This window comes from Gopherus flavomarginatus, chromosome 14, assembly GCF_025201925.1.
Source record: "Gopherus flavomarginatus isolate rGopFla2 chromosome 14, rGopFla2.mat.asm, whole genome shotgun sequence".
Taxonomy (NCBI): domain Eukaryota; kingdom Metazoa; phylum Chordata; order Testudines; family Testudinidae; genus Gopherus; species Gopherus flavomarginatus.
In genome coordinates, this window is record NC_066630.1 from 4,211,520 (window position 1) to 4,452,216 (window position 240,697).

The 240,697-nt window shown below is 51.4% G+C and overlaps 1 protein-coding gene and 2 long non-coding RNA genes across 7 annotated transcripts; 2 read left to right on the forward strand and 1 right to left on the reverse strand.

Annotated features, from left to right (window-relative positions):
• Window positions 1–3,953: 3,953 nt before the first annotated feature.
• ACSF3 (acyl-CoA synthetase family member 3) lies at window positions 3,954–121,137 on the reverse strand. Of its 5 annotated transcripts, XM_050922660.1 has the most exons (12): window positions 119,746–119,912; window positions 118,369–118,439; window positions 114,039–114,773; window positions 112,299–112,454; window positions 92,530–92,684; window positions 91,494–91,639; window positions 76,725–76,837; window positions 55,406–55,532; window positions 15,353–15,487; window positions 14,246–14,357; window positions 6,869–6,968; window positions 4,182–4,270 (listed from the first exon to the last, which is right to left on the reverse strand). In XM_050922660.1, the coding sequence occupies exons 3-11, from the start codon at window positions 114,741–114,743 to the stop codon at window positions 6,902–6,904; spliced, it is 1,716 nt and encodes a 571-aa protein (XP_050778617.1). In that variant the 5' UTR covers window positions 114,744–114,773; window positions 118,369–118,439; window positions 119,746–119,912; the 3' UTR covers window positions 4,182–4,270; window positions 6,869–6,901. The 5 variants fall into 5 exon arrangements, with proteins under 5 accessions (XP_050778613.1, XP_050778614.1, XP_050778616.1 ...); XM_050922656.1 differs by lacking the exon at window positions 6,869–6,968 and having other exon boundaries at window positions 3,954–4,270; window positions 119,746–119,906; XM_050922661.1 differs by lacking the exons at window positions 4,182–4,270; window positions 6,869–6,968 and adding an exon at window positions 4,277–4,456 and having other exon boundaries at window positions 119,746–119,911.
• On the forward strand, window positions 5,018–155,287 carry LOC127034143 (uncharacterized). The gene is made up of 2 exons (XR_007769314.1): window positions 5,018–5,619; window positions 155,074–155,287. It is a non-coding gene; the product is annotated as an uncharacterized LOC127034143 (long non-coding RNA).
• An 18,225-nt stretch (window positions 155,288–173,512) lies between these two features.
• LOC127034142 (uncharacterized) lies at window positions 173,513–195,725 on the forward strand. The gene is made up of 3 exons (XR_007769313.1): window positions 173,513–174,330; window positions 187,843–188,508; window positions 189,750–195,725. It is a non-coding gene; the product is annotated as an uncharacterized LOC127034142 (long non-coding RNA).
• The last annotated feature ends 44,972 nt before the right edge of the window (window positions 195,726–240,697 follow it).

Consider the following 240,697-nt stretch of genomic DNA (forward strand, 5'->3'; position numbering starts at 1 on the left):
TCAGTCGCTCTCCCCGAATACCAGTCACAGGCAGCATTCCCCCAGCACCCCCTCCCATACACGTTCTCTTCATGTCTGAGCCAGACTATCAGCAGACACAGGAACAATCACTCGACAATGGCCAGGGGTGGTGCAGCCGATGGCAGCCGCTGTTCTCTCCAGAAGCCAAGAGCGAAGAGTTATTCAATGTCAGAGCACACAGAAGAGCCAGCTTATCAGGCGTGCGTGAAGCGGCACTGAACTCCGAGCGGAGGCCCCTGGCCTCCCTTGGAGTAGGGCTGCAGAGAGCATGCATGGGCCAGGCAGAGAGCACACTCCGCTACGGCCCCACTGAGCCCCCAGTAGAATCCGGAATGATGCGCTGGTGCCTGGAGCAGACAGGACACTCAGTGCATAATCCCTTTGACCGCTCAGGAGCGCATCCCTCACACACCCGCTTTATCACCATGGGTGGCAGAGTGCTTCTACCCCAAGTGCGTTCAGTGCCTGGGCAGATGAGGGGCTGATAGCAGTGGGGAGATGGAGCGCAGCTTTGCCAGTGCCCCCCGGCGCAGCCTCCCACCTCCCAGCTCAAATCCACCCCCCCACCCCCTGGCCAGGTCTGCCAATGCCCCTCAATCCTGACCTGCAGCACCCCCCGTGGGCACTGTTGAAATAACGCCTCCCCGCCTCATGAATCTAGGTTAACACACACCGGGCCTGCTGGGATTTTGCTACATTAACCGAATCTCTCCTTACGGGGCCTTCCCCACACATCCCTGTTGTGTGTGTGCTGTGATGTGGAAATTTGCAGCAAAGTGGGGCTTGCCTTCCTGCTTCCTGTACACCTGGGGTGAGCAGGGCCCAGGTGGGGGGCACATCACAGGTACCAGCCAAGGTGCACCACTGACCTGCATTAACAGGCCCCCGGCTCCCCTCCAGTACAAGCCTTGACCTTTCCTGGGATGGCTGAGCGGACAGGTGGGTGTGGGCGGGAAGGAGAGAGAACGGGGTTTCCTGCCACCTTTATGAGAGAGATTCCCATCAGGGCAGCCTGGCCAGCCACACTTCCTCAGAGCACAGCGACTCTCCATCAAGGAGCCCAGCAGCTGAGATCAAAGCCTTTTAGTGACTGTTTTTTCCCCGTAGCCAGGTGAGCGTGAGGAGGAAGCAGCAAACAGGTTTTTATCGAGCTGTCAGCAGCGCAGCTCCCCCGGCGCCTGGCTCCTGTTTTTAATTTGAGAGTAGAGTGTAAGATCTCAGTGGGGTCTGCTCTGCACAGGCTGCAGCATCCGAAATGAGCCCAGTGTTTGCACAGAGGTGCGGGGGCTCCGGTACAGCTGTCAGCAGCTCTGACGGATGATGAGGAAAGAAGGCCGGTGCAATCTGCTGTGAAGCAGGGAGGGAGAAGCAGCAGCTCAGCACAGGGACTCGGAGACTGGAAGCTCTTGCTGGAAACCAAGAGGCTGGACTCGGTGCGTTACCAAAGGGGTCGGAGGCAGGCAGCTAAGGGATGGGCTCAGGGATGTCCTCTGCAAATGAGAGGACGGATCAGCTGAGATGTTGCCAGGCAAAACATTAAGGAGCCATCTCCAGCCAGATTTCAAAAGCCTATTTTACAGGTGCCCAACCTGCAGGCCATGCACATGGCCCCGGCCCCGACCCACGCAGATGTTGGCTTTTGGAAACCTGGCCCCTGCTACGACTATTCCTGTGGGAGGTACAGTCCTGGTGTTACATTCACATCTCCCAGGTGCCGCTCGGCTAGAATGGGGAGTGATCGCTCCCCGACGCCCTGTGTGCCACCTCCACAGGCTGGTTCCTGGCGGGTGATCTCTCCTTCCCGGGTGCTGTGTATTACCCTGGGGGGTTAGCCTCCGCATGCTTCAGACAAGCTAAACCTCCCTCCCCCGCCTCAACTCTGTATATTGTGCTTTGCTTTTAAAACAAACTCTGCAAAGAAAACAAATCAAGGCTCAGATCTGTCCCCAGCCCCCAACCAGCTCCCTTCCTCTCCCGGGAGTGGTGGAAGCCCCTGCCCCGCCCCACCAGCAAGCAGTGTGTTTTCCCCCCAGCAAGCAGAGGAGGCAGCCTGTGGACCCTGCCACCCCTCCGGCGCACGGGGGGCTCTGGATCATTTCCTCTCACCTGCCAGGCATGGCCAGGCACTGTTCCTGACACACTGGCAAATGGCAGTAGTGCCCCATGAATCCGCCAGGCAGAACACCCCCAGACACGGCCCCTCGCACAGCCTAGGCTTGTTACAGGCCACGAGCCCTTTGGAGTCCACTCTGCATGCAGAAGGGAAGCCTGGGGTCAACACAAAGCACATGGACCAGCATAAACCCTGCACCTGGATGGGCACCACCATCATGTCTGCACTTAGCCAGCCCAGGGCAGCCATGAGGAAAGAGCATTTCCTGGGCACGGAGCGGGGACGCGAGAGAGAGCTGCGCATGGGTTATGAAGAACAGTTTGTATTTATTTGTGCTTCTCTAATTACTGCTTCTTCACATCTGCAGGAAGACAGGAGGCGGTGTGTGGTGAAGCATGCCAACGGACAGATATCAATTTACAGCAGGTTATTAGACGCTCCCACAAAGAGATTAGACTCCCCTAAATGACGGATTCTTTAACTGCTCCATAAAAACAAAACAAAGCACAACAGAAATCCCACCACGGAGGGGAAGTCGGAGGGAAGCGTGGAAAGCAAGGCAGAATTAACAGGCATCACTGCGGATGGCTGAAGAGAGGAGTTTAATTTAAAGAGTAATTTCATCTGGGATGAGCTGCATATGGCCTGAGGCTGAGAGAGAGAGAATAACGAGGATGAGCATGCAGAGACACAAAGACAGGGAGGGGAGAGTTCAGCGGTTCCTGTACAGACCTTCCCATCCATGCCAAGACAGTGTAAAGTCCCTTCTAGCCATGTGCCACTCTTACCTGGGAACGACACAGGGTTCAGTAGATTCTCTGCATAGGACCTAGCTGCTGACTATCTGTGCGGACTGCATGGTACAGGGACTACACCTGTTGGGTATTAAGGCCATTTCCATGTCACTTAGGCTCTGGTTTAGAAGAGACAAATAATTCTGTGTTCCCCTTGGGATTACCCGACGCTTACCCTGTAAATTCCCCGAAACTCCTGAGAATTGCCGGCTGAGGCAATGGCGAAGCAGACCGTAGCCAGGAGCTGTGGCAAACAGCCATTCAGCCCACATTTACTGGGAAGGGCCTGTTGTCATAAACTGACTCCTACAGCCTGGGCACAGGTGGGTAGATCCTCGTCTGTCTTGTGCCGAGTGCCATCAGCTCCCGTTGGTTTGCAGGATTATGGTGGAGGGGACAGCTGACTGCAGTCTGGAGCAGGAAGCTAGGTGGAAACCCCTTCAAAACCAGACTCTGCCTGGACAACGACTGCAGGGCTCTTGGCAATGAGGCTGGCACCATTTCACTCCAGCCCATATGGCTGCTCCCTGGGGTGCAGAATGGATCCCGTCAGCCTGGGGCTGCTGGAGTGAAAGATGGGACACGCATGGCAGCATTCTGCTTCTCCCCTCAGCCCAGCCCCCAACACAGCCTGCTCCCCTTGGCCATTTCCCATCCATCTAAACAGGGCTTTGGAGCTGTGCTCCGGCTCCACTCCAGCTCCAGGCAAAAACCTGCAGCTCCGCTGCTCCGCGCTCCGGCTCCGCTCCAAAGCCCTGCATCTAAACTCTAACTCAGTGAACTAGGGACCTGCCCAGCAAGTCCTCAGGAGTCTGAAGTCCTCCATTATCAGCCCTTGTGCATGTAGGACACTCCTCTTACTTACAAATATTTCAGACCTCCCTGGTATTCACACACACAATTTATTCCTGGGCCTGGCTCCTCAGCGTCTCTCGGGTGGCTCTGAGATTCTTGAGTATGGCTCCTACAGAAGGAGCATAACCTTGCTCTTCTCCAGGCTCTGCTCAGCGAATGAGGAGATCATGTGGAATGAAATCAGATTTTATTGACTGACAATCCCAGCATGATGAGCACAGAAATCACTGACAGCACCTGATTAGTATCATTTTCATGCAAACCCATTGCACTAGGATGCATTAAAGCTCCTCAAAGAGACTCCATTCAGGCAGCAGGCATTGTGGGGGAGCCATTTCAGTTGGCTCCTGCTCTCAGCCTGATGCCTCACTAGGTTGGGTAGAAATGCTTGAGAAGTTGCTTCTTGCTGATTTTCCCCATCTGATTGCGTGGGATCTCCTCCACCAGGAGCAGCTCTGTGGGGATGGTGTAGTACGCCATGGATTCCCTGGAACACAGACACATACTTCTTCAATAAATCATCACTATCACAGAGGTACCTCCCCTCCAGAGCCACCAGACGGTACGCTCCTCTCTCTTTGGGGCCGCACAGTAAAAGGAAGATGAATCTTGAAGAAGTGCTCCCTCATGTCACGGGATGGTGGCACATATGGGAGTTCAGGGATTAAGAAACCTGTGATAAGAACATCCAACAAAGCAGAAAGGGAAGATGTCCCTGAATCTATGCCTACACCTAATGCACACACACAGAGCGAGGCCTGCCTTTCCGGGAACGGGAAGGGTTAACCCAGCTCTGGCAGATGACTCAAATTCTACAGCCAGCAATAGAACGCAGCTGAGAAATCCCAATCCCGGCCTTAACTGACTGCACCACCGGGGGATACACACGATCCTCTTAGTCCTGCAGGGCCAAGCAGCTCTGTCCACAACTAGCTACCCAGCGAAGCACACCAGAGACACCCTGTAACAGGGCCATTACGGGGGGACATGGCAGGGCTCTGGCAAGGCTCACAGAGGAAACAAAGGGTCCTGGCAACACAGCAAGATCGTGGCGTGGAAGGTTCAGCTGATCTGAGCGTGATGGATGCGTCTGTGAAATCCCGCTCAGAGAAGGGTCATTTCAGGAAGACCATGGGACAGGCAGCCTCCCGTTAACATGTGACATCTGCCCTCCCTGGACCCACGACTCGCCACTTCCTAAGGATTCACCAACATTGCTGCCTCATCACTGCCGATTACCATAAGGGATCTGGTGTCAGCAGACCAATTCATTCCACTGTGGGGCTGGCCATGACGTCACAATCACAGGAGCATGACGTCACTGGTGTGTCAGCTCCAGGAAGTTCCTGCCTAACTCAGACACACACAAGCCCAGGGAAGCGCTGCAGAGAGACCCTCAGGGAAGGAGTTCCACACCTGGGGCTTGACAAAAGACGTGGGTTTGCAGGGGGGATTTGACGCATGGGCAGTAAGAGCCTCTTCCTAGCACAGGAAATTGGAAATCAGTACACTCCCAGTAGTGTCTGTGCAGACCCAAGGAGATGGGGGAGCAGTGAGAATAACAATGCCAAAAGCACCGGGAGAGGGGTAGGGTGTTTGAGTGAGATGCCTCCGCAGCAGCTGGCCCTTCACGAGTGTGATGAACTAGGAATGTTCTTAATGTTTTCTCTGAATACTGTGTTGGTGCCTCAGTGTCCCCATGGCAGTTCTTAAGTATCTGGCAGAGCAAAGGGCCAGTGCACCTAAATGCCTGGCACTCTGTCTCCTAGCAACTGATGGCCTGGGCCCCTCCCCTGCAAAGGTGCCAGCTGAAGGTGTTGGAGACAAAGAGATCAGGTGACCTCCTGGCCCGGGAAAGGAACTGAGCAGAGAGGAGGGGCTGGGAGGGGTTGTTAGTCTGGAGCTGGCTGGGGACGAGGAGTGAAGTGCAGACGTGGGGGGGTCTGGCTCACTGCCCCCCAGAATGGACCCGGCCGAGGGGTCCGGTTCGCTGTATCTACAAGCTCTGTTTTAGACCCTGTTCCTGTCATCAAATAAACCTCTGTTTTACTGGCTGGCTGAGAGTCACGTCTGACTGCGAAGTGGGGGTGCAGGACCCTGTGGCTTCCCCAGGACCCCACTGAGGTGGGCTCGCTGTGGGAAGCGCACGGAGGGGCAGAGGATGCTGAATGCTCCAAGGAGAGACCCAGGAGGTGAAGCCGTGTGAGCTTCTTGCCCTGAACAAGTCTGCTCCAAGGGAGAGGAGGCTCCCCAAAGTCCTGACTGGCTTGGTGGGGAGCAGTTCCAGAGCATCGCCCAGGGACTCCGTGACAACGAGTTTGCTGGGAGCGACAGCCATTGATTCACTTTCAGCTGGGAACACCCCTCTACCATGCAGAGTGAGACTCACGTCACTTATGACCCAAACCAGATGTTGGCTGGGGACGGATGAGACAATCACAGTCCTACTGGGCTCCCCAGTCCCTTCACACTCCCATTGTCTGTGCACACCGGTTGGTTAAAAAACGCACCACAAACCTCTGGGCATGCCCCCAGAGAGGGGAGGATGAACTGCCTTCAGTGAGCAGAATGGATAGCTCCGAATGGATACTAATCAATCCTTATGATTAGCAGTTGCAGGGAAAACAAATGATAAATGCAGAGTAATATCATTAAGGAAGCAAAAGCATGCAAATTACACAATTCTGAGTGGGTCTCCTCGTTACTAGTCGCTTTGCCTAGAACGTTACAGATGAGCTCGCAGGCCAGCCAGCTATGCCCAAACGCTAACTCTGCCCAGGCTCACCTGTGCGCCTCTCACACACAGACGTGTACGCTCTTACAAACGCAGGCCCATGTTCCTTTTCTCTTTCACAGGAGGGAGTTTCAGCACAGAACTAGCTCAGGAACCAAGTCTCTTTGGCCTTTGAAGAGTAGGGGGCTTGTCTCCCGCCTTCGGCTGCCTGCATGTCACCAACCTCGGGCCATACCCAGCTCCGACAGGCAGCTCCCTGGCACTGATTCTAATGCAACATGCCAAGTCCACTGAGCTCTTCAACCATCATCCTTCCTCCTCCCTCCAAACCCAACGATCAACACATCCTACCATATGGACGGCTCTAACTCAGGACGGCGCCTGTCACCAGGAAACGAGATTGGAGGCGAAAGCTGCAAAATGAATCACTCTGAAGAGGGACATGTGTCGCCTGCCAGTGAGTGCGAGAAAGGGGAAAAACAAACGTAAGTGACATATAAAATAAAGGGAGAGACAGAGCGCGAGGGAACCATGCGGACTGAGGGGAAAAGCCAGCGTGAGCGTGGTGCCTGGGAGACAGCGCATGGGTGAGGGGCAGGGACGCTTCCTGGGGCCTTGCTGCCCCTTCTAAGGCACAGCAGGCACTGGCTGGATTTCTCCTCTCTTCACATTTCAGTGGCTTAATTTGAAGGGCTCCTATCTTTGGTGCGCATGGGCAAAGAATCAGTGTAAGCCGGCGAGGGTCTAAGCACCGTGAACAGAGGAGATGGGAGAGCTCTCTCCCTACGGACTGCCTTGATTGAAGGGCAGACTGTGACTAGACAAAGGCGAACGAAGCCCAGGCAAAGACAAAAGCAGAGAGGTCACAGAGCAGCACGGAGCTCCCTGCCAGTGCTTTGGGAAGACGCACTAGCTGGAGACAGTAAGGGAGGGCTGGTCGGAGCATCTGGGCACACCTGCATGTGCTGGTCCAGACAGTGCCGCAGGAAACATCTGTGACTGCAGGCCTCACGCTAACAGAGTAATTATAACAGCAACGCATCCTGGCATTCTGGGGAGTGCACCGCATTGGGCTCCAGCTTAAAGTCAAGGACATAATTCAACACAGGCCAGGATAGTCTTTCTGAGCTGCCGTCTAGACAGTATGTGGGATGGCGGCTGTGCGGGGAAGGGCTGTAATAGGTAAGGATAAAGGGAACCGCTGGAGACAATGCCAGTCCTATCAGTAAGACAAGCACAGTGGCTATCAAACACACACTCTGTGGTGCCTTTATCTCCAACTCCCTGTCTCCGTGTCTCATACATTCCTTTTTTGCAAGCAGAGCCAGTGTAGATTTGCAAACACATTAGAACTGCTTCCCCCTCTCCGGAAGGTGAGTCCCAGCCGTAATTCCAAGAGCCCAGCAATTTAAAGGCACGGAGCAGACTGCCAGGTACCTTCAGCCCCGCTGGGAGAAGCAGGATTCCCAGATTAGTGGGTGGAAAAGGAGTAATATGAAGCAGTGCCAGCAGGAGGCAGGATGCTGGGCCTCAGATTTGGCTGCGCTGGCGGACCAGCCAGTGTGGGTTTGGTGCCTTTGTTTGATATTTTTTCTCCCACAAAGTAATTGTTTAATCAGAGCAGCAGCTGGCCAACTAGAATCTTCCTTGCATTTGCTAAATTGTAGTCTTCCAACTGTGATTTTGCAAATCCAGGGGAATCTTTAATTGGGCAGCTGTGCAGCCCTTGATGAAACAAGTGTTCCTACTGTTTGTGAAATAGCACCAGCCTCCCCAGAATGATCCGCAGCCCTAGGGAGAGGAGTCTCCAGGAAAACAAATGGCTCCACTACTACATACTTTGCTAGTGTAATAATAAAATAAATAATAATAAACAAAAGTGATCCTGCTTCTCCATCTCTCAGCTGCTGCGGAGGCTCCCAGAGCCCTCAGGGGTTGAGTGCAGAAATGCTGTGCCACTGCATGCCTCTGAGCTACCGGCACCTTTCCCATGCCTGCACGTGCAAATGGTGTCGGAGGGGCTCCCTTGGCTGTGCTGGGCCTTGTAGCCCCCCCGCTGGGATGGACGGGCTTCCCAAGGCTGACGAACAAATGGACAGGAAGGAGGATGAGGGGAGATAGCTGCATTATAGGCCGAGACCTGAGCAAAGGTCCTTGCTTTGGTGGAAACAACTAGGGAGGAAACATGATGCTTCTCCCCCAGTGTCCCTGCTTTAGCTCCTGTTCTCTGCCACACCGTGTGTTCCATGAGTGACTGTGCTTTGGGGTCTCTTTCCCCTCTCCCCTGCACAGCCCCTTCTGGCTACAGAGGGTGCAAATTCCACTAGTGCAGGAGAGAACCAGCTTGTTACTGCACCATTCGTCAAGCGCACTCCTGGGGAGCGCAGCCCATTCTCTTCCATTACCTCCTCCACGGCGAGTAGTTAGCACTGGGTCTCAGGACCTGCTGAGCTTTCTGCATCCCCAAGCCTGTGGCAGACAGCCCGGCTCTAACCTAACACATGACTTTGGTTTTGTTTGGGTTCAGTTAGTTCATTCCTTCTGGTGACCAACGCCCCAAACTACCAGACTGCCTGACGCCCTGAGTGTGTTTTCGCTGCTCCCAGCTGTTCACACCAGACGCCCCTTTGAGACCACAGCTGTCTGAGAGTGGCCTCCAAATGAAACCACGTCTTACTACTGAACTCTTCCATCACAGGACCCACGCCGCCTCTCCGCCACTCTGCACCTATGTCAATAATGACACACAACCAGACTATGTTACAAGCCCTTCCAACTGGCAGTCACACTGAGAAGCAGAGAGGGTCAGCGCAGACCAGGGAGGGTGGAATCTTTTGGGATTTCAGCTGCTGAACTCTAAACAGTCTCTGCTGAGCACAGACTCAGGGAAATGTCGGGCTGGAAGGGATCAGGAGGACACCTACTCCATCCCCCCATGTGGAGCCAGGACCAAGTAAACCTAGGCCACCAGTGACAGCCACTTTTCTAACCTATCCTGAAAAACCTCCAAGGACGGGGATTCCGCAGCCTCCCTTTGTAACCGATTCTAGGGGTACGTCTATACTCCCAGCTGGTAACCAATCTGCGAATCGACACCTGTACTCCACCTCGGCAGGAGGAGTAAGCAGCATCGACAGGGGAGCCACGGCAGTCGACGCGCCACTGTGAGAACGGCCAGGTGAGTCGAACTAAGATACTTCGACTACACCCCCCCCCAGCATAGACCAGCCCTAGTACTTAACTCCCCTTACTGTTTGTAAGTTTTTTCCTAATATCTAATCTAAATCTCCCTTGCTGCAAATTAAGCCCATTACTTCTTGTCCAACCATCAGTGGACATGGAGAACAATTGATCATTGTCCTCTTTATAACGACCTTTCATATATCTGAAGACTGGAATCAGGTTCCCCTCTCAGCCATCTTTTCTCTAGACTAAACTTTCCTAATTCTTCCAATCTTTCCTCATAGATTGTATTTTCTAAACCTCTTCTTTTTGTTGCTTTCCTCTGGACACTCTCCAATTAGTTCATGTCTTTTCTAAAGTGTGGTGCCCAAAACAGGACACAGTACCCCAGCTGGGGCCTCACCAGTGCCAAGAAGAGCAAGATAATTACTTTGTGCGTCTCAGATGTAACACTTCTGTTAATATGCCCCAGAATGACATTTGCCTTTTCCACAGTAGCATCACACTGTTCACTCATATTCGATTTGTGATCCACCAGAACCCCCAGATCCTTTTCCGCAGTACTGTTGCCTAGCCAGATATTTCCCATTTTGTAGTTGTGCATATTTTTCCTTCCCAAGTGCAGTACTTTGTACTTGCTTTTATTGAAATGCATGTGTTGATTTCAGACCAAGTATCCAATTTATCAAGATCATTTTAAGTTCTAATCCTGTCCTCCAAAGTGCCTGCCGCCCCAGTTTGGGGTCATCTGCACATTTTAGAAGCATACTCTCCACTCTATCATCATCAACATTAATGAAAATCAAGTATCAGAGGGTAGCCGTGTTAGTCTGGATCTGTAAAAGCAGCAAAGAATCCTGTGGCACCTTATAGACTAACAGACGCTTTGGAGCATGAGCTTTCGTGGGTGAATACCCACTTCCTCAGATGCATGTAATGGAAATATCCAGGGGCAGGTATATATATGTGTGCTAGCAAGCAAGCTAGAGATAACGAGGTCAGTTCAATCAGGGAGGATGAGGCCCTGTTCTAGCAGTTGAGGTGTGAAAACCAAGAGAGGAGAAACTGGTTCTGTAACTGGCAAGCCATTCACAGTCTTTGTTCAATCCTGAGCTGATGGTGTCAAATTTGCAGATGAACTGAAGCTCAGCAGTTTCTCTTTGAAGTCTGGTCCTGAAGTTTTTTTGCTGCAGGATGGCCACCTTAAGGTCTGCTATAGTGTGGCCAGGGAGGTTGAAGTGCTCTCCTACAGGTTTTTGTATATTGCCATTCCTAATGTCTGATTTGTGTCCATTTATCCTTTTCCGTAGAGACTGTCCAGTTTGGCCGATGTACATAGCAGAGGGGCATTGCTGGCATATGATGGCGTATATTACATTGGTGGATGTGCAGGTGAATGAACCAGTGATGGTGTGGCTGATCTGGTTAGGTCCTGTGATGGTGTCGCTGGTGTAGATATGTGGGCAGAGTTGGCATCGAGGTTTGTTGCATGGATTGGTTCCTGAGCTAGAGTTATTATGGTGTGGTGTGCAGTTACTGGTGAGAATATGTTTCAGGTTGGCAGGTTGTCTGTGGGCAAGGATTGGCCTGCCACCCAAGGCCTGTGAAAGTGTGGGATCATTGTCCAGGATGGGTTGTAGATCCTTGATCTGTCTGTCCTATCTCGGGGACTCTCTTTCTGCCCTGCCACCCCCACCAACATGATACAGTTCTGTGGCGATCTGGAAGCCTACTTTCGCCGTCTCCGACTCAAAGAATACTTCCAGGACAACACTGAACAGTGCACTGATACACGGGTGCCCTCCCACCAACAGCACAAGAAAAAGAACTCCACATGGACTCCTCCTGAGAGTCGAAATGACAGCCTGGACCTATACATTGAATGCTTCCGCCGGCGTGCACAGGCAGAAATCGTGGAACAACAACATCGCTTGCCTCACAACCTAAGTCGTGCAGAACGCAATGCCATCCACAGCCTCAGAAACCACCCTGACATTATCATCAAAGAGGCTGATAAAGGAGGTGTCGTTGTCATCATGAACAGGTCTGACTATCAAAAGGAGGCAGCCAGACAACTCTCCAATACCAAATTCTACAGGCCACTTCCCTCAGATCCCACTGAGGAATACACTAGGAAACTACAGCATCTACTCAGGACACTCCCTACACTAACACCAGAAGAAATCAACATACCCCTAGAGCCCCGACCAGGGTTATTCTATCTACTACCCAAGATCCACAAACCCGGAAATCCTGGACGCCCCATCATCTCGGGCATTGGCACTCTCACTGAAGGACTATCTGGATATATGGACTCTCTACTCAGACCCTATGCCACCAGCACTCCCAGCTATCTCCGTGACACCACTGATTTCCTGAGGAAACTACAATGCATTGGTGACCTCCCAGAAAACACCATCCTAGCCACCATGGATGTAGAGGCTCTCTACACAAACATCCCACACACAGATGGAATACAAGCTGTCAGGAACACTATCCCTGATGACGCCACAGCACAACTGGCTGCTGAGCTCTGTGCCTTTATACTTACACACAACTATTTCAAATTTGATGACAATATATATCTCCAGATCAGTGGCACTGCTATGGGCACCCGCATGGCCCCACAATATGCCAATATCTTCATGGCCGACCTGGAACAACGCTTCCTCAGCTCTCGTCCACTCACACCCCTTCTCTATCTACGCTACATTGATGACATCTTCATCATCTGGACCCATGGGAAGGAGACTCTGGAAAAATTCCACCATGATTTCAACAGCTTCCACCCCACCATCAACCTCAGCCTGGACCAATCTACACGGGAGGTCCACTTTCTTGACACCACCGTGCAAATAAGTGATGGTCACATTAACACCACCCTATATCGAAAACCCACCGACCGCTATGCCTACCTTCATGCCTCCAGCTTCCATCCCGGGCACATCACACGATCCATTGTCTACAGCCAAGCACTGAGGTACAACCGCATCTGCTCTAACCCCTCAGACAGAGACCAACACCTACAAAATCTCCACCAAGCATTCTCAAAACTACAATACCCGCACGAGGAAATAAGGAAACAGATCAACAGAGCCAGACGTGTACCCAGAAGCCTCCTACTGCAAGACAAACCCAAGAGAGAAACCAACAGGACTCCACTGGCCATCACATACAGCCCCCAGCTAAAACCCCTCCAACGCATCATCAAGGATCTACAACCCATCCTGGACAATGATCCCACACTTTCACAGGCCTTGGGTGGCAGGCCAATCCTTGCCCACAGACAACCTGCCAACCTGAAACATATTCTCACCAGTAACTGCACACCACACCATAATAACTCTAGCTCAGGAACCAATCCATGCAACAAACCTCGATGCCAACTCTGCCCACATATCTACACCAGCGACACCATCACAGGACCTAACCAGATCAGCCACACCATCACTGGTTCATTCACCTGCACATCCACCAATGTAATATACGCCATCATATGCCAGCAATGCCCCTCTGCTATGTACATCGGCCAAACTGGACAGTCTCTACGGAAAAGGATAAATGGACACAAATCAGACATTAGGAATGGCAATATACAAAAACCTGTAGGAGAAGCACTTCAACCTCCCTGGCCACACTATAGCAGACCTTAAGGTGGCCATCCTGCAGCAAAAAAACTTCAGGACCAGACTTCAAAGAGAAACTGCTGAGCTTCAGTTCATCTGCAAATTTGACACCATCAGCTCAGGATTGAACAAAGACTGTGAATGACTTGCCAATTACAGAACCAGTTTCTCCTCTCTTGGTTTTCACACCTCAACTGCTAGAACAGGGCCTCATCCTCCCTGATTGAACTGACCTCGTTATCTCTAGCTTGCTTGCTAGCACACATATATATACCTGCCCCTGGATATTTCCATTACATGCATCTGAGGAAGTGGGTATTCACCCACGAAAGCTCATGCTCCAAAGCGTCTGTTAGTCTATAAGGTGCCACAGGATTCTTTGCTGCTATTAATGAAAATGTTGACTAGTGCTATCCCCAAGACAATTTCCTGCAGGACCCCACTTGGTCTGTCCTCTCAGTTTGACAACATGTGTGAACTGAGTTTTTTCAGAGGTCTACAACTGGGTCAAATTTGAGTGGATTTTCATGGGAACAGCAAAAGGCACATTCCTGACTCAGTGGCCAACTCTGGCTACATTTCAGAGCCCTGCTCCAAAGCACATGGGCACTAGAGTTTCTTAAAGAAAAGGTTGCCAGGATTTTTTTTTTTTTATGGTAAATCAATGTATCTTCTCTCCCCCATAACTTGTTCTTGGAAATAGATGAACCATATTGGCTGAAACTTTCCAAAATAATTCAGCATACAAGTCCCATGGAAACTGCAGCCCAAAGAGCTGACGTTTGGCAAAGTTATAAGCAAATGAAAAAGGGTATTATAATGGAAAGTATCAGACAACCTTAAGAGCAGGTGGTGCTCTCAACCCCAACAACAGCAGACTGCAGCATTTGCTGTGCACTGTCCCATGACTGGCACTCACCTTGCCCAGTCCCTCAGGTCCTTGAGAGACAGCATCTCACCCTCCTGCAATTTCACCACAGCACTGACCCGCTGGCCCCAAGTCATGTCTGGAGGTCCTATCACAGCCACATCTGGAAAAAGAGCAAAACTCAGCCTAAAGAAACTCAGACCCATTTCCAAGAGACCAGGAGAAGAGCTAACTCCGTGCAAGCTGGTGAGACAATGGCCAGGTGGGCAGGGCAGCCATGTACAGGGAAGGAGAGGATCGACTGGGGGAAGAATTACTAGGAGTACCAGGGTAGAGCTGACAGAAGAATATCAGGAGCTCTTCCAATGGCAGGGTCTAACAGAGAGCGGAAAAGCTCCCCAAGTAGCTTGGATAAAGAAAGAACTGTCCTGCCCTGCCCTTATTCCATCCCCTACTGGGCAACCCTGCCCTGGCGGCGCACTGATTCCCTCCTCTAATGAAGGGTCAGCAAGGAGTTCAGGAAGATTTAATGAAAATTTCTTATTTCCAAAATCTGACAAGAGCTGCTGCTCAATCTGCACCGGGTTGTGAGTTTCCTGGCTTCAGCCAGAGGCTCTGCAGCGCTGGGCTCTGAATTCAGTCTGCTTGTCACTCCCACCCAACCCTGCTAACGGAAAGGCTGTGAAACGGCCTCCAGACAAGAACCCTCAGACAGTCTCACATCGGCTTCTTCTGGGCTACCGCTGAAACCCAAGCAAGGCTTCCCAATTGCACCTCCTTCAAATGCCTTCTATCCTCATTACTGCATAGCATGGAGACAAAGCCAAACCAACATGGCAGCTAACCCGGCTGCAACGGAGCTCTGCGAGTAACAAGAGCTCATATGGCATTGGTACGGGGTGGCCATGGGTGCACATGCTCAGAAACCTGGGCTTCAACATAATTCTGGCCCAATTCTGCACCTTCGCCAGTCTCCTATCAGCTGCAGGCTCGGGGGGCACTGCAAGCTGGGACAGAGCTGCCTGGGGGAAGCTTGCCCAGAGCCTGCCTGCCCTGGGACCGTCTCCAGGTACAGCTCTTCACCAAGAGCAATAACACTTTAATTTGCCCGCCCCCTTCCAAAGCTGAGAGCAGCGAACACCAGGTGCTGCACCTTACCTGCAATACTAGGGTGTGCTAGCAGATGGCGCTCGACTTCCAGGGCACTAATTTTATAGCCTCCGCTTTTGATGATGTCCACAGAGGTGCGGCCCTTGATCCAGTACGTGCCCTCCTTGTACACCGCTGTGTCTCCTGCAAACAGAGCAAACGCTGCTTAGCAGCCATTTCCTCTTCATGGCCCTGCCTGTTTTCCCAGGCCCGCCACTCTCACATGGCTCAGTTCAGATAGCACCCCTCCATGCTGCCAGGCCTGGATCCAGTGGGTCCTACCACTGCTGCTCAGCACGTGCCACCACGCCCATGGCACCACAGCCAAAGCACTGGTCAAAACTCCTTGCTGGGAAGAGACCTCGGGCTGGTGTTTGCAGGACATCTGTTGCTGGCCAGCGAGCATTAGAAGAGACTGCTGAGCATCTTAGGGCTCCAGGCAGCCCCACCGGGATGACACAAGCTGTCCCCAGGGCTTGGCCTGGAGATCTCAGACATAGGTGCTCCTGTTTTCGCAGGGATACCGATAGACTGAGAGCAGGCTAGCTAGCCTTGCTTCACCTCCCTCCCGGAAAGGACTGTCCTGCCCACCAGAACAAAAAGTGAAGAGCAGTGCTCTGCCCTGCTAAATAAAAACACTTGAATCTAAAAGCAGTGCAGAAAAGAGGATGCATGATCTCTGCTGTAGGCTGGTTCCTTTCCCAACGTGCTTGGACACAATCCATGCACTAGATCAACTGCCAACTCACCCCCTCCTGCTTTTATTGACGATTCACAATGATTAAGCATGAGGTTCATCTCAGACCTCCCTGGGCTTGGCTGTTCCTAGGTCTCTGAACCAGGACTGCTCAGCCCACACCCTAGATCAGAGCTGGGCAAACTACAGCCCGCAGGACCATCCTGCCCGGCTCCTGAGCCCCTGGCTGGGGAAGCTACCCCAGCCTCTCCCTCGCTGTCCCCCTTCCCCCGCAGCCTCAGCTTGCCGTGCCACCAGTGCTCTGGCCTGCCGCTCCTGCCGGGGCAGTGTGGGCGGTGTGGGCTGCAAGCTCCTGCTGCTCTGAGTAGCATGGTAAGGGGGTGGGGAGGGGGTGTTGGATAAGGGGCAGGAGGTTCCAGGGGGCAGTTAGGGGACAGGGAGCAGGGGACGGTTGGATGGGTTAGAGGTTTGGGGGTGGTGGTCAGGGAACGGGGGGGTTGGATAGGTGTGGGAGTCCTGGGGAGCCTGTCAGGGGGTGGGGGTGTGGCTAGGGGACAGGACAGTCAGGGGACAGGGAGCAGGGGGCGGTTGGATGGGTCGGAGGTTTGGGGGTGGTGGTCAGGGGACGGGGAACGGGGGGGTGTTGGATAGGTGTGGGAGTCCTGGGGGGCCTGTCAGGGGATGGGGGTGTGGCTAGGGGTCAGGACAGTCAGGGGACAGGGAGCAGGGAACAGTTGGATGGGTCGGAGGTTTGGGGGTGGTGGTCAGGGGACGGGGAACGGGGGGGTGTTGGATAGGTGTGGGAGTCCCGGAGGGCCTGTCAGGGGGTGGGGGTGTGACTAGGGGTCAGGACAGTCAGGGGTCAGGGAGCAAGGGGTCCGGACGAAGGTGGGGGGTCTGGGGAGGAGGCAGTGAAGGGACTAGGAGCAGGGAGGGCTGGATGGGTCAGGAGTTCTGAGGAGGGCAGTCAGGGGGCAGAGGCAAGGCTGTTTGGGGAGGCACAGCCTTCCCCACCCCACCCTCCATACAATTCCGCAACCCCAATGTGGCCCTCGGGCCAAAAAGTTTGCCCACCCCTGCCCTAGATCTCTAGACAGCCACCTCCACCTCTTGCATGTCTGGTTAGGGTAACGAGTTACCTGCCTCAGGGAGTCAGCAAAACCCACCTAATCCTCTCCCAGCGGGACCCGCACCTGCTACGAGGTGTGGTTGGTGTGTGTGGGGAGGTGCTTCCTGCTACATCCACCACAACAGACACTGCTGGAGGCTTTAGAGAGGAGTTTGATTTCTAAAACTGGGGTTAACCCCACCCACACCCAGCTTGGGCAGGATGAAAAGAGGGGGCTGGTGCTATTACATTAAAAGGACGAGATTTTTACCAAACAGCGACTCGAATTAGAACGGTCCTTTCTAGAGGGCTCACAGACAGAGCCTGACGTGGCAGGTGTGATCAATAATTAGCCACTCGTACTGCAGTCTGGGAAGATTGAGAGAGGTCATCCCAGCACAGCCTGGCTAATGCTTAACAAGCTGTGCTGCACTTTGGTTGCTACTTAAGATGATTAGTCACATTCTGCTAAGAGAGGCTTTGCCACCCTTTGGGCTGGGCAGGGCGGTCTCAGGACTACCGATTTCAATTGCAGACTCTTGATGGGAGCACAAGAGAGCTCTTAGCTTTAACCTATCGTCAATCTCCATTCTCTCGTTAATGACACACTGTTGCATTGTGTCCACACACTGAACTTGACTCCCTGCTGCGGTGTCACTGATGGACCTGATTGCACTGCTGGCTGGAAAGCTCACACAGGAAGGAGACAGCTCATGAAACAGGAGCCTCAGACAAAGGCCTGAGTGGTTGGAATCGGCACTGCTGTGGTTCCAGGGCTCTCCCTCGCTAGCCCCCGGTGCTAACCTGCTTCCCCTGCTGGTCTGGAAAGTGGAACTTGGGTAACGGAGCCACAGTGCTCAGAACAACATCTTAGCTGTGGGATGGCTGCAGAATGGACCGGCCACCAAAAAGCTTCAGGAGCAGAGAGACTGTAGCCACTATCGTGTGGCTCAGGAAACTCAGCCAGCCACGTTGCAAAGCCTGCAGCAAGAAGTGATCCACAGGGCCTGCTCTGATTCTCCTGGGTGCTCTGGGTATCTTGGTGCGTGGCCCCAGGCTGGGCACAGACCCACCCGTGCCATGATGCACAATGGCAAGCTCTGGGCTTGCGAACAGTTTCCTCCAGAGATGAACAGCTTTCGTTCTCCATGAGTAGGGGCTTGCCAAATTCATGGTCATAGGATTTTAAAAATAATAAACTTAATGATTTCAGCTATTTATATCTGTCCTGTCCCAAAAAGGAGTTGGGGTGTGTGTGTGTGGTACTGTTACCCTTACTTCTGCACTGATGCTGGCAACGGTGCTGCCTTCACAGCTGGGCCCTCAGTCAGCAGCCGCCGCTCTCCAGCCGCCCAGCTCTGAAGGTAGCAGTGCAGAAGGATGGCATGGGATGGTATTGCCACTCTTACTTCTGTGCTGCTGCTGGTGGGGTGCTGCCTTCAGAGCTGGGCACCAGGCCAACAGCCACCGCTCTCCAGCCGCCCAGCTCTGAAGACAGCACAGAAGTAAGGGTGGCAATACTGTGACCCCCCCTGCAAGTCCCCTTTTGGATCAGGACCTCTGGTTAAGAAATGCTGGTCTCCCCCTGTGAAATCTATAGGGAAATAGTATAGGGCAAAAGCACACAAAAGGTCTGATTTCACAGAGGCAGAACAGATTTCATGGTCCGTGACGTGTTTTTCATGGCTGTGAATTTGGTAGGGCCCTAAGCAGGATTCTCTCTCCACTGCCCACCATGGAGCCCTTAGGAACACCCTTTCTCTCTAATTATGCCATACTTCTGGACTGGCCTTTCTCTGAAGCCAGGCACCATGCACCTGAGTCTGCTGGAGTAGTTGCTGTTGAGTGTCACAGGACCACTCTTCCTCCTGGAAATTGATCAGCTAAACCCAGGCTTTGAATCTGGGTCAATTCCAACAACATTTCCACCCAATTGGGCGTCTACATGCCTTATCTGCATGTCACACTTCCCTCAGTTTAGCCAGGAACCAATATATTATCTCCAGATGTTCCTTGTCTTGAGTTTAGTTTCTCATGTGCAATAATCAAAGTGTGCCCATGTATATCAAGAACTGTTTGGAATATTTTAAAGAGATGGGAATTTTTTTTAAGCGGGAACTCTCTTGATCTTTGACTCTTGGAGGTTGAAAGGAATTCACGTCCCATGTGATAAATGACCCCGTGTTTTCTAGCCCTCAGGGCAGTCTGTGGGACTGACAGATGTGTAGAACGGAACATTAATTGAAATGTGACTTGAGGAGTGAGGAGCAGGTGCGGAGAACCATGTGCTTGCAGCCAGTAACGGGGGTGTATTCATAAAGAGAAGACAGGAAGAGAGTAATTTTGACCTAGTTCAACAGTGAACAGCGGTGTCCGTGTCACCCGAAACTATTGACACAAAGTGGGGCTGCCATTTTTCCGCACACGGTGCCGGTTTGTGACACAGACAGCTCTCCAACAGGAATGCGTTAAGTCCACCCAACGAATTCAGCTGGAGATGTGACACATATCTGAACCCAGGTCTCCATGGCAGTAGTGAAAGTGCCTTGTGACTGATGAGATCACTCATTCCCCCATAGCTTTACCTCCAGCAGGCAGACAGCCCCTTTTGCAGTGCAGCGTTCCAGTGTGTGGGGGTTTGGCCACTCCTGCCAGGGGAGCGCTGATATACAAAATGTCTTTGCCATTAGCTGTGCACTGGGGAAGGCTGAGTTCACAACTATTGGCTGGGCTTAAGTTGACCCAGGGCAAGGGACAGTGTTCGTGCCCAGCTTTGAGAAAATACCACATGCAGCGCGAAAGACTAGAGTGGACCCAGTTCCCCGACAGCTGCTATCTGGGACAAGGAACTGATGCTAATGGTTTGGTGAAAGGTCTACTAGAAAATCTGATAGAAAGTTTCTCTGCTTCTTTAGCAGATTGGAAATGGTGCTCCGATCACTCCTGTAAAGGTAGTGAGATAGGAAATAATACAATTGCAGATTTCTCTGCCGGGTGGAGATCTAGCTCTCTGTTCTAAAGCATCTCTGCTATCCCCTTGATGTGGCACAATCTCAAGGAGCATGGGTCCACAAGGAAGGCTTCTCAGCTCTCCAGCCTTCCTCATGACCATCTCCTTAAGAAATACAAGTAGCAATGTCATTGGGAAAGCCATTGGTTTTCCTTCTTGAGGCTGGCCCAGCAGGAGAAAGCAGTGTACCTTCTCAGTATCAAAAATGTGATCTTTGGGTAGCACCCTCTGATAATAAGTGGGTTTCCCTGCTCACCCTCCTCCTGGAACTTCATCGTCTTCTGCTTGTGATGTCAAGACCAACCCTCCTGTCGTATGTAGCCAGACATTAGTTACTCCCCCTCGTCTTGAGCCAGGAGCAGTGTGTGCGCATGAGTAGATTCTGTTCTCCCGCCCTCGTGCAGGTAGCCCTTGCAAGCTGGGTCATCAAACCTGCCCCAGTACTTAGGTATCTCAGATGCCCCCAGTCACTCTTTTCAGCAAGGTAAGTACTTGCTCTTGCTCTGGTTGGCCAGCAGCCGGATCCCAGCTGGATTCCATGTTGCCACTTTTGGAAGGTTCTCAAAAAGCTATTCGCACCCGGGGCTGCTACTTCCCAGGGAGTCACTAAGCAGTAAGAAAAAGGAGGTAACAGTAACCTCAGATTGAACGAAACCATGGGTGTGGGGGGGGGGCTCAGTGGGAGAAGGGAGGGGGAGCCCCCACTCTCCACTTCTCTGCCACATGATGGCTTCTGTCCCACCAGTATCACCAACACCCCTCTGATGCAAACACTCTTCGGCCTCAGACAGCAGCGCCGCTGAGGCAGCTTTGTATTATTGTTATTACTGCTGTTAACCCCAGGGACATGCTCTGTAATTTCTCCCTGTCTCTGCGTTTCTCTCCCTTCCCATTTCTTCTCTCTAAATCCTGAGCTGCCGAGACTTGATATCCCTTCCACTGTTGACAGGACAGGCCATACTGTGCGTGTCACTCCTCCAGAGCTCCAGGGAATGGTGGTGCACAGAGGACAGGCACATTACCCTCTGCCCTGTGCCATCTGCTACCAGCCTATCAAGTAAGCCAGCATATCCAGCACAACAGAGCACTCGATGGCTCCCAAGCCAAAAGGGGTTTCCTACTCTAGTGAGACTAGTTAAGAGGATGCTGCTGTTTGTTTAATGACTGTCCCCATCCCACAGGCAGACTGGAAACAAAATAATGGCTTCCCCTCAGACCCTGAAACCATATCTGGCGCCAGCAGCGCTGGAAGCTTGTTGAGGCATGCACGGGCCTCCGTGCGTCTCTGAACGCTGGGCACTACACCATATCCTGCAAGTCCATTCAGCACCTGCAGAACATGAAAACACCGGCTGACTCACCCTCACAGGTCGATTTTTCAGAGCGGAGGATCTGTCTGTGTCAATGTCTGAATGAGTTTATGACCACAAACTGAACAAGTGTCATTAACATTCTTTTCTGAGCGTGTCTACACTTACTAGATTTCTCACACCTAATGCTGTTCATCACATTGAGCACTGATTCTGTTGGATCACTTGTTCCTAGTAAACACAGAGACACTTCTACAGGGGATAGCAATGTGTCACGAACAAACATTTTGTGCTTATAAAACAACAAACATTTTGGCTGATGAAATGAAACACATGGACATTTCGTGTTTCCTGGTAGACGTTTCTGGGACAGTAGGAATGCATAGGAAAAACTGTCCTGATAAAACTGAGATGGAGGGTGTCTTCGCCACTGGCAGACCCCTCTGCCAGAGCCAGAACTGTGTTACAAGTTGGTAGAAAAATAATGGAACTATTAGGTCAACTTTATCACCCATTACAGAATGTTAACAATATTGTTGACCGATATATGCCAGGCTAATATATATCATATTATTAATATGTATTATTCAGATCATGTGTATTAATATGCAATAAGCACATAATAGCACTATCATTATACACCTCTACCCTGTTATAACGCCACCTGACATAACACGAATTTGGATATAACGCAGTAAAGCAGCGCTCCGGGGGGACAGGGCTTCAAGCTCACGTGGATCAAATCAAATTCGATAAAACGCGGTTTCACCTATAACGCAGTAAGATTTTTTGGCTCCCGAGAACAGCATTTTATCGAGGTAGAGCTGTATTGCATACATATGTATTTCTAGCAGTTACGTGAACTAAATTGGCCTATGTTCTTCTATAATCCCATTCACTTATGCTAAGTATCCCATAACACTTTGCAAAGCTGAAGTTAGCTTTGGCATTAGACAATAAGAAATTCGTCAAAGGCAAAATACATGAATGTTCTGCCCCGGTATAAGCGGAGAAGGTATCTTTACATACCAGTCCCTGGTATTCTAGTATCCAAAACAAAGACAGGGAGAATAACAAGTTAAGGAACTGGTACAAACAGATGGGTTGGATTTTAATGTTGTGTAAAGAGTTCTGTAACTTGTAAAGTCATCCTACAAATACTGCTAGCTGAAATGTGTAACTCCTGTGTAAGGTGAATTTAACAACACTGCATGGGACGGCTTCCCAGAAACTGGTATTGTATTGAGCCTTTCTTCCTGGATTACACGATTATTGACTTTCAGCAATAAACCTGACTGACAGTAGTTACTTGGTCTTTTGAATATATTTCATACCGAACCAAAGCGTGGTCAAGCAATTAACTACACAATTTACCAACAATCCTGACAGTTCCACCCCCTGATGCCCTGGGGGTTACACCAAAGATGGGTTTGACCCACAGTGCACAATTAAAAAGAGGAATTAAATTAGAGGTTTAGCGGTTGAGAAATGTTTGCTCAGTGACATCGTTCATCAGCCCTGCAGAATGGTGCTAAGCGGCGCCTGCCAACAAAGCAAGTCCTGCATCAGGACGGCTTTGTGATAGAGACACTCTCCACTGGGGACTAGAGCGAGAGCATTAATCTCATTTCATTCTTGACCTTGGGCACATTTGAGCCCAGGTGTCTGGAAATAAAAGGCACATGTGGGCAGGAGGAGGCAGGAGCCCTCAGAAATATATGTTGCAATCTTTGATGTAATGACAGTGTCAGCGTAAGTCCCCAGTGGGGACATGAACTGGTGGTGCTGAGAGTGCAGAGCTGACCCACCAGTGAGCACTGAGTCACCACACCAGCTTGTCAATTACAACCTAGACTTTCCTGGCTTTTGTTAGTTTCTTTCACAAACTTAATGTTATTTACAAATATTTTCTTTTGCATTAATGATCCTTCTAAGATAAATGCCAGCCTTATTCCAACAGTGCTGTCAAGTGCATTCCCATCAGCCCCGAGAAGGGATGTTCCTGGCCAGCTCCAGATGCATTCTCCATAAGGTTTACCAATCAAAGACATGCTCTCTATCTGCCAGCACCGTAAACAATGTTCCCTCTAATTTTTTCCATCCATGTGCAGAATAAATTTTGTTATGTGCACCGAGGTACGTGCGGCTGTGCGCCATCAGTAGAGAGAAAAAACCTAGATATATTTTTTAACAAGTTACCACAGGGATAATTACTCCTGCCAGGACAGGGTTAGACATTTTAGAACTCACTACTCAAAGAATTAAGTTTAAGTGTAAGAGAAATAAAAATTATGAAATGCACAGATCAGTCAAAACACTAAAATAACACACATTGGAAGTGTAAAATTGCAGAGAATATATGTGCATTGCAGGAAGTACCAAGAAGTAACAACAATAATAATACAAGTATGTGTTGGGAGGTGAGTGTGAAAGAGACAGTGTGTGTGTGTGTGTGACACAGACTGTGTGTGTCAAAGAGATGGGGTGTGTGTGTGACACAGTGACAGTGTGTGTGAGACACACAGACTGTGTGTGTGTGAGATCCAGAGACTGTGTGTGGGGCTGTTGGGGAAATCTCAGAAACAGTGCACTGTGTCTTTAAGAAAGGCACTCACTCACTCACTCACGGTTCACCGCAGCAGCTCCAAGTCCTGAGCCGAGCTGTCCCCTCTCCCCTGCTCTACGGAGATGGGGTACAGGGGCAAGGGGACATCCTGACATCAGCACCCTCCCCCCCACTCTGACAGCCAGTAGGAGGGTCCCGGGAGCAGCTGCAGGATGAAGCAACGTGGAGGGAGGGGCACCTGAGCACACCCTGCTGGCTGTGAGCACTCACTAATCAGCTGCGCAGCATTTGAATCTCTCCTGGGCGGTTGCCCAAGCACGCAGCTTACAGGGAACACAGCCCGGAAACCAGCCGGCACGTGAAACCCAGGCTGCGGGCTTTCTGCTTCGGACAGTAGCAACATGAAAGAACCTGGAATCAGAACCTCCCTGCCTCTTTCACCTAGGCCCCAGCCCTGCTCCGGTTGCTAGACTGGCTCTGCAGGATTGAAAAGCTAGCACAAATTGTAGGGAAAAAAACCAGCGGTGAACTGCTGCCAGGAAAGTAGGATGTTAGGACACAGCTGGCCTCATTAAACCCAGCCTTACTCTGGTCTCCCCTTTTGCATCAGCAGCGTTCAGCCATTTGCTGAAATCGAACATCTAAATGTTCAGCCTTTGCAATCACTTGATGACATTTCTACTTCCAATTACGCACAGAGGGTGCTGGTGCAGTGGGGAGCTGTCCACAAAGACCCAACTAGTCACCTTGCAAAGGGGAAGGCGAGGCAATGGGCACTGATGGCTTCAGAAGAGGAGACACCTATTTTAAAGCTGTATATTCCAAGCCCTTTGTTATAAGGGCACAGCTCTCCCTGAAGGAATCAGAGGAAGCGCCACTCACAATTCAGACATGGGGACAGGAAGCCTCGTCACTGCTCTGTGAGCCTACAGCCCGTCGTCAGAACCAGATATAAGGCCCACTTTAATTTCTATAAGGGTGACCTCTAAGTGGCATTAGAGCTTCTGATAATTCACCCAGTGAAGAACAGGGCTAACGGCCATTCCCTTGTGCCATTACATTAGTAAGCAGTGAAACATCAGCTTGAAAGGAAACGTATATTGTAGAGAAGCAAAAAGAAAAAAGTGAGTGACTTTAACCCCCTGTCACGGTGGCAGCTACTGCTGTGACCAGCTGTTCCAAAGGCTCTCAAGTTCTCCAGGTGGTTCTTAGCCGTTCTGCTCCTGCAGTGCTCACAGGGTGAAATTCACCCCTCTGCAGAGGGCCTCGGTGATGAAGCAGGACATGAGCGGCACATGGGCCTTGAGCTGGGTTGAATTTCACTCTCTCAGAGGTGCTAGGCTCTAGGCTTATCCTTCCTTAGCTCCCTCGCTACCTCACTCAGTTATTTGTTTCTGGTGGAAGAAGGTGGCAGATCAGCTGTCGAAAATCTATGGGGGAAAAATGCACTAGAGGGAAAGAGGAGCGGGAGAAAGGAGCACTGTTTGGGCCAAGTGGGGTGATCAGCATGAAACCCAGTGTGAGCTGACCTGAGGCCACCCTGCAAAGCCCATCCAACTGCAGCACTCCACCTGTGACACAGACACATGCCAGGCACTTGGCTTTATGGAGATATTTCACTTACCAGAAGCTAGTGACAGCGGGTGCTCAGTCTAAGCCCTTTCTGTGGATAGCCTCCCTAGATCACCTCAGCGATAGGAAGAGCCTCCCTCTAAACATCTCCCTGGCAACGCCTGTCAGCCAGCCCCAGCCACACTGTGACACTGGACCAGGGTTTGCCATTTAACGGCATTAAACAAAACAGGATTAGACCTAGACGTTCCCAACTGTCCAGTGGGGGCCCCAACCTGGAAATGTTAAGCTCCGGACTCAAGGCTTTAGCCACTCTGGGGCCTCATTTGTAAAGTGGCCCTCAACCCCGCCCTGTAATTTTGCCAGTACAACTTTACACTCTCAAACTTTGCCTACATTTTGTGCTCACCATTAATTGTGGGGGCAAATGACACGAGTTAGCCATTTAACTCCCTGATCTGTGGGTCCAGTCAGGTATTGCAGGTGCAAAGCTAAATCTTCCTATTTGCTTAAACAAATTAGAGGCGGACTTTCAAAATCAGGCCCAGTGGCCGTTTTGACAGGTGTCACATCATTCATTGTATGATCGAACTGTTCCTGATTAGAGCTTTGGCTTGTTGCACGTGTGGAACATTTTTAATCCGATATAATTTGTTCTGCGTAAGGACAGGGTCCGAACTGCTGTACGATCACAGTGAAAGATGAACGTTTACTATTTCAGGTGCATCTCCTGTGCTGGTCCTGATATGAGCTACATCTCCTTTGACACACACACTTTCCAATGGAATTTAAATGGCATTTAAAAGATCTCCATCACCCCCAGGTTACTGGAGCTGCAGTGAACTCCACAAGCAATGGCGTTAACAGTAACGCTACTGTCAACATAAGACTCCAGCCAAAGTGATGGGAAATTATTTCTGATCCAAGCTGGGAGTTCCCTGTGGATTGAGCCCCAAACTGCTGGCTGCTAGCAGGAAATCTCTGTGCCTCTGCTGAAGCGGTGAGGATACTAGGATCCTGATGGGTCTGCAGGCTGCTCTTTTCGGAGCCTTGAAGCTTTTCTTTACAAGTTCTGATAGGAATTCCCTGCTGCTGGCTGCTTGGCTGGCACAGTGATCTCTCAGCTCGAGGGGGCAAAGACAGAATGAGGCATCCTCCCTACTGGATTCCTTTGCACAGACCCTACCTGGAGAATCACAGGGCTCACTAAATTTGCATGTCGGCGAGACAATTGGTATCCCAGCTGTGAAACCCTTGAGAAGCCCTTCTTTGAGGCCGTCAGAAATAACAACTCTTTGTCCTTCTTCAGCGCCTTTCATCTGAGGATCTCAAAGGGCTTTGCAAACAAGAACTAATTAGGCAGAAAAAGGAACAGCAGGTGGGACACTCTGGCACGCTGAGGGGGTGGAACATGGTTTGTCTCTTTTCCATGTACAGGCATTACATGGTGCGTGGGAGGCTTTGAACAGGAGTTGCTTCACCCTGTTGGTGACTCTTGTGCTACCTTTCCTTTCATTTGACTGTGTGTTTGTGCTACCGGTGGCAGGGAGGGTCACGCTACGGCAGCCCCAGGTTACTGGTTAATATATTGACTGATTTTACAAGGCAGGATGGTCCAGCACACTGAGTATGTGGCTAGGAACCAGGAATTCCTGAGCGCTAATACCAGCACTACCACCATGTCCGGTTGGGAGTGTTTCTGAGCAGGACACTCGGGGTTCAGTCCTCCCCTGGAGCTGAGGGGTGCGAGGTGAACCAAGGGCACCAGAGAATCTGGGACTCACGGCCAGATTTTCACAAATGGACATCCAACTGCACGTGCATATGTCTGCAGACACAACAGGTAACTGGGCAGAGCACAGGCCATTAGAGACATACCCAGCTCTTTGTATTCTCCAGATACCCGAGCTGTGCAAAGCAACAGTGGATAGTGAAAATCAGGCTCCCAACATCATTGCACCTCAGTTTCTCCATCTCTTATTCTGGTCTCTAAAATACCTAAGAACACAGGAATTGCCAGACTGGACCAGACCCCAGGTCCATCTAGTCCAGTGTTCTGGCTCTGGCAGTGGCCAGTGTCAGATGCTTCAGTGGAAGATGCAAGCAATCTGCATTAGGCAATTGTGGGCTAATCTGCCTCTCACACTACATCTCATCCTTGTCTCTTAGATTGTTTTACACCCTGAAACAGGAGGTTTAGTAGCCCTCCAAAACTGTTGCTGTCATTTATTATAACTCTGGAGATTCTGGTCATCAAGTTCTTGGCCTCCACAACTTCCTGTAGCAGTGAGTTCCACAGTTTAAATCACAAGTTGTGAGAAGAGCATTTCCTTTTGTCAGTTTTGAATTTCCAACCTTTTAATTTCATTGACTGTCTTCTTATTTTTGTGTTAGCAGACAGGAAGGGCACAAATTCCTGATCTCCCTTCTCTAGACCATTCATTTTTTTATATACTTTTATGAGCCAACTCAGCTGAGAGAAAGAAGTTAACTCGCACCTCAGAGTTTTAAAAGACCTGGCTGAGGACCTCACTGGGCTGTTAAAGTTGATTTTCTGTAAATCTTGGAACCCTGGGAAGTTCCAGATGGGAAGAAAGCTGATGTTGGACTAATTTTAAAAAGGGTAAACAGGATGATCCAAGTAATTATAGCTCTGTCAGCCTGACATCGATCCCAGGCAAGATAATGGAGCAGCTGATCTGGGACTTGATTAATAAAGAACATAAATCAACATGGGTTTATGGAAAATAGATCCTGTTAAACTAGTCTGATATCTTTTTTTGATGGGATTACAAGTTTGGTTGACAAAGATAATGGTGCTGATGTAACATACTTAGAGTTCAGAAAGGCATTTAACTTGGTACCTCATGACATTTTGATTAAACAAACTAGAATGATATAAAATTAACATGGCACACATTAAATGGATTTAAAACTGGCTACCTGATAGTCTCAAAATGTAACTGTAAATGGGAATTATCATTGAGCAGGTGTATTCCAGCATGGTCCCGTGGTGATCATTTCTTGGCCCTACAATATTTAATGTTTTTATCAGTGACCTTGAGGAAAACATAACATCATCACTGATAAAGTTACATATGACACAAACATTGGTGGAGTAAAGTATCAGAGGGGTAGCCGTGTTAGTCTGGATCTGTAAAAGCAGCAAAGACGAAGTGGGTATTCACCCACGAAAGCTCATGCTCCAAAAAGTCTGTTAGTCTACAAGGTGCCACAGGACTCTTTGCTGCTTTTATTGGTGGAGTAGTAATTAATGAAGAGGACAGGGAACTGATTCAGTATGATCTGGATCGTTTGGTAAACTGGACACAAGCAAACAAACAATATGCATTTTAATATGGCTAAATGTAAATACAGATGCTTCCCGAGTTATGCAAACCAGATTAATGCAAATCTGCATTTAGGGAAAAAGTTCCGTAAATTCCATAAGCTAGAAACTTTGTGTGTGTGTGTGTGTGTGTGTGTGTGTGTGTGTGTGTGTGTGTGTGTGTGTGTGTGTGTGTAAATTCGAGTTACGCAAGGTGTTCTGGAACGGAGTGCTTGTGTAAGTTGGGGGGTGTCTGTATATACATCTAGGAACAAAGAATGGGTGATTCTATCCTGGGAAGCAGTGACTCAAGAGCTCAATCTATTCATCTTAACAAAGAGAAGGTGAAGGGATGACTTGATTCCAGTCTACTGGTATTTACAAGGGGAACAAGTAGTTAATAATGGGGCTCCTCAGTCTAGCAGAGAAAGGTCTAACACAATCCAATGGCTGAAAGTTGAAGCTAGACAAATACAGAAATAAGGTGTAAATTTTGAACAGTGAGAGTAAGTAACCACTGCAACAATTTCCCAGTGGTCACGGCGGATTCTCCATCACTGGCAATTTTAAAATCAAAGTTGGATGTTTTTCTAAAAGCTCTGCTCTGGGAATTATTTGGGGGAAGTCTGCCCTGTGCTATACAGGAGGCCAGAGAAGATAACAATGGTCCCATCTCGCCTTGGAATCTATGACAAAATTGCAAAGAGTCCTGGGGCACCTTATAGACTAACAGACGTATTGGAGCATGAGCTTTCATGGGTGAATAGCCACTTCGTCATCACATGCATCAGATGAAGTGGGTCTTCACCCACAAAAGCTCATGCTCCAAAACGTCTGTTAGTCTATAAGGTGCCACAGGATTCTTTGCTGCTTTTACAGATCCAGACTAACACGGCTACACCTCTGATATATGAAAAAATTGTGATGCCTCTTCCCATATTGTTTCCTGGCCGCAAAAAAAATATCCTAAGAATTACAAGAAGTATAAAATCTAAGAGACGGGCATCCAGTTCCTACTACCACCCAGGCGAGAGCAACATTCTTGCAAATCAACTGTCTATAAAAAGTACAGGAAGCAGACAGTGAACTAAAGGGATTTTCCTCTGTTTTGGCTACAGAACTCCCAGTGTGTGGGGAACCCACAGAGACGATTTTTGTAGTGAACGCAGAAACATCAAGAGCATAAAGTTCTGGAGCTTGGCATAGCGGGATGCTACTCCAGCCTCCCAGCTGACTGAGGCCAGGGTGGGAGAAGCGGAGGCCTTGTTATTTTACTGAGTTTGAATCATGATTGCTGCTCTCAGGTGGACATCCAGGCCAAGGTCTGACATTCAAAAGGAATAGCCGGCTACAATGACAGGATTCCAGCTCTCCGGAACAGGGGAGGAAGAGGGCATGGCGTGGCAAACCATTCGATGAAAGAGCCGAAGACTAACAATGGAATTCAGCTCGGCCATGCTCACAGAAGCAAAGTGTGCATTTCCTGGTATGAAGGGATGTGCAGGCGCGTGTGTGTATCTGAGATGGACATAAACTGCCCCCTCCCCCCCTACACAATGAAAACTGCATCAATAGTTCTCCCATCTGCTCACATACATCACACACTTCATTCCAGTTTATTAGCTGGAATAAATCATAAATATTTCATTATACATCAACGACGCTCGACTCCGGGAAGGCACAATCCATCACCTCGACACTCCTTGCGACCTGCCGCCATGCAATAAGCTTTCCAGTCTATTAAACAAGATTGATACAGTGTGCTAGGATGGACTCGGAGAATTTATTTATGGTGCCCTGGGAAAGGGAGAGCACTGAATGCACACCGACAAGCCTGAGTTTCTCATGTCAGCTCCCCAGCACCTGGCCTACACAACTGCAAAGTCCTTAAATGGTAGCATGAATCTGATCCCATTTCTCTTGAACCCCGTGTAAACTGTCTATGGAGCTGGAGGCTTGGTGGCACAGCTATTCAATGCACTGGCTTTTTACCTCTGGAGACCTACAATAGTTTAGCAGCTGCCTTGATATCAGAGACACAAGTTTCCTGGGCTCAGCCCAGGCTCCAGTGATTGCTTATCCTTGTTAGTTATCAGCACTGGATAATACAGCCCAATTGAGCATGACTGGCAGTTTCTGCTCAGGAGAGAAGGCCAGGACTAGCATAGCAGGAGTTACACAGGAGGAATGAGAAGCAACAGCAGAACCAGGAGAGAGGCCGGAACTGAAGTGGGCACTGTAGGCTGGAACTGAAGTGGCCTGGCAGAGCAGCTGGGGGAGGTTGGGGGAGAAGGGAACAGCCCAAGACTGGAATAACAAGTCAGAACTGGCAGAGCTGCGTGGCAGAAGTTACACGGCTCCAGCCCTGGTCAGGGCTATTAATTCCTCACCCAGAACACCACAAGGCAGCCCGGAGCACTCTATTATTGGGCAGCAGCTCTCTATCCTGCTTTGGCTATTTTAGACCCCTCCGGGGGACTAGTCCCAAGTTTGCCCCAGAAGTGCTGCATTTCCCCCAGGGCTTGCCATGGCATGGCTATATTGGCCATTCCTTGTGTCCCCCTGGCCTTGCTCTGGCTTATTCTAATGCCAGGTTTTTCTTTGTCTCTCCCACCCTGCAAACATTTCTGGCCATAGTTAAAGAAAGTGTATATGTTTCAGCCTAAATTAAAATCCGTGGCAAGCAGAGCTGACCTGTCTGAAGCACTGGGACAGATTTTACTGCCAGCAAATCCCCATGTGTCTGACCGAAAAGGAGTCAGAGACCTGCTGGCCACCCTTGCCCTTATTTTCACTCCCATCACAACACTGGTAAATGGATAACCAGTTACCTCCAAGGGGGAACTAGCACAGCAGCTGGATTGTCTCTCTCGCCCAACGAACCTTCTTTCCAGTCCCTACAAAGTTCAGTAACAAGTCAGCAGCTCATTTTACAGCCCCTGTCTGCACTGCGTTGATGTACCACATCATGGCATGTTCTGCCCCTTTCCACTGAGAGTGAATTGTGGGACTTGGGGTTCCAAGCGACTGACTGACGTCATCTAGCTGTCCACAGAGCAGGTGCAGCATGTGCTGCCTCTCTGCCCTTGCCAACGAGACGCTGAGACTTGGCGCCACCAGAAGGGTGAGATCAGTCACCCATTCATTCTTTGGCGTCTCTTTGCCAATAAGGTTTCTAGCTGTCACAGAAGTTTTTCCAAAGTTGGAGCAGAGCTCTACCCACTAGTCCATCACATACCACACCTGGAAGTCACCATACAGTAACACCATTCAGTCCTTCCCAGCCTAGCTGGATTCCAGCTGGCAACCTGCATGTGACAGGGCCTAGCTACCCATCCTCTTATCCAACCGCCCCCCTACTCCCTCCAGTTTGAACTGTGCTCCAACACAGAGTGGGACGTGTCTCGCTTCTGCACAGTTGAACACAGTTTCATTTCTGCTTCAGACCCCAACTACAATTCACACTTTTCTAGAGTCGTCATTTTGCAAGATTTATTATCTAGCAAATTGTTTTACTGACTCCACAGTAGACAGTGAGCTGCTGTTGTCGATCCTCTAAATGAGGGTTTGTGGAGAACAGCATCAATCTGTCTCAGGGCATGCCCCTGCCCCACCCTTGTATTTGACTCCCTTGACCTGTGAAGTAGGAAGTATTATTCCCAATTTAAAGGGGGAAACTGAGGCCAAAAGCATGACTTGTTCAAGGTCCTACAGGGGGTCTGTGGCACATGACCTCAACTCAGCTCTCCTGAATGCCAGTCCAGTGCCTTAACCACAATGCCAGCCTTCCTCCTGCCCTTCTCCCAAAGTTGCTGCTGTTTAGCAGAGCAGAGCCCAAGGAAACCCCAATGCTAAACCATCTGGTGAATTTAAGAGGAGATTAATGAAGAGGGGAAATCTGCTTTCACTGAAACTGACCTATTATCAAGAGAAGTTGGGCTCTGATCTCCTACCATGAGTGATATCAAAAGTTCTGCTAGCAGCTATGGGGCTGGACCCCACTCATACTAGATGAACAATCTCAATGAACCGACTCATCATACACACCTGATCGTTCACTGGAGATGCTAACCTAATGTGCAGTGAATTCTGAACATTTGCATAGCATGCTGCATTCCTGGAATTGGTTAGAGACGGCCTTTCTCCTGAAGGGGATTCACATAGCCTTGCCAATGATGATGTATTGGGATATATCTAGTCAATGAAATGCTAGATGAGAGACAACTTTAGCATGATTTAATATATGGAAATGAGTAACATTTGTCAGAGGTGATGGCACAAACTGTAGTTAAAAATCAGTAATTAGGCTCTCCGGAATTCTACATTTCTACACACAGGCAGTAGATTGTCCCCACTTGTGTAAGTGCCATGCTTAAAAAAACAACCTGGGCTGTGGGTAGGACACACTGTATCCTTCTATACCAACTTTCACCCAAGTGTATCAAAGTGCTCAACAAACAGTAATTAATTAAAACTCACCCTATGAACTATTATCCCCATTTTACAGCTGGAGAAACAAGGGTACAGAGAGGTTAAGTGACTTGCCCAAGGCACCACAGCAAGCCAGAAGCAGATCCAGGAATAATATAACCAGGAGCCTTGACTCCCACTCCCCTGCTCTTGACCTGTAAACCCCACACCACCAGCTTCCTCGTCTGCTCATGATTTTTCTTAGCCCAATGTGCTATCATATCAGGTGACATTTTAATTCTTTCCACAGGGTATCTACATTGGGAAGGAATATTTAATGATGGGCTCTTCAGTCTAGCGGAGAAAGGTCTAACATGACGCGATGGCTGGAAGTTGAAGCTAGACAAATTCAGTCTGGAAATAAGGTGTGAAGTTTTAACGGTGAGAGTAGTTAATCATTGGAACAATTTACCAAGGGTTGTGGTGACTCTCCATAACTGACAATGTTTAAATCAGGATTGGATGTTTGGATAAAAACTCTGTTCTAGGTATGATTTGGGGGCAGGTCTCCAGCCTGCGCTATGCAGGAGGTCAGAGTAGATGATCACAGTGGTCCCTTCTGGCCTCTGAACCTAGGAATCCTCTCAAGAACACTCCTGCAGCCTCAAGGGACAAGGCCTAGGACAAGACCATTAGGAAAGATGTCAAACGCATGGTAGTGGCTTTTCCCCTGTGCACAACAGGAGAGCTGCAGCTCCAAATAACTTGCAGCCCACTCTTACAGCTAGGATGACCATGGTAAATCTGCACAAGCATGCTCTCAGAAACAGTAAGTCCTAGCTACCTGCATGGACTGCTCAATGTCTCTCGGATAACCTGGCACAGTCTATTCTGTCTGTTAATGGAGAGGAGGAGATTGTTTCCGTCTAAGTGTATTTCACTATTGCTGCCTGCTCTGTTTAACAAAGCTGGACAGACCCTGGTGTACACAGGATTCCCAGTGGAGGCCAGTGAGCCCTGAGCATGTATTGGGGCCACAGGATCAGACATGCTGAAATGAGACAAATTAAATGAAATGAGACAAAGTAACTTCTTACAGTTATTGGGAACCCAACTCTCTATTAGGAGTGCCTGAAATTTACACATCAGAAACCAGCTTTGCTTGTCTGTTTCTACACCTCATCTTGCTCACTTGATCCTCCATTGCTGCTCGTCAGCTTCTCTCAGCTCATTTGGCTGCTACTGTCATGGCCAACTTTTTTGCAACATAAGCCTGGGTTCACACTCGCATCCTTCCTGCTTTGTCGCTAACTAGCAGCAGTACCCAACACCCCAAATTCCATAGGTGCTTATTGGGTCATAACCATCGCCCATCCTCTAAGCTCAATCCCCACTGGCCTGGGCTGTAAAGCCAGAAATCTCTTTCTGAATCCTGCTTTTTGGACAGCTCCCACCACATGCAGACTGACTGTATGGCCTGTAAAGTGACCAGAGAGCACAGGGCAATGTGGTGCCAAGGACCTGCTACCCCACATATCCCTCGCAAAAACCAGGTGCTGCCTCTGAGGATCCTCTCTGGGATTTATCCCCTGCCATGAGGAGTGAAACTTGTTCACACAGATTTGCAGGATGACTTCCCTGAATGCAATGGCCCCAATAACCATTTGGCTTTTGCATTAGGAGCCAATCTGTTCAAAGGCTCCATTGGCGTTCCTGTCTATTGAGGGATCGTGTCTGACTGGTTTCCACTGCAATCATTAATAAAGCATCAAAGGCTGCTGAGAGGAGAGGCAGAGAGGGAGAGTTGGAAAGTTCTTTAAAAAACACATGCATATTAATAATGGACAAATTATTCATAAGGAATCCGCTTCCCCTTCCTCGACCTTCCCTGACTCCCCTTTCCTGGGACACGGATTGAGTGATGTGGAGGAGCCTGCACACCACGCCTCTCGCCTGGGACTAGATTTGCACAGGGCTAATATGCAGACATCTCCCTTCTTGAGTACAGAAGCCCCAGGGGGAGAACTGAAATGTACAATATGGATGTTCCATATATCGTGGGACTCTGATGGCAAAGAAACAGTGCCTGAGTGGTCCCACTGGCAGCAGTTGTCCTTAAACACAATCCATTTGACTGCCAACGAACTCCAGCGCTCCCACCGAATGGAAGGGAGGCACGAGCGCTGTCATCACAGCTACAGCTAAGAGAGACATTTCTATGGTCAGGAAATAGGCACATGGTTTTTCAGAGGAGCTGGCTGCTTTCCTTGCAGGTCCCATCAATAACTGAACAGCATTAGAGAACCAGAGGAGCCTCTGGTGATCCTTTGCACTGGAGGCAGGGGCAAGGGGAGGATGAAATTCAGGGTGAAATGTTAAGGGGCAAATTTCATCCTTGGTTAAAGTAAATTAAGCCAGATTTCTGAGATGGGGGGGTAAGGAGGGGGAAGCTGGATTACATGAGCAGATTCTGGTTTTCCAGTGACTCACTTCAGATTTGACCTAGCTCCCAGCAGCGATAATGAGAGTTGCTACTGATTTAATGCAGAGCAGAATCTGATCCTCAGCAGTTCAAGTCCTGTAGCAGATGCAGATGTCCCAAGAAGCCAATACATTAAGGATGATACAGGTTACTAACCCCCCCAAACAATATCTGAAAATAATAGCCAGCTGTCACGTTTTGGGGGTCAGAGTCCATCGAGGCAGAGTGCAATCTTTACACCGCTACAGATTTGTACCTGCATAGAGTCAGGAGGTAATGTAATGGCTCAGAAGAAAGGAAATAAATCTATTGGAAGGGAATAGCTGTTTGTTTACATATCTTGCCATGAACATTACCAGCAGCAGCAGCAGCAGGTGTATGAGCAAGCACCATTTATTTACATAATAAAATTGCCAAGTAGATTTGTAGCTTAGGGGCACCCTTGCTGCTCAATGTGTGTGCCTAACTCCCATTAGCACTAATGGCAGCCGCTGTGCGTTCACCAAGCAGAGAACAGACCCTCCGTGTGCCCTAATGGCTAATTTTAAGAGAGGTAAAGATGCAAATGTTTCACTGCGCTTGGCTCCTCGCTCCCCACCCGCCCTCTCACAAGGCAGTTTGAATCTGAACATCCTGCTTTCCTCTCCCCCCATTTGTGAAAGCTGTCGGGTCTGACTAGGAACTGGGAGTTCCTGGCAAAGAAGGGGTTACACAACCCAACTCAGTTCTCAAAACTTCTCCCAGAGACCCCTGGAGTACCCAGCATTAAACAAAAATTCCTCCAGCCTTGAATGGAATTCTTGTCATGCTTTGAACTTGGAAGCCTGTTTGTATTCCATGCACAGCAGCTCAGAGCCTGCTGTCAGAGCCAAGCTGCGAGAAAGGGCAAAACCCTGCCGAGATGAAAGAATGCGAGGCATTGGCATAGCCACCCCCCCCCCCCGTGTTTACACCTGGAAAAAAAAAACCCACTCAAGGGCATCTTACAGAGAGCTGTGCTAATAAGCCACTCCTGGCTAGAATGAGCAATACAGCTGAGCTGAGGAAACCAGAGACATAGCAGTGAAGGAGACACTTTGAGGGCTCCTCTAAATATCTAGGAGGCAGGCCTGCCAATGACGAATGCCGAGCTGCCCTCCCCACTCTCCCTGCTTTTAGCTAGTGGAGGTTCACCAGTGGACCAGGATGAGTGTGTGACAGGTTGGATCACAGAAACCCCCTTGGGAGCCGCCAACCGATGTGCCAAGATATTTCTATCCCTGTTCTCCCTGCCAGCTTAGGACTTCAGCACCCTGTCTTGCCAAGCCAGACACTCTTGTCTACTTCAACAAAGACCCAGAGTCTGAATTACCTGCCCTAAAGCTGCAGGTTTACCTGCAAACAGCTCACAGAAGCGTGCTTGTCTTTAGCACCCAGATGCCCAATTCCGAATGGGGTCTAAAACCATATAATTTGTTTTACCCTGTATAAAGCTTATGCAGGGTAAACTCAGAAATTGTTCGCCCTCTATAACACTGATAGAGAGATATGCACAGCTGTTTGCTCCCCCAGGTATTAATACATACTCTGAGTTAACTAATAAGTAAAAAGTGATTTTATTAAATACAGAAAGTAGGATTTAAGTGGTTCCAAGTAGTAATAGACAGAACAAAGTAAGTCATCAAGCAAAATAAAATAAAATGCGCAAATCTATGTCTAATCAAACTGAATACAGATAAGATCCTCACCAGTTCCAGAATGCTCCCTTTTACAGGCTAATCTCCTTCTAGCCTGGGTCCAGCAATCACTCACACCCCCTGTAGTTACTGTTTTTTGTTTCAGTTTCCTTTAAGTATCCTGGGGTGGTGAAGAGGCTCCTTCTTTAGCCAGCTGAAGACAAAATGGAGAGGTCTCCCAGGGGTTTAAATAGACTTTCTCTTGTGGGTGGAGACCCCCCTCCTCACCCTGTGTAGAATCCTGTCACAAAATTGAGATTTGGAATCACATGGGCAAGTCACATGCCCATGCATGACTCAGGACCTGCAGGCAGCAGTCATTACCCACATGCTACCTTGAATGTCCTCAGGTAGACTTCTTATGTGGATTGGAGTCTTCCAAGTTCTTTTGTCTGTTAAGTGCTTCTGGATTGAGCACTTAATTTGCACATTCCTTTCCCAAGACATGACCAAATGGGCTACTTAGAAATCAAGCAATTATACAGCCAATGTTCATAACTCCGAACACACAAATGGTGCCTGCATACAACTAGGATGAACATAACCAGTAGATCATAACCTTTACATGTAGCAAAACCCTATTCCAGTTATATCAGACATACATTTATGAGCACCCCCACCCCATAAAGCCTTATGGGGTACACGGTCATAGAGTGTGGCTACTCCTCATTCTTTATTACAAATCAACAATCCTCACTGTCTTTATGGCTCAATTCTAGATTAAAAAAAGCCTCCGTGAGCCTCTTGTAAGCAGGATAAGACGCCAAGAACCTGCCCCAGAACTCCTGTCTCTAGCATCTACCTAGGCTGGTTCCTTACAGGCCAGAATGTCTCATGCCCCTTTCATGTTTCATTGTGTGGGTATGTTCCATACTCTTGCTCTACACAAGCTTGACTCTGCCCCAGAGGTGTGGGAATGTTCCTCAGTGCCGACCAGCAATACTCACCCAGATTCCTGTCCTAGCCCCCTCTTCTCATGGTTCAGCCTCTGACTCTCAACCCTGATTTCTGATCAGCAGCACCTCACCCTCTCTGAGCCCCAACGGCTCCCAGCACTGCCTTTCCACCAGACCTGTCTGCAGGTCTATTTGTCAGGTGCATTAAAGGGGTTTCTTGCCTTCCTTGGAAGAATCAGCTGTGGCTGGCACTGCAGGATATCAGAACCAGCATGGAAAAGCCTAGTGTCCAAACTGATATTCTCCTCTCTTCTAACAACAGCGCAGCTCTCATTGTGCAATAGAGGCTTAGCTTAAAACACGAAAGGAATAAACCTATTGGGTCACCTAGTTCCCAGCCTGGTACAGGCCTGCCCCTAGGATATACCCTCTAGTATTCTGACCAGTCTAGTTTTTAGGGCCTGATTTTTAAATGAGCAGAATCTGCCCAGGACCCCCCCCAAAAATGTGCATGTAATTTTCCATCTAATTTGCATCAAACTTACAAGAGCAAACGGGGCATAAACACAGACAAAGGGTCAGTTATGGATCACACTGGTCACTTCAAGGTGCAATCACCAGCTACGGGTGTGCGACTGTAGTAGCCGGCTACAAATGAGGTCCGCAACTGCATGCACACGTTCGGATCCCAACCCTGGGCTTTTACCTTGTTGAAAACGAGGCCTGGAATGCCCCCAAGTCATGGAGCTACGACATTTATCATGGGAGGCTCCCCCACTCAAGCACTTACTGCCAGCCCTGCCTGACAGCCACCCTCTTGTAACGGCTTCCTACTGGAGAAACGTGTGTTATGATGTTACATTGTATTGCATTACCACACTCCAAGTCACTGTTCGGTTGGGGTCAGGCTTTCAAATGAGGCAAGAGCAGACCTCTAGGCTGTATCAGCCCCTCAGCCCTTGCTGAGGAAAGCAAACAGATCATTGTCCAACTTTTCCAACGCTTTCTGCTTCTTTGGCAGCTGCTAAATACTCAATATTTCTGGAGGAGATTCAATCCATTCCAAAGACCGACTGATCCTACAGGCAGACAGCAGCTGTAGGTCCAAGAGCAGCCACGATACTTGTGTGTCTAAAGTCCCTCCATTTCCCACAGAAGGATGTGCTGTGAAGTCTGCACATGGGCCAAAAGAGATGACATACGTTCCTGCCAATCACTGTAGCAGTGGGTATCACCTCCCATCAGGTATTAAACCTCCACCTCAGCACCTGCCTATCACAGTGTATGCAGTGCCAGGGTGTACAACAGTAACAGGTCAGCTGATGCATGTATGTACATCAATGAGCAGCCCCAGCCCTGTGCTCCAGGTGCCTTTGACAGATCTTTAGAATAATCACAGTCAGTACAAACTAATAGTTCTAGCAGCATCAGCTTCACCCACTGAGCCAAAACTAATTGATGATGGGAATTATCGTCTCCCATCCTCTCTCAACAACCCTCACCCAGTCCTCACGAACCCTTCTAAATAGAGGGGTTCTGCAGCATGTCCTAGCAGCCAACAGATATGGGCTATTTCAGACCAAGAGGTGGAGGGAGGGGGATTCATCGACAAAGAATAGCCCCTTGCACAGAACCTCTTGTCCTGCCATTTTAACCAAGGGGTTCTCACTCAAGTCCCTCTACCTAGCACACTAGAGAATACAATGAGACAGAATGAGAAGAGATGCAGATTCTCAGGTGGAAAAGTACCAGGACATTTAACTTCTCAAACTTCACTCAGAAGCCAACAGGCCGCCAATGGGAATCACAGGGCAGGTGTCATGCGCTCACAGCAAACCCTGAGGAGGGATCAGGCTGTTGCATGCTGCCCCAGCTTCAGACTCAGAACGGATCTGCAGAGCACACTGCAGCAATCTTGCCTTGTAAAGGTGTGGCTGCTGGGAGAGAGGTCCTCATCTTAGAGAAAACGTCACAACCCCCTGGCTCAGCTCAGGAGATAAACATCAGGTACAAGCAGAGGCCGCTGTGGCTTTTTCTTATCTGCACTTAGCTAAGAAGTTGTATCTTCCTTACAATTCAAGTCTAAGCTCTTTGGGACAAGCCCCTGTGCCTTTCTGGGCATTCATACGGTACCCTGCACATCAGGACCTGGATCCTGATTGGGCCGCTAGGTGCTACCACAATACAACAATGAATGCCAGGCACAAACCCTCAATCAAAAGGGAAGATGTAACACCAGGCGCATCTTCTGCTTCCCTCCTTCAATGCTACCTGAATCTCATCTGGGCTGATGCTCAGCTAGCTGATGCTCAGCTAGCTAACCCTCAGCACGCTCTGGCGGCTACCATGCTGGGAAAGGCACTCAGCTGCTCCCCCAGGATCCCAGGAGAGGCAGACACAGAGTTGGGTGACAGCAGCATACCGAAGTTCAGGTATCATGTGGGTTTCATCAGCATATATGTATTATCCTTCTCCCCCATACTTCCTCTCTTGTTTTCGCAGACTCTCTGTGGGGAAGGAATGGTGTTTCTCTCTATGCTTGGACAGTCCCTAGCATGCTGTGGGCACTACCTTAATAACTGAAGGCACAGTAACCCTTGTCTTCTCACATGCCCTAAGAGCCTTCCTGATATCCACTAGTGAGATATGACGCAATTTCAGGCTACAGAAGACTTCCAATGTCCAGACTAAGGAAGCCCAGATTGCTATGAAAGGCACCATATCACCATAATGGAATGGAACAGATAAGCAGTCAAATCTCTGGATGCTTCTCTGAACCAAACAGCCAAGCCTCTGTAGGTTCACTCATCATTAACAGGAACTCATGGGTGACTGATATGACACTAGTAGGCTGAGCCTCCCTGCTGCTCACAGCCAGAATGACTGCAGATGGGTTTGCCCAAAGGACAAGCCAGAAAAGAAGCTGGGTAAGTAAAAATTTGCATTTAAATATTTATAGAAATCCCTGCAGATGACAAGATGAAAAAGAAAACTCCAAGAGTAATAAATAAGTAAACGCTCCAAGGTGTGGCAGACTAGCAGAGCGTGTCTGTCACTCAGCTGATGTCAGTTTGAAGAGCGTGGCTATCGTGTGTGAATTGCTAAAAAATAATAACTAATGATAAAAACATTAGAATGAAAACCTTTGCTCTGCTCCTGCCCTTTGAAGAACAGCGGAGGGATCAATTACATCGTAGCTAAAGAGAGCAATACCTCTTCTTCCCAGGGCAGTGGCCTGTCCTCCTCTCTTGTGAAACAGATAATTAAATAAACCATTGAGACAGTGGTGGGCAAATGCTGATGCGGGGGAACTGGTGAAAGATTTCTAGCACAAACTGTTGGTTTAAATATACAGGAGCCCCTTGTATTTTTGCTTAGAGCATAATACCATTAGTTGTGAGTAAATATGTTCCCAATTGTCTTGACTGAAACCCAGGGGGACGGCTCCCTTGAAAGTACAGAGCCTGGAGCTATCACTTCCTATGATGTTATCTGTGCAGGATTACAGAGCGGATAGGAAGTACTGCGAGAAGGAGCCTCTTAAAAGTTAGAGGCATTTGGCTCCTTTTCAAGCATTATCATCAGCCTGCTCTACAAACACAGCGCAAAAGTGCAACCACTTAAAGGCATTTGGTCTTGGATTATGTTCCTTAAAAACAAGACATTACTTCCATATACCAGGGGAAAGGAGAGAAATAAGGGCACTGTAATCCACTCATTTGTCCTATGAGCTGTAATCAATTTGTGCAATTCCACAACCCTGCTTTTGTGCTCCACTTACAAGTAGGTTGGCTTATGTAAACCAAAATGCTGAAAAACTGTCCAGCAAGCCAACCAGACTGGGTGGGCACCACTGGACTGCTTCAAGCAACAGTAAGAAGACCGGGAGGAAAAGGAAGACACAAAAGAAGCAGAAGAAAAACAGACTGAAAGAGAAAGGAAGAAAGAAGGTAGGATTTAAACCAATTTACTCTTGAATAGGGCATCTCCTGCAAAACAACCAACAGCCATCCATCTACAGAAGACTGGAGGTTCCTAGAAATGCCACAGAAACCTTTCCCATTGATGTGCTGGTTTAGGTTCTGCTCCCCTGTGAAGTGATGTGCAAAGAATTTCAACAGGAGGGAGAAATCTGCCCTGGCAGCTGGGATGTGAACCTGCAGCATCATCAAATCCAGTGCAACCTCTTGCAGACATCTTGCCAAGCAGGAATGGTGGCACTTATGGTAAACAGTCTGCCGGCCTCCACCATCCAGAAAGTGAAGCTATTACAACTGCAGTGTTGTTGTAGCCATGTTGGTGCCAGAATATTACAAAGGATGGGCGAGGTAATATCCTTTATTGGACCAACCTCAGTTGGTGAGAGAGACGCTTTTGAGCTCACCCAGAGCTGTTCCTCAGCTCTGGGAAAAGTACACTCAGCGTGTATTTCGCAGACCTGAAGAAGAATTGGTCCAATAAAAGGTACTACCTCACCCACGTGTCTCACTAAGCCTTTACAAAGGCTCTCACAAAACTGTACGATAACCCCAGCCAGGATGGTTATCAAGGCTGAATCTTCAGCACGAAACCTGGGCAGGAAAGTTTGAAAGGCTGAGCCCTGGTGGCATAGCGCCTGGCTTTGAAAAGCGGCAGAGAACAGATGGCTGACCCTCGTTTGGACCAGCGAGCTGCCAGACTGAGCTCCGCAAACACTGAACACTGCTTGTGATTGGACGGCTCTTTAAACTCGGGCCACCCAACATCCCCTCGTCAGCTTAACATTCGGCTTCCCACTCTTGCACTTGCCTTCTCTTCGTAGAGCTGCAGTACGGCGAATCCCTCTCACATTCCCAACCCCCCGCAGACACACTCCCCGTCAGTGCTCCACCCTTCCGGTTTGCCCCAATCCTGCTACCTGTGGCCACTGCATGACAGCGAAGATACAACTCTGTGAGCCCTGCCTCCTCGTTTACACTTCTACCCCAATAGAATGCTGTCCTCGGGAGCCAAAAAATCTTACCGCGTTATAGGTGAAACTACCTTATATCAAACTTGCTTTGATCCCCCGGAGTGCGCAGCCCCACCTGCCCAGAGCGCTGCTTTACTGCATTATATCCGAATTCACGTTATATTGGCGTAGAGGTGTACCTCACCATGACTACAGCCCTGCTAGAAACTACGATGGCCCCACTGAAGATAATGGGAACTCTGCCATTGATTTCAAGGGGACCAGCATTTTATCCCTCTTGCCCCACTAATGTTACTCAGGTATTTTTGTCAGATGACTTGCCACTGACCCTCCCCTGTGAGAGAGCGGCTCCTGTTTCTGGGTAGGCACAGAGGTGCTGTATATGCACAACAGCAATAAAGAAGGTCCAATCAACAATCCAACAACAATATCTACTTAGTACGAGCAGAAAGGTGATTGTCAGGTCCAGCTCCCCATGTCAGCCCACTCGCTCTCCCACTCGAATTCACGTCTCCCCTTAACTCCTGCTGCTGACTTGTCATTCCTGCCAGTGGCACTTCCACCTGGCCTACAAGATGTGACTTGTTGACTGTAAAGTATAATTGTGGAGGGGAACCTACACTCCTGCCCTGGGAAGGAAGGAAAAGTCGCTACTAATACCTGAAACCTGAGTGAACACTGCCCTGCCTGAGAGAGCTGGACTGATACATCACAAATTGCGAAAGAAAGCAGGAAACCAGAATTAACAGCCAAAAGCCTGGTTTTCAGAGGTGGTAAGCACCTGGTGCACCCATCGACTCCAGCTGGAGCTGTGATTGCACAGCACTTCTGAAAACTGAGTCCTAAATACATAGAGCTCTGGTAAAATCAAATCGGCACCATCCAGAGCATGTGATGCAATTAGAGATTAGCTTTTTAGAGCAGTACATCGACACTGGGCCCAATCCTGCTCTCACTGACAGCGATGTAAATCTGGAGCAACTCCCTTGACTGCATAAAGAGATGACTTACACATCCAGTTAAGGAAACACAGAGATTCGGTTTTGCTACATTCCAGTGCACCTAAGACTTCGCAGTCATCAGAAAACCCTGAAATATTATTTCATTATGGCATGGTCAAACCTTCCAACCAGGAGGAACTAACACGTAGCAGTAAGAAAGAAAAGGAAATTCTCTCCTGGGAGCAGCATCTGTACTGGTAGGAAACCAAAAACCAGTTCAAGGCCATAGGGAATCTCTTAACCTAGTGCACAATTTTTGGAATTCCTAGTTATCTGAACCACACTCTCCTTTATAATGGCAAGGTCTGAAAAGTTAGCACGTTAGCCACCATGACATCTTTATACATTTTTATTTTAGACGGCAACTCTACGATACGGGCTAGCTAGATGCACAGGCCCCTATTATTGCAGGTGGGACCCCACTGAGCTCTCTGAAGAGACACTGGGAGTGAATCTGGCCTCCTGTCTGCACACCAGGAAGATTCAGTCTGATGTCCTGCTTAACACCATCTGTCATAAACAGATAGCTAAGCGTTAACGTCTCTTTCACCTGTAAAGGGTTAACAAACAACACCTGACCAGAGGACCAATCAGGAGACAAAATACTTTCAACTCTGGGTGGAGGGAAGCTTGTGTGTGTGTTCTTTGTCTGTGTTCTCTCTGGGATCTGAGAGTGACTGGACATACTACAGGCTCTAATTTTCTATTCAAGTAGTAAGTGCAAGTAAAAAGGCGGTTTAGTCTTTTTAATTGGTTTTCTTTATTTGCAAATGTGTATCTGGCTGGTAGAGTTCTAATGTGCATTTGGCTGGAAGTATTTTAAATTGTATTTCTGCTGGAGGAGGCTTTTTCTCCAGTTTCTATAAGCTGACAGACCCTGTAACTTTTACCATCTAAATTACAGAGACACCTTTTACTTTTTCTTTCTTTTTATTAAAAGTTTTGCTTTTAAGACCTGTCTGATTTTCTCCCCTTGTTGAGGCTCAAGGGAACTAAGTCTGTACTTAACAGGGAAGGAGAAGAGAGGGGAGAAGGGGGGAATCCCTTTGTTTTAGATTCACGGAGCTTGAATCTGTCTATCTCTCCAGGAGCCCAGGGAGGGAACACCTGGAGGGGAAGAAAAGGGGGGGGGGGAACAAACCTGATTTCTCTGTGTTGTGATTCAAGGAGTTTGAATCACAGTAACCAGGGAGGGAAAGCCTAGGAGAGGCACTGGTGAGGGAAAGAGTTTACTTTCCTTGTGTTAAGACCCAGGGAGTCTGGGTCTTGGGGGTCCCCAGGGAAGGTTTTGGGGGGACCAGTGTATCAGGCACTCCAAGTCCTGATTGGTGGCAGCTATCAGATCTAAGCTGGTAATTAAGTTTAGGGGAATTCATGCTGGTACCCCAACTTTTGGACTCTTAGGTTCAAATTGGGGAAAGATACCATGACATGGTGGCGCTTAACACCATCAGACACAGCTGTGCTTCGGGCGCGGCAGTTTTCTTGGTGAGTGACTGTACTAGCTTTCCACTTCTGCAGCCCTGGGTTCAGATTCAGAGAGGCTCTCAAGTGAAGTGGGTCTGGCTGTCTCAACATGATCCTAAATGAACACGCATCCCTGTTGCTAACTCTCACTGTATTTTAGCTCAGTCAAGGGAAAGTCCACAAACTGGGCTTTCTTTCCAGTCAGACACTTGTGACTGTGGGGCGCTGTGCCCACAATGCCTGGTTTATGAGCTTTAATAGTGCAACAGTCAGAAAAAGACACTCCCCATCCCAACCTCAGAGGGAGCCAAGACTTCATCCTGGGGGCTCACCAAACCCGTAAGTCACTCAGAACATCTGCAACAAATTATAATTAAGCAATAATTTTTTAAAAATAGAATTTGTATTAGCTGAATTTATGACTAGGAGAGACACTGCAAACAAACAGAAAAATTGCATATTAGGATGGTAATTAGATGCATGTGCTATTTATAAACTGCTTTGATCAGGCTAACACGTTTTCCATTTCAGGTGTCAGTGTTACGCCCACAAATGTAAATGATTTCATTGACTGGGAAACACCTGCTTATCTCTAGAGATAGGGAGAATGCCAGGGGAAGTCTATGCCAAGGGAAACACATTGTGGGCTGCTCAGTGTCCTATTGCAATCCCATTTTGTGCTTGGTGACATGAGTCAGATCATGTCAAAGAGGGGAATGGAAGCATATTCGGACTGATTCCAGCTGAAATAAACTAGGTGCTATAAAAGGTTTGCCCTGTTGTCCAAGATAATTCACACAGATACCAGATATCTTTGGGCTGGACGGTAGCAGCAGGCTTTGCCTTATTCATCAGTATAAGGGGTGTTGATTTGTCATGGTACATTTGGGGTGGGGATGGCAAACTTCAAGGGTTGGCTGGGTTAAAATAATCAAACCATGGAAATCAAAGCAAACCGCTGACTGGCTTTGTTGTGCCTTTCAGAAGTTTTAAAGAGGTGTTCCAATGCCATTGGGAGTCCCAGCTTGTCCCTTTTCTCACACGTGACCAAGCTAAGCCATCTTGACTGATAATTTAGTTGTGCCAAGAATTGTTTCCCTAAATGCTCCTACACTGAGCCACTGGCTGGTCTGAATCACAGACAAAAGAACCTCAAACCACAGTTAAAGAGAAAATAACTCAGACTGTGATCCAGTGGCCTGTGTCCCTACTGTATACTTACAACAGTGCTTAAGCAAGTTTACACAAGAAAGGCAAGTGCAAGAAGGTGCTTGAGAGATGTAGTACATAAAGTCTGCTTCAGAAAATCACTGGGCCCCTATACTCAATATGAGATTTGTAGCAATAGCAAAGAACCTGGGGTTTCTCCGGAGGGACTTGTGAGTGTTATCACTTTACACAATTGTCACTAGTGAGATGAGATCCCTACAATTTATCGCAGTTCCTATGAGGTGACAGAGAAGCCCATTCTGGAAGCATTGCACGCTCAGTGAGAACACGTGCAAACAGCCTGCTCATTGCCCAGACTCAGAGGGGCTGCACTTAGTTTGAAAAGGCAGAAGCATGCCAGATTTGATGGGTACTTCTTGCTTTCTCCGATCATGTTTTACTCTCAATCCGTTTCTCCATCATTTCTCTGATCCCCACTCTCCACTGTGGAACGTCTGGGGGGATTTTCCTACCCAGAAATAAAGGGAGAGCTGTTCTCCAATGTCCCTTCTCTTCTAAAGCCCTAAATGGAAAAACTTTAGGGGGATGTTTCAAAGCAGCCTTTTGGCCTATAGGAAATGTGTTTGATAGGGGCTTGGAGGTTTCGTGAACATTGTAAAGGGATCTTGTAAGAACTCTGAATCCTATAACAAGATTCAGTAACACGAAAAACAGCTACAAGGGCTGTTGTTTTTTTTTAATAAGCTCAAAGAAAGAAGCTTAAAAGAAATGAGTCATCATTCTGAAATGCACATCAAAGAAGTTAAATAACTCTTACTTTCTTAACGACATATTAATCAAAGTGCACTGATTCTTAAAGCAGATTCAGCTACCAATGAGCCTTCTATCTTTTCAGCCCTGATGCATGCATTAAGAGAGTTTTATACTGACAGATCCAATACAGCAATCAATAAAATCTTATTATATGGAGCTGAGATACAAGGATTTGTAGCAGGATTTATGCACTACCTTCAAACCCAGTGCTATTTCATGTCTCTTCCTGAACCTGTAATTGAAAATAAATCTCCTCACATATACCAGATTCTAATTTTCTGGGTGTATGGGCAAATGTGACTGGAAGCCAGCATTCCCTTGGGGAAAATGCAGCTCTACGACCTTCTCTCTCCCACGATTTCAGGCCATTGTTTTGCCAGATTCCTCAGGACAAGGCAGCCCTGGCTTCCATGGCACAGCGGAGAAAGGATGCATGGGTCAGACCGACACGACTTTGGGCACTATTCTGCTTTTGGAATCCATGCGGCCCCTCAACTCCTTCTGTTCCACAATGAGGACTACTCAGGACTGCATATTGGCTGCCTTGATGACGATCATCACTTATTAGGCAACGACACTGTGAACAGCGTTTAACCTGTACAGGTGCAAGGGAGCTCGGGTGGATGGACAGAGGAGCAGGGAGGGGGAAACAGAAGAACAGAATGTTGGCAATGACGAGGGTAATATTTGTAGACCACTATTTTCCAATCCATAGGGCTTGCGCGGTGGTGGTGCAGGGGATACACATTTGGGTCTGAGTTTCTCTCTCGTTCCCCAGCCCAGCTGGGCTCGCTCACTGTGAAGGTATCACACTGAGAAGAGAGCAAGGACCTGATACATTTTTCCTGTGGATTTGTCTCATTCTGCTAAGACTCAGCACTGCTCTGGTACAGAACAGTACGTGGATACCCAGCAGTCTCTGGAAATGCCTGGAGGCCTTTGATCTAGGCAGCTCTACTGATAGCATTAACACAACACAAATAATCAAATTCACCCAAATCGGAGTGAGAGAGACAGACAATGGCCCCGGTGCAAATCTAATGAAATGAAGGCGAAGACAGTAGCAGTAAATAACTCACATGTCAACAACTTTTCAGACTCTTCTCAAAGGATCATGGGACGATGTATGTCATGAAGTATTGCCAGCAGCAGGGTTTTTTTTAAAAAACAGATTACTTTAGACATGTCTGTTCTGCCTCTTAAAATGAGAACATCTGTAGAAGGACGTAGGTATGTGTTTTTGGTATGATGGATCTATGGGCTTGTCTCGTTTGGAGAAGGATAAGGGCCCATAGGTGCGTTACTGTTGCATTGAGCTCCTTTCCCCTTCTTGATGTAGCTTTCATCAGGAGCAGTGGAGGGAGCTGTGCCTCACGTGAACAAGGCAATGCTTTAAGGGGGTCATGGCCACACTCAGCAACATCAGTTTTCACTTCTGTAAATAGGGAATGATCATCCTCAACCTGCAGCATGTTTTTGAGAAACGCAGACTCCATGGTCTTCCTCAGTGCAGGGAGCTGGACTAGACAACCTTGGGAGGTCCCTTTCAGCCCGACATTCCTGTAATTCTGTGACCCAGGCCTTCTCCTTTCAGAGAGGAAGAAGGGAGTTTCGTAAAGGAGTTTTTGGTAAAAAGGGAAAACAGGCCACTCAAGTAACAGTTAACCTGCTTTCTTTTTCGTTTCTCCTCCTGTGCTTCCTGAGAAACATACGGCAGCCACATTTACAGAGGCACTGACCAGCCAAGGAGGAGAGTACCGGGCAAGGCAACCAAAGGGAATTGGGAGCACCCAGAAGAGCTGAAGAGACTGATCTGCCTGAAGGGTGAGCCTGTAGCAGCAGAAAGTGAAACATATGGTCGCTGGACAGATGCCGGCAATGGGTAGTTCTGCAAGTCCTGAGCTGTTACACCTTTCAAGAGTGTTTAGTAAATGGGATTGTGCCTTAAAAACACTAATCCTATCTAATGCGGATCATCCAGCCTGAGAGTGGTGCATCTAACAATGGTGTCAGCTGGAAGGATCTGATGGAGAATGAAGTAGTTGGGAGGAAGTTATGGTTTTAGTAGGGATACACTACAACAGTGAAGTCCTCTTGACTCCAAATTACTATGAGTGGTTTGGGACCAATAACTATCAGGCAAATAACAATCTTGACATGGAAGCCTATGGGATGAGGGAGCTTTCAGATAAAACAATCCAGAGTTTTTGCAGACTCAACCTGAAGGATTAATTTTGAATACATTAAACTGGTCTATCCTTCCAGCTGGAATGAGATGGTTGATAGCAAGACACTGCAAAGAACATATCTCTGTAGGCAAGTCTATGAGAGCCTTCATCATCATCACAACAAGAGATATCAGTGAACAACCAGGCTCCTTCTCCTGGGCCTATGTTTTATGGTGGCACCTTCATAAAGAAGAACATGATGGGGTGGAGAATTGACTATATACACTTCTTCGAGGGCACAAAAGAATGAAATCATTGCCAGTTGCCCTTCATTGATGATTTTTTTGGGAAGGATAATAGCATTGATACTGTAGACAACCCGGAAGTGATGAACTCGAGCAAACACGCAGGCATTCCAACTCTTGGGACGTTAGAAAATAAAGTAATGCTTCCAATGTGCATCAACCAGGCAAATTTGTTTTCCCATTCTTGCCCTCTGGTGGATTATACAGTGCACAGGGCTACAGGTGAGTTTGTATTTCTGCAAATTCTGCATCTCAGTTTCATCCATATCATCCTGACAATGAAACTACTGGGAACGGGGGCTAGTTCTGACTTCCTTTGATATGGGACATTATGCTTTTTGAATCAAGATTGGTTAGAAGGCTAGATCACAAGAGTTCTCTATCTCCAGCTGGATTCTCCAAGAACAATGAGACTTGACTGGCCATCTTGAGAGATTTAAGGTCGAATTTGCATAGCGATACATGGGAGCTGAGTTCACAAAGCCTGTTATCTGGTAACTATATCAAACACGACACACTTCTCTGAACACTCTGCAGTTGCCACTTGTCATGTGTGAAGATGAGCCCAGGATTTGCATTCTCTGCCTTGTTCTATCATCATCATAGATTTTACCTCTTAAGTGTCATGAGAGCTACGGATAGTTGCATGTTTCTCCCTTCTTCTCATCCTCATTGTGTAGACAGAGACATGTTAAAGATGTACCTTTGTTTGGATAGACCCATCACAAGGTGTAGCAAGAGTGACACTCTGTGCTTTCCCTTGAAGTAATTATTCTTCATTTGCAGACCTGCTGGTTTCTAGGATTGTCATTAACAATCAGCTGAATGCTAAATTACAGCTCAGGAGTTATTAGTGATAGCACTGCACATTGTTTCCAAGTTTACTCTCCTCACATCTCATTTCTACTCCAGCTGAGCGCACACTTCCATATGTCCTTGAAGAGCCTTGTCAATAGCCTGCGATCACACTAGGCTGGGTCCCTTATCCACGCTAGACATTTGCATGTAGTGGTACCCGTGACACAGATTAAGGTTTTGGCATGCTCATGCTAAAATGGCCTTTTACCAGTGCTAGAGGGATGTTAAAACAGTTCAGCACTTGCAGAATCAGAAGTAAAGTCACTTCCTTCATTTAAGAGCTGTGTCCACATGCACACATATACACACAAATATTAGCGCATTATCTATAAACGATCACTGTACTGTAGCTATATTTTATCTCATTTGCATTCTAGCGGTATGCCCTCTATAGCAAAGTTAATGAACTCCAGTTAACACATTCATTTATTCTTAAAATCGCACTCGGTAACAGCCACCTAGCTACAACATACAAAAGCCTTGGCTCTATTGAATGGCTTCTTACAGTCCCATTACAGGATTGGGAGCTCTCAGTCTTTCAGAATGAAAATAAATATTCATTTTCAATAAGCAAACATGATGGTTTAGGAGGGGCTACAGTTTCACTGCCAATATACCACCTCTGGTTATCTGAGCCATACTAGCTCTGGAATAAGCCTGCCTGCATGACATCTGCAAAGGACGGGGAAAAAGGTCAGAAGAAAAAAAATGCAAGAAAAATGGGGGGGAAACAAAGAAAAAAATAATCTCAAAATCCCCTCCCCATCCCTGCCACCAACATTGCCACAAAAATATCAAAGACGAAGTCAGACTTGATGGACTGCTAGTAGGAAAATCTCTCAGGCACCCTTCAACCCGTACCTCACCCACTGCTGCTGCTGCTCTCTCTTCCCCCAGTATTCCTGACTGATAGGCTTAATTTGGCTAGTGAAAGGGTTAAGTTTAATTTATACTGATTTCTATTTAATATCATTCTCTCCCCGTAGGAGCCGGCAGCTGTGAGCTGATTGTACTCTCTCATTATGCAGTCTGTATCGCTAATGGCCTGTGACAAAGGCATGGCATCTTCCAGGCCTTACCCCCGAGAGCCAATTAAACACACATACTCCCTTCCTGTTTGCAGCGCATTACAATGAAATTAAACTGAATTTCAGAATCATTTCCTCCTAAAGACATCTCTTTACAATAATTAATGCATGCTATTCTTTTGCATTTGAAATATTCATCAGGAGTGTTGACTAAAATTTTTCTAAAGCTGATTGCCCTGCACTTTGCAGCGCCTGCTGACACCGTGTCATGAAACCCCGCTGCTGGCATGATACCAAGATCAGTGGCGACACTTGCGGTGTCGCAGCTCCATCATTAATTTTAAAAAGTAAAGCTTTTCTTATGGAACACAAAATAAACAAATGGGTCACAAAGAGGGCACCAGAAATGCAGCCCAGAGATGGCTCAACTGACATGCAGCAAGAGAGGGAATCAAAAAGCCAGTCCTGGTTATGTTTAGAGCCCTGTGCGGATACAAAATTTGTATCTGCATCCGATCCACAAAAACGCTTCATGGATATAAAACTGGTATCTGTGGATCTGCAATACTCTAGTTGTGTTAGGGTTTAGGTAGATGGAAATTTAAACCCAAACCAAAAACCCCTAGCTTGTTTTCCACCCACAAGATTAATGGTCAGTTGGGCTGGATACAGAGAGGACAAATATGCGGTGTGCCTTTAATCTATAAATCAAACAGTACATTGCTACTAATAGAGATAATGGGAACAGAGCAATACAGAGATACTACCTGGCTGGTTTAACATGTCAAAACAACCTCACAAGGTGTCCTGTGGCGTCATTGCACTCTGAGACTCACTCTGGGACCTCGCTATTTTCTGACTGTACCTACAATTCAGAGTGTTGCTCTGCGGCATGAGTGCTCTGAGCAGGAGTGCTGAGCTTGGCCTGTGCACATTCTGAACATTTGCTGTGCTGAGTTTGTTCTACGAAAATCACTTTTCTGCTCAGGAATTGTCAGCAGCTTCTCATTTTCTTGAATTTGTTACTGCACATTGTTCGCCAACAGTTGTGGCAAATAATGCCTGACTGGGAGAATGGGCATGAGTGTTTTCATAGAATCAGAGAATATCAGGGTTGGAAGGGACCTCAGGAGGTATCTAGTCCAAACCCTTGCTCAGAGCAGGACCATCCTCAACTAAATCATCCCAGCCAGGGCTTTGTCAAGCCTGACCTTAAAAACTTCTAATGAAGGAGATTCTACTATCTCCCTAGGTAACCCATTCCAATGCTCCACCACCCTCCTAGTGAAAAAGTTTTTCCTAATATCCAACCTAAACCTCCCCCACTGCAACTTGAGACCATTGCTCCTTGTTCTGTCATCAGGTACCACTGAGAACAGTTGAGATCCATCCTCTTTGGAACCCCCTTTCAAGTAATTGAAGCAGCTATCAAATCCCCCCTCATTCTTCTCTTCTGCAGACTAAACAATCCCTGTTCCCTCAGCCTCTCCTCATAAGTCATGTGCTCCAGCCCCCTAATAATTTTTCTTGCCCTCCGCTGGAATCTTTACAATTTTTCTACATCCTTCTTGTAGTGTGGGGCCCAAAATTGGACACAGTACTCCAGATGAGGCCTCACCATGCTGAATAGAGGGGAATGATCATGTCCCTCAATCTGCTGGCAATGCCCCTACTTATACAGCCCAAAATGCTGTTAGCCTTCTTGGCAACAAGGGCACACTGTTGGCTCATACCCAGCGTCTTGTCCACTGTAACCCCTAGGACCTTTTCTGCAGAACGGCTTCCTAGCCATTTGGTCCCTAGTCTGTAGCAGTGCATGGGATTCTTCTGTCCTAAGTGCAGGACTCTGCACTTGTCCTTGTTGAACCTCAAGTTCAACCTTGTGTTTGAAATTCTACTTGTGTTGGTTGGGCTGAACCTAGAGATTACATGGTTTTGTTCATCAGATTGCTGCTATCGGAGACTGTTTTAGAGCAGGGGTTTCTATTTTCTCAAATGCCTGCTCAGAAATAGTATATACTGTCATGCCAGGAACGGGACCTGCATGCAAACTGTACTGGTGCCATTGGAGACATGGTATCCAGAACAAAATGAATAGTAGAGCTGGATGCGAAACAGTTTTCCTGTTCAATGAACATTTTTGAGATTTCAACATTTTTTCTTGTCCCAAATCAGCAAAAAAAAAAAGTCAAGATCTCAACAATTTTCATGAGCTTCAAATCCAAAACAAAAAACAAAAAATCATTTTGGGTCAATGAAAATGTTTTGTTTAGATTTTGACCAATTTAAGAACATATTATTTTTCTATAATTAGCTTAAATTTCCAAATAAAAAGTTGTTGAGAACTGGAAAATTGGAATTTGTTTTGAAAACGTCCAACCAAAACGTTTCCACAATTTCAATTTTTTTTGAGTCAAGAAATTTGTTGATGCTGACCCTTTCCCATGAAGTTTTGATGAATCAGCATTTAGAAAGTTTCACTGAAAAATTCCTGAACCATGTCCTGCAGTCCTTACTGCAGCATTTTCTGCATCTTCTTTGTTCTTCATTCTACAATCCATTGTTTTAAATACTCAGCCAGGTTTACCATTGCTGATTATGTAAACCAAGCAAGTTCTAATTATGAAGGGTCCAACCTCACTGAAGTCCATGGAAGTTTTGCTGCCATTTTCAATGGAAGTAGGATCTCAGTCCCCTATGAAAAGTGCAAAGTAAGTATTGTTTTTCAGGTGTGCAGGTACTACAGTGAGGGGTCCTGTTTCAGTTCGATCCATGTATACATATTTATCAGCTTCTCAGGCGTGCAAGCAAACAGACTCAAACTCTCTCTGTTGCTTAGGGATGGGGTGTGTTGACTGGTACAGGAACAGTGAAACTGAAGAGCCTATCTGGACCAGCTTCTATTTTTGAAGACTATCACGACCAGGGAGAGCCCACCCACACACAGACAACCAAGGACTCAGCCACACACCCCAAAATGGAGTGATATGCTCACTCCCCACCTACATTCTTCCTACAGCTGGGCACTGTGGCTGTGCCTTGCTTCCAGCCAGATGGGAGAGGGAGGAAAGATCTTCAGGGTGCCCCCTGCTGACACCGATGTTGGCACTGCTTCATGAACCAGCCAGCAAGGGGGCCCTGTGGAACAAACTGACTTCCCCTCCCCTCCTGCTGTTCACGCACACCCCAGTGGGACCAGCACAGTACCTGTTTTGAACCAGCCATCGGGTGTGAAAGCTTCTTTTGTTTCTTCAGGTCTATTCCAGTATTCTCGAAATACTGTAGGCCCCTTAACGAAAAGCTCACCTTCTTTGCCATCTAAGCTGGGGGTCACCTAGAGCAAATGAAGAACGAAGCAGTGACAAATATTCATACCTCAATAGTGATGGCCACCTCAGATTTCTAACCCTAAGCTGCAACTTCCTAAGCAACAAGGCTCAGAGAGGCAGGGAGTGCCTTTTGCACTCCCTTTGATTGTGAGCCATGACGTTCTCGGTCCATCTGCTGCATCTCTTGCTTTAACTGAGAAGCAGAGAGAGGACAAAGTTCTAAGCTTACGTAAGCACCTCCCAGCTCAGACAGGATTGATGTTTATACATAGTTTACACATGCATTGCCATACTGAAAACCCTCATCTAGCTAGTTTGGTACCCAAACCCTGACAGCAGCCAATGGGAGCTTCTTCCAAAATCAGGGAAGCACCTCCTTAATGCATCTGGCCAATCGTGAAACACCATCTCAGCAGGGAAATGACTTCCTGATGGAGATGACCTTACTTTCTGATGCAGACAGGCTGATGACCTTTGCATTTTTTACCATACCTAGATTCATAGGTTCAAGGGCCATACGGGACCATGACCATCTAGTTTAAAGTGATTATTATTCTGTTAAGGTCCTTTTTTTTTTTTTTTTTTTACTCTTGTTAAATTATTTGCCTCAATAATATGCTGCAGCAGCCAGTTTAATTATGCTATAAACTGAATTTAAAAATGTGATTCCTCTTAGGTGTTTTACTTTTGCTACTCAGAAATCTCAAGTCCCTGCTTTTCACCCAGCAGTACGGCTGAGCTGATTGCATCACACAGATGTCAAACGTCTGAGAAGGGATAAGAATTTACGAGTCTAACTCCTCACCGCTAGCCCCACGTTCCCATCCTCCAACCCGAACAAACAACGTCTGAGATGGATTAACTGTCTGCTCCATACGGTGATGATTTCTAGGTTCAGAGACGTGACTGGAAGATGGATACCCAGTTCTGCTCTGACATCCAGAGCTACATGGAAACAAATACAGGAGGGATGAACACTTACTTCAGGAGGTGGCAAAAGTTCTCAGACTTTATAAATCAAAATGCCAAATCTGAAAGTAACCCTCTCTCCTGGAAGAGAGGTTCATATACATCTATTATAGATTTGTTCTCCTGAACCATCCCCTAAGGGGGAAGTGCGTACCACACTTTCAGCAGTAGGATTCTTTCCCTGTTGGGGACTGTCTGTATCTCTCTGGGTCAGCTGAACTTGGCCCTCAATTCTCCAGCAGAGAGCAAGCTCCTTTGGCTTGACAAGCATTTTCCTGTGGTAGCGCTCACCCAGCATCACGGGCCATCTCCTACACCATGACATCAGTCGTGTCTTCTAACTTCTTGTGACCTGTGTTCATAGATTTCCCACCTATCTAATGGTGCATCTGAAATGCCCGGCCTGGCCTTCCTTGCGGAGGGAGCCAGTAGCAGAAGCAGTGCAGCAGTGTGAATGGTTTCTCTCTGACATCATCTGAGGAGCCCGTTGAATGTGAGCATGACAGCGTCTCCCCATCAGTGTATGCGGAGAAGGCTGTTTATTGAGTATGAATGTGGGAGTGGGGGAGAAGAAGATTCCTTGGCAATAAGAAAAGGCTCTTGCTACTCATGTCACAGTTCCTGCTAGGGCAGGTGTCATGCATTGCTCTCGAGCCACCCTTTCCGATGTCCCCAAGATCACCATGGGTGTGCACTGCAGAGACTCACACCCAACCTTCATGAGTTGGCAAGTCAGTTCCTGTCTACTGTGGAGCCTTTGATGGAGTGAAATAAAGATGACGAGAGAAGAGTTGGCCATTAGAGAGCTGTTGCTGACCAGTCTGTGTGTCTGGCAGTGACAGCAGCCAGATTAGCCGGGATAATTTTGTGGGTTGGTGGACGGCTCAGCCTTTGAAATGACAGCTGCAGAAGACACCAGATGCCAGCTGTGCCACTTGGCATTTCTAGCAACCTGTCGCCTGGCATGGGAAAAAAGCGAACTCTTGCCCTCCTGGGGAAGGCAGCAGAAGCTTCTCTTTCGTCCTGTCACGGGATGCTTGGCCCCGTCCTCCAAAAGAGAGCAACCCTGGGATAATTAAGGTAACACCAAATCCAGAGAAATATACTCTGAGAGCACCCTGCAGAAAACACAGTTTAATAATAAAAATAATAATTGGAGATATCCTATCTCCTAGAACTGGAAGGGACCTTGAAAGGTCACTGAGTCCAGCCCCCTGCCTTCACTAGCAGGACCAAGTACTGATTTTTGCCCCAGATCCCTAAGCAGCCCCCTCAAGGATTGAACTCACAACCCTGGGGTTAGCAGGCCAATGCTCAAACCACTGAGCTATCCCTCCCCCCTAAAAGCTGCTGACAGACCTGTGTGCTGAGACAAAATAAAGCAAGACCAAAACCTAGGCTTTTCTGGTAAACGGCCAGGGGGTCTTCAGTCTCTAGGTCACTTACTCAACCTTAGCCTGGGTTACCAGAGACAAAAAGGGATTACCATCCGACAGCTGCTTGTTGAATGAGCTGATGGGTTTCGTTTTAGTGTACACAGCACGAGCACCTCTATCACCACCATGCATCTGACGAAGTGGCTATTCACCCATGAAAGCTCATGCTCCAATATATCTGTTAGTCTATAAGGTGCCGCAGGACTCTTTGCTGCTTTTTACAGATCCAGACTAAATCGGCTACCCCTCTGATACTCTATCACCACTGGCAGTGCTCTGTATCCAATTTCTTTAGAGAGGCCAGGAATGGAAACTGTACCCTGCCGCACTCCATTGGGGTCCCGCCAGGTTAGGTATGAAGCACATTATTGGATAAGGGGAAGGTAGCATGGGGGAAGCTGGCACTGCTGCCTGCTGTGTGGATAATTAGAAGACTTCACTTGGCAGACCTGTCAGTGCAACCTTTCATTTTTTGAAAAGGGACATGAGAAAATGAAAACCAATATATTCTAGAGAGTGGCAGGTGTCCTTTCAGCTGCTCTAGAATGTAAGGCTACACAGACACCTCAGCATTCTGCAAACCTGCATAAGCAAGTTCTATACTGAAGCGACGAATGTACCATGACGATCTCATGAATCTGAAGAATCACAGGAAGTTCGCCAGACAAGATTGGACTTGTCTGAGCCAGAATGGTAACTCATCTGTCCCTAAAATGTATATGGCTTTATAACTGTGAGGATGCAGATGCATAAGAGACAAAAAATCCAGTGACAGAGGTTGTTGTGGGCTCTGCTCCTATACAATCTACTCCTGAGGACCCTCATCATGAATATCCATAAAGGAAGTTTTTCAAATCACTTCGGTACTGTAGCTCTTGCAACACAGACAAGATACTGAAGTCAGTTCTCACTGGTGGGGCTGCTCTGATACGCCCAGGGCCCTGTCTTATGGTGAGTCCATGGCTGTGGCTCCAACCGTGTTGGGGCTTTCTGGGTATTGGGCCCAAAGAAGTGAAATAAAGTCTGAAACATGTAGCGAGTCAGGCTTAGCATCTCCACAAAACTGTCAAATGGTAACAATGGTTCTCTGCTGCAAAACGCCAGAAAGACCTTTTCTTAACCCTGTTTGGTAACTCATTTCCCTAGGAAATCCCAGCTTAGATGCCATGGGTTGTTTTACAAGGAGGTCTCTCTTCACTCCATTTTCCTGCAGGGATAGCTGTGGCATCAGACAACAAAGCAAGTTGTTCAAAGTGATTCAGTGACTCAGCCCAGAGTAGAGTCCCAGGCTCTAACCATTGGATAACACAGCTTCTTACAAATGATGCCAAAGAAGCGTCACTTTGGCTTTAAAAATAAACATTTCTCAGCAGACATGCTCCAATAAAACCAGTCTGAATTTCAACTGGATCTAAGCACTTGAAGCTACAACTCAGCTAAAAATCTAAAAGACAGAATATATATTATCCCCACACACATGCATTTAATTAATGGTCTGAGCCCCTGAAGTCAAGTCCTTCAGCTGAAAGGTTACCCCTCAGTTCCAGAAAGGTGGATATAGGAGACACTGAGAACGACTTTCAAATTCACTAGTAGCTGCATTTGGTTCATCTGCTGCTCCTACTTGATTTGATGTTTTCTTTTCTTAGATGTTGAAACAAAGACTGATGTAAATCAGGCAACATCAACTTCTTTAGGCACAACTCGTCCAGCACTCTACAAAGAATAAGTTGTGCTGCATTGCAGTGCAGGAATGGGCCTGGGCATTTTTACCTGTCCTTATAAAAGGTCTTTGCAGAACACGTGCCATGTCCCAAAAGGAAGGGAGGGTGTATATCTTTAGCTGCATGGATGAACAATCCAGCGTAGTATTTACCTGCACACTGCTCCTCCTTGCATGAATCAAACCTTGAACAGGCTCCAAATTCCTTGTCATATCAACTCAAATTTTGGCAGAGGCTCAACCTACATCTTATCTGGAGCAGAGCTCCTTGGCAGCAGGCACCTCCCTGTTGTGTAATTTAATGATGTTATGGCTGGCTTGCAAACAGTAAAACAGAAAGGCCGTGACGTTCTCTTAATAGGATTTTGCTTGCTGAACTCAGAATGTCACTGGCACTGCTCCCCAGCGTCCAAAGAGGATGCAAACCACTTGAGTGCCAGCAGCTCATGTTGCTGGAAACCAGCATAAATTAAAATTCAGGGTTCAAGGTACTTATCAGTTACAACTGCTCACCTTTGCCACAGGCCCAAATCATAGGTATACACCAAGCCGAACACACTGCTACATGTTTCAAATTTTGGGCTTTCACCGCAGCATCATACAGCTAGCTCCTCACTCTGTGAAATCTCAAAGGTATCCTCTGTTGATACACTGGATCTAAGTTACACACAGCTGCTGAAAGCATCCGATCGCTAATTGCATAGATATCCTATTCTCCAAGTGCCATATTTTAATGCACGTTTCAACTGCTTTGTATTCTAGCAACTTTAACATTCAGACAGCATGCCCTCAAAGGCTGGCGTCTGATAGCTTTACACTGTAAACCGGATTCAGCAAATTGAACTGGACCTGCAGACGCACTAGATAAGATTACATTTTCCACACATAAAAATAAAAGGCTGTAATAAATCCGCTGAAGGAATAAATCCAGGTGATTATAAAATGCGTATTTTCAATGCTTCCATTTTACCTCTTCATTAGCCGGAAGCAACAGTGGTTTGTAAATAGGTGGGAGTTCCCACTTGATGCACGCTGCCCCTCTCTGTAGGGAACCACTGGAGAGGAGTTTACAATGGACGTTAATGGAGTTAGACCTTTCAGCAGGGGTAGCCTTGCACTATGGAGAAAAGGGGTATTGCACAGTACCAAAGACAAGCTTTTCACACAAAGCGCGAAAGTTGAACGTGTGTTTCAGTGGAGTCCCGCTAACGCCCGACAGCCACCCCTCACCAAGGGTCGACAGGTACCCTTTTCCCAAAGAAGTGCCAGATGCATACAGCTCACAGTCCATAGGCTGCAGGTGGGGCAGTCTTTTTGATAGGCCTCGTAAAATCTTCTCACGGGGAAAGGCCAGCTCCAAGAGATCTTTTGAGGCCCGTGAAAGCAGCAATCCCTTCCGGAAGCCTTTATGATGTCCATAGATGGTAGGTATGAGTGTGTTACACCTGGGGGGGGGGGGGGCAGGAGGAGGAGTGAGCAGTGGAGGGGGATGGGAGGGGTGAGAAGAAAGCTTTTTTCTACTTCCAAAGCTTGAAGCACTTCACATCTAGCACATTTCAGGCATTTCAGATGGATAAAGAGTCTGCCTTCCCTGTCCTTTTTGGTGCCCCCAGTCTCCTGTCCTTTCTCCTTTGCCTCTTTTCCACACCACCTGCTTCTTCTCTATGTGCCCAGTGCCTTCACACCCTCCAGTGAACCCCCTTCCTCCTGCCTCTGCTGCAGCCCTCAAACCAAAACCACTGAGCAAACTCCATGGGTACCCCCATCTCCTCCTCCCACTTCGTCACCCTGGTTTCCTACCCTCCTCTCCATGCCCCTCCATACATACCATCCCTCGTCCCAGACTCTACTTCTCAGCACCAACCCCCTAGTTTCCTAATCCATCACCCGGCACCTCTGGCTCAGCACTTCCCCGATTCAGTCGCACATCAGGTGCTGTGTATGTTTGTGACACGAGCTCCGTGTAAGTGTGGTCTGGGCTGTAGCTGCAGGTCCCTCGAAAATTCCTTGTAGCAATACAGTCCTTTGTAAGTGAGATGGTCTACATCCTACTTCCTCCTTGCTTCCTGGCCTAGCTCACTGATCTCAAAATATTCAGGCCTCAAACACAATATAAACAACATGTTTCACTCATGGACATGGGATTTATTGAAAGCAGGATGGGACCAGTGTTCCGGCTGATGCTTCTCATTAACAACAGAGCACAGTGGGAACATCTTACATAGAGGAGAGACTTCCCCCACCCACAGAAAAAAATCACTGTAAGCAGCATTACCAGCTCTACAGTGCACTGCACTGAATCAGTTCTGGGCTTTCCTTTTCTTTCACTGGAAATTGAGTCTTTCACTAGATAAGAAGCAATTATAAACAAGTTCCTCTATAATTACAGTACAATGAGTGTCATGCAACACAGAGTGCTACCAAATAGTGACCTTGAAGAGAAACCTGCTTTACAGGAGAATCTGCCTATGCTAATTAGGACCTGCTGAGATTCAAACTCAGGCATTGTGCACAGAAGGCAACATCATCTCAGCACACAGTAACTGAAGACAGTGATAATGCCGATGTTTTCTAGTGGGACACATGTCATAAATGCACCAGCTGTGCCCTCCACGATCACTGACACAACATGAAAAAAAGCAGCAAGATCATTTAAATTTGAAAAAAATGATTCTTAACAACATAGTCCCACTTCCACAATCAGTATTGTACTGTGCTGGCTAACCAGGCTTGGGGCGTTTCCTCACATTACATTTGTAAGTAAGTTATTTTGAACCAAGAAATCATTAAGCAATCCTGCCTTTTTTTAAGTGTCTAATAGGGAGACAAAAATTAGGACACGTGCTATAGTTATTTTACTAACACTCTCACAATTTCTTATTTTTTTAAAAACACTAGACCATGGGGAAAAAAAACTATTTGTAACAGAGCAAAAATTGTAGCTCAGACCCTTTGTACCTACTGTACATGGTATGGCTGTACAATACTGGTCACAGAGCTGTCTCTATGTACTGTATCACACAGAAAACTAATTAACCATATGCCACTGCAGAAAAGCGCTGCATTTGGCCAATAATACCACCCAGCGGAGCTATAAGAAGTCTTTAGTACTGGGAGCTCACTAGCCAACGGCTGCTTCTATTTCAGTGGCTGCTTCTGCACGCTCAGCTCGATTTCTACACCTGCAGAGCAATGTTTGCCCACAAGGCCTAGTTTTAGAGCTCAACATTTTATTTCAATGACTTTCTCTCTGTCACCCACCACCTCTTGCCACATCCATCCCCAAGCTCTCGAGCTGGGCCGGAGAGCAGGCAGAGCCTATGCAAAGCCTCGTTTACCATGTTGCTCCACACCTCAATCCTTTCCGAAGAGCTTCCATGCATTTTGCCCCCTGGAGACATTCTCCAACTCCTCAAAAGGGCATTAACTAACCTTAAGATTCCCAAAGTCAAGAGTGACTGCAGATCAGCATGCTACTAATACATGAAACCCTTACTGTAATGCCTAGCCACCACCTAATAACCCCTCCCCAGCCTAGCTATACAGACAGCCCAACATAAGTCCAGACCAAGGAGGTACTAGCCTCCCATTTCCCTTCGCACAGATAGCCAGCTTGATGGGTCTTCATTCCCAGTATCTACTGGAGGGCCAAAGGAGTGGAAAGCCAACCTCCCTCTGTGAAAGGGGCAGGCTGGACCAGTGAACTCTGCCTGAAAGTGCCATCTGTGGAAAGGGAGGATGGAGTGCATGGCTCATTCCATCACCAGCCTTTCGCCGAGGGTGCCAACTGTGGCTGTGGTTTTGGGATGCAGGCTCCTGTCCTCTACAAAGTGGTCTGAGACCATTAACTTATTTGCAGAAACCAGCTATCAAACAGCATCTTTTAATCACTATCTACCTGGGCCAGATTTCAGCTGATGTCCTAGTGGTAAAAGGTTCGCTAGCATATTACCAGTCTCCTAGGCAATCAGGTTTCACACAGATACATTCATAATTAAACATTCCCCATTAAGTTCCATGTTTTTGTGCAATCATTATCTTTTCTGTGAGCACTGAGTCCTGCAGCATCCTGCAGAAGGCAAGCAAGAGGCAATTTTCTTCTTGCTGGAGGAAGGCAGATTTCTGCTCCGTAGGGAGAGAACATAGAGCAAAAAAACCCCAAACCCAGACTAATCTACAAGGCCACATTTCACATCTGTTTTTGCCATGTTAACTCTTCATAAAAGGACTGGGAATAACACAATCAATTTACTTTTCATTCTGGAAGGTTATAAACTTAAAAACAAAGGGGCAAAAGCAAGACTGACTCGCAGCGTTTTCACTTAAAAACAAACCCTGCACTTATAGCAACTGCTATGAAGTTTGAAACACAAAATGTTTCCCAGTGATGCTGATCTTTAGAAGTTACTGCACTGATTCATGCCAGATGATCTCGCAAGAACCATAGTAAACAACCAAGACGGAGAAAGGTCAATCATCTTTGCAATTATGTTATGGACAAAAAACTTCTTGATCTACATTAACATCATAAATGAGAAGTGTAATATTGTTCCAGAAATGCCAACAGCTCCATGCTTCACAGTGCTGTCTTTCTTGTTTGCAGTCTTCAGAAAATAATAAATGAGGCGAGATGTCAGCACATCTTCCCACCTCCTGTGTGCTGTTCATTAGAGAGAGATTTTTGAGGTGCACTTGCAATGCCTGTTTTGATTCTGCGCTGGGGGCAGGCAGCCAGTCTCTTTGAGAACCAGGCAGAGAATCAATTAACATCCTGCCACTGTTTGCTGTTTTTCAGAAGCCTTACTGAGAAGTTGAGGTGGACAGACAGGATATGCTTCAGGTGGTGGCCCCGCAGGTCAATGTGTAAACCGACCTTTGCAATCTGAGCTATGTCACAAGCACAAGTTTGACAGGTCTCATCCCAGCCCATCTTCAAGAAAACACAACTCAGGTCATGTTCCACCCACTTCCCAACCCCATTCTGCCAGTGACCCCCGCCTCAATGCCCGCTCAGCTCCCTTCCTCATTCTTGAGGATTTTTTCCTTGTCTACCTACCAGAATGCCCTCGTGATCCCATTCACCAAGTCATCACCTGGTCCTCGCTCAAATCCATCCCAAGGACTCACCTTCTCCTACCTTGTTCACAGTAAGTTAAATGCAGGCACCTCAAATTACTTCCTCATGCACTGTCTGCCTACCCACAACATGCCTGGCTCAAGCCAATGCTAGCAGCCCCTCCCTTTCACTCGCACTAAATTCACTCACAACACGGACAAGAGAAACTTTAAACAAGCAAATCCGCAGTCTGATTTTTCTGAATGGGTCTCAGATCACAAGGGATGAGAATTGTTTGAGAGCTGCATGAAACCCTAAGCAGCCTGGAGTGTTACCCCGTAACTCCAGCAAGGATCAATCTGTGACCCAAGAACCTCTTACTGTCAACTGGAAAGGGGGTGCAGAGGGGTTACAGGGCTCTCTTGGGTCTGGCATGTACATGCCGCTGCACCATAGGGTACCACGAGGTCTCAAATAAAAGCTGGTGTCACACTGGCCATCAATATCATTGCAAAATGCCAAGTACAGAAGTTGTGCAAGAAATTCTGTATCTACACTGAAAATCCTGTTCTTAAAGTCTGTGTCTAGAGACCAGTCACCAGCAACGATGAAAAACAAGTTCTGTCTCAGACATGAAATGTTTATGTTCTAGCACAAGGGGACTCCTGCAGGGCCTGAAAAATGGCTGGGAATCATTGGAGAGCTGCACTAAAAGCTCCGTGGCCTAGAGCGTAATCCCCATAACACCAGCAAGGACCAATGCGCTCTGGGATTTCCTCACGCTGCACAATGTGGATTGTGCTAGCAGGGGAATTTCAGGGATACAGTGAATAATCGGAGCCAAGGCCCATGTTCTACAGGTCAAGCTTCCTTAACAGAATAAAGGACAACGACAGTAAGTGGAGTTTCTTACACATTTCCTCCCTCTGTCCCGACTTCCAGCTCCTGTCCCATAGCCACACTTCGTTCCCTTGCTCCACCAATCAGTGAGCCAGGGACTAGCTCCCTCTCAAATTGACTCCCAGGCTGTCTGTTGCACCCCAATAGCAGAGGAGACGTCTGGCCTAACACAAAGCCACATGCAATGTATCACAAACGACGCCCAGCAAACAATATTCTTTAAAAATGCCTAAAGATTTCCCAACAGTGATGGGTTTGCAGCTCCCACTGGTTTTCATAATCAGAAACACCACGCAAGTGTCAGGCTGGGAAGGTATTTCAGTTACGAATATTACCTCAAAGAACACTATCCACACAGGTGCTTACAAGCTTCCAAAACTACTGCATCTTAATAGAGTTGCTACTGAGAGCTTTGCAACTCTACCCAATTGCAGCTGAGCAGACGAATGCAGGATCTCCTCTCAAGGAGATCATGTATAGTCTCCTTTTCATTTTAAACGAGCCCTGCAAGCTGCCATCATCACATGATCACCTTCCCCAGAAAGAGGTTTCTCTTCTTTCCACCCACTCACGAAATCACTCCCTCAGAGAAAGAGGCTTCTGCTTTCAACCTGCAGCATGACGTGTCCATCTACACAGGAGAAGACTGCTCCCCTCTTCCACTCCCATGCTTCAAGGAACAGACCGGTGCCCTCTGCTGAAACATACAGAAAATGGCTGTCCCCGCCAAACTATAACTCATCCTCATACGGAAAAGTCTGGCCCCCCCTTCTATCCATAACACGGAACTCCCGAGAGAAGGAAAAATACACCTCCCTCATTCGCAGTAAGTGCAATGTTTAATAAAAGAAAAGCACTGCACGTGTCAAAAATGTGTCCCAGGGCAGCTAGAAAGGAGAACAACCTGGCCAGCTTTCAGGATAGTAAAATACATGGCCTGACAATATTTGCTCCCTAATAGGGTAGCAACTCCCCTCTGTCTTAAAGTATAAACAGCCAATTTCATTTTTAACATGCATTTAGAAATACGGTTTACGGCTTTGTAAACTCAGGCCCCTTAAAGAAATCAGCAATCTCAGGGGCGTCTTCCCTCTCGAATGCACGCAGCCCAAGGCATCCTGGGCATGCTGGAGAGGACGGGTGGCCTTTTAAAGTCCAGTGTCTAGACAAATGGCATTGCAGGGCTCCAGGTGTGACTGCCGCTCAATGATTCCTGCTCAAAGCTGCACAGGTTAGAAATGTAAAAATGTTGTTTTTAGTGGTCAGTGCAACAAACTCTCCCCGAGACCCTTCCGTTACACACCTCAACATCAGGAATCTGGAATCTGCATTCAGAATGTAATCAGGGGAGACCCCAGCTCCCTATCCTAGAGCTGGGTTGGATCTGCAGGGCTAGCTGGAGAGAGAAGGAGCAAGAACTTACTGTTGTCAGAAAAGGCAGGAGATGCAACTGACCATACAAAGAGAGCAGAGCCAGACATTACGCTCCCAGGGGCCATGTAAACACCTGGAGAGACAGACAGAACCAATCATGCAAAGATACTTTTCTGACCATGCTCTCATCTGGGGCTCAATCCTGCAAGGTGGTGAGCACCACCACCTTGACTGGCATTAAGGGCGCTCAAGCCCTCAGTATCTTGCAGGACTGGGTCCTTGAAAGGCATCCCTGCAAGGAAGCCTGTACTCTTCACAGGTGAGCTCTTCATAGGGGGTGTCAGATACCTTGGTAACCAAGCAGCCCCTCCCCTGACTCTGTGAAGATTTTAGATCAATACGAACAAGACACACACCTCTTGTGTGACGAACTGGGAAAGTTCTTAATGTTTTCTCTGAATACTGTATTGGTGCCTCAGTGTCCCCATGGCAGTTCTTAAGTATCTGGCAGAGCAAAGGGCCAGTGCACCTAAATGCCTGACCCTCTGTCTCCTAGCAACTGATGGCCTGGGCCCCTCCACTGCAAAGTTGCCAGCTGAAGGTGTTGGAGACAAAGGGATCAGGTGACCTCCTGGCCCGGGAAAGGAGCTGAGCAGAGAGGAGGGGCTGGGAGGGTTTGTTAGTCTGGAGCTGGCTGGGGTCAAGGGTGGAGGGCAGACCTGGGGGTCTGGCTCACTGCCCCCCAGAATGGACCCAGCCGAGGGGTCCGGTTCGCTGTATCTACAAGCTCTGTTTTAGACCCTGTTCCTGTCATCGAATAAACCTCTGTTTTACTGGCTGGCTAAGAGTCACGTCTGACTGCAAAGTGGGGGTGCAGAACCCAGTGGCTTCCCCAGGACCCCGCTGGGGTGGACTCGCTGTGGGAAGCGCACAGAGGGGTATGCTGAATGCTCCATGGAGAGACCCAGGAGGTGAAGCCGTGTGAGCGTCTTGCCCTGAACAAGTCTGCTCCAAGGGAGAGGAGGCTCCCCAAAGTCCTGCCTGGCTTGGTGGGGAGCAGTTCCAGAGCATCGCCCGGTGACTCCGTGAAATGTACATGCTGACAAGGTGAAGGCACAGGGGACAGCCCCTGATGGTGGGATGTGTTATCTGGTGATGACCCACAACCATGCAACTCCTCTTCTGTGCCTATACATAGGTGTAGGCAGCAGTCAGCATGCTCGTAACAGATGGCAGAGACCTGAAGGGGGGCCAGGAAGAGGGGCCAGGAGACACTGGCGGCTATGTGGGGAGGAATGGCCAGCGCAGTGCCGTTTCCCATCCAGAATGACAGCTTGCATATGGATAAGCAACGAGCTAATTACAATCTTGAAACAAGGGAAGCAAAGCCCCACTGCTGGAGCGTCCTCCGGCTGCCAGCTCCTCGCGACCCATACATCCCGTGTAGCTCTCTTTGCAGCCTCATCATAAGAAAATTACTTGCCATAAAAGCCCTGGTTAGAGTGTAGCATTATATACAGCTGTGAAGCCATTTATCTATTGATAGACCCCCATTGTCAGGGACTGGGGTTGGCTCTCATGTAAGTGAGCAATTTGGAAGAAAAAAACCCTCTCCCCACCCCCAAATAAATAAATAAATAGAGAGAGAGAGAGAGAGAGAGAGAGACAATACCCGTTACGCTTACAGGGTTTATAGGCTTGTGCCAGCTGGGAAGCTACAGCCTATGAAATATGCATTGCACGGAACAAACCAAACCAAAATACTCACTGGGGGAAAAAGTAACCCTTTCCTATCCACGCCACAGGGGAAGCCAAAGCCCTAGGGTGAGCAAAGGTCACAGGTGCAGGATCAAAGAAAAGTAGGAAGGAAGCACCCAAGTCTAAAGAGGAAGCATTAGTGGGGGGTTAGAAGGCCAGGATAGTCGTCCTCTTCCTCTTAACCTCTCTGGTTATACTTAGCACTGAATTAGCACTGCACATACATCTAACCCAGGGCTGGCTCAACCCCACAGGCATAATGGGTAACTGCCTTGGGCAGACAATCATTCAGTGACTGCTTCTTGTGCAAGTGCTATGGCCTCGATGGTGGTGATGGCCTAGCTTGTCTATAGCAGCAACAGGTTCAGAGCTGCCGCTGTCACAAGAGACCAGAAACCGATCCATTCTAATAATCAGAACTGGGAATTCTGCAACTCTTCTCTGAAGATCTCAAAGAAACAGGAACCCCTGCAGCTCCTAGTGAGGGATGTCCAGAGATTGCTTTACCAACCACTGAAATGAAGCCACTTCTCAGATGGAACGTGGCAGCGGTTTAACAACATTTAGCAATGCTACACAACTGCTTAGGAGAGGAAGTGACGAATACAATGTCAAATCGGAAGAGCAGAAGACATTCAGGGAGCCAGACTTAGCCATGACACCTGGGTTTATACACCTGTTCAGGGTGCTTAAATACTAAAAGGAGTCAGGACCTTCTTTGCTTGTTTCACACTGCACCCTCAGCACCTGTTCAGGACCGCCTCAGAGGGCAAGCTCCACCTACTGAACCAGCACTGCCTAAAGCACCTAGGTTCCTCTCAGAGTACGCTGCAGGAAATCTCCTTTAACTTTGCATTCCCATCACACCCCAGCACGTCAGAGGGGTTTTGGTGACACACTCACTGGGGTTGCCAGGTTAATGGGCTAAGCCACATTTGCTGAGAATTTATTATGGGGAGAAATGAAAACTATGAAAGCAAAACCTGTTATTTTGGCCTTTGCCATACGAGGTACCACTTCACTGTACAGCAACATGTCCAGGAAAGAGATGTAATGAAGTGCCTTGGCTCTCCAGCAACACTCTGGGAGCTCGTGTGAACAGCCCTGGGCCAACAGCGATGAAGAAACCAAGAGCCGTGGAGTTGATTCTGAGAGGGAAATCTAGGTGACGTGCATTGATAAACAGCCGGCATTGGCAGGAAGTGATACGAAGAGTCAACCAACAACAAACCCAACCCAGAACTGCTCTTCTCAGACTCTTCCCGCTGAGAGCAGAGAGGACTAGAGATAATCACTGGGGTTAAAAGAAATCCTACTGATGCAGCCGTATGTATGAATGGAATCCAACACTCTAATGAAGGGAAAAGGAAAAAAAAAGAAGGAACAAAGAGATGCAGCAAAGTTTCAGCTAAGTAGATTATTGATCTTCAGGGCATGCCAGAAACCAACTTTGCAAATTACATCAGTCCCCTCGCTGCAATATTACACAGTTACCAGACTGCAAAGTGGAAATGTTCCCTCACCATCCAACACTACCACACCCCCCATACCCTTCCCTCTGTACCATCTGTGGTGGATGAGATAGTATTTCATCTTTGAGAGATGTCTCCGAGTTCTGTTTGCATCCCTCCCTTCAGCAGGAAACACAAAAGTGTCTGAAGGGAGACTATTTAAGAGAAAACAACACAACCTCTCTTGCATTTAACAAGATGAGGCCAGCTATGCATGGCATTGGGAACAAATGGCTCAAAGGAACTCTGTCATCTTGCTTCCTGAGGATGGGATGGCCAAACACAAGCAGGACAAGGCAATGACCTTGTAACACTTTGTACAGCTAAGAAAAGAATCTGTAGCAAACAATTTACTTGGCACATGCAGCCTCTTTTTGCTGCTTGTGGAAAACAGAGAGGACGGAATGGTTCTGATTATTCATACGGCACAGCTGAAGTTTGGCTGCCTTGCGGACAGCCCTGATAGTCTGACTACCCCCAATCAGAGGGATCACCTTCTCATGGGGAACAGGGTCAGAGGATCATTGTGGGCCTAACCATCACAGCTTCTTATTAGCACACCCCACAGTTAGTCACTTCCAGCCCTGCTGACACCACCAAACTCATCCCTAACCCTCTGCATGCTCTCCAATGTAGTGTATAATGTACGTAAGGGACATGCCTTTCAGCACAGCCTGATGTCCCTACAATGGCCAGGAGTTACATTTCTATAGCAGCAGCATTATTAGTTGTATAGTACCACTGAAGAGCACTCTGCTTTTTATATAGGAGAGGTCCTTGCCCTAAGTCAAAGCAGAGAATGTGCAAGTGTTTTACACTGTTATGGCTGCTTTGAGTGTTTATTTTCTAGAGCGGGATGAGCCGGCCATTATATGACATTTGGTCATTTTTCACATTATCAACATCAAAACATCTAGCAGTGCCCAGAGCTAGGATGGGAGTTTACGGATGGATTTAGCAATCAAAATCAAATACATAAATAAATGGAGAAGGATGGGAAGCAACCTCCTTTCCTATGTTGTGTGGGGTTCGTTCTTTAACCTCTACCTGACTCCCATGTTTATTGTTCTTTAACTCTTATCTATCTGCCTTTTTTCATTACTTTGCCCTTGCCTGACTTCCTTTTCTTTTTGGCTTAAGTCAGAGGTGGGCAAACTTTGTGGCCAAGGGCCACATCTGGGTGGGGAAATTGTATGCAGGGTCGGGGCATGGGCTTGGGGTATGGGGTATGGGAGGGGTGCGGTGTGCAGGAAGGGGACTGGGGCAGAGGAGGGGTCTGGGGCGTATGAGGGGGCTCAGGGCAGGGGGTTGGGATGCAGGAGGGGTGTGGTGTGCAGGAAGGGGACTGGGGCAGAGGAGGGGTCTGGGGTGTATGAGGGGGCTCAGGGCAGGGAGTTGGGGTGCAGGAGGGGTGCAGTGTGCAGGAAGGGGACTGGGGCAGAGGAGGGGTATGGGGTGTACAAGGGAGCTCAGGGCAGGGAGTTGGGGTGCAGGAGGGGTGAGAGGTGCAGGCAGGGGGCTTAAGGCAGGGAGTTGGGGGGACGGAGTGCAGGCGGGGTTCGGGTTCCAACCTGGCGTCGCTTACCTAAAGTGGCACCGGGGTGGCAGCGACGCGCACTGGGGCCAGGGCACGCTTCCTGCCTGCCTGCCTTGGCCCTGGCCCCGCGCCGCGCCAGGAAGCACTGCGGCCCCTGGAGGAGGGGGGCGGAGGGCTCTGCATGCTCTGCCCTGGCCACACCTCCAGGTACCTCTCCCAAAGCTCCCACTGGCCACGGTTCCCCATTCCTGGCCAATGGGAGCAGCGGGGGGCGGTGCCTGGAGGCATGGGCAACGCACACAGCCCTCTGCCCCCCTGCCCGGGGGCTGCAGGGACGTCGTGGTGCTGGCCACTTCTGAGAGCAGAGCAGGGCCCAGGGCACCACTGGGGGCAACCCCGTGGTCCAGATCCAAAGCCCTGAGGGGCCGGATCCAGCCCACAAGCTGTAGTTTGCCCACCCCTGGCTTAAGTACATAGATCTCAAAGTCCTCAGTACATGTTAATTATGGCTCTTAATCCTCCAGTGAGGGAGAGAAGTAAATATTTTTATCCCCATTTCACAAAAGGGGGGAAAAGAGGCACAAAGAAGGGAAGTGACTTGCCGAGGTGGCAGAACCAGGGTTGGAACCCAGGAGTCTTGGCGTCGGAGTCAGAATCCTGAACTCTGGGAGAGAATCATGGTGGTCAGGAAGCCTCATCAGCTAACCAGATCCCGCGTTTCATCGCATATAAACAATGCTCAGCATGTTTCCCTTTGATTGTTGGGGGGAAATGGGGATTTGAGTCTTTTCTACTTTAAGCATGTTTCACTGAAATAGTCTCTGGTGATATAAATTATTAAACAAACGTGCACCCAGCACCCAGGCTCCAGCACGTCAGCCCAGGAACACGCATTAGTTGAGGCATTCAGTGTGTCACTGCAGGCAGGAAGGAGTTAAATTCTGTTGTTAATTTAGGACATACACACACTTTTTCTCGGTCTCTGCCAAGGCCACTGCCGTTTCCAGCAGAACAGGTGCATAGTGAGAGGCTCTGAGCTCATCAGGTGACTAGCACCTGGCGGACAGCACAGCCATGGACTATGAAGTCATGCTGCTCAGGCTGGCTACTTCCACGTAATAATGATATTAAACTCCTGACATCTCAGTGATTTTATCTATGGAGACATGCATTCAAAGCAGCACCCACACTTCCCAGCGTGGTCACTTCCTGACAACTACAGTAGTACGCTGCTGCACTCTGCCATTGGAAATAGTCTGCTAGCAATGGGACAGACTGGAGATACCTGTAAGTATCAACAAACAAAGCCATCTCTTCGTTCCGCCCCATTAGCACAGGGGCTGCTCAAAGGACAGTCTCCCTTCCAGTACTCTGAAACTTCCAGCCAGGCTATGGAAAAAACAGATTGAAAAGCTGGGCAAAGGGGCAGTGTGTGAGAGATGGGGACAGCTGTTTGGACTCACTCTAGAAGAATGATCAGGAAAATACCCAGAGGCAAACATCTCCGTCTCCCTGTGCGTTCGGAGTTAGACATCTTGCAAACTCAGCAGAACATTCAAAAGGCCCTAGGGAGACTTTGATGGAAAGTCAGCCTCTAGCCAGGCATCAGCTAGAGGCTTGGGGCCAATTTCAGAGCTGGGGTAAGCAAGTGCAGCTCCCAGTGACTGCAAATGAGCATTCAGACTTCGATACGTGCTGCGACCGCTTACATCAGGGCTGAGTTTAGTTGGCAGGATATACAGTACGTGGCACCGAATGAGGGACATGCCTAGTGACGGAGGACCGGGAGGAGGTGACAGGCAGGTGCAAAGGGATAAATGATGGCCCCTGGTGTGTAAGAACGATACAGAGTAGTGCAAAGCCTCATTTCCCCGAAACCACAAGGGGACGTGAGCCAGGCGTGAATGACTGAGGTTTAGCTACATGAAGTCTGGACTCCCATTCTCCTCTGCTTCCCCTTCAAATAAAACCAGATCCAGAGCCCCACGAGGACTAGCAGATAGCCCGGGTGTACAGTCAGCCTAGCTTTGGTCCAGAATATTGCAAAAATCAAACAAAAACCACATATATTTCGTTCACCTGTACATTAAAAACAGTGACCACATCTCAACCCGGAGGCAACTGATTCCTGTAATGGGCAAATGAGTCTCATATTCTAGATCTAATTCGTAAAGAGCACTGGGATTCTTCCGGGTGAATAGTGTTAAGGGCTCATCATTAAAATTGTACTGGACAACTGGTTTACATGTCATGTCCTCACCCAATGCAAGTGAAAAAGGACCAACGGAACTCTAAGACCAGGAGTCAGAAATAAAAGAGCAAACAGATTTCTGGGCTCTCGCTAGCAATGACATGACAAAAATGGGACACAGCTTCACACATGTTAAACTGCCCATAGGGTCCATTTTAAGAGTTCTCTACCCTGCCCACCTCTCAGCAAAACAAGGTCATTTAACGCGCAGACCAACAGTAATTACAGCTAGACGCATGGTAAGTCCCCTTCCTGCCCAGATCTTCATGCTGGTTTTGCTAACAGACAGGCTCATAGCTCTGTCAAGCTGCCAGAATGCCCTGACAAGCCTTCACTTTTTTTTAACCTCCCTTAGTTAATCTAGGGATTTTTTATACAAATGAAAATGAGTCACATAGTGCTGGCTGCAGCGTAGCACACTGAGGTTAGATGCAGTCTAATCTCCCCACACACAGCTCTTCCAATGGATTTCAATCCAGTTATGCATCTCCCTCACTGCTGTTCCAGCTCTGGCCTCCTCATTGTACAGATGCACCTCAGTCCCAACCCACAGCAGCCCCACCAGCTCTTCCGGCCAGGTGCCAGCATAGAGAACCACCTCAATCGTGATTTACAGGAGACAGAGTTAAGAAGTTTTCTTTGAGCTTGTCACCAGTAGTTTCATGAGCAGTGTAAGCAAGTATTTCCTGTGCTCATCAGGAACTCCGCTAGAACCCCTGGCATCTCCATGGTTACAGGAGAAACTAACCTGGTTTACTAGAGAGTCCTGTAACTCTATCATTCCTTCGCCTAGGACCAGCTTTCAAAGACTGGCCTCCTTGCTTTGCACCCACACATAAGTGGTTGTTGGGGTAATTCCTCTCACATACACACCTATTTACTTGAGTGAGCCTGCAAATCCCATGGTTATTGATCTACAGTAAGTGACGTGAATTGCACCTACAATGAGGGCACAAAAGGGAAGCCAGGTGAAGGGCACCCTGGCAATCAGGGGGTGGGAAAGAGGAGAAAGGTGTTGTGTGTAAGATGCACTCTGCCTGCTGCTCCAAACCTACATACAGATGTCTGGTCTACACGCTGCAAGTTCCTTAGGGCAAGGACAGTTACTTGTTTGGTCTGTAAAGTGCCACACATGGAATAATCAAAGAATCCTAGGAATGTAGGACTGGAAGGGACCACGAGAGGTCATCTCTCTAGTCTTCTGCACTGAGGCAAGACTAAGTATTAGCTAGACCATCCCTGACAGGTATTTGTCTAACTTAGTCTTCAAAAGCTCCAGTGACCACATAATAATAACACAGCACACAACAAAGAGACGAGAATAACTAATATCAGTGAGTCACTAGGAATAGCAAGAGTGTTTGCCTCTTTCTGGGTCTCTGTGGAAGGGGAGAAGTGTTTTCATAATTTTCACTGAGAGCAGGACCCAAAGAGCAACCTGATACCAGTGTCACACTGTTGTCATGATCTTTACCCAAAAGGGGCTTGTAATATATCACTGGAAAACTAATAACTCACTGATCATTAATATTCTTGCATGATTTATGCACGGTTAATCCACACAGAATTTTACTAAAACCTAAAATGTATTTTACACCAGGCAGATCAGGGCAAGTTGATAAACAGGGTATCTCCAGACAAGGAAAGCGGCCAGCACCTCAAATCAGGTATGTCCACATTCAATGGGCTATTCACTGGAATTGGAGGTTGCAGGAAGAGATTGTTGCATTGTAAAAATCATCAGCGAGGGAGGAGCTAATATGGAGCGTACACCAGACAGCATGGCATCTGCACCCAGCAAGGAAAAGGGAGAGAACCCCGAAGTAACCCTTCACCTGAGGAGACAAAGGACCCAAGCACTCCGAGCTCCGTGAAGAGTCCTGGCTAAAACACAGGTCAGCCATGCTGGAAGAAAGACTAGAGAGACAAACTTATTTGAACAAAGGACTCTAGTCTAAGGACACTAGTTAATTTAGATTGAAATCCTAGAAGGATTTCCTTACTTGTGTGTGTTTGTAACCATTTCTACCTTTATTCCTTACACCTGATACACCTCTACCTCGATATAATGCTGTCCTCGGGAGCCAAAAAATCTTACCGCATTACATCGAGCTTGCTTTGACCCTCCAGAGTGCGCAGCCCCCCCCCCCCCCCCGAGCACTGCTTTACAGCGTTATATCCAAATTCATGTTATATTGGGTCACGTTATATCAGGGTTGAGGTGTATCACTCAAACCTATGCCCTCTTATTCAGAAACATTCTTTACTATAAGCCAACTCCAGCTTTGACTGAAGTGGAGGGCTTGCCCATCTCAGTTACCTTACTAAGCTGCTATGTTCTCTCTCTTTAAAGGAGTGGCAAACTTGATACTATCGAGTTTTGTGAGCGCTATAGTGAGCGGGACTGAGCACTGCAGATATACAGCTCTGAGGAACTTGGGAATCAGGGTTCACTAATTATTACTGCTAGCCAAGATTTGGACTGATGGAGTTCTAACAATGTGCTGGCAGGGCAACAAGCTGATGTGTCAGGGAGCTGATACACCCAGCTTAGCAACAGCGAGGCTCCCACTTGCTGAGGCTGGGAGAGGTAACGCAGTGACTCAACTCTGGGTACCCTAGCAGATTGTCACAGAGAGGCAGATACAAGAGACAGAAGCAGACAACATGGCTGCATGCTACCTTTGTGTCACGTTCATCTCCTTGAGCGTGGATGGTGTAGGAAGGACTTTCCCTGCCCAAGCTCTCCGTGGCAATGCGCACTTCCACCCCTGGCAGCGGGGTCCCCACAGATCCTGGGAAAGGAAACAAGGGGGAATGAGAGAGAGTTGGGTGGTACATGGAAGAAAGGAACTGCTCTTCTGCAGCTGAGCTCTGGAGGGTGGCACTGTGCAGCCACAGAATAGGAGGCAGTGATCACCTGAGGTGAAGCAAACACACATCACACACATGCTTGCAAGACCTTCTGCTATGTTGTTCAGCCGTTCACTGACGGAGGCACTGTAGGAAATGCCTAGAAAAGCGAACATGTCTCCATGTCGGAGCAGGTCCCTTCCAGTCACTCTCTGAGGTCAGATCAAACGTTGGCACAGCTTTGCAGCTCAGTAATGAAGCTGTGTTTAAAAAAAAAAAGGGAAACAAGCATACCCATGAAGAGAGCACAGTGATTGTTACAGCTGCTCTCGGATTCTTACCACCTGGACTTGACAGGGAAGGCAAAGGCACAGTAAGAACTGCCTGGGATATTATCAGTTTTATTTGCATCAATACGCTGCGCATAAAACACGAAAGGAGAAAAGCAGAGTTCAAAACACATCATTACTCTTCAGGTTTCAGTCTGCAGAGCTGGGAAATTGGACAGTGTTAGGAACAACTGCCTATGGCCCAGTGACCAAGTGCCTCCAAAAACTGCAGCCACCAGGATCCTAACTATCCAGTTCACTAAATGTCCTTCTCGGCTAACCCTCAGGGCCTGGCTACACTGGAGAGTTACAGCGCTGGTGGTGGCTTTACAGCGCTGTAACTCACTCTCTGTCCACACTGGCAAGGCATATATAGCGCTGGCTGTACTCCACCTCAGCCTGGGGAATAACGACTATAGCGCTGCTCCTGCAGCGCTGGGGTGCCAGTGTAAACAGTGATTAATTTCAGTACGCTGTAACTGACCTCCGGAACATTCCCATAATGCTTTTTAAGTAAAGATAACACTCTTTGTTTTGTTATGAACTCGGGGCTCCCGGAGCCGCTTCTCTAAAAAACAAACACAGCTACTGTTTGCTCGAGCAGAGGCAGGCAGGGGGATTCCTTTGGAATGTCCACAGCTAGTGTTTGCTTGAGAAGAGAAGCAGCCCGGAGGGGGGGCAGGGGGGTCCGTTTTGGAGCAGCTGCTTATCTGGTCTGAAAGCTATTTGCATTTAGTGAATGAGAGAGGAGTGGGGGAAGGGGTCGAAACTCTTAAAATGATGGAAGGTTGGTGCTGTGTATCTTCCAGTCCTTAGAACTTGCAAGGCAGGGAGCTGACAGTGTCAGCTCCAAAAATCCACTCATTCTGTCTCCCCCACGCTCCCTGTCACACTCCACCCCACCCTCCTCTTTTGAAAAGCACGCTGCAGCCACTTGAACGCTGGGATAGCTGCCCACAATGCACCACTCCCGACACCGCTGCATATTCTGCAAGCGCTGTCAGCTGTCAGTGTGACCACACTGCAGCGCTTTCCCTACACAGCTGTACGAAGACAGCTGTAACTCCCAGCGCTCTACAGCTGCAAGTGTAGCCAAACCCTCAGAGGGAAACAAGGGCAGCTTTGCTTCAGAACTCTCTAACCCCAAGGCTGGCAAGCTCACTCAGTGGTGGCCTTGGTTCCAAGTGGCACAGCCCGCGGTTGTAGGTGCTGTTTGTAGTTACACAAAGGGCTTGACTGTGCATCTCACACACACGCGCTGGCAGAAGGCTGTCCTCGCTTCGATACTCTGTACCTTCGACGCCTGCGATTTATATGACAGTGAATGCTGAAGTCTAAAGCAGAGCGGGCGATGGAGGAGAGGTCAGCTGCGAGTGCTCTGTGGGAGGGGAGCACGCGACATGTCTGTGTAGAAATTCATGACATTACACTTCACTGAACATTTAACAGGATAAACAGTTCTACAGACACTAGCTAGGGAGCCAGAGTTTTAAAGGCACCCAACTGATGCTTTATAAAGCTGCCCCTAGAGTTCCAGTCCAATGCTCAATGTCAACATTAGCAAATTCCACGCCAAGATTTCCAGCTAACAAGGCTGCTTTTCCGGGCTGGCAGAGAGAGGGGACAGCAGTGGTGAGGAGTTATTAGTCTGAATATCTGGGAAACTGGCAGTGGAAATTGATTATTTTTCTAAGCCAGGTTCAGCGGCAAGCAGCTTCATGTGCCAAGAGAGAAGAGTTCCATACAGAAAACATCAGTGAACAAACAGAATAGGATTATTTCACCAGAAGGCAACTAATCTAAGCAAGTGATCCTGAACCCTGATCCAATACACAGCCACCGACTCCCCAGGGCGAGTCAGATGAAAGCAAACAGAACATGGAGGGCATTCCATGGGTGATCGCAGCACATAGCAGGTGGTGTTACCAGGGCACCAGGCTGACAAGGGCAGTAATTCCCTTGAAACGCTTGGCCTGGTGTATTTCACTGTGGTTAGGAAATACAATTAGATGCAAAAATGATCCAGAATGAGAGACACGTTTGCTGGGAATTGGGTTGACATCCCTGACAACTAATCAGCTGGCTCCAGCATTCTAAAATGGTATTTAGAGTTCAGAGGCAGGGGGGACTGGAGCACAGGGCAGGGAGCCAGGCTCTCTAATTTTAATCAGAAGCTCTGACAATGTCTCTCTCTGGAGCCCTGGGTAAAACATTTCATCCCTTTGTGCTGCACTTTATTCAATTGCCTTACCTGGGGAATGGGGATAGTTATTTTCACCTCTGGGAATAAAAATGCTGCAACGCTTACCTAACGCTCACCTTCCCCTTTTCTCCCCTAATGTTCATCCCCATTGCTACCACCAGTGCAAGCTTCACTGGTGGAAGTGAGGATGGCAGTAGAAAGGGAAGCAAGTCATCTGCAGCCACCAGCATGGCAACAATACAGTCCAAGTGCTGCTGTTACGTCAAACGATATTAGAACTGGAATTCCACACTGCAGCAAACAGTTGGCGGGTAGGAACACTTCTATCTGAGGGGTCATTTTCTGACTCCCTCCATTATTGTCTGTAATTCTGGCATTTGGGTCCAAGGGGCTTCTTCCTCACTATTGATCTTCTCTTTCTGTTTGAACCTCCAGTGATCTTGTATTTTTGACATCACAATCCTGTGTTTGTCACATCAGACAGTTGCCATGGACACAGATATGTGTCTAAATTTATGACTTCCCTGCAGGATCAACTAAGAGCAGATGGGCTATGAGGGAGAGAGATTTTATTGCAACAAAACTACCCTAACAATTAGCAAATCCGGCAAGTAACGAACAGAAAACTACATGGCAGGTAAGGGATGGGTTCCTGTTGCAAGTGGGATACAGGTTTAAATCTTTCTCACAATATAAGGTCATATACATCCAATTATTATTAGACTGGCAACTACAGGCCAGTAAGCCTCACTTCAGTACTGGGAAAATTGGTTGAACCTACCATAAAGAACAAAATTGTCAGACACAGAGATGAACATAATTTGTTGGGAAATAGTCGACATGTTTTTTGTAAAGGGAAATCATGCCTCACCAATCTACTAGAACCCTTTGAGGAGGTCAACAAGCATATGGACAAGGGGGAATCCAATGGATATAGTGTATTTAGATTTTCAGAAAGCCTTTGAGAAGGTCCCTCACTAAAGGCTCTTATGTAAATTAAGTTGTCATGGGATAAGAGGGAAGGTTCTCTCATGGACTGGTAACTGGTTAAAAGATAAGCAACAAAAGGTAGGAATAAACTGTCAGTTTTCAGAATGGAGAGAGGTGAATAGAGGTGTCCCCCAGGGATCTGTACTGGGACCAGTCCTATTTAACATAAACGATCTGGAAAAGGGGGTAAACGGTGAGGTGGCAAAATTTGCAGATGATACAAAACTACTCAAGATAGTTAAGTCCCAGGCAGACTGCAAAGAGCTACAAAAGGATCTCACAAAAGTGGGTGACTGGGCAACAAAATGGCAGATGAAATTCAACGTTGATAAATGCAAAGTAATGCACATTGGAAAACATAATCCCAGCTAGCCATATAAAATGAAGGGGTCTAACTTAGCTGTTACCACTCAAGAAAGAGATCTTGGAGTCACTGTGGATAGTTCTCTGAAATCATCCACTCAATGTGCAGCAGCAGTCAAAAAAGCGAACAGAATGTTGGGAATCATTAAGAAAGGGATAGATAATGAGACAGAAAATATCATATTGCCTCTATATAAATCCACGGTATGCTCACACCTTGAATACTGCGTGCAGATGTGGTTGCCCCATTTCAAAAAAGATATATTGGAATTGGAAAATGTTCAGAAAAGGGCAACAAAAATTATTAGGGGTATAGAATGACTTCCGTATGAGGGGAGATTAATAACACTGGGACTTTTCAGCTTGGAAAAGAAGCAACTAAGGGGGGATATGATAGAAGTCTATAAAATCACGAGTGGCATAGAGACAGTGTTATTTACTCCTTCTCATAATACAAGAACAAGGGGCCACCAAATGAAATTAATAGGTAGCAGGTTTAAAACAAACACAAGAAAGTATTTTTTCACACAATGCACTGTCAGCCTCTGGAACTCCTTGCCAGAGGGTGTTGTGAAGGCCAATACTATGACTGGATTCAAAAGGGAGCTAGATAGATTCATGGAGGATAGGTCCATCAATGGCTATTAGCTAGGATGGGCAGGAATGGTGTCCTTAGCCTCTGTTTGCCAGAAGCTAGGATTGGGTGACAGGGCATGGATCACTTGATGATAACCTGTTCTGTTCATTCCCTTATGGGGGCACCTGCCATTGGCCACTGTCAGAGGATAGGATACTGGGCTTGATGGACTTTTGGTCTGACGCAGTACGGCCGTTCTTATGTGTGGTTTGAACTGTTTTCATAACAGCCCCAAAAGGGCTGCCAGGCTGAGGAAACGTAATCCATCTCATCCAGTCAGAGTCCATGGATTACACCAGAATACAAAAAGAGACTGATTGACCTAAGCACTTATCCCATTCCATTGGAGATGGTGCTGTCTACTGGTATTAACATATTTTGAACAGGCAGACTTCTCCTAGTGAATTTTGGGAGCACTCAAGGTCATGTCATAAGTCACTGAAAATGTGGCAAACACCAGAAAAGCCGGACACATTGAGCATGTTGGGGTACGCCCTGAGTACTTGGGACAACATTTTCAAAAACACTTCCATGACTTCGGAGCCTATGTCCCACTACCTGTTTCTTCCTCCCCTTCTTGGGGAGAAAAATAAGGGGTCTTTAAACCAAGGAGAAAAAGGCAGAACAAGAACCAATAGCTGGAAGCTAAAGTCACATAAATTATAATTAGAAATTTTTAGCGGTGAGAGTGATAAATCATTGGCACAAACTAACAAGGAAAGCGATAGATTCTCCATCTCTTAAGATCTTCAGATCAAGATTGGATGGCTTTCCGGAAGATATACTTTAGCCAAACAAGTTACTGGGCTCAATACAGGTGTAACTGGGTGAAATGTAATGGCCTGTGATATACAGGAGGTCAAACTTGATGATCGAATGGTCTCTTCTTGATTTACTCTCTATGCATCTGTGAATTTTGAGTACTTAGGGAAAGTCTCATTGGCTTTCTTAAAATGGAACTTTGACGCTAAAGTCCCTGAATCCTGTGGCACCTTATAGACTAACAGACATTTTGGAGCATGAGCTTCACAGACGAAAGCTCATGCTCCAAAACGTCTTAGTCTATAAGGTGCCACAGGATTCTTTGCTGCTTTTACAGATCCAGACTAACACGGCTACCCTTCTGATACTAAAGTCCCTGAGACACTTTTAAAAATTACACCCGTAGCGACTATCCTTCTCCCCCTATTCCTTACATCATCAACTGCAATGATGGTGTTTGCGTTGAGGACACTTCACCAGTAGGAACTGGTCCGAGATGCAACTCATTCCACACAGGCCCCCACACAGCCATCAGAGGGTAATGACTTTGTGCCATTATTGCTCTGGATTTGAACTGGTGACCCTAGTGGTGAAAGGCTCCTACAATCAATTCCAAGAAGCTAGTCCCACTGTGATTTTAATATTGATTTTTCCAACTCTAATTAAAAAAGGAACAAAGGATTGCTGTCTTCCCATACAAGGCTGTGTACAATTCACAATCACGGCATGTGCTCCCAGCCTTGTTTTCATTTGGGTGGTTGTGGAGAGTTCTCTGAAAATATCCACTCAATATGCAGCAGCAGTTAAAAAAATCAAACAGAATGTTGGAAATCATTAAGAAAGGGCTAGATAATAAGATAGAAAATATCATGTTGCCTCTATATAAATCTGTGGTACACCCACATCTTGAATACTGTGTGCAGATGTGGTCGCCCCATCTCAAAAAAGATATACTGGAATTGGAAAATGTTCAGAAAAGGGCAACAAAAATGATTAGGGATATGGAACCGCTTCCGTATGAGGAGAGATTAATAAAACTGGGACTTTTCAGCTTGGAAAACAGACAACTAAGAAGGGATATGATCAAGGTCTATAAAATCATGGCTGGTGTTGAGAAAATAAATAAGCAAGTATTATTTACTCCTTCTCATAACATGCAAACTAGGGGTCACCAAATGGAATTAATAGGAAGCAGGTTTTAAACAAACAAAAGGAAGTATTTTTTCACACAAAGCACAGTCAACCTGTGGAACTCCTTGCCAGAGGATGTTGTGAAGGCCAGGATTATAACAGGGTTCAAAAAAGAACTAAATAAGTTCATGGAGGACAGGTCCATCAATGGCTAGTAGCCGGGATGGGCAGGGACCCCCTCACCTAGCCTTTTATTACTAAAAGTGGGGAAAGGGCGACAGGGGATGGATCACTTGATGATTCTCTGTTCTGTTCATTCCCTCTGGGGCACCTGGCACTGGCCACTGTCTGTAGACAGTATACTGGGCTAGATGGACCTTTGGTCTGACCCAGTATGGCCATTCTTATGTTGTCTTCCTTGATCACAGCAGTGATTTCATATTGGGAGGAGAAGGAGGTTTCTGCTTACATTACAATAATAAATAGCTCAATCAATTTATTTCCTATACAGTTAAAATAAAATTAATGTGTAAAACAAGCCCCTAGTAGCATGGAAGCTGGTTTATCACACTCCATCCAAAAAGTGTCTATTTGGTGTTAAGCAAAAATGATAAACCTTTGAAAATGGTCCATACATTCTGGAAAATGCGGACAATGTGAATAGCATCTACATGAACACAAAATTATAATTAAAGTCTTCATGCAAAGACAATGACTTGAGCTTCTCAGACCCAAGTGGCATTTTAAAATAAAGATCAGACGGATTCTGATCTCACAGCCGTGTAAATCAGGAATAACTCCATTTGAGTCAGGGGAGACCAGAATTCGATTACAAGAAGATGGGAGTAAAAACCAGCATTGGCTTCCTTTTAGTACCGGGTCAGAAGTCAGGACTAGAACTGGGGAGAAACCCCTGCACCTTCCCCCTCAACACCTTCCAATTCATCCGCTCATGCATGTTAAGAAATGCTGGCAACATGCCCACACAGTGTCAGCTCAGTCAGCATCAGACAGGCTGCAGTCAGAAAGGAGAGTGACCCTATTATTCTTTCACCAGTTCTCCTCTGTTTAAAGAAGTTGTCAGCTCTTCCCAGATAAATTTAATTGGCCTTGTGGTCTACGTCCTTCAGTATCTGGGGACCTTGCTGCTGGTATGTGTGGTGGCGTCCTGGGAGAATTGAAACAGGCCAACGATAAGGCACTCAGCGATCTCACTGTCAACAATACATGGAGTCCCTGCTGTAGGAGCTATTAGCCGCCTCTGATCTAAACCTCCAATTAAAGTGGTGATTAGGCCCAGTGAGGCATTCTCTGGCCATGAATTATTCATTTCCCTTCACAGTAACAGCACCAGGGGGATTAGAATGAGAGCTGGTGAAAACAGAGGCATTTTAAACAGGGTTTTAACCATATACAAGCAAACATTTATCTTTCGAATCTTTCATCTTTTCTCCTTTGGAAAATACAGGCTCCCCTCACTTCCCCTGCACCTTCAGAGCTATGCTTCGGCTGGCGAACGAACCCTCCCTTGAGGCCAGGCTGTCAGGGATGTTCCAGGTGGCATGGCAGAGTTCCCAAGAGAGTGGCTTTTAGAGCTCTCGACCCCTCAGACACCAACTATATCAAGAAGGGAGGCTGGGGGTCAGGTCACGTCTCAGGCAGGAGCTTATGGAAACTGCAAATAATGAAGCATTTTGCTCTTGCTATTGCTCCTGCTCTAAATCTAACAGGAATTGGACTTCCTTGTGCGTCTGCATGTGTGTAGAGGGCGGGGGAAGGGTTACTTTTAACACAGATATCTCAGTATGGTCAAATGGACTGTGGGCTTTTCAGAGGAGCACAGATCTGCCACTCACCGAGTCAAAACATCTCGGGTTGTGGCTTTTTAACACTTCCCCACTGCCCTCATATGTGCTGTGTTGGGAGGTGACTTCAGCTCTCAATATGGTTAGAGAGCCCATGGACGTGGTGGCCAAAATGCTGGTGAGCTGCCAATTCCTTGCTTACGCTAGCTCTGCCACCCTCACTGCCACCGGTGGGACAGACATGGTGGTTGTGACAGAGAGAAATGCCAGGGAAGAAAAGGCAAGGATAAGCAAGGCAAGGCTCCAAAGGCTGCTGTCCTGGAATCTCTTCAATTTTCAGAGGAGTTTGCCACTTGATTTCTCCTATTTAGCAGAGTGATACATTGCTAATTTTTTCATAAAGATAGTAATAGCATCAGACAGCAGTACACTGAGGGCTGTCAACCTCTGTCTAGCTTTTGTCCCATATAATGCTTTTGCTCATCTAAACCCTTTTTTAATAGGTTCACACATGCAGTTTCTTTGGGAGTCTGCTCTGCAGATCCATTACCCTCTGTATAAGGAAGTTTCCCTGAATGGCTGGTGCTTTCTGAATTTTTTATCCTTTGGAACAGTTATTATAACCCGAGTCTCTTGATCCTCCTGGCTGCTCTGTTCTGTACCTTTCCCAGTCTTTCAATCTTCTCCCTGTAATATGATACTCTGATAGTGTCAGACCCACCATGCCTGGTCTCTGCAGCCTGTTGTGCAGTACCAGTGTGATCTCCTCCATTCAAACCTTACTAGCATAACAAGCACTTGGATATATTACACAGCATCCGTTCCTAATCCATTGTTGTCTCTATTGTTTCTAGGTCTCACTGAATCCAGTGTTTCTCCTTTTTAGGACTGGCTGGCCCTCCCCGCTCTGTGTTCTCTAAAGTTTTGCCCACCTTGCAGCACCCCCCCTTCCAGAGGTCAATGGTGAGCGTGAACAGGTGTGAGCTCAGCACTAATCCATGCAGAACTCCCCCTTTTAATACCCCTTTGCCATAGGAACTGTCCCAATTTACCCCCATTTGTCACCAAGCCATTAACCTATTTATCCTGTTGAAAATTTCACCCCCAATATTGTACTGTATCTGGATACCCTTAGACATTAGCCTCTAACAGGATACTGGATAAAAAGCCTTTTCAAAACCCAAGTAAATTAGCTCTCCGCTTCACCCATCTGCTTTTCAATTGACAGTTCCTGAAATAAATTAATCAAACCTGTTTATCAGAATCTCCTTTTTGTAAATCCAGACCAAGTATCTCTAAGTAACCCATACCTGTCCAAGTCATCCCTTACTCTTTCCTCTACAGTATTTTCCAACACAGAGGTTAGACTGACAGGTCTGTAGTTGTCTATTTCTACCCCTGATCCCTTTATATAAGGAGATGTGTGTGTGCACGCGTGTGATATCTGTTACTAGGACTTCTCCAGGCCTTGGCTATTGTCTCTGCTGGGGGTACTCTCATTACGCCCATAGGGTCAGTTTATTCTAGAGTGTCAGCAATCCAATCACAGAGACTCTGTCTCCAGTTCTAATTATTCTCTTTTGCCTGTTCCGGTGTCACCCTCACTTTCACTTCTTTTTCACTTTTATCCCTTGGAAAACTTCTCTCTCATTCTGGTGGTTACTCTCCCTTTTCCTACTGAATACGAAGGCAATGAACTCATCTCTCTCTCTGTACCATCTTAAGGTATGTCTACACTATAAACTTAAGTCGACCTATGTCCACCACAGTAATTGCTGCAGCGGTTCATGTCCACACTACCCTCCTTCTGTCGGTGGTGCACGACCGCAGTGGGAGCACTTTCACTGACTGAAAAGGGGCAGTGGGAGGAGGTGAGGGGGGCTGAGAGCCCAGGCTCTCAGCTCTGCACGCAGCTCCTTACGGGGAGCTCTTTGCCCAGAGTCTGGCTGGTTACTGGACTCCCAGTGGGGAGCCCGGAAAGCTCCCTGCATGGAGCAGTGAAATTGACAAGAATGAAAGCCAACAGCTGATGTAAGTAACCCACTAGACACTTCCTCCCCCTAGCTACACTGATATAAGCCCTATGCCTGTCATGGAGATGGAGTTATGATGTTGGTGTTGGTAGGGCACTTACATCGACAGGAGCAAGGCTGTAGTGTGTTGTAGAGGGGTTGCCACCTGCTCCTGCCCTGAAGGGCTTAAAGCAGCCCTGGGAGAGGGCTGTGGTAGGGGAAAACCTGGGCTGATTGGGCAAGTAGCCACAGCTGGGCCACGCTCCAATCAGGCTGCGGCTGGCCCTATAAAGAGATTGTGGGCCGGGAGCACAGGCAGTCTCTCTAGGCGCAGAGAGAGAAGGGCCTGGCTGCCTGGGACTCGAGTAAGGTACTGGAGTAGAGCAGTGTTGGGAAATAGGGCAAGAAAGCCAGAGAGCTCCCACCTGGAAAACCCTCAGGCTGCAGGCCTAGCCAAAGGCCTGAAAAGGTACTGGGGTTGCAGAGGTGCAGCCCCGGGGTAGGTGGAGGCAGCAGGTTCAAACCCCCCTTGCCAATGATGAGTGATAGGACTATAGTCTGCTCCAGAGTGCGGGGACTAGATGAGGACTGGCAGTGAACACTGAGGCAAGGTGGGGACAGAGGGTGGGAATTCCCTTGGGAGGGGAGCCCAGAGAGTGGGGATACTGCCAGGGGGCAGCACCCAAGGGAGAGGGGCACTGGGGTCTGGGAGGGACATGGGGCCAGCGACAGCAGGACATTGACCTGCAGAGGGTGCTCCAACGGCTGGAACACTAATTCCCCAGGAGACCAGCAGGGGGCACTGTATCGCTACATGCATACACTTACATAGTCACATCAACCTAAGCAGCCTTACACTGATCAAACTTAGCAGTGCAGACTAAGCCTTAGTGTTTATGCTGTGCCCATCATTGTGGCATCACAAAATTACAAAGTGTGCCCATGACAAAACAACTCTCATACTTGCTCTGTCTTCTAGACAGCATGAACGAGATTTGGTGTAGGAGGGGGGATGATGTCTGAGTGTGTTACTGAGGGACAGCAAGATTGGAGAAGTGCATTTGCATTTTGTTCTGATCCAGAGTGATTTCCAGGTTCATCAGCCAGAGTCTGAGAAAGCTCCATCTCCTATACGTACAAGGGTCCCTCCCAGGGGACAGTTTTGCTCCAGTGGAATTGAGCTGTTGTGGGGAGTCATGACGATGCCTGGCAAGGTGTTCAGTCCCCTCAGGTAACTTGGGTGCCATGGACAACTTTGAAGATAGAAAACAAGGCCCTGCAATTGAGACAGTACTCCCCGGGGAGTCCGTGCTGAGAAGCGGAGCCCTGGAGTGATGTGTTCTTGGTGGCCTGCACTGCTCAGCAGATGGGAGGCTGTGTGCTGACCCAAGCTTCCCTCTCTCACCAGCTGAAGTTGGTCCCTCCCCCACCCACTCTGTCTCTCTAATAACCTGGCTATGACATGGCCACCGCTCTGCATACAACAATGGATGACAGTGAATTTTACTTTTATTGATTTGGCAGTTTAGCTCAGTCTCCCTCTTAGGTACTGAAAACTACAACAGTAACAAGAAAGTCAAAGAGGAAGCATCACAAAGATGCAAAAGCTGCGTGGAGCAAAGGCAGAAGGAGAAAGATTTACCAGAAAGCAAATTTTGGCTGTGTATGGGCTGGTTAAGTACAGCTGGCCACATTCATGACCCTCCATAGGCACCAAGGCCATTCAGAAGGAGGTCAGCTGGGCTAACTGTCCTTCGAGTGAATGCAATGGCATTCTAAGCCCCTCGGCTACACTGTGAAGGCTCAGTCACTTATCTGCCCAGAAAGGGGCGGACCTGGTTTAGTGATATAGTTATGCCTCAAATTCATGCTCACAGGTGAGAAATGGTTCCTTTTCTCGATGACAGCGCATTCTCAAACCAGGACCAATCAGACCTGACTTGTAGAGTCAGAACAGCCTCAGAGAGGAAACGCAGCAAGACAACCCTTGTCTACAAGAAGCTGCTTGTGCTGAACCTTATACATTTAAGCAACAGTGCTGGAGGGACAGATCAGAACTACTTCCAGCAGCAGCCTCCCATGAGGTGACCTCGAAAATTGTCTCCAAGCTCCGTATGTTCACAGAACCGGAGGTATTCGGTTGTAAAGGAGCAATACACCTGCACTAAAATAAGAGTGAACAGACATCCTATCTCAAGTACCCAGCCTTGTGCACTTTGCTAGCTGGGGGGAAATCTAACTGAGAGACTAGACCTGGATACAACTCCCAAGGTATCACTGACTGGGGGACAGGCCCCTCCCTGTAACTTGCCGCAGAAGTGGGGGCGTTGGACCAATCCACCTTTTCCATTGAAGACTTCAGGTTGTGACTGCTCCTCTTTGAATTGAAACAAAAAGGAGCGAGCATTGTTAAAAATCAGAGAATCTGCAATAGATCATTCTTAATAAATAAATTCCACCTTGATGCAGCGTGCCTCTCCCCTCACCAGGAAGAGGTGGAGGAAGGTCATATGATGCCCTTAGAACGAAGGGTGGATAGGCCCTTCAGTTAAAAGGAAAGCATGTTCAGAGAGCCCTCCATCACTGAATGCAAAGCATACACCTCACCAATCTCTCCAGCAGGCCTGATTCTCAGCTGAACACTAGGCTTCCCGTTTGCTCATGTATTACAGGTTAATCTTTCATGGAGAAGGTCAACGTGCCAGCCCTTCTCTTGAGAAGGCAGGAAAGCTATTAGCCAAGAGCTGAAGCAAAAGGCAAGACACAGAGGGCTCTGTCCTTTTGCTGTGCTGCAGGGCGGAAGCACAAAGCCTTTGGGATTAAGGAAGTGCTGTGCCAGAGGAGGCAGATCTAGACTCAACCTAGCCAGCAGTGTCACTTCTGTGGAGGCAAGCGTGTGAAGCACAGAAACAAACCGGCAGGAGGGTCTATGCTGAAACTTGGTTTGGCTGCTTCCAGCAGCTCTAAGAGGAACTGGAAAATCCCTGCAGACAGACAGGGGCTGACCCCTCTTTCTTAGACACCATTCGGCAACTGCTCTACAGCACGTGCCTTGTGGACTAGAAAGAGAGGCTCTTACTAAGATTTACCCTCTTTCTTTACCACACAAGTGCATTTACCTTTATCACTGGAAAGTCCTAAAATAGCTGGTAAAAACGTGTTACCAGGAACCCTTCAGTAAAAATGTTCTGCCACAGCTGAGTGAAGTCAGGACTGAGTTGCAGATGTTTTTATTTCTTTATGACAAAGAGAGGCTATGATGCACATTGCAGCTTTCCACACACAGCTCCACCAGTGCATCCTCCCTGACAGTACAGTGGCTACTCCCATGGTTCTACCCAGACACCTTAATCACTACTGGCAGCACCCCCCACCCTAACCCCACATGCCCAACGATGCCCATGCCCCTCAGTTCTGACAGGCAGCATCTCCCATTCCAACTCTGGGTCCCTACACAGCCAGAGGTGACCGGGGGGGGGGGAGGGGGGAGCACAGAGGGTTACATGCCCCACTGCGAGTGTTGAAAGCACTGTCCATTTCATGCTGCACCCTACCCCAGGCACATTTCCAGCTTGCATGGCCCCTCTCCCTGGTAGCCGGGCCAGAGTGGGGAGTGGAGACAGTAGGATGGAGCCACTTCTTGTGCCAGGTGAGGGTGGCCACTCCAGGTCACTGCCTCTGTGCAGCACAGCAACTGCCTGCAAGAGCCTGGCTGGGGTGGCAAGAGTGGCCCGCGCAGAAGGTTACTCTGCTGGGGCAGGGAGAGCGCAGCAGCCCTGGACCTGGCACAGGGCCACTAGGGAAGACATCAGGAACAGGTTCCCTGTGCTGAGTTAAGGGCATTGCCTGCACCCCTCCCTCTGTTGAAGTGTCTGCGAGGGCCAGGAAACTCCAGGGAGAAACTTTATTGCTGTGAGTTCCCTGCCCAGGGACAGGGGCTGGCCCATGGGCACGTGTGCCCCACTCCTGCAGCCCCAGGAGCCAGCGGGATTGTTTGTCCTGGGCTAAGGAGGTGGGGCTGGAAGGTTCCTTCACCTGGAGTTGATGCATAGGGCCCCCTTGAACCTTTACATTGGGCGTCCCTATTAACAACAATTATGGATCCCCACAGTTCTGCAAATGCCCCTGAATCCTGACCAGCAGCACCCCCCTCATCCTACTCCTTGACCCCTCCTTCCCCTACAGCTTTGCCAATGCCCCCAATCCTGACCAGCAGCTTCCCGCCTAATCCAGTCCTGACTTGGAAAAAATTTGGATGCAGACACACATTCTCCGAGTAGAAGAACAAAATACATCTAACAACAATAAAATATAGGTTGGCACAAAGATCTCACAACCCTCTCCACCTTTAGAACATGATTTATACCTGGGACACGAACTCCATGCAAGGGGTTAGAAAGTGCCATTCCGATCTCTGTCATCCCGTACCTCTCCAGCAGCACGTGTCCTGTGATGTTCTTCCACCTCTCCAGGACTGGCACAGGAAGGGCTGCCGATCCTGAAACCATTAACCTGTGCAAGGAAATGCCACGTGGTGAGCATCACCTGCATATTCTTTACTCTAGAGAATTACTCCTGGAGTACAAGAAGCTTTTGCCCATCTGTAGTGTCCTGGGGGATCTCAGACCATTCAGCAGTACCAGAAAGTTACATCACACGGCATAGACACAGCAGATCCTCCATCACTTGCAGCCTAAGTCAAGACTGGATGTGTTTCTAAAAAGATACCCTCTAACTCAAAGAGAATGTATGGTTGATGTGGAAATTATTGGGTGAGGTTCTCTGACCTGTGTTATGACTAGAGGATCAGAATGACCCCATATATGAATCACTCTTGCAAGGTATCATCGTTCCCACTTCTCAGGGTGAGACATTAAAGCACAGAGAAGCGAAGTGACTTGCCCAGCTTTGTGGAGTGGCCAAGTTTAGAAAATAATCCTGCAGGGCCAGGCTTTAACCAGGTACTCTGCCTGAATATAACTGCCTACACATCTGTGCTTTGAAGCCAGGACGGTGAGCCCATATGTGACGGATGGTTTTTAATAAACAGGAAACAGCCTGTCGTTGGCCTGGTCGTTGGACTGAAGCAGAACCTGGTACCACAACTCAAGAGAATCTTAGAGAACCTGGAAGCACTACAGGAATGGCATCGTACGATCCACTGTGCTCACTGCTGGAGCCACCCTCGAGATGTTCTGCACACAGCTCAAACTTCTCCATTCCTCCATTACCCGCGCCCAGCCTTCTTCACACCCTCCCCTCGTAACATTGTCCACAGTGTTAGTGAGCCTTCTCTGGCCCAGGAAGGCTGAGACGGCGTGAGTATCTATTGTAGAGGATGTACTCCCTAGGTTCTGGTCTGTAAGCCTCTTAGGCTGTGAAGACAGGCATCTTTGAGCTACCTGAAATTATCCTGGCACGTGGCACGTACAAAATCCTGGACATGAGGCTGAGAGAAATGCTTGTCATAATGCTCCATCAGCCTGGAGTAAATAGTGGGGACCGCCATGAAGACACTGATCCGTGGAGCTCTGGGGCTTAAGAACTTCTCCCAAACCTGGAAAGGAAAACAGAAAAGGCACCTAAATACCAACTGAGCCTTCATGTCACTGCCGCCACTGGCTCTTCCATACCACCTTTGGGAGAAGGCTCACAGCAAGTACTCTACAAACCCTTCAAAAGCTATGTTAGCATCCTTTAGTACGATGTAAAGGGAAACTGAGGCAGAGGGAGGGAAAGTGACTTGTCCAATCAGAATGAGTCTATCAAGTGTGGTTTCTTATTTCTAACTATACTGCTGCCTAATACTTACGAAAATGATGAACCCTCTGCATCCCTGCCATCCTGAACCCAATCTATTGTACAATGATGTCCAAAAAGCCTTCATCCTGACCCCCACACCATCAATCAACTTATTCTCAGAAGCACTAGGGGAATCTTGGCAGTGAATCACACCACTGCTTTCATTCTCTCAATCAGCCAATGTGGGATGATGTGTAGAAACTGTAGCTTCCAATAGCCAACATCTTTTAGAACTGTTAAGATATGGATGTTAACATGCACATGAAAACAAACATGTATGGCGGAGTCCAGCCATTCCTTTAGGAAATACAGCCCTGTACAGCGCTGCAACTTTCTCACTCAGGGGTGTGAAAAAAAACACCCCCTGAGTGCTGCAAGATACAGTGCTGTAAAGCGCCAGTGTAAACAGTGCTGCAGCGCTGGGAGCGCGGCTCCCAGCGCTGCAAGCTAAACCCCATCAGGATGTGGAGTACATGCAGCGCTGGGAGAGCTCTCTCCAAGCGCTGGTGCTGCGACCACACTCGCACTTAGCTTCAAGTGTAGCCATACCCTTAGTAAGTTGTTTGTTCCAATGATTAATTACCTCAGTGTTAAAAAATTGCACCTTATTTCTAATCTGAATTTGTATTGTTTTACCTTCTGGTCATGCGATCTCGTTAGTTCAGGGGTTCTCAAAATGGGGTCGGGACTCCTCAGGGGGTCATGAGGTTATTGTGTGGGAGGGTCACGAGCTGTCAGCCTCCACCCCAAACCCTGCTTTGCCTCCAGCATTTATAATGGTGTTAAATATGTAAAAAAGAGGTTTTAATTTATAAGGGGGGGTCGCACTCAGAGGCTTGCTGTGTGAGAGGGTCACCAGTACAAAAGTTTGAGAATCATTGGGTTATATCTTTGTTTGCTAGATTGAAGAGCCCTTTATTACCAAGTTTCTGTTTTCCATGTAGGTATTTATAGATTGTGATCAAGTCACCCCTTCACCTTCTCTAAAGCTAAATAGATTAAGCTCCTTGATTCTATCACTCTAAGGCAGGTTTTCCAATCCTTTAACCACTCTCACTGCTCTTCTCTGAACCCTCTCCAACTTTCCAATATCCTTCTTGAATTGTGGACACCAGAACTCAAGACAGGATTCCATTAGTGGCTGCCCCAGTGCCAAAGACAGAGTTAATACAACCTTCCTAACCCTAGTCAAGATTCCCCCGTTTATGCATCCAAGGATCACATTAGCCCTTTTGGCCACAGGGTTGTACCGTTTCATACTCAACTGATTATCCAAGATGACTTCCAAGTCCTGTTCAGAGTCACGGCTTCCCCATCCTGCCCCTATTCTTTGTTCCTAGATGTATGACCTTATGTTTAGCATACTGCAGTGGTTCTCAAACTGTATTTTCTTCCAGGTCATTGATAACAAATATTAAATATCATAGGGTCAAGAACCGATCCCAGCAGACACCACTAGGAACACAGCTGCTCAATTAGGATTTTCCATTTACAATTACATTTTGAGACCTATCAGTTAGCCAGTTTTTAATACATTTACTGTGCACCATATGTTGATTTTTGTATCATTCTAGTTTCTGAATCAAAATATTGTGCAATACCAACTCAAATGCCTTACAGAAGTCTAAATATATTATGTCACATTATCTTTATCAACTAAACTTGTAATCTCATCATAAAAGATATCAAGTTAATTTGACAGGATCTATTTTTCATAAATCCATCTTGATTGGCATTAATTATATCACCTTCTTTTAATTCTTTGTTAATCAACCCCCTTATCAGCCATTCAATTATTTTGCCCGGGATTGATGTCAGACTGACAGGCCTATAATTACCTGGGTCATCTGCTTTACCCGTTTAAAATATAGGCACATTACCTTTCTTCCAGTCTTCTGGAACTTCCCCAGAGTTCCAAGACTTACTGAAAAATCAACATTAACTGTTCAGAGGGCTCCTCGGTCAGTTCTTTTAAAACTCTTAGATGCAAGTTATTCAGATCTGCTGATTTAAAAGTGTCTAGCTTTAGAAGCTGCTCTTTAGCATTCTCCTGTGTTTCTGTTGGAATGTAAAGTATTCCATCATATTATATGACTTCATCATCCAGCTTTTTCCCATATACAGCATATAAATATTTATTGACTTGTTCTGCTTTTTTCTGCATTATTAATGACAATTCTACCATTTCCACATATACTTGAAAAATTTCTTACATCCTTAACTCTGCAGTCCATAGATCTTTTCTTGTGTCTTTTTGCTTCCTTTATCCATTTTCTACAATTCCTAGCTTCTGATTTAATTAATTACTATCAACATCTCCTTTCTTCCCCATTTGTTTTTATATATAATTATTTTTATAGCTGCTTTCACTTCTCTACTAAGCCAGGTTGATTTTTAACCACTGTGGCCTTCTTTCTCAGTTGTGGGAGTGTGGCTTTTTGATTATCTAGTAAAGTGTTCTTAATTCCAAATTATCACTCAAATTTTTCTGTTTCAATCCTCTGACTTGGCTCAATTGTTTCCAGCTTTGTGAAACAGGCCCTTTTCAATTTTAAATAAGACGTGACCCTGTCATGGAGTCACCGGGCGATGCTCTGGAACAGCTCCCCACCAAGCCAGGCAGGACTTTGGGGAGCCGCCTCTCCCTCGGAGCAGACTTGTTCAGGGCAAGAAGCTAACACGGCTTCACCTCCTGGGTTTCTCCTTGGAGCTTTCAGCATCCTCTGCCCCTCCGTGCGCTTCCCACAGCGAGCCTGCCTCAGTGGGGTCCTGGGGAAGCCACCGGGTCCTGCACCCCCACTTCGCAGTCAGACATGACTCTTAGCCAGCCAGTAAAACAGAGGTTTATTCGATGACAGGAATAGGGTCTAAAACAGAGCTTGTAGATACAGCGAACCGGACCCCTCGGCCGTGTCCATTCTAGGGGGCAGTGAACCAGACCCCCCACGTCTGCACTTCACTCCTCAACCCCAGCCAGCTCCAGACTAACAACCCCTCCCATCTCCTCCTCTCTGCTCAGCCCCTTTCCCGGGCCAGGAGGTCACCTGATCCCTTTGTCTCCAACACTTTCAGCTGGCACCTTTGCAGAGGAGGGGCCCAGGCCATCAGTTGCTAGGAGACAGAGTGCCAGGCATTTAGGTGCACTGGCCCTTTGCTCTGCCAGATACTTAAGAACTGCCATGGGGATACTGAGGCACCAACACAGTATTCAGAGCAAACATTAAGAACATTCCTAGTTCGTCACATCTCTCCCCCCTTCGAGACCGAACTGAGCGAGGTGACTTCAGCCAGTGACCTGGGGAAGTTCGAACCCACCAACGTTCCCATGGATGCCCCAGCATCTCTCCCATTCCTTGATGTGAGTTACACCAGGACAGTCCAGTCTCACGCCCTCCCTTAGGTCGGGTGTGCTTGATGACACTTGCAGGCCGCATGCGGGAAGGTTTATGCGGCTTGAACCCTTTTGCTACCCCAATACCCATGGGGTTCAAACTGGGACGGGGTCTTCTCCCAGCACTCTGGGCTGCAATTCCGGCTGTCTTGGTTAAGAGCCCTCAGCTTGGCCTTTGCCAGCTCTGGGCTTGAGCAGCCACTTCCCACCTTGTGGCCCAGACACAACGCCTCTGCCATCCCCACCTTACACTTTCCAGCTTTTACCGTCAGTCCCACCTCCTTGAGGCAGCCCAGCACCTGGGACACCTGTTCCTCCCAGGTTTGGCTAAAGATGCATATGTTATCAGTGTCTGCCAGGGCCAAGTTCTCCATCGCCCTTTGCTTCTCTAGAGTCTCCCCAGGCCTAGGCATGGGGTCAGCATCAGACACTGTGATGGCTTTAAGCTTCTGACAGCCCCCACAAAACCAGATCATCCTGTCTCCCTTGGGGATCAGCCCCACGGGTGAGGCCCATGGGCTGTAAAACAGCTGGATCCCATCTAAAGCCAGCATGTCCCTGACCTCTCTCTCCAGGATCTGGGTTGCTTTCCCAGTGACTCTGAACGGGGAACACCTGATGGGGAGATTGGCTCTCACCTCAGGGAAGAGATCCCCCAGGGGGTCTTCCCCCTTCTCCTCCCAATCCTTCCTTTCCGGGTCCAGGGGTCCCCTCACTCTCCTCCCATCCAGCAGCTCGAACGAGAAGAATCCTGTGGATTCCTGGGGCACCACCAGCTGCCTTCCGATTCCCCCCAGTTCTACTTCCCCTTGGGGAGCCCATTCCCGGTACAGGAATCCCTCCTCCTGCAGGACTCTGTCCCTGCAGCCTTCCCCAAGGGGGTTTGCAGCCCTGTGGCCAGCAAGTTCCCTTAGCTTCTCCAAGGAGGGATCCCTCTGCAGCTCGGTCTGGGATTCAGCTGCTGGGGCAGGGAATGGGACCTGTTCCCTCTTGCTGGCTGGGCCTGGGGTCACAGCCCCCCTGAGCCCTGTCCCTGGTAGCTCCCTCCCTGCTGTGTAATCACCTCCCAGCAGCACGTCTGGACCAGGCAAACCTGGTTGGCAGCTGACCTGCCCTGCCCGGGTGTCCCCCCACTCAGCTGGGATCTCAGCTCCCCCTGTGCTCAACACTGCCCTTGCTGTCCCAGTGGGGCCAGGCAGCGAGCTCTCTGCTCTGGTCACAGCATCAGAGCCAGTGTGAGCCCCCTTTCCGGTGTGCAGGGGGGCAGGGAGCATCTCTCCCTCCCACTCAGCCCCAGGGGGCTGGTTACAGGTAGGCAGGTATCCTGAGCCCAGCAGCCCCTCCCCCCTGCCAGCCAGGTCATTTGCATTTTCACTGACCATTTCCATCCTAGCCAATTGGTTCCCTGGATTTGAATTCAAACCCTCGGCCGTTACAGGAGCGGGGCCTGGATCCTGTCCCAAGGGGAGACAGTCACCTCTCAACAGGGCCTCCGAGCCGATATCCTGGAGAACCCCAACTACCAGCCAGCCCGACCCCTCCTGGGTCTGCACAGGGATCTGGGCCATAGGCAGGGCGAGGGGCTTCACCCCAGGGAACTTCACCCAGGTCCCACAGTCCCTCAGCATCTGGGGTTGCACCACCACAGTTCTCTCTGTCCCAGGGTCTCGCCCCCGCAGGCGTGTTTCCCCACTGACCCCTGGGCAGCCCCCTATGTCTCTCCGCTCCACCATCACCAGTCCACGCTGCTGCTGCTTCTCCTGCAGCTTTTCCTCGGGCTCTTGCTCTCTCTCACGGTCCTCTCGCTCTCTTGGGCTCTGCTCCCATCCCATCTGTCTCCAATCTCCTGATGGAGAACCCAATCGTGAAGACCCTCGTCTGACTGGGGACCAGACTCCCGGGGATGCCTGGCTGATGCTCCAGCTGCTCCCAGATCCTCTTATAGCCCCATCTGGGTCAGGAATCTGCTCCTCAGAGCGGTCCTCCTCCTCCAACTGCACGATTAACTGTGCCTTGGTGAACGTCCCCATGCGTAACCCTCTCTTTGTGCACAGGATCACAATGTCCTTCTTAAGGAGATGGTGACAGGCCATCACTTCACCGTTCCCAAGTGGCTCTGGACTCACAGGCCTGCGTGCTCTTGGCTCCCCCATGGTTTCCAGGAAGAACCCCTGGTGTGCCAGCCCTTCTCGTGATCACCACCTCTTTGCCAGGGTCGAGCTGCAGACTCCTCCGCCCCTGGGACTGCTCCTGCAATCTCCAGGGGAACCCTGCTACTGCAAAATCCTTCTCTCTCCCAGGGTCGAGCGGTAAGCTCCTCCGCCCCTGAGACTGCTCTCTGCAGTCCACAGGGGGACCCCGTTACTCCAACAGTCCTTCTCGCTGGTCACACTCTCCCAGAGGTTAACTGCCCCCTGAAACCGTCCCTCTCTGAGCCTTCACCACGCCTGGTCCTCATTATCCCTCCTTTGTTTTACTGCTCCCCAGTCACTTACTGCAAGCAGCGCCATTCACGGGGTGCAGTACGTCCCACCGCTGCCACCAGTTGTCACGGAGTCACCGGGCGATGCTCTGGAACTGCTCCCCACCAAGCCAGGCAGGACTTTGGGGAGCCGCCTCTCTCTCGGAGCAGACTTGTTCAGGGCAAGAAGCTACACAGCTTCACCTCTTGGGTCTCTCCTTGGAGCATTCAGCATCCTCTGCCCCTCCGTGCGCTTCCCACAGCAAGCCTGCCTCAGTGGGGTCCTGGGGAAGCCACCGGGTCCTGCACCCCCACTTTGCAGTCAGACATGACTCTTAGCCAGCCAGTAAAACAGAGGTTTATTCGATGACAGGAATAGGGTCTAAAACAGAGCTTGTAGATACAGCGAACAGGACCCCTCGGCCGGGTCCATTCTAGGGGGCAGTGAACCAGACCCCCCACGTCCGCACTTCACTCCTCGACCCCAGCCAGCTCCAGACTAACAACCCCCCGCAGCCCCTCCTCTCTGCTCAGCCCCTTTCCCGGGCCAGGACGTCACCTGATCCCTTTGTCTCCAACAACTTCAGCTGGCACCTTTGCAGAGGAGGGGCCCAGGCCATCAGTTGCTAGGAGACAGAGGGTCAGGCATTTAGGTGCACTGTCCCTTTGCTCTGCCAGATACTTAAGAACTGCCATGGGGACACTGAGGCACCAACACAGTATTCAGAGCAAACATTAAGAACATTCCTAGTTCGTCACAGACCCTCAATGGAAATTAACCTCTGACGACATCACAGGAATATGCTCTTCCTGTACATCCTGCCATTCCATTGGTTTGAAAAATATTCCATCAAAGACTTCTACTAAGATGCAGCCACAGTCTAACTGGACAGATGACTGTATGGGAGCCAGCAGAGGAAGCTTTCACTAATCACATCCCTCCTAAAGAAACACTTAAAAAAAGGACAAAAAGTCTTTGATCACCTGTCCTACTAACAATTGGAAACTACAAACTGGTTCAAATTCAAGAAGCTGGCTATAGCAATGTGTGAATGACTTGATAGGTTCTAGGACTGGCCAAACAGCTTCACCTGGGACCACTTAGAAGTGGTGGAGGAAAGGCCTAAATACTTAAATTTGGCTAACTACACACACACACACACACACACACACGAGCGGAACAATGCCATCAATAAATAAAAGGCTGCTGCCAGCTTGGCTTTGGGGACAGCAGGCTTCTTCCTTCCTTTCTGGATTTTGCCCTGTTGTTGATAAATGTATTCCTTAACAGCTCCTGACAACACATGCCTCCTCTCCCCTCCCTCTCTCGGCATGCTCAGCGCACAGAGGGGCATGCGGTGGGGAACAAAAGTGTGAATTGATTGAAGGGGAACAAGTGATTCTCCTTTATGCTGTGACCCTGGATGCCAGTGCTGCTCGGCTGCTTTCTCCTCAGTCCTGCTCTCTGGCTCAATTTCATTACTTTCTACTTCACGAACCCTCTCCGCCCCTAACCGCCACCCTCCATCTCTCACTTCGCTGCCTCAGAACAATCTGGTCTGTACAAAAATCACAAACCAGGTTGTTGTTGTTAATATAGCAGAACAGGTTTAACAAAGGCCTCAGCCCTACTGAACTAAAGGGAGCGTCTTCCTGTCCCAGAGAGCGCGTGGCAGGATGAGTTATAAATGCACAGGTTAGAAATCCACCAGACACAGTGGAACCTAATCGAAAGGGACCTCTTTCCTTCTGCTGTTACAGGAGTTGGGGCAATAGCACCTGAAAAGCATCAGGGGAAAGTGAAGTGGGAGGAGACCAAATCCATGGAGCAGAGGGAGTGATTCACAGCCCGTGTGGGGAAATGTTCCACTCTGTCACTACTGAGTCTTGGGTAAAGGCTCCTCTGCAGCCGCTCCATGTCTTTGGGAAGGAGAGAAAACTACCACGCTCTACAGATGTGCCCAGGCCAGGGAGTTGCACTGGCAAGTGTGCAAGTCCAGCTCAAGCAATGAGCCGTGGAAGAGGGGCCAGTTGGCTCCCTTGCCTTGGGGAAATGTTGAGAACCAGATGCGATGACCACTGTGCTGGGAAGGGCAGCAGGAGCAAGAAAGTACATTTTTCTTCTTCCGGCAGGCCACAGATGGAAAGGGGAGTGACCGGGTGGGTGCCAGGCGAAGGAAGAAACACATGCCTAGCGGGGGTGTCACAACCCCACGTCTCCTGCTCCCTGGGCTCAGGTAACTGCTGCCACCCCCAAGCTCTGCACTTGGATATTTTATATCGTGTCCTTCCCTCACTCTGCTCCCTTATTCCAAGGAGCATGTCGCAGGAGCGAGATGCTCTCTGAAGGTCACTGCAGGAAAATCCAGGTGCCACAGCTCCCCTTCAGACCTGGTTAACAAACTCTTACTGTGTTACTCACATGGTAATCTGATGAAAGAGCTCGGCTCCTGTTCATCTACAGGGGCCATCTTTACACTTTCAAGTACGACAAAGTCTTACTATAGATCCCAGGTCATGCTTCCTTCTCAGAAGCTGGTGGGTCCTACGTCCTCTGAACTTGGTCTCGATACCCCCTTCCCAACCACACAGATGTCTGATCTGCGGGATCCACACGGCTACTCAGTCAAAAAAAAAAATAGAACAGTTGAAGAGGATGGATCTGTAAAGCCTCATTACCTGAGGCTATCAATCACTCCTGGGATCTAGAGAATCTTGTAAGCTGCTCAGCTTTGCTCTCCCAGCATATGGCATCCTCCAACGCCCTCCAGTTTAGAGCAGTGTAATCAATCTCTCCCTTGCCGTTATCCCATATGTCACTGTCACCACATCAATTATGGGTGGACAGGATACTGACAACCCCTCGTTTTATTTTATTTCGCTCACTTGAATGATCTGTTCAAACCCTCCGGATGTAAAGTGTTTCTAAAAACAATGGGTTTTTTGGTACACATTGCACTGTACTTTGGGGCTGTTGGACTTTTGTTTTGCTTGTGACCATCAGACATTAGAGACCCAACTTTCATTGGTGCTGAACACATTTGGTGTCCACAGACTCTGGCTGGATTTGTGGATGCTCAGCATTTCTGAATACGAGATAGTTGGCTTTTAAAATATATTAGACATGATTTGAAGAGGAACCAAAAGTGATACTGGTTTAAAAGTCCACCTATAGACATATTCTCCACTTGCCTATCTTAGGGTTTTCCCTAGGGCCTTTCACTGCTGTTTCCTTCGAGTGTTGCTTTTCCTTTTCAATTGTTTTTGCCTCTTGATGTGACTGTTGCTCCCACTCTCAAATCATCACAAGAAGGTCCTCATTAAGCTCCACCACCCTGAGACACCTGACAATCCAAAAAACAACTTCATGTTTGATTCCATTCTTAACAGTGACATCTTTCCAACTGTGCAATCAGATTATAGGTGGACAGATGCCAGTTTAGCAGCATGAAATCAGGCTTCTTGATACAGCTTGTGTCACAAATGTACTGCCTCATCACCACTAGCAGGAGGCTCAGAAAATCCCAGGCAACAAGGTACTTTGGTCAGTCCTAGGACCAATCCTATTCAATTTATTCATAAATGATCTGGAGAAAGGGGTAAATAGTGAGGTGGCAAAGTTTGCAGATGATACTAAACTACTCAAGATAGTTAAGACCAAAGCAGATTGTGAAGAACTTCAAAAAGATCTCACAAAACTAAGTGATTGGGCAACAAAATGGCAAATGAAATTTAATGTGGATAAATGTAAAGTAATGCACATTGGAAAAAATAACCCCAACTATACATACAATATGATGAGGGCTAATTTAGCTACAAGTCAGGAAAAAGATCTTGGCATCATCGTGGATAGTTCTCTGAAGTTATCTACGCAGTGCGCAGAGGCAGTCAAAAAAGCAAACAGGATGTTAGGAATCATTAAAAAGGGGATAGAGAATAAGACAGAGAATATATTATTGCCCTTATATAAATCCATGGTACGTCCACATCTCGAATACTGTGTACAGATGTGGTCTCCTCACCTCAAAAAAGATATTCTAGCATTAGAAAAGGTTCAGAAAATGGCAACTAAAACGATTAGGGGTTTGGAGAGGGTCCCATACGAGGAAAGATTAAAAAAACTAGGCCTCTTCAGCTTGGAAAAGAGGAGACTAAGGGGGGATATGATAGAGGTATATAAAATCATGAGTGATGTAGAGAAAGTGGATAAGGAAAAGTTATTTACTTATTCCCATAATACAAGAACTAGGGGTCACCAAATGAAATTAATAGGTAGCATGTTTAAAACAAATAAAAGGAAGTTCTTCTTCACGCAGTGCACAGTCAACTTGTGGAACTCCTTACCTGAGGAGGTTGTGAAGGCTGGGACTACAACAATATTTAAAAGGGAACTGGATAAATTCATGGTGGCTAAGTCCATAAATGGCTACTAGCCAGGAAGGGTAAAGAATGGTGTCTCTAGCCTCTGTTCATCAGAGGATGGATATGGATGGCAGGAGAGAGATCACTTGATCATTGCCTGTTAGCTTCACTTCCTCTGGGGCACATGGCATTGGCCACTGTCAGTAGAGAGATACAGGGCTAGATGGACCTTTGGTCTGACCCGGTATGGCCGTTCTTATGTTCTTAACTTAATGGGACTGCTCACATGTTTGAAATCAGGTACAAGCTTAAGTACCCTGTTGAACTGTGCTGTATTGATCAGCCTTCAAGCTTATCAATACTGCACAATTCACAAGATAAAATGCACGTCTCAGCCCAAGAACTTTCAGAAAACGTGCTGAGTGCAGCTAGACTCCGTGTAAAAAAAGCTAATTTCTCTGCTAATCCCCTTTGCATGAGAAGTCTGTCTGTTCGCCAATGGAATGTTAGAAGATTTTGCCAAAAGGCAAGTGACAATAGGGAGAAGGAAAATTACAAAACAGAACCACCAACTGGAAGCAAATTAACCCTAATGTGATGGGAAATGTGTAAGATTTCCCCTAGTAGTTCCTAAGACAGACAGGAGATGTGATGATGGAGGGGGATTGGCTGAGTGATACACAACAAGCAGCTCCTTTCAACCCACAAAGCCTGCATTTTTGCATGGCGACTTTCCCAAACTACACTCAGTTTGGCTGTCTGTGCACAACAGCCTGAAGGGAGAGATGTGGCCACACGCATCGCAGAGAAGCAACCCCTTTTCCCTTCCAGAGGCCTCACTTTCAGTGGAAGGAGGAGCACAGTGTTGAATACAAATCCAGTAGAAGCCAAAGACACTGAATTAATTGATATCCTGACAACTGGCAACACAGAAGAGAAGGTGAGGCGGGAGAAGAACCAGGGCCTACCATGCTTAGACTGCACACAACATTTATCCTGAGTTACACATTCCAAAAAACAGGAGAAGAAACAGAAAATGAAAGGGAGTTTGGAAAAAGCAGTGAACATCCCCAGGCTGGGACTGGAAGGCAGAGGAACAACGAGCAATTTGGAGAGGCTTTCCATAGACCAGGAAGACAACAGCAGTCTCTCTCTTCTCTCTCTCACACACGGCTGCACATATACCATCTTGCAGCATGACAATGAACCTGCTCGGCTCATTTAAAACAAATCAAATCAAATCAGGGTCACGTTTCCTGCAAGTGATTGTGAAAGATTCTGATCTTAGATCCATGGCGCAGGGCTGGAATCCCTCCTGCTTGCCAGTGAATTTTTGGATCAGGTATTTGACAGACAGTTTTCCTTTTACTTGAAACAGCTATTTATTTTTTTTCTTAAAGGAAATATTTAGGTAATGTCCAAGGGGAAAATTATATGAAGATGCCTTCAGTCTGAAAAGGGGTTAGAACACCATCGTGGATTTTCCAGTCCAAAGCCAAACAAGGGAACAGACAACCTGGACTACTGGAGCTCTTTACAATTCAGTGGCTCCTCTCTTCTAAACCAGTCACAAATTATTGGATCATTTAAGTTGTTATTCAATTTTTTAAAAATGCTTTTCATAAGTAACAATATCCTTAATGCAAGTTAAATCATCCCTTTCCTTCCCTTCTGATTTCCAAGATGGTTTTAAGTTTGCATATTGATTGCTAAAGTGCTGGTTATGCCCAAATTTTCATAGGTTCTCTAACAGCTACGGCTCTGACTCAGACTGAGTGCCTCACTGCCAAACTAGATCTATTTGGGGAGGGATGCCAGCGTCAACTGCAACAGATGCAGGTTCCTAGACATGCAGAAAGTCCAGCACTGCGCAGGAGCACTGAACAGAACACAGGGCCACACATGCACACTGGTGACAGTTTCTTTCCGAGCGGAAGTAACATGAATATTACAGAGGAGTGTGAAGAACAGCTAGGGGAGCTTTGCTCTCTCCTAACGGCTGAACCTCTGATGGTTAGCTCAACTCAGGCCGTTTGCAACAATATGGAGAAAGAGAAACATTCCTTTCTTCAAAAGGAAATCAGGCCCTTGGTGGCTTCATCTCATGTTTGTTATAACCGCAAACTGTTTGCGCTCTGCATGACTCTGGTTGTAATCATTTATTCATCAGTGCAGTCTAACGGCCCCCTCTGCATTCCAGTCTGTAGCTTTTAAACCCTCGCCATGCTGCAGGCATACTGAAAACGGCAAGTTCTTTCCCTGGGACCCAGTAATATAACTAAATATGACAGGCTCTGGTTCCATTTTTTTATCCCCCTCCCCTCCCCCCCACACACACATCAAAAGGCATTACTCTGTAACAGATGCTGAGAACAGACAGCAGATCTGTGGGGAAGTGAAAAGCAGACAGAACAGTGTAAAGCCAAGGTTTGCAAGAACTGATCAAGCATAATCCATCCAGCAGTGACCTGCCCCTTACCACGCCCAGACTTTCCTTTGAGTCTGAAATAAAATTACCTTTCTGAAGCCACCAGTGAATGGATGAAAAGACAATCACCTTCCTCCAGCCGAAACCAAATGGGAACACACATTCCCAGCAAGCGAATAGTGCCTCTCTCATGGGTGTGTCCTTTGGAGTTCACACATTTGTATGCTAGGATTCACTTTTATTTAAAAAATATTAGTATTAACCTGATGTTTGTGCAGTGAGGGGCCTATGGGAGTGGCTGGAACTGGGTACTACACAGATAGCTGCAGTGCATGCTTCCTGAGCTGCACACTACCCTGCCAATGCATCTCAGTGCTTCTCTCCTGCTGGGTAGAGACTACCAGCCATGCCCAGCTGCGTGGTGGCTTTGTGACACAGACATTTCCTTTAGCTGCAACTGAGATCTGATCCTCTGCCTCCAGAGGTGAAAGGCTGGTGCATTAAGGCCACTTACCATCTAGACATAAGGGCCTAAATTCTCAAAAGAGACTAATGATTTGGGGCCTGATTTTCAGACGACGACAGCTCAGCACTTCCTGATAATCAGGCTCCTTTAAGGTGTCTCAAGTTGGACACCCAAAAACCCAGCCACTCCATATGACTAGTCACTTCTGAATATATAGGCCAATAAATCTACATACCAGCATATTTGTTAACAAAGGACCTCAGGCTACAGGCGTCACTGCATTACAGCAAGGGGCTTTGCTGATGGCAAGAAGGAGCCTTGAATTTAATCATGCAGCCAAACTGGACACACCCTCCAGGGGAGGAGAGCGTGCACTGTTCATATTTGTATACACTTCTAAGGAACTGGTCAATATTAGATCGTTTTTCCACGAGAAGTTCAGACAAAAAACCTGCAAAGCAAAGACAACAGACTCTCTCTTGCACAAGGCTAGAAGGTAGTGATAGTTGCACCCTGGCTGGCAGCTGCAGCGAAGGGGTCCATGGAACTTGCCCCTCAGACCTAACAGTTCCCTGCAGTTCAAGGTTGAGGCATATTGGCAAGGGTAGTGTGAGAAGCTTGGGCTGTCATTGTCTACATAGGATCTTTCCTTTGGATAAAGTGAGGACTTCATTCTCCAGGACTAGCAATCTGGAAGTTACCTTGTGCTAAATTCACTTACAAAACAAAACAGATGTAAGGTCAGAGCGACACTTGCTCTCAGTACTTTCTGGGGAGGGGAATCCTACAAGCCTTTCACTGTCTCCCTCCCTTGTACTCCCCCAATTTCAGGCCAAACTTCCATGTGGCTGAGGAAGTTTCTATATGGCTCACTCTAGATCACTTAACACTGCTCCCAAGAAAGACAGAAAGGTCGCTCCAGTGCGATGAGAGACACATCCCATGGGTGGAACTGCTATTTCTATTACATATCTAGCCCCGCTGGGCCAAGGGGCAGTAGAGAGTGTGTCTTGAGCTCAGTTCCCTGCACGAGGGCATGTTATGTTCCAAAAGGAGCACACACCAAGGTACTTAAAATGCCACTTGAAAGGAGCAGAAAGCAATGCTGGGAATTAAGCGTCCATTTATAAACCCTTTATTAACAAATGATTAATAGATGCAGCTATATTCTTTAATAACTTACAATAAAAGGATGCTACAATAAGCTTAGCCAAGACATTCTTAACAGATGGTGCTACAAAGTGAATTATAACTTGTGTAGCAGCTAGAGCAAAGTAACATACGTCTTAGTTTAATAAAGAGAATCTGATTTTATGAAGCAACTTTCACGCTTGAGGTATCTCAGTACACTTTAATGAGTCCTTTTGTGAGCCTCGAACATCAGATGCTGCTAGAGAGAGAATGCTGGCCAGGACACTGGGGCCGTTCCAGAACCTTGATCTTTAACCTCCTCTTGGGCAGCTGCCAGAACCAGGCAGAAGGGTCTGAAAAACAACTCCTAACACCGCACTGCATAGGATGCAAACCAAGCCTTTATCTGAGACGTGAACCATCTTTTAGCTAAGAGGATATAACGCTATTAGCACCAACTAAACCAGACTGGCACCTGTATCTCTGATTATAAGGCATGCCGCAAATGATGTAATTTAATGAACACTGAAATAATAAAGTATTTATTTTGTATAATGAAGTGTTAGTCATTAGAAACCAAAGGCACATTGGGCATGCTGCTGTGGTTTCTCTTGAACCCATGCCAGTATCACTCAAGGCTAAATATGTCTGCAGCAGGTTTAGAGTAAGTTCCTAGCCTTGTTTTGATCAGTATGTCAAGTGTTTTAGCTGCCATTTGGGTTTCTTTACATCACACTGTAATTGACTGTTTTCTCAAGGTGCAGTGAAGAGAAAAAAAAAAGCAGAAAAACCTCAGACTCCTTCTGCGAAATCCTCCACTGAAACTGTGCTTCTTTTCTGAAAGCTGATTTTGGTAGCAAAGGGCATTTTGTAAACAGCTGGTGAAAACAGACTAGAACTGAAAGGCAGCTTGCATTAAACTCCACAAGAAAGCCTGCTTTACCCTCCTGTGCGTTCTCTGTAGTGTCGATCAAACCATTTTCAGCTCCCAGGGGAGGCCCTTGGAAAAATAAAGGGAATGAAAAAAAATAAAAAAAGGCAAATGATGTCCTTCAGAGGCCCGACTGCACCTGAGAGCTCTTGGAATGGAGCTGGCTCGCTGCTCCTGCATCAGATATACTTGCCATGCAGACTGCCCCTGCCTGAGCTCAACCCTCTGGGTCAAAGTGAAGGCTCCCCTCCAGCACAGTCTTCGCTTGCCCTTGGTTGTCAATTCTCACTGAGCAATCTGATTGGAGACTGCAGGACAGAGCACCCCCCTCCTCCCAGCAGAGCCCATTCTTCAACGTCAGCTCATTGATTTGCAGATGTCAGGAGAGCAGCAAAGAGAAACACAAGAGTACAAGGGACAATCAATCACGAGATGCCACAGGATAGGGAGAAATGCACATGGGGCTTTGGATTGGCTTTGCTTCAGGACTATCAGCGTGGTCGTCACCCTGCCCCCGCCTGCAATTAGCTGCGTTAGTGTATCACCAAGGCTAGTGAGGTACCAAGGTCTTGCCTTCTGCAATAGGTCAGAACAGTGTTTGGAAGCTGTCAAGCACTGCAAATGCTAAATATTCTTAGTCTGCGTGTTCTATTGAGGTGAGGGTTTCAAAGAGGGTTCTTCCCAAAGACTTTAATGGCTGCAGGGGGGAAGCTAAGAATGCAGTGATTTTAAATATCAAGGGAAGAACAGTACTCAGACTGGAGCCCAAGAATGTAAGAACGGCCACAGTGGGTCAGACCAAAGGTTCATCCGGCTCAGGATCTTGTCTTCCAACAGTGGCCACTGGTGCCCCAGAGGGAATGAACAGAACAGGTAATCATCAAGTGATCCATCCCATGTAACCCAGTCCCAGCTTCTGGCAAACAGAGGCTAGGGACACCATCCCTGCCCATCTTGGCTGATAACCACTGAGGGACCTATCCTCCATGAACTTGTCTAGTTCTTTTTTGAACCCTGTTATAGTCTTGGCCTTCACAGCCTCCTTTGGCAAAGAGTTCCACAGGTTGACTGTGCACTGGGTGAAGAAATCCTTCCTTTTGTTTGTTTTAAACCTGCTGCCTTACCCCAAAGAGGACCTGTATCCGTCTGAAACACTTTATGCCCACACGCTACATATTTAAATTGAAATCTTAATGCTGGGCAGCGCCAGTGGCCAGCTACCACTGGGTATTATCATGGGCTCAGTTCCTGACTGCTTGCTCCGTGCAGGAGCTGTGGAGGCAGCATGCTTAGCCCTCAGGGAAGGAATTTTCTTATGCCATTCACCAGCAGCCCCTCTGGCTGATTAAGGGGCAATGACGAGGACAGGCTTTGATGGAGGTTTCCTTCCATTCCTCCACATCTGGAAGGATGGTGACTGCTGTAGGGGACTCAAGGGGGAAAGTGTAATATGAAGTCAGCATGGCCTGTAGAGAACTCCCTGGGAGAGTGAAAGGAGTCAGGCACGTCAATGTCCGATGGCTGAACAGGACAACGATTTCTTGCATTTGGCTCATATTTCTCTCTCTCCCAGGCAGCCCTATCAAACCTGAAGCATACAGAGAGGGTACAGTATAATTTTAAAAGCCACTGACCATGGCTGCTCATTAGTAATGTGTGGGTCCCGGTCTTACCCTGGGGTGGCAGCAGGACTGATTATTGATTTATGCTTCTATAAGAAGTAATCTCAGAAAATGCACACTTCCGCTCCCACTTAAAGCTCGCATCTGCACCTGAAAGCCCAATTATTCACTGAACACTAGCCTTCTGGCCACAAAGGAACCAGAGCTAGTTAAAGACTGAGGGCCAAATTCCAATCTCAGCTACGCTGGTATTAATGTTGAGTAACTCCACTGACCAAAGCAGAATTAGGCCTTGAGGCACCAGCACCTTGAAATGCACAACTGTAATCTGCTGATCTGCATAGCTCTGCATGGAGATGGGGACTGCAAGGCAAAACATCCCCCCTCCCCTACCCCCTATGTAGTAAGAGGGGAAGTGTTCGGCACTGTTGCTTATTGTACTTTATCCCCTTCGATATTTTATTTGCTTGTTGAATTCCCACATCACTTCCCACAGGAGCTTGAACTGGTGAGTTATAAGGTGTATTGCAATGACAGCCTAAGCTAGCCTGAACTCTTCCCCTCACAGGCTCTTTGGCATTACAACGAGGGGTATTTTTAGGCAAAGTCAGGGACTTCTCAGTGTTTATTTTATCTTGCATGGTGCATTTCCAAATCTCCAAGCCATGCTGCCAGGAAAGGGCTCAAAGTAGCAGGAAGTGAGCAACAAGCAAAGGAACCTGGGACTGAGGTTAGAAGCTTTCCAGGATTTTCCATTTTATAGTGTCACCTTAATGTCCACCTTGTTTCAGCTCAGCTTAAGGGAATGTTTCCCCTAGCTCTGAAAATTTCAGCCTTTTTAGGTGACCAGATTGTCCCAATTTTGAGGAGTTTGTCCCGTGTCCTGACCAGAGTACGGCTGGGATGCCATTTGTCCCGATATTTTGTTTTCTGTTCTTCGGTGGAAATTCAGCGGAGAGTCCTTCAGTCGCGGACGGTGTTCGGCGGTATTTCGGTGGCGGGTGCTTCTGTCTTTGGCTACAAGGTTTATTATCCCCCGCCAAAATACCGCCGAAGACCATCCGCGACTGAAGGGCTCTCCGCCGAATTGCCGCCGAACTCCCGGATGGGTGAGTGTAAAAAAAACGTCCTTCCCCCCCCCACGGCGGTCTTGATATTTTCCCCTTAACGTCTGGTCACCCTAGCCCTGCCACCTGTAGCACACCTGGAATGCAAATGCCACAGGCACGACAAAGGATGGCCAATGCAGAGTCCAGTGCTCAGGCTTTCTTTATTTTCTCTTCACCTATTTCTGTCAGACTTGCTTAGATCACATGTTCTTATCAGACTGCTGCCTACTCACCAGTCTACCGGATGGGGGTGTCTCCAGGGAAGGTGAACAGAACATATGCCTCTCCTCAAATCACACTTGGTCTCAATGCTTGGCACATTGCTCAGGAAGTGATATTTACACACTTTGGGAGAAGACAAACCCATTTCTCTACCTTAGGGTCTTCTACAGGACCCATCACCACACTAGTTAGGTTGTTAAATGAATTAAAGCATGGACACGAGTGATCTCCCAAATTCTTCTCCAGGACCAACCTTAGGGGCTCTGCAAACAAACAGCACCATCACAAGGGTGGCAAAGGCAATCCCAGGTGGAAACAGACTAAAAGTGTTCTTCTCCCTTCACAGACACACACTTCTCTGCTACAACCACTTCTCCCTTCACAGACACACTTCTCTCTGCTACAATCACCTTTTTCCCTTTAAAACTGCTGCCCGTTGGCACTGGCAAGGTACCACAGCAGAGTCACCAGGCCAGCGCTTCCTACATGTGCAGAAAAACAACATTCTAACAGCATCTCTGCTCCTAATCTGATGAGGACAGTCTGCTTACCACCACCTTTCCTAAGGGACTCGGAAAAGTTTCAATTTTGCTAACTCTCTCCCATTGTGGCCTAGGGTAGGGACATGACAGCCAGTCTAATCTTGATGAATTTACTAATGTTTGTAAAGAGCTTGGAGGATAAAAAGTAGAGCTTGCATATAAATATCCAGTATTATTTTATTAGTCTCACCTGGCGCACCAGAAACTCTAACGCCAGCATCATACCGTGTGACATAGCACAAGACATTGAGTGTGAGTATTTAACACAGAAAAGGGCTACTGCGAGCTACTGACTATGGTATTACAAAACAAACTGTTAAGTGTTTGAGGCAATGCATTGCTAAGGTACAGTATGTTACAAAACAAGAGAGTAAGTTATGTTTTCATCTTTCCTGATCCTAAATTAACTCTGTTATTATTCTGTGTGCAGTGCCATGGTTTGATACCTCCTAGCGTCACCAAGGAGCAGAGGTAATATTACGGATTATTAGCCATTTAATAATCAAACAAGTTAAAACCACCCAGAAAAGCAGCTTTGCCCCAGATTTAATATTCAGTTCAAAGTCTTTTTATCGAGACAATTCATGATCTGTATGTAGCCAAAAGCTAAATATGCTGGAACTGTTTACAGACTTACTCTAATTAGAATGCATGGGGTTTTGCCGATGAATTTCAAAGCCAACACTCAATCCATCCAGGCTTACCTTCTGAGGGCTGAACTCGGACAGCATGATGCACGTAGCTCCCACCCAAAGAGGGCACAGCAGCTTATTGATCACTCCGTGTACATGATGTAAAGGCAGCACATGCAAGATAACATCTTCCTTCGTCCACTCCCATTTGTCAACCAGCCCTGTTATCTGTGGGGAAAAAATATAAAATCCAGCATTAGGCCAAGGGGAGCCACCAGCTGAGACACAGAACAGAGCTCTAATTACAGAGAAAGCATGGCTAATTCAACCCTAGCTCTGCTGTTTGAGCTGGTAGCAGCATGCCCCTGTCTGGGCTAGTTTCTGGGCCCTGGATGTGAACATAAATTCAGGGGATTCATGGGAAAAAATAGGTGTCAGAATGAAAGTGTCACCAGTAACAAACAGACAAGAAGCTGCAAGGGGGAAGACCTGCACCCCGTTTGATGAATGCAAAGGAAGTGGGGTCTCTTCTTTGAGACCAACAGGAGAAAAGCACCTATCATAAAAACAACTGAATGGGAACATTCTGTGCATCTATAGAATACATATGTATATACATACATGCATCTATAACTCCATCCGTGTTGCCAAAAAATTAGAGATTAATTGCTACTGTTTAGGTAGGACCTACGCTATTACTAACCTGCTGTTGCACAACCAGAGTCAGCAGAAACAATAGTTATCTAAGAAACTTTGCTGACACCATTGATAATGCTGCTGACAAAAAGAAGCTGACCTAGGCTGGCTGATTAGAATCCATGAGAAACAGAAACTGGGGGCAGGAAGTCAATGGTCCATAAGTAGAAAGGAAAATAAACCCAATACTGCGAAAATATTAAATTTTAAGCTTCCAAAAGAAAAAATTATTCCAAAGCACTAGAGTTTGGGCCCTTTTAGGCAGGACAATGCCTTTCAGAGCCTAACCTTCGCAGTCAAAGAGGTCATTTCCAGCTTGTCTAGAAGAAAAGATATTTGAACAGTGCTCCTCATTCCCCCTTCCCGTAGCAGGGAGGGAAGATTTTATCCAGCCACTACAACCCTGGTGTTCTGCACCAAACTGCCAGCCACACCCACTGTTCAATCTGCCTTCCAAATGATCCGAACGCTTGTGAGGAAAGAGTCTTTCCACAATATGGTGAAGCCCTTGTTCTCTCTGCCTAGGCTCACCACAGTATCAGAGCGTCTCGAACCATTTTAGTCCGATACCACATCTTTGAGGTGCAGTGTATTTATTCCCCTTACTGGTGTGATTTTATCAGCTGCAGGCAGCGATACCGAACTGGCAAGGCAAGCAGCACACTCCTTTAGACTTGTAACTCTTTTTGGCTCAGATAGCTAATGGATTTTTTGCCTTGGGGATATATAGCTAAATAATGCACAGACTTTACATAATAGTGACGTGCTGGATCAAATTATACTTCAGTGAGGGGGCATGGATACATTTCTAAAGTCATTTTGCAGGAAAAGCAACCAGTAAAAAAGGCAACTTATAGAGTCACTACCACCTCACCAGGAAAATACCCACCCACTCACCATAGCCTAAGCCACAGTGCATACACAAAGGCAAAGATTTTCAAACATGACTAATGGTTTTGGGTGCCAACCTGGGACACTTCAGAGGGGTCTGGATTTTCAGAGTGCAGTTGCTCAAGCTGCACACCCAACAGGAAGCCCCAAATCACTAGTCACTTTTGAAAAAAACTGACCTCCAATAACATGCCTTTAGTATATCATGAGGGACGTATCACTTACCACAGCTTGCACATTCTGATGGGTACTAAGGACACCTTTTGGTCTTCCTGTAGTCCCACTGGTGTAGATTATCATCGCTCCTCTATCTTTCCACTCAGGACAGTCAATTGCCAAGGGGAACGCTTCCACAGTCTTATCATCTATACAGCCATCTCTACCAGAGTTAACAAGTGGCAGAACGGGTATTCCCAGTTTCTCAGCACTAGGGGTTATGTGCTTCACATACTCTTCTGTGGCAATGACTAGACTACTCTGGGAGTCTTGGATGAAATACTCTAGTTCCTGCACTGGGTGTTTCTTATACAGGGGAACAGCTATGCCTCCACTCATCCAGGAAGCCCACTGGGAAATCACATATGAGGCATCATTTGGGCATAAAAATGAGATCCGCTCCTCCTTTAGGTCCCCACTGGAACATCTGAGCACTTCACAGATTTGCTGAGACAAGTGGACACTTTGAGTGTAAAGGTCCCTGTACGTGTGCTCTCCATTTTGATCAATGATGGCAATTTTATCACCAAAAGCCAAAGCTCTGGTGAAGACGGGGGTAACCCTACCACTGCAGGGTGTTCTTGTGGTGTGTAGGCCTTTTCTGAAATGTCCAACATTCCTCCGTCCACAGGCAGGCCACCTCCAGCGGTGTACACCGTGAACAAGACATCGCATGGGCAAATTCACATGGCAAAATATCCAGGAGCCCAACATTCTGCCTGTATTTCTTGATCAGACTAGATGCTGCAGAGAGAAATTACATGAACCAATAAGCAGGGAGTGGGAATATCCAGGAATTTATACAAAATAGTCACACAAAGGAAAAGGGGGTAGCTTTCATTCCAAGCCTGTTTAAGTGCTAGGCCCCATCTCCACGCGCAGGAAGACAGCCCAAAGCACTCACAGTGGAATCTCTAAATCACAATCTCACTTAAGACAAAAATGTGCATTAAAAGAACATTTATTTTCAACAAGTGAGTTTAGCATAGTAATTAATGCTTACTAATGCCATCCTGTAACTTCCAGTGACTGAAGAAAATAAGCAAAGGAGGCCTGTCTACCCTGCTGATCTGATTGATCATCACAGGTACTGTATCAGGCACACGGTTCCGTCCTACATGACACAACCTTAACAGAATGGGTACAACAGCCAGAGTAGGCAACAACAGCAAACAGTCTGGGCAGCCACCGTACGGTACAGGTCAGGCAGCTGGTTTTCCAAGTGAAAACAGGCAGGCAAGCCAATACCCACCATTACTGACTTGTAGGATTTCTTACAGCATTCCTGGATAGCAGGAAACTAAGAGCACTGACTAGAGCCAGGCAATGTGTCAGCATGAGCTCAGCTGCTACCCCGCACGCCAGAGCTCTACTGGTGCAGCGCTATCCTAACGGGAGCGCACCCCACCACTGACGTCCTGACATCTCCTAAACAGTGTGTGTGAACCATGTTAAATTGTATCAAGGTTCAGCAGTGTAGAAAAACATCCACTAGGGAAATGGGATGAAGGAACAGTCCCCATTATTACGGGGGAAGATTATGGGCTGGCATAAGAGTTACACATTCTGCTCCTTCTGCTCAGGTGCATAATGACATTAAAGTCCACTCTCTCATGGGAGAAGTTCAGAAAAAGACTCTCTTGTTTTTACAGCACTGGAGACAAATATTAGGAATGTCTAAGTGCTATTCATTAGCCACTTCTTTTTTCAGCAATATGTTTGTGCTACCATAATGGCTGCAGCTTGTCGTTCCTCCAGTGGCAGGGCAGAGGGACAGTACACTGGAAGCATCAGGAAGAAACTGCTACAGAAGGTTGCAGGGGAGATTGTGGGTCGAGGGTCTCCAGAACCCTGTCCAGGGCAGCGCCAACACTGGAGCGGTGCTTGTGAGCTGGAGCAGCAGGCCCAGTAGGAAGAAAGGGAAGACTCTGATTGGTTGACGCTGTCCTGAGCCATGCACTGATTGTCACAGATATCCAGCCAAGGAGAGGAAGAAAAATAAGGAAAGGGTCGGAGAGAAAGGACTTTAAGTTGCTTCTTATGTAACAGCGACTATTAAAGTTTAACTCAACAAGTGACGTATCCTTAAAGTGAAACTAAAACAAGACAATTTCTGTCCAAATGCATCTAAAATTTCATTTCCCAAAAAAGATATAGGAGTGCTGCATTCAATGATGGGGTTTCCTTGATGAGGTCAATGGCCATTTGGCTTTACAGGACTTCCAAAAAATCTATTATTGCAACAGCTTACAAAACACAGCTTCCCATAGCGTGAAATAGCAGAAACAATAAACCACCAGAGAATTTGTTTGACAACTATCAATGTAAGATCCAAATGATTTGCAGCTCAACTGTGCTTGGCACCAGCTCAGATGCCCCTGTTGCTAACACCTACTGTCAGCGATGGATTTTTATTTAGTTTTTGCGTAGATGCAGCAGTGAGCTTTCCTGTCTCTCTCATTCACACTAATTAAATTTCCCAAATAAAAAACTTGTTTGCACATATTTTGTTTGCGGAACAATCTCAATTTCGATTTCCGTAATGAAGCCTGTGATTTAGTGCAGAAACATCTTGAAGTGGTCTTTAAACTAAGAAGTGTGGTCACTGCATGCACATGACACACACCAATGAAATGGAAAAAACAAAACAGGTGACACTAGCACGACATCTTTCCATTTCTCATGTTCCTCTTTACAGATAAATTTAAAAAAAGAAAAAAAGACAAGACAGACTGTTAGCAAAACCAGAATCACCTCCTTCTAACTACTGTAATAGCCCCAAGGCTAGACTGCTGGTGAGAGCACACAAGATGCTAACAAGGTGTTAATTGGAACTGACTGCATTTCCACTGTGCCACTGAGGAGCACAGAGTTCCAAGCCACTATGGTTAACTACACTTGGCTTAGGCCACGGCTACACTGGCGCTTTACAGCGCTGCAACTTTCGCGCTCAGGGGTGTGAAAAAAACACCCCCCTGAGCGCTGCAAGATACAGCGCTGTAAAGACTCAGTGTAAACAGTGCCGCAGCGCTGGGAGCGCGGCTCCCAGCGCTGCAAGCTACACCTGTAGAGGATGTGGAGTACGTGCAGCGCTGGTAGAGCTCTCTTCCAGCGCTGGTGCTGCGACCAGACTCGCACTTCAAAGCACTGCCACGGCAGCGCTTTGAAGTGCAAGTGTAGCCATACCCTTAGTTGGTTTCCCCTGGAAAGCTCAAAGAGCCAGGTTTTAGCTGCCACTTCGAAACTGCAGCTTCAGAGACTCACACCATCCTCTTTTCACCACAATGCCAGTGCAGATTTAATGGAACAATAAGCAACAGCAGCTTTCACTGGTCCTGTGCACTTATGGACTTCACTGAACTTATGACAACCGTGTAAAGCATTACAAAAGTGCTGGATGTGCTAGTTTGGCAAGGGCCGAGGCAGATTCCTTTCTTTTACATTTTTCAGGGAGCTACACCAGTAACGGGAATCAAATCTAACTAAGAGTATACAGCTGAGTAAGACCTGCTGCCACGGGATGGGGACTGCAGGAAAGTGCACTAGCTTTTGTCTTTGGAGATAGGTTCAAACTCTATCCTACTATGGCTAAGGTAACAAGCGAAAATACATTTGGTGGTTTCACCCAGCTCTTGACATCACAAAGTCTTGCAATGAGTGGCAGAGAAGACTGTGGTAATTATGGGCAACTGTGGGATCCAAATTCTATACCCAATAAAGCACCACCACAGTTCAATAAAGCACCACCACAGTTGAAGGTGGGGAGGGCAACACAACCCCAAACCAACTAGGACTGGCCAGAGAAGCAGGAACTATACTATTAACAATCTGATATATAAGGAGTTAACATTCTTCCTTCACCCTGGACAGCGTTTCCATTCCCCGGCTCCCCACTCCAATGCTTTCCTCAGCCAGAAATTACATTTCTAAAGGTAGGAAAACAGGAGCCAGCTTCACATCTCTCGATTTAGGATTACAAAACAAACAAAGGTGATCTCAGAATGCTAACTGAGCCACAATACAATGCAAAGTAACTGGGTAACTGCCACAGATTTATCAGTGTCAGTTCATTTTCCAAGATACTAATAACCATGTATTGTTCATGTCTGACCACTAACAATATGTAGACTAGATGGTGGTATAAATCCTCTTAGGAAACCAGCTGGGATTTAAAGTGGAAACCTGTCACTTATTTCAGATGATGCTACCGTGCAACCTTTCAAGAGGAAAACAACATACTGGTTAAAATGAAATTAAGCATAGCATTAAAATAACTGATGGATTATTTCCTTGCAAGCCACAGCTTCTCTACAGATGCCCTCACATTATTTAGTCTTACCCGTATTCTTCCACCTGCACAACAAACACCATAATCACTCTTCTCTTTCATATGCTGAAGCACAGCCGTTTCTGAAGGAGCAAAAAGGAGAACTGGCTCAGCAACTCTAAGCTATAAAAACCCACAATACCATCAGTTTATAATTCAGATGTATACAGAAAACACTGCCCATTGCTTTAGATGTTTGAAACTAGACCACCCAAAACCCCAGAAGATATCTTCCCGGACGCAATCCTGCTCTGATCTCTGGGAATGGACAAGGTGACAAAGTAACAAAGATCTGCTGCACCTCTAGCACCTATGACTCTGTTGGAGACTGGACACAAACTATCACCCAATGACCTCAGTCATTCCTAGGCCCTGTGTCACCTCTCAACCATCTCTAGTAATAGTGGTCCAAATACACCCTAGGAAGAAAGATCATGCCAGTGCACAAATTCCTTCACTGCTAAGAAATTTATCTCTTGCTTCAAATTTTCCTAAATCATTCCTTGCAATTCCATCTCTAACTCACCCAGCTTTCAAATGTGTCTCTACAAATCCCCATTATCTAATCTCACCTTGGTCACAGTATAAATACATATGTAATTATAAAAACACACTAGATGACTTGAGCAACACTCTTTTTGCTGAGCTAGTCAAAAGGTCTGATCCTGACCTCAGACACATGGTTATCACTGCATCTCTTTAAAGATCAGCTCTTGACACTGTAACTAATCTTGCAAAAGGAGCGTGCCCCATTGTCCCAGACAGCATGATCAAACCAGAAGCACACTCAAGACCACCAGATAACTTTCTGCAGGTTGTCTGCCTCTGCATCACCTGATGGAGAGTGCGTGTGCTGCTCTGAAGTGGGTGAAAGGACCGCTTCCATCAAACTAACCGAAAATCACATCTGTTGTGTGCAGAAAGACCAGATGCTTTCAAACTTCCTAACTTTCCAAACAGCTTTGTGTCAGCACTTCCATCCAGAAATTTAGACAACTCAACAAATCCCAAAGGACTACCGTTAAATGTGGATCAGGAAAATGAGGGAGTATTTCCCCCAGACAGAGGAGAAGAAAGATGTGGGTGTGCATATTGTGATTGGAGGAAGTGGTTTCAGGGTGGTGGGATTTATTTAAAGAGGTGTGAAAAACTTCAACACCCTTTGTATTTTCAGTGTTACTGTTTGTTTCCATAGTTCATTTGCATGGAAGTCAGGGCCCTGAGGCTGGTGTATCTCCCTCCATGCAAGCACGCAGCACATGCACTGCGCCAATCTGCACCCCCTCTACCCCCCCCCAGAGCATACAGATAGCACCAATCGCACCCCACAACCCCCCCGGGCACATGGACAGCACCAATCAGCAACCCCCCTGAACCCCAGCACCCAACTTGCAGGCCCCCGCCAGATGCAGCTGCTGGAGCAGGATATGGGCAGCCCACCCCCAGGCATGGGAGCGCAGGCATGTCTGGGGAGGCAGCGAGGAGGACAAGGATGGGGGCATTAGACAAGGGCACCGTGGGGAAGATGTGGCTGGACAGGCAGCCCGGGGCCGAGGGGGCGCTAGGGAAGAGCATCCTGGGGAGACAGGGGCGGGGCAGGAGCCCCGGGGGGGGGCGGTAGGGAAGGGCACTCTGGGGATATGGGGGCGGGGCAGGAGCCCCGGGGGGGGATTAGGGAAGAGCATCCTGGGGAGACGGGGGTGGGGCAGGAGCCCCGGGGGGGCGCTAGGGAAGGGCACCCTGGGGACATGGGGGCGGGCAGGAGCCCCGGGGGGGGTGCTAGGGAAGGGCACCCTGGGGACATGGGGGCGGGGCAGGAGCCCCGGGGGGGGTGCTAGGGAAAGGCATCCTGGGGACATGGGGGCGGGGCAGGAGCCCCGGGGGGGGGCGCTAGGGAAGGGCACCCTGGGGACATGGGGGCGGGCAGGAGCCCCGGGGGGGGGGGGCGGTAGGGAAGGGCACTCTGGGGATATGGGGGCGGGGCAGGAGCCCCGGGGGGGGATTAGGGAAGAGCATCCTGGGGAGACGGGGGCGGGGCAGGAGCCCCGGGGGGGCGCTAGGGAAGGGCACCCTGGGGACATGGGGGCGGGCAGGAGCCCCGGGGGGGGGCGCTAGGGAAGGGCACCCTGGGGACATGGGGGTGGGCAGGAGCCCCGGGGGGGCGCTAGGGAAGGGCACCCTGGGGACATGGGGGCGGGCAGGAGCCCCGGGGGGGCGCTAGGGAAGGGCACCCTGGGGACATGGGGGCGGGGCAGGAGCCCCGGGGGGGGTGCTAGGGAAAGGCATCCTGGGGACATGGGGGCGGGCAGGAGCCCCGGGGGGGGCGGTAGGGAAGGGCACCCTGGGGAGATGGGGGCGGGGCAGGAGCCGCGGGGGGGCGGTAGGGAAGGGCACCTTGGGGACATGGGGGCGGGGCAGGAGCCCCGGGGGGGCGCTAGGGAAGGGCACCCTGGGGACATGGGGGCGGGGCAGGAGCCCCGGGGGGGGCGCTAGGGAAGGGCACCCTGGGGAGATGGGGGCGGGGCAGGAGCCCCGGGGGGGGCGCTAGGGAAGGGCACCCTGGGGAGATGGGGGCGGGGCAGGAGCCGCGGGGGGGCGGTAGGGAAGGGCACCCTGGGGACATGGGGGCGGGGCAGGAGCCCCGGGGGGGCGCTAGGGAAGGGCACCCTGGGGAGACGGGGGCGGGGCAGGAACCGCGGGGGGGGAGGGGCGGCCGGGCCTCACCTGCCGGACCGCGTCTCGCGGGTGGTGGCGCCCGGGCAGTGGGGGGGTTGAGTCCGTCCGGGAAGTGGGTCCCCGCGGAAACCAGGTGCCGCCGCCAGCGGTTCCGGCCCGGGCAGAACCAGCTCCCTGGAGCGGGGCCGGAAGGGGGCAACCCCGAGCTCGGGGCCAGGGTGACACGCCCCCGCGCCCGTGGCGTCACTGCTGTGACGTCACAGCCCTTCGAGCGGTGAGGCTGACGTCACGGGGCAGCCCCGCCAGGGGCCCAGCGGTCCCCGTTCGATGGGCACAGCGCCCACGGCCGGGCTGGGTCCTGCAGCGGCGCCTGTTCCCCCCGCTCGCTCTCTGCTCACCCAGCAACCTCCTCAGGTTACATCGGGATGGAGCCTGAGCCCCCGCCCGGCCCGGCCCGGCCCGGCACTGCCCACCCCCTCCTCGAGACACGTGTGCGGGGCCCCTTCCCCTTCGTGTGGTGGGAGCAGCTAGGAAAGCCGAGCACAGACCGGGGAGCGGCTGTGCCAGCCCCGTGCCCCCATGGAACAGATGGGCCCGAGCCCAGAGAGCTCCCCATGGCAGGGTGCAGCGGCTGAATGAAAGAGACAAATGGGGGCAGAGAACGCGTCCCCACGGGAGTGACCCGGCCCTGGACCCCACAAGTTTATTGAAAATGGTTTCTAAGTGAAATTGTGCCCAAATCCCAAACTTGCATTCAAGTTTGTGGGGAGGCTCCTAGAGATGTAAAGGGAATACCTGAGAACATACCCCGCCCTGCGGATGTGATGGCTGACATACTGGGAACTGAAGTGGGGCCATCCAGAACTAAAAACACAGGCTGTTAAATGGCTTGAACTAAAGCCCTCAGGGTGGGACTGTAACAAAACTCATATCCTCTGTGGACTGGGAACAGAATGGAGTCTGTAAGACACCTTTACAAGTGGGTTAAATAGAGAAGCAGTGGCAGGTGTCAAACAATGGAAGTGAAAATCATAGTGTAAAGACCCAGTGCAAAGCACCTGTGAAGGAGAAGCAGACAGCCAAGAACATGGGAAATCGACCTGCAGAGTGTAAATTTGACAAGGTTACACCTTGGAAAAGGTGCAACATGTTAGCTATTCAACTCTGCTAACACTAATCCAAAAGCAGTGTAGAAACCCGCCCACTCAAATAACAATTGGAGCTGTTCCTTGTTAGGGCACTTTTATACTAGCATACTTCAACACACACAACTTTTATTTTAATCACTCAGACCCTCGAAACTCCACCTTTTACTTTTTGCAGGCAAGGAAACAATCTTAGCAAGCAATGGTGGCATGTGTCTGTGTATGCAAGGCACACATTGCCTGCCCAAGCCAGCTGTGCCCACGGGATGATTCTGTCCAGTCCCCGAATGTGCACAGAGGACACCATTTTGTAGAACAACCTCTCCTGCACCGTATGTGTGAGGTCACACCACCTGAAGAACAACATTTTTCATTCAAGTGTGGAATTGCATGCCTGACTAAAATGTCATGGAATGCCACTGGCAAGCAGAGCAAACAACATTACAGGTGCCACCATATGCCATGCAGGGTTGGGAGAATGGGGACCCCTTCTAAACAAAATCTTCCTACTTTAGCAAAGCTAACAGATGTTTATATTTTACTAAAATGATCTGTACAAATAAAATGCTAACTTTGCAGCCTCTTTTGGGAGCCCTCTGTCTGGTACTTTGCAGATCAAGGACTCACTGCTGGTAGCCTGTTGCCACGCTGACAACTTTACTCCTCTGGCTCAACAGAACTACAGTTAACGTAAGTTTGTCTGTGCAGAAGACAGTGCTTTTTGCAACACTGGGGAATGAACTCCTCCAGGAGCTAAGGACCATCACAAGCCTCACCACCTTCCACTCCTAAAACAAGGTGCATTCCTTTGGTCTTGGCTTCTCTAATATAAACATATTGTGACATATGCATTTGTGGGTATATAGAAATTAGAAATAATGACAAATGTTATACAATATATAATAAAACAATTCCAAACCAATCCACTGTACATACTTCTCCTCCAGGGGAGAGGATGAGAGAACAAACACATCACAAATATTAGACACAATGCTTAATACATAGCTGGAAGGCACTAGATACTAGGGTGATGAGTGCAGTACAAAAAACCTGCAAAAACCAGAATAGGATAGAATACACCGTCTCCCACACACACTCCCTCACTCTGGTTGCTCCAAGAATACAGACTGCAGCCAGATCTCATGTTTAACAACTGAGAGTGCACCTGACACCACAAACAATCTCATGGCTACATTATTTATATACATATATAGTGAGAAAGAGGCAGAGAAGCAGCAAGAGTCTAAGACACATGCAAATATTTATTCTTTTTACAAATGTCCCTCACCAGATCTGAGTAGGTGCTAGTCAGTGTGAATAAGGGCTGCAGAATCTGGTTTCTCTCTCGTTCTTACTAGATCTACTCCCAGTGAGTCTGTCAGTTGCTTCTGCTTTATTGACACAAAAACATTTTACTTTGGTTAGCCCTGCAGAGCCAATCCAGCTCCAGGAAGGTGACCTGGATTCTATTCTGACTCAGACACTGGGTGCAATGTTCTCAACTCAGTGCTGATTGCAGAAGCCTTTAAAACAAAAATTGCTGTAAAAGGAATTTGAGCTGGACCCCACAGAAGAGACTCCCTGGCAGCCCTACAATGGCATCTCCTCAGAGTCTCGTTCCTGACCACCCTTTAACAGATTGCTTTGAATTCTCTTTTTCTCTTCCCCCATACTGAGATACTTATTGCTACAGACTCAGCTTTAGCTACCTTTTCAAATGTAATGCCTGCCAGTGTCATGATGGTGGAGGTGGAGGGCAGCAATGGGCGGCTGACCAGGGTTGTGAGTTCAATCCTTGAGGGGGCCATTTGGGGATTGGTCTTGCTTTGAGCAGGGGGTTGGACTAGATGATCTCCTGAGGTCCCTTCCAACCCTAATAATCTATGATTCTAATCTATGATTCTATGACCATTAGGCTAAAGGAGGAGGGAGCTGAAACCAGTTGCACAAAGAAAAGAGGATATTTACTTGGCACCATGTCAGTGAGTACCTGCCAGGGGCAGGAGGGTGGCTGAGTGCAGTGGATGCTTCTCTCTAGACTAAGTGCCCTGACGCTCCAGAGGCAGCCAGTGTGCTGGGTGGGATGACCTCACTCTTTCCTTCCCAGCTCACACCTTCCTTGTAATGATCGCTGAGGGCCTTGGCTGGCAGCAAATTCACTTTCCACTTCGATCTCTGCATTTCCAGAGTTCAGCTTCCTGCCTTCACCAGTGACCAAAACACCTGTGTGTGGAATGAGTCTCCTCCGAGCTAATGCAGCACTTCCAGTGCACCCATCCCTGTAGCATCTGCTGCAGGTGCTTCCTTCCACTTCTTCGTATGCTACAGTAGAAAAGCCCTAATCCTCCCTTTGGCTTCCCGGTTCATCTGACTCCTGCTACATGGCTACCGTGGCCAACATTCTCAAAAGTGGGCACCGATTTTGGTTGTAGCAGTACTAGGGGGTGCCCCACTAGAGATGTTTGCATTAGCAGTGACCGATGTGGTAGGCAGGCAGAGTTGTAAGAGAAAGGTCTTTACGAAGCATGCTGAGAGGCTGCTATTACCTGCTGAGGCTCTAAAGTCTGAGAATAGCAGCCTGGCCCAGTCTTGCATTCCTGAGTCCCACCAAACTAGGACCTTCCCAAAACCTGGCCCTCTTTCTCCAGTTCCACTTCATCTTTTTAGAGACATCCAGAGCCTGATTTTCCAAAGTGCTGAGCATCTGCAGCTCCAGGCCTAGGTATCTCAGGTTGGACACCTCCTAAAGGGAGCGCCCATAATGAGTGGCCACTTCTGAGAAGGCAACTGAATAACCTCTTGTCATGCATAGCTGGCAGGAGACAGGTTATGGAGGAAGATGCTGGAGCAGATACCCCAAAGCTTTGCCCCATGCCTTATAATCTGGTGTGGTGGGACTCAGGAATGCAAGACTGAATGATTCAAGGCCTGGACAAAATGCCTTACAGAGAGAGACTTAAGCAGTTCAGTGGTTAGTTTATCAAAAAGAAGATCAAGAGGATTCTTGATTATAGCATCTAAGGACCTTTACAGGGAGAAAATACCAGGTACAAAGGGCTCTTTACTCTAGCAGAGAAAGGCGTAGGAAGAACCACTGGCTGGAAACTGAAGCCAGAGACTTTAACAATGGGGGTGTCTAATCATTGGAACAAACCTGCAAGGAGAATGGTGCATTCACCATCTCTGGCTGTCTTCAGACCAAGCCTTTCCGGAAGGTATGCTTTAGTCAAACACAAGTCGCAAGGGTAAATGTGGGTTATTCTGTATGGGTGCGCCGGCACCAACTCTCAACATTGGGCAGTGCAGTGAAGCTCACTAAAGAATTCTTAGAGGCTAACCTACTCAGAAGGACAGTCCCTCCCTTGCTGGGACAGGAGATGGGGAAGACGTCAGTAGATGCTCAGATAGGACAAGGGACTGAGAAAAGGAGGGAGGAGTCCACCCTCTGCCGGAGGAGGGATGGTGTGTTATCAATATGGGTGGCCAGGAGCACACATGATCTGTTGTGGAACGTGGAAAAAGAGACTGAAGAGGGGCTTAATCAGAGAGACTCAAAGGGCATAGACCTGGAGGTAGAACAGCAACAAATTAGGAAGGCCAGGACAAGAAAAAAGGTTCCCTATTTCTCTCTCTGATGCACAGAGGCTGGTTACAGACTTCCTCATTGCAGCCATTTCTGTTGCCAGCTTCCTGGCTTTATCCCCACCCTAGAGGATGCTGAGCCCATGGGCAGAGCTCAGCAAAGTTCAGAAAAGATCAACCAAGGATGCACCATCATCTCTTGGCCATCTGCACAATCTGCTGTGCGTGGCCTCTCATTCTGGCAAACCACTGTGAGCGGAGCTTATTTTGGGGGTGGAGCTTGGAAGAATCCCACCACCTTCCTGGAATTCAATCCCTGAGCACAAATCACTGCTTGCTTGTCCTCAAGCTGATGGTCGTGCTGGTGACTGACCCTGAGGGGTGCCGGAGGGAGCTGCAAGACAGAGACTGAGAATTTTGTTCGTTCTAAGTTGTCACTCTTCCACCAGAGGCAGCACAGTGTGAAGGCTGGAGCGTCCGATATTCCCTCTCTCCAGACACTTTACCGTTAACACCCCCTGAGCCCATTGCTTCTCCAAGTCACAAGGGTAAATGTGGGTTAAGTGGGAGAGAGCAGAATAGGGTCCCTAATGGAAAAGGAGCAGTTCCCTCTTTTCCTCAGCCAATAGTTACCTGTCTTCTGTTCCCATCCCAGCACTCTCACTGTGTAGTGCACCAGAATACACACAGCCTTCCTCCAGCCCTTGCTTTCTGAGGTGGGTTCCTCTCCAGTGCTTACTGGGGCAGATCAAACACTGCAGAGAGCTGCAAGCTTTAGGGGTTACAACGCCGGCTTTTTGGAAGGAAAAGCAAATTGGCTTCTCTGCGACTGCGCCAAACACAACTTCTTCCATGTGTAACCCTGAGGGTGCTGAGGTTGAGCCTGTATGCAACATCCAAGCAGGGACCGTCCTCTCCCACACAAGGCCCCATTCACCCCCTGCTCTGTTTGCCCAGCTCTCCTTGTGCATCCTAATTCCCCTTCTCAGCTTCCAACCCCACCCCCAGCCCAAGAACTCCATCACAGCTCCTCCAAAGTAGCCTCATGCCCTCTCCTCCTTGCTGTGGGAAACAGGCAACTCTGCTAATCAAAGCCAAATCGGGCTCTGGTTTTGTAGCTGCTACACTTGGCAGGAGTCATCTACCAAGGACACTTGATGCCTTGCAAAGCCAATGAGGGACAAGCGAGCTGTGCCCAGTGGTAGACAGACAGGCTCCAGTTGGTAGGATTCATGCAGATCCCACCCAGCTGGCCAGTCCAGCCAGCACCTTCAGCAAGAGGCCACGTCCCTGGACTCACTAGCACCAAGAGTGAGAAAGAAAGACTGGCTGTGTCTGCCTAGGAATTAAAAGAATTCTGGAGCTGAAGGAAATAAACAAGTATGACCTGGGCTGCCATGGAAACAGCGTGACCCCCTGGGAAATCCCCATTGCCTGGGCAATTTGTCATCACCCCACTTCTGGCGTGATCAGTACACAGCCCAGCGGGGCCAGGGAGCAAGTTCCTAGAGCTCTGTGCTTGGGGCAGGCAAGAATTGCCCACTGCTCTCAACAGAAGCTGCATGGTGCTGAGCTAACAAAGAAGTCTCTTGGACAGGTGAACAGGCTGCAAAGAGCGACTCTTTGGTAAGCACCGGGGGAGCCAGCTGGCCGACGGGCCGCGGCAGAGGATTGGGGCAACAACAACAAAAAGTAGGTAAATCAGGAGCACTTTGATGCTTTGCTTGTGAGTTACTGGGACATTTGCCTGTTTAGATTGGAAGTTTTCTGGGGCAGGGACCAGGCTTCTACAGGACCCAATCCACTAGCCTCTATCACCATAGAAAGAACTGTTGCTAGATGAAGGTGTATTTTTACAGGGTCCTTTAGGCAAATGCTGAAAGCCACTGTATGTGGGGGAGGGGCGTTGGGGGGAGAAGGAGAGCGCCCTTTGCAGCGGGGTGGGGAGGCATACGCAGGCGGGAGGGGACATGCCACTGGAGAACAAGCAGAGAGCGGGGAAAGTAAAAAGTGCTAAAGGACCCAGGCTGCAAATCAGGGATCTGGCTGACTGGTGGCAGCCAGGGGCATAGAAGTGGGGCCCAGAGCGAGAAGCAATGGGGGTGAGTATTCCTGGGAGGGGGGCGGGCAAGGTGAGTGGAGCCCCCCTCCCCGGACAGTGGGTAGGCTGCTAAATCAGCAGTGGGTTACAGGCAGAGGAAGTGAGGGGGGCGGGGGAGCTGCTCCTGCTGATGGTAGAGCATGTCCCAACCGAGTGGGTCCGCTCAGCGCAAAGAGTGGCTTCCCCTGCCCGCCCACTCAGGGAGAACCTTCTTCTGCTGTGTGACGAGAGGAAACCTAATAGGGGAAATTGCTCGAGTGCCAGAACATGTGTCACACGGCAGATGAGAGCGGACTTGGCAAGGCCCTGTGCTTTCGAGACTCAGCCTCTGTTTTCACACACATGGCACGTCGGGCGCATCTGTCAGCTCTGCAAGCAGCTGCGCCAGGGTTTTTTCTCTCCAAGTGCCAGTTGGGATGCCAGGCAGTGCTACTTTATCAACTACCTGTGGCTACGAAGGCAGCTCTGTGCAGCTGGAAATTTGATTTGTTTCCAAATATTGCAGATGCTTTAAAGCCTGTCTTTTTTCCCAAAATCCTCCTTTCTTGGTGGTGATCCCTTGGCAGATATCACGTGCACGGCACTTCATTCAGCGCCTTGTCACCATCTGCACCTCCAGCACGCACAGCCTGCCGTACAGAGTACACCACATGGAACATGGCTGCACTTGGAAGGATGCTCTGAGAGGCCATGGGCTGTCCCTGCCCTGGGGCTGGGTTCTGACCGCCATGTCTCTGTGCTCCATACACTCCTACAAGACAAACCCAAAGCCAGTGCTTTGTCTGGCTCTAGCACTGCCCATTGGAGGATCTCAAAGCACATTCCTGGTTTTAGCCTCACAGCTGCTCCTTGTGAGGTCGGGAGACATCGTCTCCATTTTCAAAATGAGGAAACTGAGGCATAAAGCCATGCTGTGACTTGCCCAAGGTTGCACAGCGAGTCAGTGTCAGAGCTGGGACAAGACCCAGGAGTCCTGACTCACCATCCCAGGTGCTACATCGAATGGATATTCTCTCTTTACTCTCTGTAGGTGGTCACTATTCATTTTGCACCCCCATCGTTCAGTACTGCATTATGACCGCTAATAGCGCCCAGGCCGTAGGACCCTTCAGACAGTGCTGCTCGTGAACCTGGCTTGCTTCAAGTTGTACCAGGTTGGGGGAAAAGGGCTTGTTGCAGAAAAACATTGATCCTGTCGCTGTGACTCTCCCCTGCTGTGTTTCAAGATAATTGAATCTCTGCCATTAATAGACAGGAAAACGGCTTTGCTGGGCTCCCGGCCTCACCAGAGTCTGCTCTCTGTACCCCATCAGCAGGAGCTGCTGCAACACAGACGTTCTCAGACCCTTTCGCTATGTGCTTCCCTTCTCTTGGCACAGCGTCGCCCCTCCTTGTCCCAGTCCCAGACCATCTCTGCAGAAAAGAGATGCTTGACGGCATGTCAGCTCAAGCTAGAACAGCATCAAGCAAGTCACTGTTACAGGACAGAGGTGGCGCCTTGGTTAATTCCCCCACTTATTATCTAGGGTGCTTTCGTCTGTGGGATAACATGTTGAGACTCTGTCCTCCGGGCCTGTGGTGCTGCTGCATTCCCCTCCCAGGTTTGCTCCTCCTCCAGCCTGAAAATTGATCACAAGCCGTTGACACTAAAGAACGACATGACACAGAGAGAGACGAGCAGGTGTCCTGGGACAGAGAGGCCCTTCGTGTTTGTGAGTTTCTCTGGTCAAGGAACCCTCAGGAAGCCTGGAAGAGCCTTGGCTGGAATGGACACATGCTGCACCCCCGTGATGCCAGCAGCTCCATGTCGCCCAGAAACTGCCATGGCAACACTGCTGTGCCCACCAGGTTGCTCTGGGAGATGGGAACTCAAGGTCTTTGGCTTTCGAAATGCAGGCTCCTCTGGGGCGAGCGGAGGCTTGCAGATCACACTGCCCAGGCCTAGCGTTCCACGCATATGGACATGAGCCAACCCGAGTCCAGTTTCCCAGGAGCTGCCCCAGCCTCCTGCCTCCTCACTTACTTACACTCTGCAGGATACAATTTGCTCAAGATGAACAACTACCCCAGAGTTTTCCATACAGCTACAGTGGAAGCGGCAGTTGGGGACACTGCCTCTGGGCAGCTCCCTTCCCGAGCGACCACTGTAAAGAGACGCCAGGGTTGCAACTGCACTTGGATCAGATCAGGAGTTAAAGACCAGCCTGTACTGCCATCTACCCATCCTGCGAGTGAGACCCTCAGCCAGGTCTCCCTGCATGTTATTGCATGCACAGAGCTGCGTTTTCTAATGCGAATACACTATATAATGTCTATACTCTTAACAGAGCTGGTCCCTGGGCCTGGCGGGAAGGGATCCAGAGAGGGAATGATCACAGCCTCTGGCAAAGCTGGGGGAGAAGCAGCAGGAATCTTTAGGGACCTGCCTAGCTGCCAGTGACAGGAGGAGTGGTAGGTCACTCACTGGGGCATTAATTCTGGTCTGTAATGGGGTTTGGGCCAACCACATGAAAGAAGAAACCCCCCAGCATGGGCGTGAGAGCCGGTGGAGTGAGCCATCTGCTCTAAACGAAGCCTGACTCCCCTCTTCCTACCAGGGAGCCGTCGCAATGGGCATTGCTGGGTGTCCTCTGAGACCCTGATTGGGCCGCCCAGGGGAATGGAGGTGGTGGGGGGACAAGATCTGTGGATGGGCTGTGACACCATGGCATGGCATAGGTGGTGACATCACTCAGGAAGTTTGGGTAATAGAGAGCGCCATGGAAACAGGATACCAAAAAAAACCCCACAGCTCTTCTGATCCTCCACTGGACCCATTTTGTGGGATTTTGTAGCCTTCCTGGGTTTTTAAAAATCCAGTTTAAGGTCCTCTTCTGATGCCACCTCTCCAGTTGGCCTTCTCATGCAGGACTTGCTCTGTGTATTGACTTCCCTCTTCGATCCCGGCTTGGTCTGCAGTAGCCGCATGCTGACCACTTGCCAGCCATGAACCTGGGCCCTTTGCTCATGGGGTAGCTCCATTAGAGCCTGGCTATGGCACTGCTGACACACTGTTCAAAGCTTTGGACAGCTCCTGTCCCCAGGTGCCGCCCTCCACTCCCGTCCAGCTAGGACACTGGCCAAGACCCAGAATGCCTGGTGCCATGAGCAAGGCTATAAAGAAGCGTGTGACTAATTCCATTGGCCCAGTGCCAGTACTGAATGTTCAACTTCCATGGCACTGCCGGCTCTTTGCCAGAATGGGGGCTGACCGGAGGGCTCTAGCAGGGCTGCACAGACAGCTGGGAAGTCCCTGCCCCAGGCCTGGAACAGAAGATTTCCTAGAAGATGCAGTGAAGCTTCTCCTAACTCCTCGTTTGCTGCTTTACACACTGTACAAACATGTTGTTTAAGCAAGTTTATTCTCACACACTGTCACGGAGTCCCCGGGCGATGCTCTGGAACAGCTCCCCACAAAGCCAGGCAGGACTTTGGGGAGCCTCCTCTCCCTTGGAGCAGACTTGTTCAGGGCAAGAAGCTCACACGGCTTCACCTCCTGGGTCTCTCCTTGGAGCATTCAGCATCCTCTGCCCCTCCGTGCGCTTCCCACAGCGAGCCCACCCAGGCGGGGTCCTGGGGAAGCCACAGGGTCCTGCTCCCCCACTTTGCAGTCAGACGTGACTCTCAGCCAGCCAGTAAAACAGAGGTTTATTCGATGACAGGAACAGGGTCTAAAACAGAGCTTGTAGATACAGCGAACCGGACCCCTCAGCCGGGTCCATTCTGGGGGGCAATGAGCCAGACCCCCATGTCTGCCCTCAGCCAGCTCCAGACTAACAACCCCCCCCCAGCCTCTCCTCTGCTCAGCTCCTTTCCCGGCCACAAGGTCACCTGACCTCTTTGTCTCCAACACCTTCAGCTGGCACCTTTGCAGAGGAGGGTCCCAGGCCATCAGTTGCTAGGAGACAGAGGGTCAGGCATTTAGGTGCACTGGCCCTTTGCTCTGCCAGATACTTAAGAACTGCCATGGGGACACTGAGGCACCAACATAGTATTCAGAGAAAACCTTAAGAACATTCCTAATTCATCACTCACACACACACACACACACACACACGTTAAAATGTGCTTTGATGCACTGGAAAAGAACAACTCCACGAATTGGCAATAATCCATTTGTCAGCCAGGAGACATAACACTTCAATCAAAAGCCACCAAAAGTCCGTGGGAGGTGCCGGAGCTCCTCTTCCATGTCACTGGCACTGAACATTAAAGAACCGGGCTCAGTGGCTTTTCTCACCCTTACCTAGTCACCGATGAGATACAGCAAGCTCAGGGATTATGCTCTGCTGAAACGTGTCTGGGTTTGCGTCCTTGTGTTTGGGGCTGGGCCAGCCTAATGCTCCAAAAACGCCTCCCCGTCAGCTAGCCAAAGTTGGTGACATGCAACTTAATGAGAGAACGGCCAGCCTGGGACTGCTGAAAGGGCTGGCTGGGAAATATACAGTGGTCCAAAGGTGAGGCCATAGGGAAAGACATGGGGCTCCATTTCCTTTCAGCTTGTCAATGAAATTGTGGCTAGAGGAGAACTGGTGAGGGTACGTCCAGACTATCCGCCTTATCGGTGGGTAGTGATCGATTTCTCAGGGATCGATATATCGCATCTCATCTAGACGCGATATATCGACGCCCGAACGCGCTCCCCGTTGACTCTGGAACTCCATCAGCGCGAATGGTGGTAGCAGAGTTGACGGGGGAGCCGCGGACGTCGATCTCGCGCCATGAGGACCTGAGGTAAATCGATCTGAGATACTTTGACTTCAGCTACGCTATTCACGTAGCTGAAGTTGCGTATCTTAGATCGATCCCACCCCTCGCCCCAAGTGTAGACCAGCCCTAACACAACAAACTTGCAGGATTCTTTGCTGCTTTTACAGATCCAGACTAACACGGCTACCCCTCTGATACTTGAACTTTGAGGAAGCCTTTGACAAAGTCCCTCTCAAGATCTTATGGAAAGTAACTTGACCTGGGGTGAGCGGGAAGGTGTGGTCACCACAGACAGTGGCAAAGCAACAGACACCAGAGACAAGGGACAAATGATCCGTTTCCCCATCGCAAAAGGATGCGGCAAGGCTCCATGCCGAGACTGGTGTTGTTCAATTATCTGGAAAAGGGGATAAGCAGCAAGGTGGCCAGACCTGCACATGACACAAAATGATTCAGGTTAGCCGAGAACTGAGATGAGCGTGAGGAACTCCTGAAGGTCCTAACCAAGCTAGGCCAATGGGCAGATGAAATTCAGCGCCAGCTAATGCAGGTCAGACGGAACAGAACCTGCTCACGCACATTCCTGGTTCTAAAGGAAGATTTGCCACTCAGGAAAAAGATTGAGGGGCACCAGCAGAGCTGTGTGGGGAGTCCAGGCCAGACTCGCAGGGCGGTCCACAGGCTGGGATTGAGGGGTGCTGGCAAAACAGAGTGGGTGGTGGCCAGGACCAGAAGAGCAGGAGGCTGCAGATACAGCTGACTTGTGTATGACAGAGATGGCACAATGCCGATTTGTTCTCTGCTGGGCGTTAGCCTGTGAGCTCAGGCCCTGGGAACAGTGAATCCAACCCAGCCGCAGCCACCGTGCTGAGCAGTTCCTCAGGGGATTGCTGAAGCATTCGTAGGCACCGCTTGTTTCCTTCGCTCCAGGCACAGTCAGACACCGGCACAGGGAGGGAGCAGCCCGAGGAGGCTGTGAAATGCCCAGGTCTTCAAGCCTCTGCTCTCTTGGAGTCCCTGCGTGCAGTGGGGAGGGGCTGCCTGGCTGCCTCACCTGGGCTGGGCTCCCCTCATGTGGATCTCTTGACTCTGCTGCCTGGCAGGCCCCTTGCAGCCTCTCAGCCGGGCAGGGAACATTCTTCCCGCCAATCTCTTGCGACAGAAAAGGGCCTTTTCTTCTAAAGGAGAAGTTGGCGTAAGATTTGTGTTCAGACTGAAGTTTGTTGAGGAAGTGAAGTGTTTTCAGTCGGTTTTGTTTTTTTCAAGGAAAAGCCAGAAAACTGTCCCTGCGTTCCCTCCCCACCCCAGCTCTGCTCACAGGGCAGAGTGAAAATCCAGCCTCTGGGGGTGGGTGACCCCAGAACGAGCCCATGGCTGTAACAGAGATTTGTCACTATCACTGCACTGCACTGCACACCATGACCTCCTTCAACTTCTTAGAACAGGCATCGAACCCAGCGCCTTCTGCTTCAGGAGTGCACCCTCCTCCACCCCGAGCTAGCAGGAATGCCCCACTGAGGGCTGCTGGCATACGGACTGTAGAATAGTGAGCAGGCCTGGCTCTGAGTCTACCCAACATGGTGCACTATGGTCTGGGTGCGTCTACACAGGGGTGCACACAGCTGGAGAGCACTAGATCCATCATCCTGTCCCAGGCAACTGGACCCTGTTTCCTAACCACCCAGCACACAGCTCCAGGGGGTTTCTGCTGGCGTAGGTTTGGGATGGTTTCCAGCACAAGAGGAGAATGTTTGCAGGGGAAGCATTTAACGTCTCCATCACACCCAGCCCCTGGACATGCCTAGCAGACGTCACCTCAGTCAGATCAGGAACTGCTGGCTCTTGGCTGCTCTTCTGGTGTGTTTGATGGGAGCCTACAGGTTCTCTCAGCACCCAGCGACCCGGGGAATTGCCTGTCCAGAGGGGACGCCTGCCCCATTCTCACCCACCCATCCCATCCTATGGCCAGGCTGCAGCCTGCAGCCAGTGCCATATCATCACAGACCCTTTCCTGTGTCCCACGTTTGAATGGGAACATTCCCTAAGGCAGACTCTTCTCCTCGGGCAGGCAAGGTGTGACGAAGTCGGACTGTTCTTAATGTTTCCTCTGAATACTGTGGGGGTGCCTCAGTTTCCCCTAGGCATTTCTTAAGTCTCCAGTGTGTATAAATCACCGACACTCTGTCTCCTGGCAACTAATGGCCCTGGCCCTTCCCCCTTGCAAGGGGATGGCTAAAGGTGGACAAAGAGATCCGGTGACCTCCTGGCCCGGGAAAGAGACAAAGGCCAGAGAGGAGGAGCTGGAGGGGGCTTCAGTTTGGGGCTGGCTAGGGATGTGGAGTGAGGGCAGACATGGGTGTTTGGTTCACTGGGCCCCAGAATGAACCCAGCTGAGGAGTCCCATTCTCTGTACCTACAAGCTCTGTTTTAAACCGTGTTCCTGTCATCTAATAAACCTCTGTTTTACTGGCTGGCTGAGAGTCATGTCTGACTGCGAAGTGGGGGTGTGTGCAGAATCCTCTGGCTTCCCCAGGACCCTGCTGGGGTGGGCTCGCTGTGGGAAGTGCACAGAGGGGCAGAGGATGCTGAATGCTCCAAGGTCAGACCCAGGAGGTGAAGCCGTGTGAGCTTCTTGTCCTGAAGACAGTCTGCTCCAAGGGAGAGGAGGCTCCCCAAAGTCCTGCCTGGCTTTGTGGGGAGCAGTTCCAGAGCATTGCCCAGGTACTCCGTGACACAGGGGTAATCTGGGCGACAGCTCAGCTGTTCCCTGCCACACACTGCTCGGTCGTCTTCATTCAGCAGAGGCTGCATTTCCCACAGAGGTTCCCAGCCCGTGGCCTGTCCTTCCCCACAGGGATCGGCTGTGGTTTGCAGGTTCCTGTGGGGTTCACCTCCATGGCATAGTTTCCCGTTGGGACGGGCCCCCATTCAGGCCTATTCCCAGCTTCATTCCACTTCCGCCCTGTCAGCTTTTGTCCCCTGATGGGACATGTAGAGGGGACACTGGGAGACCAGACACCATGGTGAGGGGTGGGTTAGGAATAGCGCTGGGTGCTCAGCTGACATGCTAGTGTCAGCCAGGGGCTCTCACATGGGTATGGAGATGGGTCTGAACTCTACCCAGAGTTGGCGGCCAGGGGAACAGGGCTGGGCTGAAAAATCACAGGCTGTCTAAGTGGGTCACGGCAGCTGTGCATCAGTTGAGTGTGGAAAAGCCGTCTCACCCCAAGAGCCAGCCCTGCTGGCACAGGCCTCTCTTCCTCATGGCCAGCAGGCAGGTGAAGAGCAGGGGTGCCAGCTGCACTCGATACGAAGCGATACAGGCTGGCAAGAACTGCGCAGTGTGTCGGGCCCAGCTCCCGCTGTCGGATGAGCACCCAAAGATCCTCAGCATACCCAGGAGCCAAGCAAACAGCATGGAGGCTGTCCAGGCTGGATGTGTGCTGGGGCCAGATGGGGCCACCCCACTTGGGATGGACAGCAGGTGGAAGCAGACCCTGCCAGCTCCCAGGTCTCCCCAGGAGCAGTGATCTCTGAGAGGGCCGGGTGAGCCTTTCCCCATGGAGCTGAGTGCATGGGCATGAAAACCTACCCTGGTCACGTCTGCAGAGCCCTGCAGCAGGGATGGTGACTGGGTCCTAGACAGACCCTGCAACACGCGCCTGGCTGGGCTGGAGAAATGAGCCTAAGGCCAGTTTGTGCTGCTGGCCTCTCCTGGCCAGATGGGGAGTCAGCTCCCAACATCCCCTGGAGGCAGCCGTGCGTCACCTTCGCTGGCATGTTGATCAGACTATTCAAGCCCACAGCCCCCTAGGATCTGTGTGGAGCAAAGGGAGGGGGAAGGAGGTGATGGGGGGCAGACAGCAGCGGGAAATACCATCACAGACAGACAATTAGCCTGAGCAGTGGCAGGGGCCCTGTATGAACGGAACTGGGAATGGCCGGCTCGGCAGCTGCACGGCTGGGACCACGCGGCACAGAGACACCCAGTTCGAATCCTGGGAACGTGCCAGATACAAGGATGCAGTTTCACTGGCTCCCCCGTCCTCAGAGCTCAGCCCCAGCAGGGCTGTGGCATCCCTTTTGGGAGCGTCCCCCCGATGGCACCCTGCTCTGTGGGCAGCACCCTCGCCTGGAGGGGGCCCGAAGGCCTTTCTCAGCGTGTATGTACGTGTGTCAGTAGCCCTGCACTGGGAGCGAGAATGGTGTCTGACTCCCAGGGGATGGCGCACGCTGGGCAGATACGACTTATGCATGGACTTGTGCAGCACCAAGCTCCTCGCACGGACAATTCCCCCAGGGAATTCCTGGCTCCAGCATCTTTAAAAAACACCCATGAAGGGTCAGGGCCACTGGGCTGGAAAGTCAGCGGCAGCATGGAAGAAACTCCCTCCTTCCCCCAACAAATGAGAGGAAACAAGCCTGAAACGTTTCCCAGAGCTGCTTCCTCCTGTGAGGGGAGCCCTACGTGTCGAGTTGGGGTGCCCCCATCGGGCCAGTGTGTGGTTGGGACACCCCGCCACGCGGTCACTGAGATTCCCTGTTAAGCAGGTGATTTTAGTCACGTGGGCCTCGCCCCCTGACGAGGTCACTTGGATGACTAGTCCGTGGGTCCCTGGGCAGGCACAGCAAACAAGCTGTCTGGAGTCCTGCAGCCTCCTGGCTGGGGTAGGCAATTAGCCCCCTGGCAGGGCAAAACCTCAATCAGTCTATGGCCCCTGGGTGGGGCAAAGGAAACGGTCTGTGGGTCTTACTTCCCTCTGGGCTGGGACAGAGTAGGCAGCAGCCTCTTCACTTCCCTAGCCGTGTCCGCCGTCGGCGAGTCGCTGGAGCGTAGCCTGGGTCTTCAGGCTGTACCACCAGGAGTGTCGCAGGAACTGGCCGGGTAAGTCCTTCCTCCTCTGTCGCCCGACCCCGACTGAGCTGCGCTGCCTCCTTTTATCCGGCTTCTCACCTGCAGCACGTGCAAGGGGGGGGCGAGGCTGCCTGGGCCCACAACGATTGGTCAGCCCCGGCGGCCAAGAGCAGGGTTGGTACACCAGTCACACGCCCCCTTTGCATTATCTGCCCTCTGCTCTCAGCGTGCATTGTGGGAGTCATGCCATCCGTATAGCGACCTGGCATATGGGTGTCAGGCCTACTGGGCTCTCTCGGAAATCAGTGCCCTCAGCCGCTAGGCCATGGAGCTGAGCGCAGGGTGGCCATTAAAACACCCAGGATCCTTCTGACAACCGACCCCAGGATCTAAAAGCCACCAATGGGCTCCCCTGACCAGGGACGGCTCTAGCTTTTTCACCGCCTCAAGCACGGCAGGCAGGCAGTCTTTGGTGGCTTGCCTGCGGGAGGTCCCCAGTCCCGCGGATTCAGCGGCTTGCCTGCGGGAGGTCTGCCAGTCCCACGGCTTCAGCATACCCGCCACCGAATTGCCGCTGAATCCATGGGACCGGCAGACCACCCACAGGCACACTGCCGAAGGCAACCTACCTGCTGCCCTCGCAGGGACTGGCAGGACACCCCCCGTGGCTTGCTGCCCCAGGCACGTGCTTGGAGTGCTGATGCCTGGAGCTGCCGTTGTCCCTAACCTCCATCCACCACGTCACCGTTTGTGCATCACACCCATTGGCTGTGTTCACTGGGGGCTGCTGGGCTCGATTCTCCGCCCTGATCCACCCCTCTGCATTGCCCTGGCAGCACCAGGAGCTGGCATCTGGTCCCGTTTCCCCTGCTGGGGATTCTCCTGGCACGAGGGAGGCCCCAAGAGGAGTAAAGGTGCATGGCTGGCTCTGAGGCAGCCCTGCTGCTGCAGTCCTCAGCACGGGGGGCATGCTGGGCTAGAACTGTGACTCTTACATTATCCTCAGCTGGTCTGTGGCCAGGCCATGGAGCCGGGAGCAGCCTGACCCTGGCCCCGGGCCCTGCTGCACCGAGCAGACACTCACCAAGAAAGATACCCTGGCCCAGGAGTTTTAGCTGATCTCACATTTTATTTGCATTCGATTTCCAGATAAAAAGGGCAGCTGTGCCAGCAGGCCCAGGAGTCAGGGACCCCAGTGCTGTGCCAGGGGCACTGCCATCCCCGGAGTGTCAGTTCTTCGAGCTACACAGGTAGGACTTGGAGCCAGGGATGAAGCACATGATGCTACCAAAGCAAGCGCTGTCCGTACTGCTCGCCCTGCTCCCTCTGCTTCCTGGGCTAGCGCGGTCCCTGGAGCAAGTCAGCACCGTTGAGAGCGGGGCAGGGGAAGGCAGCTTGTCTCCTGACCCTGGCCAAGCTCCATCCTGGAAGGGGCTCCAAGAGAGATCAGAGTCACAGTGCTCAGGGCTGGCCCAGCGTCCTGGCGGCCAGGGGGAGGCCTGACTCAAACAGCTGAGCAAACCTGTGCCTGGCGCGGCAGTGACAGGGCTTCAGGCACCTCCCAGTGTTACACAGCCCAGGGTGAGTCCACGTGCTGCAGCCCCGGTCCTGTGGCTGCGGCTCCCCTGAACACGGCTTGAGCTGGGAAAAGCCTAGTGGAGCTCAGCTTGGAGTGGGGCAGCGAGCTCCGTCTGGTCTGTAGCATGAATTGGAAACGGGCCCAAGCCACAAGGCCCTGGTTCAGATCAGAGCTCGCCCCAAGCTGGGACCAGGCTCATTCACATGCCGCCAGGCGGCCAGTTGAAAAGGCCTCTGCTGCCACCGCAACCCACCTTTCTACAGGGGAGCTTTGCTGGCTCCCACAGCTCCCGGCTGGGCCTTGGCCCTGCCCATACAGACCAGTGAGCCTCAGCCCTTGGTCCATCCACAGCAGCCGCCTGCCTCTCACCTGCCAGCCTAGAGCGCAGCCTTGGGGCCCCTTGCGCCGCGGTGTCAGGTGAGCATCCGCTGGCCAGTGGGGAACTGACCCCACCAGGCCCATCTCCTCTGACTGCGGCTATTTAAGGGGGGGAGCGGATCCCCTGCCCCACCCCTTGTGTCAGCATTTACAGCTGTGCAGAGGGGGCGTGTCCCACGCTACCCAATGGCAACGTCTGGCACCCGCTCTGCGCTGAGTCAGTGGCGCTAGGTGCCAGGCAGGGAAGAATCAGGCCCCGGGGTGTTAATCACATGGCCAGTTACACTAGCGAGCTAATGCCTCGCGTGCCGGCAAGCCTCTGAAAGTGCAGCAGAGCTTCACAACCTCCCCAGGAAGTCAGCAAGGATTAGGTCCCCCACTGGACGGGTGGGGAAACTGAGACACGGGGAGGCTGAGTGAGCTGCCACAATGCCAGGAATGGAGCCCAGAGTTCCTGTCCCCTACCGCTCTGCGTTAGCTGCAGGCCTAGCCCTCACCTGGCACTGCTGCATGCCAGCTCATGCCATGTCCCCCGAGAAGCAGCTCACGAAGCAGGCAGTGAGCGGAAGGGCAGCCCCCCCCAACACGGGGGTAAGGGGGCTGCATTTCATTGCGCCCAGGCAGGCGTCTGGGGACAGGCGATGCTGGTCATGGCATGAACCAGATTAACCCCGCACCTGCCTGCGTGGCTGATCTGCTGCACTGTCCTGGCTCTGTGGAAAGCCAGTTGCTTCAGACAGCTCCACTGGAACAGGAGCCCATGTTAATTCCTGCGGCTGGCCCCGCCTGCCCCCCGTTAATGGCTGCATTGCCTGGCTTCACTCTGCCGGGGGGGGGGGGGGGGAAGGTTAAGGGAGCTCTTGCTTCATCTTGCTGCAAGAGAACCAGCATCCCAGGCCACAATCAGGGCTGACTCCAGGCACCAGCACTGGGGCGGCCAGTGGAGAGGGGCGGCACGTCCGGGTCTTCCATGGCAATTCGATGCGGATCCCTCAGTCCTTCTCAGAGGAAAGGACCAGCTGCCAAATTGCTGCCGAAGAATGAAGTGGCGCCGATTGCAGCTTTTTTTTTTCTTTGTCACTTGGGGTGGCAAAAACGCTGGAGCCAGCCCAGGCTAATCTTGTTGCCTCCAATCAAAGGCTTTGGCTAATTGACCCCACCTTCCCTGCAGCCAGCAGCATATTGCCCCCGAGCCTCTTGGCTAGCATTAGCCTCTGATTGGCCTTCTCTGAGCCCTGGGCTGTTGGGAGTCCCATGGGGGTCTGGCTCAGGCAGGGCTATGGAGATGTGTTTGGAGAGGGTAACCCCCGGCCCTGATGCAGGCAGGGGTGGAGTCTGGCTATGGGAAGGGGTTGCTGTCCCTCAAGGAGGACATGTTAGGACAGGGCTTGTCAGCATCCATCAGCCCTAGAAAACACTGCGTCCCTATTTGATAGCAGTGGCCCAAACGCTGCTCGTCCTCCCAGCATGCCCCTGTCCCAGAGCGCCTGCTCCAACCAGCCCCCTGCCCCCCCGCGGGAAGCCTGGCAAAGGCAGAGCTTCGCCCTGCGCTGCAGCTGCTGAGCCGGAAAGCAGACCTCTGACGGTTCAGCTAGTAGCCAGGGGAACTCCCCACCGCACGCACGCCATGGTATTGTCATAGGCAAGCTGGGTCCTGCCGCCCAGAGCCACCTGGGTGGGCGCTGGAATGGGGAACTGGGAGGTTGAATCTGACCGGCTCCGAGTTCGGGGGGGGTGAGCAGAGGGGTCAGCCCTCTGCTCAGAGCCCGCACGCTGGGGAGGGCAATCAAGGCCCTGGGGGGTCTGTAGGGCCCAGAGGGGTGAGACCACCCGGGAGGGGGGCCTAGTGCTGCCCACCCAGCTGGAGAACAGCTTGTAGGGCATGAGAGAGACTGAGCCACCCTGGGCACCCAGAGGCAGAGGACGGGCCAGCTGCCAGCACTCTGCCCGGAGAGGGGATGGAGGAGGCAGTGCCCGGACAGAGCCCCCCACTCCTGCCAGGGGCTGCTCCTCCTCTCGCTCGCCCATCCATGGGAGCCGTTCCGCTGCGGTCAGTGCCAGCCAGAGGAGACGGGCTGCCCTGGCCCGGCGCCGGCCAGCAGGTGTTGCTGAGAGGGTGGGCACCTGGGGAGGGCAGGGCAGACATCGCACAGGACGAGGTGCCAGTGGTGTGGGGAGCCTGGGGCTGGGGAGGGGGTGGACGCCGGGTTGCCTGGAGGGGAGCAAATGCAGCGTGGGAACAATGTGGGCGATGGGGAGGGAAAGGTGGCCAACGGCCCCCTCTGCTGGGCAGTGTCCAGAGCAGCACCCGGGTCCTGCTCGGAGGAGGGTGCCAGGCCGGCAGTGCCCGGCGGTGCTGGAGTGGGCAGGACGGGGCAGTGCTGCTGCAAAGGGCCCCCCATGCTGAGCCACGAGGCTCACTGGGCAGGCAGGGGGAGCCGCTCTCGCCGCTGCTCACACACAAAAGGGCTTCTCCAGGCTGCGCCGCTTGGAGAGAAACTGGGCTCAGGGGTACTTGCTGGAAGTGTGTCAGCTCTGCTGCTGGGCACGTGGCTGGGAGAGCGCAGGGCGGGAGTGAGCTCCCCTGGCACCTCCACGCACACCCAGCTGCTGCTTCCGGATAGGTCGGACCTTGCCTTTCCCAGGAAGGGGAGCTGATTGCTTCTCCGGGAGGGGCAGGGTGGCCTCGGTCACTGGCACAGGGCCGGCCCGTCCCAGGCGAGAGCTCAGCCTGGCTCTTGTCAGCTGCTGGGGCTCCCGTGCGCCAGCCCAGTGGGCAGCAGAGGCCGATGGGGCTGCGGAGAGGGGCCAGGGCTTGGCAGACGCGTGTGGGCGGCTAGCAGGTGCAGGGCAGACACCAGGCTTTCATGGAGCTCTTAGAGATGGTAACGCCCTGCACGAGCGACCATCCAGCAAGGGCCTGGGGGAGGGGAGGTGGGAAGCGGCTGCTGGTGGCCAGGGCTGCCCGTGAACCCCCCCTGGCCCCAGAGCGGTGGCAAGCCAGTGTCCTTGTCACAGTGGCCACCAGCCCAGCGGGCACTAATGAGGCCTCGCCCCCAGCCTGGCGGAGAGGCCAGAGCCGGTGCTGCTAACCTGCTGCGCAGCTGCTAGGCGCCCCCAGCCCCCAGCGCAGCCCTCTTTCGGCCAGGGCTGTTTACCCGCCCCAGGAGGAGCCTTTTCCACCAGTGTCCAGCGGTGCATGAAGCGGGGAACCTGTGGGCAGCTCCCCACCCACCTCCTCTCAGGTGTGTTTCCATTAGCCAGCGCGGCGCCACTCCCTGCCATCCGAATGAGGAAGCAGCGCTGCCCGCCAGCCGCAGCGGAAGAGGGCAGGGGCCTAGCTCCCTTTGAGGCTGGCACAACAACATGTGCCCCCCAGGCCCGGCTCTCTGCTCGGCCTTCGCTGGCTCCTCCTGGCCACCTGCCAGGCAGGACCAGCTGGGCCAGTGAGGGAGCCCAGTGAGGGCAGGCCCATGTGGGGACTGAGTCTATCCCCATGGCACACAAGGCACAGAGCAGGGTGCCCGACCAGGTCACACAGCGAGCCAGTGCCGGAGCTGGGGATAGAATCCAGGAGTCCTGATGCCCAGCCCTGTGCTTAGGCCCCAGCTCGCAGCTTCCTCTCACTTCCTAGTTCTGCCAAAGCTGGGCCCCAGTGACTCCCAACGGCCCACGGGTCGGCCCACCTGCTGCAGCCTGGCGAGGGCCGATGGAGTGCTCACGTCTTGGGCTCTCCCGCACCCTGAGGGGCTCTCCCGAAGACGCTGCAGCGTCTCCCACCCAGGGAGGGATGTTCCCCTGGTGCGGAGAAAGGAGAAGACTAGCAACAGGCTGCAGCTCTCACTGGAATCTAGTCCCAGCCCTGGGCTCGCCATTGATCTGGCTGCGCTAGGCAGAGCCAGTCTGGCGCCCCAGCACACGTTTCTCTCCCAAAGCACCTTACAATCTAGGCCGTCACTTCGTCCAGCATTGAGATGCAGCCACCTCTGCAGCAGAACATGGCAGCTGCTTAATAGTGCAGAGCAATGCTGCAGGACAGTTTGAGCCATACCCCGTCCTGCTGGAGCTGCCTCGTCAGGATGGGGCGTGTCTCCCCTTCCTAGTGTAGACTGCTGGTGGCAGGCGGGACGAGAGTGGAGTGCGCTGCCATGCCCCCACCCCGGCCTGCTCCCAGCCGCCTATCGCTGCGGGCTCTCCAGCCCGGATGTGTGCATGGGGAGCTCCTAGGGGAAGAGAGTTCAGTGGTTAACAGCCCACGTGTTAACCTCCACCCGGCCCTCTGCTCCGGCAAACAGCAGCCCCAGCCCCGCCGTGTGGCATTAATCCCCCTCTGCACCTGCCATCTGTCGTTCCCCTCCCCGAGCAAGCCAGCCGGGGGCGCGGGGAGGGGGGATTGGATTAACCAGTGCTGGGCTGGGGACAGGGCGCTGGAGCAGCTGCCCGGGCTGCACTGAGTTCTCGCTGCAGGATCCGCCAGCGAGGCGTCCCCCGGCTATGTAACCCCCCCAGGTGCTCTGGAGCTGAGATGCCCCAGGCTGGGCTCAGGCCCCCACGCCAGGCAGGTCCCCAGGGATCAGCCTGCCTAATATGGGCACACCTCTGATCCACAGCTCCCTGCTATCCCAGCCCTGCCCCCCCAACTCTGCTGGTGCCCCCCACTCCCGACTCGCAGCCCCCTGCTATCCACTCCCTGCCACTCCCTGCCCAGGGATGTGGGCAGTGCAGGGAGCCCTGATCTCTCCCAGCGCTGCGCCCCACCCCAGCTCCCACCCGTGTCTGTACTGGAGTCCCAAGAGCCCAGGTTCTGGGGGAGCAGTAGAGTGCCACTCCATGCTCTGGGGGCCCCCGGGAGAGGACGGCCCAGGGCTCAGGGAGGGGGTGGCATTGAATGCCCAGCCCTGCTCATTCTGCCAGGCTGCTCTGGTGGGAGCTGATCCCCAGTGCCCCTCCTGGCAATGCCACGGGGTTAACTTGGCGGCTCCAGAGCCGCGGGTGCGTTTCGGGCAGGTCCCATCCGGGTGGCTTGTGCTGCTGGCTGGCTGGGCAGCGAGAGTGGAACGGAGGGGGGAGAGGGGAGGAGGAAAGGGCACATGAGAAGAGAAAAGGCCCAAACTCCATGGGGATGGGCCTGCTGGCAGCACGACAGACTCAGGTTCTCCCTGTGCTGGGCTGCAGGGTCATTCCCTCTCCATCCTCCTGCTCCGCTGACCGAGCTCCTCCCCCCTGCACGGCACCTGTCGGGGGAGTTCTCACGTGTGGGGCACCTGGCTGCCCCTGCCCGTGATAAGCTCCAGGCAAGCGGCTCCCCAGGGGCTACAGCCCAGCTTGGACCTGAGGAGCAGGGAGCAGGGTCCCTCAGGCCCATGTGGGGAGACCCCACCCCACTGCTTTGCTAAAGGCGCAGGTCCCACTGCTGGCCTCGTGGCTAGTTGGCTGGCAGGCAGCTGGCCGCGTGCACAGCAGATGTCCAGCTCAGGCAATCCTTTCACCCCGCCCCCCCGCTCGTCCCTCCCTTCCAGCTGCACCTGTCTGACGTGGGCCATCTATGGCCTGCTGCTTGCCTCTAGACAAACGCTGTCCCGGGTCCACCCCTCCAGCCTCACCCCCTGGCCCGAGGGAGAACGGGGCTGCTGCAGCCCGGTGCCTTTTCAGAGCTGGGCACGGGGGGTGGGTTTTGCAGTGGGTTGCAAAGCAGAGGGGCTGAATGTAGTAACCAGACCCAGGTGCTGAGCAAGCTCCTCCCCAGCTCGGCCAGCGCCTCACACCTCTGATCCACAGCTCTCTGCTATCCCAGCCCTGCGCCCCCCAACTCTGCTGGTGCCCCTCACTCCCGACTCGCAGCCCCTGCTAACCACTCCCTGCCCCCTCCAGCTCTGCCAGTGCCCCTCACTTCCAACTCGCAGCCCCCTGCTATCCCAGCCCTGCTCCCCACAGCTCTGCTGGTGCCCCTCCCTCCTGACTTGCAGCCCCCTGCTATCCCAGCCCTGGGCTCCCTGCACACAGCTCTGCTGGTGCCCCTCTCTCCCGACTCGCAGCCCCCTGTTATCCCAGCCCTGAGCTCCCTCACACAGCTCTGCCAGTGCCCCTCACTCCCAACTCGCATCCCCCTGCTATCCCAACTCTTCTGGTGCCCCTCACTCCTGACTCGCAGCCCCCTGCTATCCCAGCTCTGCCGGTGCCCCTCACTCCCGACTCGCAGCCCCCTGCTATCCCAGTTCTGCTGGTGCCCCTCACTGCCGACCCACAGCCCCCTGCTATCCCAGCCCTGGGCTCCCTGCACACAGCTCTGCTGGTGCCCCTGACTCCCAACTTGCAGCCTCCTGCTATCGCAGCCCTGGGCTCCCTGCACACAGCTCTGCCAGTGCCCTTCACTCCCGACTTGCAGCCCCCTGCTATCTCAACTCTGCCGGTGCCCCTCACTCCTGACTCGCAGCCCCCTGCTAGCCCAGCCCTGGGCTCCCCCTGAACAAAGGTTGCCAATTTTGCTCCATTGGGTGGCTGCTTTGTCATTTAACCCCTGGCTGGTGGGGATGAGGAACCTGGTCCTCCATCGCCTGCACTTCAGGCTAACAGATGCTGGCGCCGGGTGATAAAATTACCCCAGTCGCAATGGCAGCATTTTGTGCCCACTTGGCACTGTGCGAACGGTCTCAGGTGCCGGGTGACAGAGCAGCACCGAGCCTATTTCACCCGTCGCCGGCAGAGGTGAAGAGCCAGCGATGACCCAGAGCGTCGCCCCTCCCCCCACCCTGCCCTCACCCCGCCTTCGGCGGAGCCACGGATGCACCCCAGGCTCCGGAGGGGTGGGGCTGGTATAGGGCTGGGGAGAGGGACCCTCAGGCTGCAGGGTCCATCCGTGGCCCAGTTCCTGGCCTTGATTCAGCGGGACAGCCCTGGCAAGTGGTGCCAAGAGACACGGCTTCAGAGGCCGGCGCGTCTCCCTGCCGGAGCAAGGCCTCACCCGAGTGTGATGGAGTAGGGGCTGTCTGTGTGCGGAATGGGAGAGCAGGGGAGGACTTTAGGGGATGGAGGATGCCAGGGCCTGTAACCTGAGCTAGGTAAGGGAGGGGAAAGGTCAACACCTCTGCCCGGGAAGGGGACAAAGGAAGGGAGTGGCAGGAGGGAAGCAGTTTGAGTTTGGGCTTGGGGCTGTGTGGGTGGAATTCAGGGTATCCTAGCTAGGATCCAAGCACCCTGAAAGCCCAGAAGGACTCGGTGGAGGGGTCCTGACTGTGCCTGCAAGCTCTGCTGTAACCTGTGTTCCTGTTGTCCAATAAACCTTCTGTTTTACTGGCTGGCTGAGAGTCACTGTGGGTCCCAGGAAGAGGGGTGCAGGGCTGGACTCCCCACACACCGTGACACCGAGCACCCCCTTTGTTCCACGGCTCTGGGCTGGCTGGGAAGGAAGCTGCCTTTCCAGATGGTGCGGAGCTGCTTCCACCCAGGAACAGCCATTACCAGCCTGCAAAGTTGCTCAGGGAGAGGGGGGTTTATCATTTATTCAGCAGCCTCAGTGCAGGCTTCTTCTGCGTCAGCATTTCGCTACCAGGGGGGTGCCTGGAGCTGGCCTCATGCTGAGACCCTGATCTCTTTTTTCAGGGGTCGGGGGGGGGGGCTGTTTCAGCCTGGGTAAACTCCCCAGGAGGGGCCAGCGCCCCCCACCCACCGCAAAGCACCAGCCACCCTGAAGGGGAACTTGCAAGAAAGGCTGGGAGCAAAGTGCTCCGAGGGAGCAAGGTGGTCGCACGGCATATGGTGCCGCTCGCCTGCCCGCCAAGCGCGCTGGAAAAGGCACCTTGAAAAGGGAGGTGTTAACCCTGGGGTGCCCGCAGCGCTGCTGGATCAGGGACTGCGACAGCAACGTGCCAGGAAGCCAAGCAGATCGCAGCCATCCCCGGTGGCCCCTGGCTGCAGCAGGCCAGGCAGCAGTGTGCGTGGGGTGCATGGGCAGGGCCGGTCCCGGGGCCACGCTGTTCTCTAATAGCAGGCGCAGCTAGGCCAGGAGGGGGAAGGGGGCCCTGCCAGGCTGGGGTCGAATTTCTCCCCTGAAGGTGACAGAGCCAGGTTGTGCCGCAGTCTCAGCGGCGTCCCCGCTGTGTGGAACTGCAGTCCTGCCGCACTGCTCAAAGGGTGTTTTCAGCACAGAGGATGTGTCACGCCAATGCTGTGCCCCCAAGGCCCTGCCTAGATGGGGCCATGCCACGTGGGACGGGCACCGGGAGGGAGCGAGCCCTGTCAGCTCCCATGCTGCTCAGGAGCTGGGTAAGCCTTACCCCGCGGAGCTGAGCGGGGGAGGATGCCAGTGATTTCCCTACACCACCCCTGAATTTCCCCAACACCCCCGCTAGTTTTGTGAGCTAGTTACACACCAATTTAGTGCCTGTTCGGAAATCTGAATTTAAACTGAAACATTAATACACACTTTAAAAGCTTATACAGTGTATGATAAAATATGTGTAACTGAAAAAGTATAACAGATTTGAAAAGTATGAACATAGACTAGCTTCCTTGCTTCCTTATGCAGCTGTTGTTTTTTATGATGTCAGTGCATTCATTTCGGTGATGTTGGCCAACCTAATAATTTCAAATGATGATTTGTAAGCAAAGTCTAAATGAGCTCTCCCTGACAGTTAGTGATGGGCTGGGGCTGCGGGGAAAGGCTTCAGGGCCAGATCATATTTACATTCACACCTAATCTACCTAGGTATCCAGCAAACAGAGCTGTGTTGTCCAAGTGATAGATTTTGCCTGGGGTTGGGTTACAAACCACTTGAATGGGGGAGGAATGGGGGATGAAATGTTCTTGTTGTATGAGTAAAGGGCAGTAGAACTGTAGCCTGTGATGATCTGAAGACATCAAGAGAGAGAGTGGGGACCTGTTCCTCTCCACTGTTTAAAGATAGAGCTGATTAGGCTCCATAGAGAGTCTTTTGTTCTGTTAAGTGACCACTGCAGCTGAAATCACTGACAATCAGGTCTAAGTGCTTAGTCCTGTTGTGGGGACAGTGTTCCTGTGGGGACAGTGTTTTTGTGTAAGAGGCAGCCCAGACTGCATTAGCAGCGAGCGAGGTTCCCGCACTAAGAGCTCAGCTGAAATCACTGAGAGCTGGTGGAACCTCAGGAGACCAACTCGCAGAGGTCACAGTGGCAGGTGGCAGCAGAAGGTGACTGCGCAGGGCCATTGGCAACAGAGCGGTGGAGTGAACGGTGGCACAACAAACAGCCATGGCCAGAGCGAACAGTGAGCAGCTGGAGGAACGAGCAAGGTGCCTTGTTGCCCCCCACCTGGGAGGTGTACTCACGTGAAAGCACCTCTGAACTCTGAGTCTCCACTGATCAAGGACAACACTGGTGAGTGGGGCGCAGTGGAGGGAAAAGTGAGGGACACGTTAAATAAACATTTGTTTCTTGGACTATATTTTAGTCACTTTGCTCCAGAATGCTAGATTTGTGACTGGTAATGGAAACTTAGATAAATATGTTTCCTAGTAGGCCAAGATTTTTAAAATGCATTATTTGCCAAGGTTGTTATCTCACATTGTTGCTATCTTGAGAGATCATTATGTTGGGGAGTTTCTGTACTAAACATTTTTATTATAATAATTAATTTTTACATAAGAATGGTCATACTGGGTCAGACCAATGGTCCATATAGCCCAGTATCCTGTCTTACAACAGTGGTCAAGGCCAGGTGCTTCAGAGGGAATGAACAGAACAGGTAATCATCAAGTGACCATCCGCTGTTGCCCATTCCCAGCTTCTGGCAAACAGGCTAGGGACACTCAGAGCATGGTGTTGCATCCCTCCCCATCCTGGCTAAGAGCCACAGATGGACGTGTTCTCCAGGAATGTATCTAGTTCTTTTTATAATCCTGTTATAGTTTTGGTCTTCACAGCATCCCCTGGCAAAGAGTTCACTGGGTTGACTTTATATTGTGTGAAGAAGTACTTCCTTTTGTTTTTTTAAAACCTGCTGCCTATTAATTTCATTGGGTGACTGCTAGTTCTTCTGTTATATGAAGGATTAAGTAAAATTTCCTTATTTACTTTCTTCGCACCAGTCAAGATTTTGTAGGCCTCTATCATATCCCCCTTAGTCATCTCTTTTCTAAGGTGAAAATTCCCAGTCATTTTAATCTCTCCTCCTGTTTCATACCCCTGATTATTTTAGTTGCCTATCTCTGTACCTTTTCCATTTCCAGTATGTCTTTTTTGGGATGGGGCGACCACATCTGCACACAGTATTCAAGGTGTGGGCGTACCATGGATTTATATAGAGGCAATGTGATATTTTCTGTCTTATTATCTATCCCTTTTCTTAATGATTCCCAACATTGTTTGCTTTTGTGACTGTCACTGCACATTGAGTGGATGTTTTCAGAGAACTATTCACAATGACTCCAAGATCTCTTTCATGAGTGTTAACAGCTAATTCAGATGCCATCATTTTGTATGTATAGTTGAGATTGCTTTCCCATGTGCATTACTTTGCATTTATCAACACTGAATTTAATTTGCCATTTTGTTGCCCAGTCACCCAGTTTTGTGAGATCCCTTTATAGATCTTCGCAGTCTGCCTGGGACTTAACTATCTTGAATAGTTTTGTATCATCTGCAAATTTTGCCACCTCACTGTTTACCCATTTTTCCAGATGAATAGGTTGAACAGTACTGGTCCCAGTACTGAACCCTCAAGGATACCACTATTTATCTCTCTCCATTCTGAAAACTGATCATTTATTCCTACCCTTTGTTTCCCATCTTTTAACCAGTTACTGATCCATGAGAGGACTGCCCTCTTATCCCATGATGGCTTACTTTTCAAAAGTTAATTTAAATTAAATACATTTTTTTTAATTTTTTTTTTTTAGAAATCTAGATCTGTTATGTGTTTTTTTGTGTAACTTGCATTTTCCTTATGTTAAATTTGCATAATCCTAACAAAACATTTACTTTATTCATATCTCTTTTATATATCTCATTGGACCTGACACCCCCCCGTAAATTCGAACACCCCCCCTAATTTCAATTCCTGTGGAAACCACTGGAGGATGCTCTCCAGCCGTCCCCACACTGTGTGGCAGCCGGGCAATGGTGCTGCTGCCTCGTCGGTCTCTGAGCAGGCAGCTCCCCAGATCTCCCCTCAGCTCAGGGCCTGCCCCTTTCCTATCGCCCCAGGCTGACCAGTTCTTGCTTGGGGGCAAGAGCCAGCAGAGAATCTCCCTGCGCCTTGCTCTGGGCCTCGCTCCCGGGCCGAACCCCTCCTGCTTGGGGTCGTGAGCGGACGCATGGTGGGAGGGGTGGAAGGAAGCTCCCACGGGACAGGTGATGCCTGGTCTGCCCACTAGGGCGCCCTTACCCCTTCTTCGGGGCGGCCCCTTGCGTGGCAATGCCTGGGATCAGGGCGATCCGGAGGGGGAGGGATGGATAGATGGGTGACGGGCACCGAGCAGCTGAAAACCCAGAACGGCCCCTCTCCTTGTCAAGGGACGTCATGGGCCAAAGACCCCCATGCCCTGGGCAGCCCCCAGCTAAATCTATGTCCCCTTCCAAGCTGACAGAGGACAGAGCCCACCGAGTCCCCCTCGGACCCCAGGCCCCTGCAGCCGGTGAAGGGGCTGCTCGCTCTCCTGCAGGAAGCCACTTGCTGATTAATTATAGATTGAGCAAAAAGCTTTTATGCCATTAGCGTTTACTCGTGGCAATGTCGGTATTTATTTAAAAACGTCCTTACTAATGTGGTGTAAACGCGGCTAGTTTCCAGGGGAGCTTAAAGATCTGCAGCTTCCAGCCGCGGCCCAGCCCCACAGCATGGCGGGAGGGCCTGGCGTCATCCCCTGGGCCTCCACGCAGCGAAGGGGCACCGTGCTGCTCTCCCTGGGCACAGCCAGCCTGTGGCGTGGGCCCAGGGGCAGAGGAGGGGAGGCGGTGTTGAAGAGAGGAGGCCGGCCAGTGGGGTACGTTGGCTGGCAGATGGGACAGGACCTATGAGCGGGGCTGCCCCTTGCAGCTGCGTGCAGGAGTGCACCTAGGAAGGTGTGTGTGTATGTGCGTGTGTGATGAAGTGGGACTGGTTTTAATGTTCCCTCTGAATACTGGGGGGGGGTGACGAACTGGGAAAGTTCTTAATGTTTGCTCTGAATACTGTGTTGGTGCCTCAGTGTCCCCATGGCAGTTCTTAAGTATCTGGCAGAGCAAAGGGACAGTGCACCTAAATGCCTGGCACTCTGTCTCCTAGCAACTGATGGCCTGGGCCCCTCCTCTGCAAAGGTGCCGGCTGAAGGTGTTGGAGACAAAGGGATCAGGTGACCTCCTGGCCCGGGAAAGGGGCTGAGGAGAGAGGAGGGGCTGGGAGGGGTTGTTAGTCTGGAGCTGGCTGGAGTCAAGGATGGAGGGCAGACCTGGGGGTCTGGCTCACTGCCCCCCAGAATGGACCCGGCTGAGGGGTCCAGTTCACTGTATCTACAAGCTCTGTTTTAGACCCTGTTCCTGTCATCGAATAAACCTCTGTGTTACTGGCTGGCTGAGAGTCACGTCTGACTGCAAAGTGGGGGTGCAGAACCCGGTGGCTCCCCCAGGACCCCGCTGGGGTGGACTCGCTGTGGGAAGCGCATGGAGGGGCAGAGGATGCTGAATGCTCCAAGGAGAGACCCAGGAGGTGAAGCCGTGTGAGCTTCTTGCCCTGAACAAGTCTGCTCCAAGGAAGAGGAGGCTCCCCAAAGTCCTGACTGGCTTGGTGGGGAGCAGTTCCAGAGCATCGCCCGGTGACTCCGTGACAACTGGTGGCAGCGGCGGGATGTACTGCACCCCGTGAATGGAGCTTCTTGCAGTAAGTGACTGGGGAGCAGTAAAACAAAGGAGGGATAATGAGGACCAGGCATGCTGAAGGCTCAGAGAGGGACTGTTTCAGGGGGCAGTTAACCTCTGGGAGTGTGTGACCAGCAAGAAGGACTGTTGGAGTAACGGGGTCCCCCTGAGGACTGCAGTGAGCAGTCTCAGGGGCGGAGGAGCTTGCCGCTCGACCCTGGGAGAGAGAAGGATTTTTGCAGTAGCTGGGTTCCCCGGGGGATTGCAGGAGCAGTCCCGGGGCGGAGGAGTCTGCAGCTCGACCCTGGCAAAGAGGTGGTGATCACGGGAAGGGCTGGCACACCAGGGGTTCTTCCTCGAAACCATGGGGGAGCCAAGAGCACACAGGCCTGTGAGTCCAAAGCCACTTGGGAACGGTGAAGTGATGGCCTATCACCATCTCCTTGAGAAGGACATTGTGATCCTGTGCACAAAGAGAGGGTTACGCATGGGGAAATTCACCAAGGCACAGTTAATCGTGCAGTTGGAGGAAAAGCACCGCTCTGAGGAGCAGATTCCTGGCCCAGATGGGTCTACAAGAGGATCTGAGAGCAGCTGGAGCATCAGCCAGGCATCCCCGGGAGTCTGGTCCCCAATCAGACGAGGGTCTTCACGATTGGGTTCCCCATCAGGAGATTGGAGACAGATGGGATGGGAGCAGAGCCCAAGAGAGAGAGAGGACCGTGAGAGGAAGCAAGAGCCCGAGGAAAAGCTGCAGGAGAAGCAGCAGCAGCGTGGACTGGTGATGGTGGAGCAGAGAGACATAGGGGGCTGCCCAAGGGTTAGTGGGGAAACACGCCTGCAGGGGCGAGACCCTGGAACAGAGAGAACTGTGGTGGTGCAGCCCCAGATGCTGAGGGACTGTGGAACCTGGGTGAAGTTCCCTGGGGTGAAGCCCCTCGTCCTGCCTATGGCCCAGATCCCTGTGCAGACCCAGGAGGGGTCGGGCTGGCTGGTCGTTGGGGTTCTCCAGGATATCGGCTGGGAGGCCCTGTTGGGGGGTGACTGTCTCCCCTTGGGACAGGATCCAGGCCCTGCTCCTGTAACGGCCGAGGGTTTGAATTCAAATCCAGGAAACCAATTGGCTAGGACGGAAATGGTCAGTGAAAATGCAAATAACCTGGCTGGCAGTGGGGAGGGGCTGCTGGGCTCAGGATACCTGCCTACCTGTAACCAGCCCCCTGGGGCTGAGTGGGAGGGAGAGATGCTCCCCGCCCCCCTGCACACCGGAGAGGGGGCTCACGCTGGCTCTGATGCTGGGACCAGAGCAGAGAGCTCACTGCCTGCCCCCACTGGGACAGCAAGGGCAGCGCTGAGCACGGGGGGAGCTGAGACCCCAGCTGAGTTGGGGGACACCCAGGCAGGGCAGGTCAGCTGCCAAACAGGTTTGCCTGGTCCAGACGTGCTGCTGGGAAGTGATTACACAGCAGGGAGGGAGCTACCAGGGACAGGGCTCAGGGGGGCTGTGACTCCAGGCCCAGCCAGCGAGAGGGAACAGGTCCCACTCCCTGCCCCAGCTGATGAATCCCAGACCGAGCTGCAGAGGGATCCCTCCTTGGAGAAGCTGAGGGAACTTGCTGGCCACAGCGCTGCAAACCCCCTTGGGGAAGGCTGCAGGGACAGAGTCCTGCAGGAGGAGGGATTCCTGTACTGGGAATGGGCTCCCCAAGGGGAAGTAGAACTGGGGGGAATCGGGAGGCAGCTGGTGGTGCCCCAGGAATCCACAGGGTTCTTCTCATTTGAGCTGCTGGATGAGAGGAGAGTGAGGGGACCCCTGGACCTGAAGCGGGAGGATTGGATGGAGAAGGGGGAAGATCCCCTGGGGGATCTCTTCCCTGAGGTGGGATACAATCTCCCCATCAGGTGTTCCCCGTTCAGAGTCACTGGGAAAGCAGCCCAGAACCTGGAGAGAAGGGTCAAGGACCTGCTGGCTTTAGATGGGATCCAGCCGTTTTACAGCCCATGGGCCTCACCCATGGGGCTGATCCCCAAGGGAGACAGGAAGATCTGGTTTTATGGGGGCTATCAGAAGCTTAAAGCCATCACAGTGTCCGATGCCCACCCCATGCCTAGGCCTGGGGAGATTCTAGACAAGCAGAGGGAGATGGAGAACTTGGCCCTGGCAGACACTGATAACATGTGCATCTTTAGCCAGACCTGGGAGGAACAGGTGTCCCAGGTGAAGAGGGGGCTGGGCTGCCTCAAGGAGGTGGGACTGACGTTAAAAGCTGGAAAGTGTAAGGGGGGACGGCAGAGGTGTTGTGTCTGGGCCACAAAGTGGGAAGCGGCTGCCCAAGCCCAGAGCTGGTCAAGGCCAAGATGGGGGCTCTTAAGTGCTGGGAGAAGACCCCGTCCCAGTTTGGACCCCAGAGGTATTGGGGTAGCAAAAGGGTTCAAGCTGCATAAACCTTCCCACATGCGGCCTGCAAGTGCCATCAAGCACACCCGACCTAAGGGAGGGCTTGAGACTGGACTGTCCTGGTGTAACTCACACCAAGGAATGGGAGAGATGCTGGGGCATCCATGGGAACGTTGGTGGGTTCGAACTTCCCCAGGTCACTGGCAGGAGTGACCTCGCTCAGTTCGGTCTCGAAGGGGGGAGAGATGTGATGAACTGGGAATGTTCTTAATGTTTTCTCTGAGTACTGTGTTGGTGCCTCAGTGTCCCCATGGCAGTTCTTAAGTATCTGGCAGAGCAAAGGGCCAGTGCACCTAAATGCCTGGCACTCTGTCTCCTAGCAACTGATGGCCTGGGCCCCCCCTCTGCAAAGGTGCCAGCTGAAGGTGTTGGAGACAAAGGGATCAGGTGACCTCCTGGCCCGGGAAAGGGGCTGAGGAGAGAGGAGGGGCTGGGAGGGGTTGTTAGTCTGGAGCTGGCTGGGGTCGAGGGTGGAGGGCAGACCTGGGGGTCTGGCTCACTGCCCCCCAGAATGGACCCGGCCGAGGGGTCCAGTTCGCTGTATCTACAAGCTCTGTTTTAGACCCTGTTCCTGTCATCGAATAAACCTCTGTGTTACTGGCTGGCTGAGAGTCACGTCTGACTGCAAAGTGGGGGTGCAGAACCCGGTGGCTTCCCCAGGATCCCACTGGGGTGGACTCGCTGTGGGAAGCACCCGGAGGGGCAGAGGATGCTGAATGCTCCAAGGAGAGACCCAGGAGGTGAAGCCGTGTGAGCTTCTTGCCCTGAACAAGTCTGCTCCGAGGGAGAGGAGGCTCCCCAAAGTCCTGACTGGCTTGGTGGGGAGCAGTTCCAGAGCATCGCCCGGTGACTCCGTGACGGGGGGGGGGGGGGGGGGGGGGCGGCTCAGCTCTGGCCGACACTCTGTCTCCTGGCAACTAATGGCCCGGCCCTTCTCCCCTGCAAGGGGATGCTAAAGGTGTTGGAGACAGAGAGATCAGGTGACCTCCTGGCCCGGGAAAGAGACACAGCCCAGAGAGGAAGGGCTGGAGGGGGTTTGGGAGCTGGCTGGAAAATGGAGGGGACCCCCGAGAAGGCTCGGGCCTCCCAGCGGGGCTGTGGCCTCCCTGGGGCCCCAGATGGACCTAACTAAGGGGGGTCTTGTTGTCTGTACTGGCAAGACCTGTTTTGAACTGTGTTCCTGTCGTCTAATAAACCTCTGTTTTACTGGCTGGCTGAGAGTCCTGTCTGACTGCAAAGTGGGGGTGCAGGACCCTCTGGCTTCCCCAGGACACTGCCTGGGCGGACTCGCTGTGGGAAGCGCACGGAGGGGAACATGTTGAATGCTACGTGTGAGCTTCCTGCCCTAAAGATAGTCTTCTCCAAGGGAGAGAAGGCTCCCCAGAGTCCTGCCTGGCTTTGTGGGGAGCAGTTCCAGAGCATTGCCCGGGAACTCTGTGATAGCGTGTATCTATGAGTGTGGATGTGCACGCTGCACGCGGGTGTGTATGAGTGTGCATGCACATGCTAGTCAGTGTGTATGACTGTGCATGCTGGTGTGAGTGTGTCTGTGTGTGTAGCTATGAGTGTACATGTGCACGCTGCACGCGGGTGTGTATGAGTGTGCATGCACATGCTGGTCAGTATGTATGACTGTGCATGCTGGTGTGAGTGTGTCTGTGTGTAGCTATGAGTGTACATGTGCACGCTGCACGCGGGTGTGTATGAGTGTGCATGCACATGCTGGTCAGTATGTATGACTGTGCATGCTGGTGTGAGTGTGTCTGTGTGTAGCTATGAGTGTACATGTGCACGCTGCACGCGGGTGTGTATGAGTGTGCATGCACATGCTGGTCAGTATGTATGACTGTGCATGCTGGTGTGAGTGTGTCTGTGTGTAGCTATGAGTGTACATGTGCACGCTGCATGCGGGTGTGTATGAGTGTGCATGCATGTGCTGGTCAGTGTGTATGACTGTGCATGTTGGTGTGGGTGTGTCTGTGTGTAGCTATGAGTGTACATGTGCATGCAGGTCTGTGTCTGTGTGTGTATGTGCACACACAGGTGGGTGGGTGTGTCTGAGTATGTGAATGGCTGAGTGTGAGCATGCACATGAATACTAGGGGGTGTGTGGGTGTGCGAGGATGCAGACTGACCAATGATTTCTCTCCAAGCAGGTGGAAAGGAAAAGGCCTTGCAGCTCACATGGCTGCCAGGATGCCACAGGATGCCAGGGCCCTGGATGCAGTGGGATGCCAGGGAAGCCGTGCCACTGGATGCCAGGGTGCTAGTCGCAGCGGGATGCCAGGGCAGCCGTGCCGTGGGATGCCAGGGCCCCGGAGGCAGCAGCCAGACATGGGTCCTATTCAGAATGTACGTCACTGAGCAGAATCCCCTGGGGGTTCTACACTGGGCTCCGCTCCCTCCTCCCCTCCCCTCTCCTCTCCTCTTCATCTTGCAGTGATGTCATAAGGCTGCATTTGTGACATCACAATCATTTCCTTAGCAACAGGTGGGCCTCATTAGTATGTAATTCTGAGTTTACGGCGGCATCAGGCAGGGGAAAGACAAACACGACATCCCCCCACTGTAGACTTGCCAGCTGAGGATCTCAAAGCACGTGACGAGAGGAACAGGAGAGGCCTCCAGCATTGTCCTCCCATTACAGACAAGGACTGGCCCAGACCCCAGATCGCCCGACTCCCATGGCTCCCTGCACTTGCTGGGAGACCACACGCGCCCCACAGCCTGGAGCAGAACCCAGGAGTCCTGACTCCCAGCCTGGCACAGGAGCAGCAAGGGCTGTACAGGAAATAACCAGCCCGGGGCATCCCTGTCTGAGGGGGCACCAAGCTCAAGCTCCACCCCCTATGGTGCCTGCTCTCATGGCTTCCTTAGATCCCAGCTCCTGGAGTCCCGGGATACTCAGCCAGACATTGAAAAGTCACTTTCTGGCCCACCCAGAGGCAGCAGGTCGCTGGGAAACCCGACCCAGAAAGCACAGTTAGAATTGCATTAAAAATCTCAGGACTTTAGGCCACTCTCGCGATTTTGCAGGGCCTGCAGCTGAGTGCTTGGCGCTGCCTGCGCTGGCTCTGTGCTAGCAGTGGGCTGGCCTGTGTGGACCTGACCTTTGCTGCTTTCCCCTCTGAGCTGGCCCCAAATGTTCTGAGTCTGGGTCCATAAATTCCCCGCCGGCGCCCTTTCCGTCCGCATGCCACCCCGCGTCGGTGCTCGCCCTGCCGCAGAGCAAGCCCACCCGTGGGCAGCCCCGGCTGCAGCGAGCCCCCGGCTGGCGCTCCCCTCCCCAGTCGCAGCTCAGGGCAGGTGCCTCTCTGTTTCCGACAGATAAGCAGGGGATCTCCCTCCCCGGCTGGGCAGGAAGGCACAGGGGAAAGAGGCTCCCCGCACCGCGCAGTGAAAGCACCAAGGACAAAGGGCAGCTGGAGGGAGATTGGCCTGTGTGCTCTGCTTGGGTGAGCCTGGGGGGCAAAAGGAGGAGAGGGGCCGTGTCATGCCAGGCCCAATGAGGAAGGGGCTACGGCCCCTACCGGAGAAGGCTCCCCTACTTCCAGCTGCCCCAGCCCCAGCCTGCAAAGTGGCCTTTCCCAGGAGCTGAGAGGAGGAAGCATGAAACAGACATGCTCCGTAGCAGCCAGTTAAGACACCCGGCAGCACCCAAGGACATGCCAGGGCTGCACCAGGACGCTGTTCGGGGCAGGGCCTGTATCTCTGTTCTGCCCAGTGCCGAGCACGCAGGCGCGGCTGGGGCACAGATCTGCCCACTAGCAGGGCCAGTTTGGGGGAGGCGCCCCCCACCTCGATGTTCTGGGGATAACTGGCCTGCCCTTTCTCCTGCCTCTATCTGGGGGCAGCTGCACTGGGGGCTTAGATACAAGCAGGCCCTGACCTGCACTCCTGGCACCCAGCAATCACAGCCGGGAGTTAGGGGGGCCTCCTGGGACCCTGGCAGGAGCTCGTGGGTGCCGAACAGGAACAGAGCCAGAGAGAAGGTGGGCAGCAGCCTCCCAGCCAGCTGAGATGGCGCACGAGGCCCGGCAGGAAAAGCCCTTGGTAGGGCGACTAGACAGCAAATGTGAAAAATCGGGACTGGGGTGGGGGGTAATAGGAGCCTATATAAGAAAAAGACCCAAAAATCGAGACTGTCCCTATAAAATTGGGACATCTGGTCACCCTCCCCCTGGCCCCGCAGGAGGGCTGAGGAAGGTGCAGCTCCGACCTCATCCCGTTCTGCCGGTGGTCAGCCCAGTCACCCTGCCCACCCCACAGCCAGTGTGGAGCAGCTGGAACTGACCCCCATCGGCTCTGCCCCGGGCTCAAGGCCTTGTGCACAGGGAGGGATGCTCGGTGCCGGAGCCCCATGGAGCCGCGCCAGGCGAGGCTGGGCTCACACTGCCAGCCGGGGGAGAGGCCAAGACTGAGCCCCTGGCCAGCTCTCAGCCTGGGGCCCTGCTTGCTGGCCCCCATGGCCTGCCTCTGGGTGCCATGTGGGCAGAGCCCTGTAGCCCCTGGGTGAGCCCTCTGTCATCGCCTGGGAGGAGGCCTGGCTGCAGCTCGCACACACAGGGGCTGCTCTCTGGGGGGCAATACGGCGGGTGGGGGGGGCATGCCGCTGCCTGGAGGTGGCTGTGATGGGGAATGTGCTGTCGGGGGAGGAGGGAAACTCCAAAGTGCGAACAGCCCAGCTCCCCGCCCCCCCCCCCAACTTCCTACTAGCACCCCATGACAGCCACCCCTGCACACACCCACAAACCCAGCACAACGGAGCTGCCTGACAGGGGTGGGGACATGGCCTGCCCCCACTGCCCGCAGCCCCGAGTGCCAGGTCAGCGGGGAGCAGACCCTACCAGGGGACGTTTGCAATAAACAAGGTGAAGCGAAACATTTGATCTCTCTGTCCATCTGCCGGGGGACTAATCTCTCCCCCTCTGCCCTGAAGCCAGGGGTCTTTATCTACTGCTCCCCCCGGCCCTAATCTTCTCCCAGTCTGTTCCAGTGAGGGGCCCGCACCAGCATCTGGGGCTCGGCCTGGTGCTCCTGCCTCTCGTGAGCAGCAGTTGCCACGGTGCAAAGGACTGATTTAATCAGAATAAATTGGAGCCCGCGGTCGAGCAGGCGAGGCCGGGAGTAAATTAAATTCGGGAGCCAGCGGGGCTGGCCATATGGTGTGAGTCAGGAGAAACCCCATTAATTGATCGTCTCAGGCTGAACGGGGCCATCCGCCTGCCTCCCAGCCATGTTTCATATTCCTCTCGCTGGTGGGATTTAACCCTTTAGCCACTGCCAGGCCATGCTCCGGGCTCCGTTTGCCAAGGGATGGAGTGGGAAGGGGCACGCCTGTTAGATGTAGGGGCCGTATTTCACCAATGCCTGCCAGGAGGGTCTGTCTCCAGGATGCAGGAGGGTGAAAGAAATCCACACTTCCAGGAGGGAAAACAGCCTTTCCTGCCCTGGGAATAGGATGGGTTCCTTGTCCCAGCAGAACGGAGAGCGGATGTATTTGTGCTGGGTACGCAGCAACTGAATTCCTCGCCTGAGGCAAATGCCTGAGCACCGGGTGTCGTCCCAGGGGCCATGGTTTCACTGGGGGGTTTTAAAGCCGGTGACATTTTGACCTTTGTCCGTGTGCACTAGGAATCATTCCCTACACGTGGGAGCCATCACAGTGAAAACGGATTGGCTCTCCGAGGGCTAGTGTGCACCAGACGTTGCTGTCACCGTGGGTCGGAGGACACGTAGCTGTGTCTCTGGTTCTTTGTTAAAGCAGAGATGACATGCCTTGTAAAGCACCCAACTCCCACCAAGACAGTCCCTACAGCAAAGAGCTTGAAATCTAGACAGCCTTCCCGCCAACATAGGCATCTCTGTGCACCTGCAGCTGCTGTGCTGACATAGCGACATGTCCGTTCTGTGCATCGATTCAACACTTACTGCGAGTGCATCTACCTGGCCAAGTCCTGAGCTCCATACTCGGCCTCAAAACAATCTAATGAGTGCATGGCTGGAGTCAGGGCTTGGGAGGGTGTCATGGAGTTTGGGGGCGACAAGGCCCTGCGCTCCCGGCTCCCTGCGACCCACCATGACTCTCAACCAGCCAGTAAAACAGAGGTTTATTTAGATGACAGGAACACAGTCCAAAACAGGTCTTGCCGGTACAGACAACTGGTCCGGACCCCCTCAGTTAGGTCCATCTTGGGGGAAGGGAGGGGCAGGGAGGCCACAGCCCTGTTGGGAGGCCAGAGCCCCATCTGGGCTCCCCTCCATTTCCCCAGCCAGCTCCAAACCAAAACTCTCTCCAGCCTCTCACTCAGCCTCCCCACGGCTCCTCCCTCAGCCTTTGTCCAGTTTTCTGGGCAGAGGTGTCACCTGGCTCCAACCCCCCTCCTGGTTCTCATGTTTCATGCTCAGGTATCCTCCCTCAAGGTAAGTCTCCCATCCCCAATGCAGATGGTCCCAGCAAAACTCCACTGCAACCTTCCCAGGTCAATACTCCCCACTCCCTGCTGCAACACAGGCACCTACCCAATATTCAAAGAAAACATTAAGCACATTCCCACTGCCTCACAGAGGGACGTTAGAACATCCCTCAAGAGCCGTGCAACAAGCCCAGCATTGCTGGGTGAGGGAAGGAGCTTGGAGAGCTGGGTTGGGGCCAGGCAGCGCAGGGCAATTCAACCCAGTGATCCCAGCTCCACTCCCAGGCAGTGTGTTATTTATTTCGTATTTTGGTCCCCGCGATAAAGCCCTGAGCTGCGCACAGTGCCTGATTCTTCAGAAAACCACCCAAGTATCGAGGCACAGAATGCAGGCAGTTCTTCTCCGGGCCGGCCTGGTGACGGCGGGTTGGAAACTGAAAGGGTTTTCCATGGAAAGTTTAGTCTTTTTGTCCAACCCCTGCCCCTCCTCCCCAGCAAACCAAACCCACTGCGTTTTGGTTGACATTTTTTCAGTTCTCAGATGAAAAACTCAAACCTTTCGGAGGGAAGCAGAACCTGTGTGAGAAATTTTGAGTTTAGTTCCACCCCCCTGTTTTCCATCAAAAAAGAAGTTTGGATTGCATCGTTTGACCAGCCAGACTGGAGAAAGACGGCTACCCCATGGACGCTCCAGCTGCAGAGGGTACACAGGGAACTGTCGGGCTGGTTATCTCCAGTTCTGCTACGGGGTGTTCTGTCTCACCCAGGTTTCCTCAGAATGCCCTCAGGGAGGTAGGGGGGTCTGCTGTACCCAAAGGGTCAGCCGTGACCGCAGGGAAGGCTGATTGGCCACGTTGTGACATCACTCCTCCTGCCCCAGCCCACCCAGCATGCAGCATGGTGGGGATAATTCTAGGGGGGCTTGGGTGGAGCCAATGCTTTCTAAGTAATTCCATCCCCAAGGCGTTTCAGGAAGAGCAGACTGTCAGCGGTGATAACACCCACTAGATGGGCAAAGGTCTCCCGTGTGGTCATCCTGCACTGAAGCCTGCGGGTAGTGTGCAGGGGGGGAGCCTGGCGCCGCAGATGTCTCGCCCTCCTGGGGACTGGAAACCCAGGGATGTTAACAAGACTCCCCAGGGATCAGAGCAAACGTAGAGACACTTGGTTTGAAGTGTCGTGCCAAGTGCCTCCTGCATCAGTGAAGAGGGATAAGTGCAAAATGGCCCTATTATGATAATTGTATAAAATTATGACTGATGGAGATGGCTGCTTATTCAAGTAAATGACATGCACACATCCGAAATGCCCAGCTCCTGGCGGGGGAGCCATGCCAGAGAGGAGAAGCCGGGGGGCCAGAGAGTGGGCACTATGGCTCTCAGGCCATCGGAGAGGGAGCATGTTGGGGAAGAGGCTGCTTCTGGTTCTGCCCCCCGATGTGCTGCTGAGGGTTCCCGGGGAAGCGATCTGCTACCCCGCAGCCCCCAGCGTGAGGTGTTCTCACAAGAGCGGCTGGCATATGTGCCTGTCGGAGTGTGCATGCTGGTGGGCAGGTGGAACAGAGAATGACACAGGACTAAATGTATCCCAAGTGTGAGCCCATCACAATCAAGGAAGTAACACCAGGGAGGAATTTGGCCAGCCAATGCTGTAGGAATCAAACACGACCCCTCGAGCCTGACCCTGGTAGTTCGCTTGCTTTGGAAGCAGATATTTTTAACGTGACAAAGGCTCTGTAAAATGACTGGCGAAGGTCTCTTGAAGCGATTCAATCAGGTTGACAGTCATAGTGAGGGATCTGCTTTTACCTGTCCCACAAACCCCAGCTGCCATCAGTAAGACAGAGCTGTTCCGGGCTCCAGTTCCCTCTCACGCTGTGGGGGCTGCTGACTTCATCCCTCACCTCGGCTCAGGAGAGCTGAGCACCGCACACAGTGCTCCATCGTCTGGCTGGAAACACAGGGGGGTGGGGGAGGCTCTTGATGCTACTCACATTTTTTTTAGATGGAGACGAGGTTTTCAAAACGCTTCTTTTTACAAAACCTACCATTTTTGTCCCCGATAATTTGCCTTTCACCTCCCTGTGCCCTGGTTTCCCCAGCCACAAAGCTACACGGGGCAGGGAGCACCATTTCATGTGGGTGTGTACAGAGCCTAGCACCACAGCGGCCCTGCTCCTGATGGGGCCCTTGGAGCCGCCCGGGCGATAGCTAGCGATTATACTAAGGCTGAATGCCACAGGGAGATCTCAGGACATGGCAGCTCCTGGGAGCAGAGGCACTTGTAAGGCACTTTGAGATTCTCACTGGCAAGGTCAGTTTTGATGACTATTCTCTGCCTCCCTCCTGCCTGTATGGGACCCGTGTTTAGCATGAACAATGAAAACCTGATTAAGAGGTAAACCCATTAGAAGACTGGGTCGGCTGGTGCCCCAGCACACAGGCGCTGGAACTAGAGGAGCTACCGCACCCCCTGGCTTGATGTGGTTTCCATCATATCCAGGATTTACAGGTTGGTTCAATGGCTCTCAGCCCCCCCCACTCTATATATTGCTCCAGTGCCCGTGGGGTGATGTAAGACAACCCTTCTTAAGGGCACAGTGTGTCTGCGGGGGCACCCCCTCTGCAGCTGGGAGCCCGGCTTTCCTGCAGCCTGCACTGCTCCCTCCTTTCCAGCCCCTTTGCAGGCACATGAGGGTGCGGCTCTGGGGGAGCAGCTGGCCGACCTAGTCTCGGGGCCTTGCAGTGACGTATGAGGCATGCATCCCCCTAAGGTAGCAGGGAGGTGACCCGGGGCAGGTGTCCCCTGCTCACTCTCTTTGTCAGTCATGGAAGGGGATGCTGGAGCAGGGCCAAGGGAGAACAGAGATGCCCAGAGATACTCATATTAGCGCCAATTTCTCTCTATTTTCGCCTGTTTCAGTGGAATTGTTTTAAAGCAACGGCCAAATACTAAGCACACATTTGAAGTGGGCAGCGAGAGCCTCTCGCCCATTCTCACTGGCCCCTCCCTCTCTCCCACCCACGTAAGGATTAGGCCACTGGGTCCAATCACATCTGCCCCACCCTTTGTAGGGGTGGTGCCAGCTACTTTGCCTCCCTGCACCCTGTAGCCCCTGGGCCAGTCCATGGGGCGATACTGACCCTTGTTTCAGGGACATCACAGGAAGGTACCCAGCTCAACCAAGGAAGTTCCTGTCTGAACACAACCAGCCTGGGGCCCAGGAAGAGAACTGGAGCAGGAGGGGCATGCTTGTGACCTTGTCAGGAATGGCTCCGGTGTCAGACCTGAGCAGAGATTGATCCCAGCAGGTCTCTCTACACTCAGAGGAAACAAGTCCTAGGCACTCGTCTAGATGCGCTGATGATGCAGCGAGAGGGGTCTGGGGCTGGTGGATTATTGGAATAGCTCCTGCAAGGGGGCTCTCCATGCAGGCAGAAAGGGTTCCCACTCTCATTATCTAAATCTGGCAGGGTTTGTAAGGCAGGAACAGGAGAGAACGGGAGTTTGCTTAACTTAGGTAATGAGGCCGACCCAGTGACTTCAGCACCCGAAGCAGGCCAGGAGGCGGAAGTGCGTGGGACGACAAAGGGATGAATAAGAAGAGCATTCCCATGCTGAGATGTCTGTAAGGCAGCATGTAGCATGGGGACCCAGCAAGGAGAAAGAAGACAGCGCAGAACAATTAGACAGTGACAAGGCAGGTGATGAAATACTTCGGGCGAGGAACTGAGGCATGAAGAACAAAGTAGAAATGACAGTGGGCATCTGCTAAAAGCCACCCTGCCTGGAGAGGAGGGTCGGGAGAACCTCCTCCAACCCCCGGGAGTCCAGATTCATGGAAGAGCTTAGCTGCCCAGACATGAGTCCAGTAGCAAACACACTGATCAAAGAGCTCCCCAACTTCCAGAGAACACGCTTTGGTGAGCCAGAGTGTGGGGGGCTTCCCACAGGGCACAATCATCCTGGACCTGCTTTTACGGAGCAGGAGGTGGTTGAGAATAACAGGGAATGTTGAATTTAGCAGCGTAAGGAATGAGATCTCAGCAGCACAGGGGCATGGGGAATTTAAAACATCTAGTGAATGCGTCTGATTAGAGGAACTGTTGAAATTCAACAGTGTAGAAGGCAACTGGGAAATTCTGAGAGACAATATATTTTAGGCACAAAAGACTGTAAGGAACAGGAACAGCAGAAGGAGCTAGAAGTGGCAAATATGGCTGGATGAGAGAGAAGAGGATAAAAAACCCGCAATCCTTTGCAATAAGTGGAAAATGTGCAGGAGATAACCCAGCAAGAATGCACAGCCAGGGACAGCTTGCAGGGGACAGGGAAGGCCAGCAGAAAAGCAGCAGGAGTGAATGCTGCCTAAGGGACTGTGATGAGTATGAAGGTATTTATTATAAATATGTCAATGGAAAGGAACCACCAGGGAGACAGTAGGTCTCTGAATGAAAAGACAAGGGGGATGCAATTAATATGCACGCCAGAAGGGCTGGGATGCCAAGCTTCTTTTCAGATCTGTTCCCACTCAGAAAATGAAACAAAAGACGTTTGGAAAAGGAGGACGGGGAGAAAACTTTATACAAATGTCTGTTGATAAAGAGCAGGTTAGGGAATACCTGGAAAAACAGAACCATGTGCAAACCAGCTGCTCTGGCCAAGATGCATGCTAGGCAATAAGGGAATTAGTGAAAAAACTTACTGTGCCAATGACAATTTTTGGAAAGACGTGGAAACCGGGGGACGTATCAGGAGATCAGAGACAAGGAAATCTCGTTTTGATCTTCAAAAACACAAAGCGGAGCGATTCTGGCAATGACACCAATAATCTGCGATGCTAGCAACTGTTCTTTGTAGAGCAACAGAACAAATATTAATAGGAAGAAACCTCCTGTTAAACTTGGAGAGGACGATGGAACCACAAGTAACTAGCAGCATGAGCTGATAAAGGACTGAACTTGCCAGAAAAAGCTGGTTCTCTTTTTGAGGGCACACCGGAACTCCCGGATGCAGGGAACAAGGCGAATGGAATTGATACAGCGGTGCTGGGTCTGGAGCCGCTCTGTGGAAGGGAATGAATACTGTACAGCGACCTGGGATGCTACTGGATGAATATCTGGGCTAGTTTAACTGGGGTGGTCAGGAGAAAGGAGCAGGAAGGGAAAAGAATGGCAAAAGATACGCCGCTTCTCAGCAAACGTTAGAATGGCTAAGAGAGGAAGCCAGGGGCCGGAAAAGGCCCACGAACACAGGATGTCAGAACTCTGTCTGGTCTAAGCAGAACCCTGTCTCTAGAGAGGGGAGCTAGGCTGAGACACGGGGACCTGCTGGGGTGTCTGAGGAACTAGGCCTGCCCTGGGGGATGTCAGCAGTCAGGGCAGACAGACCGACATGGAGACAGTCTGTTTTAAAATCCTCTCTCTCTAAATGCTTTGTTCCTACTGTTAAATCAGCCATGCTTTGGTTTCAGCAGGCTGGCTGGTGACTGATATACCACTGGCCACAGACTCTCCAAGTACTGAGCCTAATCAGACCTGCTGGGTAAGCGTGGGAGATATGCAGGGGGCTGTAGCCTAGGGCTGGTCTCAGAGTGGGAGAGTTTCAGTGCCCCGGGACAGGTAGAGGCACAAGGCCCAACACTTGACGTGGTGAACGTGGAGACCAGGAAGAGGCCACGCAGCTAGCCCTGTGATCGTGACTGCAGTGTCTTACCAATGCTTTCAGTGCTGGTTTAGGGTGGCAGGGGCCTGACTTCTGTTCTGTGAACTGAACTAGCCAACAGAGTGTAAACAAAGGGCATTAGTCCGGGTCCATCCCTAGTCACAGATTCACAGACTTCAAAGCCTGACAGGACCATTGTGATCATCTAGTCTGACCTCCCGTACAGCAGAGGCCAGAGACCTACCCCACGATAATTCCTAGAGCAGAGCCCAGTCAGTGACGGGGAATCCACCCTGACCCTGGATAGGTTGTTCCAATGGTTAATTACCCTCACGGTTAAAAATGTAACCCTTATTTCCAATCTGAATTGGTCTGGCTTCAACATCCAGCCACTGGATCGCGTTAGACCTTCCTCTGCTAGACTGACGAGCCCATCATCAAATATTTGTTCCCCAAGTAGGTACTTACAGATTGTGATCAAGTCACCCCTTCACCTTCTCTTTGTCATGCAAAATAGGTTGAGCTTCCTGAGTCCATTGTTCTAAGGCAGATTTTCTAACCTGTTAATCATCCTTGTGGCTCTTCTCTGACTGCTTTCCAGCTTATCAACGTCCTTCTTGAATTGTGGACCCCAGAACTGGACACAGGATTCCAGCAGGGCTTGCATCAGTGCCAAATACAGGGGTAAAATAACCTCGCTGCTCCTACCTGAAAATCCTCTGTTTAAACATCCCAAGATCACATTAGCTCTTTTGGCCACACTGTTGATTTGAGAGCTCATGTTCAGCTGATTATCCACCATGACCCCTAAATCTTTTTCACAGTCACTGCTCATAGAGGTCCCTCCCCGCCACAGGGTGTAGGTATGGCCTAGATTCTTTGTTCCTAATGTGTACCTTTCCATTTCTCTGTATTAAACACATGCTGTTTGCTTTTTCCCAGTTTACCAAGCGATTCAAATTGCACAGCACCAGTGACCTGTCTGCTTCAGTATCTACCATTCCCCAATTCTGGTGTAATTTGCAGACTTAATCAGTGGTGATTTTATGTTTTATTCAAATATTAATAGTTTGCAAATAATGGATTTTCCAGTTTTCTGGCAATTCTGAAAAAAGAATGGTTTCTGGGCAACCTGAAAGAGTTTTTGTTTCAAAATTTTCAGTGAATCAAACTGTCAAAAACATTTTGGGGGGGTTGAAAGAAATGTTTCATTTTGATTCTAAGCACATTTTTTAAAATAAAATTGAAGGAAATTTAGAAATAAAACAGTTTTGAGCTGCAAAATCGAAACGTTTCAGAATTTTGTTTGTTTTTCAACTGGAACAATTTGGTGAAATCAACACAAATTTGTGAAACATTTCAGTGTTGCTAAATCTACATTTTTTATTTCAGCTGAAAAATATTACCGGGCTGTATTGATTAGTTACCGGTGGCAAAGCATGCAGGACCATCCGGAGCCTTTGGAAAATGCTATGCCACATTACAATTCCAATATCTCTGTATTTACAGATCTTGAATGCCATCCAGGCCACTGCTTTGCCGTATGGAACATCTGTAGCGCACTGAAGAGAGAGGCGAGGTGCCCCAGAGGGTGTGCTGCACCATCTCTCCCCCTTTGGTAGTGGGTTCTGAATGCACTGTGCTGGCTTGTTCTCTGGCCATACTGGTTTCTGCTTGTCCTGCACTGGGGATGAGGCTGCTGGAGAGGAGCTTGGAGGCCTGAGCAACTCCACTGTGGCATTAGTCAGCATCTCTGTTTCTCCCACTCAGGGGAAGGGCCCTCCAACCGTGAGCACCTGGACTGTAGGGATGCGCCCCTTGTGGGGTGGGAGCAGGAGGTGGCCTCAGGGGGATGAACAGGCTGCTCTGTGCTCATGTCTCTGCCCAGCCGCAGGTTCAGAAAGCTCAGCTCATCATAAAGGCCTGAAGGTGTTTTGGAGCCACTAAGCTTTTTCCTACCCAACTGGGAGGCCCCACGAAAAGCTCCTCCTTCTCTAGCAGCACCTTGGCTTTGGCCATTTGGAGGGAGAATATAAGAACGGCCATACTGGGCCAGACTGATGGTCCATCATTTGTTGAGCCCCTCAAAGAATTCTAATAGATCGGTGAGGCGTGATTTCCCTTTACAAAAGCCGTGTTGTTTCTTCCCCAACATGACATGTTCATCTCTAATACTTCTGTTCTTTACTCTAGTTTCAAGCAGTTTTCCTGGTACTGAAGTTCGGCGTGCTGGCCTGTAATTGCCAGGATCACCTCTGGAGGCTTTTGTGAGGGAGGGAAACCCTCAGGGTGGAAGCGCCTGGCTGAGGGAGCGTGGATAAAGTCTCTCATGGGTGGCACTGTCTTTTGCTGAGTGAGGTGGGCACTGGAATTCTGGAGGCTCCTGGTCTCATTTACTCTTAGCTCACTCCTGCTGCCCACCCTCATACCCCACCAGCATGCACACAGCTACGAGACCCAGGCTGTCACGCCTCAGACCCCTGAGCTAGCTCCAGTGCCTAGATGAGCTAAATCTGTCTAGCTTAGAGGTGCTTTGGGCCTTGAGCTATCTGATGGGTGTGAACTCCAAGGAGGGGTGGGGGCTGTGTTGGGTGTGATGGGGTGACCCGAAAAAAGAGTGAAGAACTTGTCAGTGAAACGCGTGAGGCGGTGGCACCAGGGGGCGGGTGGGACCCTGCTGAAAACTAGACCAGATAAAACACTTGACAGGTTGCACCATGGACCACTCCTGCCCTGGCCCTGGGGACAGGGTGGAGGAGCTAAGAGGGCCTGTCCATCTGCACCTTCGCTGATAACCGCAGCAAGCAGTGGAGCAGCAAAACATCTGAAGAATCAAGACACAGTGGGCCAAATGCCCCTCAGTTACACCAGTGTCACCCCAAAGGAGCTGTGTGCGCAGAGGGCTCGCGGCAGCTGACACTACAACAGTAACAATCACTGTGGCTTCAGAAGGAACTCAAGAGTAAGAACCTAAATGAGGAGGATTAGATGGATGGATGCAGCCCAGAGGACACTTAACAAGACCGACTGTAAATAATGAAATGCCTGGGGAGAGGCTATCATTTATTATTATTATTTATTTGCATTAGTGTAGCACCAGGAACCCATGGTCATGGCCCCCAGGGTGCTATGTTCGGTGTTTGAACAGTGCTAGAAGTTGGTCCCTGCCCCTAGGAGCTGACAGTCCAAGACAAGAGACAACAGCTGAATGGAGACAGACCAGTGGGGGAACACAAGAACGCAGACTCATGGGGGAACACAGCATGACAGGCCATGGACTCCGCACACCAGCAGCCTAGCGCTTGTCAAGTTTTTCACATGCATCACAGCAGAGGAGAGATTTGAGGAGAGATCTGAACATCACAATGGCCAGACTGGGTCAGGCCAAAGGTCCATCTAGCCCAATGTCCTGTCTTCCAACAGTGGGCAACGTCAGGTGCCTCAGAGGGAAGCCGGAGAAGTTAGATTTGTGGCTGTTTAGGGGAGCTCCTCCCAAGTATGCAGGGCAGTGCGGGAGAAAACAAGAAGGGGTTAGTTTGAAAACGTAACAAGTGGCCAATGTAGGCTGGTGTCATGGGCCAATCGGAGGTAGGGGGTCAACATTTTGAAACTGAATGAGAAATGATTGGAAGGATGGGAATAGGTCATGAAGGGCCTTGACAAGAGGACCAGAAGCTTATGTTTGATATGATAGAGCAGAGGGAGCCAGTAAAGGGGTGCAAAGCAAGGGGTGACCTGGTCAAAATAACGGGCTAGGACTATAACCTTTGCAAGCAGCATTGTGAATGGATACAAGCCTGCATTTGTCAAGGCCAGAGAGATGGACGTTTGCCATCAACAAGACGTCGGATGGTGAGAGCCTGGATGAGAATTGTAGCTGTGTGGCTGGATGGGAAAGGCCACAGTTTAGAGATGTTATGCAAGACTTAGACCCAGCCTGGATGTGAGGACTGAAAGGGGTCCCAGTTGAAGATGATGCCCAGGATTGGGTGACAGGTAGGATGGTACTGTTGTCCACAGAGATCAAGAAAGGAGATAGAGGGGAAGACGTGGACGAGGGGGTGACTGGGAGTTCTGTTTTAGCCATGTTGAACGTGAGCTGATGCTAGACATCCATGAGGCACTATCAGAGAGACAGGATGAGATTCTAGTTGGGATGGAAGGAGACGGGCCTGGAGTAGAGAGGAATAGCTGTGTCAGCAAAGGGGTGGAGGTTGAGTTTGTGTTTGCAGATGAGATTATCCAGAGATAAGGTGCAGAGGGAGAAGGGAAGAGGACTAAGGACATAGCTCTGTGGAAAGTTGGAAGGGGGATGAGATGGTTCTTCTGAAGGACACACTGCAGGAGCGATTACAGAGGCAGGCCAAGAACCAGGTGAGGACAGAGTCACGCAAGCCAAAGGAGGACAGGATTTCAAGAAGAAGTGCCTGGTTACCTGTGTTGAAAGCCACTGACAGGTGAAGGAGGATGAGTATGTGTCACAGAGTGTGGGGGGAGACTAGGCCCAGCACACCTGGCGTCCTGCGATTCTCTCAGCCAGCCAGTAAACCAGAGATTTATTTAGACGACAGGAACACAGGCCAGAACAGGTCTCGCCGGTACAGACAACAGGACCCCCTTTAGTTAGGTCGATTTGGGGCCCCAGGGAGCCCACAGCCCCGCTGGGAAGCCCAAGCCGTGTCGGGGCACCCCTCTCCATTTCCCAGCCAGCTCCAAAACTGAAAACTACCCCCAGCCTCTCACTCAGCCTCCCCCCGGTTCCTCCCCCAGCCTTTGTCCTTTTTCCAGTTTCCCCGAGGAAGAGGTGTTACCTGGCCTCCAATGTCCCTCCTGGGTTCTCACGTTACATGCTCAGGTACTCTCCCTTCCCCAAGGCAGGTCGTCCCAGCACAACTCCCCTGCAACCTTCCCAGGTCAATACTCCCCACTCAGCATTCACATAACACAGCACGAACGTTCCCACCTCGTCACAGTATGGAGCGCTGGTTCTGAGCTTTAGCTATGAAGAGGTCCTTAGAGACTCTGGCAAGAGCAGTTTCAGTGGCGTGTCGGGGTGGAAGCTGGATTGGAGAGGGGCTAGGATGGAGTTGGAGGAGAGGAACTCCAAACAGCGATTGTGAATAGCTCGTTCAATCAGTGTAGAGATAAAAGGAAGATGGGGCGGCAGCTGGAGAGGCCAATGGGGTCGTCCCAGGCGATAATGGCTCAGGAGCTCAGCGGTGGAGGAGCTCAGCGGTGGGATTTCACTCTGATTCACAATTCAGCTTGTCAGGATCTCTTGCCCTGCAAGGCCTCAACTCAGAGTTTGCCTTGCCCAGCAGGAAACATCCTCTGCCGAGTCGGGCCCTGCTTGCTAACCTTACGGTGAAGCACTCACTCCTGCACGTCACAGAAAGCCTGATGAAAAGGCTGGATTTGTCCCAGAACACGGGAGCTGCCCTGCTGGGTCAAGTCCTGAGTGTCCTGCCCCCATGGCAACCACAGCTCGATGCCTTAGGAGAGCAAACCCAGCCCTGTGCAGAGTGCACCCCTCGTTAAGAGCACTCCCGCGGAAACGGGGCCCAGGCTCTGCCACCAGCACGGTGCTGGGCACTGTGGGTAAAATGACCAAGTGCACCTAGTGACTTAGGAGACACAGCTCCATTTCCAAAAGTGACTTAGACGGGGTCAGAGGCCTACAAATGTTACCCTACAGACATATAGCACAGCCGTGGAGGTGGAAGTGGGGTGCCCAGCCAGGACGCTGGGCTGCCCCAGACAGTCCGATCTCCTGGATAGATGGGACATAAGCAAACAGCATTCTGCAGTTTGGCCCTTCTTCTCTGCCTTCTCCAACCTCTTCCCACTGACCCCTCCGAGCCCTTCTCCACAGCCCTCCCTGCTCCCTCCTACCATTTCATTGGCTATTTCCTTTTGACGCCTGGGCCCTATCTAGCTCTTGGAGCATACAGCGCCTAGCGCAGTGGAGCCCCAATCCTGATCGGGGCCTCTGGGTACTACTGTGGAGGAAACGATACACCATGACAGCGGCAAAGCGTAGTCCATGAGCTCTTCTGCTGGGACCCCGCTGCAGGGGCAGAACTCCTTCAGTCCTACCAGCCAGCCACATATGGAGCACTCGAGACTTGATGTCACACACCTCGACCTTCCCCTAGGGTGCCTTTGCTGAGTTCCCAGCAATTGCTCTGGATTTATGAGATCCGAGTCAGGGTCTTTGGTTCAGAGGTGAGGGATGCGTTTGAACCAAGTGTAAAAGAGATTTTGGCAGATGGACGAGTGCTCACTAGACCTCTCGAGACATCCCCTCTCATACCGTTCGCCACTTTCAACTCCTGCCTCAGGGCTCGGAGACAATACAAGTCAAACCTCACGTGTCCGTGCGCAAGCTGACCCCTCCTCAAAGAGCTAAGGGGAGAATCTCCATCCCATGGGCAGCGCTGCATAACTAGCAGGTGCATAACGGGTGCTTGTCACTTTTCTTTGAAGCAACAATTATTGGCCACTGCCAACGGCCGGCCTGAGGGCACAAAGGTCTGTTCCAGCAGAACTCGTCCAATGTTCCGAGAGGACCTTCGAGGGCTGGGCTGGTGAAGCAATTGTGAGCCACCCAAACCCTTAAATAGGACGTCCCTCCTCCACTTTCCCCTTCCCAATTTGCCAAGGTCCTTCTAAACCTGAGGCAGAAGGGGATGCTGGGTAAGGGGGTGTGTCTTGGGGAGTTCCTGTTGAAATGCATCAAGACAGAGGCTTGTTTGTGCAAATAGCCTGGGATCAGGCTATGATTCCTGGATCATTTCTCTCCTTGCGGAGGTTGGGGGACAAGAGCGAACTCTGTGACATCTCGGGGATGCAGCAGGTTCCTGTGGCCCCTATGTCGAGGGGAAGGACTTAGAGGCAGCGGGGAGAGGATGTGAAGCAGGACCTGGCGACAAAAGGGGGGCCCTACCGATACCCCCACTCAGGAGGCTCAGGTGTGTGAAACAAATCCCAAACCCTCTGTTATGAATTTTTTTTGTTGGCACGCGCAGGAGGAAGTGATGGACTGGTTCTTTCTGGAGAGCGGCTGCCAACCCCAAGCAGCCCCCTGCGGCCCCCCAGCCCCTTTGCCAGCATTTGTTCCTAGCAGAAGGGCTGTTTGTGTGCTGTTTGGGCTCCTTTTCTTTGTTTTAAGTGTGGCTACAATCAGCTGCTGAGAGGCTCACTGCTCCGGTTCGTTCTCTGCCAATTTCACTGAGAGCTGGCACCACAGGCGGCTCCGGAGGCAACGAAGAGAGGCTGGGGAGGATAGATCATGGAGGGGAAAAAATGGACACATGCCATTGACGGAGCGGCGAGGCTGCCAGAATGCCAGCAGGCAGCATGGGGCCAAAAAAAAAAAAACCCCACACAGAGCAGAAAAGAAGCTGGCAGCCCATCTCAAAGCAGGCGGTGGCTGAGTTGGGAGAGGTGCCATGGAGGACGGGCTGCAGCGAGCAGGCAATGCGGGAAAGAGAGAGAGAAAAACAGACAGACAAATTGGCAGAGGCAGGACAGGTAGCAGACGGCGAATCGGGAGAGGAAAAAGGTACGTGTCTTCATTTTAAAGCGACAAAATCTGCGGGTGTGTCGGTGTGTGCTGCATGAATATTTGTGTGCGGGCACACGGGTTGGTGTGTGTAGTGTGTCTCTGAGCATGCAATGGTATGTTAGCCTGCGTCCGTGTGTGGGGGCATGTCGGGGTGTGCGCTCACACAGCTGTGTGTCTCCTCTCACTAGATTGGGCTCTAGCCCCGTGGTGCCCCTCACACCACGCTGGCATTTCCTGCCCTGCTCTGGCTTTGGAAAGCTTTGATGAAGCCTGGGTAGGGGGGATGAGCCCTTGGAGAACTCGCCGGTGTGGGGCCTGCTCCTGTGGCAGGGGTTTCGCGGGGAGATGCATTTCACAGCCACTTTGTGCTGAGCGGGCGTGGGTCTGTCTGAGGGGCTTGCAAGGCAGGTGCCTGACTCCAGAGGCCAGCCCGGTACTGGGGGGCCGAGGCGTTTGGGTTGGGATGGGGCTCTCACCCGGCTTTGCAGCAGGTATGGGGGGGGTTACAGATACAGTAGTGCCTCTGTTCACGTTAAGGAGAGCTGATCCATAGCAGCACAACACGCTGGCCTGGACGTGCCAGCCCAGCTCACCACTGCACGAACTGCTCCAACTCGGGTTTTTGTGCAGCTCGGAAATACTCCCAGGTTTTCTGGGGGAGAACAGTTTCTTTTTTCTTGCCTTGGTGCATGACGGCTCTAACTGGCAGGGCAGGCAGAGTGAGGGGGCGCTAGGGGGCTAGAGGAAAACTGCCCCCGCTCGGTTATGAGACCTTCCTTGCATTTGTAAAATCAGAACCGCAGCCAATGAGGAGGGCATGGAAACAGGACTCTGTCAATAAATTCCTGGAACCTATTGAATGGAGGTCGCTTTAGACACGGTGTGAGGCTGAGGCAAGAGCCAGGTGCCAAATCCCGCACAACGCACGCTGGGTGTAGGGAGTCACACGGCCCCCAGCCTGGCCTGGGTTTGCTGTAGTGATCCCGCTCCACAGGAAGAACTGACGGGAGACTGGGTTCTGTGCTGTTCACAAGCGGGGAGTCGGGCAGAAGAGAAACCCATTCGGCCATCTGAGCACTTGGGTTTTCAGATGATAGGGGAAAACTGGAGCTGAATTTCAGGGAAATCTGTTATACGATGGGAGGCTCTGAGCCAAATTCTGTGGCTAGCAGTGCCCGTGTACATCCGGAGTCACAGCACCGGAGCTACTCCAGATTCACACCAGTCCATCCACACTGCTCCTTTGAGGCTTTGACCCAGCGACAGCAGATGACTTTTCTGGCCAAAGACGCATTTCTAGTGTTGCTGAGCAGGGGCTAAAACCACTCCCGGGGGGTTGCTGATTTGAAATGTTTTTTGTCAAGGAAATTGGGCCATGTGCCAGGTGATTCATTTTGGCCAAGTCTCTGGCTCTGCTCTGGCCGAGCGGACTTGCGGGAAGCAGAGAAGGGATTACAGAGGCATTGGTGACAACTAACCAGGGTGTCAAATAAATGTTCTGCCCCCCATTGAACATACCAGGGGTGTGTTTCTTTCTCAACACGGAATCTGAGTGGGGGACGGGGGCAACCAGTTGTCCAGGCAGCTGCCATTGTTCTCAGGGGGAAGGAGAGTCCCGGGGTCCTTAGTGGTGCACACTGTTTAGTGGGTTTGCAGCAGTGCTGGGGTTCTTCTTCAGTACCGCACTGTGGGCCAGTAACGAACCAAAGGCTGCTGTAGAGTCAATGGCCGATACAGAAATAGCCCTTTGTCCAAAGCCCAGTCACAGCAACGGAAAAGCCTTGGTTTGACTTACAGGGACTTGGGATCAGGGCCTGTAAGAATAAGCTTCAAGGGCAACGAACGGGAGAACCGAGTAACAAAACCAGACCGGCTCACCGCGATTTCAATGACTCTGTTCTTGCCGGTGCCGCCGCAAACGCCTGTCTGGTGTAGCACGTGCCGGAGAGCTGCTGGGAGAACAGGGATTGGGTGCCGCCGCGATGCGCACGGCCCACACTTTGGTCTTTCTTTGTGCCTAAGGATTCATTCACTTTTCCTACACGACCAGTCTCCTAGAGCCAACCGTCTTCGGGCTCCACCCCCACCAGCCAGAATGGTCCAGGGCCAGCCGGGCACTCGGAGCTTTGCAGAGAGACCGGTTCGAAACACGGGCCCAGAGCCAGGATGCCAAGTGCTTATTCTGAGGGAAGAGAGACGCAGCCCCAGGGGGTGTCCCCAGCTCTGTGGGGAAGGGAGAGGGACACGCTGCTAAGGCCCAGCGAGCGTCGATGCATCATACAAATCTATTCCTCTTATTTAATCCTAGGGTTGTGGTAGCATCTAAGGCCCAGCTCCTCAGACTCCCATTGCTGTCAAGCAGCAGGCTGGGTCCCATTGATTTCAATGGGTGGTTGGTGCCTAAACATGGTGGATGATCTGGCTTAAATGCCCCCGTCGGAGTGAGGCCCCATTGTGCCGGGCACTGTATGTACGCAGAGAGACAGAGCCGACGAGCACTCTTGCTAATACAAGGACAAGACGCCACAAGGAGCGAGACACAGGAAGAGAGACGTGAGGGCCAACAGAGGACTATTTAAAAGCCCACCTGGGTAGGCAGACAAGTGTAGCTACTAGAAGCGACCCTTCCTGTTGCAGGCTTACGTCTGGTGGGAGAAAGCTGTGTGGCAGCCACTGCCCTTCCTGTGCAGCCCAGGGCAGAGTTCAGCAGTCGGGCATGGGAGAGCTCCAGAGGGAGGCAGTGGAGCAGATAGAGGTTCCCTGGGGTGTTCACGCGTGCCCAGAGGGCTCTCCCAGCGATGCTGGAGGGAGACAGGCACGTCGGCGTCCCCCACACTCAGCGGGGACAGAGCCTTCTAGTGCTCAGGGCCAGAGGCGATACAACTCCCACCGCTCAGCCACTGGGGCATCCCAGCGCAAAGAGCCAGGGAACCATGCTCCAGCCTGCGCCTTGATCTGGGCAGGAGCCACTTACAGAGCGCGCCAGGCACGCTGCGAAGCAGGAATGCGTCCCCTACCCCTTCTCTGCCCTACCCGTTCCCCGGATCGAGTCTCTGGCGAGGGCCAGACCCATCAGACTCTGTCCCCCTGGCGTCTCTGCTGGACGTCCAACATCCTGCTCAGGGGCCTTGCTGAACTGGTCAGCCCCATGGGCAGCCAGGATCCCATTATACCCCCACACACACTTTCCTTGGCCTCTCCTCACCTGCCCCCTAACACTGCTGGTCCCCCAGGACTCCCATAAGTCCCACCCAGGGCAGGGCCTGACCCCTACGCGCACACACAGCTGGTGTCTCTCCAGTGCACCCCTTCAGGCATTTCCTAGGTGAGCACAGAGCACCTCAGAGCCGGCTGATGGTCTGACAGAGACCCCTGCCCTGGACCAACTCCCCTGGAGCTGGCTGAGAAAAGTCTTCACTCAAGCTGGGAGCGCCTACGACACCTCAAACATGGAGAGCTGCCACCTCTCCCTCCTGCCCTCTTCTTGCGCCCCCCTTGCTGGACTAATGACCTGATCCCTTGGGGGAGGCCGCAATCCCCATGGTCTGAGCCCCACTGTAGAGGTGTCAGGCAGTGGTTGGCCTCATGCAAATATCACATGGGTGGCTTCCAGAGTCATCCATTTTTCAGGGACAACCACACCAAGCTGCAGCTCCTTTCTGCAGATCTCCATGGGAAGTACCTGGGCAAGCAGAGCCCCACTAGGTAAAAGGGAATGGAAGGGGATCCCGGCAGCAGCGCTGAGGGTGCCCCAGGGTCTTTCCCCTTCCCCCTCTACCTCCTCCTCCTGTCTTCTTTTTTCTTCCATATTTCAGTTCCTGCTTCCTGCACAAAGCGGGAGGTCTCCAGAGACTCCAGCCAGATGTTCTCTGCAGCACACCACATTGCTCTGATAATAAAATATTCAGAGCGTCTCTCTGCCTTTTGACATAAAAGCCTTCTGCAGCTTCCCACCCCGTGGAACCCAGCCCCATGGGCACCGCATTCTCACAAAGCCACCAGCCCCACGGTGCGAACCGGCTCCTGAACCAGCAGGGAGCGGTTGCCTTTCTCCTGGGCTGCTGCTGCCCTTCGTCAATGCTCCTGCCCTCTGTGCTGTGGCACGGATGCTCATCCCCGTCCTGGCAAGGGTGGTCAGCTGTCTGACAGCCCTCCTCTTCCTTTTCTGCCACCTGAGGGAGCGTTCAAACCAACACACCAGACATCCAATGGCTGCCTTAGCAGAGACAGGCCAGAGGGAAAGTGGTCGCTCAGTGAGTGGGGCAGGGAATGTCTGTGCCAGCCTGCCAGTCAGCTTGCCAAGGCTGGCAATACATGGTACCTGCCTCATGGCCATGGACACGCTGTAGTTATGCAGGATTTGCCAGGTGTCACCTCACCATTGGTCTATCTAGTCTGATTTCTGTCTCCGGCAGCGGCAGCACCTGTACCGAATGCTTCGGAGGCAGGGAGATGCATGGGAACAGTGCTTAGCAGTGGAGGCCACAGAATGAATGTAGCTGGTGCTCAGTGTGTGTACTACACGGTGCGGTTCCTGCAGCAGTGCCCCATCGCTCCAGCCACTGCTGTTGCAAGCATCTGATGTGCCTACAAGATCTGGCAGGAGCAAAGTTTCACAGCTGGAAGCTGGGTTTCGAGAGAGGACACCTATTTCTGTCTGCATCTAATGTTTGGACCAAAAATACAAGACAATCTGAAACCAAACTGGAATATCGACTTCTGCACGTAACCCTGGCACCTGGGCAAGGTCTGACTGTCAGATCTAGGCTGTGTTACATAGCTTCCCGTCTGCTCAAGAGCTGCAGCTTTTTCTCTGCAACCTGGGGATACTACAACATCTGTCTGTGGACACTGACCATCCAAAATGAGCAGGAAGGAGGGCTGGGAAGCTCTGTCCTCCTCCCACGAGCTGGTCGAGCAAATGTCAGAGCTACCTCCATCAGCACCTCCACTTGCAGGGTAACCAAGGACTTGGGCTCAACTTCCAAAGCCCCCAAAAGACAGTTTCCATTTCTGATGCTTTCACCAGGGGAAGTCAGCATGGCTGCAAAATGGCCATTAGGCAACAGCCTCCAGCAGTCGTAACGCAGCACCCGACCAAACAGGCTTTCACCTGATCAGCAGGGAGCCGGTCAGAACCACCCACTGGGTCAGACAAAACGGCAGCCAGAACTAGGGTGGCAAGGGAGATCGTTCTTTGAGACCCGTCTCTTCCGCTGGAGGAGAGCAATGGCTTGGATCACCACATGGTCAGAACCTGCTGCACTTTACTGGCCTAAGCTGATTTTAGGGTTATTGGAGATAAGTTCTCCTAAAGTTAACTTCTTTTGGTTATTTTTGTAGTACAGTGGTGCCCTGAGATTGGCATCCCAATGCACTAGGCACTGTACAAACACCTAGAGGGAGTCTTATTATCTAAATAGACAAAACAGAACAAAGAGTGGGAGGGGAGACTGAGGCACGGGGAGAGCCACTCTCCTCTCCATTAGATTCTTCATGGGATTGGTATCAGGAGTCTTCATGGACCTGGATTACAAACTATTTCTGACCCTTGCCAGAACAGGTGGTGTCTGACTGATTAGCACAGGGAGACGGTGTATTCCCACCGCAGGGGGGTTAGTTTCCTGCAGTCCCTGTTATTTGAAAGCCACGCCTGGTGATTGTCACATCCGGACTGTCAAGGCCTTCTCTAGTGCCTGGGTTTACCTGTGGCTGAAGGCTAGATGGCCACACAGCTCTACAATGCTCCATGAGCTCGCCTGCCTCCCCATTCCTTGGCCTGTACTTCCCCAGCCTGTGCAGGAAGCTGTCCCAGTCTTACCAGGCTAAGATCTCAGTGACACCAGCTGCGAGTGCCCGTGTCCTCGCCAGCTGTGTGCACCTGAGCCTGGTATCTACAAAGGCTGGGCATGCCCTCTCCGCCGGCTCCCAGCCCCCAGAACTGGCCGCAGGCTCAGAACTGCTACGGTGGGTCAGCTCACGCAGAACACGATGGTTAGCGGCACACTGGGCCCCAGCGCAGCGGCGTCTCATTAAGTAGAGAAAGGCCGGCCATGGTGCGAGGCACAAAACGCCAGTGATTCGTAACCCCTTTGTCCCTCACTGCCCCACAGCTCTGACCTGTGCGAGGGATTCCCCTTCTCGTCCGCTCCCAACATCGCCCGCTACTTTCCCCCACTTCCGCTGGGCCTCTCCTGGCTCCCGGCAGTCCCCTGCCTGACCTCACTCAGTTCCCTCGCCTGCACTGCAGACCAAACCCTACAGTCCTTACACCTTGGGTAGATACTGAGCAAGGGGCGTCCCAGGACCAGCGGGAGAACCACAGAGCAGTGGCTGGGACCAGAGGTACTTTCCCCGAAGTTCACTGTGGTGCCTTTCTCCTCACACTGCAGCTATTTCCTGCCTTTGCTTTGACCCACCTGAACACAGAGAGTTTGAAACTGGGCTGTGGGTGTCTGCATCTGGCCGCTGTATCTGCTCCCCGGACAATGCAGGACAATGCAGCTATAGCGAGTCCACACAACAATTCAGAGAAATGTGGATAGTTCCAGGTGAGGGTCCCAGAATCCTCCTCGGTGCCTGCTGGGAAGGCAACTCCCGTGAGCGTCACCAGCTTCTTCTACGGAAGTGACAACAGCCCCTTTGTATTTCTACCCAGTCGTGCATCCTATTTTTTTAACACAAACCCATGTGGTTTGGTTGGACGAGCTGGGGGAGATGTAAAGTGTGTCCGTATCCACCTGAGCTGGCACACTGCCCTCTGCTCATCCCACCAGACTCCCTCCAAAGCACATGGGCCCAGGTATTACACCGGGGTGTTTGTCACACTGGCAAAAGGGCCAGGCTGGGACACACAGACTCACCTGGAAGAGTCCTGTCCTCCAGGAGTAGACCCCGCAGTCAGCGGGGACACCTGGATAGTTCAGGCTAGGCAAGCGAAGTCTGGCTCTAACACAGCCCAGGTTGCTAGACAGAGCCTAGCGGTGTCTGCGTGACAGACAGGCTGGATGAAGACCCTCGGAGGGACCCTGGCTGCTGGCCGAGGGAATGTTTCTGTAGAACTTTACATTTGATGGCCCAGGTTTTCAGAGGTGAGACCTTCCAGGGCCCTGCTTTGGGAGGTGGGGGCTCAGCCCTGGCTGTATATCAGACCCCTCCACTCACCAGTGCCTTGGCGCCTCCTCCTGGTCACTCTGGGGATTAGCTTTTGAGGCTGACATCCCCATCCGCAGTTTGCACGCCATCGCTCCGTCCCTCTCTCTGGTCTGCAGCCCCCTCTCGCCCCAGGGACCGCAGCGTCCTCCTTGTGACTCTGCCCCTGGGCCTGGCCGCTCAGCATCCCCCCCTTCGGGAGTACTGGCCTCCCCAGTCTCTGTCGCTCCCACAGTTCACTGCCCTGCTGGTGCCACTTCCCCAGTGACGGGTCGGGGAACCCAGGCCTGCCCTCTACTCCGGGTTCCAGTGCTGGGACCCTCAAACCAGCAGCCCTCACTGCTCCTTCCCTGGACTGCTGCCTACGCTCCTGGTTCCCCCTTTCTCTGGGAGTAGCAGCTGCTACTCCCCCTTCCCGGGGCATGGCTGCCTGTCAGGGCCGGCTCCAGGCCCCAGCGTGCCAAGCGCGTGCTTGGGGTGGCATGCCACGGGGGGCGCTCTGCTGGCTGCCGGGAGGGCGGCAGGAGGCTCCGGTGGACCTCCCGCAGGCGTGCCTGCGGAGGGTGCGCTGGTCCCGCGGCTCTGGTGGAGCATCCGCAGGCAAGCCTGAGGGAGGTCCACCGGAGCTGCGGGACCGGCGAGTGGCAGAGTGCCCCCCGTGGCATGCCGCCGTGCTTGGGGCGGCGAAATGGCTGGAGCCGGCCCCGCTGCCCATTCCCACTGCAGCAGCCCTGTCGGTTGTGGCTGGTGGCCCCACCTGTTCCTGCCCAGCTGAACCTGCTTGCAGTCAATTCCCTGTTCCCTGACTCTCCCTCCAGGTGCAGCCTGTGGCGTTCATGGGCCTCGCTGGCCACCTTAACCCCTTCCAGTCCTGAGTGGGGTAGACACCCCAGCGCAGTCTCAGTTGGGCACCTCAGAAATGTAGGCCCCCAAAATCACAAGTTGCTTTCAAGCTTCGTGGCTTTTCTGTGGCCCAGGGCGGCAGACAGAGAGGATCTGCAGTGCCGGTTCCATGGGCCCCTTGTGCTAGGGACGAGGGGTTAGTGGCCGGCCTGCTCTGTGCTAGTGACTCTCCCGCTCTCCTTGCTCAGAGATAATTAACTTCAATTCAGAAGGCATTAATCAGCCCCTGATCAGGTGACAACAGCACTAGGGCTCAGCTCTGTAGCTCTCCCTCATACCTGTCACCACAGAGAGATGGCTGTTAATGGCCCTGTAATTGCTGCGCCAATCTCCCAGCCTTATAGGCCAGGAATAATAATTAGATCAGGGGAAGGAAAGGACTTGGGGCAGCGAGGGAGCCTGGCATGGCAGGGGCTGTGGGGATCTGGACTGCCCCTGTGCCCAGCTGATCCAGAGCTCCTCACCCACTAGAGCTCCACCCTGCCCACAATGAGCCCCGAGCTGTTGAGCACCCTTCTCTCTCACTACAGCCAACCACAGCCGAGGGCACTCAGCACGTCACAGGATCAGGCCCAGCACCAGGACGTGCCCCCAGAGGAGCATCGGGAAAGGAAGGAGCCCCCAACTTGGGGGCTGATGGGACAGTGCTGCAGTGCTTTGGCAGGTGCGGAGAGTGAAACCTAAATGGGGGCTAGATACTATGGTGATGGGCACATTAAAGACACCTGCAATGACATTGATTAGCTAGACAATGACCGGGCACTAATTCTGCTGCAGCCACTGCAGCACCATGCAGGGCAGCTTCGTTAATGACCCCTTTGAGACAAGACCCTTGGTCTCCCTAGGCTCTTCATTCCAGCCCAGCTATGGCCTCCCCACCCCCGTGAGCCCTGCTCCCCACCCCACCCCCAAGGAAATCAGCCCCCATCACTGGTGCTCCTCCTCCCACCACAGAGGTAGGGCAGTGGACAGGCTCCTCTGCCAATCCCAGCGGGCACGAGGCAGCTCTGGGGTGGAGCCCCCCAGGAACACTGTGCTTGGTTCTGGACACTTGCTTTCCCCTGGAAAGATCCTGGCATCCAGGAGGGGGTTCAGAGAGGACGAGGAGAAGGACCCCAAGGCTGGAGGGCTGGCTGAAGAGTGAGCTCCGGCTCCGTCCCTGGCTGCTGTGTGATGGCCGAGTGAGCAATGGGATCAGAGTCTGCACAGAGATGCATCACCAGCCCAACCCAATGGGCTGGTGGGTGCCCAGGAATCACGGGATGAAACTGGGAGCGAAAATCGGGGCTGACTGTCAGCAAAATCCACCTGGCAAATCTCCCAGCCAGTGGGGGCAGCTAGCTCTCACGTGACACAGTTAAATCAGAAGCACCAGCGAATGGGCAATAGGGAGCAAACCTGCCCAGGCAGGTCCACCTGGCCTTAGACATGCTGCTGGGCGAAAGCCTTTGGATCAATGGTTTATTCACCCAGAAATGCCATTTTGAATCAAGCAAAATGATCTGTGAAGTCGACATAAAATTGCTGAATAGTTTCAGCCAAAACCCCTGTTTTTTTCAGGCCAGATTGACAAGAGGAGTCAATAAAACCAGGGGCGAGGAGGAGACTTCTTGCTCCTCTGACAATACCCAGTTTTTGTTCGTTTTTGGGTTGATCTGAAGCTATTTTTCCCCAGTGTTTTGGTTTGGCCAGTGAACCAAAATATCTATTATTCACACAGCTCTGCATAGATGCAGATCCCCTAATCCTGGGGGTCTTTGCCATACCCCTGATTTGGAACTCCCCAGCCATGGCTTCACGCTGGGTTCCTCCTCTGATCCCTGCGGAGTTACTCCAGATTTACACCTGTGTCAGATCAGGATCAGGCCCCAGGACTCTCCTCAAAATCTAAAATCCCGTCTTTTTTGCAATGCTCCTGAATTCCCCACAGACTCTCCCCACGCTGTGGAGACTGTGCTGCTGTCCGGCCACAGGACTAACTGAATGGCTGGCTTGCTAGGAACACTGGGGTAGCTGAGCCAGACAGAGCCAGACAGAGCTACAGCTGACAGCAGAGTGCTCTGCTCTGAGCCACGTCGGCAACGAGGCCCAGGCATCCGTCTGCCTGACAGTCCTCAGCATTGCGGTGTGGATACAGACCCCAGCTGGCGGGGCAGCACGTGGGCTGTAGCCTGTGAAGCAGAGAGACTGGGTCACGCTCTCACAGAGGCAGAGCCGGATGCCACAGTCCTTACAGGACAATCCAGCTCTCCTGCTTCCCAGGCTGCTGTTATAGCCACTTGACCATTCCATTCTGCAAGCTCCAGCCAAGCCAGGATGAGACAGGGTACGGTTCAGGATGATCGGGTCTCCAGTGAAGGGGTGCACGGTCCCCTCAGGACAAGAGATGGGTTTCATCACCCGGGGAGAGGGCAGGACAGAAAGGAAGGTGGCTTCCCCTGCCCCTGGACTGGGCCCCTGCTAGTTCTGGTTCTTTGTGACCCACTGTTTCTCTCCAGTCCCACTTGTCCCACCCCCTGCTTCAGGTTCCATAGCTCCCAGCCCCCACCTGCCCCATTCCATGTAACCCAGCCCCGTCCAGCCCCAGTTCAGAGCCACAGCCCCCTCCTGCGGGGGACTGTCCTGAGCACCCTGGTTCTTCCCCTCGCAGAGAACTCAGTTTTCATTCTCCTCATTGAGGTCTGTAAAACAGCGCCGGCTCCCATCAGATTGCTAAACCCACCTCCCCCCACCAAGTGGGCCGCAGGGGCTGGGATCCACCCCCATGGCTGAGTCCCAGAAGAGGCCGGTGCAGGTCTCCGCTGGGGAGAGAAGCTCTGCAGGACAGCGGCTGCGTGGAATCCCACCCTGTAAATCGATAAATAACCGTGCCTGGCTGGGGCCGCGGGGGATTGCGAGGAGATGCGGAACGGCCAGCTAATCAAAACATATGCCACAGAGCGGAGATTTTTTTTTTCAATCCACTTGGTAGCGTGAAAAGGAAATTAGATGCCAGTAGGTCTGCAAAACAGCACACACCAAAACCTGCCTTAGTGCTGCTGGCAAGGCAGGAAGTCAAGGGCTCATTTAACTTCAGCCGCCTCTTCTTGCTCTGTTCAGGCAGTTGCTGTCATAGGCTTTCCTCCCACCCCAGGCCAACGCCAAGATCAAGAGCAGCTGGGCCCCAAATCTGGTCCAGGCCAAACACCAGGGGGATAGTCACCTTCACACCAGCCTGTCTTCTGGCCTGCTCCCCCAGCCTCTCCTCAGATAGCATCCGGATCAAACCGCGCCGCCTCTCCTTGCATTGTTGTCCTGGGCTCTACCAAGAGCAAAGGAGCAACCCAGTGCATAGAGAAAATACCTGCAGCTTCCAGCTTTGAAGAGGTATGCAAATGAGAGACAGCCCCATGGGGACCATGCCTGTGCATCTCACTCATTTCCTCTTGCATACCCCAGACTAGGGGGCAGGGGGATGGAGTAGAGGAGGGGGGTTTATGTCCCAGGCATGGGATTTGCCTCTAAAGACTGCAGCCCCATGGAGCTGCCGCCCCCAGTGCCCTCCCCGAGTTGCTCGTGGAGTAATAAGCTATGCATGTAGTGTAGAAATAAAACATGTTCTGCAGAACAAATGATGTTAATTTGCTGAGAGGCTCTGAAGCTGAGTATTAGCGAAATGCCTTGAGGGAGAGAGCAGCAGCTGTGCTGGAATTCATGGCAGCATGCCGAATTAGCACTGCCATGCATCATAGTCAGAGGGGAAAAAATTACCAGCGAGAGGGGGAAATGAACCACCGCCACCAACCCTGACAGTCGGGCGGGGCAGGGCCAGGCAGATCAGGAGGAGACTGCCCTTCTGGGGCTGGATCCCGCAGGGGCCATGTGTCTGTCCGCAGCCCCACATGTATCCAGGTGCCTATCTGTCTGGCTGGTCCAGCTCTTCCCGGATCTGCTTATTCACCAACCAGGCTATAGCCAGCTACTGCTAGAGGATGAGCACTTCCCGGGAGTTTCCTGCTGCTCCTGCCACGTCCCAGGAGAACTGAGACTGCTCAGTGCTTTAATGGCACACACCTTGTCACCCTGCCCCTCTCTGATTGCCACTGTCTGACTGAACAGCGCTCTTCCCGGGTCCATTTCTCCCTCCTCTGGGGCTCGCGTCCTTGCCTGGTCACCTCCCTCCTCTCGCTGGCTCTCTGTATTGGGGGGCTATTAATCTGCCTATTTATTCCTCTATTTATTACTGACCCTTGAGCCACCTAAAGTCTGTAGATCCTCATTGATTACTAACAATGCAGCTGGCTTATGGATCTCCAGCCTCTTCTAGGCCATCCATCTTCCACCCTTGGCTTCCGTCTGTCTGCCTGACACCACCAGGCCCTGGGTGCTAGGAGCATGCTGCAACTTGTACATCACATCTTAATGGACGATTCCAGTAAAAGCCTTGCGTCTGATGAATATTTAACACAACTCATCAGTCTCTGCTGGCAGATGTGTGTTTTCAGCTTGGTTTTCCCCTTCCTCCTTTCACCCTTTCTTACATCCTGCCCTGCACTGGAGCTCGGGGTACAGTGGGGTCGTGATCAGCTGGCATTTCCAACTGGCTACCGGATTCTTCTTTGCTTCCTGTCTTAGAGTGTTAAGTAACATTGTCATGAGCGGTCGAACAGTTGATGTGTCCCACCCCAGAGGCTGCTGCAGTTTGGTGGTATTGGATTATTTCTGTGTCTATAAAGTTTGTAAAGCACTCTATGGGCGAAAACGGGAGGTCATGGGCTATCGTCAAAGTCCATCAATGCCTAAACTATTTAAGACCAAACAAGCTCACTGAGTCATTGTGATGGAGTAGGGGCTGTCTGTGTGGGGAGTGGGAGAGCAGGGGAGGACTTTAGGGGATGGACGATACCGGAGCCTGTAACCTGAACTAGGTAAGGGGGGGGAAAGGTCAACACCTTTCCTCGGGAAGGAGGATAAAAGAAGAGAGTGGCAGGAGGGAAGCAGTTTTGAGTTTGGGTTTGGGGCTGTGTGGGTGGAATTCAGGGTATCCTAGCTAGGATCCAAGCACCCTGAAAGCCCAGAAGGACTCGATGGAGGGGTCCTGACTGTGCCTACAAGCTCTGCTGTAACCTGTGTTCCTGTTGTCCAATAAATCTTCTGTTTTACTGGCTGGCTAAGAGTCACTGTGGGTCCCAGGAAGAGGGGTGCAGGGCGGGACTCCCCCACACTCCGTGACAGTCATCAATTATACAGCCCAGAAGGGACCATTGTGATCATCTTCTAGGCTGACTTCCCACATAACTCAGGCCAGGGACATCTCTGAATTCATTCCTGTCTGAATAAGAGCAGATCTTTTAGAAAACATCCAGCCTGGCTTTAGACCTTTCCCATGGTGCCTAGTGTGAGTTTCTCTTGTGTTGCTCTCAGCCCCCGGCTCTCGTTGCTGATTGTTCTCTATGGTTTTGGTATCCCTTGCAGATGCAGCCCGGCCCCAAAGGGATCCCTGTTCATCACTGGCTCTCACTGGGTCCATCACACTGAGGATGCCATTTCTCCCACCGAGAGAGTACAGAGCTTTGACTGTAGGATAGCTACGCAGCAGTCCAGTGGGAACCTCCACCGTCGTCCCCATGAGCCCTCTCCCACTGCACACACTGAACTGCATCAGCATCCGCTGGCTTCGGGAGCTCGCATACGCTGCTGTGAGAGATGAGGCCAGGCCAGGTGCCTTCCCCTCCTCGTAGGAATATTCCTGGATTTTGGCTCTTTCACTGGGAGGTGTAGGAGGAACCTCCGAGGCCTCAGCAGAGGATGTCTTACAACAGCCAGGCGGCAGTGCCCAATGTGTCTCTCCACACGTCGCCAGCTGGGTGTAATGGTGCACGCGCGGCGTGAGCACACGGCACTGGGCCGCAGAGTTAGCGGTGTGCTGGGAGGAGGCGGGTTATGTGCTTTCAGGGATACACCCATTGCTGCTCAGCTATTGCCCGGGACACTTGGGACAGCCCTCTGGAATGTGGGAATGAGCACGAAGGCCTCCTGGAATTTCACGAACAGCTCCTTTGGCACCGGGTCATGGCTCAGACCGGCACAGGGGCCTAGTGAGAACATGTCAGGGCACGTCCAGGGAAGGGGAAAGCAATGGTGAGTCGTTATTTATATGGCACCATCACTATACACGGAGCTTTACAAACCCTGACACCACAAGGGGCCCCAGCAAGGAACTCACAGTCAGACTGACAGCACGCCAGGCGGGGATGGCCAGCCATGAGGAGAAGTGGGCTCACAGCTGGGATCTGAAAGGAGGGTCACAGAACCCGGGATGATCATCATCCTTTGTTATTTGCATCTCAATAGTGTCTGGAGACCCCAAACTGAGACTGGGCCCCATCGGGCTAGGGGCTGCACGACAAATCTCAGTTCTGGTCCCGGTCTCTCGGAGCTTACATAAGACAGATAAAGGAGAGGGGACACTGAGGCATGGAGCACCCTGGGTAACACAGGAGGTCAGTGGCAGAGAACCCACATCTCCTGAGCCCCAGTCCAGAGCCCTATCCACTGGACCACACTGCATCTCACAGACTCAACTCTGATTCCTGAGCCACGCATACAAAACTGCTCCCACCTCCACTCCATGTTGCCAGATCGAATTCCACTGTCCACAGCACTGGGGTGGCCATGCAGATACCCCTGTGCGTTCAGTTCTCAGCCCTCTGCTGCACCTCTCACATCGGGCCCGGCTCTGAGAAACATCGGATAGAGCAGTAGCCAGGACAGACAGACAGACAGACACCCCAAATCTGTGCCCAAAATCAAATGACCTCCTGGGCTTTCATTCGATATCGCATCCATTTCCATGGAAACGCTTTCCATGGGCTTAAGGCTTCCTGCCAACCGAAAAGGCTTGGCTAATCTTCCAAAGCCCAAACACGGGGTTAGGGTCTTTTTTTAACAATGTGTTTTTATTTTTGGAGAGGAAGGTGAGAGAGAACGAAATAGAGAATATGTGTGGCAGGGGAGCGCGGGATTTACTTTCCTTCCCTCTAAACCCCACAGAGCAAAGGTATGTATGCAGGAGCTGGCGGTCACTGTCAGGTTACATCTGCTGGGGCATGCAAGAGCGATTCCAGATGCACTAGAAGTGCCGTGCTTGAATTTCAATTTCATCGTCTCACAATCATTTTCAGCCTCCTCTTAGTGCCACATTAACGAAGCCTGCTCATTTGAATGCATAATTAGTCCAAGCATTCTACCTCGCTAATTTCGAAGCAGGGGAAGGGGGGGGAGGAGGGTTGGAATTTGCATATTAATTTAGCAGAGGGAGAGGAAAATTGTTTACCACTTGCTTCTTGCTGTTGATCACAGCAGACTTAACTCTTTCGTAGGTGCCATCTGGAGCGGTGGGCGAGGCACTCCGAACGGCACAAGGGACAGGATGCAAAGGTTACATGATATCAGTTAAATCTACCCTGCAGCCCAACACGGTATCTGCACTCACCTGGCATGCGGTGACTCCTTCATTATCAAGGCCTGGCCAAGGTGGTGTCAGCTACGTGACACACTGCAAAGAAACTGGTGTGACCTGGGGAGGCACAGAGGGCAGCAGAGTCAGTCCTTACTAGGAGCGCAGGCCCAGCTGTATCTGGGGGGAGGAGAATGGGGTGCAGGAACTGAAGGCCTCAGCTGCCCCCTTGCCAGTCCCAGCAGAGGGACATTTGTAGGAAAGGCTGCAGCTCCTGTGGACCAAAGTATGGCTGCATTGGAGATTCCTGGGCTGAGCACAGCTGTTCTGATCCCTTCCTGGCTCAAGGACAGTCGATCAGCACGAAGGATGGAAAGTCCAAACTGAGCAAAACAAAAGTCTGTTCGCCCCATGTTTAATTAGCTTCTGGAACTCACTGCCACCGGATGTCGGTGAAGCCAAGAACTTCATGAGAATGAAAGAGGGACTGGACATTTATACAGATAACAAGACTCTCCAAAGCTATTATCGTACGTACGTCAACCAAAAGAGGTTGAGAAGGCGTATAAAATCTCCTGCTTCAGGGCTTAAGCGAATCTCCAGCTACAAGGGATCCTGCTACCTATTGGTATCCAATACCAAGAGGAGGCCAGAAGATGAAGATGTAGCTCTATCTATCTAACCATCCCTCCGTTCATCCCATGCTCATCACTGTGATAAACGACTGCCTCCCGACAGAATGACCCCAATGTGAATGAAGTGTTGTGTGCAGCACATGGCCTGGGGCCGGAGAGCAGGAGATAAGGGGAGCAGCAGAGAAAACGAGTGAATTTTAGTTCTGAAAGTGGGACAATGATAGCTCTGGCTGGAGCCAGGCCAAGTTGGGCCCACGGCCCCCCAGCCCCCGGGTGTCTCTGCAGCTCCTGTGCTATTCTCTTCCCAGGTTCATTAGGAGGGCCCAGCTCCTGGCTTCCTCCAGAGAATGCTGGGGAAATATGAATGACGAGGATGCAGTGAAAGGGAGATGGTGGGTGAGAAATGGTCTCCTCTGGCAGTGCCAGCTACTGTGCAAATAAGGGGTCAGATTGTGTTGTGAAGGCCAAAAATATAATTGGGTTCAGAAAAGAAGTAGCTAAGTGCATAGAAGACAGGTCCATTTATGGCTATTGGCCAAGACGGTCAGGGGTGCAACCCCATGCTCTAGGTGTCCCTAAAAAGCTGCCTGCCAGAAGCTGGGACTGGATGAACGGAGATGGATCACTCAACAATTACCCTGTTCTGGTCGTTCCCTCTGAAGTGCCTGGCACCAGCCACTGTTGGAAGACAGGACACCAGGCTGGGTGGACCATTGCTGTGACCCACTGTGACTGTTCTGATGTTCAGATCCACGGACCCTGCTCTGGCTGCTTGGCAGGGGTCTCCTCAGGAGCTGGAGAACAGCTGTGAAGGAGAGGACACCCCCACCCCAACCCCAGAACCACCAGCATGGACAGGTCCAAACTGACAGTCCAGGGAGGAAAGGCTCTGTACCCTGTGCCAAGCCCCTAGGCCTCCCTCTCTGCCCCTTCTCCTTAGTTTCCCCTCCAGGAGTGGGGACAGACTCTGACGACGTCAGGGTGGATGTTGTTTTAACAGGTTCCAAGTGTCTCCACATTTACATTTGTTTCCATTTAGCACATTTAAAAGGCAGAAAGGATGCTGTGAATGTCACTGAGCAGGCACAAGAAGGATGGGAGAGAAATTCATCACAGGCCACCTCTGTTCTGCCTGCCCTGCTCGTCCTCCCCCGGCACCGAGAGGACAGGCTCTCTCCGTTCCATGGTCAGGGCTGCTGCTCTCTCCAGCGAGTGGCAAGGAGTCCCGGGTGTGCAGCCCCTGTGCAGGTGGAAGGGCGCTGGGGAAGCTGGGGGGTGCATGCCCCTGACCTGCAGGAGGCAGGTGCCTTGACAAGTAGCTCCAGGGCTGTGCTGGCGAGGGGGCAGGCCAGAGCCCACAGTGTTCCTGGAGGTCTGACAGGACGGGCTGGAAGATGAGGTCCTCCCAGCAGCTTTCCAGTCTCCCCTCACTCTGCTCAGGGCCTGATTCTGAACAGCTCCACATCTTGGTGCAGGTCAGCTCCAGACCCAGTGCCAGACCCTGGGACTGGGGCTCATCCCCAGCAGATTCAGATGAGAAACTTCAGTTCTCCTTCTCTCCCGTCCCATGCCGTTGGGGGAGGCCTCTCTGCCCAGGAGGTGCAGTCAGACGGACTGGGCGGGCAGGGCACCCTGGGGCTTGGCCCTAGCAGCCTGCAGGCAGGTGGGAGGTGGGTGTTTTCCTTGTAGGGGAGGGGGCCAAATGCCTTGGAGAGGGTCTTGCCAGCGACGCTGGAGGCAGAGCTGCCTGCGCGGCGTGTGGCAGCATCTCGGCAGCACTCAGGGAGGAAGCGGCTCAGCTTGATGCGAAGCCCCCCACTGGCTCCTGCTCATCGGAGTGAGCCAAAATGACTCGGTTTGTCTGGAAACTGTGGGTGTCTTGAACGGGTTGGGGGGTAATTTGTCTGTCTCCTGCAGCTGGCTGTCACTTCACATCTGTGCACCAGTTTCATTTTCACTATCTGTAAAAAATCCCAGGTCTGACAGGTAGTTAAAAAAAACCCAACCAGTAACCCACAAACCATTCATCTTGAGCAAAGCAAGTGGCTGGGAGCCTGGGACGGCTCTCCAGTGCTGGGGGGGAGGATGGGGGGTGAGAGGAGACGCTGTTGGGACGGGGACACAGAGATCAGAATCACTGCTGGTCCCATATGACGGTATATCGCAGGGCTGTGCTGGGCCTGTGAGCGGCCTCGGCTGCAGCCGGATGCTGTCTGGAGAGAGCAGAGGGGAAGCGCATAAGCTACCCATGGGATTGCTGAACTGGGCTGAGAGGAGAGCTCAGCAAGGCGAAGGATGGGGGCAAATGGTGGTGGGAAAACTTTGGAAATTTTGGTGTAAAAACGTTGGATTTGTGAGAAGCGTGGAGCCACGCTAGAGAGGAAAGTGGGGACTGACCCTTCTCGAGCAGGTGCCAGGCCTGCACTGGGAGCTAGAAATGGCCTGCAGGGCACGAGTGATTTGTTTTGGGGTCTCAGACTGGAGAACATGAGACGTCTTGTCCCAGGTGCACAGAAAGAGGAGCCGGGAGGTGTTCCCCCCTTGCCATGGAAGTGGCTGGGTGAAGCCAAGGGAACAGGAAGCTCCCTGGCATGAAACCAGAGACCATAGAGCGTGTGGCTAGGATGTCAGACTATGCACAGAACATGGGTACAGCGGATATTGTGTCTACAGTCACTGGTTTCCAGCTCAGTGTCACATAGAGTCACTTAGGACCAGGACTCAAAATTGTGAAAACTACTATTAGAAATGTAATTCTCCTCTGTTTTATGACATCACAGAATATGGCGGAGCTGGCCACGCTGTCATGCTAGGTAACTTTGTGGACATATGGTCACAGGCGTTTTCTGACATGCTTTCATCCCCGGCACCTCTCTGCTCCGTCTGCTCCAGCTCCCAGCACTACCCGCCCTTGAGAAGCAGCTGATTCTCCCTGAGCAGCGATAGAGGTGAGCTCTCTCTTGCTGCACGCTGGGCTTGTCCTGCCATACCAAAGGGAGGCGAGAGATGGTTTGGACCAGTGGTTCTCATCCTGCGGCCCAATCAGCTCACAGCTGCGACCCATGTGACATCCTCAGGGCCACACAGACAGTATATCTATTGCGTGGATGAGGCCCACCTAACACACAGAGCTGCATATGCAGCCCACAGTGGTAATGTAAACAGGTTGAGACCCGCTGGTCTGGACATTCGCTGTACATTTGATACAATTACACAGTTAAGTGTGCGTGATTTCAAAACACACAAAGTTATTAAAAACCCACCGAAACTGCTCCATTGTCATTCCGTTCAAAAGCCATTGTCACACAAGCGTCCTTTTAGAGTCTACGGAACTGGACATCTTTCTAATATCGTAATATTAAACAGATGTGACATCTTGCTCCATCCTGCTCTCACTGACCCCAGGGCAGCCCCATTGCCAGATGCCCAAGTGAGGTTTGCACACAGCCCTGCAGGAATGCATAAGAACAGACTTACTGGGTCAGACAAAAGGTCCATCTAACCCAGGATCCTGTCTTCCAACAGTGGCCAATGCCAGATGCCCCAGAGGGAATGAACAGAACAGGGAATCACCAAGTGATCCATCCCCTGTCGCCCATTCCCAGCTTCTGGCAAACAGAGGCTAGGGACACCACCTCTTCCCCTCCTGGCGAATAGCCATTAATGGACCTATCCTCCATGAACTTATCTAGTTCTTTTTTGAACCCTGTTATACTCTTGGCCTTCACAACATCCTCTGGCAAGGAGTTCCACAGGTTGACTGTGCGTTATGTGAAGAAATACTTCCTTTTGTTTGTTTTAAACCTGCTGCCTATTCATTTCATTTGGTGACCTCTAGTTCTTGTGTTATGAGAAGGAGTAAATAACACTTCCATATTTACTTTCTCTATACCACTCATGATTTTATAGATCTCTATCATATCCCTCCCTAGTCAACTCTTTTCCAAGCTGAAAATTCCCAGTCTTAGTAATCTCTCCTCATACGGAAGCCATTCTATACCTCTAATCATTTTTGTTGCCCTTTTCTGAACCTTTTCTAATTCCATTATATCTTTTTTGAGATGGGGTGACCACATCTGCAGGCAATATTCAAGATGTGGGCATACCATGGATTTATATAAAGGCAATGTGACATTTTCTGTCTTACTATCTATCCCTTTCTTAATGATTCCCAACATTCTGTTCGTTTTTTAGACTGCTGCTGCACATCGAGTGGATGATTTCAGAGAACGATCCACAATGACGCCAAGATCTCTTTCTTGAGTGGTAACAGCTAATTTAGACCCCATCATTTTACATGTATAGTTGGGATTATGTTTTCCAGTGTGCATTACTCTGCATTTATCAATACAGGCAAGTCTCATTTTACTCTGGGGTTACGTTCCGCTGTCAGCGCTTAAAGCAAAAATCGTGTATAGTCAAAATTACATTGAGTGTAATGGCGGGTGGAATCGCCCGCACTTCAGGTACAGTATTTAAATAGTTATTTTTCTCTCTTGTTTTTCTTTTTGCTGACAGTGCAAAGCTGAATTCGCGCATGTTAAATGTGCGTAAGATGAGACTCGCCTCTACTGAATGTCACCTGCCATTTTGTTGCCCAGTCACCCAGTTTTGAGAGATCCTTTTGTAGCTCTTCACAGTCTGCTTTGGACTTAACTATCTTGAGTAGTTTTGTGTCATCTGCAAATTTTCCCACCTCACCGTTTACCTCTTTTTCCAGATCGTTTACGTTAAATAGGACTGGGGTCAGTACAGACCCCTGGGGGACACCACTATTCACCTCTCTCCATTCTGAAACTTGACCCTTTATTCCTACCTTGCTCAGTAGGCAGGCAGGTGTGTGTGAACAGAGGAAGCCCTAGATGTGTAATATAACACCCAGTGCATGCTCCAGGGACATGCCCTTTAGCCTGAAAATCCATCTAGGCACTTGTGATTTGCCAGGACAGTCTGGGTGACCAGACTGCAGTAGCAGGGAGCGGAAAGTAAGTTCCGTCACACGGAGGTACAAAAGAAAGTGTTTGGCAAACGACGAGCCAGCGTGACTGTCTCACCTGTTCATTGCAACGCCTTTCGCTGCCTCAGCCGTGGCCAGCACCGCTGACGCCTGACAGACCAAACAGCAGCCGCCAGAGAACACAGGAACCTCTGGTAGCAGCAGGCCTGAGCTCTTTGCTGCTGCGGCTCGCTGCACTGCATGGAAGGGCCCAGCTTGCCGAGGGTTAACATCTGATTACAGCCTTTGTCTCTGCATCAGTGTACATAATGCGCTCCTCATTTGCATACTGCAGTGTGCGCTCAATTAAAATGAACTTTTAATTTCTTCTAAGTAAATTACTTCTTCCCGGTACGTGACGCGCACAAATGTCAGAATAATGGGAGAGCCTTAATGAGCTGGGAACTGGAGAGGGGGGTGTTGCTGGGGGAAAAATACCCCCCGCCCCAGATCCTGCCTTGCAAAGGAATGGAAACGAATGGAATAAAAAGCCCAGGAACTCAGGGAGGGCAGCGTCTCCATCCCCTTCTGATCCATCGTGCAGGCTGCTCACACTGTACCTGGGACTGCGTGACACCCATGGCCCAGCATTCGGTCTCGCACAGTGCATGAGGAAAGGAAGCTCCCTGTCAACCCGCAGGCCAGCTGCCTTTCCACCCTCACTAGTGTGGAATTTCTCCCAGTCACCCCAGCCACCTCTCTCCCTGGGTCTCCTGGGCTGCCATCCCCTGCAGCAGAGCCTTGGCAGGAGCCTACTGCCAACTCCGCACCTACAGCATCAGTCTCCACCATTTACATGAACGTTGGAGAGATGTACAAACCCAGATACCGTGGAACAAAGGACAAAACGGGGTGGGGGAGGGAGGAGACAGCAAACTGCAGTAGGAAGGGTGAGGCAAGGGCACAGGGACACACAGAATGGAACAAGAGGGCAAGGGCAGACGCTGCTACCTGCACCCTTCTTCTTGCTCGCAAAGACTCTCCCTTTCCTCTAATACATGAGACTATGTCATAATTGTCAGTCGTTCTGCTTCTCTGCTGCCCAGCCTCTGACTATGACCAATTCTGAATGCCTCAGGGAAACCCCCAGGCCTTAGTGCATCTAATTGTGCATGGAAAGAAATACTCTTCCTGACCCCTTATGCCCTGAAGCATGAAGATTGAGAACACTCATAATGTTCCTTCCTGTTGGTGTCACTGCGATTGCTATTCTTATGCCTATTTTGAATCTGCCCCACCTACTTACCTCCCTTAATATGCTGTAGCAGAGAGTTCCACAGGAGAACCTGATGCTGCTCAGTAGAGCCAGAGGACGGGTGGGAGGAGCACATTGCATGAACAGATGCACCACGTGAAGGAATGAGTATCCTGGGCTCCCAGAACCATCCCTGCAGGCATCCTCAGAATGTACCTCACCCTCGGCAAGGAGCAAGGCTGGGAAGGAAGGGGGAGTCAGGTGGGGACGAGCGGGAGCTGTTACCAACTCACCAGCGACCCGCTAGGTGCTTCCGGGAGGGCAGTGAAACAAGGAACAACCCTATCGAGACCCACTTCCAATGAGTCAGTCCATCTGAACTAGCCTCTGGGATGTCTCCCACGGAGAGTCACCAGCCGCTGCCCCAGACAGGCAGGGAACAGCAGCCTCTCCTGCACAGCCAGCGGGCATCAGGTGCTCAGGGTATATCCCAACAAAGCTTGATCACCTCCCTCATCTTCTCCTTGCTGTTTGCTTTTTTATTTTTCTTCCTATTTGAGAGGGGGCCTCTCCACAGCACTAGGTGCCACGGCAGACCCCAAATCTCCACCCTCTTCCCAAACATGCAGGCAAGCCGGACACCCTAGATCCAGCACCTTTGTGGTCTGCACTGACCCTCTGCCGCGGAAATCCTCAATCCCGAGAGCAATGGAAAGAGGGAGCTGCTGAGAAACGGGCCCCACCTGTCGAGAGAGCCCCATTACCAGAGTATCTGGGCGCTGCATGGCCCATAATGGATTGATTCTCACACCTGCTGTGTGGCAAGGCAGTGCTAAGATCCCCCTTGTACAGATGGGAAACTGAGGCACAGAGCGGCTAAGTCACTTGCCCAAGGTCCCATAGAGCAGAGATTAGAACCCGAACCAACCCTCATCTCTTGAGGATTTATAAACCTACAGAGCTGTCCGGGAACACTCGCCTTCGGCCTTTGATGGGTTTACTGAAACGAGGCGCAGTCTCCAAGGTAAGCGGCGGCTGCTGGCTCTTACTGAAATGAAGGTGTGCCTTTGGAATCTCCCTGCTTCTCCCTCAGCCCTTCCCTGGACCGACAGCATCTGGCTTCCCCTCCGCCTCTCCTCTGGACGCTTCCTAGTCCTCCTGCGTTTTCTGCATAGGCAGGCATCCCCAATGGTACCATGTCACGCTCCAAAGCCATCCCACTCATGGCCTAACAGGTGGGCAGGGGGTGTCATTAGCCAGTCAGTTCTCCTGCCTCCATCCCAGGGTGGGCTGTCATGGGAAGAGATGGGGAGACAGAACAGACCCCACCCCCCAGGTGTGCAGGGAAGCAGCACCTCCTGTGGTAGGATGCTGAGGAACGGGCTCACACCTTGCTGCTGCATGGCTGATGTCTGTCCCCTTCGCCTGTGGGCACTGGGTCTGTGATGGTGGCACCGTGCCTGACGGCTGGAGACGCAGGGCCAGATGGCAGGCGAGATTACTGGAATTTGATTTTCAGATAAATCACAAACCTGGATGAGCGAATGGTGTTCCAGATGCATTAGCCATAATCCCCTGGAAGGGAACCCTTCCAAGGAGACAGCCCCTGTGCCAGCTCTGATAGCAGCCGGGTAATCCTGTCCTGTGGAGAGGCGCAGGGGAGCCAGTCTGCAGCCACGGGGGGAGGGTCAGAGGCTGTCCAGATACACCACGGCTGTGACGCTGGTGTTAACTGTGACCCACATTTCAACAGGGGCTGTTGAGGGGCCAGGGCTGGTGCTGCTGGACTCAGGTACATGGCATGCTGAGAGATCAGTCTGATGCCTCGGTGAGATCTCTCAGTACCAGGTTGGCAGGAGGATGGCTACGCTGTCTCAGCAGTTTTGCTTTTGCACTGTTCATCCAGGAAATTACTGGAAATCTCTGCCACCTGGATTTCAAACCGACAGGAGTGTGTTGCTGCTGTTCTTTCTGTATTGTTTGTGCCGTGTCACAGAGCCAGGCCTGCCAGCATGGCAGCAGGTGAAGCCACAGCCCAGCCTGGAGGAACGAAAGAGAAAGTCTCTAACGCGATCGCTGAGGTTGTGGTGAGGGCCATGCGATGGTGCCAGAGCCAGAGCAGTCTCCCTGGCACCTCGCCCATGCACCAGAGCCAGATGCTCGTCTCCTTCGAGAATCCCAAGGCCGTTCCAGAGATGGGCTGGAATCATCCAAGTCAGTTATTAACCCAGCTACCCAAGAAGATGATATGCTTTGGAGTCACCGACCGTGCAAGTCTGTGCACAGACCAACATCTTCTAACCAGCAGGGAGCCGGCAGTCAGACACTCAGTCCCTGCCTTGCGCTCAGCTACAAACATTGCAAGGCCAGTGGCCACCCACTCCACACGCCCTTCGCTGCTCCCTGCCCCATGTGCTCTTGCGGCTCCTCCATGCCACCGCTACCACCTTGAGCAGCAGAAAAGCAGGGGGCAAACTCCCCCAAGCAAGCTAGCACCGTGACCCCAGGAACTCGTTGACCCTCAGTGGCTCAGAGGGGTGGGGCGGGGCAGGGCGGGCAGGAATGGCACAGCTAGTGCCTGGGTGCAGGGGGTTCGCTCCGCAATCAGCAGCCAAGCAGCGCTCACCACGTGGCTGCTAACGGTGTGGCGTTGACAGCCAGGGTGCCACCAGCCTCTGGGCTACAGAGAAAGGTTTCAATTACACAAACCACAGTGCCTTTAAATATTGACGATGTTGATCCATCAAGTAATAAAACTGTATCTCTGTGCATTCCGCTTGTTAATTAGGCTGTGATAATTACTCCTGGATGGCACAGCCAGGTCTGGAACAAGAGGCACTTGGCAAGGTGGCTCGGCGAGCAACGTCTTGAACTCTCCCTCCTGCCGTTGGTTTGGCATCAGTGCAGAGTCCCACCTCGCGGGGGGGCACAGAGGCCAGAACTCGCTGTATACAGGTCCCGAGCATTGTGCTTTCCTGCTCCCTGACGCAGCTCTGGGGCAAGCTGAAGCATTTTCAGTTAGACTTTCCCTGTAGAAAAATGCCACTGGCGTGAAACCAGAACATTAGCTGGAAATTTCCTGGGTCAACACAGGGCTTGTTGGGAAGGTTTCTCAGGTGCAGGAGGGAATTTCAGATCAATGCCAGAGAGGAAGCTTACCCCAGCAGCACCAGTGGGTGAGTGGCCAGCAGGGCCTACAGAGCCGGTCTCTCCCCGTGGCTCATGGAATATCGATTTATTTATACAGAAACAGCTCCAGCAGGAGAGATCGGGAGAGACTGACTCGCTAGTGCCAGTCATACCAGGGACTGGAACCTCATCTCCCATATGGCAGGGGAGAGCTCTACTCACCGGATTATTCAGGGGTGGGTCTCAGACCTGGTCTACACTAGGAAATTAGCTCAGTATAACCACACCACCTAATCCCCAGTGTAGACAGCGCAAGAGCAATGAGAGAATTCTCCCATCAACCTAGCTACCACCTCTCAGGGAGGCGGAGTACCAACGCCAATGGGAGAAACCCTGGTATCTGCCTGGTGGGCCTTGCCCACATGCTCAGAGTCTAACTAATCACCCTATTTGGGGTCAGGAACAAAATTTCCCCTGGGTCAGATTGGCAGAGACCCTGGGGTTTCTTTGCCTTCCTCTGCAGCCTGGGACACGGGTCACCTACTGAATTAAACCAGTGTAAAAGGTGAATTCTCTGTGACTTGAAGTCTTTAAATCGAGCTTTGAGGACTTCAATGACTCAGCCAGGGTCAATTACAGGAAAGGGCGGGTGAGGTTCTGTGGCCTGCAAGGTGCAGGAGGTCAGACTAGATGATCAAGATGGTCCCTGCTGGCCTTCAAGTCTAGGAGTCTGGGAGCATATGTAGCGTCTTCACTGAAGTGCTGCAGCGATGCAGCTGCCGTGTTTTATATGTAGACAAGCCCTGGCTCTTGTGTTTCTTCACAAAGTATTTGGAAAGGTCTCCATGCAATTCCACATGGGAACAAAAACCAATTCTCAAACAGAACTCTTGTTTTCTACCCAGCCCAGCTTAGCTCTGAAATCATCAGTCGCCCAGCCCAACTCAGCCCCAAAGTCAAAGAATCACAGAGCCATAGGTTAGAAGGGACCCCAAGGGTGATCTGGTCTAACCCTCCTGCCAGGATGCAGGATTTGTTGTGTCTAAACCATCCCAGGCAGATGGCTCCAGCCTCCTTTGGAAAACCTCCCACAAAGGAGCTTCCATGACCTCCTGAGGCATCTGTTCCATTGTCCTACTGTTCTTACAGGGAGGAAGTTCCTCCTGAGGTTTAATCTAAATCTGCTCTGCTGTAGTTTGAACCCATCGCCTCCTGTCCTGCCTCTGTAGCAAGAGAGAACAACTTTTCTCCAGCCTTTTTATGGGAGCCTTTCAAGTATTGAAGACCAGTATCATGTCCCCTCTTAATCTCCTCTTTTCTAAACTAAACATTCCCAGTTCCTTCAGCCTGTGCTCACATGGCTTGTGTTCCATCCCTGTGATCATCTTTGTCGCTTGCCTCTGGGTTCTTTCCAGTTTCTCTATCTCCTTTCTGTACAGCGGTGACCAAAACTGGGCACAGTTCTCCAGCTGAGGCCTAACCAGCGCCGAACAGAGCGGTACTAGCACCTCCCGTGACTTGCGTGCTCTGCCTCTGTTACTGCAACCCAAAATTGCATTCGCTTTTTTTGCAACAGCATCACAGTGTTAACTCATGTTGAGGTTGTGATCCATCACAACACCCAGATCCATCTCAGCAGCAATGCTGCAAGCCAGTTATCCCTCATTCTGTACTGGTATATTTGCCTTTTCTTCCCTATGTGCAGCACCTCACATTTGTCTTTGTTGAATTTCATTTTGTTGTCTGTGGCTCAGTTCTCCAATGTATCAAGATCCCTCTGAGTTTTAGCTCCATCCTCCAAAGTGTCGGCAGCCCCCCTAGCTTTGTGTCATATGCAAACTTGATCAGTGCTCTCTGCATTCCTACAGCCAGGTCATTACTAAAGATTTCAAACACCAGACCCAGAACAGATCCCAGTGGAACCCCACTTGAGCCCTCCCTCCAATCTGCCATCATTCCACTAACAGTCACGCTTTTTCTGCAGTTGTTTAACCAGTTCTGTATCCACTTAATGGTAGTTCAACTGAGCCTGTATTTCTCCAGCTTACCGATCAGAATGTCATGTGGGACTGTGTCAAAAGCCTTGCTGAAGTCCAGGTATATTATGTCTGCCACATTCCCCCATCCACCAAACCAGCTGGAAATCAAGCTGGTTTGGCGTTAGTTGTTCTTAGTAAATCCATGCTGGCTGCTGGTGATCACCCATCATCCTCCAGGTACTGGCACATGGAACATTTATACAATACTATAGGAGCTTCCCAGGGACCGAGGGAAGTCAGCACGGCTCAGTCTGCCATTTTGGTTTCTTGGCTTTGCTGCCAGCAAACGGGGCTGAACGCAGACCGAGTTGGAGTGGCACCAGAGTATGAGGCACAGATGACTGGCTAACGGTGCGCCAGGTCTCCCAGAAGAGCGTTCCAGCACAGGTTACATCCTCGCAGTGAGCAGGGGGAGCTTGGCTAGGGTCTTTGGGTTGGGAATTTCAAATCCACTTTCCCTCTTTTTGTTTTGAGTTGTTATGTTGGCCCAGATTTTCCAAAGAGCTCAGGTCCAGAATCCATGGGGCTCAGCACCCAGCATCAGGGCCAGAATCCATGGGGCTCAGTGCCCAGTGCCAGGGCCAGATCCCATGGGGCTCAGCGCCTAGCGCCGGGGCCAGATCCCATGGAGCTCAGCGCCCCACTTCAGGGCCAGATCCCACAGGGCTCAGCACCCAGCCCCGGGGCCAGATCCTGTGGGGCTCAGCACACAGAGCAGGAGCCAGATCCCACAGGGCTTAGCGCCCCACTTCAGGGCCAGATCCCACAGGGCTCAGCGCCCAGCATTGGGGCCGGATCCTGCGGTGCTCTGCACCCAGCACCAGGGCTGGATCCTGTGGGGCTCAGCACCCCACTTCAGGGTCAGATCCCACAGGGCTCAGCGCCGGGGCCAGATCCTGCAAGGCTCAGCACTCCACATCATGGCCAGATCCTGCAGGGCTCAGCTCCCAGGTGTTGGATTCCCTGAGGCTCAGCGCCCACAAGGCGCTCCACTGCCAGCAGCTCCCATTGTGACACTGAAGGCTCAGAGTTCAGAAGAGCCCTGCACCAACATGCCCCCGACATGCTGAGCTTGTCCCAGGCGTGCTGATCTCTTCCAATAGCTGGGCCTTTCATTTGACAGTTTGGCACAGAAATGACAAACCATGGAATGGTGTCTCACCAGCAAATAGCAAACATAAACAGATGATACCGCCGATCAATATGTGCATTAACGTGAACTTGTACTAAACAGTCCCAAGAGACCGAAGGTGAATGCAAATCTTACAGAAGGTAGCAGTTATTAATTCCTTTCCGTCTCCCAGGAATAAAAATAGAGAGGAGGAGTGAAGCGAAAGAATGAAAAGGAAGCAGTAGTTAGCAAGGTTCCAGCCCTTTGCCTCAGCTATCAAAATACCACGAAAATTCCAGTCAATACAGACAAGAGAATCACGTCCAATCTATTGGATGCAGGTGAAGCCGAGTCCTCCATTGGCTCTTCATTTCTTCTTCTAGAAACAAAACCGTTTGTCAGCATAACGGGGATGACAAGAAATCCTTCACCCAAACAGTCAGGAAAAAATAACCCCTTGTCAGCAAGAAGCAATGCGAGCCCAGTGGGGAACAGAGTGGACATGCAGCCCCCAAATCCAATCTAACCCAAGGCCTCTCCTTCCTTCCAGACGGAGCTGGTTTCCTGGCAGACAGTCCCTCTCCGGTTGTGTAAAGAATTTTACTGGCTCTTTGATAGTCAAGCCCCGTTTGGTGATTGGTTCTCAGTTGGTTCTAGAACCTAGAGCCACGACTGTCCTGCCTGAGCGTGAGGACCCAGCAAACGTCGAGTGCTTGGGCCCTGACTCAGCCAGGCACCGAACCACATGCCTAACTTCCAGCATGTGACGTCGTTTCACTGACGTCAGCAAAGCCACTCACGGCTCCAGGGCCCTGCTGAAGTACCTGGCTGAATGGAGGCCTTGGGGGAAATATGAAGAGACACTGTTTATGACGTTCTTCTTATTTCTCTTGCTGTAGCGCCTTGCGGGGTCTATCTGAGCAACTAGCTCTCCAGCGCTGAACCCCCTTCATGGCCAATCACTCCAGAACACAAGCATGTGAAACAAGCAGGATGTGCCCAATGAGAATGCAGTCGCCTCCTCATCCCTTCCTGCCCAGAATCTGTCTGGGGGCCGGGCCAGGCCACGATCCAACTGGAGACTATAAAATCCTCGAGGCAGAGACCGCGAGCCATGGCTTGTAAAGCACCGCTCACACCCCGGTCATGAAATCAGCCCTGCCTGCTTCCTCCGCTGAAGTAATTTGTTAGTGTGTCCTAACAAGGGATACAAAGGAGGGGGAGACGCTGAGCAGGTGAGAATTTCCCTGGGGCACTAGTTTGAATTCAGCCCGCTCTGTGTTGTGGTCCAAATTCAATCCCTAGTCAGTCTGAGGAGAAAGCTGCTCAACCAGCAACTTGCTCCAACGCTTGTTCTGCAAGTGAGAGGCGCGGGGCTGGTATCTGTACAGTCACCCATATTCTCTCCAGTGAGGGCAGGTGGGGAATGGAATTGTACTGCATGCACATGGGCTGGCTACATCCTTAGCTAGAAGGATGCGGTGTGGAGTTCATCAATGGCTATTAGCCAAGATGGCCAGGGATGCAACTCCATGTGTTGGGTGTCCCTAGCCTCTGTTTGCCAGAAGCTAGGACTGGACAACAGAGGATGGATCACTTGCCGGTTTCCCTGTTCTGTTCATGCCCTCTGAAGCACCAATTATTGTATGTTCAGTAAACGCGGTGTATTGCCTTTTCCCCTGGAAAAATCTCATGGGCTTCTTATAAGCATAACACTGGCCACCATCAGCAGACAGGATACTGGGCTAGATGGACCATTGGTCTGACCCAGTATGGCCAGTCTCATGTCCTAAGAAAACACAGGCAGCCAAGGACGGTGGTTCAAAGAGTATTTTCCGGTCCTGCTTTTCCAGGCTGTGACCTCTTCTGTCATATTGTGCTGCAGAGCAGCTTATGTCACATTAACACCTCCAGTCGGAAAAACTATTATGAATAAATAAAGAAATAGAAAAATCTGCTCAAGTTATTCCACAGTGCACTTACTCATGCAGTTTCTGCCAGTTTGAACTGACAGCAAGCAACAGTAAAACAGAGCAGCTCTCACCTAGAAGGACTCCGAAGAGATAGATAGATATGCTATGAAACCTGTTGATAATGGTCAAGGGCCTGCTATTTTTCTGACAGGAAGATGCACAAGGCAATGCGATTATTAAGAGCTCTTGCTGTCACTGAGAATTTACTTGTCATTAGAACAACTGACTCTGGTTAACTGGTGACTGATAGCACGGGTTTCCTTACAGATAAATCCCCTCACGTGCCAAAAACAAAATGCAGCCAGCTCTGGGTTGAAAAGTGACCACAATTAACTCTGAACAGGGTGCTGTCATGCTGCCCAAGCATGCAGGATGGAGTCTGGAGTCAGGCCCAATGGAATGACGCTAGCTGGAATCATAGAAGATCAGGGTTGGAAGAGATCTCAGGAGGTATCTAGTCCCACCCCTGGCTCATCCTGCTCTTGTGTAACGTGCTAGGAGACCTGTAGGAACTGCCAGTGATCAAGACCTTGGCTTTACAGCTTATCTGAGAGACAACACTTCCCATGGCACAGTGCCCTCCTAGCACCACACTGGGCATTAATTTAGCACCAATTCAGAGAGAAAAGCACCAATCCCTGAATGACCAAATCAACATCCTGCAGCATCCTTGGTTCTTCCTTGGAAATCTCCCAGCCATATACTGATCAGGCCCAAATCTACTTCCTCTCCGGGAGCTGGCACAGTCACGGACGGCGCTGGAGCCAAGTTACTTCCAAGGATCTACCTGGTGTCCTGAACACTGCCTGCATTTCTTCATTTCAGCACCAGGGCACTTTGGACAGCGACTCCTTGTCTGAAGTCTTGCAAAACTGCCTTTGCTCTGGGGTCTGTTTCCACTGCGGGAGAGCAGTGAAGGGAACTGGGCGGTGGTAGTCGCTGGCTATGTGTGGACAGGGCCTAGCATGCTGCGATTGGAACCTGCCGGTGCTACTGCCATCCAAATAATAATAATAATAGTCCCGAGGAAGAGACTGGGATTGTTGAGGGGATTCTCCGTTACCGACCTTCCAGCTGCAGCCCATGACAGAAGGCGGGAGGGAGACTGACAGCTTCCCTCTGGCTAGAGCCTGCCTGGCTGAACGGGAGACAGCCCTGAATTCCACACTGGCAAGCAGCAAGCGATTTGGGGTGGAAATGCCAAAGACACTCAGTGTAACCGCTCCCATTGAGGTTCCCATGGCAGCTGAGTCTGGCCATGCTATGTGCTCCTGAAAACCCCACAGCTTGCTACAGGCCCCTTCTCCCCCAGGCAGAGTGCTCTGGCTGTGAGCAACACTGGAATTTCCCCCCGGCTACATTGCAGGGCAAGCGTGGGGGTGTTTGGGATTTGTCCGGGGGTTTGTGATTTCCTTATTTCTTCCCAACAGTGAAAACCCCTTGCCCACATGGTGAAACCCCACAGAAACCACGGCTTGGCGAGGAGATGGGCTGTACTGGAGACAACAGGGCTGTGCGAAGCAGGTCCCCAGAGGGTGTGGAGTGGGGTGCAGGAACATTTAATTGGAGAGCAGCCAAGAGCCACTGGAATTGGTGACGTTCCGGGGATGTCCCCTCCAGATTACTGGCCTGGGCTGGAGCTGAATGACACAAGACCCCGCGAGTCCTTCTCAGGATTCACACTGAGCGCACTGCATTCTGGGAAAGGTCTTTGGGAGCATAAAGGCCTGATCAAAACCCCACGTAGCCAGTGGAAAGACTCCCCTTGTCTTCAATGGGCTTTGGAGCAGGTCACTAGTCAGATGCCCGTGGCCCACGAAGCTCAGTTCTGCACCTCACTGCTGAGCCTCTGCACCCTGATTTAAACAGCTCCCTACACAATGACTGCTCCAGAGGGAACATCAGAGCACGTTGTTCCCCAATGTTCCCTTGCACCCCAGCGCTGGGCAGGGCATCTGCCAGGGAGTTGCCAATCTCCTTATTCAATTCTTGCTGCACTTCGTTTCTGAAACTTCATCTCTTGGGAGCCGCTTGAATCTCTGACCCAATCCTGGAGACCCCCAGATCCCCTTCTGCCTCCTGGCACTAAGTCGGGGGTGGCAAAACCAAGGGAAGAAAGAGAAGCGCAAAAATACCAAGGTCTGTACCTTTAAGATGATGAATTATACATCCCATTTCCTTGTTGTTCATGCCAGTCTCTCCCCCTGGATACCTCCTGACAATTACCACTTCCCTGGCAGCTGGCGTGTGTGTGTGTGCGCGCTCCTCGCCGTGCGCACGAGGTGATTGGAGCAGCGCTTTCCCCCATCGCTGAAATTTACATTCAACCACAAATTAATTTCATAATTTTTTCCTCTCTAATTATGCCAACATCTGCTGCAAAGCCAAGCTGTGCACATGCATTTTAATATCTTCCCCCCGCCCCTCGCTCTGTCTATCTCTGCTCTGAACTTTTCAATAATTATCACCAAGAGAAGTGCTTGGCTTCCACTTCTATTGCCTTTCGGGGAGGGGGGGAATCAAGAATCAGTTTACAGCCCGGCGAGGAGGCGGGGCGGGTGGGTGTGTACATGGAGAGTGGGCTAGGGGTGTTGGAAGAGAAAGGAATGATGGGAATTGTTTTCTTTGTTGCAAGGAGAGAAACTCATTCCCTGCTATCCCGTTCCCCTCCCTGCTCCTGCGTTCTGAGGACCGATTCCAGGAGCAGGGGGAAGATGGTGCCCCCGAGGCCTGTCCAGACCACCTCCTTGCAGTTTCCTAGCCAGGGATTAGCTGCTGCCTTGGGGACTGGCACCACCTGGCTGGGCTGGAGGATTTGGTTATTTCTTATTGTGGAGGGTTCAATTTTTCCAATAAAACCATTCGAAGGGGAAGATGCGCATCAGCCCAACCTGCCCCAGCTGCCTCTGGGCTGCAGTTGGGATCTTTTCATGCTGCACTAAGGGCTCGGCTCCACTGTGCGAGGTGCTGTGCACACACAGAGCGAAAAGACAGCCCCAGTCCTCCAAGGAGTGAACCAAGGGAACGAGACAGGCAGAGAAGACAGACTGACAGTGGAGCAAATGACAGCAGTGAGCCTCCCGCTCCCATACAGACCCCGGTGCATAGCTGACACTTGTCCATCACAGAGCTCAAAACACTTTACAAAGACAAATCAACATAAGTCACAGCCCTTGTTTGGGGACGCCAAGGCCTAGAGAGGGGAAGGGCCAGGGGGAAAGTCAGGGATAGAACCCATGTCTCTCAACTTGATGCACTAGATCGAGTTCCCGGCTTTTCCATGACACAACGGCACCTCCTCCCTCCTTGAGGGTCATGCCCCACCGACACCTCATTGTGACCCCCAGGTGAGGACTCTAGCTCTGGAGACAAAGAGGCTTTGCAGACCTGAGACAGAAATCTGGTTGTCAGCCGTGCTTCGGGGTGAAACCTAATGCCCGACCCACAACCCCACATGGCCCTAGGACACAAACTCCTTCCCAGTCTGTCTCTGCGCCAGCCAGGGCCCACCCCACAGCCTCACCATGTCACCAGCCCTCCCCCAGGGCTCTGTCTAGACTCAGCCATGCCCTCCTGGTACCTCCACCCCACTCCAAATCCCACAGCTGCACAGGGGGCTGCTGCCCTGCTCAGGCCCTCTGATTTCAAAGTGAATTTGGTTTGTGCTCACCAAAGCGAGGAACTGATGGACTGGGTTTGTATGAGACATGGCACAGGGAGCAGCAAAACATCTCCGCCAACGCCCCTCAATCCTGACCCACAGCCCCCCTCTATCGCATTCCCAACCCACAGCTCTGCCCATGCCCCTCAATCCCGACCCATAGCCCCCCACTATCCCAGCCCCAACCCACAGCTCTGCCAAGGCCCCTCAGTCCTGACACGCAGCCCTCCGCTATCCCAACCACAGATCTGCCAACACCCCTCAGTCCTGACCCACAGCCCCCCGCTATGGCATTCCCAACTCACAGCTCTGCTCACACCCCTCAGTCCTGACACGCAGCCCCCCGCTATCCCAGCCCACAGCTCTGCCAACACCCTTCAGTCCTGACATGCAGCCCCCCGCTATCCCAACCCACAGCTCTGCCAACGCCCCTCAGTCCCGACACGCAGCCCCCCGCTATCCCAACCCACAGCTCTGCCAATGCCCCTCAGTCCCGACACGCAGCCCCCCGCTATCCCAACCCACAGCTCTGCCAACGCCCTTCAGTCCCGACACGCAGCCCCCTGCTATCCCAACCCACAGCTCTCCCAATGCCTCTCAGTCCCGACATGCAGCCCCCCGCTATCCCAGCCCACAGCTCTGCCAAATCCCCTCAGTCCCGACACGCAGCCCCCCACTATCCCAACCCACAGCTCTGCCCACGCCCCTCAGACCTGACATGCAGCCCCCCGCTATCCCAACCCACAGCTCTGCCCACGCCCCTCAGTCCCGACACGCAGCCCCCCGCTATCCCAGCCCACAGCTCTGCCAACACCCCTCAGTCCTGACCCGCAGCCTCCCGCTATGGCATTCCCAACCCACAGCTCTGCCAATGCTCCACAATCCTGACACGCAACCCCCCACTATCGTATTCCCAACCCACAGCTCTGCCCACGCCCCTCAGTCCCGACACGCAGCCCCCCACTATCCCAACCCACAGCTCTGCCAATGCCTGTCCGGCTGTGCTGGGTCGAGGTGATCCTGTCATTTGCTCAAACACCCACTAGGGACTGGGCTGAGACCACTGCACCGACACCTGCTTCTCCTGGAAGGCGAGGAAATGACTCAGCTCCCTGCTGGCCGGCCCTGGGTCAGTGGGACAGCTCGGGGGAGCAGGAGCGATGCAATCTGCTCTGGGGAGTGAGGGGGTCGGCCCCTCCCCGCTCCCTGCCTGGTTATGAATAGCTGTGGCACAGCCGCCCCAGCGCTCACGTACGTTAACACCTCTCAGCCCATGTTTGCTGTTTTGTTATTGCTGTTAATTCCTCGCCAGGTGGAACCGTGCACTGTGGGTTTAATTAAGCTCAGCCAGCTGTTGCTGGAAACTGGGGATATTTCACCCAGCCAAGTCCCCGTCGGCGCGGGCCGGAGAGCAGCGTCTCTGGCAGGTCACTTCGCTCCCAGGGCACCAGGAGCTGGCCTTCAGCAGAGTGCAAATGGGCACGAGGCAGCATCCCCTCCCCCTGCTCACCACGGCCGGGCCAGACCTCAAGCCGCTCGCTCGCTGGGCTGAGGTATATCCTACATTGCAGCAGGCCCACAGGAGAGAGCTGGGCCGGTGAGTCAGGATTCCTGGCTCTGCCCCTGACTCACCGGGAGACTCTGGGCAAGTTGTGTGTTAATAGCTCTGTGCCTCAGTGTCCCCACCAGTAACCTGGGGATGCTGATCCGTGCCCATGCCTGCCAGGCACTCGGAGATCCCCAGACTGAGGGGCTGGTCCAGCATGAAGCACTGATAAAGTTACTCCTTCAGCGCCTCCTTCCTTCTCCCGCAGAATCCCATCTTCCACCACCCGTGCAGGAACTAGCCCCCGACCCTGCAGTGCCGCTCTGCCATGGGCGTGCAAAGGGCACAGCTCCCAGCGGATGCGCTGGCAGATTTCTAGGCCAAGAAGGGCATTGGAAACAGAGCCTTTACGTGAAAGAAAAGCCAGGCACCTGCAAGTATTGTGTGTGTGCGCACACGTGCGTGAGTCCACGACTACACGTGCATATGGAGAAGCAGGTGTCGATGTTGGTGTGCATGCTGGGGACGTGTGCAGGCATGTACGCTGGTATATTTCAGGGGGTGTGGCTGGGGAGGGGTCAGAAAGGACAGCTGTGATCAGCTAGTCTGGCGCCCTGCATGACACAGGCCAAAGCAGATGTAGAGGCACGTATTGGTCCGGTGAGGGGAGGCTGAGTGGGGTGGGTAGAGGCAGGTGCATGTATTGGTCTGTGGCTGGGTGTGTGGGCTCGTAACAAGATGCAGGCAGATGTCTCTGAAAAGGGTCTGGGGTAGTGCCTGGGGTTGCTTTCTGGGCAGACTGACCCTGGGCATGGAGTCTGTGGCTCAGGCTGTGTGTGCCAGGGAGAGGCACAGAGACACAACCCGGGCACGTCTGGCGGCATAGCGAAGTGGGGGGTGTTTTGCGCAGGTGTATACAGAGGATGGTCTGTATCTCAGGGTCGATGTGGAGCTGCAGCAGATGTGTCTCACTCACTGCTCTGGCGTTCAGTGAGGATCTGCCTTGGCTTGGCCCGTGTCACGGTACTGAGGCGGCTGGTGGGCGAATGGCTCTGCACACAGCTTTGGAGTGGTTCCGCTTGGCGCAGGCTTTGATTCGTGCTGCTCAGGGATTTGCGTCACGATGGCTTCCTGGCTGAGGCCGGCTGGCCTGGTCAGGAGCTGGGCGGGGCAGCGAGCGGAGGAGTGCAGTGTGGGCTCCTCCGCTGGGGCCTAGCGCTGGGGGAAGCACTTGCTGCTGTGGGTGACGGCGGGAATAACCGCCTGTGATGAACTAGGAATGTTCTTAATGTTTTCTATGAATACTGTGTTGGTGCCTCAGTGTCCCCATGGCAGTTCTTAAGTATCTGGCAGAGCAAAGGGCCAGTGCACCTAAATGCCTGACCCTCTGTCTCCTAGCAACTGATGGCCTGGGCCCCTCCCCTGCAAAGGTGCCAGCTGAAGGTGTTGGAGACAAAGGGATCAGGTGACCTCCTGGCCTGGGAAAGGGGCTGAGCAGAGAGGAGGGGCTGGGAGGGGTTGTTAGTCTGGAGCTGGCTGGGGATGAGGAGTGAAGTGCAGACGTGGGGGTTCTGGTTCACTGCCCCCCAGAATGGACCCGGCCGAGGGATCCGGTTCGCTGTATCTACAAGCTCTGTTTTAAACCCTGTTCCTGTCATCGAATAAACCTCTGTGTTACTGGCTGGCTGAGAGTCACGTCTGACTGCAAAGTGGGGGTGCAGGACCCTCTGGCTTCCCCAGGACCCCGCTGGGGTGGACTCGCTGTGGGAAGCGCACGGAGGGGCAGAGGATGCTGAATGCTCCAAGGAGAGACCCAGGAGGTGAAGACGTGTGAGCTTCTTGCCCTGAACAAGTCTTCTCCAAGGGAGAGGAGGCTCCCCAAAGTCCTGACTGGCTTGGTGGGGAGCATTGCCCGGTGACTCTATGACAGCGCCATCTCTTTGTACGTAGGCAACGCTCGTCCTGCTCCTTCTGCCAGTCAGGAGGAAAGGGATGTGCCTGGGGGGGAGGTGGCCCCACCTGTGTGCAGGGGTGTGAGCATCTCCCTATTGTTACCTTTTAGCTGCTTCTTCAAACCAGCCCCCGTGAATACCAGCGTGGTGAGAGTGGCCCTGGCCTGCAGTCTGTCAGCACCGTGTGGGCCGAGCGGGGTGATGCTCACCCTCGCTCGGAGCTGCAGCAGCACCGGCCCATCGAGCACTTCCAAACTTCAGTCACGGGTGACCGATCTTCCCCTTTCCCTTACAGCCACAGCCCTCAGTCACAGCTGGGCTTCTTGGGGAGGTGACTCTGCATTTCCCCTATGGGGCAGGACAGTGCTTGAGAGCCCAGGATTGCCCAGCGGAGCCGGGCTGGGCTTTGCAGTCCAGCTCTCCCCTGCTTCGGTTCCCCAGGAGATCTCGTTCATCACCCCTCTGCCAGCTAATTACAACTCAGGCAATTACCTCGGTTTACTCCACTGAGCTCAAGGATTCCAGCCTGCACTCAGCACCCAGCCAGGGGGCTCGCCACGGAGCAGGCGTCAGGGAGGGAGGTGACGCAGGCAGCAGGAGCGAGCTGATGCCAGTCTCTGCTGGAGAATTTCAGCTGAAACACGGGGAGCTCACCTCCAGCACAGGCAGCGTGTTGGGAAAGCCCGTGGGAATGCTGCCTTCACGAGCTGTCGTCCAGCAAAAGTTTTAATTAGAACTGTGAGAGTGACGGTGCTGCCTGCCACAGCGAAGGGCTGACAGTGCTGTCCAGTGTCAGCCGCACCGTCGTGCAAACTGCTGCGCTGCTGATGCTCCTCACTCCCAATCCGCAGCCCTGCTTCCCACTGCCAGTGCAATTCTGGGCCGCGCTCTGCACCGACTCTCAATGCAGTAGATGGGGCAGGCTTGTGATATGCACCAAGCGGCCTGAGAGGCTGACCTCAGCTGTGCAGAGTGAAGGGTGCAGCTGAGGAGGAGCGGGCAGTGGCAGGGAAAGGTGGCTCAAATAATCTTCCTCCGCCTCTGATCCTGGGGCGGCTGGAGTACAAAATAGCAGCTGATGCAACTTGTAGAGCAGCCTAGGAGCTGCTCTAAATTACAACAACCTGTAACACCCCCAAGGCAGGTGTTAATAGCCCACTTCATTCTGAGTAACTGTTAACTCCTGGCCTCTGTCTCTTCCACCAGCTCACCTGCCTTGCCACTCTCATATCCTGGGACCCATGTGGCTCCTGCATGGCAAACTGCCTCTTTCGGCAGCTCCCCAGCCCATGGGGGCAGGAGCAGAGGCTGAGGGCAGGTGAAGAGAGACCTGATTTTTGAAGGCAGATCACTCTGGTGTAAACATGGAGTCAGACTCAGAACTCTGGCCAAACTCAGCCCTGGTGTAAGTGGGGCAACTCCCTTGTCTTCCAGGAAGTTCCGCTGGGGATTAGCGTGGTCCCTGGTGAAGCACTTGCTACAGCCACGTTTGCCATTGCTGTTGTGGGATGTACGCCTGTGTGCGCAGCGCACGTGAGGGCTGACTGGGGCACCCCCCGTTCCACAGAGCTGTGCCTTGCAGCAGTGGAGTACAACTGTCCTGAGAGCAGAGACAGCCCAGAGCCTAGGGAAATCAATGGGGGCCTTGCCTGGCTGGGACCGGCCATTTGTCTCCTTGTCCTAGTGACTCTTCTGCCTTTCTGACTCCGAGCAGGGGCGTTCGGCTGGCATCGTCCCCCTGGCAGGGGCAGCATGGTACAGAGCCAGTAAAACTTGACCAATGAGTCAGGGACCCCAACTCTCGGGTACCAGGCATGCCCTGATGAGCACATTGCCGGTCCTGGGCTGACCCCAGCCTGATGGCTCCTGCTGCTTGCTGGGTTGATAACCACCACCTGGGGCTGTTAGACCCTCTGCACCTCGACCTGTCCCTGCCTACTCCTGCCTAAGGGCCAGTTACAGGTGGAATCACCCTGCCCTTAAGCCATCGCTCCATAATCCAGCCTTCTCTGACATGCCTTGCCCCCTCTTCCCCCGGCCCCACCCCACTGGCTGCCCCGACACAGGGATCACTTAGCAGGAGAGGTGAGTCCTGTACAAAATACAGGGCAGGCAGGAGGTTAGCGCACAGGCCTGGCTGGCTGGAGACTTGACTTTCACACGCTGGCAACATTCCCCAACTTGTGTGCCTAGAGTCAGCCCCCTAGGTCTGTACTTAGACACTGACACCAGTGGCCTCATTTGCAGAACCGCTGAGTGCTCCCAGCTGCTCCCACTGGCTCCACTAAACAGCTGTTGCGAAAAGCGTGGAGACACGCAGATGGCTGGTGCTGCTGGAAGAGCTGCTGTGAAGGTTACATGACCGAGGAGATGGAATTGCGCGTACCAAGTGACGGCCAAGGCAAGTGTGGCATTTTGTGCTCTGCTCCTAGGAGCCTGTGCCAATCCCGCTGGCCTCCTGGATTCCAGGCAGCTGCTGGGATGCTGAAGGACATGGCAAGAGAGGAAAAGCCAGCCAAGACTTCCCCCTCAACGGTTGGAGGGATCGTGCCCTGCTTTGTCCCCAAAGCGTTGCCTGCCCTTCGCAGCTCCCTGAATGCCCATGCCAACCTCCTGGAGAAGCTGCAGAGTGAGGGGCACGCTGGTGCTCCACCTTCAAGCAAAGGAAGGCCGGCTAGAAACAAGCAGGTGTCCTAGCAAAGCGTTACATGTTTATGTGTTTGCGGGATCTGCTGGAGACCAGGGACGTAGGGCAGGGGACAAAGCATCCCATGTGCCCATCCTGGGAAAGGGCCGGGAAGGAGGGAGAGGGTGGGCGTGAGATGCATTTACTGAGATGAATAATTCATTTCAGAAGCAGCTGGTAATTCATAAATGAGGTGTCCTGTCCCCCGAGGTCTGCTCAGCGCGCCTCTCTGCGGGTGGCTGCCTCTTGTTCTGTTTGTGCTAGACCGACCCCGGAACCCCACAGGATAAAGTATCTCCAGACAGCTCCAGAGAACGACCAACTGGCATGTGAGTCCCTGAGCACCAAGGTTCCCAGCTAGCAATAGGAGCAGGCAGACGCTCACCAGGGGAGAGAGTGAGTGGAACAGGAAATCCATTTTCTGGCCAGCCACACCCCTTAGCTTCCCTAGCTCCTTGCTCTTCAGAAGGGAGAGCAATTGGCTCAGGGAAAGTCTCCTCCTCCCTCAGCCCCTTCTCCATTCTCTTCCACGCCCCACTCTGTTTCTCCTCCTGGGACATTAACGCCTAAGGCTGTAGAGAACCTCACGACTGGGCACCCTCCATCTCTTGTTGCTGTTTTATATCATGCAGGATCTCTGCCAAATCTCTGGGGTCAGAGCATGGGGCTGCTTGGTTTTGGCCATGCGCAGCAGCAGACAGAAGTCGGAAGAGATGGCTGCACACGCTGCTGGTGACTGCAGCTCTGGGGAGAATGGCTACCCAAATGGTTATCCCGGACTCTGGGGGGACAGACTCAGTGCTGAGACCAGAGCAAGAGAAAGGAGAAGACGTAGAACTGCACAAAGCAAACAGCCTGGTGACGCTGCAGCTGGGGAAATGATCTAGGCAAAGCATGAAGTCTGCAAAGGAGACTTCGGACATGTCTTTGCTACACAATTAAGTCACCCTAATGTACGTCAACACACAGCCGGGGCAGTAATTACACTGCTTGTGTGTGTCTACACTTTGCTTCTTGTGTCGGTGGTGTGTGTCTTCACCAGCAGCGCTTGACAACGTGGGGCATTGTGGCTTGACTCCTGAAAGCCAATAGGAGTTGATGTAATCAAGGCTGTGTCTACACTGGCACGGCGCCGACCTCACTATGTGACTCCATGCCGCTCGTGGAGGTGGAGGGATTGTCGGGGTAGTGGGGCAGGCACGTCAGCGGGAGCGACATTGAAGTGTAGATGCTTTTCCATAGGCAGGTAGTTGTAAGCTGCCTTGCGTCGCCCCAACTTTGCAGGCCTCCGTCTCACCAGAACTCCCCCTCCTCTGCCTGGAGGAGACTTCCAGGGAAGGCTGAATGGGGAAGAAAAGGAGCATCTGAACTGCCAAAGACGTTAGCGTCTCAGCTTGAACCTGAGCGATCGCTAAGCCCCACCAGGGGCCATCTCCCAAAGCGTCAGCTGGGCTCCTCCTCTTGCAGTCAGTCCATGGTGAAGCTCCTACTCACTGACTCCAGGGGGAGCAGAGCCGGGCCAATGCTAAGAGCTTCTGGAAACTCCCCCCTCGGAGGCCAGGCCTGGTGCAGAGCCTCGTGCGGGGACCTCACGTTGGCTATTTGCACGCAGGATGATTTGTATGGACAACCGTGATATTCTGCTCCTGGCCTACCAGCCCATGTCCCAGGGAACGAGCCCCTCTCTGCTGTCGGTGCTGTTCACCAAGACCCCCATGAGGACAGACACCAAGGAGCACCCAGGGACGCTGGGCCAATGGTCTGTGCCCCCCAGCACCAGACCCTGCCCCTTATTCTTCCTACTTTCATTGTCACGACAAATCAGAACGTGTCCTGATGAACCATTAGCACTAATCTCAGCACGCTGTCATTCCCGAAACTGCACCTGGTGAGCTGCAACCACTCAGTCTCGCAAAGGAGCCAAGTTCTTGCCCCTCAAAGGGGCTGTCCTGGGCACACTCCCTTTACCAAGCACAGACAACTCCTCTGTTTCGCCCAGTCACCACCTGCATGGCCAAACCCTAGAATCAGAGAAGTGAAGGACTGGACGAGACTCTAGTCCCCTGCTCTTAAGACAGAACTATGTGATAACTAGACTATCCCGAGCAGCTGTTTGTCTAATCTGCTCTTAAAAACCTCCAAAGTCGGAGATTCCCCAGCCTCCTTGGGCAATTTATTCCAGTGCTTAATCACCCTGACAGTAGGAAGTTTTTCCTAATGTCCAACCTAAACCTTCCTTGCTGCAATTGAAGTCCATTGCTCCTGTCCTAGCCTGAGAGGTTAAGGAGAACCATGCTGTGGTCTTGGACACAGGGCAGTGAAATCATCTGCTGCAAGGCAGGAAGCACAGAAGGTGACATGACGGTTAGCAGCACACCCGCCTTTCACCTCGCAAGAGCTGGGCATGGCTGCAAGCAAACTTAAATCGGTGGGTCTCTTCGCAGTCCTCATCAGGCCAACTCACACACGCCTCTTCTACCACCGCACTGGAGTTGTGGGAGGGGCTCCGCTCTGGAGAGGGTGACCTTGCTCCAGACAAGCCTCCTTTTCTTCCACAGCATCCATGGGCCTTGGCACCGCCAGCGTCTTCTTGTGCATGGGCTTGAACTCACCCCAGCAGCACTCGCCGCAGGGAATCGGCGCGCTCGTGTTCGTTTGCCTGCCCCCACCGCCAGGGCACTGGCCAATGGTGGGATGTGCTTATGTTTACAGAGGGCCTACAACTGGCTAAAGCAGGCGACAGGATGGCCGCATGGGAAGCAGGGCGCTGGGAAACCAGGCCTACCTCTATGGAGAGCGCAGCACAGGGCCAAAGAGGGGACGGGGGCGCCTAGGACAGACACTGGTAGGCAACGACAGACACTCGCACAGCAAAAGAAAACAGCAGCACAATGGAGCCAAGAGCAGCAATGCCTGGGAAAAAGAGAACTGCAAAGGCTCGTCCGTCCCTGTCCCCTGATCTGGCTCGGCTGTGGGCGAGCGACCCGCTGCCTGGCTCCCCTCCTGTCATGGGAGCCCAGGTGCCGCAGCAGGAGCCGGGTGGTGTTAGCCCTCTTACGCCAATGCTGCCTGCCTGACTCCAGCGAGAGGAACAGATGGCAGGCAACAGAAGCTGCTGCTGAATAATACACTTATAATGAGCACAGTTCATTCAGCTCCCCAGCTTATCCGCTCTCGCTCGCGCCGTCCATCACGCGCTCTCGCTCGCTCCATCTGTCTCCACCCCCTCTCCGGAGCCCCCACGGAGCCTGCACCGCCTCTCTGGGCGTCCCCACTGCCCACGCACACGGGACACTCTCCCCCAGCCCTCTTGGCTCAGACAGGAGCCCACCAATAAGGCAGAACCCCAGTGAGCATCCTGGGTGCCTTCCCTCTCTGTGTCTATTCAGCAGCGGACCTGAGGCTGGCGTAACGTCAGCGGGTGCCACGCATGTTTCCTCCCCACAGAACACCGCTGGGCCAATGCACCTAGATCCCAACCCACAGCCTCCCTCCCCATCCCTGGACACCTCAGTCAGAGGGACCCTCAGCTACTCCAGCCCTGGGCACTGCCACACCAGTTCTGCCCGCGCCCCTCAATTCTGCCCCAGGCACAGCCTGGCAGTCACGTCTAATTTGGGGAGGTGAGTTTTGGGAGACCCTACCCCCCACCCCGAGCTCATTTCCTCCTGTGCTCAGGGGTCTGGGGCTCAAATCAGGCTCTGATGCTTCTGCCTCATCCGGTTCATCAAGTTCCTCTGTTGACCCCAGTCCATGCCTGGCAAGCTGCAGCTATAAAACTCTCCTCCTCAGCCACTCTGTGCACAGGCAGCCCCTCCTCGGGCCCCCTCACCTCCCAGACCTGAGCTAAGCTCCCTGCCCTGGCTTCAAGGCCCTAGAGAAACTGTCTCCACCACCACTTGCACCTCCTTCTCGGTACTCCTCTCCCCTCTTCACAGCCTCCTCCTGCTCTGGGCTTTCCTCCACGCTTAGCCTGGAACCCCCTCCCCACCCTGCTCCAGTGTACGGCCCTTCACGCCGCCCTCTACCCCCTGCCCAGGGATTTGTCACTAAACACGAAGGCCGGAGCCTTCAAATAGTGCCGAATTACCAGGCTCTGGTGCAGTCACATTCCATCCCCTGGTCCTCTTCAATTAGTGGGGCCCTCTGTCCCATGGCCCCCTCATAGCCACTCAGCCCCCCACCTCTAGGGGAGCAAAGCTGAGCAGGCCACCCTGCCTGCGAAGCCAGTGACCCTTCTTCCCCATTCCAGGGGAACTGGGACACGTGGCTCCTTGTCTCGCCTGCCAGAGCCGCAGGGAAAACGAATGCAGGGGCACAGAGCAGTGCTCCTAGGGAACCTGGCAGCACAGGCCAGCAGGTCTTACAAAGGTGGGAAGAATGGTACCAGAGCATAGACTGGGGCTCAGGACACCTGGGTTCTATCCCTAGTTCTGCCACTGACTTACTGTGTGATCATAGGAAAGTCACTAGGGTTCCCCCTGCCTCAGTTTCCCCTTCCATAAACCCATACAGAGGATTGGGAGGTTGTGGAATCTTCATCGCCGGAGGTTTATAAGAGCAAGTTTGACAAACCCCTGTCAGGGATGGTCTGGCTAATACACAGTCCTGCCATGAGTGCAGGGGACTGGACTGGATGACCCCTCGAGGTCCCTTCCAGTCCTGTGATTCTGTGACTGGAGGTTTAATTCTCCAGCTTTGAGATCAGCAGGCAGATGGTGCCAGGGAAGGCCTAGTGGTCCGGTGACAGCAAGGTGCCCGCCTTGCGCCCTGTGGGGCAGGGGCAGTGAGACTTTGAGGGTCTCTGACTTGGAGATCACCAGCCAGAACCGCTGGCTCCTGCAGGCCTGCCCTGCGGACACCGGAGCCTCACGCAGCCAGTGCTGCTCTCCCAGCATCCGCCTTAAAGGAAACCTGGCAGCACAGCGCAGCTTTTACCAAAACCTGAGAGCAATTCGCTCGGCTGGGAAGGCAGCCAAGCGTGGGCCACGCACTCGCTGCTCCTCCACTCGGAAAAGCCAGCTCCCGGCTCCGCTACTCCCTCCATGGTGATTTTTTAATTGGATTTAATTAATTTACCTTAATTGCATTTTTTAAGCCTTCCCTGGTGGATTCCCTGATACCCAGGCTATGCCGAGATATGAGTGAGCAGCAGTACTGGCTGGACCGGGGCAGGGAAGCCATGGCTCTGCCCCAGCGGCAGGAGCAGGCCATGAGGTGCTAAGCACGCACAGCCTTCCTGCACCACCACTGAGAGCTGAGCTCACCAGTAACCTCCTGGAGGCCTTCAGCAGGCGTGAGTGGCTAAGCCAGACTCCTCTTGAACAGATGTGAAAAGGAGGAGCTGAGGTGTGGACAGAAAAGGACCCGGGAGAAGGGGGTGTCACGGAGTGTGGGGAGTCCGGTCCTGCACCCCTCTTCCTGGGACCCACAGTGACTCTCAGCCAGCCAGTAAAACAGAAGGTTTATTGGACAACAGGAACACAGGTTACAGCAGAGCTTGCAGGCACAGTCAGGACCCCTCCACCGAGTCCTTCTGGGCTTTCAGGGTGCTTGGATCCTAGCTAGGATACCCTGAATTCCGCCCACACAGCCCCAAGCCCAAACTCAAACTGCTTCCCTCCTGCCACTCCCTTCCTTTGATCCCCTTCCCGGGCAAAGGTGTTTGACCTTTCCCCTCCCTTACCTAGCTCAGGTTACAGGCTCTGGCATCGTCCATCTCCTAAAGTCCTCCCCTGCTCTCCCACTCCCCACACAGACAGTCCCTACTGCATCACATCTCTCCCCCCTTCGAGACTGAACTGAGCGGGGTCACTCTGCCCAGTGACCTGGGGAAGTTCAGGGCCCCCTCTCCGGGACAACGCATCCGCTGTCAGGTTGGCACTTCCTTTCACATGGACCACGTCCATGTCATAGTCCTGCAGGAGCAGGCTCCACCTCAGGAGCTTGGCGTTGGCTCCTTTCATCTGGTGCAGCCAGGTCAGGGGAGAGTGGGCGGTGTACACGGTGAAGTGTCGCCCAAAGAGATATGGCTCTAGTTTCTTAAGGGCCCACACCATGGCCAGGCATTCCTTCTCGATGGCTGCGTAGCTTTGTTCCCGGGGTAGCAGCTTCTTACTCAGGTACACGATGGGGTGTCTCTCCCCCTTTTCATCCTCCTGCATTAACACTGCCCCCAGTCCCGTGTCTGAGGCATCAGTGAACACCATAAAGGGTTTGTCAAAATCTGGGTTTGCCAGAACTGGGCCACTAACCAGAGCCTCCTTCAGCGCCCGGAAAGCCTCCTGGCACTGCTCAGTCCAGATCACCTTGTCTGGCTTCCCCTTTTTGCATAGTTCAGTGATGGGGCCGGCTATGGCACTAAAGTGGGGCACGAACCTTCGATAGTACCCCGCCATCCCAATAAAGGCCTGTACCTGCTTTTTGGTTTGGGGAGCAGGCCAGTCTCTGATCACCTCCACCTTGGCTGGTTCCGGCTTCAGGCAGCCGCTCCCCACCCGATGGCCCAGGTAAGATACTTCGGCCATCCCCACCTTGCACTTCTCAGCCTTTACGGTTAACCCAGCCTTTCGGAGTCGGTCTAGGACTTGTTTAACCTGGGACATGTGGTCCTCCCAGGTCTGGCTGAAGATGCAGATGTCGTCAATATACGCCACGGCAAAACTCTCCATCCCCCTCAGTAGCTGATCCACCAGGCGCTGGAAGGTGGCTGGCGCTCCCTTGAGGCCGAAGGGCAGGGTCAGAAACTCATAGAGCCCCAGAGGGGTGATAAAGGCCGATTTCAGCCTGGCATCTGCGTCCAGCGGCACTTGCCAGTAGCCTTTGGTAAGATCCATAGTGGTGAGGTACCGAGCACCTCCTAGCTTGTCTAGGAGCTCGTCAGGCCTGGGCATAGGGTAGGCATCAGATACGGTGATGGCATTGAGCTTTCGATAGTCCACACAGAACCGGATTGACCCATCCTTCTTGGGGACTAGCACCACTGGCGAGGCCCAAGGGCTGGAAGACGGCTGGATCACCCCCAAAGCCAGCATGTCCCTGACCTCTCTTTCAAGATCCTGGGCAGTTTTACCAGTGACCCGAAAAGGGGAGCATCTTATAGGGGGATGTGACCCAGTCTCCACCCGGTGGACAGTCAAATTAGTGCGTCCAGGCTGGTTGGAAAACAGCTGTCGGTACAGATGCAGCACCCCTCTGATCTCAGCGTGCTGGCCCGGGGGTGTCACGGTGCCCTCGGTATACACTGGGCTCCTCCCCGCCCTTCCTCTACGCCTAGGAAGGGGGGGTCTCGGGAAGCCCTCGTCTGCCGGCTGACCACTCCCAGCAGGGACAGTCACTGGTGCCTGCGCTGCATCTTCTCGGCTGCTTCCCTCAGAGACAGGGCTCCGTTCATTCATGCGGTCTCCCTGCTCCAGCTGGGAAATCAGCTGGTCCTTGCTGAGCCTCCCTGGGTGCAGCCCCCTCTGCTTGCACAGCTCCACCAGGTCACACTTGCGCTGCTTGGCATACATCTTCCTGCTGGCCACTCACAGGCCGGGGTGTTCGCCGCTCCCCACGGTTTCCAGGGGGACCCCTAGTGCACCAGCCCTTCGTGAGGTCACCACCTCTCTGCCAGGGTCGAGCTGCAGACTCCTCCGCCCCTGGGACCGCTCGCTGCAATCCCCCGGGGGACCCTGTTACTGCAAAGTCCTTCTCACTGGGCACACACTCCCAGGGGTTAACCACCCCTTCGTTTTACTGCTCCCCAGTCACTTACTGCAGGAAGCGCCGTCCACGGGGTGCAGTATATCCCACCGCTGCCACCAGTTGTCACGGAGTGTGGGGAGTCCGGTCCTGCACCCCTCTTCCTGGGACCCACAGTGACTCTCAGCCAGCCAGTAAAACAGAAGGTTTATTGGACAACAGGAACACAGGTTACAGCAGAGCTTGCAGGCACAGTCAGGACCCCTCCACCGAGTCCTTCTGGGCTTTCAGGGTGCTTGGATCCTAGCTAGGATACCCTGAATTCCGCCCACACAGCCCCAAGCCCAAACTCAAACTGCTTCCCTCCTGCCACTCCCTTCCTTTGATCCCCTTCCCGGGCAAAGGTGTTTGACCTTTCCCCTCCCTTACCTAGCTCAGGTTACAGGCTCTGGCATCGTCCATCTCCTAAAGTCCTCCCCTGCTCTCCCACTCCCCACACAGACAGTCCCTACTGCATCACAGGGGGCAGGGGAAGGAAAGAAAGTCTCACATCCCAGGGGGTGTTTGGGATTCAGCCAGAGCTGGTGGAGGAGGTGATGGCACCTGGCTCCCTCTTTCTGGCCCCGGCTGGTCAGGACATTTCTCAGGATTAGATGACGAGGCTCTGGGGTCCCCGCAGACAATGGGGTGGCAGACAGGACGGTGACACTCACTCCGGTAAATTGTTTCTCCCTTTAAGGACCCCCAAAGGGAGGGGGGTCGGAATAGCCTGTCCTCTCATTATTTTCTGTCCACCGATGAGGCCTAGTTTCTGACGCACCAGTTTGAGTTCACTGATTTCTGGGTCCACACGTCTCTTGTTTCACACATGATCTCAAGGCAGCCCTTGAGTTATAGCCACTGGCCTTTTGGTTTGGACCAATTCAATCTCTCTCCCTTTCGTACCTTTTCTTCCCAGTGTTTGTTGTTCCGGGTCACTGGGACAGTCACAGCTCAGAGTCGTGCACTCACTTTTCATACCCGAGCTCACTACAAAGGTAAATATGGAGGCCCAGTGATCGCAACAGGGGTCAGTCACCCTGCTCCTCTTTCCTCTCGATGAGCTAGGACCAGATCCCGAGGCTGGTTGGTTCCAATAATCTTTGCCTTCACAGTAAGTCACTTGGGCATGTTTTGGGCCAGGTGTCCAGTGGGCAGAGAGCAAACCCCAAACAGCTTCTGAATCTCCCATGTATCCCTGCTGATGGGAACAGTCTCTCGCTCCCTGGAAACGCTGCCTGCCCTCAGCACCCCAGGACCTGAGGGAGTGCACAGGAGTGTGGACACCCAGACACCGGACAGATGGAGAGAGAGAGCAAGGGTGCGGATTAGACCTAGATCAAGATCAGAGGCCTTTAGTGCCAAGTTTTCAACTGACTTCAAACCAGCATTCAGTTTTGCTCCTGTAAAACTCTGAACGAGAAGGCTTGTGCTTGGACGGTTAGCTGCAAACTGCATTGAGGGAGCCAGGCGCCCTGTGTCTGGATTTGGCCACGAGGGCCAGCAGAAGGGGGCCCTGGGCAGTGCTGCAGGCACATACCCTTCCTGCCCAGTTTGGAGGGCTGTGGCTAACAAACTGGCCCTTTATTAGAGCTCTTGCCGCATTTAGAGCTTGCTCGGTTACTTACAAACAGAACCTGCTTTAAAAATAGAACCAGCTGCTCACCATCCTCCCTGGGGAGAGCCCCGGGCACCTGGACTCAGGACTGTTCCACACACTAACTCCTACACTGGCAGCATGGATCCCATCAGTGCAGAGCCCTGTGCAAAGCTGGGGGAGCTGCAGAATCCTGCCAGGACCCCGTCCCTGTTAGCTCCCCAGGGGCACAGGCAGGCAGACCATGGGGGGGTAAGGATCCCGTTCAGGGCCGGTGCAAGGATGTTTCGCGCCCTAGGCGAAACTACCGCCTTGCGGGACCCCCCCCCCGCAGCAGCTCCCACCCCCCCTGAGGCGCCCCTTGCGGCAGCTCCCTACCCCCCACCCTCCGCCCTGAGGCACCCCACTGCCCCGCGCACGAGCACCCCGAGCAGGCTGTGGCTGCTTCACTTCTCCCGCCTCATAGGCTTGTGGCTCCAATCAGCTTAGGCGCCGCAAGCCTCGAAGGCGAGAGAAGTGAAGCAGCCACAGCCTGCTCGGGGAGGAGGAGGGGCAGGGCTGAGCTGGGGCGGGGAGTTCCCCTGCGTGCCGCCCCACCCCACTTGCTGCAGGAGGCCCTCCCCGTGCTCCCCTGCCCCAGCTCCCTCCGCCTAAATGCCGGCCGTGACCGGGATGGCTGAAGATCCGGCTGCAGTGGTCGCTGCTGAAGAAAATGGCACCCCTGAAATCCCAGCGCTGTTGCCTAAATGGTTGCACCGGCCCTGATCCCATTTGTCCAGGAGGCCCAACCCCAACTGCGGAAGGGCCTGCTCTGCACAGCATGTGCCTGGGACGCTTCTGCTTTCTCTGTTTTCCCTGCTGCTACAGGGGCCTCCCCAAGGAGCACAAAGCTATTGCAACAGGCGAGTAAGCCAGAGGAGGCCGCCTTCAGCTGGCTCATTAATAGTTAATTCTGTTAATAAGTGAAGCCAGGATGGGAGAGAGACATCAGTGGGGGGCAATTAAAGGTGCTACTGAAGCTGCTCAGGCCTGCAGAAGAAATCGTTAGTATTGTTTGCAGTTGGCGGGTGTGATCACCAGCTAGCAAGGCAGAGGATGCACCCACAGCCCACCCCAGCGGGAGCACCCAGCCACCGGCTGGGCCATTCCTCAGAGGCAGGGTCGCTCTCCCCAAGGTGGCGGTGGAGGAGGAGCCTCTGGGAACTTGGAGATAAGACAGATAAGTCCGTGGCAAAGCAACGCTTGGACAGATGTTGCTTTTAAAACACTCCCGGAGATGGATGCCGCAGGGTGTTGTCTCCTGCTGCGGCATGGGACAAAAATCCGGGTGCCAAAGCAAACTACTTAGGGAAACATACTGTTTATTTAGGGCAAAGATAAGGCGGAGGATGGGAAAGAGAAGACAGGAGATTTACAAACATTTAATAACATGCCACAATCGCTCAAATAATTGCCTGGCAAATACGGTGAACGTGTCCTCATTTTACACTGGGATAGTGCCTGTCTTCCCAAAAACACCACCCTGCTTAAAGGCTTTTCCTCAGGAATCCCTTCCCCCACTACTGCAATGCACCCGCTCTGGGCAGAATGCAGCCACTGCTTAGGCTCCACTTCAAACTGAATTGCAAACGCAGGCGTCAGAACAAAACTGCTAGTGAGGAGGTTGAAGATTTTGGGGTGCAGAATACAGCACTCCTGAAAGAATAGATGCTCGCCACTGAGAACGCAAGGAAAAGTTTGTTAAACTGACATGTTTTGTATTGAGGGAATCCTCAGATCTGCTCCTAGTGAAGAGCTATCATGAAAAGTCTCATCTTTGGGGATATTCTGGCCCCAATTCAGGAAAGCACTTAAAACACATGCATCCTTCCTGAATCGGCGCTGTCAGCTGCTGCTGACTCTCCTTTGAATGTGCTGAGTGAACATCATTTCTATACCCTTAAAAACAGTCTGCAGACTTCTCAAAATAAAGGGACAGAGTCTTTTTTCAAACCCAGTGGTGTAAAACTGGAGAAGCACTGCTCAAGTCAATGGAGTCACTCCGGGTTTAAAGCAGTGTCACAGAGATCAGAATCTGGCCCAACCCTTCAATTTTGCCCGATGTTTCTAAAATCACTGAGAATCCACTCCGAGAGCCATTTCTGGGTTTCTAGACCTGGGTATTATCTCCTGCTACTCAGTGAGCTGCGTATTTTCTGTGTCTCAGAAACTCAAAAGGTCTTTCTATTGTCTAATCTTAACAGTAATAAAAACCCGAACCTGCTTTCTGGATTGAGCTATTGATATTCCTGTTACAACACCGGGGCCTGGACATCAATATTATCTGATGATGTTTTAATTTTTCTCTACCTTGGTCCTGCTAGTGAAGGCAGGGGGCTGGACTCGATGACCTTTCGGGGTTCCTTCCAGTTCCAGGAGATAGGTGTATCTCCATATATTATATTAATTTACCCTTTTCATTTGTTTTTATGCCAAGAATCTCTAACCGCCACCTCGACTGATGAAATCTGCCTTCAAGATGTGCCCGCGCTCTCTGCTGAGCCAGGCTGTCTCCTTGTGTTCTTTCTGCCTAGGTTGGAAACTGCCTTTTCCTTTTGTAGTCTTCCCTACGAGATTTATTATTCGCCTTTTGGAAGGTGCTCACGTGTCAGTATAGCCAACCCAGAACAGAAACCAAACCAAGCCACAACCCAGCAACAACTGAAAGAAACCCCAACTCATGCGCCTGCCAACCAACCCCTCAGCTTTCCTCGGTCGCTTTCGTTGGGCTGGAGCCTTGGTGCGGAGCTGTTCGTTCAGGAATATCCTTCTGTTCTAGCCAGAGCAGTTCCTTCCACTCCGAGCTGCTAATCAGAAATGCAGCCAGCAATTAAAGAAGCTCTAGAAAGAAACTCTCTAATACACGGCTCTGTTTCAGGGAATTATGGACACTTGAAACTGCCTAAATAAGAGGAAGTAGCTGCCTTGGAGGTAACCCGCTGGAACGAGGTCCAGAGCAGCAATTGGAAGACATTACAAGTTAATGGCTGTTTGGTAGCCCTCCTGAAATGAGCTGGACGTCTTAGATCAGTTCCTAATGGACAACCATGCACAACCCACAGACAAGGGCACCAGGCGGGGGGAGGCCAAAGGACATGGAAAATGTACTCCCCTCTCTCTCGAGCCTTGAGAGCTTGCTCCAGGTCAGGCCTGAAGAGGCCACACGGGGAAGCTTGCAGTGCTGGAGATAACTACAGAACTTCAGCCTGCAGGGCTGCTGATCCAGCAGAGTTCTTGAGAAAAGGAGGAGATGTAAACGACTCATCACTGGGCAGACGGTCTGTGCAGCACAATCCTGCAGGGAACAGCGAGATGGGCAGCAGTAACCTGAGTTTAACAGGTTTTCTGAATGCTACCTCTGATGAGGTAACTAGCCCAGAGAATGCTGCTAAGCAAGACGTGCTGTGACATGGGTGATCGACATACACTGCACACAATGGGCACAGTATCGTACCAGCAAAGGCCGAAAGAGATGAACCAAGCAGGCCCTTACAAATACTGTAATGTGACATATAGAGGAAGAGTCCATAGATGTTCTGTGAAAGTCACCTGTGCCCTAATTCTACAGGGATGCTAATGAACTTCTCTTCAGAGAGGGACGTCAAATATCCCCTCTCCCTCCCCAATATTTTATGCCATATGTTTAAGGTATCTTGACTTGTTCTCTGCAGAAACCTCACAGGAACATCCTAAGAAACTGCCATCAAAATGTCTCAGTGCAACTCTATGTTTCTATTGGCCTGTTTTTAAGTGAGACTTGTAACTTGGGCTGCAGTATATGAATCCAAAGGTTCATTATTAATGGAGAAATGGCCAAACCAGACCCTTGGATCAGAAATCATTTGAATTTGGGGGAGGTCGTCCCACGTCTTGGATCCAAACTGCCCCGTCTAGTTCTGGTTCGGAGCCAGCGCTGCTTGTGTTATTTTTATTCTATTATTGCTTTTGGGAATGAGGCTAGGCAACTGTGACGAACTGGGAATGTTCTTGATGTTTCCTCTGAATACTGTGTTGGTGCCTCAGTGTCCCCTATGCAGTTCTTAAATATCTAGGTGGTGGGATAAGGGCGTGTGATTGCGGCAGAGCAAAGGGCCAGTGCACCTAAATGCCTGGCACTCTGTCTCCTAGCAACTGATGGCCTGGGCCCCTTCCTCTGCAAAGGTGCCAGCTGAAGGTGTTGGAGACAAAGGGATCAGGTGACCTCCTGGCCCGGGAAAGGAGCTGAGCAGAGAGGAGGGCTGCAGGGGGTTGTTAGTCTGGAGCTGGCTGGGGTCGAGGGTGGAGGGCAGACCTGGGGGTCTGGCTCACTGCCCCCCAGAATGGACCCGGCCGAGGGGTCTGGTTCGCTGTATCTACAAGCTCTGTTTTAGACCCTGTTCCTGTCATCGAATAAACCTCTGTGTTACTGGCTGGCTGAGTCACGTCTGACTGCAAAGTGGGGGTTCAGGACCCTGTGGCTCCCCCAGGACCCCGCTGGGGCAGGCTCGCTGTGGGAAGCGCACGGAGGGGCAGAGGATGCTGAATGCTCCAAGGAGAGACCCAGGAGGTGAAGCCGTGTGAGCTTCTTGCCCTGAACAAGTCTGCTCCAAGGGAGAGGAGGCTCCCCAAAGTCCTGACTGGCTTGGTGGGGAGCAGTTCCAGAGCATCACCGCGGGACTCCGTGACAGCAACAAACGGGTAAGTGGTTCTCTAGCTGCCCGGAGAAACAGTTTTGAAAGTTGAGCCACTTCAACTCCCGTGGGATTAATCTTTGCTCCCGACAAAGCGGAGTGGAGGCGAGGGCTGAGATTTGTGTAGGTCTGAAGAGGATCGGGAGCATGTTTCTAGCTTGAGTCTATTGTGGAGCTGTCTAGTTCAGGGGTAGACAACCTATGGCATGCATGCTGAAGGCGGCACACAAGCTGATTTTCAGTGGCACTTACACTGCCCGGGTCCTGGCCACCGGACCAGGGGGCTCTGCATTTTAATTTAATTTTAAATGAAGCTTCTTAAACATTTTTAAAACCTTATTTACTTTACATACAACAATAGTTTAGTTACATATTATAGACTTATGGAAAGAGACCTTCTAAAAATGCTAAAATGTATTACTGGCATGCAAAACCTTAAATTAGAGTGAATAAATGAAGATTTGGCACAGCACTTCTGAAAGGTTGCCGACCCCTGGCCTAGTTTGTACATGAAAGGGTGACTCCAGAGAAGCTGTCTCTGTAATCTAATGAGGCTTCCGCCACTTCCAAAGTTGTACCGTGCCTGTGGTGACAAACAAATGCCCTTATTTTAAATAGCCCTATTGGTGGACACACTGGCCATTCCCCCAGAGAAGAAGGCTGGACCTAGAGGGTTTTCCAGAGGAGCACCATGCAGGTAGACTCCTCAGATTCCAGGAGGCATGACAGCCCGGGGGGAGGTGGGGTGGAATGGAAGCAGCATGAAGGATATCCTAGTCTTTCCTTTGGAACATACGTTTGCTGCTAGCACTGCCAAACTGCTTATTAGCTTTGCAGAAACATGGTTTTGATATCATCTCTTTTTCCAGCTTCCTCCACTGTGTTTTAGAACTTTACAAAAGCATTACATAAACCCCATGGGTCAAGCTCTACCCTCAGGTAGCCTGTACAGTGCCACTGACACCCATAGGCTTGTGCTCTACTTATTGCCGTCCAATTTGGTCTCCTCTCTATATAATCCTTTTGGACTGTGCTGGGTTTTAAGGGAGGGTGCTCAGAGCACCTTCTGAAGGCACATCACTCACGTCCATCACAGGAAGCTCAGCTGACCTGATCTTACAAAGCCTGCCTTACAGCGAGAGATTTGAGAAACTCGATCTACTTCAATGATTTGGAAAAGACTAAGAGGTGGTTTGATCGTGATCGGTAAGCTCCTATGTGGGAAGAAAGTTTCTGAAAGCAGAGGGCTCTTAGCCTCGCAGAATATGGCAGAACAAGATCCAATGGCTGGAAGCCCACGCTGGGCAAATTAAGGATAGAAGTAAGGTGCAAATCTTGAACTAGGGTAATTAACCGTTGGAACAACTGATCTAGGAATGTGATGGATTCACCGTCGCTTGAAGTGTTCACATCAGGATTAGCTGCCTTTCTAACAGAGATGCTATAACTCAGACAGGCGTTATGGGCTTCTGAAATTCTCTGGCCCATGTAGTGCAGCTGGTCTGACCTGATGATCATGTGGTCCATCCCATCTAGCCTTCAGATCTGTGAATCTCTGATCCTTCTTTAGCTGGGACCAATCTCAAGAAGGGGATTGGAGTCCCCCCGTCTCCAAGCACACGGCAGTCTGAATCTCTCCTTTGGGCTAGATAGGCATCTCAGAGTTTTGGTGTCTATAGAAAACTGAGCTGTGCGTAGATATCTGGTCTGGAGCAGGATGGCAAACTCCAAGGCCCAGATCCTGCAGCTGTTTAGGAACCTACTTCCCATTGAAAACAAGGGGAGTTAGGCACTGAAATCAAGGGATCTTGAGGGCCTGGCCCCAAGCCTCTGCAATTGGGAGCCAGGTTTCCTTCATTGAGTCAGTCTGACATCAGGCACTTCAACCCTGCCTAAAGGGGCTGTGTAATTATGGCTGAATGACGCTCACGTTAGCAGGTGATGCCAATTAGCTCCAATCATGCTATAGGAGAGTTTGCAGCCTCTCTGGGTAGAAGGAGCTAGGAGAGAGAAAGCCCGCAGGGAAAACACTAGGACCAGCCAACCCTGGGGAGAAAGCCTAGGCTGAGGTTAATGTTTGGGGGAGGTTGAGTTAGCAATAAGACCAACACCCAGAAAGGGGTTCATCTGGACCGTGGAATGGAGTCTTTCTTGACTTTTGCAATCATGTGCACCTATGCCCAGAAGATTACTCCTGAGGGCATTCTGCACCAAAAAAATAAAAATTATGCACCAAAAAAATGAAAATTCTGCTCACAATATTTTAGAATTTTGCAAAATTCTGCAAATGTTATTTGTCAAACAAATGTGGAGGCTCCAGCATGACATTGGGGAGCACAGGCCGCTGGCTGCACAGAGGTGGGAGATCATTGTGCAGCTCCCCACCCCAGGACACAGACTCAGTGGTGAGGCTGCACCCTACCCTGACATAGCGCAAGGACTGGGCCTGCCCTAGAAACACCCCTGGGCCCTGCCCCTCCATGCCAGGTGCAGGCAGGCTCAGCAAGGCAGGATCCAAGAGTGGAGGGGCTCAATGTGGAGGTATCCAGATGTGAGCTGAGAGGGTTCTGTCTGGGACAATCTGGATGTTGGCAGCTCAGTGGGGGATCCAAGTGCAGGGGGGGTTCTGGGTGCAATGGTAATGAGACTCTGCAGGGGGTCCAGGTGAAGGTGGTTGAGGCTCAGCAGGGTGGGGTCTGGGTGTGGGGGGGGGATAGAGCTCAGCAGGGGGGCCTGGGTGTGTGTGGGCTCAGTGGGGGGTCCAGATGCTGGGGCAGTGGGGCTCAGTGGGGTGGGGCTCCAAGTGCAGCTGGTTGGGGCTCAGTGGTGTAGGGATCTGGGTGCTGGTGGTTCATTGGGGTGGTCCAGGTGCAGGGGGAACGGGGCTCATCAATGGAGTTCTGAGTGCAGAGGGGTGAGGCTTGGTGGGAGGATCTGCATATGAGGGCATCTGGATTCATGGGGGTTGAGTGGATGGGGAAGCAGCTCCCTCTGCAGCTGAGAAGCGATGGGTACAGGAAGCAGTGGGGGTGGAAGGAAGTTTGCAAAGCTTCCTAAAACTGAGGGAGAAATCGGGGAGTGGGTCTGACTCGGCTCCAGGTGCCATGTAGGAGAAGAGGACGTCCTGTCCTCCCCAGCCTGGCACAGGGTAGGAACCACCAGCCGGGTCTTCCTCAGTCCCATCCCCTGTCCCTCAGTGATTTACTTTTCTGCTGGCTGCCCTGAGCACCCAAAACATACTGCTTGGGAGGGTCATATGACCGCTCTTGTGGCTTCCCTTTGCTTCCGCACCAGAGTCATTTTTCTGCGGGGAAGCAAAGAAATCTGCGGGGGACACAAAGCCTGCACATGTTCAGTGACGCAGAATTCCCCCAGGAGTAGGGGATGCACGATGCTCCCACCTGCATGAGCAATTGGGGAATTCTCATCGGGTAGCGTTTCCACCCCTGCTATGCCCAGGTGTAAATGATGACATAAGCTGCTGGGCAGTGGAGACTGAAGTCCTGAGTGTGCACACGCTGTTCAGAGCAGAATGGGCATTACAGTTGCTCCCAGGGTCAGATTCTGCTTTGTTACACTGCTGTAAGTCTGGGGTGAGTCCACTGACTTCAGCCGAGTGATGCCCACCAGTGGAGCAGAACCGGGCCCACGGCTGCAGTCAGATAGTTACGAGTATTGTTTTACCTGCAGAAACAAAGTTCTTTCTAGTCACTCATATGCATTTTCCTGCTCCTGCCTGAGCAACTCGGGACGATCCAAGGGGAGGACTGCATTTTCCAGTCATGGCACTGGAACCACAGCATGCAGGCACCTCCGTCCCGTCAGTGACGGTAAATCCAACCAGGAGCTGTCAGCTGAGCGGCTCCCTGGACCCCAGGGAAACCGAATACCTGGGGGCCATATTAACTACAAGCGCCCACATTAGTGTGACCCCAGGGCTCCCCCTCTGGGGGATTTTCACTTTGCAGGTTGCGGTGTGAGGTGGCAAAGGGGGCTAAGCACTGCGGCTGCCCTGCATTACTGTGCATCTCTCAATTGTAGTCAACTTTCCAAGTGCCATTATTCTCTCTTCTTTGGTCTCTAAGAGGTTTATGCCTCTGCCATTTTAATACACTGAGCTGATCTCCCAACAATTGCTATTCTTCTGAAACAATGCTCCTGTCTGTCCCGGCATCCCTCACCTCTGCTTCCCTCCCCACCCCCGTCTCCCCAGCGCACCAGCTCGCTTTAAAGAGAAATGCAGGTCACCTGGGACTCAGAGACAATAGCTGGGGGGGACCGAAAAGCGTGATGGATTGTAAAGCTATTGAAGTGCCGAGTAGTAAACTCCATATTTGTAACGGCATTTAGATGCCTGCAAGCAGATTAATAAGGTCTAGGTAATAGCAGAACCAGTCTATATTTATTCTATCTTAAATGCCAGTTTGTCAGGCTGTATTAATATTGATGGTAAGACTTGGATTGAGGACAGTAAATGCTGGGACTTCACTTTATCTCTTCCAAACAGGCTGCCTCAGACCCTTTATCAGGCTTCTGCTTCTGCAGCAGCTGCCTCTTCAAGGGCTGCTACGTTCCTCTCCCTCAACTCCCCCCCCCCCCTTTTTAATCAAAGGAGGAGAAGTTGCTGGCTTGATCGTTCCATTTTTATCTCTTTTATTTTCTCCATTTTCATGTCTTTCGGTGCATATTTTATTCCCATCAAGGCAGGACCACTGATAGCTTTGAGTTCTACCTCCTCCCGGTTCTTGGTTTCCCTGGGCAGAGGAGAAAGGAAAGGACAAGGGTCAATTAATAGAGAGTTGTTCTATCAGCCGAGCTGCCAGCCCTAGACTCCCTGCCCCACCGAGGCCAGGGGGCTGAGTAACATGTGGGATCAATCCTCCCCCTGCTCCCACGCTGGGGTGAGCTGAGATTTCAGGGGCTGGGCAGGCAGAGTGACACATATACAACCCCCCTCCCCTCAAACCCTCATGCATTCTGTGCCCAATGTCTAGGATCTCCTCCATGACCTTGACCAAAAGGGACTGCATTCCCTAGCTGTGGCAGCAGGCAGGACAAAGAGAATCCATGCTGACTGTTCCTGATCACTTTCCTCTCTAGGTGCTTCAGAATTGATTCCTTGAGGACCTGCTCCATGACTTTTCCAGGGACTGAGGTGAGGCTGACTGGCCTGATCCTCCTTCCCTTTTTTAAAGATAGGCACTACATTAGCCTTTTTCCAGTCATCCGGGACCTCCCCCGTTCACCATGAGTTTTCAAAGATAATGGCCAATGGCTCTGCAATCACATCCACCAACTCCTTTAGCACCCTCGGATGCAGCGCATCCGGCCCCATGGACTTGTGCTCGTCCAGTTTTTCTAAACAGTCCCGAACCACTTCTTTCTCCACAGAGGGCTGGTCACCTTCTCCCCATACTGTGCTGCCCAGTGCAGCAGACTGGGAGCTGAAGCATTCCAGCTGGCCCCCTTGCACCCAGCAGCAGATGGCTGACCACCCCACTGAAATGAAATGGCTGAGGTCATACGTCCCAGGCATGGCCAAGCTACCCAGCCCAGCCCAGCCTGTTGCAAACCTGGGTAGCACCTGGACACAGAAATCCTCTTCTCAGAAAACACTGGTGTTTAGCCCAGTCTACGTGCACCTGAGAGTAGACCTAGGCCATGTAGACGTGCTACCATGGCTTCAGCCTAAAACGGAGCTTTCAGAGCTGATCCTTTTCTTTGGACCAGATCTTCTGTGCCACCAATCCGTCACACTGCTGTGGTGCAGCGTGACGATATTGCACTGCAGCATTGATAGCAAACGGCATCCAATCGTGCCATGAGGTTCTGGAGAACAAGGCAACGTTGGCATGTCTCATGACACATTATGACCAGAGTTGAGCGAATCGGCTCCAGTCTAGTAAAGCATTTCAGCAAGTGCTTATCTTTAAGCATGTGAGTTCAATGGTCTCAAGCTTAAGCACTTTGCTGGATTTGGGCCATCGCAGGGGAAAACATTCATATTTGAAACCAAATTCTGATTCAATGAGAATCTGGGGGCTTTTCACATTTGCTCTCTATGCATATTCAAGTGGTCAGGCTGCAACAGATGTCCAAGACAAAGGCCTTTTACTCATGAATTCACCAAAGCAAATTTCAAGGTGCGTATTTGGTTTTAACGCCTGACATTCAAAATCTGCTCTGTGTTATATAAATCATCCAGTCGGGGAGCAGGATCAAAGCCACATGACTCCTGTAAGTAACCAACATGGCATGAATTCTGAATTTGGGATACTGAATATTCACAACAAACCACAAATTATTCACAGTGAAATAGCGAGGAAAAAGAATGTAAAGGAATTTGCAAATGATTTCCGGTTTGTTAGCAACGAGTTGCTCAGCTCTGCTGGGAACAAATACTAAACCTCCATCATAAATAATAACAGCACGTGCAGGGGGCATTAACCAGCCTGAGTTACAGTCAGCATTTTATTTTCAAACACTCTGCAAAGGAGTTTGAAGGAACCAGGACAAATCCTAGAGGGAGGCGCGGGGGGGGGGGGGGGGGGGGCAGCTTTGCAGCAAGTGTGCGACCCAGGGCCAAAATGGAAGCCGCAAAAAGTCTTGCCTAGTCTTAGTGAGTAGAACTGGGCAATCAGCTTCTACTGTGTAGAGTCAGAGCCCGGGACTCCGTGGAGTTAATGCTCCCTCCCTTCCATTCTCTGGCTTGTCTGATATCTAAGCTAAATCTCCCTTGTTGCAGATCAGCCCATTACATCCTGCCCTCCCTTCAGTGGACACAGAGAACAATATAACAGCCCTTAAGGTGTCTGGAGACTTATCAGGTCCCCTCTCAGTCTTCTTTTCTCCGGACTAAACAGACCCAGTTTTTAACCTTTGCTCCTAGGTCAGCTTTTCTAAACCTTTGATCATTTTTGTTGCTCTTCTCTGGAATCTCTCCATTTTGTACAGATCTTCCTAAAGGTGTTCCCAGAGCTGGACACAGTTCTCCAGCTGTGGACTCACCAGTGCAGTGCAGACGGGGACAATTACCTCCCGGGTCTGTTCTCAGCCCATCCACAGAGGAGAGGCATGTGCAGGGAAGTTCTTGTTTCAGGAGGTTTTTTTAATATACCTGTTGCTCTGTACGTATGTTAGAGCAGGCGGATGGAAGAAATGCACCTGGCATGTGAAGTGGGAGGTGGGAGGTGTGGGATGGGCCGCAGTTTCTGGAGGAGCTCACTCCACCGGCTCAGACCAGCCCCTGAGGAAGCTCTGTCTCCTGCATAGACAAGCTTTAGCCCTGTTGCTGAGCCAGAGGACCGGAGCTTTGACCGCAGTCTTCATCCCCGAGCTTTAGTTGATCCTTTAGATCCACTAGGCCCAGGCCATCGAGCTTTTTGAAGATAAGAACCTAGCCCTTGAACGCCATTCAATATCCTATGGGAAATATAAGAATGGCCAGACTAGGTCAGAGCAAAGGTCCATCTAGCCCAGTATCCTGTCTTCTGACAGTGGCCAATGCCAGGTGCCCCAGAGGGAATGAACAGAACAGGTAATCATCAAGTGATCCATTCCCTGTCACCCATTCCCAACTTCTGGAAAACAGAGGCTAGGGACACTACCCTGCCCATCCTGGCTAATAGCCATTGATGGACCTATCCTCCATGAACTTATCTAGTTCTTTTTTGAACCCTGTTATACTCTTGGCCTTCACAACATCCTCTGGCAAGGAGTTCCACAGGTTGACTACACATTTTATGAAAAAATACTTCCTTTTGTTTTTTTTAAACCTGCTGCCTATTAATTTCGTTTGGTGGCCCCTAGTTCTTGTGTTATGAGAAGGAGTAAATAACACTTCGTTATTTACTTTCTCCACATCAGTCATGATTTTAAAGACCTCTATCATATCCCACTTAGTCGTCTCTTTTCCAAGCTGAAAACTCCCAGTCGTATTAATCGCTCCTCATACAGAAGCCGTTCTATACCCCTAATAATTTTTGTTGCCCTTTTCTGAACCTTTTCTAATTCCAATATATCTTTATTGAGATGAGGAGACCACATCTGCATGCAGTATTCAAGATGTGGGCGTACCATGGATTTATATAAAGGCAATATGATATTTTCTGTCTTGTTATCCATCCCTTTCTTAAGGATTCCCAACATTCTGTTCGCTTCTTTGACTGCTGCTGCACATTGAGTGGATGTTTTCAGAGAACTATCCACAATGACTCCAAGATCTCTTTCTTGAGTGGTAACAGCTAATTTAGCCCCCATCATTTTACATGTATAGTTGGGATTATATTTTCCAATGTGCATTATTTTGCATTTATCGATATTGAATTTCATCTGCCATTTTGTTGCCCAGTCACCCAGTTCTGAGAGATCCTTTTGTAGATCTTTGCAGTCTGCCTGGGACTTAACTATCTTGAGTACTTTTGTATCATATGCAAATTTTGCTACTTTACTGTTTACCCCTTTTTCCAGATCATTTATGAATATGTTATATAGGACTTGGCCCAGTACAGATATGACATTTCCCTGGTGTTATCTGGACCAGTGATCTGCTAGGCCACTCCAATCCCTGACTCTGGGAGCCAGCCTTACCTTGCTCCGCTGTGAGACCCCCACTCCCGGGCTGTTGATGCACAGCCTCTAGCATGTAAGCTGCTCCCAGCTACATGAGGGAGCACTCTTGGCCAGCCACTGCTTGGATTGTGCAACCGAATGACACTAGCCAATATCTCCGGTCCCAGACACAACCCTAGAAACTTCCATCTTGCAATGTCCGGTTATGCCCGCTGGACGCTGCAAACTTATATGAGTTTGTCAATTTAACAAATAAGTTGACATGTACCAGGCTTGTTATCCCAAGGGGAGTCTCTAACATGCTTCAAACCAAACGCACTGCTTCAGGTAGAAAAAACAAACAAATTTATCAACTACAAAAAATAGATTTTAAGTGATTATAAGTCAAAGCACAAGTCAGATTTTGACAAATGAAATAAAAGCAAAGAGCATTCTAAGCCGATCTTAACACTTTCAGTGCCCTTACAAACTTAGATGCTTCTCACTACAGGCTGGCTGGTTGCCCTTCAGCCAGGCTCTCCCCTTTGATCAGCACTTCAGTTGCTTGGTGGTGGTGTCTGTAGATGGAGGTGGAAGAGAGAGGAAGAGCCTGGCAAATGTCTCTCCCTTTTATCATGTCCTTTCCTCCCCCTCGGCTTTGCCCCCTGCCCCTTCAGGGTCAGGTGAGCATTACCTCGTCGTAGTCCCAAACTGAACAAAGGAAGGGGGGTGACTCGCTTGAGAGTCCAGCAGATCCTTTGTTGCTGCCTAGGCCAGTGTCCTTTGTTCCTGTGAGGCTGGGTTGGGTTTGTCCCATACATGCCTTGATGAGGTGTGAACTGCCCCTCTGCTCCTTGAGAGTTTTGCCTGGGCTTGTTTTAAGGCATGAGGACACATTTTCAGCCTCGTAACTATATACATGAAATTACAACCTATAACATCACTATAACAACAAGGCTCAGTGCATCATGGGTCTTCCGAAGACACCCGACATGACAAACTGCATTGGACACCACACAATCATATTATAAGGATGAACATGGGGGTGCAGGATGTTCCCCCGAGGTACAGAGTGTCACAACAGACCCCTGGGGGACACCACTATTTACCTCTCTCCATTCTGAAAACTGACCATTTATTCCTTCCCTTTGTTTCTTATCTTTTAACCAGTTACCGATCCATGAGATAACCTTCCCTCTTATCCCATGACTGCTCACCTTGCTTAAGAGCCTTTGGTGAGGGACCTTGTGAAAGGCTTTCTGAAAATCTAAGTACACTGTATCCACTGGATCCCCCTTGTGCACATGCTTGTTGACCCCCTCAAAAAATTCTAGATTGGTGAGACGTGATTTCCCTTTACAAAAACCATGTTGACTATCCCCCAACAAATCATGTTCATCTCTGTGTCTGACAATTTTGTTCTTTACTATAGTTTCATCCAGTTTGCCTGGTTCTGAAGTCAGCCTTCCCAGCCTGTAATTGCCGGGATCACCTCTGGAGCCCTTTTTAAAAATTGGCATCACATTCGCTGTCCTCCAGTCATCTGGTACAGAAGCTGATTGAAACGATAGGTTACAGACTACAATTAGTAGTCCTGCAATTTCACATCTGAGTTTCTTCAGAACTCTTGGGTGAAAACCATCTGGTCCTGGTGACTTATTACTGTTTAGTTTACCAATTTGTTCCAAAACCTCCTCTAGTGACACCCGGGAGTGGCTCTATGATTTTTGATGCCCCAAGCACAGCAGTCAGGCGGCCTTTGGCAGCATTCCTGCGGGTGCTCTGCTGGGAACGTGGATTCGGCGGCTGTTCTGCAGGTGATCTGCCGATCACATGCCTTTGGCTTACCTGCCGCCGAATTGCCACTGAAACCGTGGCACCGGTGGACCTCCCGCAGGCACGCTGCCGAATGCTGCCTGACTGCCACCCTCACGGCGACCAGCGCGCCACCCCCCGCAGCTTGATGCCCCAGGCACATGCTTGTTGCCCCAGGCACATGCTTGTTGCGCTGGTGTCTGGAGCTACCGCTGGTGATACCTCAATCTGGAACACTTCCTCAGATTTGTCACCTAAAAAGAATGGCTCAGGGTTGGGAATCTCCCTTACTTCCTCAGCCATGAAGACTGATGCAAAGAATTCATTTAGTTTCTCTGCAATGGCCTTATCGTCCTTGAGTGCTGCTTTAGCATCTCAGTCATCCAGTGGCCCCACTGGTTGTTTCGCAGGCTTCCTGCTTTTGATGTACTTAAAAATTTTTTTGCTATTACTTTTTAATTCTTTAAAAGAATGTTGGGAGTAGAGGACAGGTAGGTGTGAGGTGCCCATGGTAGCCTGCTCCAGCTGTGGTGGGGCCTTCCCTTGTCACTCACGGTGCATGTCGTGTCCTGCCCCACAGGGGTTTCACTGCATCGGGTGCAGGAGGTGTTTGGAATGGGAAGGGCCATGAATAAGACCCTGAATGGTTCTTTCCTGGATCTGCACCTTGACCCTGCACTGAAATCAATGGGCTGGCCAGGATTTACCCTGCCAAATAGAATAGTGCAGAGTACAATCCTCCCCACATCCCCCATGGGTGACAGGAAAGACCATGGCAGCTGTCTGCCCTACGTATGGAATGGGTCAGCCAACCCGCTGCCAGCTCTGCCCAGGCATGTGTAAGGTCAGTAAATCCCTCCCCACTTGACCCCTGAGTGCAACTTCTCACTACAGTTCTGCAGCACTCTGGGAAGGGCTCCTGTCCAACACAGCAATGATTCTAAACGGGGCATTTGCCAAATGCAGTAGAGTGCCCAATCCCTGCACAGAGTGCCCTTTGCCAAGGTGCCAGGGGGCTTTACATTACTGAGCCATTCAAAGGGTTAAGAAGAGGGAAAGTGGCTTCATTATCCAGAGAACTCCCCTGCCCCTGCCCCTGCCCCTGCCCGCTCTCCTCCTCGACCAGGTGCCTGCTGCAGGCTCGTGCTGAACCAAGGGAAAAAACAAACAAGTTTCACTTAACAACCATTAGCCCTGAAAACATCAAAGGGCTCCTCTGTTGGAAAATGAAAATCCTCATTAACTAATAAAAAGCCCATTGCTCACTCGCTCTTTAACGTAATTAACAGCAGCCAGGACTTCAATTAAAGCTTTATCCCAACTTCAAAATGCCGCTCGCCGTAATTACAGCCTGGCCACGTTCACCTTCAGACACGCGGCTGCAAACACGCACACAGACGCCCCACGCATGCACACGGCCGGATACAGCCCCGTGCAGATACATTCCAAGGCACTTGCCCCCAGAAGCGCCCAGCGCCTGCTGGCAGCTGAAACATCCAGGCTGAGCTGCTGTATCCCCTAGACAGGGCCAGATTAGCCTGTTGTGGGCCCCCAT

Excerpts from the sequence above, each read along its gene's own strand:
- ACSF3 (XM_050922657.1), bottom strand. The coding sequence starts at position 114,743 with ATGTTGGGCTCCTGGATATTTTGCCATGTGAATTTGCCCATGCGATGT. Across the intron at positions 92,685-112,298 it reads CCGAGTTCAGCCCTCAGAAG|GTTTGGGAGAAGTTCTTAAG; the intron begins GTAAGCCTGGAT and ends TTTCCTTTCCAG. Across the intron at positions 14,358-15,352 it reads AGCACACCCTAGTATTGCAG|ATGTGGCTGTGATAGGACCT; the intron begins GTAAGGTGCAGC and ends CTCTTTTTCCAG.